General features: G+C 39.4%; 4 protein-coding genes across 11 annotated transcripts in view; 2 read left to right on the forward strand and 2 right to left on the reverse strand.

Moving 5' to 3' along the window:
* Positions 1-934: 934 nt before the first annotated feature.
* On the forward strand, positions 935-5,140 carry LOC133654061 (zinc finger BED domain-containing protein 4-like). The gene is made up of 3 exons (XM_062054025.1): positions 935-1,457; positions 2,656-4,040; positions 4,198-5,140. Exons 1-3 carry the CDS (start codon positions 1,276-1,278, stop codon positions 4,596-4,598), a joined length of 1,968 nt encoding a protein of 655 aa, XP_061910009.1. The 5' UTR covers positions 935-1,275; the 3' UTR covers positions 4,599-5,140.
* An 11,930-nt stretch (positions 5,141-17,070) lies between these two features.
* Positions 17,071-41,995, forward strand: gca (grancalcin). The gene is made up of 8 exons (XM_062054027.1): positions 17,071-17,217; positions 25,646-25,852; positions 25,936-26,005; positions 28,125-28,168; positions 28,272-28,419; positions 33,054-33,167; positions 39,661-39,719; positions 41,684-41,995. Exons 1-8 carry the CDS (start codon positions 17,194-17,196, stop codon positions 41,708-41,710), a joined length of 693 nt encoding a protein of 230 aa, XP_061910011.1. The 5' UTR covers positions 17,071-17,193; the 3' UTR covers positions 41,711-41,995.
* An 11,378-nt stretch (positions 41,996-53,373) lies between these two features.
* kcnh7 (potassium channel, voltage gated eag related subfamily H, member 7) lies at positions 53,374-175,475 on the reverse strand. Of its 4 annotated transcripts, XM_062054029.1 has the most exons (18): positions 175,212-175,475; positions 168,104-168,334; positions 126,476-126,631; positions 118,051-118,530; positions 103,274-103,294; positions 100,749-100,772; positions 99,335-99,549; positions 97,840-98,265; positions 91,347-91,578; positions 91,111-91,278; positions 83,123-83,322; positions 73,094-73,346; positions 72,751-72,956; positions 71,550-71,634; positions 65,821-66,048; positions 62,429-62,588; positions 53,763-53,986; positions 53,374-53,676 (listed from the first exon to the last, which is right to left on the reverse strand). In XM_062054029.1, the coding sequence occupies exons 1-17, from the start codon at positions 175,285-175,287 to the stop codon at positions 53,800-53,802; spliced, it is 3,348 nt and encodes a 1,115-aa protein (XP_061910013.1). In that variant the 5' UTR covers positions 175,288-175,475; the 3' UTR covers positions 53,374-53,676; positions 53,763-53,799. The 4 variants fall into 4 exon arrangements, with proteins under 4 accessions (XP_061910013.1, XP_061910012.1, XP_061910014.1 ...); XM_062054028.1 differs by having other exon boundaries at positions 53,374-53,986; XM_062054030.1 differs by lacking the exon at positions 103,274-103,294 and having other exon boundaries at positions 53,374-53,986.
* A 79,190-nt stretch (positions 175,476-254,665) lies between these two features.
* Positions 254,666-288,358, reverse strand: part of LOC133654064 (fidgetin-like) — a 79,136-nt gene continuing 45,443 nt past the window's right edge. For 4 of the 5 annotated variants that reach the window (XM_062054033.1, XM_062054034.1, XM_062054032.1 and 1 more), the window contains one exon: positions 254,666-257,777. In XM_062054033.1, coding sequence (XP_061910017.1) covers positions 255,484-257,769 — 2,286 coding nt within the window. In that variant the 5' untranslated portion in view covers positions 257,770-257,777 and the 3' untranslated portion in view covers positions 254,666-255,483. Of the gene's footprint in view, positions 257,778-276,770; positions 276,858-288,358 lie in introns of all 5 variants that reach the window. The other variant, XM_062054036.1, reaches the window with a different exon arrangement.

A 288,358-nucleotide genomic window follows, 5' to 3' on the forward strand; every position in this document is an offset into this window, starting at 1 on the left:
CTACATTTTGCAAACTTACCATTTTGGTCTCATGGTCTTTCCACCTTCCTAGGAAGCTGCTGGTCCTGAGAAGTGATGATCTTGTGACTGAAGAAGATTAACCTGTTTTCTTAAATTAGGTGCCGTTGTTTGACCTAATCTTTTTGGTGAAACCATGTCGGGATATTAGATAATTCACAAAACATTTAATTACTGAATTGGCACCCTCCTTTGAGGTTGGGGTTGCTTCCGCCACCCACTGCAATTGTCAATCTAAATCATTACGTTCCTTTATCTTTGTACCGGATTGATTATATCGATTAAATAAAACCTCAACACGCTCAAACTTGACCCAATCCAAACTCACCTCCCCCCTATGTCCCTCTTACAGGGACAGTGTTAGTCGTAGTAATAGTAATAGTAGTAGTAGTAGTGGTAGTAGTAGTAGTTTCAGAAACATCCAAGAAAAAGAAAAGGCAGCTGATAGTCAAGTGCAGCAAGAACAGAGGCGGAGGACAGGTCATGTTTGAGGTCACTGTTCGCTTTTGCAATAGTACTTTGATATTTTACAACACCTAGTGAATTATTGTGGCCTCAATAATTCACTAAATAGTTGTATTTAATTTAGTCTATCTATGATGGGACAATGCACAGAAACATTAAGTTCAGAAACAGATATGTTCTGTACCAGATTATATCTAAATAGCTACTTTCCATCTGTAGTCCCTGGCTACCTAAATTAAAGGGATCCACAAATCAAGCAATAGAATTATGACACTAATTAATCATAATAAATATATACATTCATAATAATCAATAATTAATCAAAAAATAATCATACTGTAGCATGTAATCAGATTAAGAGAAGTCCTAAAATGCCCCTTCATGGACACATTCTCAGAGGTGTGGACTCGAGTCACATGACTTGGACTCGAGTCAGACTCGAGTCATGAATTTGATGACTTTAGACTTGACTTGACAAAATGTAAAAAGACTTGCAACTCGACTTAGACTTTAACATCATTGACTTGTGACTTCACTTGGACTTGAGCTTTTTGACTTGACATGACTTGACATGACTTGCTACTTTCCCCAAAACCCAAAGATTAAAAAGTTATTCGGGAGCGCTTCATATTTTTCATTGTGTACTTGTCTATCAGCGTTGCGTGTGTCAGCGTGTGTGCTGCGTGTCAAGCGTGTGTGCTCTCAGTACAACAGCCAATCAAATTTGATCTACGTTGTTTTCGTCCCACAGCATTCATCCAATCAAATTGCAGGAAAACCGATGAAGAAGAAATGTCCAAACCACACGCCAGTGAACAAAAAATGATACCTAAAATAATTTCGTTTGGGTATAAAAATTACGAGGTGGTCAACACAAAACGGTTTGCAGTATGCAACACATGCGGTTCGAAAATTACTGATGGACAGGCAACAACTTCCAACTTCGTCCGACATTTGAAGTTGCACAAAGAACGGTAAGTTTTGAATGTAAGCTAACGTTCATTGGCTAAGTAACGTGACTTTTATTTGCTGTGTAGTTAAATCAGTGAGGCTGTAAACTCACTGCTAACGTTATAACGTTATTGCAAACACGGGAATCTGTTGTAGTTCACTACCTTATTCATACTTTTTGTTCAGTGAATTTTTTAAGCAGGGTTACGTTAGTCAATATATCACACAAAGTAACGTAACGTTAGACGGCGGTCAGCAGCACCGCGTATTTTAGCCACCTAAAAAAAGTCAAAAATAGTAAAATAAAGGTCAGTTAAAATGTATACTATATTATGAATATGTGTACCGTTTTAGCTAGCTTTCCGACATACTGCTGGTTGTTTACCTCAGTGGTCCCCAACTACCGGGCCGCGTTTAAAAAAAAAAAAAATCAAATCAACATAAAAAAAAAACCCAAGATACACTTACAATTAGTGCACCAACCCAAAAAACCTCCCTCCCCCATTTACACTCATTGGCACAATCATTCACACTCATTCGCACAAAAGGGTTGTTTATTTCTGTTATTAATATTTCTGGTTCCTACATTTTACATCAATATAGATCAATACAGTCTGCAGGGATACAGTCCGTAAGCACACATGATTGTATTTTTTAATGACAAAAAAATAAAAATAAAATACAAATTTACATAATGTAAATAATTCAATGTATATACTCCAATTATTAACTTGTGTGATGACTGTATTATGCTGATAGTATATATTTGTACCATGAATTGATTAACGTGGACCCCGACTTAACCAGTTGAAAAACGTATTCGGGTGTTACCATTTAGTGGTCAATTGTACGGAATATGTACTGTACTGTGCAATCTACTAATAAAAGTTTCAATCAATCAATAGCTGCTGACCCCATCCACAGCACTGTAAAGCCTAAGTCGTGTGCTGGTAGCCTGTCTACTTCTCTCTATTGTGAGTGGGTTGCCCGCCATTTTCCGTGTAGTCCCTCATACAACCCCACTTCACAAATCCCGAACTATCCCTTCAACTCGAAATAAGTTTTAAAATACATGACTAGTGCAGTAACTGTAACCTAATGTTTACCACACACACACACTGTTAAGATTGATATTAATAATATGAGTAATAAAGAGTAGTTTCAGTACTTTTCATATGTGGCTATAAGGGATTTTCTGACATCTGTTTAATATGCTTACAGATTTCAAGAATACCTGATGAACAAAAGCATCACAAATGGACCACAACAGCCTTCAATCTCGCAGTTCCTGGACAATCGTGTCGGGCATTACAGTATGACTCATCCACAGCAGAAAGCTATCACCAATGCAATACTGTCTGACTTGATTATTGATTGCAACTTGCCCCTGTCTATTGTGGAAAACAAGAGTTTTCGCCACTTTCTGACAGTACTTGACAGCAAGTACACCCCAGTGTGTCGCAGAACACTGACATCAAAAACAGAGAACCTCACTGAAGAAAGACGATCAAAATTAAAAACTCAATTGAGCCACACTGACCATGTTTCAGTGACTGTCGACATTTGGTCTGACCGAAAGATGAGGGGATTCCTCGGTGTCACTGTGCACTGGATGGACAAAGAGGCAGAGAGGATACAGCTCAAGTCCAATCTCTTGGCTTGTGAGCGCTTCAAAGGCTCACATACAGCTGAACGAATCTGTGACAAATTTGAGGCTATATGTGATGAATACAACATTAAAGCTAAACTGGACTACATTATTAGTGACAATGCTGCTAACATGCGAAAAGCATTCACTGTGTGCTTCCCCAGTGAACAAGAGGATGACGATGATGGAGATCATCTGGATGACCCTGAGCTCTGGTGTGATTTAACCGTGGAAGATCAGCAAACGGTAGATGTTGCTATGGCAAAGAAAAAGCGCTTGCAGTGTTTTGCACACACTCTTCAGCTGGTGGTGGGAGATGGTTTGAAAGAAACAAAAGTGGTATCTCCTTCTCTTTCGAAGTTATCTAAACTCAGCTCACTGCTGCACACAAGCACAACATTCAAAGATGTGTTTGATGCTGAATTTGGGGAACAGAAAGGCATCCCTGCTGCAGTCAACACAAGATGGAACTCAACACTGAGGCAAGCGAAGGCTGTTCTCCAGTGCAATCATGTAAGGCTCTGTGCTGTTCTAGAAAAGGCTGGGCACAGGGAGTTGTCATTCACAGCACGGGAGTGGAATCTGTTGAAAGATTTGGTGGACATCTTGAAGCCATTTGGAGAAGCAACTGATTTGACACAGGGGGAGAAGGTCATCACAATCAGTGCTGTTGTTCCATCCATCTTGTCCCTCAACCACCACCTTGAGAAACTGAAGCCTCAGGTCTGTTTTCTGAGCGGCCTGGTCAGAAGTCTCCAGACATCCCTGAACAAAAGATTTCTTGGAATCTTCATCAATGTGAAAATGGCCAGGACACAAGATGGGATCACTGCTCCCTTTTCAGATCCAGTCTACCTCAAAGCAGCTGTCTTGGATCCAGCCTTTTCTCTGTTGTGGGTGGAGCCCCATGTGCTGGTCAGTCGTGACGTCAAGGCAGAGGTGGCACAACAGGTTAAAGGTAAATGTAACTGAGTCTAATGTAACTTTTTCCCTCATAATCTGATCTAACTGACTGCAGCAATAACTAAGTATTTCAGTCTAGCACACTGCATCACCAACACAAATGGTAATGATAAGGTCTCTTGTTTCTGCTATTGTTTTTACATGTTTACCAGAATTGATCCTGCAAGATGCTGCAGAGACTGAGCAACCTGCGCCTCTTGTTGATGAAAAAGAGCAAGGGGACCTTGGAGAAGGAGAAGGGCTGTTTGCTGCTTACCACAAGAGACAGAAGAAGGATGTTGGGACTACTCCAGCACTACAGCTAAGTCACTACCTTGACATAGCTGAAGGACAGAATGCCCTTTTGTTCTGGGCATTGAACATGAAGACTCTTCCTTCACTGTTCCGAGTGGCCATGAGAGTCTTGGCAGTGCCTGCCTCCAGTGCTCCAGTGGAGCGAGTTTTCAGCCATGGTGGCATCATACTACGCCCCCATCGTGCACAAATGACTGACAGACTCTTGGCCAATTTGGTCTTTTGCAAATGCAATGCAGCATATGGCCCTGACATATAAAAAGTACAACCTTTTTGTTATGTTATATGTCATGTTTTTTCAATGTTAACACTTTTGTACAAATAAGTACAGTTGCACTTTATTTTTAAAATGTGTTTATTCTGTAAAGGAATGAGTCAAATGTTTAAAATGACTGGTTAATAGTGCTATTATAAAGTGCAATGTCAGCACAATTTTCTTTCCTGCAATTTAAAATGCACTTGTTTTAATAAATAAATACAGCGTTTGAAAAGCATACACAATCTGTGTTAATATATTAGTCTGTGGTTAAAAGGACTTGAAAGGACTCGAAACTCAAAATGCAGGACTTGGGACTTGACTTGAGACTTTCCAGTCTTGACTTTGGACTTGACTCGGGACTTGCCTGTCTTGACTCGAGACTTGACTCGGACTTGAGGGCAAAGACTTGAGACTTACTTGTGACTTGCAAAACAATGACTTGGTCCCACCTCTGCACATTCTTAATATACCGTAATTTCCGGACTATAAGCCGCACCTGACTATAAGCCGCACCAGCTAAATTTAGGGGAAAATACAGATTGCTCCATATATAAGCCGCACCCGACTATAAGCCGCAGGGTTTTGATGTGTAATTACCGTAGTATATAGGGGTTCCTGCTACCACGGAGGGGATTGTCGGGACAGATATGACTGTTTGGGAACGCAAAGCGTCCCATTTATTAACAATAAATCTTTCAATCATTCAATCAAACTTTCACATCTTTGACATGGAGAACAGCATTCGTGCAGAGTACAAATAATACAACGGTGCAAAGTAATACAAAGTGCTCGCCTGTACGTTATCAAAATAACCAGCCTACCGGTATATGAAAAGTCAGTCTTTAATCATTGTGTCATCGTCTTCCTCCTGCGTACTAAAACCAGAGAAATCCTCTTCGTCTGTGTCGGAGAAGAACGGGCCGTAAATAAGCCGCACCCTTGTATAAGCCGCAGGGACCAGAACAAGGGGAAAAAGTAGCGGCTTATAGTCCGGAAATTACGGTACAATACAACCACACTTTATTTACATCATCACACAAAGACAATACATGCTCTTGTTCACATCTGTCATCATTCGTAACAACAACCAAGATTTTAACAGCCATACCTCAAAATTTACAACAAAAATGCTCTCATGGATAAATATAATACTCATTAAATTGATGTGTCAACATAATGCCCCTCTTAGTGACCGTGTGAGCAGCCTTGATTGCTCCAAAGCCACCTTTTAACTTCAAATTTTCTATTCCTTTTGTTATAACGTGGAGAAGGCTAATTGGTCTGTACATGTTCTGGTCTTCTTTATTTCCTGCTTTATGGATTTAATCATAGTAGCAGTTTCTCGACGTGGTAGGGAAAGTGTTTTCCGTTATTGATTTATTTATCAATCGTTGTTATACGAGCAATAATACAATCCTTATATGTTTTTAGGAAGATAGTGTCCAACCCATATATATATCTCTAGATCGTGAGTCTGATAATGCAGTGAAGATTTTGTTTAACTTTGTTTCATTTGTTAATTCTAAAATTAGTCCATCCTGAATAAATGACAATTATTTGCACTGATTTTGAGGGACTTTTTATTCAGGGTTTGTACAGACTGGATGAAATGTTCATTAAAATTATTTCTTATGTCCAGACTGTCTGCGACAGTAGCGCCATTGATATTTAATGTTATAGTGTTGTTTCTTGTTTGCTCTCTTTCCGTAAGTTTGTATCTGGTTTTCCATAACTTTCTAATGTTCCCTTTTGCAGCTTTGATTAATTCTAAATGAAAGTCAGCCTTAGACTTCCGCATAAACATTGTAACTTTGTTCCTCCAATCTTTTAAAATCATACGATCTGTATTTAGACCTGTTTTAATTGCTCTTATGAGACTGAGTCCTCATGTCTTTATTAGAATCCAAATTGTTTTATTAATCCAATGGTATTTTTATTTTACACTCTTCTTTCTGGTTTTGTATTCGTGTATTTACAGATGTTCTCTTTGATTTTTGTCATCCAATTGTAATTCTAGTAGGGCTGCTTATCATTTGTATCATGTAGAAGCCGTTTATAATATCCTTAAGTTTCTTTCTACGTGTTTTATTTAACCAGTCCAGATTAACGTCCCCCATGACGTTACTTCTTTCATACTATGCTGTTTGAGGATGTCTGAAAATGAATCAAGAAAAATGTCTTTATCTGTGGTCGGTCGGTATACTACAATTACCTTGAAATACATTTCTGAGGAAAATGTGATTTTAATTTCAACATACTCAAATTGATCTACTTTTAATGTTTTCCCTTTCATAAATCATAATTCCTCCCCCCTTTGTCACTCGATCTGTCTTTTCTGTAATCTTGTCCCCCGGGACATTAATTAGAACGAATGTTTTTTTATTCACGTTTCTCCTTATCTTTCAGCTAAATCTTTTAATCTTTTAACGTCCGCACTGTGTTTATTTTTATTGTCTGCATTTTAATTTTGCTTTTATTTTCTTTCATTTCACTTTGTTGCATGAAAAACGCCACACAAACAAAGCTGCCCCGCCTTGCCTTGCCTTGACTAGGTTATCCAACCTAGTCACAACAAACACACAAGGCCATGCTCTAAGCGCCAGGCCTAATCACACTTCTCCTCTTTTTAACACTTTACATATCGGCTCTTATTCTCATTATTAATGTAGGCTGTTATTTGTAATTATTATTCAACACTATTCACAGCAAACAGTTGTAAAGTTATAGTTATTCGCATTATACTCTCAAAATCTGTAGCTAACTGAAAGCTGTTGAGATTTGATTTGCCTCCTTCATCTCAGTGGCCTAGTGGTTAGAGTGTCCGCCCTGAGATCGGCAGGTCGCAAGTTCGAGTCATACCAAAGACTATAAAAAATTTTGGGAGCCAAATCACCAAAAATGATTCCCGGGCGCGGCACCACTGCTGCCCACCGCTCCCCCCACCTCCCAGGGGCGATCACGGGGATGGGCCAAATGCAGAGGACAAATTCCACCACACCCAGTGTGTGTGTGACAATCACTGGCACCCCAACTTTAATTCTAACTTTATTCTGTCATGCCATTATCCTCTTCTAGCTCAACATCCAGAAGTATGGTGTACTGCAATGTCTAAATAAAAATATAAATTACTCCAAACTAAAATGTCAGACTGCACTTTAAAGTTACTTTTATTAAATTAATTTCCAAACTAACCACCACCACAGCAGACATCTTCCTCAATCCTATCCCAATACTCCCATAAATTAAAAGTGTTTCACAACAGTGGTTAAGTAGTTATTTTAAGTAATAGATCTCAATATGTAGAAATTAATAAGACTAAATATTTACCAGAAAGAGTAATTTGACAGAGTATATGAACTAACTTCTTGAGAATAATAATTGATCATACATATGTTGGAAGCCACATATTGAACATATTAAAGAAAAATATCCCAATCCATTGCTATTCGGTATAAAGTTAACACATGCTGAATAAGTAATGTCTGCATATATTATGTCATTCATTTATTTTTTCCATATGTAACATTGTTTTGAAGTTTGGGGAAATGTTTATAGAAGAAATATAGACCCAATACTTAAACTTAAAAGGCTCATTTCAATAATACACAAAGCATTATTATTATGATCATACCAATCCAATTTTTATAAGTCATAATGTGTTAAATGTTCAGATAATTTAATTTTAAAACAATGGCAATTATGTTTCCGAGTAAAGAACAACAGCCTTCCAGTTTGTATTCTTAGCTTGTTTACATTATGAGGAGAAAACTATCATTTACGGGGGGTATTGATTTTTGAAATAGGTCAAGTAAAATAAAAATAAAAACACAAATGTATTTCAGTTTTAGGAGTTAAATGATGGACCATCCTCAGTGATGAGCTGAACACATGTAGTTTTTTTTTGTTATGGTTTAAGAGACCCTTGAAAGGTAAAGTTTTTTGAACATTATAAAATATAGTAACAATTACTTTCATCTTTTAACGTTGATGTTCCAGGTAATTTAATGTTCAGTAAATGTATATCATAGGCCAATATAAGCTTTGGCTTCCGCCTATTCTTTTTTCGGTCATTCTTTTTCTTTTCTTTTCTTTTCTGTGTGTAAATGTGTATGATTGTTAATATGTCTAATTTACTGTTAAACTGCTCACACAAATTGGTTGATGGTTGATTATATGACCAAAATAAACTTATTTCATTTATTCATTCATTATCTATCGCACTCATAGTTTTATTCCATTTTGCATGTAATTATTCCTATTGATTTCTTCCCATTTCACTCAAACAACTAAACAAACAAACAAATAAACAAACTTGCAGCTAACCACAATCAACAGCATACCATTTACGAATACCTTCATTTGTCACTTTCTCATCTTTTCTTCACTTTCGTTTTCCTTTACAAACAACATCCTGTATCCATCTCTTCCTTACACTTCACACAATGTTTCTATTTTCTGTTCTCCTAGAAACCATTCACATAACGTAAGGTTATAAACATCCTTTTCCCATATTTTCTCAAACCATCCTCTTCACCCTCAATCTGTTTTTTCACCTGCTCTCTCTTCCTCTCTCTCTCACTTTCTCTCCTTCTCTCACAATACAAACACAATAATCCAAAATAATCAGTCTTATAAAATAATTTTAGCTTTAGATATGATTTAGGGCAGTGGTTTTCAACCTTTTTTCCCAGTAAAATAAAAAAATAAAATACAGCATAATGTCATCATTTTCTGATTTATTAAATTGTATAACAGTGCACCATATTGCTCATTTGTTGTGGTCTTAATTGACTTATTTGGGCAAAAAAATATAAGAATAACTAAAACGTTTTAAAAATTAAACAAGTGATTAAATTATAATAAAGATTTCTATACATATAATCAATCATCAACCTTCTTTGGATATTGTAATAGAGATCCATCTGGGCTCGTGAACTTAATTTTAAATATTTATTTTGTTGAAGAATTATTCTTCTATAATTATATTTATAAAGGATTTTGAATTGTCGCTATTTTAAAATATTTAAAATCTCAGGTACCCCTTGTGTTTGTCTCAACTTCCACACAGGAACTGGATGGATCAGAAAAGCAGCAAGGCTGTTCAATACAGTATATTACACACATAATTAATGACTAATGAATTTAACAATGCTTCAATGTCCCAGTCCAAATGTATGTATTGATATTTAAATGTTTATTTGTTCATATACAGTATATTTTATTTTTCCTATTATCAAAACCAACCTGTCAGCCTTCTCTTCAGATTTGAGTACAGCTGTCCACTATATATATATATATATTTTTTTTTAATTTTTTTTTTTTTTTTTTTTAAACTAGCTCAATGCTAATCTAATCCAATGCTATGCTAACTCAATGCTAACCTAGCTCAATGCTATGCTAACAGTGTCACACCTCTTCGGCCCACGCCTCACGCAGCTGTCACTCACACAGCCTCGCCACTTCTGACACACTCTTATCTCAAAATGTCTCCCAGCTGAGACTCCTTTTTTTTATTTTTTTTTTTTATATGCGTCACACAGTCACTCACACACAGAGAATTTACCAGCGAGCAATAGCCTTTTTTCCTGTACTCAAAATCTCAGTGTGTAAAACAACTGTAATATCGCACAGTCACAATCACCAGTATAGTTAAAAACAAATTCAAATGACTGGAATTCGCTCGCAGCGCCAAAGAGGGGGAGCTTCCCTGCTTAGGCTGCTGCCTCCGCGATCCAACCTCTTGATAAGCGGAAGAAAATAATTATATGGATGGATCATTCACTCATGTCTTTTCTGTACATAACTTTGTCTATTTTCTCACACGCACACACATTTTGGACAATTACCCAACTTTTACAGATAGCGGGGCTGTGAGAAAAAGCGTGAAGGGAGGTTGCGAGAGGGGGGGGGGAGGAAGGGGGGAATTAAACCAGATAAGAAACCAGGTGCTACACAAAAGTTATTAAATTACGCATATATCTAAATGTACCAACATAAACTGACTCACTCAATACACACACATTTCAGCACTCATCATTATACACACACATTGTTAAATTACAATACCACCCCATTGTCCGGACAAATATAAACAACTAATGCACGCATGCTTTTGTGGAATCGGCCGTCTCATATCACAAAAACCAGGTTCCATCATTGCTCATAAAACGGCGATTAACCCGTTTCATTGGAGCAGCACCTGCGTTATCAAACTGACCAACACGGATCACTGGCCTAAGGCGCCATAGGACCACTAGGAATCACCCACCAATCCTACAGACATCGTGTCTGGTCAGTCCCATACAGTTTCACCAAGTTTCACCAAAGCTCTACCATATCGAGCCCGAGACGCCACCTGTCTATTCTGCAGCCATTAAACAGATTCGTGACAACTTGGCTCAGTTGATCTCCTTTACCGGAGTCACTGAATGGTCACCTAATATGAGGCTTTTTTACACGCTGAGTCACAAGCACTAGGGACCGCTGCAGTTTCCACATAGACAGGTGTCTCGCACTTTCACAGACGTATCAATTTTATATGGGCCAAATGTCACACCAGTTAGCAAACCTTGCCTTAAATTTATCTTTGTCCAACTCTGGCTAATTCTGATGCACTTGCAGAAAGAAGCATCCTCTGCCAGCAACGACAGAGGATGAAGAGGTTAAAAGAAATTTTTCGTCTCACATTGTCTGTGCTTCTACACTCCAAACCACCAAAATTCTAATAACAATCCCCTTATGTTAAAAACAAGAAATCACAAGTTTTCAACAAACACACAGACAAATAATCACATATAAAACAACTCAATCCAACCATAATTTACCCCATTCCAGGTTGTTTTTGGAGAACCTGACTAAACCTATCTTTTATCAAAAATAGATTCAGCAATTAGTCTTATCGATCCGGCTCTCTCCAGGCAGAAAATGTTTACACTTTAAAGCAAACTGCTTACCTTGTGATGCGCGCGTGCAACACACTGTCTGCCTGACAGAGAGAGCGGGAGCGGCTGTTGACCTGTAGCTTCTAAACCATCCTGTTCGTGACGCCAATTTGTGTAGTGGATTGTCCGAAGCTTAAGCAGGCAACAAAAGTAGTTTAGTACAACAAATTTATTTACCCATTATCAGAAGTGCAGGTTGAATTAAGTTGGCCATGCAGACAGACCACATGTTCACCCTGGAGTAAACAAGACACACACAAGCCAAAATCACTGTCGAGTTCCGGTCTTCTGACATTTTTTATATGTCTCTTGTGCGTCATTGTTTTTTATCTAGTGCATCAATGTATTTTATCTAGTGCGTCAATGTCTTTTTGTTTTCCCTATCTGTTCCATAACAACTCGAATCCTTTAGACAGTCAACACATTCTGTAGACAGGTTGGCACGACTTAATATTCACTTTTGTCCCACTGGATCAGAATAGAAGAGAAATTAAATGAGCGTACATTCTTGACAGACATGCAATATAGGTCAAAGGTCAGAAATTCTACTACAAAATAAAACTGAGAAGATCAAAATAATTGTCAAAGCAGCAGCAAAGTTCTTAAATTTAAAAGAACTATCTTGGGAACAGGTACAAGGTGAACTACAGAGAGTAGACGAGACAGAGTCATGTTACCACAATCCAACGCCATGTTAATTATTCAGTGGAATGCCAGAAGTTTAGTAGCAAACAGACAGGAACTAAAGGGATATATTAATAATATGAAAAATAAACCACATATAATATGTATTCAAGAAACCTGGCTGGAGCCAAAATTGAGCTTTATAATAAAAGGATACGTAACAATACGTAAAGATAGGAATGATGGGCAAGGAGGAGGATGTGCAATATTTATTAAAGAAGACATGCATTATACAATATTAAAAGAAAAACAAGAACTAGAAATAGTAGGGGTAGAAGTATGGAATAATAAAGAAAGATACAAAGTGCTAAACTTCTATAATCCGTGCAAGAAATTACAAATTCATCAACTAGAAAAAATAGTAGAGCACTGGAGTGGCAATATCATTTGGTGTGGTGACTTTAATGCACATAGCACAATGTGGGGTGAAAGGGATGACTGGAATGGGGAAACATTGGAAGCATTTTTGGAGGAAAAAGAACTGGTGTGTGTGAATGATGGGTGGGGAACAAGATTAGATGTAGTTACGGGTAAAGAAACAGCAATAGATTTCACATTGGTGTCACAAGGGTTAGCAGGAAAGGTAGAGTGGGAAGTAAATAAAGACAGCACTATAGGAAATGATCACTACCCAATCTTCATTCACATAAACATAAACCAAAGGACAAAAAGCACTAAAAAAGAAGGAAGATGGAAGTATAATCACGGTGATTGGGGACAATTTAGGGAAAGTACCGACATGACATTAAAGGAAGTGGATATAAATCAAGATATTGAACAACTAAATACAGATATTACAAAGTGCATAATAGAAGCAGCCAAAAAAAGCATACCAAGGAGGAGTAGTATAGGGAAAAGAAGGAAGACAGTCCCGTGGTGGACACAAGCGTGCACAGACGCAATAAAAGAACGGAATAGAGCATTTAGAATATTGAGAAGAACACATAATTTCCAAGATATGATCCAATATAAAAGGCACCAAGCTAAAGTAAGGTACGTTATTAAAAAGACAAAAAAAACACTATTGGAGAACGTTTTGTGAATCATTAAATAGAACTACTCCTTTAGGCCAAGTGTGGGGAATGATCAAGAAAATGTCAGGGATCAGAAGTGAACATAAAAATCATGTGATGAAAGATGGGACACGGTGTGTGGTAGAAAATAAAGAAAAAGCAGAACTTTTAGCAAAGACATTTGTTAAAGTGCACAGTAATGATAATTTGAGAAATGTAGAAAAACAAAAGAGAGAAGAAACAATTAGTTTAAATATTGGGGAAATGGTGGAAGACAATGATAATAGTTTAACCAACACTATAGATATGAAATTTTCTTTGAATGAAGTGGTTCGAATATTGAAAAAGGTTAAAAATACAACACCAGGAAAAGACCAGGTGAGTTATCAGATGATCAAAAACTTAAGCAGCATTGGCAAAGAAGTGGTCTTGAAATTATATAATAGGATATATGAAGAAGGGAAATTACCAGCAGAGTGGAAAGAAGCTGTAATAATTCCGATATGCAAACCAGGGAAAGACCCGGAAGAGGCAGGTAATTATAGGCCGATAGCATTGACCTCAAATTTGGGTAAAGTAATGGAAAAAATGATTAATGAAAGACTAGTGTATTATTTAGAGTCAAAAGAAATAATAAAAAACTACCAAAGTGGATTTCGCAAAGCAAGAAACACAAACGACCCAGCAGTGCAGCTGGAAGAGGAAATTAGAAAGGGACAAATAAATAAAGAAAGTATAATTGCAGTATTTTTTGATATAGAGAAAGCTTATGATATGTTGTGCAAACAGGGGTTGCTGATAAAACTAAATATAATTGGGATTAGAGGGAAAATGTATAGATGGATAAAAGACTTCTTAACAAATAGAAAAATATTATTAAAAATAGAGAATGAATGCAGCAGAGTATATGAAGTGGAAAATGGGACCCCGCAAGGGAGTATAATAAGTCCAGTATTATTTTCAATAATGATAAATGAAGTTTTTAGTGAAGTGGAAGGATTAGTGGATGTGGCACTGTTTGCTGACGATGGAGTGATGTGGAAGAGAGGTAGAAATACTAATCATATAGAAAAGAAGATTCAAAAAGCGGTAAATAAAGTTCAAGAATGGGGAACGGCGTGGGGTTTAAGATTCTCTGTTGGAAAGACAAATGTCATACATTTTACAAAGAGGAAAGTACAAAACAAGATCCAAATTAAACTCTATGGAGAAAATATAGAAGAGGTACAAGTATTTAAATATTTGGGTATATGGTTTGATAAAAAATAATAACTGGTCAACCCACATCAGCAAAATAGTGGAGAAAAGTAAAAAGGTGTTAAATGTAATGAGGGCTTTGAGGGGTAAAGACTGGGGGGCTGATAGGCAGACATTGAAAGCAATATACATCAGTTTAATACGATCTGTTATTGATTATGGATGCATTATTTATCAATCTGCTGCAAAAACATTACTTGGGAAAATAGACAGGATCCAATCACAGGCTTTAAGATTATGTTGTGGAGCTACTAAATCAACCCCAGTTGCAGCATTACAAGTAGAGATGAATGAAAAACCTTTAGATATGAGGAGAGATCAACTGTCAGTAGTTTATTGGGCAAACTTAAAAGGGTCCAAGCAAGGACATCCAACCCATCAAGTACTATTAAACTGCCAAGAAAAAGAGAAGAAAAAATGAATAGTTTTGGGTGGATAATAGGAGACAGATGTAATAAAGTTCAAATTGATAATATTAATGTTAGCCCTACAGTACCAATCCCCGCAATACCACCGTGGATGTATGAAAACCCAAATGTAAACATGCAATTACTAAAGAATAGAAATTTAAATAGTTACCAGATAGAACAATGGATTGAGGAAACGTTTTTAGACAACATCATGGTGTACACCAGACCTGGGCAAATTAAGGCCCGGGGGCCACATGCGGCCCGTTAAGCTTTTCAATCTGGCCCGCCGGACATTCCCAAATAATTTTTTTAGATCTTTTAGATGGAAAGTGTAGCTGCCATTATGATGTGCAGTCATGTTTTCTAACAACCGTAAGTCTTGAACTATACAAAGTATTTCAATGGTTGGAATCTGCACTTATGGATGATATACCAGTTACTATGGTAATCTAATTAGTTACTATGGTCATCTAATTAGTTACTAGGGTGTAATCTACTTCACAGCAGCTCAGACGAGGCACCAAACAGTGGGAAGCGTTTCCACAGACGCGGAAGGAGATTTTCACAACAAAGTTCTAAAGCTTAGTGATGTATCAGATATATCAGATTGTAGGTGGGTTCATTTTGTACCCTTCACGTTCATATTTCACTGTTTGTTGCGTTTCACTTGATTGTAAAATATGTAGGGCTGCAACAACTAATCGATTATAAAAATAGTTGGCGATTAATTTAGTCATCGATTCGTTGGATCTACGCTATGCGCATGCGCGCAGGCAATTTTTATTTATTTTTTATTTTTTTATAAACCTTTATTTATAAACAGCATCATGTACAAACAGCTGAGAAACAATAATCAAAATAAGTATGGTGCCAGTATGCTGTTTTTTTTCAATAAAATACTGGAAAGGATAGAAATGTAGGTTGTGTCTTTTATCCGATTATTAATTGAAGTAATAATCGACAGATTAATCGATTATCAAATTAATCGTTAGTTGCAGCCCTAAAAATATGTTGATCGAAAGGGTGTGTGACATTCATATTTTGTCAATATTCAGTGTTTTATCGTTAATAGAAACATGTAAAATTCCGTTACGTTTTTTTAAGGCGGTCTGTCATAACGTTTTTAGCATTCAATCAGACATTATTGTGAGGTTTTGTATTAGTGTTCCTAAAAATAGATATACCGGCCCCCAGACACTTTTTTTTCTCTAAATGTGGCCCCCGAGTCAAAATAATTGCCCAGGCCTGGTGTACACAGATGCATCAAAAACTATAAATAATAAGGTAGGAGCAGCAGCTGTTATTCCACAAGGAAACATAGTATTAAATAAAAGAATTAGTGATAAATTATCTGTTTTTACGGGAGAATTGGTAGCAATTTATATGGCAATTAATTGGATAGAAGAAAATAAAGCAAGAAAAGCAGTCGTGTGCTCGGACTCCAGCAGTGCATTGACTAGCATAAAAAACATAGCGTCAGAAACAAGACAAGATTTAGTTTATGAAATAGTTCAGGCAGTCTACAGAATAAATAAAGCGGGAGGTGTGGTAACATTTCTTTGGGTTAGCTGATAAGTACGCAAAACAAGCAACCACTAAAACAGAAGTAAACATGGAGATTAAGCACAGTAAAGAAGAAGTGAAGAACATCATTAAGATAGAACACAATAAAAAGTGGCAGGATAATTGGAATAAGGAAAAAAAGGTAGAGAGTATTACAAAGTCCAGAGGAGAGTAGGTGTAATGAGAGGAGGCAATAGAAATAGGAAGGAAGAAGACATTATTACTAGAATGAGATTAGGACATACATATCTAAATAGTTCATTGAAATTGATGGGGAAACATGCTACAGGACTGTGTGATTGCAAACAGATAGAAAATGTAAGACATGTTTTAATACATTGTAGAAAATATAATAGAGAAAGGGAAATACTGGGAAATAAGTTAGCGGAAGAGAACATTAGGTTAGCAGTGGAAGATATATTAGGATTGCACTCAGAACACACAGGTTATAAAGCAATACACACATTTTTTAAAAACACTGGGTTAAATAAAATAATTTAGAGTAGGAATCCACCTCGATCCAGACTCCATTACAGTAGGTGGCGGTAATGCTCACCACAAGGTTGCTTGCCAACCGCCATAAAATCACAAGAAGAAGAAGAAAAAGAAGAAAAAACCTGACCCCCCCAAAAACCGCAACTGCTTTCCCGGAAGTGAAGAAGCAGTGGGAGAACCGGTGCTTCAACAACCTTTCGGTTTTTGCTAGTTTTCTTTTTTTTAACTTCACATGGCTTACCCAGGATACGGTGGGGTGAGTATATTTAAACATTTAAAGTCTACTAAAGTAACCGTTTTATGTTTGAAATAATACGTTCGGCTGTTACGCTCCTGCCAGCATTTCCAATTATTTGACACAACATTCTTAACTCCTTTGTTTTTTCCGAGCTCTTTGTGTCTTATTCAGTAAAACTAAAATAACAAACATCACAGTGCGCTGGAAATCCATTATTTCATAAAAAGACTTTCAGGTTGAAAAAGTTACATAGTTGTCACTGTTTCACTAAAGTGTCGTCTTGGAGTTGACTTTGAAGACACTTTTTAATCCACTTCCGCACTTATACTTGCTAAATACCAATACCCGGATGTTGCACTCAAAACGGTCAAAATGATGGGTGCGCAGGGAAGGACATACTTCTAGTTACCACCCTTAATATTCAATCCAATCCACTTTATTTATATAGCACTATATTGAACTAACTTGAACGGTACTACAGTCTACCTCAGGGGTCACCAACCTTTTTGAAACCAAGAGCTAATTCTTGGGTACTGATTAATGCGAAGGGCTACCAGTTTGATACACACTTAAATAAATTGCCAGAAATAGCCAATTTGCTCAATTTACCTTTAACTCTATGTTATTATTAATAATTATTGATATTTATCTTTGTGGAAACACTGATCATCTTAATGATTTCTCACAATAAATATATATAGAAGCAGATAAATATCAATATGCAACACTTTATTTTTATATTTTCTATAAGTGCACATTTTTCAAATTGAACATTTTCAAATGGTCACTTCTAAGACAGTCTTGTGAAATCACAATATCCCATTTTAACTAGCTAGCCACTAACATTTTTTAACAAATCATGAATCACTTTGCACCATGTTTGTACAAATAATAACTCATGTAAAATACAAAAGTCAACTCTCAAATTTTTAAATAAATCATGTCACACACTTTGAACTGGACACCAAATCTGTTATCTGTTTCTTTGTCAGTTATTGCAGACCAAGTCTTTAAAATATTTTCTTGGATTTTCAAAATTTATTTGAGTTTTGTCTCTCTTAGAATTAAAAATGTCGAGCAAAGCGAGACCAGCTTGCTAGTAAATAAATACAATTTAAAAAATAGAGGCAGCTCACTGGTAAGTGCTGCTATTTGAGCTATTTTTAGAACAGGCCAGCGGGCTACTCATCTGGTCCTTACAGGCTACCTGGTGCCCGCGGGCACCGCGGTGGTGACCCCTGGTCTACCTAGTCCAATGCATTGCATTGCAATAATGCCAGCTCCTAGTTCAACCCTTAACTAACACCGTCCCCCTTCCACATCACATGTAAATAATCAAATGTAGATACTTATTCTTATGCTTTTTGATCTCTCTCTCTATGTCCACTACTTGCTCAGTCCTACACTGTTTCAATGTCCATTTCTCTGATGATGCAATTGTTGATGACTGAAGTGTTGATATCAACCAAACCTAAATCCCCCCCCCTCCACAGCCCACACCCCGGATTGTAAATCATGTAAATAATTCAATGTATATACTCTGACGATTATCTTGTGTGATGACTGTATTATAATGATAGTATTTATATAGTATATATCTATATCTGTATCTTGAATCAATTTAGGTGGACCCCGACTTAAACAAGTTGAAAAACTTATTCGGGTGTTACCATTTAGTGGTCAATTGTACGGAATATGTACTGTACTGTGCAATATACTAATAAAAGCTTCAATCAATCAATCCTGTTGCACAGAACAAGTGGGTTACTGATATTGAGATTGTCATTTCCGGTCAGCACTGTGGAATAGGGGTTAGGGCGTGTGCCTCACAATAAGAAGGTCCTGGGTTTGATCCTGGGCTCAGGATCTTTCTGTGTAGAGTTTGCATGTTCTCCCCGTGACTGGGTGGGTTCCCTCCGGTTACTCCTGCTTCCTCCCACCTCCAAAGACATGCACCTGGGGATAGGTTGATTGGCAACACTAAATTGGCCGTAGTGTGTGAATGTTGTCTGTCTGTCTGTGTTGGCCCTGCGATGAGGTGGCGACTTGTCCAGGGTGTACCCCGCCTTCCGCCCGAATGCAGTTGAGATAGGCTCCAGCAATCCCCGCGATCCCAAAAGGGACAAGCGGTAGAAAATGGATGCATGGATTTCCGGTCAGTGCGCAAACACTAAAATAATTGATTTGGGAAAGACCTACACAAGTGTGTGCACTCAGTGTACACTAGTAAAAGCACTATATCATGGTATATATCATGACATGAAATTGCCTGTATCGAGATATATATATTATTGTCTATATCGCACAGCACTAGTTAGTGTGTGTTTATTTTGTCCTTTTATTTATAAAGCACAGTTTATATGTGAAAAGAACAATAACATTAATAAACAATACAACTAATTGTAGTCTTCTTTTTGAAAGTACGGTCATGTCAACACATTAATTTAGAGACCTCATATATGATTTCTCAGTGTTAGCGGGACTGCTTGTCATTGACTGTGCTTTTGGACAACAAATATCTCAGGTTATTTTGGTGTGTTTTTCGTTTCATCACTTTGTGGTTTTGAAGTAACGTCACATTTCAACACTCGTCTCTGTACTGTTCTTCATGTACTGACTTGACCCAGTCTTCCCTATACATGCTTTTTCCTGGCTTGTAGTCCTTATAGAATTTTAGTAAATACATAGCATCCCTAGAATCCTTAAAGCCACATGGAATTTGAGATCCAAAGGTAATTTCCGTGAAGAGTGGGTTTATTAATGTCGACACGTGTTGTAGTTACAGCTGCACAATTAAATAAAATGTATCCCGATTTTTGATCATGAAGGTGATGGTCGGCGATGTACATCCATCTTCTTCCTCACGTCCTTCTGATGTCCGACCATTTCTTTTTCATTTTAGTCTGCCGTTTCCACAGCACACCGCAATTTCAACCCCCCACCTCCTACTGAGTTGTGATTGGCAAAATCGTGCAGCACTTGTGCTTTCATTATGATTAGCGTATTTAAAAGGGCCGTGTCGTGGCTTTAGTATGCCATGTCAGGCCAATTACTGAGATCAATTCCATGTTGATTGCAAAACCAAGAAATGGTCTTGGATTTGTGCGGGTGCACACTTTATTCCTTCGGAATTTTTACTGGCAAACGTACATTTCTGGATTTGAAAGTATGTCTATTTTTAGTAGTAACGCCACGCAACTCTAGTTACATGAGGCCCCTGGTCTGCGTAGAGCGCGCCCGTCCAAGCCAGAGGGCATTGTGTATGGACGCAAAACGTTACCACCACGCCAAACTTAAACATTAATATTATCATTAACATTGACAAACTTTTGCCAGGGTTTCTGCAGTCCATCGCTTCATTTCACTTAATTTCACTCGCTTCACTTCCGTGGAGTCTCGGTGTGCATTTAAACTCGCACTCCTGTTATTAGATGGCGAAAGGTGTGCACAATATTGAAAACAGATGCATTTGTCTCACACTAAAAGTTTACCTTGAAGGTGAAAAGTATTTGATTTTGCTTTCATTTTTAAAGCGTAACACAGCGCTATGCAACTGGTCGCTCCTTTACTCACTTGCTCTGACACTGAGTGTTAAAGGGGATTGCACTTTTTGGAATGTTGCCTATCGTTCACAATCGTGTATTGTGATGGTCACACATCCTGTATTTTGCTAACTTCATCAGTGTTACCAATAACATCAACACTAGCTAAAATGGTTTGTCATCTCAATGAATTGAACGCATGTTGTAAAGTGACATCACTCTGAGTTGTCAGTGAGGCACAAAGCGTGTGTATTAGAGGTGAGAGGTGTCACTCCTGCTTATTTTTGTTGGCCAAACTGTTGCCTCCAGGGCAACAGTTTGGTGTTGTTGGAGAAGAACAAAGCTTGTTTAGTAGACTTTATCCTTATTGGCCATACTTCTTTGTGTTTTATATTTATATACAAAAGTAAACACTGTTTTTTTTTACATTATTTTTGGGGTTTGTTCATGTCACAAAGTTATGACTTTAAATACAGTTCATGTGACATAGCCTTTTGTGAATATTTTGCGGTGGATTGTTAATTCCTTTATGACATTTTTGCTCAAACTTTTTTTTAATCTGTCCTGTTACTAATATAGTATGTGCCCCCCATGTTAAACTCATTCTTACGCCCTTTGACACATGCACAACATGCTGCTCTGCTTGCCTCCTTGGAATCGCAGTAACAGCTGACCACCGTGCTAAATAGTCTGGCCACGCTTTTCCATCGAGTGCCAACATTACGTGATCCCAATAGGAATTCATGCGCCCCCTGTGCGCCTGCGTATGAATCCAGAGAATGCGGAAAATTAATTGTGCATTGACGGACTCTTTCACATGAGTTCAGTCGTTAACACGAAATAACTTTATTTTTGCACTTGGTCATTTATTACACGTTTCACAGTACAAACTAAGTTAATTAGGTCAAGCGTCTGTGTCCAACTAATGAAACGTGGGCCTCCCATTAAACATGTTTGTTTTTTATGGCACCTTAAAACAATGTTAAAATAGAGCTAAAGGAAGAACGCTGACACATTGATATTAATAATGAACAAAAACACAAATTTGGGTTTTTCAATATATGACGTCTACGAATGTTCTCATTCATCCAGGTCATTGTAATCTCAGGGCATTCAATCGATCGCAACTGGACTGTTTGGTTTTTCGTAGAAGACGTTAGACTTAGATTGGTCAGATCTAGTCGAGCGGCTGGTGCTAAAACCCGAAATATTTATACTTTAAAAACCAGGATTACTATTGTAGTGAGAAAAACAACTGCTTTGATACAAACAAGACAATCCTACTGTGAAAGCTAACGACAGTCGTTGAAGTGTAATTCTCCCTCGTAAGCATTGAGGTACAGTGTGTGTGTGGCAGAACGATCGCTGTGGATAGACTACTACCAGTCCAAAATAGTCTAAATCACCCACGTTAGCATTCTTTTCAGTTGTAAACAAATGGCACAAATGGCATTCTGGTCACAGAAGTCATATGGAAGGACACACAAGGATGCATCACTTATTATTTCAACACTGGTGTTCCAACTAGTTGAAGCTGTCAAGTTATCATGAACTTACCGATAAATATGTTTAATTGGTGGTCGCTTCCACAACTGGCTGCAGTAGTAGCAGGTGTTTTTCACACAGCTTTATGGCCACAAATAGTCATCATATTTGCCAAAGAAACATCACCTGACACATAGAATTCATATGGAGTTATAAAACCCAAAACCAGTGAAGTTGGCACGTTGTGTAAATGGTAAATAAAAACGGAATATAATGATTTGCAAATCTTTTTCAACCTATATTCAATTGAATACAATGTAAAAACAAGATATTTAATGTTTGAACTGATAAACTCTGTTATTTTTTGCAAATATTAGCTCATTTGGAATTTGATGCCTGCAACATGTTTTGAAAAAGCTGGCACAAGTGGCAAAAAAGACTGAGAAAGTTGAGGAATGCTCATCAAACACTTATTTTGGAACATCCCACAGTTTAACAGGCTAATTGGGGAACAGGTGGGTGCCATGATTGTGTATAAAAGCAGCTTCCATGAAATGCTCAGTCATTCACAAACAAGGATGGGGTGAGGGTCACCACTTTGTGATGCATGTGCAAATTGTCGCACAGTTTAAGAACAACATTTCTCAACGAGCTATTGCAAGGAATTTAGGGATTTCACCATCTACGGTATTATCATAAAAAGGTTAAGAGAATCTGGAGAAATCACTGCACGTAAGCGGCAATGCCCGTGACCTTGGATCCCTGCATCAACAACCGACATCAGTGTGTAAAGGATATCACCACATTGGCTCAGCAACACGTCAGAAAACCACTGTTAGTTACTACAGTTTGTTGCTACATCTGTAAGTGCAAGTTAAAACTCAGTCATTCACAAACAAGGATGGGGCGAGGGTCACCACTTTGTGAACACATTAAAGTTAAAGTACCAATGATTGTCACACACGCTAGGTTTGGTGAAATGTGTCCTCTGCATTTGACCCATCCCCTTGTTCCACCCCCTGGGAGGTGAGGGGAGCAGTGGGCAGCGGCGGTGCCGCGCCCGGGAATAATTTTTTGGTGATTTAACCCCCAATTCCAACCCTTGATGCTGAGTGCCAAGTAGGGAGGTAATTGGTCCCATTTTTATAGTCTTTGGTATGACTCAGCCGCGGTTTGAACTCAGGGCGGACACTCCAACCACGAGGCCACTGAGTAGGTTGCGTGAGCAAATTGTCCAACAGTTTAAGAGCAACATTTCTCAACGAGCTATTGCAAGGAATTTAAGGATTTCACCATCTACGGTCCGTAATATCATCAAAAGGTTCAGAGAATCTGGAGAAATCACTGCACGTAAGCGGCAATGCCCGTGACCTTCGATCCCTCAGGCAGTACTGTATCAAAAAGCGACATCAGTGTGTAAAGGATATCACCACATGGGCTCAGAAACACTTCAGAAAACCACTGTCACTAACTACCGTTGGTCGTTACATCGGTAAATGCAAGTTAAAACTCTACTATGCAAAGCGAAAGCCATTTATCAACGAAACGCTGCCGGCTTCGCTGGGCCCGAGCTCATCTAAGTTAAACTGATGCAAAGTGGAAAAGTGTTCTGTGGTCTGACGAGTCCACATTTCAAATTGTTTTTGGAAACTGTGAACGTTGTGTCCTCCGGACCAAAGAGGAAAAGAACCATCCGGATTGTTCTAGGCGCAAAGTTCAAAAGCCAGCATCTGTGATGGTATGGTGGTCTATTAATGCCCAAGGCTCGGGTAACTTACACATCTGTGAAGGCGCCATTAATGCTGAAAGGTACATACAGGTTTTGGAGCAACATATGTTGCCATCCAAGTAACATATTTTTCATGGACGCCGCTGCTTATTTCAGCAAGACGATGCTAAGCCACGTCCAGACCTGTCCCCCATTCAAAATGTGTGGCGCATAATGAAACGTAAAATACCACAACAGAGACCCCGGACTCTTAAGCTGTACATCAAGCAAGAATGGGAAATAATTCCACCTGAAAAGCTTAAAAAATTGGTCTCCTCAGTTCCCAAACCTTTACTGAGTGTTGTTAAAAGGAAAGGTGATGTTACACTGAGGTAAAAATGCCCCTGTGCCAACTTTTTTGCAATGTGTTGATGCCATAAAATTCTAAGTTAATAATTATTTGAAAAAAAAAAAGAAGTTTCTCAGTTTGAACATTAAATATCTTGTCCTTGCAGTCTATTCAATTGAATATAAGATGAAAAGGATTTGCAAATCATTGTATTCTGTTTTTATTTACAATTTACACAACGTGCCAACTTCACTGGTTTTGGGTTTTGTTATAGACTGAGGGTCAGTTTTTATAACAGGGCCATAGTCCTGTTAAATAAAAACATGTGATTGTATCATGTGTCCTTTTAGGCACAAGTGTAATATCGGACAAGTGCAATCCGCAACCAAGTACAATAAAAGAAATTGTGAAGTAAACCAGTGCAATAATCTGCTGTAAACGCAACTTGTGTTAATTTGTGCAATAACTTGCTGATAATGTCATTTTGTGTAATTTGTGTTTAGGATTCCAATTTGTATTTCTTCCTTTTAAATTTTTTTTCTATATACTTTTATATTTATATTTTCATTTACTTATGTATTATATACCTGTTTTGCACTGAGGGGAGAAACTGTGCTCAAATTTGGTTGAACTGGTGTCCTGTGTATTTTTGTACAAAGGCAAAGAAGATTCTTATCTAATTGTTAATTTAATCATTATTGCACAAAAAATATGCTAATGTGAAGTGAAGTGAAGTGAAGTGAATTACATTTATATAGCGCTTTTTCTCAAGTGACTCAAAGCGCTTTACATTGTGAAACCCAATATCTAAGTTACATTTAAACCAGTGTGGGTGGCACTGGGAGCAGGTGGGTAAAGTGTCTTGCCCAAGGACACAACGGCAGTGACTAGGATGGCGGAAGCGGGGATCGAACCTGCAACCCTCAAGTTGCTGGCACGGCCGCTCTACCAACCGAGCTATACCGTTAAATACCTTTCTGTGGTGGTATACTGCTCAGCCTTTGTTTCATCTCCCTTTCTGCAACTAACAAAAATAACCCATTTTCATTTTGCAGAAATGGAGAGTTTTTTGTTTTTTTAAAACATTCTTAATTATCAGCCTTTCACTTTGTCTCCGGGCAAAGTCATAAGTAAATGTAAAAGCAATGGCTAATGCCAGTTATGTTGACAAGTGCTTGTGTTGACATGAGTCAGCCAATCGGATACTTTACAATTTGTGTTCCATTGCATACCATTGCCACATATACACTTGTTTGGTTGTACAATGGTCTTGGCCCAAGTGGCATATGTCCTATTTTTCAGAATGCATGAAGCTTTTCGAAATAATTTCTGAAATTAAATATGCACCATTTCTTGCTTTAGTATGGCAGCCCAATGCTACCCTATGGAGCGCCTGGAGGACCAATGGGGGGCCACATGCCCAGTCACATGGGTGGACCAATGGGAGGTACACCGCCCCGGGTTGGTGGATATGCCCCTTACGGGGGAGGATATCCCAGCACATACGGCGTTCCAAACCCAGCTGCTAATGACCCAATGTGGGGTTATTTCACAGCCATTGCTGGCCAGGTATGTCTCCTTGTAGAAGAAAAGGCATCTACAGTGCTTTCTAACGGGCACTGCTACAATTCTGACTTACTACCTTTCTGTAGGATGGTGAGGTGGATGCAGAGGAGCTCCAAAGATGTCTAACTCAAGCTGGCTTCACTGGAACCTACAGCCGTAAGTGGCCATCCCTATGCTATGTCAGGGCTGCCAAGTTTCAGAAAAAAGTGAGACTTTAGTGTCATGATGCGTTCAAATATTTTTTGGCCTTTTTTTTAGAATCGATTTGGCCTGTTTTAATGTCGATTTATACCTTTTAAGATTGATGTCCTCACCTCCAGCGGCTCTCCCTGCTCTGTGGCCTCCTAATGCTAGTCTTAATTTACCAGAAATTAGAAATGGAAATTGTAACAAGAATTTTGACAAAATACATTTGTCAATGTTTCATTTCAACCAGGAGGAAAAGACAGCAGAACTGTCTGCTGTCACTTCCTCTCACCAAACAGCTTTCAAAAGATCTGGACTATGATTTCGAATTTGAATTTTGATTATGGCTTTCCACGATTATGAATATATAATAATCGAAAAAATAAACAATCGACCGTGCAACGTGCAAGCAAATTCCGTAGCCTGTGATGGTGAAACCGATGAGGAGCGAATGAATGAAAGAAGAGCATGTCTACGAGAGGTTTGGAATGTCCCCATGGTTGCTACTTTTTACTTGACACAGCGCTTTGTAGCTTACCACCACTAAGTGTGAATGTAGAGTGAACGAATGATGGGTTCTCACTTCTCTGTGAGCGCTTTGAGTATCTAGTTGATAGAAAAGCACTATATAAATCAAATTAATTATTATTATTATTATTATTATAGTATGCCGAATCAATAATCACTAAACTCAACAAAAAAGTAAGGCACAAGATGTCCACGTTCAAGTAACCGCGGACGAAGTGACATAATTGGCTAATAAAACAGAATCCGCTGATAAACGCAAAATAATATCAGGGAAATTGACATAAATGTAAGTGAAACGTTGTCATTGTGAGGAGAAGAAACATTTGTTTGGAAAAATAATGTGTCCGATAGCACTCATTTATCCCCGACACAGTCAACTTCCCCGTCCGAAACTAAACAATAGCTGTGTCCCAATTCAGGGGATGCATCCTTCGGAGGACCCGGCCTACGCAGCCTTAGAAGGCTGGACCTTCGGAGACACCTCCGAAGGATGCGTCACCTGTTGTTAAATGGGACAGTCTAGCCTGCGGAGGATACTTACATTTGAAAGTGTATTCGCTGCCGGTGCCGCTGCTTGTATTTGCCGCCATCATCAAAAAGATCCGGGTTGAACAAAGGCGCGCAAAGCATCTTGGGATATGGCAGGCCACGAAGGATAGTCGCGGTGCATCCTCCGAATACAGGGAAAAGGAGGGAGCATTCGTCGGCTGCATTTGAAGGAGCCTTCGAATTTTATTAAATTGGGACAGCCTTTGCGCAGCGTGGTGATGTAAGCGGCCTTCAAATTCGCCCTTCGAAGGATGCAGACCCTGAATTGGGACACAGCTAATGTATAGACGGTCACTTGAAACATTGATTAAACCACGAAGCTAAAGCTAACAAGAACAACCCATACACCTGCAACACATCTCATTTGCTTGTGTTTTTGTGAACGACATCATCCATGTAATATCAATTTACAAACAGTGGTCGCAACTTGAGAGGCGCTGTCTTTTTTTTTTTTTTAACAGCCTCAAGTGAGTCGCCAAAGCACAGCACACTTCCCCCCTTCACCATAATAGCGCCAGTCTGACTGCTCTAACAAAATAAATATTTTCCATCAGTTCTTCCCTCTCCCCTGTAGTCCTGTCGGTTTTCATGCTTTCCTCCTATATCCCGCCATTATCCCCTTCCATCTCGAGCCAATCACAAATCAGATTATGCCTTACCGTCAAAAGATTCAAGTTGATATCCAACGGATCGTAGCAATGACATGACATTGTCTTTTTGGCCAAAACGCAGCTAAGACCCGCCTTACATTGCTTCTGATTGGTTTATATTGCGTGGTGCCTTCTGTGGTTGGTTAGATTTAGGCTCAAAGGCCAAACTTTATGATCATGAAAAACAATTAGAGAGTATTGTATAGGGAAATTAGTGTGTGAGAAATGTCAAGGGTTGCATGAGAAAGGGTTTAATTGCGTAACTGTCTCGCTCAAAGCGTGAGGCTTTGCAGCTCTGGCAATGTTATGCTGTGCTACGCCAACTTGTCAAAACCGTTCTCTTCATGTTCTTTATGATGCAGCATTCAGCCTGGAGACATGCAGAATAATGATTGCGATGCTTGATGTATCCTTTTCTGTATTACTGTGTGCGGCATCATTTGTGATCACGCAACATGTCCAAGTTGCTGTCCATCATCAGCAATTAAACCTTCACCACACCATCACAGAGGGACTTCACAGGAAAGATGGGCTTCAATGAGTTCAAGGAGTTGTTTATGGCTCTGAATGGCTGGAAGCAGAACTTCATGATGATTGACCGAAACAGGAGTGGGACTGTGGAGCCTCATGAGATGAACCAGGCAATCAGCTCAATGGGTGAGGGACTGCTAATGACTTGGACTTTGACAATACAGTTGAACCTCTAAGGTAGGGATACAAGAAAACAAACATCTTTTAGATGTGTCACTATGAAAATTCTGTGTTAAAAGCACAACAGAATCATCAGGGTTTCCTCTACAAGGTCCGCCGTGGCAAAATAAAAGCCGCCACACCTTAAAAATTATATTGTTTTTATGTGAAAACAAATTAAAGTAATATAAAGTATGAATGGATATATAAAGGCTATTATTTTCGCACGATTGACTAGAAATGCACCGAAAATTACTGTATTTTTCGGACTATAAGTCGCAGTTTTTTTTCATAGTTTGGCCTGGGGTGCGACTTATACTCAGGAGCGACTTATGTGTGAAATTATTAACACATTACCGTAAAATATCAAATAATATTATTTATCTCATTCACGTAAGAGACTAGACGTATAAGATTTCATCGGATTTAGCGATTAGGAGTGACAGATTGTTTGGTAAACGTATAGCATGTTCTATATGTTATAGTTATTTGAATGACTGTTACCATAATATGTTACGTTAACATACCAGGCACATTCTCAGTTGGTTATTTATGCGTCATATAACGTACACTTATTCAGCCTGTTGTTCACTATTCTTGATTTATTTTAAATTGCCTTTCAAATGTCTATTCTTGGTGTTGGGTTTTGTCAAATAAATTTCCCCCAAAAATGCGACTTATTCTCCAGTGCGACTTATATAGGTTTTTTTCCTTCTTTATTATGCATTTTCGGCCGGTGCGACTTATACTCCCAAAAATACAGTAATTCGGCCGCCGAAAAAAAACTTTGATCACCGAAACCAGATGTTGTGATGAAGTAAAGAAAATGCACGGGATTGTTTGGAGCGGAGGCAGCATGTCTGCGATGCGGTTGTACTCTAATATATCTGAGATATACCCGCGGACAGCGGTCTACAAAATGTGCAATGTGCAAATATTAAGAGGATAATGGCGGCTTTTAAAGAGAGAAAATGCATTTGGAGCAGTAGCACAAAGCAAGTGTGACGTCAGGCTTGCTGCAGCTCTCGCTTTTCGTAGCAGACATCGAGTGACAGAAGTAAACTCTCTACACACGAGTGCTGTCTCCAATAACACCAGAAAAATATGCTAGATTTGTTGCTAGTCGTTTTTAATAAAGAAAAAGTCACTAAATACATTTAATTCCGATTGGTAACTAGCTCATGCAGCTATATATTGACATATTGAGGCGGTAAGCTGCTGCATTATGTCTGAGTTAGTAAAACTTGTATAAATCATGCCTCTAACTTGTGTAGTAGAAGGTAGTAGCTACAAACTGAGAGGGTGGTCAACTTAGACATTCAATTTAGATAAGGCTGCAGCTAACGATTATTTTTCTATCGATTAATCTATAGATTATTTTTTCGATTAATCGGTTAATCTATAGATTATTTTTTCGATTCATCTATAGATTATTTTTCCTTTTACCGATTATTTTTTTTATTCAAAATGAAGATGAAAAAATAAATGTAGGCCAGTTTTTTCAAAAGGCATTGCTTTTATTTACAAAAAAAAAAAAGTATGGCCACTCAGTCAACATTGACAACAACATGACAAAATATTCTGTAACAATGTAAACATTTAAAACTTTTAACATTTAACAAAATTAAAAGTAGCTTATTTGCTTTTTAATGTGCAAATATAAAAGTAAACATCCAGTGCAAATCGTAATATTCTGCAATAGTATAAGCATTTCAAAAGTAAAAGTATTGCTTATTTTGCTTTAAAATGTGCAAAAATAAAGATAAACATCCAATACAAAAAAGTGCCAATCTAAATATTCTGGAGCACTGTAAACATTAAGTATTGCTTTTAAAATGTGCAAAATAAACATCCAGTCCAACACAGTACACAATAACCAATTCTACTCATTCCAGTGAGTGACTAACAGTTGTAATGAAGAAAGGTTAGCATGTCTACATGCTCTGGTTCTTTTCTTGTTTACAATATTCCCAGCAGCTGAAAATAAGCGCTCAGAAGGGGTCGATGTGGCTGGAACTGAGAGCTAATTACCGGTAGCCTTCACCTCAAGCCAGGACTGCGAGTGAGCTGAGCTCCAGTTTATATTCCTAGAAGGTCAACGGGCTCATAGTAGGGATGTGCGTATCGATCCTGTGGTATCGATATATCGATACTCACACGCTACTCATTTGGCATCACTTTTCTGAAAAAAGTATCGATATAAACCAAAAAACGGCGTGTGGGGGGTGCAAGCATCACTTTCAGATGTTTTTGATGACTTACTTAACTTACTATGTGCTGGGACACCCCTGTACCTGGCAGAGTATAGAGCTGGCCCAGTCACGTGACAGGAGACAGCGAATGAGCGTCGTCAACGTGCAACACACACACAGCCAGCCGACAGCGATGCAGCCAGGCATATCCAGTGTTGTCCAATTGTTGACTTAAAACAGGCATTGTTTTTTTGTTTTTTTAGTAATGTTTACTGAATATTTTTGTTTAAATGATTATCCTAAATTCAAATAATTTCCACACAGGGGAATTTACTGTTAGTTGAAAATTGCTTGAGTATTTAAAACAAGATAAGAAAGGGATAACATTTGGAGATTCTTCATCTTTGCATTAGTTTTATTTTTTTCCAAGAAAATCTTGAAATATATGATTGAATGTGATTTTGGTTTTAATCTGTAACATCATTTCTTACATTTCGAAAACATTAACCTATTTCATATTTCATTAATTGCTAATTATATCACAAACTTTAAAAAATAACTGCAGCTTCTTGCGATTCGGATTTGACAGTTAATTGGAAAGCCCTAATATCTAATTATTATTATATATAATTATTATTATATATAATATTTAATTTATTTTTCATATTTGTTATTTATTTTAATTTTACTTTTATTATATATTGACCATAATAAATGTGGTATAAATGGTCTGTATTTGTCTTGTGATTTGTCTTAAATAATAACAATAGTAATAATATTTTTGACTGACAAAAATTGCCAATAAGAAATTAATGGTATCGGTATCGATGAAAAGGCAAGATAAAGTATCGGTATCGTATCGAATCCTAAAAGTGTGGTATCGCCCATCCCTAGCTCATAGTGATGTTACTAGTAGTTGACTGGGAGGTGTTTATTATCATTTGGGGAGAGTCCGCTGCCTGATGCTCACCTGCTAAACACCTATCTGCTCCACGCTGAAGCGCTGACTACATGCGCTCTGAATACACACTGCTGATTGGCTGGTAACGTTTTGAATACGCACTGCTGATTGGCTGATAACGCTTTGTATAACGCTTTGTGTGTACCAATCAGATGGTTGTGTGGGTGGGACAATACTGCGTGCTGAGACAGAGGCAGCCGCAGAAGGAGCGAAGCAGACTTTAGCAGCTAAAGTTAGCTTTAGCTTAGAAACTCGTTCGGTACACCCCCGTACCGAACCAAAAGCCCCGTACCGAAACGGTTCAATACAAAACACGTACCGTTACACCCCTAGCAGATACAAATGACACATTCATGTTTTTGTGTAATGATGACAACGTATACTCGCGCGGACGATTGACTAGTTGATGGTTTTCTTTTCAAATGCTCGTTCATAGCCGTTGTGCTGCCTATGCTATGATAGGCCATTTACGCTCGACACAGTGTGCATACAACAACATTATTAGGCTGTGTATTGAAATACTCCCACACTTTTGACCACTTTTGGCGTGATTTTTTCCCCCTCGCTCGCACAGTCTGCTTTGCGCTCCGCCATGACGGTAGTGTGACGTAAATATGCGACGCGTCGACGCACAAAAACGGCGTCGACGTATTTACGTAACCGATGACGTCGACTACGTCGACGCGTCGTTTCAGCCTTAAATTTAGACCATGAGATGGCGAGAAACACCAAAAAAGTTGATCATTTGCGGGTTTTTTTTCCCTTTTGTACCTGTGTGAGGATTATGAATAATTCTTTATCTAATCGGGAAGCTCTGAACAACCCATAAGTCGGCATCCCAGTGAGAGCAGACATTGTAAAGTAAGTGATTGGTTTATTATGTCTTTGATTGGTTGATTGAAACTTTTATTAGAAGATTGCACAGTACAGTACATATTCCGTACAATTGACCACTAAATGGTAACACCCGAATAAGTTTTTCAACTTGTTTAAGTCCACGTTAATCAATTCATGTCCATAATTTAAATTTCTTGTTTAGCACTTAACAATAGTGCTACTTGCTGAATCTGCTGATCAATTAGCTTCTAAACTTGTAGCCCATTCTTCTTATATTTAAGCTAAAAAATATTAGGTTCTGGATCATCATTTGTCCCAAAGTAGTCGTTATATATAATAATTCTGCCATGATTATTCATAGTTGTTATATTTGAAGGAAATAGCTAACATCTGCTTCTGCATTTTTGAGTGAGTGAGTTTGAGGAAGAATTCTCACAAAAACTCTTAATAAATGCCACTTATAAGTATTTTTTAATATTAATAATTGATTACAAAAATTGGGCTGAAACAGAAAGGGCACTTTTTTCACACAGAGCAAAAGAGCAGGTGCTTGAGCATCTGTGCACATGCCTGGATGATATTGACTCTGGCCTTTTTTTATGTTTACCCAGGATACCGCATCAGTCCTCAGGCTCTGAACGCCATCCTCAAGCGCTACAATAAACGTGGACGCATCTTCTTCGACGACTATGTGGCCTGCTGTGTCAAACTTCGAGCTCTGACAGGTACTAGACTTACAAATGAAACCATTTCCATGCACATTATATTGCAGAAAGGTTGATACCATTTTTACGACGTATTCAGACAGCCCCACAAAAAGAACCATTTGCAGGCATACTCAGAAAGGGGGTTAAAAATGTGACTGTGGAGCAAAATTAAAGCAACATTTACACCAAAGCATATCCAATACAGTGACGTGATATCTTCGATATACAGTGTAGTCCTGCACATTGGCAGCCACATTCATTCATTCATTCAGCAGACAATTAAAATGTTGTTTTTGCATCTGACAAAAAAACCCCAACAAGAAACATAACACTGGCTTCCTCGCTGATAAAACACTGTAGTGATGGGCATCTGCTAGCTCATGATTGCGCCCATTTCTCAGAAAATGGTCAGAGTGGTTACAAGACACACTCTAATAGTGTTTTTCAACCACTGTGCCGCACGTTAGTGTGCCGTGAGATACAGTCTGGAGTGCCGTGGGAGACTATATAATTTCACCTATTTGGGTTAAAAATATTTTTTGCAAACCAGTAATTATAGTCTGCAAATGATGTGTTGTTGTTGAGTGTCGGTGCTGTCTAGAGCTCGGCAGAGTAACCATGTAATACTCTTCCATATCAGTAGGTGGCAGTCAGTAGCTAATTGCTTTGTAGATGTCGGAAACAGCGGTAGGCAGCGTGCAGGTAAAAAGATGTCTAATGCTTAAACCAAAAATAAATAAAAGGTGAGTGCCCCTAAGAAAAGGCATTGTAGCTTAGGGAAGGCTATGCAGAACGAAATTAAAACTGAACTGGCTACAAAGTAAAGAAAAACAGAATGCTGGACGACAGCAAAGACTTACTGTGGAGCAAAGACGGTGTCCACAATGTACATCCGAACATGACATGACAATCAACAATATCCCCACAAAGAAGAATAAAAACAACTGAAATATTCTTGATTGCTAAAACAAAGTAAATTTCACTCAAAGGAAGACATGAAACTGCTACAGGAAAATACCAAAAAAAGAGAAAAAAACACCCAAATAGGAGCGCAAGACAAGAACTAAAACACTACACACAAGAAAACAGCAAAAAACTCAAAATAAGTCACAACGTGATGTGACAGATCGTGACAACACACCTATTTTGAGACAAGAGCTATATTGATGCATGGTTGGTTGTGGTTTAAAGTCATATCCAACAATTGCAACAAGGACTTTTTACTATCAACTGAATTCCGTTTAATAATTTCTGCTGGTGGTGTGCCTCTGGATTTTTGCAATGCAAAAAATGTGCCTTGGCTCAAAAAAGGTTGAAAAACACTGCTCTAATACGCTACAGAGGTAGGACCAAATAAGCTTTGCTATCCTCTTATTCCTTTTTGGATTTGTTCAATCATCTAATGCAAGTGTGGTTGTTTGTTGTGCTGTACATTTTTTTCAACATGATCCAAATAAATTGTATACAGTATACAACTCGCTGTCGTTGGGTGTCAATCACCGAATTCACCCGTTACGTCATCGGCGGGAGAAGGAAAAGACGTATGCGGACAATCAAGTGCGCAGCGTTTATGAGTATTTGTTAAAGACTCGCTTGAATAATATTTCCAAGGTCTACAACCTGCTCCTCCTTCTGTGAAGTAACCTTAGGTGCCAGTACCGCAATCCATAGCTGGACAGCTTCTACCGTACACCTCTCGTAGTACCAGTGTAAGATGGTCTAGGAAGCCAGATACCCATTTTTGTCATGGTGCTGCAAGGTAGAGCAGCAGCACAATTGCCATTGGTACCCTGGCAACAGCCACCTGTGTAGACTGCAACGCATCGTACGTGCTGCGGAGAAGGTGATTGGCTGCAAGCTCCCATCCCTCCAGGACTTGTTCTCCTCCAGGACCAGGAGGCGTGTGGGTCGGATCACAGCTGACTCTTCTCGCCCTGGACACACACTATTCTCCCCTCTCCCCTCAGGCAGGAGACTACGCTCCATCCAGACCCACACCTCCCGCCACCTGAACAGTTTTTTCCCCTCGGCCATCAGGCAAATGAACAAGAACTCCTAACAGCAGCTCCTTGAATTCCTTGAATCCCTTCTAAGTCTATCTGATAGCTCAGTCACGGCTCTTTTTATACCAAATATGTGTTACATGTGTTTTATGTCGCACGTTTGCACCAAGAAAAATTCGTAGTTTGTGAACCCGTTCTCAAACAATGGCAATAAAACTATTCTGATTCTGATTCTGATTCTGACACAGCAGTCACTATCACAGCAGATGACAGCAGGTGTTGAGTCATGTACCCAAATGCCTACTACCTTACTTATCAGTCAGTGTAGGAGTAAGAAACACTCGACACGGTCATCAGTTCAAGGAAGCAGTCTCTCCAGTCTTTGTTCGCAGACACTTAAATACCCTCTTCTAACGTAATATCGGATGTGTTGCCAAGAACGCCATATGTCATTATGTTAGGTCAATCTGCTCATACAAGGCCGTGTTGAGAAAATCTTGCTCGCATAACAGCTTGTCAACAATCGAATTCATACAAGTCGACAGTCTAGGTCAGTGGTTCTCAACCTTTTTTCAGTGATGTACCCCCTGTGAACATTTTTTAATTCAAGTACCCCCTAATCAGAGCAAAGCATTTTTGGTTGAAAAAAAGAGATAAAGAAGTAAAATACAGCACTATGTCATCAGTTTCTGATTTATTAAATTGTATAACAGTGCAAATTTTGCTAATAATTTGTAGTGGTCTTTCTTGAACTATTTGGAAAAAAAGATATAAAAATAACCAAAAACTTGTTGAAAAATAAACAAGTGATTCAATTATAAATAAAGATTTCTACACATAGAAGTAATCATCAACTTAAAGTGCCCTCTTTGGGGATTGTAATAGAGATCCATCGGGATTCATGAACTTAATTCTAAACATTTCTTCACAAAAAAATAAATCTTTTAACATCAATATTTATGGAACATGTCCACAAAAAATCTAGCTGTCAACACTGAATATTGCATTGTTGCATTTATTTTCACAGTTCTTTTTGACAGACATTTTAGTGAGGGTCAAACCATCATGGCATGGGGGAAACTCTGGGTTTATGGTAATGAATGGAATAGCCTACCTGATTTGATGTTCAGTTTATGAACTTACATTCATATTTTGTTGAAGTATTATTCAATAAATATATTTATAAAGGATTTTTGAATTGTTGCTATTTTTAGAATATTTAAAAAAAATCTCACGTACCCCTTGGCATACCTTCAAGTACCCCCAGGGGTACATGTACCCCCATTTGAGAACCACTGGTCTAGGTTGTACCACCAGATGAGAACCAGATGTGTCTCATCATAATTCAGACATAGTTCAATCCACAACATCTAGTAAGCAAGATGCTTTTCCTCAGCATATGTCTCGCCATGTGACTTCCCATCCTAAATCCTAGCTTCCAGTCCAAGTACCTGGTATCATGGATATGGCGAGAGCATACTCTTACAGAATCTCAAAACCAAATCTGCCAGTGTTCTCATGTAAATACTACATTTATATGCGAGTCTGGCAAATATATATTAAATTAATGGATTCTCACACTGATTTTTTTTGACTCGCCGAGTGTCTGTTTGTTTGTTTTGGGATTCACAAGTGGAGTTGTTCGTCGAAAGCTGATGATGATTTTTGCAAAATGAGGATAATACATTTATTTTTGGTCGTTGTATATTTTCTGACCTACATTGTGCCCGCGGGAGCGTATTAAAGAACCAGCTGGTGACTTAAAGGGTAACTGCAGTTTAAAAAAAAATGTTGCCGATTGTTCACAATCATAATGAAAGACAAGAAGACAAAAATGTTTTTTGTTTTTTTTGCATTCTAACATGTAAAAATTGTCTCGTTGTAGGTAGCTAGCAATGCACTTAATGGGAACATTCAATTCTACCTCTAAAAATGTATTCAAAAACCGTCACCAATACTTTACACTTTTATATTCCGTAAAAACGAACATTGAGGAACGCTCTTTCTAGCGTAGTAACACATCGGCGTGTTTTAGTATTAGCCATAAAAGTTAGCTACGGCAAGAGATAAGCTAGCTTCAACCTCAGCACAAAACGTGTTTGAGTTTGTAATGCACAACACAATAGGATAGAACACCAATCTGTACTGACTGAAAAACATGATCCATCATATTATAGTATCTGAAAAGTATTAGCCCACATTTCATGTTTTGTTTGTACACAGCTAGCCTGAAAGCATATGCACTGTAGTTGTAATGACAGAGTAGTTGGAGCACATACTTGTTTGTAAAAAAAACATTCATGAAGTTTGGTTCTTTTATGAATTTATAATGGATCTACTGAAAATGTGATCAAATCTGCTGGGTCAAAAGTATACATACAGCAACATACATGATCAATTTTGGTGATTTAGAAAAGTTACAATGAAATCAAATTAGCTTCATGGCATGGCCTCTTAACTTCATGTGAGTGATTATGATTGACGACACTTGTTGACTTCTCTGAGCCCATTTAAATGGGGCTCATGTGATGCAGTCATTAGACATGGTTACAAATGCGACAATGGGAAAGTCAATGGAACTCAGCACAGATCTGAAAAAACCGAATCATTGACTTGAACAAGTCAGGAAAGTCACTTGGAGCCATTTCAAAGCAGCTTAAGGTCCCAACAGCAACTGTGCAGACAATTGTTCGTAATTATAAAGTGCATGGCACAGTTTTGTCACTGCCACGATCAGGAAGAAAACGCAAGCTATCACCTGCTGCTGAGAGAAAATTGGTCAGGATTATCAAGAGTCAACCTAGAACCACCAAAAAGCAGGTCTGCAATGAATTGGAAGCTGCTGGAACACCGATGTCAGTGTCCACAGTGAGGCGTGTTTTGCATCGCCATGGACTGAGAGGCTACCATGCAAGAAGGAAGCCCTTGCTCCAGAAGCGACACCTTAAGGCTCGTCTAAAGTTTGCTGCTGATCACATGGACAAAGATAAGACCTTCTGGAGGAAAGTTCTGTGGTCAGATTAAACAAAAATTGAGCTGCTTGGCCATGATACCCAGCAATATGTTTGGAGGAGAAAAGGTGAGGCCTTTAATCCCAGGAACACCATCCCTAACGTCAAGCATGGTGGTGGTAGTATTATGCTCTGGGCCTGTTTTTCTGCCAATGGAACTGGTGCTTTACAGAGAGTAAATGGGACAATAAAAAAGGAGGATTACCTCTAAATTCTTCAGGACAACCTAAAATCATCAGACCGGAGGTTGGGTCTTGGGCGCAGTTGGGTGTTCTAACAGGACAATGACCCCAAACACACGTCAAAAGTGGTAAAAGAATGGCTACATCAGGCTAGAATTAAGGTTTTAGAATGGCCTTTCTAAAGTCCTGACTTAAACCCCATTGAGAACATGTGGACAATGCTGAAGAAACAAGTCCATGTCAGAAAACCAACAAATTTAGCTGAACCGCACCAATTTTGTCAAGAGGAGTGGTCAAACATTCAACCAGAAGCTTGCCAGAAGCTTGTGGATGGATACCAAAAGCGCCTTTTTGCAGTGAAACTTGCCAAAGAACATGTAACCAAATATTAACATTGCTGTATGTATACTTTTGACCCAGCAGATTTGGTCACATTTTCAGTAGACCCATAATAAATTCATAAAAGAACCAAACTTCATGAATGTTTTTTGTGACCAACAAGTATGTGCTCCAATCACTCTGTCACAAAAAAGTAAGAGTTGTAGAAATTATTGGAAACTCAAGACAGCCATGACATTATGTTCTTTACAAGTGTATGTACACTTTTGACCACACCACGACTGTGTGTATATATATACTGTATACAGTATATACATACACGTGTATACATATATAAATGTAGATATACACACATATATATATATATATATGTATATATACATATATATATACATATATATGTATATATATATATATATATATATGTATATGTATATATGTATATGTATGTATGTATGTATGTATGTATGTATGTATGTATGTATGTATGTATATATATATATGTATATATGTATGTATATATATATGTATATGTATATATGTATGTATATATATATGTATATGTATATGTATATATATATATATGTATATGTATATAAGTTTTGTGTATGTGTGTGTGTTATTCTGGAAGAAAAATAGTTTGAGAGGACAGGTATCAACACAGTGGTCCTAAAACCACCCAAAAATCTGTAATTTGAGTAGGAAAACTGCAAAATGTCCTGTAATGCTATGATTGGTTGATGTGTAGCTTTTTACTACTAATTGGAAGGTGATGTCATGTTACATTGTAGATAGTTTGGGTTAGCAAGTGCATTCCTTTCCTTTCATTCAGTAATGAAAACAACACAAAGACAAAATCTAAGCACATAATTCTTGGATTTCTAAAATAAAATGTTCTCATATTGTACTTAATACAAGAATATTGCTGCATGGAAAGGGCATAAATCTCTGACTTTCATGTGTATTTTTGTTTCAGAGAATTTTAAGAGGAGAGACACAATGCAGCGAGGTTCCGTCAACTTCCAATATGATGATGTAAGTCACACTCACACCTGGTTTTTCATCATCCAGCCATCCCATTTCTGCTTATTGGGGTGGTGGGGGCAGCAGTCAGTATCTGCGGCCATCTCTTCCTATGGAGCTTCATTTGTGTCTTTATCACGAAAGCTTTTTTTGGACACTTAATTTATGTAAATTAATTGTTTGCGTTTGAATTTTGTGAGTAACATTATTTTTTACATCAAATTATGCTGACAATTTCATTGAAAAAAGATTCAGTGTTTTTTAAAATCCAGTGTAAAAAATTGTAGTGTATAAAAAAATCAGTGTATTAAAAGTTCAGTGTAAAAAAAATCACTGTGAAAAAATGTAGTGTTGAAAAATGTACTCCTTTGTAAAAAGGACTGAATAGCACATAGTAAGATTAAGATTAAAGTACCAATGATTGTCTCACACACACTAGATGTGGTGAAATTTGTCCTCTGCATTTGTCCCATCCCCTTGGGGAGCAGTGGGCAGCAGCCGCGCCGCGCCCGGGAATCATTTTGGTGATTTAACCCCCAACTCCAACCCTTTGTTGCTGAGTGCCAAGCAGGGAGGTTATGGGTCCCATTTTTATAGTCTTTGGTATGATAGTATGTCACAAATCCCGCACTCCTGGAGTACTTACAGGGCACCGCAAGGGACATGCCTTTTTCAAGTCCTCAAAGCACATGTGGAACGGACAGGCAAACTCCCACGCACCCTCCAGTACCCTTGCAAGGGTGTAGACCTGGTCCAGTGTTCCACAACCAGGACGAAAAAACACATTGCGCATTCTGTAGCTGAGGTTCAACTAATGGTTCCACCCTTCTTACCAGCACTCTGGAGTAGACTTTCCTAGGGAGTCTGAAGATCGTGATGCTGCAACCTACTCAGTGGCCTAGTGGTTAGAGTGTCCGCCCTGAGGCTGGGAGGTTGTGAGTTCAAACCCCGGCCGAGTCATACCAAAGACTATAAAAATGGGACCCATTACCGCCCTGCTTGGCACTCAGCATCAAGGATTGGAATTGGGGGTTAAATCACAAAAAAATGATTCCCAGGTGTGGCCATCGCTGCTGCTCACTGCTCCCCTCACCTCCCAGGGGGTGATCAAGGGTGATGGGTCAAATGCAGAGAATAATTTCACCACACCTAGTGTGTGTGTGTGACAATCATTGGTACTTTAACTGTTGGGAGCACACCCTCCAGTCACCCTTCTTGAAAAGGGACTTATTTTTCGTTTTTTTTTTTCTTTAACTTTGAGCCCTGCAACATGTTGTGGTCCTTGCTGCTGCTCCTTCACATGGCGAGGGGTCAGATGAGGTGGTTGGGGCGTCTGGTCAGGATGTGTCTTGTACGCCTCCCTGGAGAGGGGTTCAGAACACATGCGACTGGTAGGTAGACCCACTATACTTTGAAGAGACCATGTCCCTCAGCTGGCCTGAAACGCTTCATAATCCCCTGGGAGGAGACGGAAGTCTAGGCTTATCTGCTTGGGTTGCTGCCCCCGCGACCTGACCACAGATAAGCAAAAAATGGTGGATGGATGAATTATTACAGTAAATATATTTTTATTACTGATTTTAACTATGTTTTTATCCATGAATGAATTCATTAAATGTAACCTTTTCTATTCATTGGTATATATATATTTATATCATATGTCCACACTTAAAGAACACTGTGTAGAATTCTAAATTAAAATTGAATAAGTATAAACAAATCATTGGCTCGATCAATTTAAATGTTTTCTATGTATACTATATTTAATTTTTCTTTATTTGTATTTATTAACATTGTGTTTTTTATTCAAACAGTTCAACTTGTTTTTGTATATTAGATGTATTTTATATGTCTATATATTGTGAGGAAACCTTTAATATAATGATAAGGGAAACACTAAGCAGCTTGTTGTGTAAATATAAGTCCTTGCTCGTCTTAAAAGCAGCTTAACAGTTTTTCACCTTCTCGTTGGACAGTTCATCATGTGCACTATGGCCCTTTAAGTGCTGCTAGTGGACACAGCCATGGGACCACACACGCTAACCAGCCAATCCCTGTTGGATCTCGACCCGGTTCTACCTTGGCCAGTCTTGTTTGACAAGGGAACTTACTGCCTGTAAAGTCTGTCAAATATTAACACCATTGCTTATGAATAAATGAACACATGCTATACATCTTTAGAAATTGTATACAGCCAAAAATAGTTTGAATATGAACTTTTGTTGACAATTACACTTTTGTGCCAGTTTATATTGTGTGTTTATATATATATATATATATATATGCATACATATATATATATATATATATATATATATATATATATATATATATATATACACACACACATACTTTATAATCACCATACAAGTATATATACACAGTAGTAAAACTATTATATACTGTATGGATTATGTGAAGTTGTATTTTTACATAACCGATGCTGTAGGAAAGATCATCGCAATAAAAAAAAAACACTTTTCTACATTTGTTATGTTTTGTATTTATTCACATTGTACAATTGTGTATTTACACATTTTCCTTTGATAAAAAGCAATGAACACAAATATTCAGATAAGCTGTGATGAACTGTGTAGAATCAAGGGAAAAAAAGATTGCAAAAGTGCCAGCAAAGCAGTTTTTAGACAATAGTGTGAAAATCCCGTCAACTGCGACATGAAACGTGAATGAAGGTTGATGTTCAGTTGATAACATTCGTGGATTTGGATGAGAGAAGCTTTAAACGTACTTGAAGGATGTCATTAATATTTCAAGTTAGCAGACATATCACGTAAGACATGCGATGCAACCCATGTCAAGAAACTCATTCACAAAATATACATTAGCATCTTCCCACAAGTTAAAAACTTCAAAAAAATAATAAAGTCACTTTAGATTTAGAAAAATATTATTTTTTGTCGCCCGCCAAAAGACATTCAGGGAGGATTTTTTTTTTTTTTACATCCATTACCTTTGAGTGCAGCATCCATGCAAGGCATGAACTCATGTCATGTTTGGCCATAGAAATGTACACAAAGTATTTGTCATGCGAGAGAGAACAGGCCAATAAATGAAATATTATTGATCCAACCATCTTCTATCTGCTTATCCTGAGAGGGTTGTGTGGGGCTGGAGATACCCCAGGTCACTACACCCTGGACAGGTCACAGGACAAAAGCAAACATTCAACTTGTCCTAATGATTTTATTAAAAGCCTTTAACAACAAAGCTGTCGTCAGACAACAGGATTTGCAATTTATTTTAATCTACCATAAACGCAATTTAAATCATTTAAATTATTTGCAAAACTGGAGATAATCGCACGGTAATCCAAGGGACTGCAACACAGCAGCTCCTAGGCTTTGATTCAATGTGACAAAACTCTGTTGTCATGAAGGTATAGCTCAGATTTTTGAAGAGAAACTGATGGCTTCTTGATTTTGTCAAACCTGCAACAATCAGACATGTTTTCACCTGCTAAAAACTGGTTTGGACCGGATCCACGCTTGGGCTCTCAAAAACTTTGAGACAAGGTTCTCTCTTTCTGGGGAAAAAGATGATCTACATTGTAGGATGGTTCTTACTTTTTGGCAGTAGGAAATGCAAAGTAAGTCCTTTCTACCATAATTGTTCTCAAAGAATTTGATAACTGACACTAAAGGTGTACACGCACACAATTGATACAGGAATCTACTTGAATGGATAGATCACTGATGTCCAGGAAGAGGTTGACTCACATGACTTCCGTGCAGGAAGCGAAGTCTTACGGTATCTCTGCTGAGTAACTGTCGACAGGCCCCACAAACTGATTGAGGTAAGCAGTAGAGAAAGATGTGTATGGCTATCATAAATACCATAAGATGATATCATAAAACACTGAACCAATTTTAGCCATGAGAATGAAAGGATTTCAAGTCAAATGATGGTGGATGATCCTTTTGATTGTTTTTGTAAAAGACTGCAAGTTCATGTCAGATTTGTGGGATGTTACAAATACTGTAATCGCATGTCTGACTTTTGGTATGATTGGGGTTTTGTATACCGTCTTGGTTATCGTACAGTCAAACACTGTGTGTTACAAATGAATCCGTTTGTCTGCAAATCAGTGCCCAAACAAAGACTCCACATGTTGGTGAATTATTGAGTATGACTGCAAAATAATCCACCACAGGGTCAAAGAAGGTTGTGAGTATCAATCAGCACTTTGATAAAGGTGATAAACACTTTTGAATTTAAGAAAGAACTCGTCGCAAAGGTGTTGCTCCCCCTTTCTTAATCACTACTGGTTATTCTTGGCAATTAGAAGTGATGTTAAATGTTTATCCATTTCATTCAATTATACATCTTTCACATTGGTCGTTGCTTGGGAAACTAAAATTATTCTCTATATAATGTGTGTTGTGTTAATATTTTTGGATGTTTGGAACGAGTTAATTGGATTTACAATATTTGTCACAAAAAATAATTGCTTCGGTTTTCATTTAACTTTTCGGAAAAAAACAAGGTACTGCAATACTTTATGTTCCATATGCAGGGTTTTCACCGGCCACTAAAAAACATGAAAAGTCAGTAAATGGATTTTGCAAATATCAAGGCCTTAAATGGCATTAAAAAGCATTAAATACGATGTCCAGAACCATTAAAAAAATAATACAATTGTAGGCCTTAATTCAATTAATCAAAAGATAAATGTAAATAAACTTTATAGCGATAAATTGCTGTGTCTGTTTCTTTTCTTTGTCTCTAGCTTTCAAAATGGATGCAAGAGCTTTCACTCTGTGCATGGCTCTCAGCACCTGAGCACATTTATTTGACAGTAAAACTAAATTAACAGCGTGAAGTCCCTTTGTTTGGGTGTGAGCACACACAGGATACACGGACATCGCCTTGCTAGTCGCGACTCACTCACTTTAAGATGTTCAATGTTTATTAAAAATTGCAATTTCTGCTGACAGCGATTAGTCCATTTTATTTCTATATTTGTTTACTTATTTAGGGTAGTTAGAATTTTGACCTTCCAAATACAATGGTAAAAACTCCTATAGTAATGAAAAATGTTTATTGCGTTTAAAAGGGTTACTTGCATTGTTATTATTGTATGTTATAATTACATCAGTGTTTAATTCGGCCACCATTTAAGATGATCATTGTCAAGTGCTTACAATTTTGACCATATAGTGCATCTGGAAAATGTCCACATTGTTATGTTAAGGCCTTATTCTAAAAATTGAATTAATTAATGTGTGTATTGAAAATTGGAGAGAGGAGAACCTTCTCGAAGGACAATCATCTCTGCAGCAATTCACTAATCAGGCCTGTATGGTATAGTGACCAGACGGAAGCCATTTCTTAGTAATGTGCACCTGAAGGACTCTCAGACCAAGACGAACAAAATTCTCTGGTCTGATGAGACCAAGATTGAACTCTTTGGCGTGAATGCCAGGTGTCATGTTAGGAGGAAACCAGGCCAATACCATCCCCACAGTGAAGCATGGTGGTGGCAGCATCATGCTGTGGGGATGTTTTTCACAGGGAGACTCGTCAGGATAGAGGGAAATATGAATATATACAGAGACATCCTGTATTAAAACCAAAGCTTCCCACCCAACCTGATGGGAGATTGAGAGGTGCTGCGAATGGGCAGAACTGCCCAAAGATACTGTAGGTGTGCCAAGATTGTGGCATCAAAACGACTTAAGGTTGTTATTGCTGCCAAAAGTACATCAAGTATTGTGCAAATGCTGTGAATACTTATGTACAAAACCCAAAGCCAGTGAAGTTGGCACGTTGTGTAAATGGTGAATAAAAACGGAATACAATGATTTGCAAATCCTTTTCAACCTATATTCAATTGAATAGACTGCAAAGACAAGATACTTAACGTTCAAACTGGTAAACTTTATCTTTTGCAAATATTAGCTCGTTTGGAATTTGATGCCTGCAACATGTTTCAAAAAAGCTGGCACAAGTGGCAAAAAAGACTGAGAAAGTTGAGGAATGCTCATCAAACACTTATTTGGAACATCCCACAGGTGAACAGGCTAATTGTGAACAGGTGGGTGCCATGATTGGGTATAAAAGTAGATTCCATGAAATGCTCAGTCATTCACAAACAAGGATGGGGCGAGGGTCACCACTTTGTCAGCAAATGCGTGAGCAAATTGTCGAACAGTTTAAGAACAACATTTCTCATTTCACAACCAGCTATTGCAAGGAATTTAGGGATTTCACCATCCGTAATATCATCAAAAGGTTCAGAGAATCTGGAGAAATCACTGCACGAAAGCGGCAAGGCCGAAAATCAACATTGTATGCCCGTGACCTTGGATCCCTCAGGCGGTACTGCATCAAAAAGCTACATCAGTGTGTAAAGGATATCACCACATGGGCTCAGGAACACTTCATAAATCCACTGTCAGTTACTACCGTTGGTTGCTACATCTGTAAGTGCAAGTTAAAACTCTACAATGCAAAGCGAAAACCATTTCTCAACAACATCCAGAAACGCAGCCGGCTTTGCTGGGCCCGAGCTCATCTAAGATGGACTGATGCAAAGTGGAAAAGTGTTCTGTGGTCTGACGAGTCCACATTTCAAATTGTTTTTGGAAACTGTGGACGTCGTGTCCTCCGGACCAAAGAGGAAAAGAACCATCCGGATTGCTTTAAGCGCAAAGTTGAAAAGCCAGCATCTGTGATGGTATGGGGGTGTATTAGTGCCCAAGACATGGGTAACTTACACATCTGTGAAGGCGCCATTAATGCTGGAAGGTACATACAGGTTTTGGAGCAACATATGTTGCCATCCAAGCAACATTATCATGGACGCCCCTGCTTATTTCAGCAATGCGATGCCAAGCCACATTCTGCACATGTTACAACAGTGTGGCTTCGTAGTAAAAGAGTGCAGGGACTAGACTGGCCTGCCTGTAGTCCAGAAAATGTGTGGCGCAATATGAAGGGTCAAATACGACAACTCAGACCCCGGACTGTTAAATGGTAAACAGTAAATGGGTTATACTCGTATAGCGCTTTTCTACCTTCAAGGTACTCAAAGCGCTTTGACAGTATTTCCACATTCACCCATTCACACACACATTCACACACTGATGGTGGGAGCTGCCATGCAAGGCTCTAACCACAACCCATCAGGAGCAAGGGTGAAGTGTCTTGCTCAGGGACACAACGGACGTGACAATGTTGGTAGAGGGTGGGGATCGAACCAGGAACCCTCAGGTTGCTGGCACGGCCACGCCGTCCCCACTGTTGAACAACTTAAGCTGTACATCAAGCAAGAATGGGAAACAATTCCACCTGAAAAACTTCAAAAATTGGTCTACCTTGTCCCTAAACGTTTACTGAGTGTTGTTAAAAGGAAAGGCCATGTAACACAGTGGTAAAAATGCCCTGTGCTAACTTTTTTGTAATGTGTTGCTGCCATCTAATTCTAAGTTAACGATTATTTACAAATTATTTGCCAAAAAAAATTAAAAAGTTTCTCAGTTCAAACATTAAATATCTTGTCTTTGCAGTCTATTCAATTGAATATAAGTTGAAAAGGATTTGCAAATCATTGTATTCTGTTTTTATTTACGAATTACACAACGTGCCAACTTCACTGGTTTTGTACATGTGATTTTATTTTTTTATTTTTAATACATTTGCTATTTATACTTTTTTTTAAAGACCTTTTGACATTGTCATTATGGGGTATTGTCTGAAGAATTTTGAGGACAAAAATGAAAGTATTCGATTTTGGAATATGGCTCTAGCATAACAAAATGTAGAAACAAATTCAAGCGCTGTGAATACTTTCCAGATGCACTGTATAACAATGAGTTACAATAAAAATGATTGAATTAGAAACCAAAAATCAAAAACCTTGATATGGAACAGAAAGTGAAATAACATTAATTCATGTAAAATAATTAAAACAGTGACATTGTTTGAGTGTCTTAATAGCATTTTTCAAGGCTAAAACATGTATAGCAGTGGTCCCCAACCACCGGGGCGTGGCAAGATTGGTACCGGGCCGCACAAGAAATAAAAAATTAAATAAAAAATAAAAATATTTTTATTTATTTTTTAATAAATCAACATAAAAAACACAATATATACGTTATCTATCAATATAGATCAATACAGTCTGCAGGGATACTCCGTAGGCACACATGTTGGTATTTCTTTATGACAAAAAATAAATAAAAAAATACCATACACCCCACCCCCACCCCGTGGGACAAATTTTCAAGCGTTGACCGGTCCGCAGCTACAAAAAGGTTGGGGACCACTGATGTATAGTACAATTTTCTTAGATTGTTTGCTACAAATTCATTGAAGTAATATAATAAAACGGTTGAATTGTAATATTTGACATCCTATTTGAGCATTACAATTGTTAAGTGAATTTAAAATGAGCTTTTAATGGCAAAAATAGGCTTAACCTGACACTACCATATTTGGTAATATCCTGAGATAGTCACATGACTGTCACATGACAAGCATGTTTTTATACTTACTTAGGGACTTAATGAGTTGAAGTCAAACACAAAGTTGCATACAATTTCAGGTGTTGGTCAAATTCTTTCGAGTTATAAATTAGAGCACTTAGAAAATGTGACACTGCTAAGGCGTTCAAAATCAAACATAAAAAGTTGTTTCTGAACGTCTCGCCATTAAAATTGGGCCCGCATGACCTCATTCAAAACCATCACAATTCTTGCACTGACACAAATAATCTTAGAAATGTAGTCAAAGTCAGTTCAAACCAGCTGGCAAAGAGAGTTGACTAAATTTCAAGGCAAACTCTTGTCTTCGCATGCAATGACAATTATTTGTTGGCAATATAACTGACAAGTTTTAAAACCAACATGTTTTCTATATTTTAGACACATGCTTACGCTGGCAATGCAGAGTAAAGTAGGCACAACATAAACCTGCTGGGTCTTCTTTGTGTACATTTGAAGCAGAAAGCAGGTCAACCTCAAACTGAGAATTGTGATATTTATCGCGCGTGAGAAGTTTCAAGTAACTTTTCACCTGTGCACAACACAAGGACTTAGTCAGAAACACTAAGTACAGCAGTGTTTCATTGCCCTCTGACAAAGTTCACCCTTACAAAGATGTAAACAGTACGACATTTTTATGGTAGATTTGTTCTAATGAGGGAACAAAAATATTAAGTAAAGTTTGCAAATAAATTTGTATTTGATTGGGTGGAATAAATATTTGATTCTAATACAAAAGGTGATTTAGTACTTGGTGTGGAAAGTATTATTTGCAAGTACACTTGTCAGATATTTTTTTTTTAGAGTTATAGTACTTGTAGTAGTGTGCATGTACTTTCTTGTATCTTTAGTAGTGTGCTTGTAGTTTCTAGCACAGTAGTTGCAGTACTTGTAGTAGTCGTTCTGTACTTGTATTTGTAGCACCGATACTTGTAGTTTGTTGTAGTTGTGGTACTTGTTTCTTGTAGTTGTACTTGTAGTGTATTTGAAGTTGTTCTGTTAGTCGGTCAGCAGGGTTGCAAACAAGTGCATCTCTATCCTCCTTCAAAATCGCACTAAAAGAACACCTCCAGTCAACTACAACCCTAGACTAACACCCTCCCCCCAACACATCCCACCTCCCCGGATTGTAAATAATCAAATGTAAATAATCAAATGTATATACCGTATTTTTCGGACTATAAGTCGCAGGTTTTTTCACAGTTTGGCCGGGCTCCAGTGCGATTTATATATGTATTTTTCCTTCTGTATTATGCATTTTCGGCAGGTGCGTTTTATACTCCGGTGCGACTTATACTCGGAAAAATACGGTACTTGTTCTAATGCTTTCTGAGCTCACTATGTTCACTGCTCGCTGTACATATCCTACCAAGTCAGACCTACACTGTTACAATGTCCATTTCTCAGATGATATAATTGCTGTTGACTGAAGTGCTGATATCAACCAAACCTAAACCCCCGCCCCAACCCCCTCCACATCCCACCCCCCGGATTGTAAATAATTCAATGTATATACTCTGATGATTAACTCGTGTGATGACTGTATTATGCTATTAGTATACAGTATATTTGTACCATGAATTGATTAACGTGGACCCCGACTTAAACAAGTTGAAAAACTTATATGGGTGTTACCATTTAGTGGTCAATTGTACGGAATATGTACTGTACTGTGCAATCTACTAATACAAGATTCAATCAATCAAATGTCAGGAGGGATTTTGGTTGGAGAACAGAATGTTTGCACCTCCATGTTTGACAGTAGTGATGATGTCGTTGGATTCATATTATCATTTCTTTACAAACACCTCCATTTGGTTGTCCTGTGACCTCAATACATTTTCCTTGTCGCCTTGTGTGACTCATTCAGGAGTTTATTGTCAAACTTGTAGTCCATTCCAGTCTTGTGCAATGGTACAATTATGTCCTTGAGGTCAGCTCTTTGGTCTTGCCCATGGTGGTGTAGAGGTTTGAATGGAAGATAAGGTTTGTGTGACAGGTGTATTTTATGCCCGTAATTAATTATTAGAAGTACTCTCTTAAAGGCAAAGGACTCATTTGTGTGTTTCAAGTTGGGTCACAATGACTGCTGCTCAGTAGGGCATCGAATACTTACTATTCTCAATCAAATTCAAATTGCCCCTCATTGCAAGTCTCCAGTTGTATGTCGTAATATGTTTATGTGCTTTGCTATAGAGTTTTTTTTCCTGGTCTCTTACTAAACACCCCCACCTCCAGAAGTTTAGTTTGGGACTTGTTTTTTCTCTCCTTCTCTTCCCCTCATGTTTACTATTTTCCAAACTTTTTATGGGGCTCCGCCATAGCTGCTCCTGTCCTGTCACCCTGTGTATTGTATGTCTGCTTTTCAATGGGTCTGTGCTGAAAATGCAATGTTGTTGTACTTTTGAAGTGCAATGACAAAAAAAGTGCTATCCAATCCCATGTTAAGTGTAAATTATATTTATATAGCGATTTTCTCTTGTGACTCAAAGCGCTTTACTTAGTGAAACTCATTATCTAAGTCAGTGGTCCCCAACCAACCCGGTACCGGTCCGCGGACCGATTGGTACCGGGCCGCGCAAGAAATTTAATTAAAAAAAAATATATATATATATATTTTTTTTAAATTAAATCAACATAAAAAACACAATTTATACATTATATATCAATATAGATCAATACAGTCTGCAGGGATACAGTCCGTAAGCACACATGATTGTATTTCTTTATAAAAAAAAAAAATCCCCAGTCCGTGGGACAAATTTTCAAGCGTTGACTAGTCCCCAGCTACAAAAAGGTTGGGGACCACTGATCTAAGTTACATTTAAATCAGTGTGGGTGGCACTGGGAACAGGTGCCTTGCCCAAGGACACAACGACTGTGACTAGGATGGCGGAAGCGGGAATCAAACCTGGAACCCTCAAGTTGCTGTCAACCAAGCTAAGTCAGCAAGTCCGGACTGTGTCAACTCCTGGTTCCTGAGGACTTCTGCTGCTAGTCTGACTCGGATCCTGCACTTGGTCTTCAACCTGAGTCTGAAGTTAGAAAAGGATACCAGCGCTATGGAAAACATCCTGCATTGTGCCGGTTCCCAAGAAACGCGCCCACTTGAACAGCAATGTGGACTGGAAGGACAACAGCAAGGCGGTATATAAGAAGAGCATGAACAGACTATTTCCTAAGGATGCTTAGGTCCTTTAATGTGCGTAGCAAACTGTTGGTGACTTTTCGCCAGTCTGCGGTAGCCAGTGCTTTGTACTTTGCAGTGGTTTGCTAAAGGGAACAGCCCCAGCAAAATGGACATAAGTCGGGTGGACCAACTGATTTGGAAAGCGAGTCGAACTATTGGCCCGAACAATCCTACCAAGGCCGCCTTAATACACGGGCTTACCTGGGCTGAAGCTCAGGGGCCCCACGCAATCAGGAGCTCACGATTTTGACGGCTTTCTAGCAAATGTGTTCACGCTCTCTCCCTCCCCTCCCTATCTCTCTCTCACTTTTTCTCTGTTGCATAGTTTTTACATCACCCATGTGAAACACCAGCGTACTACTATTGAGCTAAAATGCGGAAAGTCTCCTGGATCGCCAGCACATTACTTGAAATCCGCTGGCTCCTATTACACTCGCACGGACAGGCATGCGCCCTTTGCCAAGGAGATGTATTCATGAACAAAAATGTAAATATATATATTTTTTTAACTGTTTTTGGGCGGGGGGAAAGGTTGTTGAGGTTTAGGGGCGGAGGCAAAATCCCCCCATCCCCAGGGTTCCTGCCCACCCACTCCACCAGACAATTGAGGGACAGCGGAGCTTATACTCCATCAGGCTTCTCCAGCTTCGCTCCCGCAGTAAACGCTACACAAACTCCTTCATTCCCCACTTCATCCAGCTGTACAATCACTCTCTGTACTGTAATAGTTAATACTGGTTTATTACTATACTGTTTAACATTACCACACCTTTCTTCGTTTTTAGTGTATTAATACGTTGTATTTACCGTATTTTTCGGACTATAAGTCGCGTTTTTTTTCATACTTTGGCCAGGGGTGCGACTTATACTCAGGAGTGACTTATGTGTGAAATTATTAACACATTAAAATATCAAATAATATTATTTAGCTCATTCACGTAAGAGACTAGACGTATAAGATTTCATGGGATTTAGCGATTAGGAGTGACAGATTGTTTGGTAAATGTATAGCATGTTCTATATGTTATAGTTATTTGAATGACTCTTACCATAATATGTTACGTTAACATACCAGGCACGTTCTCAGTTGGTTATTTATGCCTCATATAATGTACACTTATTCAGCCTGTGGTTCACTATTCTTTATTCATTTTGAATTGCCTTTCAAATGTCTATTCTTGGTGTTGGGTTTTATCAAATAAATTTCCCCCAAAAATGCGACTTATACTCCAGTGCGACTTATATGTTTTTTTCCTTCTTTATTATGCATTTTCGGCCGGTGCGCCTTATACTCCGGAGCGACTTATACTCCGAAAAATACGGTACTTATAATTACATTTTTAGTCACGCCATTGTATTGCTGCTGTTGTTATATACTATCGCTTTTTTGTTGATATTGTCTATTATATTTTATTATTTCTTCCTCCTTTTTTCAGTCCTTCAAAGTGTTAGTTGTAATTTTCTCTTGTAATTAAGCTACTTTGTCAAACAATTTCCCTAAGGATCAATAAAGTTTGTCCAAGTCTTTTGTAAGGGTAAACTTACTACACGGTCAAATACTGTGTCTAATGTATACATATTATTTATATATATAAATAAATAAATATATATATATATATATATATATATATATATATATATATATATATATATATATATATATATACATATACATATATACATATACATATATATATACATATATACATATACATATATATATACATATATATATACATATATATATATATATATATATATATATATATATATATATATATATATATATATATACATATACATATATATATATATATATATATATATATATATACATATATATATACATATATATATATATATATATATATATATATATATATATATATATATATATATATATATATATATATATATATATATATATATATATATATATATATAAAAATATATATATACACATAGTAGAAGACATAAATATTGTTCATCAGGAACGGCTGGAGAAAAAGAACGAAATAAAGTTTTTTTTGTTCAATTGCATATTCAGTCATCTTTAGACCCTGAGAGAAAGTCTGTTGTTTTAGGAGGTTACAAAGAACTACTATACCTCCCAGGAAGCCTGGGTCAGAAGCAGATGATGATACCACGCTGCTAGGCTGTGAATTGTCGATCTGAAGACAACTTTGGCATTGATGTAGTTCAACAGAACTAATGATGTTTCCAAGTGGGACTATCTGCTCATCATCCTGATAGTCCAGTAATCTTCTGGAAGACTCTGTGGATCAGGAATGTGAAGGTTTCTTACAATCTGACCTTTGACACACCAGGACCCAAAGAGAGAGCGACTAAAAGTCATTCAACTTCAAATGATGTCAGAGGCCTCATGGCCGTGTGCTGTCTAGTCTACCAGAGCACGCCTTAGGTTGAGATCTGCCTGTGTGGCCGACGTCGGCTGCACCCTGATGCTTGGCCTCTGGTACTCGGGGCTGGAACTAACGGTGCTGTAGGAAGGAGGACCAGCTGTGCTTTGCCTCTGGAGGATTTGGAGGATGGCTTGGATGTCTGTTGTCATCTGGGACTCCAGCCTGCAACAGCAAAGACCACAACACAACATAGCTCTTCATCATTTACTAAAGGTTTGCATGTACTAATAAAGTACCGCGGTACTAATGAATTCAAAACAAAACTATACTGCCTTTGAAAAACTATTTTTTCACCCGCATTGCTGCCGTGTGGCAGTGACATACAGAGCAGAGGCGCATGTTGAGTGTGTCAGCACACACACACACACAGCTGCGCATACAAGCAGAAACAGGTTGGAAAGAAAGAATGGAAAAAAACTGCATTTTTACTGGTTAATAAACAGGGTGCGAGAAGCGCAATATAGAGGTATTTGGGCTTCAAAACTACCAATAAAAGGTGACGCTTTAAATACTGAAACACCGCAGGGAAAGCGCTGCTTTAAAACATGCCTCACCAAAGTTGACTTTAAAGTATTACTTCAAAATATTTGAAGTATTTAAAGTATTTGCTTTAAACTTAGGTGAACAAGGTCAAGGTAGATGTATTTATATGGCACATTTCTAAAACAGACTACTGCCCCAAAGTGCTGTACAGATTAAAATCCATCCATCCATTTTTCTACCGCTTGTCCCTTTTTTGGGGTCGCGGGGGGTGCTGGAGCCTATGTCATAAAATATTAAAATATGAAGAAAATCAATCAAAATAATAAGCACACAACATTCTGTATATAAAACACAGTTAAAACTAATAAAACATTTGTAAAAAAACAAGGTCAAATATTAAAAATAAAAAAAGTCACAATAAATACAGACTATATATAAAACAGTTATTGGATATAAAGAAAAAGATAAAAATGTCCTTACATATGTCCAGCTCAGCTTGTGCTCAACGCCAGCTGAAATAATAAGTGAGCTTTTAAAGAAGATTTGAAAGTATGGAGAGATGTCGCTCTGAGATTCAGAGTGTTCCAAAGTGCAAAAGCCTGCAACTGCAAAAGCTTTGTCTCCTCTAGTCTGCAGTCTCCACCTTGGGCATTCTAAAAAGCACTGGTCAGATGACCTTAGAGCACTGACCGGGGTGTGCAGAATAAATAGGTCAGATATACCGTATTTTCCGAACTATAAGGCGCACTTAAATTTGTATTTTTTCCTCAAAACTCGACAGTGCGCCTAATGTACGGAATCATTTTGGTTGAGCTTATCCACCTCGAAGCTATTTTATTTGGTACATGTTGTAATGATAAGTGTGACCAGTAGATGGCAGTCAAACATAAGAGATAAATGTAGGCTGCACTATGATGGGACGGCGTGGCGAAGTTGGTAGAGTGGCTGTGCCAGCAATCGGAGTGTTGCTGGTTACTGGGGTTCAATTCCCACCTTCTACCTTCCTAGTCACGTCCGTTGTGTCCTTGGGCAAGACACTTCACCCTTGCTCCTGATGGCTGCTGGTTAGCGCCTTGCATGGCAGCTCCCGCCATCAGTGTGTGAATGTGTGTGTGAATGGGTGAATGTGGAAATACTGTCAAAGCGCTTTGAGTACCTTGAAGGTAGAAAAGCGCTATACAAGTATAACCCATTTATCATTTATTTATGATATGACTAAAGTAAAGTTAAAGTACCACTGACAGTGGTTAAAAAACACTCTCTGCATTTGACCCATCCCCTTGTTCCACCCCCTGGGAGGTGAGGTGAGCAGCAGCGGTGGCCGCGCTTGGGAATCATTTTGGTGATTTACCCCCCCAATTCCAACCCTTGGTATGTGCCAAGCAGGGAGGCAATGGGTCCCATTTTTATAGTCTTTGGTATGACTCGGCCGGGGTTTGAACTCACAACCTATCGATCTCAAGGCGGACACTCTTACAAGGCCACTAAACAACACCAACATTTTATATGTTCCATTAAAAATATAAAACATTACACACGGCGCTCATAAATCTATCAAAATGTTTTAGTACGACTTTGGTAAGCTATTAAGCCGCACCGCTTGATGTGCTTCAACATACGAGTATTATTATGGTGTGTGTATAAGGTAAGACATATCTGGCAATTTGTTTCGCAATATTATGCAAAAGCAACTGTTCTTACCTTCTGGTATCTGCTGATCTGTATTTGGGATCTGCATAAATCCTGGAAAATTGCGCGCGTCCGGCTTTGTAGTCCGTACCGACACCGTAGTCGATAAGCTTTCTTTTTCTCTATCTTCTTGTTATGGGACATTCATCCTCCACTGTTGGCATTTCTATAATAAAGTAGTGTAAAGTTCTTACTTATATCTGTCAGTAAACTCGCCATAAAAGCGCTAAAACATACCGGTGTAGTGAGTTTACATAATTCACCCAAGGAACTTTAGTTATTAGACAATTCTGGTCGAACGTTTTTCACGGGACACATTTCCGGTGTTGTTGTTTCCAGATGAGGAGATGCTGCTCCATTATTGATTTAAGTAACGTCTGAAAATCATTAAAACAGTTAGCTCCATCTTTTGACACTTCTTCCACTCCCGTCATTGCACGCTACACCGCTACAACAAAGATGACGGGGAGAAGACGCTGATGAAGGTAAGCCACGTAAATAAGACCGCCCACAAAATGACGCATCCGGAAGCGACTGTCAGGAAGCGGCTTGAAGATGATCTGTAAAACATAATCTATGCAAAATGTTGACCAAAGAACCACCATTACATGTTATGTAGACCACAAGGAAGTGTTTTCAATTTAGAAAAATATAAATAAAATATGCCTCCTTTAATGCGCCCTATAATCCGGTGCGCCTCCTACATGAAAAAAGATACAAAATAGACCATTCAACGGCAGTGCGCCCTATGGTCCGGAAAATACGGTATAAGGTGAACCCATGGAGAGATATAAAAACAAATCAAATCTTAAACTAAATTCTAAAAACAACAGGCAGCCAGTGGAGAGAAACCAGTACAGTAGTGATGTGGTCATGTTTCCTCGTTACTGTGAGCAGGCGTGCAGCTGCGTTTTGGACAAGTAATAAGCGGCGAGTGCCAGACTGATTAAAGCCAATGTATATAAAGTTACAGTTGTACAAGCGGGATGTTATCAGTGCATGCACGACTGTTTCTAACTAGGGATGGGCGATACCACACTTTTAGGATTCGATACGATACCGATACTTTTTCTTGCATTTTCATCGATACCGATACCGATACCAATAATTTCTTATTGGCAATTTTTTGTCAGTCAAAAATATTATTACTATTGTTATTATTTAAGACAAATCACAAGACAAATACAGACCATTTATACCACATTTATTATGGTCAATATATAATAAAAGTAAAATTAAAATAAATAACAAATATGAAACATAAATTAAATATTATATATAATAATAACTATATATTATATATAATAATAATTAAATATTAGGGCTTTCCAATTAACAGTCAAATCCGAATTGCAAGAAGCTGCAGTTATTTTTTAAAGTTTGTGATATAATTAGCAATTAATGAAATATGAAATAGGCTAATGTTTTCGAAATGTAAGAAATCATGTTACAGATTAAAACCAAAATCACATTCAATCATATATTCAAGATTTTCTTGGAAAAAAATAAAACTGTAATGCAAAGATGAAGAATCTCCAAATTGTATCTCTTTCTTATCTTGTTTTAAATACTCAAGCAATTTTCAACTAACAGTAAATTCCCCTGTGTGGAAATTATTTGAATTTAGGATAATCATTTAAACAAAAATATTCAGTAAAAAAATAAAATAAACAATGCCTGACACTGGATATGCCTGGCTGCATCGCTGTGGGCTGGCTGTGTGTGTGTTGCACGTTGACGACGCTCATTCGCTGTCTCCTGTCACGTGACTGGGCCAGCTCTATACTCTGCCAGGTACAGGGGTGTCCCAGCACATAGTAAGTTAAGTAAGTCATCAAAAACATCTGAAAGTGATGCTTGCACCCCCACACGCCGTTTATTGGTTTATATCGATACTTTTTTCAGAAAAGTGATGCCAAATGAGTAGCGTGTGGGTATCGATGTATCGATACCACAGGATCGATACGCACATCCCTATTTCTAACTACTTTATGGGCAGGTAATATTTGACCTTCTGAAGTAGTCTACGCTGGAGAAAGCAGTTTTTACCACTGAGCTTATTTGCTTGTCAAGTTTAAAAGAGTTATCAATAAAAACACCAAGACTTTTTGCATAAGAGCGCAGTAGGACTGCAGTGGACCAAGGGCACTGTTCAGGCCAGAAAAGAGATCAGACTCGCCAAACATTATGACCTCAGTTTTTTGGGGAATTTAAATTAGGAAAATTAATGGATATCCAGTCTTTTACTTATTGTAGACACTGAAGTCGAATCAATTCCTCTAGATCTGATAAAGTAGATGATAAACTAGAATGTAATGATATGTGTAAAAATCTCCCTGCAGGAGCACCCACAGCCATCCCTGAGGATGCTGTGGCTAAAGATATTTTTAAACTGAAGCCAAACAAGGCTACTGGCCCAGACGACCTGAAAACCAGTCTACTTAAGGACTGTGCTCTTCAGGTGAAAGGAGTCTTTTCAAAGCTGTTTAATTTCCTTCTTGTCACAGGTGTGCCCATCAATCCATCCATTTTCTCCCGCTTGTCCCTTTCGGGGTCGTGGGGGGTGCTTGAGCCTATCTCAGCTGCATTCGGGCGCTAGTACATCCCGGACAAGTCGCCACCTAATCACAGGGCCAACACAGATAGATAGACGTTCGTTCGTTACGTCTCTTCTCGATTACTGTAACGTATTATTTCCGGGTCTCCCTATGTCTAGCATTAAAAGATTACAGTTGGTACAAAATGCGGCTGCTAGACTTTTGACAAAAACAAGAAAGTTTGATCATATTACGCCTATACTGGCTCACTTGCACTGGCTTCCTGTGCACTTAAGATGCGACTTTAAGGTTTTACTACTTACGTATAAAATACTGCACGGTTTAGCTCCAGCCTATCTCGCCGATTGTATTGTACCATATGTCCCGACAAGAAATCTGCGTTCAAAGAACTCCGGCTTATTAGTGATTCCCAGAGCCAAAAAAAAGTCTGCGGGCTATAGAGCGTTTTCTATTCGGGCTCCAGTACTCTGGAATGCCCTCCCGGTAACAGTTAGAGATGCTACCTCAGTAGAAGCATTTAAGTCTCATCTTAAAACTCATTTGTATAATCTAGCCTTTAAATAGACCCCCCTTTTTAGACCAGTTGATCTGCCGTTTCTTTTCTTCTTTCCTCTTCTCCCCTGTCCCTTGGGAGGGGGAGTTGCATAGGTCCGGTGGCCATGGATGAAGTGCTGGCTGTCCAGAGTCGGGACCCCGGGTGGACCACTAGCCTGTGCATCGGTTGGGGATATCTCTGCGCTGCTGACCCGTCTCCACTCGGGACGGTTTCCTGCTGGCCCCACTATGGACTGGACTCTCGCTGATGTGTTGGATCCACTGTGGACTGGACTTTCACAATATTATGTCAGACCCACTCGACATCCATTGCTTTCGGTCTCCCCTAGAAGGGGGGGGGGGGGGAATTACCCACATATGCGGTCCTCTCCAAGGTTTCTCATAGTCATTCACTGACGTCCCACTGGAGTGAGTTTTTCCTTGCCCGTATGTGGGCTCTGTACCGAGGATGTCGTTGTGGCTTGTGCAGCCCTTTGAGACACTTGTGATTTAGGGCTATATAAATAAACATTGATTGATTGATTGATTGATAGACAACATTCACACCCACATTCACACACTAGGGCCAATTTAGTGTTGCCAATCAGCCTACCCCCAGGTGTATGTCTTTGAAAGTGGGAGGAAGCTGGTGTACCCGGAGGGAACCCACGCAGTCATGGGGAGAACATGCAAACCGAAAGATCCCGAGCCCAGGATCGAACCCAGGACCTTCGTATTGTGAGGCACATGCACTAATCCCTGGTTCACCATGCTGCCCCAGGTGTGCCCAAATCTTGTAAAAGTTCCATCATAAGGCCCATACCAAAAAAGCCAAGGGCAATCAAGCCAGAAGATTTTAGGCCTATTGCCATAACCCCCAACTTGTGTAAAACCATGGAGAACATTTTAGTTGATATTTTAACCAACAACATGGCCAGTGAACTAGACCCTCTCCAGTTTGCCTACAGGAAGGAGAGAGGTACTGATAATGCCGTGCTGACGTTGCAAGATGCTATCACAAAGCAGCTGTCAGTCGCTACAGCATATACTGTATACTTTATTTGTTGATTTTAGAAAAAGCTGTTAACTACAAGAAATTACACATTCTTCTTTAGAGATTGGCAGAGTTAAATATTTAAAAGTGCCTGATGCTCTGGATCAGAGACTTTCTTCCTTGTTGCCCTTAAAGGGTTTGTGTGAACAATATTCTGACAGGAGAGCTCTTCGTCAGCACTGGCTGCACACAGGGAAGTGTCCTCTCCCCTTTGCTCTTCTCTCTTCTTACAAATACATTTGCACCTAAAGATAACAGTTTTAAACTCATTGAATATGCGGACGACATAGCCTGTTAACGAAATCAGATCCTTCTGGTGAGGCCTCCTATCTTGCCCACACAAAGGCCCTTGAAGCATGGTATCTGGAGAGCCAGCTAAAAATTAACGTGTCCAAAACAAAATAATTTGTTGTTCACAAAAATCAAGAAGTGACAACAGAAGCAGTTTTACTTGATGGCTAGCTTGTTGAAACTGTGAAAACATTAACATATCTTGGTGCAGTCCTTGATAGTCATCTTTGTTTTTCTGGAAACACTGATTTTATATTTAAAAAGAAATGTTCACAGCGACATAGTCTTCTAAGAAGATTAAGCGGCCTTGATGTCAGTCCGAACATTTTAGAGCTTGTTCATTGTGCACACATTAAGAGTGTTTTAACATTTTATCTCTGTGTTTGGTTTGGTCACTTGACTTGTAAGTGTATATACAAACTACACAGAATAGTTAAAATGGCTGGTCAAATTGTGGGACAACCCCAGAGGTCTGTGGGACATATACACTAACAGGATGATGAGGAAAGCTCAGGGGATTCTCACATCCTCTGTGCTGTAAGTTTGAGCTCATGAAGTCATGAGTCGCCACAGCAATACCTATAAAAAATATTTGAAAAAGCAAAAGTAAAAGCACAGACATATATAAGGCAGTGTTTACAAAAAATATATTGGAGGCAGACACCACAGTTGACATAATTCACACAAAAGTCATAATTTCTCTATAATTGTTGGTCCAAAGCTAATGAGAATTTTGGCAAACAATACGAGAAGACAGTTAAGAGAGAATATATCATATTTGTCCTGCACTGATCCCTATGGAATTTAGAATAATAGGAAAAATATCACTGAGGTAAACAAAATATTTAAAAAATCTGCGCAATTAACCAGGGGTGAATAACGGATATTGTTATCGTTTTTATGTGTATTCTTTTTAATTGGAAACCCTAATAAGTATTATTGGTGCCACGTACTCAGGAAACAAAACGTATAAATTAAGTGTCCTGCACATTCATCCATCCATTTTCTGATGACATAATTAATCAATACACTTCTATTTACCTTGAACACAAAAAACTGAAATCCTAAAAGTAGACTTCACCATGAAATCTAATCATTTAAATCCTTCATAATGTTACATATTTGTGTCAACTATATTTTCAGTTTATTTTCTTGAAAAAACATCAACAATTTGTTTAAAATGTACAATTTAGTGGTGTCCTTGTGTTTTCATTCAGTCACGTTACCCTAAAACATTAGCCACAAGTCAAATGATCCACAGGAAGTTGCATCAACCACATCTTCTGCAGTCCGTGAGAACAAGTAGTGAATTAGTGAATTATATTTATATAGCGCTTTTCTCTAGTGACTCAAAGCGCTTTACATAGTGAAACCCAATATCTAAGTTACATTTTTAAACCAGTGTGGGTGGCACTGGGAGCAGGTGGGTAAAGTGTCTTGCCCAAGGACACAGCGGCAGTGACTAGGATGGCAGAAGTGGGGATCGAACCTGGAACCCTGAAGTTGCTGGCACGGCCACTCTACCAACCGAGCTATACCGCTATACTATACTATAAGTAAGTTTACTCCTGACGTTTTCTGTAGTCAATGGTGTTTCAACCACAGTATGACTGGGGACTCAAATCGAATAATAATCTTGTTATAAATAATTTTTGGGGATTGTATTTATTTTAGAAATATTTTTTGTACAATCACTGTGCTGTGTTTAATGTCAACATGCTATTATTAACAAATTTTTATGCTAAAAACTCACTCATCTTACTTTCAGTTGTTATTCAAATGAGTTATCTTCAGTTGAGTAATTTTGTTCAAGAATAAAATAACGTTGCCTAAAATGTGTATGTTATCAGACTTGAATTTTACTACAAAAAAGGTGCATACTGTATTTCGGTAATTTTCACCATTTATATCCATCATCTCTGCTTGATGGTTGTGTATTCCCACACAGACAGACCAACAAAGAAGTACCAGTAGACCCTTAGCTTCCATGAATACCTGTTGAGGTGGCGCTGCAGCAGGTCCAGCCTTTGCTCCACCTCTATATAGTTGAGGTCTGTGTCGCTGCTGCCCTTTCTAGCTGGCATGGCTTGACAAGGTGACGGTACCTCCCCCTCGACACTGCAAGCTGAATACGTCCCCTCGTCTGGAGGCAGCTCTGTTGGAAAAATGTGCATTAATTTGACATCTGCCTGATAAGTTTCTCCTAAATGTTATCATTTCTGTTGTGTTTCTTCTGTTATAGTCTCTCTCATGCATCATGAGCCCTTAACAGTAAATCTGGTATTTTCCTAAATTACTACAATTTGCAAACAGGAGATAAGTATAACATTATCAGTGTTGGTAATCCTACATTAAAATGTAAATAGTTACAAATTATTTCTCCCAAACGTAATTGAGTTAGTAACCCGGTTACCTCACTGTAAGAGTAATTAGTTACTCAGCAAAGTAACTGTGACGTTATGTATCATTTCGTCATTGTATATTCCGATAACATCTTTAAGGCTAAATATGTTGTTTTAACTGATTAGAAGAATAAAAACAGTATATTCAGTATTTTAGAACATTTGGCATGCATCTGATCTCAATAGATTATAGCGTGCAATATGATATGCATAGAAATGAAAATGTAGAAAAAATGTATATTCCGTAAAGTAACAATATTTAATATTGACAGTACAAAACCCAATACAGTAGGTAAAATGCCACAAAGGAACATTTGGCCTTTAAATAGTGCAGTTCTCTGCACCTTTATACTAAAATACAGCCTGAAATAACTTAAGATAAAACCGTTAACACATTTTGTGCAAATTAATGACATACATTCAAGTAAAACGTTTAAAAATGTTCTTGGATGACAATCTGACATAAAAATTGCTTTTGTGTACAAATATTAGGGTCTTTTCTTTGCTAATTTTAATCATGCAAGTGAGTAATCCAATCCACTTTATTTATATAGCACATTTACACAACAAGAATGTTTCCAAAGTGCTGCACAGCCATGTTAAAAACAATATTAAAAACAATATTATTCTCCACCAATGACTGAATAAAAACAAAAAATAAATGAATAAAAAAAACAATATAAAAAATAAATATGATTAAAAAACTATTTCAAAGGGTAAAACCAATTTAATCACCTGTGATTAATCATGATTTATCCAAATTCCAAAATGTAGTGAATCTGATTTAAAAACAACATTGGCAGCATTTGGGCTTGGGTTAGCAGCAGCAACAAGTGTCATGTTGGCATGTGTTGATGTGAGGTGCTGCATAAGAATTGAGTAGCTTTAGGCTGACATGGATAAACACTTTCTTCATGGACATCGAGTACATGTTACATAAAATGAGCGAAATGTAGTGTTGGTATTAACAGTTTGAGAACGCTACCTTTGAAATTCCCTGGCTACAGCTCATCACAATGATCATGTTATTGTTGTGTTTCAGTCAGAACATGCAGCAAGACAACATGAGCAGGGCTGAATCTGCCCACCTATCCCTTCTCTCTGCATGCAGCTGATGTGTGGCCAAAACCTCACATCTTGTGCTTCATTAAACCGAACTGTAGTAACGAGCCACTTCACATTCTCAGTATCGCCAACGGCATGGGAACAGTAATTAGATTACTTGTCACTGAAAAAATAATAACGCTGTTAATACTGCCGTATACTCTAACTTTGTTACTACCAACACTGAACATTATGTCAGTGGTCATTATTGTTTGTACCGTATTTTTCGGACCGTAGGGTGCACCGATTTATAAGGCGCACTGTCGATGAGCGAGTATTTTCAGGTCTACCTTTATACAAAAGACCACCGGATTATAAGGCGCATTAAAGGGGTTGTACTATGATTTTTTTTTTACATTTAACACACTTCCTTGTGGTCTACATAACATGTTGTGGTGGTTCTTTGGTCAAATTTTTGCAGATTATGTTTTACAGATCATCTTCAATCCTCTTTCTGACACTTGCTACAGGATGCGCAAATTTGTGGTTGGTTTTATTTACAGTGCATGGCTCCACTTAAACAGCGTCTTCTCCCCTTCGTCTTTGCTAGACCGGTCCATATCGGGTCTACTGACAGTTATAAGTTGGAACTATACACTATTTTATATTAGAAATGGCAACAGCGGAGGATGAATGCCCCACAACAAGATAGAGAAAAATAAAACGCTTATTAACTACGTGACAGACAACAATGGCAGACGAGCGCAAATTTTCCTATACAGATCTCAGATACACATCAGCAGGTACCAATATGTAAGAAAAGTTGTTTTTTGCATAATATTGCAAGATTATATGTCTCCTAATTGGTGCCATTTTGGGGACCTTGCACACACCATAACAATATCAGTGTCTTGAAACACGGTACCTCTGACTACAGTAGCCGTAATGCTCAGCGGTGCGGCTTCGTAGCTTAGCAAAGTCGTACTAAAACATTTTGACAGATTTTTGAGTGCCGTGTGTAATGTTCTATATTCTCAATGAAACATCAAAGTGTTGGGCTTGCTTGCTAACCTGTACTCCTAGCCTGCCATCATTTATTGAACAGGGGCCGTCAACCTGCAGTCTATACCAGTGGTTCTCAACCTTTTTTCAGTGATGTACCCCCTGTGAACATTTTTTTTAATTCAAGTACCCCCTAATCAGAGCAAAGCATTTTTGGTTGAAAAAAAGAGATAAAGAAGTAAAATACAGCACTATGTCATCAGTTTCTGATTTATTAAATTGTATAACAGTGCAAAATATTGCTCATTTGTTGTGGTCTTTCTTGAACTATTTGGAAAAATAGATATAAAAATAACTAAAAACTTGTTGAAAAATAAACAAGTGATTCAATTATAAATAAAGATTTCTACACATAGAAGTAATCATCAACTTAAAGTGCCCTCTTTGGGGATTGTAATAGAGATCCATCTGGATTCATGAACTTAATTCTAAACATTTCTTCACAAAAAAAGAAATCTTTAACATCAATATTTATGGAACATGTCCACAAAAAATGTAGCTGTCAACACTGAATATTGCATTGTTGCATTTCTTTTTAGAGTTCTTTTTGACAGACATTTAAAAAAAATGTCACGTACCCCTTGGCATACCTTCAAGTACCCCCAGGGGTACGCGTACCCCCATTTGAGAACCACTGGTCTATACTATCTCTTATGTGTGACTGCCATCTACTGGTCACACTTGTCATTACACCTTGTACCAAATAAAATTGCTTCGAGCTTGGTAAGAACCAGAATGAATATATATAGTAGGCGCAGTGACGATTTATGAGAAAATTAAAGGATTTTAAGTGCACCTTATAGTCCGAAAAATAATCATCTGTAATCATCTGATTAATCCTTTGAATTAAAGCTTGAACGATGCCTCCATCATCCTTACCTTTTGGGTGGTTCTGGGTGTTGTCAAGCCCAAAGCCCGACCAATGGTCCCAAACCACTGGGTAGCCCAGCGCACCGGAACACAATGGGTTCTGATCGTTTTCCTCCTCACCGCTGACCGGCGTCTGGTTCTCCTCTTTGTCCTGCTTGGCTGTGGGGGTGGAGGAGCACATGACTTCCCGTTGGTTGGCGTTACAGCACGTGGCTGTAGGCTCCTCGTGCTGCCAACCTAGCAGATCAAACCACGGAATGCTAAGATGCAAAGGTATTGTTATATGGCATAATGTTATATGTTTTTTAATATAAAGACAGACAAGCGTCATGATTTAACCTCAGCTCTTGGTTAAGATATTCCTTAAAATATGCAGGATGGAGTTGCAATAACAATCATCCCAGGTGTCAGCCTGATGATCTATTGTAGGCTGACACCTGTGATCTATACCTTAAATAGCAGTCTCTATTTCCTCTAAAACTATAAGTACGGTTGTTGCAGAATAGAACAAAAACCACTGCAGGTCTGAATGAATTACAAATGTACAAACCCCGTTTCCATATGAGTTGGGAAATTGTGTTAGATGTAAATATAAACGGAATACAATGATTTGCAAATCCTTTTCAACCCATATTCGATTAAATGCACTATAAACACAAGATATTTGATGTTCAAACTCATAAATTATTTTTTTTTTTTTGCAAATAATAATTAACTTAGAGTTTCATGGCTGCAACACGTGCCAAAGTAGTTGGGAAAGGGCATGTTCACCACTGTGTTACATGGCCTTTCCTTTTAACAACACTCAGTAAACGTTTGGGAACTGAGGAGACACATTTTTTAAGCTTCTCAGGTGGAATTCTTTCCCATTCTTGCTTGATGTACAGCTTAAGTTGTTCAACAGTCCGGGGGTCTCCGTTGTGGTATTTTAGGCTTCATAATGCACCACACATTTTCAATGGGAGACAGGTCTGGACTACAGGCAGGCCAGTCTAGTACCCGCACTCTTTTACTATGAAGCCACGTTTATGAAGCCACGTTGATGCAACACGTGGCTTGGCATTGTCTTGCTGAAATAAGCAGGGGCGTCCATGGTAACGTTGCATGGATGGCAACATATGTTGCTCCAAAACCTGTATGTACCTTTCAGCATTAATGGCACCTTCCCAGATGTGTAAGTTACCCATGTCTTGGGCACTAATACACCCCCATACCATCACAGATGCTGGCTTTTCAACTTTGCGCCTATAACAATCCGGATGGTTCTTTTCCTCTTTGGTCCAGAGGACACGACGTAAACAGTTTCCAAAAACAATTTGAAATGTGGACTTGTCAGACCACAGAACACTTTTCCACTTTCTATCAGTTCATCTTAGATGAGCTCAGACCCAGCAAAGCCGACGGCGTTTCTGGGTGTTGTTGATAAACGGTTTTCGCCTTGCATAGGAGAGATTTAACTTGCACTTACAGATGTAGCGACCAACTGTAGTTACTGACAGTGGGTTTCTGAAGTGTTCCTGAGCCCATGTGGTGATATCCTTTACACACTGATGTCGCTTGTTGATGCAGTACAGCCTGAGGGATCGAAGGTCACGGGCTTAGCTGCTTACGTGCAGTGATTTCTCCAGATTCTCTGAACCCTTTGATGATATTACGGACCGTAGATGGTGAAATCCCTAAATTCCTTGCAATAGCTGGTTGAGAAAAGTTTTTCTTAAACTGTTCAACAATTTGCTCACGCATTTGTTGACAAAGTGGTGACCCTCACCCCATCCTTGTTTGTGAATGACTGAGCATTTCATGGAATCTACTTTTATACCCAATCATGGCACCCACCTGTTCCCAATTTGCCTGTTCACCTGTGGGATGTTCCAAATAAGTGTTTGATGAGCATTCCTCAACTTTATCAGTATTTATTGCCACCTTTCCCAACTTCTTTGTCTCGTGTTGCTGGCATCAAATTCTAAAGTTAATGATTATTTGCAAAAAAAAAAAGTTTATCAGTTTGAACATCAAATATGTTGTCTTTGTAGCATATTCAACTGAATATGGGTTGAAAATGATTTGCAAATCATAGTATTCCGTTTATATTTACATCTAACACAATTTCCCAACTCATATGGAAACAGGGTTTGTATAAATCCAGTATTTACATTGCTAGACCATAAAAAAAATCGTCTTTACTCCCTTCTAAATAACATTTTCAACATTATGAGAGCCCTGTAGTCACAAACTAACACCTTTTAACGACCCCTGCAATCATTTAATCCAATATACAAACCCCAAAGCCAGTGAAGTTGGCACGTTGTGTAAATCGTAAATAAAAACAGAATAAAATGATTTGCAAATCCTTTTCAACCTATGTTCAATTGAATGGACTGCAAAAACAAAATACTTAACGTTCGAACTGGAAACGTTATTTTTTTTAAATTTTAGTTCATTTGGAATTTGATGCCTGCAACATGTTTCAAAAAAGCTGGCACAAGTGGCAAAAAAGACTGAGAAGGTTGAGGAATGCTCATCAAACACTTATTTGGAACATGCCACAGGTGAGCAGGCTAATTGGGAACAGGTGGGTGCCATGATTGAGTATAATAGTAGATTCCATGAAATGCTAAGTCATTCACAAACAAGGATGGGGCGAGGGTCACCACTTTGTCACAGTTTAAGAACAACATTTCTCAACGAGCTATTGCAAGTAATTTAGGGATTTCACCATCTACGGTCCGTAATATTATCAAAAGGTTCAGAGAATCTGGAGAAATCGCTGCACGTAAGCGATCAAAAAGCGACATCAGTGTGTAAACGATATCACCACATGGGCTCAGGAACAGTTCAGAAAACCACTGTCAGTAACTACAGTTCGTCGCTACATACGTAAGTGCAAGTTAAAACTCTACTATGCAAAGCGAAATACATTTATCAACAACACCCAGAAACGCTGCCGGATTCATTGGGCACGAGCTCATCTAAGATGGACTTATGCAAAGTGGAAAAGTGTTCTGTGGTCTGACAAGTGCACATTTTAAATTGTTTTTGGAAACTGTGGACGTCGTGTCCTCCGGACCAAAAAAGAAAAGAACCATCCGGATTGTTATAGGCGCAAAGTTCAAAAGCCAGCATCTGTGATGGTATGGGGGTGTATTAGTGCCCAAGACATGGGTAACTTACACATCTGTGAAGGCACCATTAATGCTGAAAGGTATATACAGGTTTTGGAGCAACATATGTTGCCATCCAAGCAACGCTATCATGGACGCCCCTGCTTATTTCAGCAAGACAATGCCAAGCCACGTGTTACAACAGCGTGGCTTCATAGAAAAGAGTGCGGGTACTAGACTGGCCTGCCTGTAGTCCAGACCTGTCTCCCATTGAAAATGTGTGGTGCATTATGAAACCTAAAATACCACAACGGAGACCCCGGTTGTTGAACAACTTAAGCTGTACATCCACTAAGAATGGGAAATATTTCCACCTGAAAAGCTTCAAAAATTGGTCTCCTCAGTTCCCAAACGTTTACTGAGTGTTTTTAAAAGGAAAGGCCATGTAACACAGTGGTAAAAAATTCTAAGTTAATAATTATTTGCAGAAAAAAATCTAGTTTCTCAGTTCGAACATTAAATATCTTGTCTTTGCAGTCTATTCAATTGAATATAAGTTGAAAAGGATTTGCAAATCATTGTATTCTGTTTTTATTTACACAACGTGCCAACTTCACTGGTTTTGGGTTTTGTAGTAATGCTGCCTTAGGCTGAGCCAATAAGTGGCCACAACACCGTGCTCTGATTGGTTTTGTCTCATCTAGTGGCCAATACTACTTTAGTATTGATATTTTCAGTTGATTTAGCCATTGTAATGCTTGACAATACTTACTTTTGGGCAAAAAGGTTGTAGAATATGTTTAAAAATACAGGAAAAATCTGCAATATTGAGGCTGCAATATTTGAAGCGCGATATGGCGAGTGACGACTGTAAATCCAATCAGTCCGTTGCAGAGACCCAAAAGGATGTACAGAAAACTCATTTTACAGAGAATAATTATAGTTTTACATGCAGAAAACAATGTGAAATACTGTACATATGAGAAACGAAATATATAAATTAGGATTTAATCACATTTGTCTTTATTGAAAACATGTTGGCAACGACAGCAATGAGCGGCAAGAGAGGAAGAAGGGAAGAGCCACGTGGACGCCACCTTCGCACGTCGCCACATGTTCTTTCTTGAATTCAATATTGTTTCTCTCCGTCTTTATCAGTGTTGGCACTCGCAACTTTCTTTGGCTTATTTTGAAGTCGTACTGTCGAGTCACCAAAGTGTGGAATTGTTTGTCTGGATACTCTACTCGCATATGATACACAGGCTTAAGGGATAGTTTGTTCCGTGCAACGCTTGGTCGTATGATAATCAAGATTATTACAAAAACCATAGTAACATTCTGGCGAAAGTTTTCGCCGAAAACAATACAAAAAACCGAAGCACTGTTATTAGCTATTGTATATAATATTTTAATATTACATATTATTAATTATGTATTACTGGTGTTATCATATATTTGATATTATATTAGTTAATACTTGACATTTGACTCAAACTTTGATGTTTGATATTATTTTATCTTTGTTGGTGATTCAACCACTGTGCCGTGGCACACTAGTGTACCATGAGATATTGTTTGGTGTGCCGTGGGAAAGTATGCAAGTTCACCTAATTGGTCGGAAAAACATTTTTTGCAAACCAATAACTATAATCCGCAAACAATGTGCCGTTGTAGAGTGTCTCTGCTGTCTGGAGATCAGCAGAGTAACCGTGCAATACTCTTCCGTACCAGTAGGTGGCAGCAGGTCATTGTTTTGTAAGCCTACTTTGAGACAAGAGAATTAATGATGGTTATGGTTTGAAGTCATATCGAACAATTGCGTCAGGTATTTGATGAGAACGACTTCATATTGTCAATATAGGCTATTGAGTTTCATTTTTAACATTTTCTGCTGGTGGTGTCTGTCATGTATTGGTTACTCGGGTCACAGGACAATACCGGAACTATTGTAAGGGGAACTTAAGGGCGGGTGACACAGGATATGATGACATGTGTTGTGTGTTGTACACTTGGAAGTGGAAAAAGTAAGAGCGGCAATAAAAGGTAGAAGAAGACAATAAGCTTTCTTTTGGTGTATTATTAAACTTAGATTGCTAATAAGTGTAAGCGGCCGTAATGAGTTTCCTCCGCCGGGTGGCGGGGCTCTCCCTTAGAGATAGGGTGAGAAGCTCTGCCATCCGGGGGGAGCTCAAAGTAAAGCCGCTGCTCCTCCACATCGAGAGGAGCCAGATGAGGTGGTTCGGGCATCTGGTCAGGATGCCACCCGAACGCCTCCCTAGGGAGGTATTTAGGGCACGTCCGACCGGTAGAGGCCACGGGGAAGACCCAGGACACGTTGGAAAGACTATGTCTCCCGGCTGGCCTGGAAACGCCTCGGGATTCCCCGGGAAGGGCTGGACGAAGTGGTTGGGGAGAGGAAAGTCTGGGCTTCCCTTCTTAGGCTGCTGCCCCCGCGACCCGACCTCGGATAAGCGGAAGAAGATGGATGGCTGGATGGATGCTAATAAGTGAACTAATAAGTGTCAAGTTTGACACACAACCATGGCGACGAGGATGGGATAGTGTCCCCCTGGATTTTTCCAATGAAAAAAATGTGCCTTGGCTCAAAAAAGGTTGAAAAACACTTATCTAACGTACCAGAGACCGACTTCTTAGTGCAGGATGCTCTCCTTTGACTCATCATGGCATCCATGTAGGAATCAGTCTCTTGTGGGGACGGCGTCTAATAAAAGGACACAAATCGAGTGCATTATTATGATACAGAATGTAAAGAAGTCATAAAAACATCCGCACAGCGAAGTGCATTATTCACATTGTTTTAACACACCCTTATACACAAGAGAGACTCACCGGGAAATAGGCTGTCGTCATGGCGTCACGTGGAGTCAGTCAAAAGGACGCTGCACATTTAGATGACGCCATATAAGTGCGCTTTGGCGCTCTTTGCGGAGGTCACATGACCAGTGGACCAAAAAGGCGGACTTATTATTTATTCATGGAGTTGCGAAATATACATTTTCATTTGATATGTAATGGATATGTAGACATATATCGGATCATGTTTAGCATGGAATATTGTCAATTATTATCTAGATATGTACATTAAGGGTACAAGCTTGTTTTTTCACCCTTTTCCCCTGTCAGTGTTATGCCCGAGGGAGGGGCTTGGACTGTTTAAGGGAGACTGTTCATTCAATCGAGGTGGAAGTAGGTAAGCAGGTTGGTTGTGGAGAGTTGGAGAATAGTACAAACAGTAATTGGTGATTTTTTTCATAGCAGCATTTTGTAAATAGTTTCTTTTTTTTGTGTTTACTTTTCATTTTCACCAATTTTTGCATTGTATATATTTTTTGCACAATCACCCCCAACTTGAAATTTGCAACAGAGCCATCATTGGTTGCATGGTTGTATAGTTTTTTTGTGCGAACCCGCAACATTTTGTGCCAGACGTGGGATGGCCAGTCGTCAGTGGCGCACACAACCCCCCAAGAACTGTGCCCATGACAACAGGGGAAGGTGCCGATGTCCGAAACTGGAAACCCCACTTCTGACACCAAGTGTTGCGGGTTCGCTCAAAAAAACTATATAACCATGCAACCAATGATGGCTCAGTCGCAGATTTCGAGTTGGGGGTGTTTATTGGACCACATACTCTCTTTATAAACGATTCCGATGTATGTGGATACCTGAGTGTAGTGTATCAGTAAAGAGCAAGACCCTACCAAAATGGAATCCTGTCTCAGAGTGCAGTCAATACACAAGTTCAAATAAATGTCGCATAAAAATGACAGACTGTTCATATCTTTGTAAGAATAAACTTAATTAATCTGAAAGTTACCTTGGCATTTTCATCTCGGAGGTCGAAGGTCAACTCCAGGTTAGTGACAAAATGGTCAGCAAACTCTGGATACATTTCCAGCACCTCCAAGACCTCCTCTCGCTGGATGGTGTGCAGGTCGCAGTAGCTCAGCACTCGCACATCAACACACGATTTCCCCGGCTTGGTGTAGAGATGGATCATCTCACCAAATATGTCGTTCTTGCCTTGAGAGGACACATGTGGCTGATTAGAAACTCTGACACATGTCAATCAATTATCTTAGACAAGTACAATTGAATCCATAATCATTAACAAGACTGAGGTGTTTTCTGAATGTAAAGTAAAATGGAGTTTGACTGACCTAAGATGGCTACAACTACATCATCTTTCAGGATCTCAATGGAGCCACAGTTGACAAAATACAGCGCACTGAGTACGTCTCCGCTGTGGACCAGTGTGTCTCCTGGGGGCGCATGTGTGGTCTTGAACCTCAAGGCCAGAGCCCGAAGGCAACCTTTGGTGGCACCACGAAACACCTTACAGTCCTGCAGGAGGTTTTTGTTGAGGTGAAGGCAGACGTCTGCTTGTAGGCACTCTGGGAAACCCTTCAGGAACTGAAAAACATCAGCGTGGTCCATAATGTGCCTATAATCTAGCCTGTAATCATTCTTAACATCATAATTCAACCTTCAGTAGACACAATTTAGCTGCTTCTTAAGACTTAATAGAATAATAATAACAAGAAAAACATGTAACTAAAAAAGACTAGAGAGCTAAAAGAGACCATAGTACTAACAAAGCTGCATTTCAAGTGTATGTGATCAAAAAATGTTTTGACATTATGAACACCAGGTCTTGATAAATGCATAATCATATGCACCATATGTCAACTACCCCAATTACTTTTTAAAGCTGGACATTCTTCTTTCCAGAAATGGTCACACATACTTCCTCAACAACCAGCCTTAGACAAACGTCTTCAAGCAGCCTGTCAAAGCTTGTCAAATAATAATATATAAAAAAAAAAATTTTTAAATCATAAAATACTGCAATAATACAAGAAAAACTACTGTCTTGTGTTGCGTGTCTTAATCAGACTGGATCAGATGAGGGCGACTGCCGACAAAGCAATAAAAGACTGTCATTTATAGTACAGTATATGCAGTCTTTAAAAGGAACACAACAATAATGTCACCTAGTGGTATTTTATAGGTATTGTTGTGTTCTGTAAATGTGGATTTTGTCGGCAGGAATAGGTGTCAAACTCAATCATGCAGGGTTGTTACAATGTTTGTTAGTGTTTTCATGCATCTGCAATGTGTTATTTTGTACAAACGGGTTTAATAGATAGTGGTTTTTAGTCGTGTACAATTAAATTATTGGTACTTTTGGTGGTAATGTGACACCCATAAGTAAGAATGGTTAATGCAATACCACTCCATGAGACTGTTAAATGTATTGCATAAAATGGATATGAGATTATGTTAATGGAGAAGGTCAAAAGGGTTTCTTATTTGGAAAAAAAAAAGCCATACTCGCTTCCTGATCACCCTTGCTCATAAACACATTATAACCCACCTGGTCTTCCAGAGAATAAGAAGTCAAAGCAGGAGGACCCCTTGTTTTTGCCAAATTAGTGACTGTGTCCTTTATATTTAACGAGTAATCAAACGCAACAAGATAAATTCCTGCCTGGCCCATTACAACGGACAACAATTTCAGGAATCCCCACAAGAGTTTTATCAACCTTTGCAACCATCAAATCCAAATAACCAACGGGAACATCCTTACCCTCTCCCCACTGAACCTTCCACCCTCCTATAAAGGGAGCTCTCCTCCTACCATATCACCATTCCTTGGCTGAGCAGCGGAGACTGTACAGCATTCTACTTCAGCTCCAGTCTCTCCTTGAATGTGCGACATTCTGAGAACTAGGGACACTGCAACATTTCCATAACCACATTGAGAGACCTCCGCTTCCACCCAACCATGACCTAATCCACTTTGCAAACATCAACACTGAATATATTGTTAAGTGCCGCGTTAATCCCATCACCCGTCACCCGCTGTGCATGATCAACTGGCTGACCACCACCCACAACGACGTGTGGGTGATGGAAAAGCTTTCGGATGACTGCCGGCGAAACAGTATGCTCCTGTTCTGGAAAAAGAAGGGGTATAAACTAGTGTGCAACAACCACTGAAGAATCACTCTTCTCTCCATTCCTGGAAAGTTCTTCACCAGGATCCTTCAGAATCAGGCCCTGTTGGCAATCAGGTCGAGATGCCACTCCAGCAGACAGGATCCATGCTTGCCAGGTAAACCACCGAACACTTCTCAACACTAACAGAAGTTCAGGTAGTTCCACAACGACCGCCACCTGTTCATCCCCTTCATCAACCTCAAAGCCACCTTTGACACGGTCAACTGAACTACGCTTTGGGATATCCTCTGTACCCTCACCCTCCAATCGCAGCTCATATCTCTCTTCACTTCTTCTATATGATGATGCTGAGAGCTGTCAGGGCTGTGTGGCTGCACCAGACCTGTTTACTGCATCATCTACCATCTAATGATGGCAGTGTGCACGTTTCCCTGAGATGAATATCTTTGACGAGAGTCTAATCGACCAGGACCGACGATACAACTTTTTCTGCTGCTGGTACGCTGAACTAAAGGGAACCCTTCGTGTGTTCGACGAGCAGGCAACAAAGTGTGTGTCAACTGGTCCCAGACCAAGCTCATATACACTACCGTTCAAAAGTTTGGGGTCACATTGAAATGTTCTTATTTTTAAAGGAAAAGCACTGTACTTTTCAATGAAGATAACTTTAAACTAGTCTTAACTGTAAAGAAATACACTTTATACATTGCTAATGTGGTAAATGACTATTCTAGCTGCAAATGTCTGGTTTTTGGTGCAATATCTACATAGGCGTATAGAGGCTAGAGATGCGCAGATAGGCAATTATTTCATCCGCATCCGCATCACAAAAGTCGTCATCCACCCGCCATCCAACCGAACTAACATTTTATCAAAACCACAACCGCCCGCCCGCCCGTTGTTACGCACGTTGTTATGCCCGTTGTTATATATATAATATAGACCAGGGGTCACACCCTAACAGCAATAATTAGGGCGTACTGTGATGGTACTGCCTTTATCACCCTCTATAACATGTACAGACAGCATGACAGCCCAGTCACATGTTGTGTGCGGCTTCTGCTTGCACACGTAAGTGACAGCAAGGCATACCTGGTCCACAGCCATACAGGTTACACTGACGGTAGCCGTATAAAACAACATTAACACTCTTAATATGTGCCACACTGTGAACCCACACCAAACAAGAATGACAAACACATTTCGGGAGAACATCCGCACCGTGAGACAACATAAACACAACAGAACAAATACCCAGAACACCTTGCAGTCCTAACTCTTCCTGGCTGAAATATACACCCCCCCGCTACCACCAAACCCCGCCCCCCCTACACTGCGCCCCCACACATCAAACCCCCCCCTCCGTGCGTCGGTTGAGGTGGTAATGATCAATTTTGATGATCATTGCTTACCCCACATTTTGCGAGATTTTCAATTCAAGGTTTTCATAGATTTTAAGCCATAATCATCAAAATTATAATAAATAATTGCTCCATTTATCTCACTTTGAATGTAATCAGTAAATATAACATGTTACTAAATGTTATTTTCTTATTTGATTTAGTAAAATTCTACAGAAAAATATCTATTTCTTACAGTTGTTTTTCAAAGTTGTTTTTTCTATGCTACATATTGTGCCTCTTAAGACTTCACTGCTTACCTCCAAACTAAACAAATTTGATGCTAATCCACCTTTCTGTTTTCTTTTCCCCCCCAAATAATCGGTAAGAGTACCGATAAAGAACCGAATCAAAAGTGGAATCGGAACCGGAAAAATCTGATCAATTCCCATCCCTACCAACACACGGTACATCCTGATTCCTAACAGGAGTAAACAGATGGCAATAATTGCCTCCCGTTGTCATTATAAGCACCTGATTACATTTATGATGCCATGCTATGATTAGTAAACATTCCCATTTAACATTCAGTGCTGCCCAAGGTGGGTGAAGTGCCTTGCCAAAGGACACAACAGCAGCGGCAAAAGCTAGTTTTCTGCTGTCACACTTGCTTGCAATGGAACATGACATGACAAGCAGCTGTGTTAGTAAGTAGTACATTGTACACATGTACCTCCTGCTCTTACCAGAGTGGTGTGATCGTTCCATTTGGCATGAGGCAGACATGGAAAAGACAAACTTAAATAAGTACCTTTCTACAGTATTGTGATGACAAACACTTTGGTTGGAAGAATTATGATACTATAAAGATCAAACTGTATTTTATTGATTGAGAGTGATTTTGATTTGATTTATCTGAGGGCCATTCCACTGAATTGGTGCCATTTGTGTCCACAAGAACTGTAATGTATAAATGCAGGATAAATGAACTGTTAAATATGTTTTTATGAAGAAAGCACATTGATCTGATAAATACCATAAATAAATAAATACAATTTCAAACATTAATTTAACCTACCATGAACACTGAACATTTAGCATTTGTCTTCTGTCCCTGCTTTTCAAAATTAAGACTTTACCATGAAATACAACAATCAAAATCCTTCAGAAATGGTATACTTTGACATACTGTGTGTGTTACAGTACTACTTATTCCAACGATACTTTATGTTGAATTTATTTTTCAAACAATTTAGTTCAAATCCACACCGAGATATAACTCAGTCCTGTCACCCTAACCCCTAGTGTTTCTTAACAATAAGGCAGAGGGCCCATTGTTAGGCCGCGAAAGCTGTTTCTTTCTTTGTTTCTCAGCTGTCGTCCGTATGGACCGCAGCGGTACTCGGTTGTAATACACGTTTACATCACTTGTGGCTATAATGACCATTTCAAACAAACAAAAGAAGTCTGGAGCTATAGTCATAGAAATATGTTATTGACAGTTTAGTTAAGAATATATTTATTATTAATTTAGTTTATTTTAGCACAACATAAATGCACCGTATTTTTCAGACTATAAGTCGCTCCGGAGTATAAGTCGCACCGGCCGAAAATGCATACTAAAGGAGGAAAAAAACATATATAAGTCGCACTGGAGTATAAGTCGCATTTTTGGGGGAAATTTATTTGATAAAACCCAACGCCAAGAATAGACATTTGAAAGGCAATTTAAAATAAAGAATAGTGAACAACAGGCTGATTAAGTGTACGTTATATGACGCATAAATAACCAACTGAGAACGTGGCTGGTATGTTAACGTAACATATTATGGTAAGAGTCATTCAAATAACTATAACATATAGAACATGCTATACGTTTACCAAACAATCTGTCACTCCTAATCGCTAAATCCGATGAAATCTTATACGTCTAGTCTCTTACGTGAATGAGCTAAATAATATTATTTGATATTTTACGGTAATGTGTTAATAATTTCACACATAAGTCGCAACCCCGGCCAAACTATGAAAAAAACTGCGGCGTATAGTCCGAAAAATACGGTATGTTTTTTTTTTTCCGTCAGCATGATAGACAGACAACCAGTCACACTCACATTCATACATTAGGGCCAATTTAGTGTTGCCAAACAGCCTATCCCCAAGTGCATGGTTCTGGAGGTAGGGGGAAGCTTGAGTACCCGGAAAGAACCAAAGCAGTAAAAAGGAGAACATGCACAGAATGTGGGACCTTCTTGCTGTGAGAAGCACGACTGCTAACCACTCTGCTACAGTGCCTCTATTTTTTAGTGATTTTATAAACCTCATATTTTTACTCATTTTCACTGAAGATTTTTCATATTTTGAAATGCAAATGTTGATGCTCCGCTGACCCTCAGCATTAGACACATGAAATAAAGGTGTTTGGGAAATCCCCTTGTGTTTTTTGGTGCAAAATTAGCACTGCATAAAACATTATGTCGCTACTCGTCCAACTTTTCCTAAAAAACAAACAAACACACAAAAACAACTAAAAGCCTTGTCCAACCGTTTTGGTTGATTGATTGAAAGTTGTATTAGTAGATTGTACAGTACAGTACATATTCCGTACAATTGACCACTAAATGGTAACACCCGAATAAGTTTTTCAACTTGTTTAAGTCGGGGTCCACGTAAATCAATTCATGGTAACTGACTGTGGAGAGGGGGGGCCGGCAAGCGAGCAGCAAAGCAGCCACGTCAGAGCCCGGCCCAAGATGGCGACGAGGAGGCGGGGACGGCGAGCGACGCCGCAATCGTGCCCAGGTGCACGATCCGCACACCTGGGCACGATCATCCAATCTCCTCTCGCTGAAGAAAAGGGGCGCAGCAGAGAGAGACAGGAGAGAGACTGGAAGGAGCAAAAGAGAAGCTGACGCGGAGCGAGAGAGGAGAAGAGCCGGAGACAAACAACAACGAGCGAGCGAAGAAGAGGCGCTGAAAAGCGACTGAGACTGAGAGGTTTTATTTGCAAAAATAAACAAACGTCAACTCTGCTCGAAATGTCTCCATTTGATGGTCCAGGGAACCCACGAGACGGCTTGAGTCCGTCACACTGACGTTTACTAGTCAGCTTTTACTGCAAATGAATATTGGCTCCTCCTTGACTACCAGTAATCGGTATCGGCCCTAACTTTATATCGGTCAACCTTTATTTAGCATAGATGCCATAAAGCTATAGTTTATGTATTTGCTAATTCCATGTGAAAAACTCCTCCGTGTTACTTTCAATACTGTTACTCAAATAAGTCATCTTCAGTTTAGGAACTTTTTTGAAAAATGAAATAACGTTACCTGAGATGGGCCAATACACAATAATCAAAGTTTATTTTGCGCGAGTAACAACAAGCAAATGGCACCGATTTGGGGGAATAGACCCTGAATTTTATATGCCTTTTATATGCCTCTGTTTTCATAGAATGGCAATATATATAATGTATATTCATATTCCTTATATACAGCAGACTTGCACTCCAAAGTAGTCAATCATCATTGTAAATCAAATATTAGTTATATACCATTAGGGAAGTGCCGATCGATCAGCCACTGATCAATATCGGCCCATTTTCTTAGAAAAGTACATGATCGCCATTGCCAATCAATGCCTTTTGATGCCGATCACAAACGGCAATCTCCTCTGACTAATATTATAACTATGTTATGAGCTCTCCGTATAGAGTGTAGAGCCGCTCCCCTGTTAATAATAAGCACCTCCATTACGGAAAATAAACTGCATTTCTTTATTTCTTAAAAAGGGAACTGCACTTTTTTGGGGTAATTTTGCCTATAATTCATAATCTATAGGAGAGACAAGAATACATGTCTTTTTTGACGCATTCTAACTTGCAAATGAACTAAAATAAAAGTCAGCTAACAATGGACGTCATTGCGTCTGAGCTGGTGCATCGCCTATAAACTGGTAAAAGTTTCTTCTACATTATAAATCATGCCTCTTACCTGGATAGTGGTAAGAGAGGTTGGTAAACTTTGACATGCAACTTAAACCCGGTGAAGGCGCGAAAGAAGCTTGAATGCACCCACTTTTTATTTTAACACTTCGATTATGATTATATCTTCATCTAAATGGGAATATATGAACATCCCATCAGTCCTCATCCCAATGAGGGCAGACATTCTACAGTAAGTGTTTGTTCTATGTTTGTTGGCTCTCATGAAGTCAGCATGATTAGTAGTAGTTGTTGAAGGAAAAAGCAAAGGTTGTGATGCGTTTGCTGTGTATGCCTAAAATTAGCAAAATATGTAAATATTTTATATTATGAATGTGCCTGTTACTACTTCTATATATACTTACAACGTAAAAATAAGACCTTGATGGATGTTTTTGGATGTTTTTTAGAGCACCTTATAGGCGGAATAGTGACTCCCATAGGCCCCATTGTTAGCTGACTTTAGCTAGTGTTTATTAGTTAGAGTGCATTAAAAAAAGGAAAACCTATACGTGTTGTCTCTTATAGGGATTGTGAATGATGGGCAAAAGTTCATCATTATCAAGTATTAGGACGAGGCTTAATATTTTACACACTGAGAGCAAGGGGGAGCAGGCATACTAATAGCTAAGATAGCCACTAGGCTAGCTGTAAACAATAGAATAAATAAGTTCTTAGTAAAGTTGAAGATGTTTAGATAGAAGCATTTTACAGCAAAAAGTAGGAAGCTATTAACCGGATATTAGCAAATAGATTAGTAAGACTAGGGACAGGATAATATAACAACTGTTGGTGTGTCAGCATTGTCGCGTATACGACAAATAAAAGAGTGAATCGATCTATAAATTGGTAGTGTCAACATCAAGGGTAATATCAGTATATGATTGATACTAGAATGATCAGATTGATATTTTTATTTCCTAAAAATCTTTTTTTTTTTTTTGTTAATGTTTACAAATTCAAAGAATCCGTCCCTGAGCACAAAAGGCAAACAATTGTACTATTGACTTTGTTTTGCTTGTACAATTGTATTCTAATAAAATACAATAAAAAAATTATTAAAACATTGTGCTGATATTGTTAAACTTTCAGCACTTACAATAAATACATTTAATAATTTAGAGTTAATATATGTGATCGGTATTGATCTCACTCATGGATGATCGGAATCGGCAGAATAAATCCCTGATCGGAACATCTATTATCCATATAATTGCCGTATATTATAAATATTAGGGGTTTAACGGTACACCATAATCACAGCTTGGTACATACCTCTGTTTTAGGTTCATGGTATTTTTTGGGTACTGTGAGGGAACAAAATGGCAAACATAAATATCTGCTTAGTTTTTGTGGGAACAGCTTTGATGATTTTTAAACAATGGCAGCCCATTGCTTTCGTCTGATCTACTTGTCTTCGTCCGTACACATATTTCATCGGGAAGGCCAAGTGTTCCCAAACAGGTGACTTTAACTACAGAAGAGGGTTTTTAAGCTCTGGCTTCTCTTTGGCATTATTGCTGAATCGCTAGCCAAGGCTGGACTACAGTGTATTTGTTTACCGAGTAGACATGCGGTAGATAAACACTTCCTGTCAATCACCTAACGCAGGGGTCGGCAACCTTTACCACTCAAAGAGCCATTTTGGCAAGTTTCACAAATTAAAGAAAGTGATGGGAGCCACAAAAAAAATTTACAATTTAAAATGAAAAACACTGCATACAGAGCTTAAATGCTTTGTGCTATATTACCCAGGGGTCTCCGACACACGCACCGGCACGCACTTTAATGTGGACATTTGATGTTAGTGCAGCCCGCGAGTTTTGAATGAATGGCGCTTGATGGCGTCATACTTGCCAATCCTCTCATTTTTCCCCGGGAGACTCCCGAATATCAGAGCGTGATGACACCGCCCTCTACAGTCTGCCCTAACAGTGTACCTGCTTGACCACACGTAAGTGACAGCAAGGCGTACTACCTCAGCAACCACACATCTTACACTGACGGTGCCAATACCCAGAATCCCATGCAGCACTAACTCTTCCGTACTAGTTCAGCAACCACACATCTTACACTGACGGTACCAATACACATCTGACACTGACGGTACCAATACACATCTTACACTGACGGTACCAATACCCAGAATCCCATGCAGCACTAACTCTTCCGCTCAACCAACGCAAGGAGAGGGGGGGGGGGGGGGTTGATGTGTGGGGGGGTTGTGGTAGCGGGGTGTATAATCTAGACCGGAAGAGTTAGGACTGCATGGGATTCTGGGTAATGGTTGTGTTGTGTTTATGTTGTGTTACAGTGCAGATGTTCTCCAGAAATGTGTTTTTCATTCTTTTTTGGTGTGGGTTCACAGTGTGGCGCATATTTGTAACGTAACAATGTTAAAGTTGTTTGATACGGCTACCGTCAGTGTAAGCTGTGTGGCTGATGAGTAAGTATGCTTTGCTGTCTCCTGTGTGTGCGATTAATAACAACATGCAACATGCGGCTGGACTGGCACGCTGTATGTAAATGCTATAGAGGACAATTACTGCAGTCCAATCAGGGCACGCCCTTTATCTAGTATTTATAGTCTAAATAGGATTATTTTTTCCCTGGGAGTTATTTATGAGAGACACTGAGATCCATAAGTCTCCTGGGAAAATCGGGGGGTCGGCAAGTATGTAGCTGAGCCGCATCAGAGTAGTCAAAGAGCCGCATGCGGCTCCGGAGCCGCGGGTTGCCGACCCCTGACCTAACGTGTACCGTGTGGGAAATCAGTACACGTCTGTACCGTACTGAGGGTTCCATAACAAAAACTCTTGATTTCAAATACATGTACCGTTACACCCCTAATTACTTCATGCAGAATTGTAAATGTATTCATTGCACAATGCAGATACAATACCATATTCATGTCTATGCCATTGGTGTACGTCCAGGCGTGCTCAAAGTATTCCTCGAGCCGTTGCCTGAGCGGGTTCGGGATCTGGTGGAAGCGGATGAATTCTTTGACGCGAAGCATCTGGAGGTGGTAACGGGCAGTACTGGAATACAACCTCTGGATGATGGCCGACACATTCCCAAAGATGCTTGCGTACATGAGAGCTAAGGGACAAATGAAGTCAAGTGAGGGTTCCTGGACAATTTGTAGCAGATGAAGGTCAGTATTGTATTGAAATACTGAGAACAACACACGTGTTCTCACTTGGTTCTTAACTTTTTTACTAACCACAACAGCAGCACATATCATGGCCCTACTTTAGTAATTAGTACAAATTTTATGAACTTGGTAAATATATTATAATATACTGTACATTATTTCAATCATCCATTACCAACATTCATTAACAAATACATACAAATAAAACCCATTTGACGTAAACGACTGTCGACATACCAAAAATGTAAACTGAAATTAGCTGCTTATACATTTACTTGTGACATTTGAGACATAAATACTGTATCAATGCATGATAATTAAGGATTGTTCAACCTGTGGCAGTTTGTTGATATGGTTTTCCTTATGTGCGGATATTTTTGTCTAGATACTTTTGTTTTCATATATTTTCTTATACTACTTTTTTAATTTTTTAATTTTTTTAATTTTAAATTTTTAATTTTTATGTCCTGTCCAGCTTCTCAGGCAATTCATATAGTTAATGTAGATGCCCATATCGGCTGTTCAGATTCACTTTACAAAAGAGAAGTGTAGGATACTTCTCTTGTTGCCTTATTTGTATTTGACTTTATTAAATGTATTTATAATATCATTTGGTGCGGCCGGGCCGGAGCAGAAGGGGATAGAAAGAGAAAAAAAGGAATACAGAGGAGGAAATTGTGGGGACAAGAGGGGGATTAGACAGAGAGACAAAATCAACAACAGTAACAACAACAATAGAGCAACATCAGCAAATATGATATGTACAAATATGATGGTAAAAGTGATAGCAAAGAAGCAGTTAGCAAAATAAATAATAATACAGAAATGACAATGAGCAATACAAATACCAATAGAAATAGCGCTATTGATAATGAACAATACCAATAATTTACCTCTATTAACAACAATACAATTGTTCAAATGCAACAATACATATACGTAATGATAACTAGAGATACCAAAGAATGCAGAAAAAATGGAGGAGAAGAAAGAGAAGCAACCTATATTAACCTTGTAGATTGTTATAGTAACAATATGTTAAGCTTTGTCAGTGCGCCATGTGTTACCCAGTTTACTCTAGAGCAACAACGTTAATATATGTTTGATGAAACGTGATTATGTGCATGAGTGTATGCATGTATATTAGGGCTGTGAATCTTTGGGTGTCCCATGATTCGATTCAATGTCGATTCTTGGGGTCACGATTCGATTCAAAATCGATTTTTTTTTTTCAATTCAACACGATTCTCGATTCAAAAACGATTTTTTCGCGATTCAAAATGATTCTCTATTCATTCAATACATAGGATTTCAGCAGGATCTACCCCAGTCTGCTGACATGCAAGCAGAGTAGTAGATTTTTGTAAAAAGCTTTTATAATTGTAAAGGACAATGTTTTGTCAACTGATTGCAATAATGTAAATTTGTTTTAACTATTAAAAGAACCAAAATTATGACTTATTTTATCTTTGTGAAAATATTGGACACAGTGTGTTGTCAAGCTTATGAGATGCGATGCAAGTGTAAGCCACTGTGACACTATTGTTCTTTTACTTTTATTTTTATAAAAGTCTAATGATAATGTCAATGAGGGATTTTTAATCACTGCTATGTTGAAATTGAAACTAATATTGATACTGTTGTTGATAATATTCATTTTTGTTTCACTACTTTTGGTTTGTTCTGTGTCGTGTTTGTGTCTCCTCTCAATTGCTCTGTTTATTGCAGTTCTGAGTGTTGCTGGGCCGGGTTTGGTTTTGGAATTGGATTGCATTGTTATGGTATTGCTGTGTATTGTTTTGTTGGATTGATTAATTTAAAAAAATAAATAAACAAATAAAAAATAGATTTTTTAAAAATGAGAATCGATTCTGAATCGTCAACGTGAGAATCGCTATTCGAATTTGAATACATTTTTTCCCACACCCCTAATGCATATGTACTTGTATATGTACATAATGTGTATATGTATGTTTGTACAGTGAATGTATATGTACAAGTATGTGTATATGTATGTTTGTACAGTGAATGTATATGTACCGTATGTGTATATGTTTGTACAGTGAATTTGCGTGTGGATGTACGAACTTTGAGTATGTAGGTATGTACTGTATTTGTGTATTTATGTGGGAGCGTAGGTGCCTATGTACTGTATGTATGTATGTGTGTATGAATGTGAGTATATGTGTATTTGTATGTACAATATATTTGACTCCCAGTGTGGGTGGGAGCCAGAGTACGGCCCCAGCAACCCGGAGAGCCCAACCCACAAACAGCAGGTGTGGCGCCCAGGGCACCAGTAACCACCGGCCCCACGCAGCCAGGCCGGCCAGCGACAGGAACCCCAGAGCCAGGCCCACCGTGCCGCCCGTAAGAGCTAGCAGCAGGCCGCAGACAGACGCGCCCGACAGAGGACAAAGCACGAGAGAAGCAGGGGACAGCCAGACCTCAAGCCAGCGAGAGACCACACCCCACACGGGCAGAAAGGCGGGACGGGCCACCCGGGGGGCCCAGAGACTCTCCGCAACCGGATGGGAAGACCGCCCCCGCCCCACCAGCAACCAGGCCCCCACGAGCCCACCCCACATCCCTGGAGAGCACGGCGCGGCCCGCTCCAGGCCACTCCACCCAAGTCGGCCGCCGCAGGACCGCCCAGCACGGGGCCACGGGAACCACCAGCAACAACCAGCAACAGCCCTGTTGAGTTCACCCCCTGAGGGAGGGGGGAAAAAAAAAAGAAAGAAAAAAAAGATAATAAAATATATTAAAAAATAAATAAATAAATAAATAAAATACAATACATTAAAAAAAAAAAAGAATTAAAAGAAGATCACAGACATGCTGACACACAAGGTCACTACCCCAGCAGCTGGCCGACTCGCAGCACCTCGGAATACCTTGCAGCACCAAGCTACCACAATAGATGCGGGGACTAGACCCAGCAGGCCCCAACCAAGACGGGCACCCGGAATGGATGGACGGTGGGACCCAGGAGCTCCAGACACGCAGTCCGGATGCAGTAGCCTGAGGCACCGACCCCCGCCTGACAAGCAGGCCCAGAGCGTACCCCCAGAAATATACATACATATAAATATATATATATGTATATATATATATATATATATATATATACAGTATATATATATATATATATATATATATATATATATATATATATATACAGTATATATATACAGTATATATATATATATATATATATATATATATATATATATATATATATATATATATATATATATATACAGTATATATATATATATATATATATATACAGTATATATATATATATATACATATATATATATATATATATATATATATATATACAGTATATATATATATATATATATATATATATATATATATATGTATATATATATATATACACACATACATACATACACATATATACATACGTATATATACATACATACACATACACACACACATACATACATACATACATACATACATATATATATATATACATATACACGTATACACACATATATATATATATATACACATACACACACATATACATACATACATACATACATACACAAACACACACATATATATACATACATATACACACATATGCATATATACATATACACATACACATCTATAAACACACACATACCTATACTCATACATGCACACACATATGCCTACATACACATACATACACACATTTACATACCTACATCCATCCATCCACATGCACACACACACACACTCATATATATACAACAACAAATCCATACACAGGCCGGCGGGACAGCGATCAAGTCCCGGCACCCACTGCCCACTGAGAACCAGCTGATTTCCTCCCCCAAGCTCCACAGGTCCGGCCGCGCACTCCCGTCACCCAGAGACAACTCCCGACTCGCCCGCCCCAGACGACGGCTTGACACCGGGCGCAAAGGGCGGCGCAGCAGGGCGCAAGGGCACCCCAGGCCCACACCCGACATGCCAACCAACACGACAATAAACGAGTATGAAGCCGGCAAGTTCGTCAGCCTCGACAACCACCACGCGCGCGCGCTGCCACCATTCACAACATCAGCCACCCCCCCGCACCAGACCCAGCAGCCAGGGGCGCCCACGCCACAAACAAACTGCAGCAGAAACACCAGCTGCAATACCCCCAGACAGCCAGCACCACTCGATCAAATCAAAGCGATCGAAAAAACTGCGACCGGCAACCACACGCCAACAGGATCACGGAGACCAGCCAGCGCCAGCCCGCCAGTCAACCCAAACGCCAACATGCAAACAAGAGACATCAACACCTCCCCCACTACCCCAACCCAAACCCGCACAAACACACCACTGCCCAAACAACCGAGACACAGCATCTAGACCAGACATGGGGGCCGCGCCGCCACCGCATCAAGTCACCAACACAGACCCCACAGCGCAAGGTCGGGCCACATGGGCACGGACCCCACACAACAGGAAGCGAGACCCGCGCGACGCCACACACAAATAAATAATACAATTTTAAAAAAATTTTTTTTTAAAATAAATAAATTAAAAAATATTAATAAAAAAAAAATTGTTATAAAAAAAATAAAAAAAATTTAAAAAAATAAAATAAAAATAATAATAATAATAATAATTATAAATGAATGAAAGCCTCACACCCTCAGCGAGGTCTCTGCCCGGGAATGGCAGGCCACCAGACCGCAGTCCCCGCAACCCACGCCGGCCGAGGAGGCAATGACGGGTGCGCCGTACTCCCGAAACCCAACCCCCCCATGCATGTGTACAAAGCCCCCTGAGTGTCTACTGTGTAGTTAAAATTAGCCGTTGCAGCCGACCTCCAGTCCCTATTGATGTGTGTACTGTAGTGTGAGTGAGAAATGTATGCTTGTGGGAACTAATAATGCGATTGTCATGGTGGGTCCCAACCAAGCTGAGCCCCCCAAATCCTAAGTGTCTAATATGCAGCTAAGATTGAGGGATGGACGAGCAGGGGACAAGACAGGAGGACTGGAGCCCCATAGGAGGCATCCTCATCCCCCCGCCATGCCTACCCGCAGGACAATCCCCCAAAGTCTTATATATGTGTGAGTGTGTGTGCTATAAGTAGGAGGAGTAGAGGGCCCTACTAATTTGTCTGCATTATTGAGATCCCTTGTTTCCTAGATGAGTGGTTCTCAACTGCTTTGTCAGACTGCAGCTTATCCGCAACCTTAATGAAAATAAGCGGTATAGAAAAGGGATAGATGGATAGTTTACAGCTTCAGTATTCCATAAAATGTGAAAATGTGTGACTTAAAAAAAGTGAAGTATTGTAAACTACCGGTTGACACAATAATTAAAAAAATTAACTGCATAAACATCCTGAGCCTTGAATTGGTCTTTTTGTTTTAATTGCACTCCTGATATCAAAAAACTTTTGCACATTATTCACATTTTTGAGATGCGCGACTAAGAACGTCTTGCAAACAAACAACTCCTGAATGCGAATCAGTTCTGTCTTTTACTTTTAAGAGCCAATTCATATACTCGACTCGTCCATGGACATCACATTTCCAGCAGGCACCGACCAACAATCCTGTTTTTGCTGCACTTTGCTTCTATGGACAATCACACGTTTCATTAGAAGAGGGGGTGTAACGATTGATCGATATATCCATAGATTAATTTATATTCCCAAATTTCAACTACCGGTATATCGACCTGTGCTCTGCAAGCTTGCTGTCCAGAAGGTTCTGTAAGGATAGATTCAAGATATTTTATTATGCCCACACGTCAAAAATGGCGGATACCTACGGTGATTGAGAAAGATCATAACAAACGCAAACGCCACGAAACAATATCATAAATCCCAACTTTAAGCCACAAAAGACGCGACCCACAACAAAAGTGACAGCGGAGTAAGTTACGGTGACGAATTGACTTCAGGAACACAAGGAGAATGAATTTCATCAGAAAGAAAGAAATACAAGAGATGGATGAAGGAGGCTATGGAAATTAGGAAGCAGAGATGAAGTAGGGATGAAGGGGGCATACTTGATTCCCCACACCTGGCACGCTGTCCTTTACCAGCGACGCCAGGGCAGACAACATATACTGTATGACCAGGTTGAGGAAATGTATTTCGCAGGTAAATCTACTGTTCAAATGTTGCTGACTGTACTTTTATTGAAAATTGCTTGAATGTTGAAAATTACAGCAGAAAAGTTTGCCTCTTGTTAATTCAACCTAAAGAGTTGGTTGCACTTTATTCGAATAAGATTAATTGTTTACTTGTTTGTTTGTATGCATAATTAATTTTTACCTAATTTCTTGACAAGAAATAACGGGAATATAGGAAACTTCATAGGCAGTGTCCAATATCCAGTATTTAATTTACAGTCACACTGGTTGATTTTTTTTTGGCAAAAAAGTTACTAAAGCAATTTCAACTCACTGAATTGTTTCAACTTCCTATAAGTTATATTTTCCAAAACAAAAAATATATCAAAAACACTAGCTTATTGCGATTTCACAGAACATGTTTTCTTTAAGTTTCTCTTTATGTTTCACCATTTCAGCAGAGGAGCATGTTCGGCAACGCACACGCGTGGAAAACTTTATAAGCAGACACGCTGTGTAGACAGATAAGGAAGAATGGACACATTATGGCTTAAAAAACTAACGATAAGGTGAAACTATAAACACTGAAGCACCGCTCAGCAAGAGGTGCTTTAAAACATGGCTAACAATCTAGCGCCTAACGTCCATCCGCAGTCGGCAGTGTTTTAGCTACTTCTAAATCACTAATCCTCCCCTCCATGGTCGCAAATAAAGTATGTTTCTTACAAGTGTCATCTCTGCAGAACGAGGAATAGCTAAACATGCTTTACTACAAACCGTAAGAGGATACAATAGCTCACCGCTAACAACAAGCTAGCACTACTGAATGTAAACAAATGCCATGGGTGGATCTACACCTGACATCCAATGTAATGATACCAAGTACAAGAGCGTATCTAGTCGATAACACAACGATTACATCAATATGTTTACTGTAACAATATCTTTTTTTCTTTTTAAAAAAAAAGTATATTTATGTCTATAAACTCAGGAACTATGGTCCATGGACAAATGAGGACTTTAAATACGACAAATGTAAAGCATCTAAACAACAGAAGAATAAGTGTGTATTACACTTTAACATAAGTGTAGATGGAACATGTTAAAACAGAAAATAACCAGATATTAACAGCAAATGAACAAGTAGATTAACAATCCATTTTCTGCCACTTGTCCCTCATAAATTTGACAAAATAATACAATGAGAAATGACAATATGTGACTGCGTACATGAGCCTTTGTTTGCTTTATTATTACTAAAAGAAAAGTTGTCTAGTATGTTCACTATTTTATTCAAGGCCAAAATTGTTCTTCGATTCTAATACGAAACATATATTTAAAGTACTGGAAGATTTTTTTTTCATAAAATAAAGCCAATAAAGCAATTGTTTGTGGTCCCCTTTATTTAGAATAGTATCAACACGTATCAAAATACATTTTGGTATTGGGACAACCCTAATCCCAAGCCACTATCAGGAAATAGTGTGCAATGATCAATCAATCAATCAATCAATGTTTATTTATATAGCCCTAATGATGTCATAAATATTCAAAAAGGTAGAAATTAGTGTACAGTACTCCAATTTAAATAGAAGGAGTTTTCCGATTGGTTTACTCACATCCAATGAGCATGACGCAGATAGAAAATATCTTCTCCGAGTTGGTGTTGGGGGAGACGTTGCCAAAGCCAACGCTGGTCAGACTGCTGAAGGTGAAGTATAGTGCCGTGACGTACTTGTCTTTGATGGACGGCCCTGAGCTTGGGTCACTGTAGTTGTACACTTTCCCTAGGATGGAAAAATCACAGCATGAGAAAGCACTCAAAAGTAAATAATTACTTTAGTGCAAGATTCACCTATGGACACGCCCAAGTTGTCCAGCCAGCCAATCTTGTGCTCCAAGTAAGGTTTCTCCACATTTCCAATGGCATACCAGATGCAAGCCAGCCAATGAGCGATGAGGGCAAAGATACACATTAGCAGCATTAGCACGGCAGCGCCGTACTCCGAGTAACGGTCCAGCTTGCGTGCAACTCGTACCAGTCGCAGGAGGCGGGCCGTCTTCAGGAGACCAATCAGGGTGGTGGTCTGAGATGCAACATAAGGACAGTACAAATGAATCCAAACAATGTCAAACTACCTTTATTAGCAGGGGGAAAATGTGGTACTTTGCTGATTTTGTGGAAAGATGTGAACAGTACACACAGTGGTTTGGTACACAAGCGCAGTCAGGATCCCTCACCGCACCTGAGCGACAAGAAGAAGACTATCCTCTCGCCCACTGAATTAAACTCCAATGTACAGGCACTGAGTCAGGGGGCAAGAAGTAATGCTATCCCCGCCTGTCACCTCTCAACGCTGGCACGAGCCCAGGCTGTTTCCCTACCAGAGAGGTGGCGTTCCACTTGTCTCGAACTAGCTTCTGCAGCCAGGGATCGGACCCGCTAGGTCCCTGTTTTCGGCTGCCACCCATCTCTCACTGGACCTGACTCCTTTGGGTTGTGAAACCAATGAAGGTGCTGTTAAATATAGATGACACATTAAAGGCCTACTGAAACCCACTACTACCGACCACGCAGTCTGATAGTTTATATATCAATGATGAAATCTTAACATTGCAACACATGCCAATACGGCCGGGTTAACTTATAAAGTGCAATTTTAAATTTCCTGCGACACTTCCGGTTGAAAACGTCTAGATATGATGACGTATGTGCGTGACGTCATGGAGAGAACGGAAGTATTCGGACCCTATTGGATCCAATACAAAAAGCTCTGTTTTCATCCCAAAATTCCACAGTATTCTGGACATCTGTGTTGGTGAATCTTTTGCAATTTGTTTAATGAACAATGGAGACTGCAAAGAAGAAAGCTGTAGGTAGGATGGGTGTATTAGCGGCGGACTACAACAACACAACCAGGAGGACTTTGAGATGGATAGCAGACGCGCTAGCCGGCGACCTCACCTTGACTTCCTCTGTCTCCGGGCCGCCGACCGCATCGGTGATCGGGTGAAGTCCTCTGTCGCTCCGTCAATCGCTGGAACGCAGGTGAGCACGGGTGTTGATGAGCAGATGAGGGCTGGCTGGCATAGGTGGAGAGCTAATGTTTTTAGCATAGCTCTGTGAGGTCCCGTTGCTAAGTTAGCTTCAATGGCGTCGTTAGCAACAGCATTGTTAAGCTTCGACAGGCTGGAAAGCATTAACCGTGTATTTACATGTCCATGGTTTAATAGTATTGTTGATCTTCTGTCTATCCTTCCAGACAGGGGTTTATTTATTTTGTTTCCATCTGCATTTGAGCCCGATGCTATCACGTTAGCTCCGTAGCTAAAGTGTTTCGCCGATGTATTGTCGTGGAGATAAAAGTCACTGTGAATGTCCATTTTGCGTTCTCGACTCTCATTTTCAAGAGGATATAGTATCCGAGGTGGTTTAAAATACAAATCTGTGATCCACAATAGAAAAAGGAGAAAGTGTGGAATCCAATGAGCCAGTTTGTACCTAAGTTACGGTCAGAGCGAAAAAAGATACATCCTGCACTGCACTCTAGTCCTTCACTCTGACGTTCCTCATCCACAAATCTTTCATCCTGGCTCAAATTAATGGGGTAATCGTCGCTTTCTCGGTCCGAATCTTTCTCGCTGCATTGTAAACAATGGGAAAATGTGAGCAGCCCTTCCTCCTGTGACGTCACGCTACTTCCGGTATAGGCAAGGCTTTTTTTTATCAGTGACCAAAAGTTGCAAACTTTATCTTCGTTGTTGTCTACTAAATCCTTTCAGCAAAAATATGGCAATATCGCGAAATGATCAAGTATGACACATAGAATGGATCTGCTATCCCCGTTTAAATAAAAAAAAAAATGTTTTAAATATCTTCAAACATTGCCTATTTTTTTTCCAGATAAAATCATGTCTTTTTTCTTTTGTTTTTTTTTACTTAATTGCCTTGTTACTTTAACTTAAATATTGAATGGCCTGTTTGGGATATGTCATGTTTATTAATAAAAACAAAACTTCCAGATAAAAGTGTGGACAAGAGCATGGTTGAGCGCAAATTTTTCAACAATTGCTTTGCTTATCGGCAAAGATTAACCAAACAGAGCCAATATGAAGCTAACATCTGTGAGCAATGCAGCCAGCCCATGCTGTATTCAGAGATAAAAGTAAGCCCGAGTCTGATTCATTAACAAACTCACTGGAGAAATTGACTGTAGTCAGTACACTGTCGATTGAAGACTTTACCGCCCCGCATGTTGCCATAACAAGCTACACAACGTACGAGTGGCTGTGCAAAAAATATTGTTGGTTTAATATTAATAAGCCAGCGAATTAATTGGAAAACTCCAGCTGCTCTCTGAAACACACTTCTTCTTTAGAAAAGTCAATTTGGTCTTAAGGCTGACATATACTCTCAAGTCACGTAGCTTGTGTGAGCGACGCCACCTTGCTCCTACCCCTGTGTATAGTACTGCAGACCTGACGTGCCCCTCCCAAAAATTCTAGCTTCTCGACCGCACATCTGTGATTGGTCAGTTTTTGCTGAGGAAAGTCCCTAAGCACAGGAGAAGAGACGCTTTGCTTGAAATGCACAAATTGTTGTACTAGAAAAGCAACAGTCACTTAACATTTGCATGCAAACTGATATTGTGTACTGTACTTATTAATATCTTGGTGCACTGTAAAAAAAAATATAATTGAAAGGAACCTTTTCTTAGCTTGTTGTGTGGTTGTTATGTCTAGAAGAAATCACACAAGGTACGACACTCTATTTAACTTTCATTGGAAATCTTGTGCTAACAACAGGTTCAATTCCAACATGTTGTTTCTCGTGAACACACGACAGTCTCCGTCTTTTTCTCTCACACACAAAACTTCCTCATTCTCCGTCAATCACCTTTCAGGCACGGTATGTTTACAAACATGGACACTTTAGGCATCAAAACACAAAAATATTGAGGGGGTCATATTATGTTGTTTTTTTTTTAACATGTAATCTCGCATAATTATAATTTACAGACAATCTTCAAGCCGCTTTCTGATGCCTCAAATTGTGAGCGGCCTTATTTACGTCGACTGTGTCTTCGCCCCGTCATCCATGTTGTAGTTTTTACCGCTTACATAAAGAGTCTACTGACAGATATAAGTTAGAACTACGGGATACGCTACTTTGTTTTAAAAATGGTATCAGCGGAGGATGAATGTGCATGTACGAGCCAAAAAAGAAGGAACTTATTACTACAGTGTCGGACTACAATGGCGGACTGGCGCAAAACTCCTTGGGTACATCTCTACCATATATAGCGATATCTGCTGATGTCATACTTCGGGATGACGTCACAAATGAGACAAATTCCAAACGGCTCCTTTGGAGGAAGTATGAAAGAAAGAAAGACTGTTTTATAAACATCACCGCCATGCCCCCATGGTTGGATTTCAAATTTTCAGGACCAATGCATATCCCAAAATCACACAACAGGTACCAATAGGTAAGATAAGTTGGTTTTGCCTAATAGATCCCCTTCAACACTAACCGGTTGTTACAATTGTTTTTAAAGGCCCACTGAAATGATTTTTTTTAATTTAAACGGGGATAGCAGATCCATTCTATGTGTCATACTTGATCATTTTGCGATATTGCCATATTTTTGCTGAAAGGATTTAGTAGGGAACATCGACGATAAAGTTGCAACTTTTGGTCGCTAAAAAAAAAGCCTTGCCTGTACCGGAAGTAGCGTGACGTCAAAGGTTGAAAGGCTCCTCAAATTTCCCCATTATTTTCAATGCAGCGAGAGCGATTCGGACCGAGAAAGCGACGATTACCCCATTAATTTGAGCGAGGATGAAAGATTCCTGGATGAGGAACGTGAGAGTGAAGGACTAGAGTGCAGTGCAGGACATATCTTTTTTCGCTCTGACCGTAACTTAGGTACAAGCTGGCTCATTGGATTCCACACTCTCTCCTTTTTCTATTGTGGATCACGGATTTGTATTTTAAACCACCTCGGATACTATATCCTCTTGAAAATGAGAGTCGAGAACATGAAATGGACATTCACAGTGACTGTTATCTCCACTACAATAAATCGGCGAAACACTTTAGCTACGGAGCTAACGTGATAGCATCGTGCTTACTGCATACAGAAACAAAAGAAATAAACCCCTGACTGGAAGGATAGACAGAAAATCAACAATACTATTAACCCATGGACCTGTAAATACACAGTTAATGCTTTCCAGCTTGGCGAAGCTTAACAATGCTGTTGCTAACGAAGCCATTGAAGCTAACTTAGCAACCGGACCTCACAGAGCTATGCTAAAAACAATAGCTATCCACCTACGCCAGCCAGCCCTCATCTGCTCATCAATACCCGTGCTCACCTGCGTTCCAGCGATCGACGGTGCGACAAAGGACTTCACCCGATCACAGATGCGGTCGGCGGCCCAGAGACGGAGGAAGTCAAGGTGAGTTCGGCGCGTAGCACGTCTGCTATCCACCTCAAAGTCCTCCTGGTTGTGTTGCTGTAGTCCGCCGCTAATACACCGATCCCACCTACAACTTTCTTCTTTGCAGTCTTCATTGTTCATTAAACAAATTGCAAAAGATTCACCAACACAGATGTCCAGAATACTGTGGAATTTTGAGATGAAAACAGAGCTTTTTGTATAGGATTCAATGTGTCCGCATACTTCCGTTTCAACGATTGACGCCACGCGCATACGTCATCATACATAGACGTTTTCAACCGGAAGTTTAGCGGGAAATTTAAAATTGCACTTTATAAGTTAACCCGGCCGTATTGGCATGTGTTGCAATGTTAAGATTTCATCATTGATATATAAACTATCAGACTGCGTGGTCGGTAGTAGTGGGTTTCAGTAGGCCTTTAACAGTTTTGTTTATTTTCAATTACATAGCTCTCTCTACGGTCCTCTGCCGCGACTCATCCAGGGGTTGCACAGTCCATCTTCTACACAAACGTCTTTTCCTCTGATTTATGAGTAAAACATCCAAACAAAGTAAACTGATGTTTCTGAATGAAACAAACATGTTAATGTTACCGTTGTCATTGCTCACTCTTCTCAGGATGGTAAATATTTAGTCAACGACAGCTGCCTTTGCTCCTTCAGGAGACACAACCTCTTGGTGTTTGAGAAGAGAATTGCCCAAATCCCAAATGAACACGCCGTCAGAAGGGATGCCAACTACGTGACGCGAGAGTGTATTCAGCCTCTACTCTCCCCTCCCACTCCTGTCAGAATTGGTTCTTCACTTGCGAAATTGAGAGCCTCAATCTTGCTTTATAAAGCGATTTGCATATTAATTATGCAATCATCACAAATCTCTTATTGAAACCCTAAATTTGAAAACATACCTCTCTGTGCAATGTTGCCAGCCCAAACGCGGCCAAGTGATGGCATTCAGTGTCAAGGTAAAACCAAGTCCACTTCTGACTAATTAACATTTTTACTGGCGAAATGGATTTCAGTGGACAGAAGATTTTCTAATTGACAGTGGTAAGATGCCACAAATAGTGCCATCACAAGCAACCCTGCATACCAGGTACGTGCAGCTGTATAAAAAGGTTTTCTTTAAACATTTTACGTTTTTATACTTGGTCGCTATTGGCCAAAATAGTCAATTGCATTCAATGTTTCCTCTACCATTGAACAGTGATACCCCAGTTTTTGTCAGTAGTCTGTTCCAAAATCGAATCGTACAAAAACTAAAGCACTTTTTACCTTAAGAAATTATGTAAATCCAATGTATCCTTTCCGGAAATCAACAATAGGAACACAAAACACATTTTATAGATATGATACATATGTTACACATGAATAAAGAATAAAATGTATAAATGAAAATTTTACATTACTTTTATCTTTATTAAAGGCTTTTCTTGGCGAAGACAGCGATAAGCGAAAAGGGGAGGGAATAAAGACGTGGACACGACCTTTGTACTTTGTAAGTTCTTTCTTGAATTCAATAGTGTTCCTCACCTTCTTAATCAAACTGCTGTCACTCCAAATTTCCTTTGGCTTCATGGTGAATTTTGTAATTGTGCTCAACAAAAGAACTACAGAGACAAAGTCACAAACACAGGGGATTCATTGTTTGGGCTTGCCGTTCCACAGAATGATACGGGGGCAATGCGCAATGTTTGGTCATACGATAACCGAGACCGTGTAAGAAAAGCAGGAAAAACCATTGCTAAAATTTTTGGCGTAAAACCGAATCGTAAGAAAGGGGGGGCACACGAAAACCAAAGAAGCACTGTATTTATATTTCAGCACAATGAGCTCTAACTTTGCAGTGCAATATTCTAGATAAGTCTTGAGTGTCTCACCTCATCTGATCCCGATCCAAAGATGAGCAGGTCAAAGGGAATGGCAGCCACCATGTCTATGAGGAACCAGCCTTTAAAGTAGTGGATGGCTATCTTGCCTGGGTGGCTAACCACCTCCTCATTGATGTTGACGTATGTGGTCCTGAAGTTTATGAGGATGTCTACAATGAACATGATGTCCACGATCAAGTCCACGACATTAAGCGGTGAGCAGGAGTAACCGCATTCCTGCCTTATCTGATCCTCCAGGTCGTTGAGAAGGAAGGCAGCGGAGTAGGGTGTAAAAATGGCGGTGTAAATGACCAGCAGTAGAATGAGCCAGTCCCACACAGCTTTGAAGGGACTGTAGTGAAGGATGGTGAACTTGTCCATCCTTTGTGTTTGAAGCTTGTACTCAGGCAGCACATCAGCACCCAGTGAAAGAACCTGTTGACAAACAATTACGACTCACTTTTTTTGTATCCCTTCGGACTTTGATCTTGTATTCGTTCTCCTACTTGTGTTCTTTTTGTGTTCCCCAAGTTCAGACTCCGCGACTTGCCTCAGTGCTCCACCTCACAAAGGCCAATTGGAAATTAGTCGTGCATTTAAGCACAATTGCTGCGGCAGGAAGACACTGTATTGTACTGCCTTATCGACTTTCTGGACCGCAAGAAACGCCTTTATCTTTTGTCATTTCTTACACATTCCAAGTTTTTTCCTATTTTTGTCCAGTTTGTGATTAGCACTTCTTAGGATACTCAGTCTTCCTGCTTGCCTCTTAACTTTCGCCTCAGTTATTTTTTTATCAATAATTTACCCATTTTATTCATACTGACTGACCTTTTGCACACTCATCTTTTGTTAGTTATTGTTACGGATAGTGATTACTTCGCTATTTTTTCTTTTTCTAAATATTACAAAATCTTTTTTTTTCTTGATTTTTGTTGTTTACAAACACAGGGAACAAATCCGTGGCCGCAGGAGGGCTTTGAGGGCAAAAACCCACATGATTTAAATGGGAGCCAACAGTAGTTTTGCATTTGTTATTATTGAATACTATTGAATATATTTTGCTCAAACAAATATTTAATACCACAAATTGAATATGTCAACTGATTTAAAACAATAGTAGTACATTCTGAATTTAATAAAGCAAACTTTGTAAACATGTCTTATTGGTGTTTAGTTTAATTATTTGCTGAAAAACATTTCTGTTCCAAATACTTTGGCACTGGGTACAACATTGAGAATGTATTGCTCACAATTGGATCACATTTGACACCAAAAATACTAATAGGGAAATCCCTAGCAATTATTATTGAACATAAGTCTGATTTTACTTGACAGATGTACATCATTTAAACTCGTAATTTAAAGTTTGGACGCTAGTTAAAACGTAATATCTGCTTTATTGCGTCATCATGCTGCGCCACCTATAATCGAACGTCATGAAAAACAAGTGCCACTGCGTTGGCGATAAGGATGGTTCTGCCATACACCCGCATAACCTTACCTGCGTGACTTTATCCGTGACATTATGCGTGCGGTCTTTGACCTTAGCTGCAATAATGGTTTTCTCAGAAGATGAGGGGGAGGAGTACTTCTTCTCATTGTTGGCTTCCGAGAAGTTAAGTGTGATGAGTGGAATCTTGTTGATTGCACTATACTTGTTGAGGTTGGAGTCTGAGGTAGAGCCGAGCAGACTTGATTTGATCCTTCTGAGTGGCCCTGAAAAAGAAATAATGAGTTGATATTAGATCCCCTGAGAAGAATGGAGTAACAGACAATATGCTGAAACATGAGCACTGCGCAGTAACTGAAGCATCAACAGTCAAAAAGTAGGACACCTTAGGACGAAATGACATTTGTAGCGTCGCCTATTGATTAAGCTGAAAATACTTTGGAAGACATAGAGAAAAATCCACACACGCACAAGAACATGCAAACTCCAAACATACATGGCCTATGCATGCTAACTACTACTATAGTATGTTACTCAAATGTATTGCAAAAAATGCAATATATTTTGAAGGTTGCAAAATTATGTAGTTTAGTATGAATAATAACAGTATGTTAAAAATATAAGTTTACTAAGTTCGAACACCTACATGTTCTGTCAAATTGACAAGAAGATAAAATCTTCTTGATCCCAAGTAATTTCCGTTAAATGAACAGTCAAAGCGTCTTTGGAGAGTAGTAAAGGAAGGCAGAAAAGATCATTGGCTGCCAGTTTCCACCTCTAAATGACATTGCTACCTTACACTTTGCTTTCTCAGCAGGGCAAAGATGATAATATTAGAACAGTACCACCCAGGTCACCAGGTCTCTGTGGCTCCCCCATTATGTGCTTATCGCCATCTTCTCCAACAAAAGTCTTTCATAAAGGTAAAAGTGATGATAAGTGTTTATTATTTTCTTTCATCGTGTATTTGTATTCCACATTGACTGCACGTAAAACTGTAATTATTGTCTATTAAATGTGTTGATATTTTTGGGTTTCCTGAACAGAGTACGATTAGTCTCTGGTGGACCCTGCCTCTTGCCCAAAGTCAGCTGGGGTAGGCTCCATCTGAGCCACGACCCTAATGAGGATAAGCACTATAGAAAATGCATTGATGGCTGGCACAGTATAATTGGAATAACATTATTTGTTATGAGAAAAAATGCTTCGGTTTTCCAACAATATGGTCTTCTCAGACCTTCTGTAAAGGGTTGCTAACAAAAACCAAGGTACTACTGTATTCTACACAGTCTAAGATGTGAAGCCGCAGTACAGTCCACCATACTAGTGATGCTACTCCTACTGCCATGCATTTATGTTTTTTCAAGTAGAGGGACAGCTGAAGTTGAAATATTGCAAACACAACACTAGGTACATGACACTGTAAGTACACATCATCTTAAAGAAAAGGGAACTTAAGCCATACCGCCAGCAATCCAGGAGCGTGACACTACAAAGCAGGAAAGAGAAAAAGAGAAATGTACCATTATGGAGAGTATGTCTATGAATGTTCTCATTCATCCAGGTCTTTGTCATCTCAGGGCATTCAATCGATCGCAACTGCACTGTTTGGTTTGTCTTAAAAGACGTTTCACCTCTCACCCGAATAGGCTTCATCAGTTGGTGCTCATAAAATTAGATTGGTCAGATCCAGTCTAGTCTATATTGGTCAGATATTGTCTAGTCTAGCCGGCAAAACTATTGAGTTCATTTTAATTTATCATTCGATTAATTTACTTATTATTAGCCCAGGCTTAATCTAAAGTGATTTAAAAAAAATCTGATTTGTAGGAACACTTTCATAAATCCAATGGATTGAAACGTTCAAGGACGCTCTAAGAGAGAGAGTCCTGCTGATTTAAAATATTTTAGGTCAGCCCTGTAATCCCTGATTACCTTGTGAGGACTACAATATGTAATTTACTGGAATGCAAATGTTTTGTTATATACTATTTATTCTTGTGTACTCTAAAAAAGAGCTCTCAGACTATATGAACTAAGGCAAAAAAACGACATAATAAGGTATGTAATCGATCAAAAGATGGGCGAATTTCCACTGAATCGATCCAGAAAGACTAGTTTGGATGAGGTTGGTGTGGAATTTATATTGGCTTCCATGTTCTTCCAAATATCCCATTACTTTCCACTCCATATTACCTTGGAAACAGTCTTTGTTTTTATGGTAGCTTTGTTTTAACTGAGAGAGACAAAGTTAGCATAATATAAATAATATAACAATATGAGTATTTGATTGAGGTAAAAAAGTATTTGATCTCAACACGTAACGTGACTTCGGTCAAATGTCTCTTGTCGTTGATCAAAAGGGTTGAAACATGTTAGCCAACATGGTTTGGTGACAGAAACGTTACAAAACAGAACGTTTTCACCTCCATGTTTGACAGTAGTGATGCTGTTGTTGGATTTACACTATATTAATGTTTTCTCCGCAGACAAACACGTACAGTCCACTTAAAGACAAACACCTCAATTTTGCTGTCATGTGACCAAATCATTATCTCCCTGTTGTTTTGTGTGACTTATTCAGGTCTTGATCTCAAACTTGTCGTTGATCTCAGTCTTGTGCAGGTCTACAATCTTCTCCTTGAGGTTCTTTGATCATACCCATGGTGGTGAAAATATATGAATGGAAGAAAGTGTTTGTGTGACAGGTGTCTTTTTACACATAATACATTTGAGTTTCACAATACTTTCTTAAAGGCACAGTACTCAATTTGTTTGTTTCATCGACACACAACCGCTCTGTGAGGTTACAATATTTGCTGCTTGGTAGGGTATGGAATAAAGTGTTACCCCAACTTACAAGTATTTTGAGTTATGAGCTGTGTCTTTGCTTTTTGCTGAGTTAAGTTATAAATAGCAAAGCATGGATCTGAGTTATAAGCATCCCCACCGCTGATTGTAATTGTTCACAGCCCACAATCGGAACAATCCTGCCCTCTAATCACCGTAACTTAAAATGTGAGTGTGAAGACACCAAACAAATCAGAAAAACAATACTTTAAAAACATGTCCTACCATGTAGAAGACTCTGTTAGGCATCATTATCAGTCTGCACCACACCAAAGTAGAATCCAACCTCAGCACCAAAACAATATCTACACATCGGACATTATCCATTAAATTATAAAGAAGCTGCCGAATAATCTTCTTTTTTCCTCCTTACTTGCCAGACTGGGCGATGGAGCATTAGCTTTGCTCACTTAGTCTTACACATGCATACATAATGGTTATCTGACCTCAACAGTCTGCCACTAAAACAACATAACATACACAAAATATAAAACAACATAAACATAAACAACGATTTCCTAGTTTATATTGTTACACGATGGAGAAGTAAGCCGAAGGAGACATGACATTAGTCCGGTGCCCAAAGTTAATGTTATACAATATTATTACATTAATGCATAAAATGACTGTAGTTTTATGTAGTACATTATATTGCATTGATTTTCAAACAATATTACTTTTCAAAAAGTTACAATTTCTTTTAAAAGGCATGTTAAATGGTACAAGCATTAGAGTTAGTAAGGTACTACTGTATTAATTTTCCTCAATCAAACACAAATTAATTCATAAATTTTTTGTTATTTTTCTTGGATTTTTCTATTTAGTCTCTGTCAAAATAAAGCTACCATTAAAATGGACAATTCATATCTTTGTAAAATGTATCTTACAAAGACAACACTCCCCGCCCACTGTAACTTCATCCTAAGCAGCACAAAGAAGAGTAAACAGTGATGGTTTTTTTCCCCTCAAACATCTGAAGTTGTGAGGTTCAGGCATTAAGAGGCTTGAGTCAATCAAGCAAAGCATTCCCATTCAGCACAAACCTGTGGCAACACTCATGCAGTAGCATGCTTTCATTGTTCATTCCTGCAATCAACAGCCGCCTTGAAAATGTAACACACACAAGCTCCCGTTTGTTACCTTTGATGTTGCGGCCATTGTCTGTAAGATTGGAAAAAGTGTAGGACAAGTGAGAAAAAAAACCTTCTCAAAATAGAATCTCTCCCAATAAACACTTTATTATTTTGTAGTAGACTTGTGTCAGACCCTGGAGTTATGACATTGCTTTTAGCTGTGGAAAAAACCCCTCAACGACAAGCCTGAAATATTGATTTTTAATTAGATAATTTAAAAATGTATAGGAGGGAAAAAATAAAAGGGTTGTAACAATATCTTATTGCAATATATATATATATATATATATATATATATATATATATATATATATATATATATATATATATATATATATATATATATCAGTGGCGTGCCGTCACTAGAGGCAGGGGAGGCGGGGCCTCACCTGCCGTCATGGAAAAAAAAAATGTAAAAAGAAAAAAATAATAATTAAATTGTTATATGTATCCAGTAATTATACTAAAGTTATTTTCCATTTAACTTCACCAGTTTTAGATTAATTTTATTTTTATTTTCACATTTGCCGTTCAAATACTGAGAAGAGACGGTGCGGTGATCAGCGGCCAGTTGAGGCACGTCACTGATTTGTGCCTCACCATGGATTGTGCACAATGACTCGGCTAACTGCTGAGCTGCTGTGCAGTGAGACTGTATTGCTATATGAATTATATCAGCTAACTAAACTATGGCATAGTTTAGTTAGCTGAGGTATATAATGTACAGTGTATTTTGTCAAAAACTATGTGTGTAACGTATTTCTTGTGCTGAGCATTCATAAATCTGCTGCAAAAGACATACTGGTTGAAGCTCGCAGTAATCCGGCCTCCTGGTGGTAGAGGGCAGTAGTGATCCCAGAGATCATTCCTCGGCCGCAGAAGAAAAAAAAAGAAAAAAAAAGTTTGCAAGCGATTGTTTATTTCCTCTAGCCTGGATTTTTATTAAAAACATGGACGATTACATATGTAAAATAAAACAGTTTTCTAAACTGGACTTTCAATCGAAGCAGGAGGTAATAATTAAAGGTATACCAACGCCGGAGCTAAAAGGTTTGCTTTTGACTTCAGGACAGAAGACCCGTTCTTTTCAAACGGCGTGGTACACACGCAAAGGCTGGCTGTGTGGATGTCCAGCAAGAAAGGTAAGACCATAATAATGTTTTTTTAATTAAATGTGCTTTTTTGTGTACTACAGTTGTGTAAAGAATGCTGGTATGAGCTTTTAAACATAACCCGTTAACTGCTGCCAATCACATGGTGAATAAGATACTATTTAGGGTTCATATGTTTGTAAATCTGAATGTGATGATGCAGTGCCTCACCAGACATTAACCTCACCGCACGCCACTGATATATATATATATATATTTTTCCCCATCCTGTGTTTCGGCTTAGTTTATGTCATGCTGTATGTTATGTTGTATATTATTGTGCGCCCTACTGGTGTTCCTGAGGTATTTCCTCTGTAAGGATCCTTTAGTTTCAGTGCAGGCAAAGCAACGAGGCACACCTGCAGCTGCTTTCTCTTTAGTGAGTATCTTGAGCACAGCAGTTGTGACAGGAAGACACCGGATTTGTTTTTCAACCTCGAGTTCTATGTCGAGTACTGCATTCCATCTTCATTCTCTATCATGTGATAGTATTACAATCACGATTTTTGGAGTTTTTGTCAATGCATTCTATCCCTTTTTATTCTCGTAGTTTTTTTCATAGTGCACTTTTTGTATTTCTCCGCATTGTCGCTTTTGAGTTCCTAGTTACCTGCAAGTTCACCTGGGCTCTTTGTGAGAATAGGTATTAAAAGACATCAATTTTTTTTGCCAACCTCGCTTCTGTCTTTGCATCCAGAGTCAAATCCCAAACTGAAACTATACAGACAATACACAAGAACCGAAAAATACCACACAAGATCCAGAGCACTAACTGCCTTACACAATGAGATGCATATAGGACGTGAAAGACAGAATAAACTATAACAACTGTAGTAAGTGTAATGATATCTAAGTTAATTAAAAATACAATAAAAGCAATTTTAATATTCTCGCTGTATGACCACTATACGCTCAAGCTGGTGCTATTGCCCTCAAGTTCTTTTAGGTGGTGTCTCAAATTGAATATTTCTGTCAGTACACTTCAACTGGTATACTGTGAACACTAATGACTTCCTGAGGGTAGGAATTTCAGTGCTGTCCCAAATCCATTACTGTCATTGTGCACTTAAAGAAAGGACATCTCATAGATATGATGCAGGCGTGGCTCGGTTGGTGGAGCGGCTGAGGCAGCAACCTGAGGGTTCCTGGTCCGATCCTCGACTTCCACCCTCCTAGTCACGTCCATTGTGTCCTTGAGTAAGACACTTAACCCTTGCTCCTGATGGGACGTGGTTAGGGCCTTGCGTGGCAGCTCCCGCCATCAGTGTGTGAATGTGTGTGTGAATGGGTGAATGTGGAAATAGTGTCAAAGCACTTTCAGTACCTTGAAGGTAGAAAAGCACTATACAAGTATAACCCATTTACCATTTAATAATCCATCCATGCATCCCTTTTTTACCACTTGTCCCTTTCGGGGTCGCAGGGCCATATATTAATAAGGGTGGTAATTTAGTGTCCATCACTGAGCACGCATCATTTGAAGTGTTCTAAGAACTGACAGTGCACTGCATTTTCCCATACTTCTCTGCACTCAAAAGTTCAAAGGGGAGCTATTATGCAAAACCAACTTTTCTCAGCACTCAAAAGTTTAAAGGGGACCTATTATGCAAAACCAACTTTTCTCACCTGTTTTTGTGTATTTGGGATCTACATAAGTCCCGAAAATTTGAAATCAAACCATAATAGCATGGCAGAGATATGTATAAAACAATCTTGCCTTTCTTCATACCTCCTCCAAACAAGCTGTTCGGAATTTGCCCAATTTGTGACTATTTTCCAATTAGTGACATCAGGGTATCTTTATACATGAGATTTACAGAAGAGTCTTAAGCAAGTGTGCCATAGTATTCTGATGTTGTAGTTTATAACTTCCTTATTTTTCATTATCCTCTTGACGTGGAGCAAACTAGCTAGTCGTACATGCACATGCATCATCTGCTGTTGCCATTTGTAATACAAAGTAGTGTATACACTCAAAATTCGATATAACGCGGTTCAATATAATGCAACGTTCTATATAACCCAATGGTGCCATGGACCCCAGATTTTGGCCGTTTTTTCCCCCCACCAGTCAATCACATTGTTTTTCACCAAAACCTCACATATTTACAAACTTAAACAGTAAATCTTTATGAAAGTCTCCAAAAAGAAAGAATGGAAAAAAAATAATAACTAAAACACAATTAAATATCGATCCAGTGATTTCCAAACTTACTAGTGGATAGTGCCTGCCCCATTCTGCGACATGGGTGCACAATTCACCCATCACATCACATCAAGCTGGGGCACTTTGCACCAAGCAAGCAGGTTTAGCAGCCAAGCTACAGCGCAAAACTTTTTCGAAAAGTAAAAGGTAAAAAAAAGCATATTTTTTTGATGCGATCTCGGGAATAACACTGTGACAGAGTGGTTGAGCTTGGTACTTTATTTTATTGGTTTGCTAGCATTTAGGTTTCATTTTGTATCAGTTAGATGTATTAAGTTATCTGTTGCAAGATACATACGTACATGTGGTGGCAGCTCATCTTCAGAAATATTTGGGGTGGAGCCGCGAGGTATTTCCTGGTTTTGTGAGGTTGATGATGTCATCACAGACAACATCAGATCATACCAACTCAAAGGGGTGTAGTTTGTTATTTGTTTTCTATTTAGTTAATCTTAAGTTTGGTTTAGAGAGATATGAGGGTTAGATAGCATTAGTATCGTTGAGTTCCTTTATTTTAACACTATGACGACGCACTGTTGTAGGCTAACTGTTTTTAAGTGTAGAAATGTTGGATTGTTTTGGTAAGCAAACCTGTGGGCAACAGTGGTGCATTCCAAGAGCAGAAAGGTTACGTGCGGTGGCCATTTTGTTGTGAACAATTCAGGCGTGCTGATGCCACACATGCTTTCCTTCCTTGATTTGAACATACTTTGTCAATAAACACATCACACTTCCAACTAAAAGTCTGCCTTTTTATCATTTGGCCCTCGGACGACACAGTACAACACATGGTGGCAGTGGTGGGATCCAAGCCTGTAGGAGGCAGTGAAGAAAATTAAGGCTGCAGCTAACGATTATTTTTCTATCGATTAATCTATAGATTATTTTTTTTCGATTAATCGGTTAATCTATAGATTATTTTTTTCGATTAATCTATAGATTATTTTCCCTTTTACCGATTATTTTTTTATTCAAAATGAAGATGAAAAAATAAATGTAGGCCCGTTTTTTCAAAAGGCATGGCTTTTATTTACAAAAAAAAAGAAGTATGGCCACTCAGTCAACATTGACAACAACATGACTAAATATTCTGTAACAATGTAAACATTTAAAACTTTTAACATTTAACAAAATTAAAAGTAGCTTATTTGCTTTTTAATGTGCAAATATAAAAGTCAACATCCAGTGCAAATCTTAATATTCTGCAATAGTATAAGCATTTCAAAAGTAAAAGTATTGCTTATTTTGCTTTAAAATGTGCAAAAATAAAGATAAACATCCAATACAAAAAAGTGCAAAACGAAATATTCTGTAACAACAGTGTAAACATTTCAACAAAAGTGAAAGTATTGCTTATTTGCTAAAATGTGCAAAAATAAAGATAAACATCCAATACAAAAAAGTGCCAATCTAAATATTCTGGAGCACTGTAAACATTAAGTATTGCTTTTAAAATGTGCAAAATAAACATCCAGTCCAACACAGTACACAATAACCAATTCTACTCATTCCAGTGAGTGACTAACAGTTGTAATGAAGAAAGGTTAGCATGTGTACATGCTCTGCTTCTTTTCTTGTTTACAATATTCCCAGCAGCTGAAAATAGGCGCTCAGAAGGGGTCGATGTGGCTGGAACTGAGAGGTAATTAGCCTTCACCTCAAGCCAGGACTGCGAGTGAGCTGAGCTGCAGTTTAAGTTTCTAGAAGGTCAACGGGCTCATAGTGATGTTACTAGTAGTTGACTGGGAGGTGTTTATTATCATTTGGGGAGAGTCAGCTGCCTGATGCTCACCTGCTAAACACCTATCTGCTCCACGCTGAAGCGGTGACTACATGCGCTCTGAATACACACTGCTGATTGGCTGATAATGCTTCGTGTGTACCAATCAGATGGTTGTGTGGGTGGGACAATGCTGCGTGCTGAGACAGAGGCAGAGGAGCGAAGCAGCTTGTTAAGACTTTAGCAGCTAAAGTTAGCTTTAGCTTAGAAACTCGTTCGGTACACCCCCGTACCGAACCGAAAGCCTCGTACCGAAACGGTTCAATACAAAACACGTACTGTTACACCCCTAGCAGATACAAATGACACATTCAGGTTTTTTTGTAATGATGACAAGGTATGCTCACGCGGACGATTGACTAGTTGATGGTTTTCTTTTCAAATGTTCGTTCATAGCCGTTGTGCTGCTATGATAGGCCATTTCCGCTCGACACAGTGTGCATACAACAACATTATTAGGCCGTTTATTGAAATACTCCCACACTTTTAACCACTTTTGGCATGCTTTCCCCCCTCGCTCGCATCGTCTGCTTTGATCGTCTGCTTTGCGCTTCGCCATGACGGTAGTGTGACGTAAAAATGTGACGCGTCGACGCACAAAAACGGCGTCGACGTATTTACGTAACCGATGACGTCGACTACGTCGACTACGTCGACGCGTCGCTTCAGCCTTAAAGAAAATGTAATCGCGTTGGAAGAAACATCAAGCCGAAGAGGGTCTCCCAGCGCAAGTGCAAATTGCTGGAAACCCGCAGGGGGCAGCAGTTGATTCTCCGCCGGAGAACGTGAGCATACTCTCAGACCTTGAGCAGAGCTTGATGAAACAACAAGCTGACCATGATCACAAATTAGAAGAGGAGCGTAACCGCCAGGAGGCTAGGTGGAAGCCAATCCAGTACGAGTTTGACAAACTGCAGCAACGGAATGAAGGTGCATCCGCAGCATATGTGCCATCCCTGGAGGAGACGCCGTTGCCGCACCAAAACCCAACAAGCCAAGAGGGGCCTGATGACTAACGTGGGACACAACTATGGCTGGGCGATATATCGAATATACTCGATATATTGCGGGTTTGTCTCTGTGCGATATAGAAAATTACTATATCGTGATATTCGAGTAAACGTTCTCACGCAGTTGTTTTTAGCTGCGGGCCTTACAGTACAGGCTTTTCTCACTCTCTTTCTTGTCTCTCCTTCTCACAGAGACCTAAAACAAGTGCACCTTATTACATACGTCACATATTGTCGCGCGTGCAACATCATACGCTCTCACGAAACAGAGAGGTAGCGGCATGGGTATATTTAGCTGTGATGCTAGTGGTGCGGTGCGAGTGGTAATACGAGAGAAAGAAGGTGCGAATCTGGTAACAAATGAAGAAATAATTAATTCCCTAGAAAAAAAGCACGGGGTCCATCGTCTGGCGGTGGTTTGGCTTCAAGCGGCAAGATGTCGAACAGACAAACGTAATATGTTAAGTGTGCAGCAAAAGCGTTGCTACAAAAAGTAGCAGCACTGCTAATGTGTAGCATCATTTGAAAAGTCACCCGCTAGAGAATGAAGAGTGCTTGAAACTCCGCATGTCAACATCTCCATTCGGTGCCAGACCAACAAAATGCCCGCCGTATGAAAAAAATAGTCAACAACAGAAGGAGATGACGTCCGCAGTAACTTACCACATAGCGAAGGACATACACTATTTGATTTCCTATTATGCAGCTCATTTTTATTCGACAGTTATTGAAATATCTTGTGTGACATCATGCACAAAAGTGCACTTTATTTGTTTTAAACTATTGTAGTGGCATTCTGTACAAAAAGTGCACTTTAATTTAGTGTTGTTTTGATACGTCATCTTAGTGACATCATGCACAAAAGTGCACTAATAGCTTGTTTTAAAATGTCTGACAATCTTGCTCTTTCTGTTTTGAAATGACATGAATGTTTGTGCCACTGCTTAATAACTGTTTAATAAATACAGTTTTGGTAAATTGACTTAGTTGTGGTTTCCCTCTCTGCATGAATGTTTCAAATGAGCATATACTGTATTAATGCAGTATGAACAAGAATGTTTTAATGTAGACACATATAGTCATCATACTGGTGTGATTATATGCATCAAGTGTTCATTCAAGGCTAAGGCAAAATATCGAGATATATATCGTGTATCGTGATATGGCCTAAAAATATTGAGATATTAATAAAAGGCAATATCGCCCAGCCCTAGACAAAACCCTAGTGTGGTGAGGTTTTCGGGTTTTAAGGGCCCCAAAATGCAACCATATAATGAAAGTGAAGACATTGAGCATTATCTAATCACATTTGAAAGAATTGCCTGTTAGTGGCCTCGAGGAGACTGGGCACTGTATTTATCGCCACTGTTGACTGGTAAAGCGCGATCAGCATATGTTGCAATGGACAATGATGAGACAATGATCTGTGAGAAAGTAAAGTGTGCAGTGCTGCAAAAATATGAACTCAGTGCAGACACCTATAGGGTGAGATTTCGCTCAAGTTGGCCAGAAGATGGTGAGACGCCGAAGGAGCTGCATGTTTGCATGAAGGATTCGTATGAAAAGAGGATGGGACCCAAGGTAAAAACTAAAGAGCAAATAGGATATGCCATCAACATGGAACTGAATCCAGAACTTTGTTCTTGGCTAAAAGAGCGAAATCCAACTACTTCCAAGGAAGCAGCTGAACTAGCTGAAGCTTTCCTGGCTGCATGCCACTCATCAACAGAGTACCTCCCATTTAAACCCTGCCCACCCATTCCACCAGTTAAGTTAGATGCTGGTAATGAGTTTAAAGCCAGGATTCTAGTACCTCCTACTCCCAGGCAGTCAAGCCAATTAGGGTCTCGAAGCAAAGCTGTTTTAGCATGTCATGCTTGTGACACAGGTCATTTTAAGGCAGAATGTCCAAAGGTTTGTTATGAAAAGTATCAGTGTTTGCCCCTCAGTCCTTAGACAGTGAGTTAGAGCCAAGTGAAGACCTTACAATAGGGGTTACAATTGAGGATAGACCCTGTGTAGCCCTTCTAGACTCTGGAAGCAACCAGACTTTAGTCCGACAGAATAGTCTTACAAATAATGTAATTTTTTGTGGGGGAACAGTCGATATACTTTGTGTTCATGGTGACAAAGTAGGCTATCCGATAGCATAGGTACCTATACAAGTTGAAGGTCAGTGCTACATCCTTTCAGTAGGGGTGTTTGAACAACTATAGTATGAAGTGGTACTGGGTAGCAATCTCCCCATTCTCACAGAGTTGATAGCCAAACAGTCTCAGAAAAAAAATGGCTTTGTCTAAGAGTGAATGTTTGTTAGCGATTTAAATGGAGGGTTTGTAGGAATTACCGTTTGCAAAGGAGGAAGTGCTAGGATATGAGTGTTGCATTCAGCCTAAAAGGAAAAAAGAAGAAGACAAAGGAACAAGAACAAAGTAAGGGGAACAAAGATGGCTGTGAAGGTATCCATGCCTTTAGATCCAGATCTTATAGATGTTCCTAGCGATGTAACTCGGCTTCAGCAAGAGGATTCAACACTTCCTAGCTTGTTTACTAAACGTGTACCGGAGTCAACACAAGTGACAAGGGCAGGAAATGAAGCTTTTGTGCTCAAAGGTGACAGGTTATATTGCAGAAGCCAGATGGGAGATCAGTTAGTCATTCCCCACAGTTTGATGTGTACGATCCTAAAACTAAGTCATTCTATCCCGTGGGCAGGACACTAGGGACAGACAAAAACATTTGCTAGGATGGCCCCACATTTTCACTGGCCCCAGCAGTATGCTGATGCAGTTAAATTTTGTAAAGCGTGTCCCCAGTGTCTGTTAACAGTTCCTGCCAGGAAGGGCGATACGGCTCCCCTGGTTAACATATCCATAGGGATGATACTCGAAACCGGTTTTCCCGGTTGTTCGATAAGAAAAGAACCGAGTCCTCGGACTCGAATCCCTTTTTGAGAACCGGTACCCGTTATCGAGACCACTATAGTAAAGAAAAAGAGTTGGTTCTTTATTCGAATCCCTCGGAACGAATCCCGTCCCGACCAGAAATGCTCCGTGTGACATCGCAAGAAATGGCGTCACGTACCTCAGTCATTAGGCGCAGATAGCGAAAGCAGGAAAAAAATGGACGGGAAAAAGCGCTCCAATGTGTAATAAAGTTCAAAACAAAAGGTATAATCCAATGAATAACTTTACTGAGAGATTTGAGCAAACACATGAAGAACACTTTTACGACCAACCGGAAACATAGCAACCAGGCTAGCAACGCACCTCCTTTACGGCAGCTGTCGCAACGTTCTTAAAGCAACCGCAGCACATACATATATGACATCTCCCTTTTTTAACTTTTGTTTTTCTTTCCTTGTAAACAAAACAAAATCACACTGTATATGTGTTGTCTGTCTAATTATAAATAATGCAGACGAGGCGTGTTGGCTGAGTTCTTGACGTTTACTTTCACAGCGTGCTCATTCTTAGCTGCCGGGTGACGATATGCAACACTTTTCGGGGCTACCGCGCATGCTCGCCACTCCCGTTGCATGCTGGGTAGTGTAGTTGTTATATTCCCTAGCTCATAACATCTTTCCCCCTATAAAGAAATAATGTTAACTCAATAAAGTGTATTTCTTTTTGTAGCTTTAACTTTTCATTTTTTAGCATTGTAACCACATTTGCAAATAACTTCTCTCTTCATAGAATTTTCTTTTAATAAAGAAATAAAGTGCAAAAATGTCAAAGCATCATAACAAACAGTTATGTCAAATAGCAGCAGAAGTGCACTTTTTGGAGAGCTGTATTATTTTCAGTTTTGTGCCCAAGGGACTGATTTTATTTAACACTATATTATTATTTATACACCTATAGTGATCACAGAGACAGCTTGTTTTTGTGTTACTGTATATAATTGTTTTTCTGAAAAATCCCACTTAATATACTTTGGGTAACAACAGTCAATATTTATTTATTTTATTTTATTTTTTTGGGGGGGTAACAGTCAATATTTATTTATTTATTAGATTAAATTGTTTTCTTATATAATAAAAGTGAGCTTTTGTTAAACCAAATATTGTGTGTTTTTTTCCATATACAACAACCTATCTGGACTCGATAAGAGAATCGATAAGGAATCGGTTCGATAAGAGGATTCGATAATAGGCTCGAACTCGATAATTTCTTATCAAACATCATCCCTACATATCCATAATTGATACTCCTCCAACAAAATGAAAGTCTGCCTTCCTATCATTTGGTCCTCAGACGCCACAGAACAAGAAACACGATTTGTATTTTTTGGACCCCAACGACCGCGTTATATGAAACTTTAAACTGTACTGTGGTTCTAACTTAAGACACAGTTGAAGTTGAGGCACGTAAATAAGACCGCCAACCAAACGGCGTCAGAAAGCGATATAGAGACTGTAAATCATAATCATGCAAAATGTTGTGTTTTAAATGTAGAAAAAAAAGTCATAATGACCCCTTTAAAGGGGAACTGCACTTTTTGGGGAATTTTGTCTATCGTTCATAATCATTATGAGAGACATGATGATGGATGTTATTATTATTGTTTATTGCATTCTAAATATTAAATAAATGCAACCAAAAGTCTGCTTACAATAGAGCCTATAAAGCCCTTAAAAAACATCCCAAGTGTCCGCCCTGAGATCGGTAGGTTGGAGTTGAAATCCCAGCAGAGTCATACCAAAGACTATAAAAATGGGACCCGTTTCCCTCCCTGCTTGGCACTCAGCATCAAGGGTTGGAGTTGGGGGTTAAATCACCAAAATGATTCCCGGGCGCGGCGCCGCTGCTGCCCACTGCTCCCCAAGGGGATGGGTCAAATGCAGAGGACAAATTTCACCACATCTAGTGTGTGTGTGACAATCATTGGTACTTTAATCTTTAATACCTCCATTGAGGTTGTATATAAAATTTTACGTATTTTGATCATTTTAAGCATACACTGCGCATTCATTTAAAAACAGCATTTGATGTATAGTATATGTTAGACAGCTAATGTCATATGCATGAGTCTGAAAAATAAACAAAATGTTTTTAAAAAAAATTAAAGAACGTAAATACCTCGTGAATCGAGGTTCAAATGGAGTTAATTTTGATTTTAAATTGTTTCGAGGAAAACTTTAGCGTTGATGCACATGTGTGCGCATGCTCTGTATGGGGTAGCCCTTTTTTAAAAAACAGCTCATTTCTACAGAACTCCGGCCCTGCCTTTGAAGGGGTCACAGCATGATTTTTTCCACCTTTAAAACACTTTATTGTGGTCTAAATAACATGGAATGGTGGTTCTTAGGTGAAAAATGTGCATTGATTTTGTTTTACAGACCTATTTCTAAGCCATTTTTTCAACCTTTTAAAACGGTTCAATTTGAGAGGCAGAGTTGTTAGATGCAAATGAACCTCTTCACACAATGCTCTGTCACGCTCAGTTAGCATTAGCCCTCGCTTGGCTTTTTGTTGTTTTCTAGCTCTATTTTGTTTTTGTTGTGCACTATGAACATCGGTGACCAGCACAAGCCCTCTGTTTTGAGTGACTTTCACCACAACACAACATCCCAGATGAGATAGCGAGACCAGCGGCTCACCGTTTTTTGTTGTTGGCAACAGGGAAGGAGGTGGACAAAAGCGAGAAATGAAGCCACACTGACGTACAGGTCTGGAGCTATACACTGACTAAGGTTAAATTTCTAACAAGTCTGTAACTTTCTAATGTTAGATCCTGGACGTATCAATGTGTATTTTGACAATAAAAAAGCTTTGCTATTGCAAATAACTCTGCTGCTCTGCTGCTTCGAGTTGCAAACAACAGAGGCTAAAGGCTAGGGATGGGCGATACCACACTTTTAGGATTCGATACGATACCGATACTTTTTCTTGAATTTTCATCGATACCGATACCGATACCAATAATTTCTTATTGGCAATTTTTTGTCAGTCAAAAATATTATTACTATTGTTATTATTTAAGACAAATCACAAGACAAATACAGACCATTTATACTACATTTATTATGGTCAATATATAATAAAAGTAAAATTAAAATAAATAACATAAATATGAAAAATAAATTAAATCTTATATATAATAATAACTATATATTATATATAATAATAATTAAATATTAGGGCTTTCCAATTAACAGTCAAATCCGAATTGCAAGAAGCTGCAGTTATTTTTTAAAGTTTGTGATATAATTAGCAATTAATGAAATATGAAATAGGCTAATGTTTTCAAAATGTAAGAAATCATGTTACAGATTAAAACCAAAATCACATTCAATCATATATTCAAGATTTTCTTGGGAAAAAATAAAACTGTAATGCAAAGATGAAGAATCTCCAAATTGTATCTCTTTCTTATCTTGTTTTAAATACTCAAGCAATTTTCAACTAACAGTAAATTCCCCTGTGTGGAAATTATTTGAATTTAGGATAATCATTTAAACAAAAATATTCAGTAAACATTTCTAAAACAAAACAAAACAATGCCTGTTTTAAGTCAACAATTGGACAACACTGGATATGCCTGGCTGCATCGCTGTCGGCTGGCTGTGTGTGTGTTGCACGTTGACGACGCTCATTCGCTGTCTCCTGTCACGTGACTGGGCCAGCTCTATACTCTGCCAGGTACAGGGGTGTCCCAGCACATAGTAAGTTAAGTAAGTCATCAAAAACATCTGAAAGTGATGCTTGCACCCCCCACACGCCGTTTTTTGGTTTATATCGATACTTTTTTCAGAAAAGTGATGCCAAATGAGTAGCGTGTGAGTATTGATATATCGATACCACAGGATCGATACGCACATCCCTACTAAAGGCTATCAGCTGTGCTACATGCGACATTGCGAACGTTATAACGGACTATATAACTTACTCGTCTATTGCCAAACACAAAAGGCACTGATCCAAATTCAAACTAGTTTTTAGCAAAATCATTATTTTGTCGCAGGATGGTGACGCAGTTGTCTTACATTATAAGGCTAAGATAGCTACACAACTAAATGAGCTAACGTGGTTAAAGTATATTTAACACATTTCTAACCTACTGTTGTTATGACTCACCATTTCATTGTCTCCCCCAATTGCCATAAATAATAGTCACAGAGCCCGCCATCTTTGTACTGGCGCAGGTTTCCGAAGCAGGACTCTTTAAAGTGTTTTGCACACACAAAGGACTTCTTCTGAGTGGAAGGTGCATTTTCATGAATCATAAAATATAAAAGTAAGGCATTTTCTTACTTCGAATGAGGTTGAAAGTTTGTGTAGGGACGTCTGCTGGTTAAAACAAACCACAGAGCATTTTCGGTCTTCTGTCGTACATCGGGCATTGTGACATTTGGACTACAAAAGCTCCAACATTAAATAAAATGGGGGACTCACGCAAACACTTTTGGGTGAGCCTTTACCATATATATAGAGATTTCCGCAGATGTCACAGGTCTGAAAAACGTCACAGGACGGACAAATTCCAAACGGACTGTTTGGAAAAAATAGGAAGGCCAGATTGTTTTATAAATAGCTCTGCAATTCCTCCACGGTTTGATTTTTACATTTTCAGGATTTATGCAGATCCCAAATACACCTAGGCAGGTATCATCTGGTTTGAAAAGTTAATTTTGCATAATAGGGCCCCTTTAAAGTACCAGTAGAGTGGAAAAACTAGTTGATTTTACGTATGCTTATTTGTGTTTCATTGTATCCACTAAACCATATACAATTGTATTTACAATTCGCAAAGTATGTGAAAACACTGTTTAAACATCACAAAATGCCACAAATTCAGTCAGCCATTTTAAATATTCCACTCCATACCTTCGGCAATTTTCGGAGAGTGACATCGCGGTAGTAACACTTCTGCACTCTGACCATGTTATCAGATCAGTCACACTGAAAATACATAATTTTGTATGCACTGGAAATCGTAAATAAATAGCTAACAACTGAGTTAACAGATTGAGTATCCCCTGTTGCGCTCATTATACCCTCTCTAAAAACATCTAAAAAGCGGCAAAAATACTTTATTTTCATGTCATGATCTGAAAATTCACCAAATTGCGTGATATTGTTATTACAAGTGCCAACGCAAACAGACTATTTTAGTGGCGCATTGATAGCAGTGAGAAAATGATAGCTTACGCTGCTGTTGTTGACACACTATAAGCCGGCAGGAGCTTCTATTTTGTCTCACCCTATTTGGTAGCCACATTTCCAGAGAGCAAAGTACCGGCGGCCGAAATTCTCTCTTTACGATTATTATTATTTTGTATTTTCCTGAGAATCTGCTGTTTTTAAGGACCTACTGCAAAAAAGCTAGTCAAAGATCCACTAAATGACAGCACTCTAGTGTTTTAGGAATCTTCTGCGACAATGTTTGTCTCTTCCAAGTTTTTTGATCTGAACTCGCAGGATAGTCTGGTGACATTTCCAGGCAGGGTTTGGCCGGCGGGCCACTAGTTGAATATCCCTGGTTTAAGGTAAGCACAATCTTTCAACAGTTTGTTTTTCCCAGTCATAACTTCTAGAATCCATGTTGTTTGGAATGACATAAATGAGAAGTCATGGTTGTACTAAAGACGAATACATTTACTTGCAGAGGTACACAAGAACAAGATTATCTTACCTTCACTGGCATGCCGATCCCTGAAGGTGGTCTTGGAGTTGAATCTAAACTTGTCCATGTTATGTAGAGAAGAGGCTCTACGAATCCGACATACTCTCTCTCTGGATGCAGTTTGAGTGTTGCCTGGGATGGATGAATCAGCAACAGCCATGTCCTCCTGGTTCTTCTTTTGGGTCTGGACAACAGCCTGATCTGAAGATAATTTGTCCCAAGGAACTTTTGGTGATGAGTGATCCAAAGGGCCGGACAGAGGTGTGGAAAGTTGACTTTGAGCGATTAGGGAGCGAGTGTCATTGGCGTACGAGAGACTGCATCTCTTGTGAGTGTTTGGGAGTTGGTAGTCACGTGTTGCCGCTGAGCTATTGCTGTGCCGTGGGGAGTCCACCATCACTGCATTGGGATCTTCTTGGGGAAGGGATTGCTTGCCAATCCCCAAAAGCGTTAAAACCGGGAAACGGAAATGGAAGAATCTCCCTTTTCCTGAAGGAGAAGCAGAGAGCATCATGGCACATTAAACGTTACTATTTAGCCTGCAATGACCTTTGCCTCCATCCCAATAACTTCTACATTACTGCAGTTGGCACTGTCAGCCATTTTTCCCCTCTTGTTAATGCTTGTGCATCTCCGTTGTTCCATGTGATCATTTTTAATGGTCTATGCTTTCCACAGAGTTGAACTATGATACCTCTGCTATCTTGAGTCGTCGAAGGAATTAATTTTCTGAGATATGAACTGTGATTAAATGGCAATCAGCTCGGCATGGATGAAAACAATAATCTCTGGAAGTCTGGACAAAATATGTGTCAGGTGGAACAATAAAAATTAAACAAAGTGCACCTTTGGCAACATTTAGCTACTTTCATTCAAATATCCTTGAATATAAATAGGCTTGCTTGTAAACAGAATAATATTTACAAAAACTTTTTACGCCTGGAAGCCAAATCCTAGCAAATGAATATAACTAACTTTGTAAATTTGCTTGGGCAAACCACGTACATTATGTCCAAAATGTGTTCTACTGCAATACTTGCAACCAATGTGTGAGTGGCCTAGTGGTTAGAGTGTCCGCCCTGAGATCGGTAGGTTGTGAGTTCAAACCCCGGCCGAGTCATACCAAAGACTATAAAAATGGGACCCATTACCTCCCTGCTTGCCACTCAGCATCAAGGGTTGGAATTGGGGGTTAAATCACCAAAAATGATTCCCGGGCACGGACACCGCTGCTGCTCACTGCTCCCCTCACCTCCCAGGGGGTGATCAAGGGTGATGGGTCAAATGCAGAGAATAATTTCGCCACACCTAGTGTGTGTGTGACAATCATTGGCACTTTAACTTTAATACTGAGGTACAAACCTGTACACTACAAAAAATGTCCAGGCAAAATGGAAATGTTGACGGTTAGTAAATGTGACTTGTTCATTCGGCAGATTAATTGACTTATTTTAAGTAATATACAAATGAAATTAGCGTAACTTTTAGCAATCTGACCCTGCAGAAGCAAAAAATGGAGGTGCTGCAAAATACAGTGCAGTAGGTGTCCTAGCATGATGATACAGACAAACAATGTATCAAAAAAATCTTGATTTAAAATGGCATACGAGTTTTTGGATGGTGAAAAAGGGGTCAAGTAAAAGCAGATTTCTGATAAAAAAATGATTACCATAATGTCTCATTTTATGCTTTTTCAGTGCAGGAAGGCAGCTGCTTTCAAAGTAAAAATAAATATGAGAAAAAACATGACACCACCTTCCCATTGGTGGAAAAAAGCTTGTCATCAATTAATCAAAGCATGAACAGCAGTTTTGTTGCAGGTGAAAAGGGGACGAGGTGGGCCAACAGTGGCATTAACTGGCCAATTGCTTCATTCTGGATGATCCTGTGAGGCGGTAAAAACATGTACACATTAGTTGTTGTGTACAAATATAGTACATTACTTTTTGAAATTATAAATATAGTATTTATATTCACATTCTAACGTATAAGAAGGATATTTTATATATGTATATATATATATACATATATAACTTATAAGTAGGATATTTTATATATGTATATATATATACATATATAGTATATATAGACATATATAAAATATCCTTCTTATACGTTAGAATGTGACTATAAATACTATATTTATAATCAGTATTTTTATACATACATACATACATATATATATATATATATATATATATATATATATATATATATATATATATATATATATATATATATATATATATATATATATATATATATATTTATATATATATATATATATGTATATTTATATATATATATATATATATATATATATATATATATATATATATATATATATATATATATATATATATATATATATATATATTATATGTATGTATGTATATATATATATATATATATATATATATATATATATATATATATATATATATATATACATACATAATTACATACATACATATATATACATACATACATACATACATACATACATACATATATATATATATATATATATATATATATATATATATATATATATATATATATATATATATATATATATATATATATATATATATATATATATATATATACAGGACTGTCTCAGAAAATTAGAATATTGTGATAAAGTTCTTTATTTTCTGTAATGCAATTAAAAAAACAAAAATGTCATACATTCTGGATTCATTACACATCAACTGAAATATTGCAAGCATTTTATTATTTTAATATTGCTGATTATGGCATACAGCTTAAGAAAACTCAAAAATCGTATCTCAAAAAATTAGAATATTTCCTCAGACCAAGTAAAAAAAAAGATTTATAACAGCAAAACAAAATCAAACATTTGAAAATGTCAATTAATGCACTCAGTACTTGTTTGGGAATCCTTTTGCACGGATTACTGCATCAATGCGGCGTGGCATGGAGGCAATCAGCCTGTGGCAATGCTGAGGTGTTATGGATGCCCAGGAAGCTTCAATAGCGGCCTTTAGCTCATTTGCATTATGATTATTGGGTCTGGTGTCTTTCAGCTTCTTCTTCACAATACCCCACAAATTCTCTATGGGGTTCAGGTCAGGGGAGTTGGCAGGCCAATCGAGGACAGTCATGCCATGGTCAGTACACCAGTTACTGGTGATTTTGGCACTGTGGGCAGGTGCCAGATTGATATCCAAATGAAATACAAAACTTGCTTTCGTCTGAAAACAGGACTCTGGACCACTCTGCAACTGTCCAGTGCTTCTTTTCAATAGCCCAAGTGAGACACTTCTAGTACTGAGTGCATTAATTGACATTTTCAAATGTTTGATTTTGTTTTGCTGTTATAAATCTTTTTTTTTACTTGGTTTGAGGAAATATTCTATTTTTTTTAGATACGATTTTTGAGTTTTCTTAAGCTGTATGCCATAATCAGCAATATTAAAATAATAAAAGGCTTGCAATATTTCAGTTGATGTGTAATGAATCCAGAATGTATGACATTTTTGTTTTTTTAATTGCATTACAGAAAATAAAGAACTTTATCACAATATTCAAATTTTCTGAGACAGTCCTATATATATATATATATATATATATATATATATATATATATATATATATATATATATATATATATATATATATATCGGGCGCCTTAACCCGGCGTTCGGTTCATCCCGCAGCGCAAGTTCTGCTTACCAAAAGTGGCCCATATATATAAAAAGCGTGCCGTCACACATGCAAAGCAGACAGTTTTAGATTAAAATATAAAGTAAATACAAAAATATGTAAAAACGCTAAAACTACCCTGGACTCCAAAAGAGCCACTTTGATAATGTTCACCTTTATGTTAAATAAACATTAAAAAAATCGATCTAACATTGTAAAGGCATGCTAAAGATTTAAAGGGTCTTTTTCTACATTGAAAACACTTCTTTGTGGTCTACATAACATGTAATGGTGGTTCTTTGGTCAAAATGTTGCAGAGATTATATTTTACAGACTATCTTTAAACTGCTTTCTGACCGTCTCGTCAGGATGCGTCGTTTTGTGGACAGTCTTAATTACCTGCCTCTACTTCAACTCTGTCAGCCATGTAGTTTTTAGCGCTCCTGTATCCAGAGTCCTGACAGATATAAGTTAGAACTATACATTAGTTTGTATTAGAAATGGAAACAGCAGAGGATGCATGTGCATGTACGAGCCAGTCTGCCACTCAACAAGACAGAATAAAAGAAGGAATATATTGACTACAACGTCAGACTACAATTGCGGACTGACACAACACTCTTCGGATAAATCTCTACCATATATGGAGATATACGCTGACGTCATCAATTGGAAAACCATCACAAATTGGAAAACCATCACAAATTGGGTAAATTCCAAACGGCTCCATGGTTGGATTTAAAATTTGTTGTAACTTATGCAGATTCGAAATGCACGAAAACAGGTTCTAATAGATAAGAAAAGTTGGTCCCCTTTAAATACACTAAGAAAAAGTCTGCATCTCAGCTTGGTGTATTTGTATTATGTGTGATAGCTCCTTATCTGATAACATTTCATAATCTTTTTATTTCTTTGTGTGGCCTTAACCTTCCCTTAAAATGTTCTTATGTGGGACATGCTTATAGTTTTTGAAAATAAATGATGGGCAATAAAAAAAAACACAAGCTGCAAATGGCCAGAGTGGGGACACCCCCGATTTAAGAAAAGCAAAGTGTAACAGAAAGTTCCCAGTAACAAAAAGGAACTTTTTGAGCCAAAACTAACCTAGATTTCAGATATTTCATCTTGCTTAGAGTTACACTTTTTATAGTGTAGGAGGTAAAACTGAAAATAGATTGAATCTTTGAGGGCCAGCAGGGAGCTTCTGACTGCTTGATCTCCCTAAGAAAGTAATGCTATATTTTTAAACACAATTCTTATAGATGTATACATATAGACCAACAGAAAACTTAACTCGGGCATTCATACAAGTAAATGTTGTATGCTCTATAAACAGACTGTATAGAATCCAAATTAGTTTGACACGTATCGTTCCCGATGGTTTAGTAGGTAAGTAACCCAGTTCAAACTTTCACTCTGTGGTATCTTTGGGCAAACCACTTAACCCACTTTGGCCCCAGTGGCGCCGACACTGTTATACTGTAAATGTGATCAATATTTTTGATTCAGTGAGTGGGAAGTGATCCCACGCTGGCTACATAAAAGTCAATGATGCTTGTAAACTGATGGGCCAACACTTTTCAGTGCAATCCACACATTGACACAAAACATGCAGTGAGGTCCTGCCTTAGATATAGTTTAGGTATCTCAGGGTCTGCAGTGGGAGTGGTGCCGACACATCGATTCTTCGATGCATCGCTATGTGACAGTGACGATCAATATCGATTACCAAATATTCAAAAATCAATATTGTTTCAATATAGCGAAATCACATGATCAGAACCACAGAAACCAGAAGTTGTCCGTAATGAAAAAAGCCACCTGAATTTTTTTAAGGGCAAAATTAATGATAATGATGACAAGGAGGTGGTTGATTAATGATCGCTTTATTGCAAAACTGGCAACTGTCGGCCATAACCAAGCCAAAGCAAAAAAAACTTTTTTCCTCCACACTCAACTTCCCTCTTTCACTTGCGCTAACACTCTCACGGACGCTACACGTAACTGACAGTTTGCTACATTGTTATACCCGAGTGAAAAATTATAATGATTTTACCAAAAATAAGTTATTCGTAAAGGATTTTGTTTGGTAAGTGTTGATGTATTCTTTCTATTTGTTTCTTTCTAGTACCACATTATTTGAAAACATCAGATAATTGTTGGTCTTATTTCAAATGGCACTTAATGTATTACACGTTATGTAATAAAAGCAGCCTTTTGTCGTGGGAAATAAGTTGGTTCTTTCTATCAGATGTTTATTTTATGGATGCTGACAAATATACTTTGTTCAAAAGAAATCTTGTATGGGGAAAAAAATGCATATATAATCCATTTTAATAATCGAATTGTAAGGTGGCCAAGATCTGTGTCTAAAACACCCCCTACAGTGATGCGGTCGTGCCACCAGACCATCACGCTAAGTGATCCAGAAGGCAAAACTCTTGAGTTTCTTTTTGCGTTCCTACCCTTTCCATTGAAACAAGCTTTCAGTAGCGACCAAAAGAACAATATTACGAATGCCCGTCCATCATCCATTTTCTACCGCTTGTCCCATTCGGGGTCGCAGGGGGTGCTGGAGCCTATCTCAGCTGCATTCCGGCGGAAGGCGGGGTACACCCTGGACAAGTCGCCACCTCATCGCAGAGCCAACACATTACCATTAATTGATTAACGTGGACCCCGACTTAAACAAGTTGAAAAACTTATTCGGGTGTTACCATTTAGTGGTCAATTGTACAGAATATGTACTGTACTGTGCAATCTACTAATAAAAGTCTCAATCAATCAAATACAGATAGACGGACAACATTCACACTCACATTCACACACTAGGGCCAATTTAGTGTTGCCAATCAACCTATCCCCAGGCGCATGTCTTTGGAGGTGGGAGGAAGCCGGAGTACCCGAAGGGAACCCACGCAGTCACGGGGAGAACATGCAAACTCCACACAGAAAGATCCAGAGCGCATGATCGAACCCAGGACCTTCGTATTGTGAGGCAGACGCACTAACCCCTCTTCCACCGTGCTGCCCTATTTTACGAATGCAACCGGCCAAAATATTTTTTTTTTCCCACTGAGTGTTGGACTCACCCGAAGAGAGAGGATGCGGAGCTTTGTCAGAATAGCTGCTTTTTCACATCGAAAGGAGCTAGTGGCTTAGTCTTTTCCCTTTACTTCTAATGCCTCTAATGTCCTTGACTCTTGGTGAGATGTTCCAGGCATGCCAAACCTGGAGGAGACCCAAAGGTAGACCTAAATCATGCTGGAGGGATTATGTTTCATAACCCCTTTCATAACAGATGGGGAAATGGAAGAAATAGCCGGAAACTGGGAAATTAGGGAGTGCCACCTGAAAAAAATGGATGAAACCTTTACATACCGAAAATAAGATAACCTGTCTTTTTATGAGGGAAAATTTCCTAACGCTATACTGGAACCAGGCCTGAGCCGTTATTCGATAAGTCAATTAACCATCAATAAATAAAAATTAATTCGGTAAGTTTTCCAGTGTCGATAAATCGCCATGTGCATGCTTCAAGTGCATTCACGCTTGTTATCGGTTTCAGCAGATGCATGCGTTTTTGGCATATCAGAAAGAAAGAAGAGGTTGAATTATCTTGCCTTCATTAAGTGTGTTTAACTCTTTGTGCGGCGAGGCGTAGCCGCCGGCTTGCTAGCATCACACACACACAGTGCAACAACTTAGCCCGTGACCAACACATGTAGCAGCTAACATGGACAAAATTATCACAAAACCAAATTCCACTGCACCAGTGTGGGAATATTTCAGTTTAAATGTTTGGATCAAGATGAGACTATCAACAAAGAGGAGGTAGTTTGCCGAATGTGCTCGAATACGGCAAACCTGCACGCCCACTTGAAACACAACCACCCAACAGTCCACGCTCACTGAGGCATTCGATGTACAAAGTGAGGGCAAACAAAACAGTGCAAAATAGTGTGAGTTCATGGAAAGTGTGGTTAAATACATCGCCAAAAACATGCTGCCATTAAATACAGTTGAAAAGCTACCATTTCTAAAAGTGCTGCAAACGTTTAACAGACATTCGTCATGTTGTAATGTCTTGCTGTCGCTCCTTGCTTGGAATCTGACAAACTTAATTTTGTTTTGCATATGACCTGTTAATAAATATGCTTATAGCGTAGTGTTTATATTGTTACTCTGCACTTGTGTTTAAAAAGGTCCTTGCTTGATTGTCAGTTAAGTAATGTTCAACTCTCCCTATGCCTACATGTTCAATATTGAAGTGCGGCTTTGTTGTCAATACTTTATTTAACCATTTTGTTTATCGTTTTGGTTGAGTATATTTGAGGGCCCCCCACTCACTCCTTATCATGTTTTATTGCTTTTGGGTTTGATTTTTATTCAAGTGCAAAATGTTGTTATTGTTTGTTTTAGTTAACTTGGAGATTTAAAAGTTTGAAAATTAATATATGGGAAATACCGGTTTATTGCATTTGAAAGGATATACATGCATTATTATTATGTATTATCATTACATCAGTGGTTAATTGGTCTCAAAAAATAATGGCAAAATCGTTTATCGGCAATAACATAACGTATAGTAAAATTTGGTATCGGCCCAGGTCTAAGTGGAACATGACCTTGTCATACTGAATTTTGAGATGATTTTGAGCCTACACGATATTGGACAAATTGTGATGCAAACTAATACATCGGCAGTTTTATCAAGATTTCATGCTTCTTGGTACTTTTAATCTCAGCATATTTTCTGCCTTACGTTGGTCTGCTTTGGTAGGAGAGGCATGGTCTATCTTCTCCAGCGAGTCACGACTGCCCTTCTCCAGAATGTAGTCAAAGTTGAGGATGAACATCATGACCACACCCTCCTCGTTCTTCATTGGGATGATATGTGTTATACAGAGGAACTTGGATCCTGAGCAAAAAAAAAAGGACATCATTTTTACACACCAATAAACTAAAGGGTACAGTGGATAGTTTTGGAAAATAATATAATATTTACAGAGAAATGCAAATCTTTTCTAAAACAGATTTAGTCATAAATTCATGAATGGCATTTGTTTACCTCAGTTGGATGTCCCAGAGTTTGTTGACCTCAGAGCCCAGGTAAGCAATTCAAGCCTCTAATGTTAAATTATATTTAACACTCTTGCTTTTGTGTCAACGTCACTTTTTAGCTGTGTTGATGCATATGGAATGATATTTCCCAAAGGGTCTTTTTTAGATGACAAATCTACTACTACTAAAATTACTACTACTACGGCTATTGTACGTCTTGTGCCAGCATTGCATTGAGGACACTAGGGTTACCACGTGTTCCAGCTCCCACAATCTTGGCAATTGCAGATTGACTTTGTTTTACATCACACTTACCTCAGTCCAATATTGTGGCTTACGTACAGAAAGACATACTGCTTCTGACATGCATATATGTACAGTATATTGAGTGGTATTATTTCTTAGAAAGGGTTAGTACATTGCTGAGTCAGGTATTGAGTATCATGAACCCACAATGTATTCTTCCTTTTCATTAAAAATACAGCCGCATAAAAGGCTCATTTTGTTAGCTTAGTTAAAAGCGATAAAAATATTAACTCTTTGGTTGTTCCTGCCACAGTCTATTAGTAAACAATAATACTAAAAGGGACTCACCAAACAGCACTGAACGGGGTTATTTAAAGGGTTTTAAGTCTGCTATATTCTTGATTCTCGGGGTATTTTGACCAATCATTTTAGGACACCCTGGAAACTTAATAGAACATCCATCCATTCGTCCATCCATCGTTATATCTAAGTCAAAGCTATGGGGGCAGCAGTCTCAGAAGTAGAAATTTTCATTTAAAAAAATACGAGACATTTGAGTAAAGGACACAGGTTCAAATGCTAAAAAGCTGCCATCATAGGCAGTGTAGTTGCATGCTATACTTTGAAAGAATCCCTGGAAAACCTCACAGCTCTTGATGGAAACTTCCGTGTCTGTAATATCTAAGATTAAGGCTAATGAATCAAGTTTATGGTGAGAAAAAAAACACTATTTTAGTGTTGTATTTTCTGAAAAATAATATGCCTTACTGGATCCTACCAGTTGTTGTAATCAATGTTAGTGAGATATAGACATCTCGAGAATTTCAAAGTAATAATCTTGATCATTAGAGGTCCCAATTGATTGCAGGACAATAGTCAATATCTCTATACAGTAGTCACGGGAAAAACTAAGATAGTCTCCAGAAGCCTCAAACTTGAATGAGGAAACATTCAGTTTTGCACCTGTGGGCTGTGAGGACAGCGTGATCGCATACGTGATCAATTGAAGACACCGGTTGTAATGATATTAATCATGATGACAGAAAATAAGAAAGAATAATTCAGTTGTCCATGAGATGATCTAATGCATCAGCTGGTTGTTTGAAAAATCCAACAAGCAGAAGCCATGTAAGCCTGTCAAAGTTATTGAAAACCTTAAAACCCTTTAACACAGAATCTGTCACAAGTGACAGGATTTTTAATGCATGCAATTTTCACACTGCCATATAATTAATGGTTTCTAAAACTATATAAACTGCAATTGCCAGCGATAAATGGGTGATTACAGTGATTACTATGACTACAACGGGAAGACAACTGTTTTATCTTTGTCGTCCCTAGTAGGGCAGGGCAGTAAACCAGTATTTAAGTTAATGCTGGTATATTTTTGAAAGAGATATATATTTGAGGCAATATCAGCTATATCGGTATCATTTGATGTGCCTTTTTGACGGCCGTTTGCTCTTCTCTGCCCTTGACGGGCGCAGCACAAGGCAATCCCTTTGGCTCAAGCCCGCTCCTTGCGTATACCTGCCAACTTTAGAAACTCAAATAGCCTAGTAGCCAGGGTCCAGGAGCCGCAGGCCCCGGCAGGTCCAGGACAAATTCCTAGTGGGGGTGGGAGGTTTTGCCTCGGGGGGCGAAGCAGTGACAGATGACGAAGCACGCCCCTCTTTCTCTGCTTCAACCTGCAGTCCCAGTGATAGTGCCGGTGAGTAAGTATCGTTAACTGTTGCCGGTTAATTTCCATATCTGCTCACTTGTAGCCTTTAGGCTAAAATAACGTTACCTCTTATGTCAACCAGGACTGCAGTAATGTTAGCTAGACTAACGTTACCTAAGCAGAGTCAGTGGCTAACGGTAACGTTAACGTTAGCCTTTTTGTATGTGTCTGATAACCTTTAACGGTATCTTGTAGCCTACACCACTACAGAGTTTGCCGGTCTGTCTAATAAACTAGTGCTTGCAAAATGTGAATTAAGATAATGTTAACGTTATCCTATTTCAGATGATGACATTCATGACCAGGGCAGTGTTTGCTCTGTAGCACAGAGCGTTAACCCATTTACCATGGCGAGGTATAACGCAGAGCGCAGCAAGATGAGTGAGGAGGAGAGTAACAACATTACTCGCAAGCTAACGAGAATGATGGTGAAAAATATGTAGGTTAATAATTGTATTTTGCTGACATGTAATGGAGCAAAAAGTAAACAACACCATTACTCTGAGATTTGTTTCAAATGTAAAGTGCTGTACAATACAAATGAATGCAGGATTTTCCCTGCATGTATTTTTCTTAGGTGGCCCACTTAAAGGGGCACTAACAGTCAATATTTATTTATCTTATTAACATTTTTTTGGGGGTAACAACAGTCAATATTTATTTATTTATTTTATTGTATTTTTTTCTTAAAAAATAAAAGTGAGCTTTTGTCAAACCAAGTATTGTGTTTTTTTCCCATATACAACAACCTATCTGGATTCGATAAGGAATCGGTTTGATAAGATGATTCGATAATGGCATCGAAATCGATAAATTCTTAACAAACATCATCCCTAATGAGCATTGTGTATTTTGTGGCTTTACGCTTTGTTTGCACTTTCTAATGCGTTTTTGCTTTCTCTGTGTCATCTTTTCGTGGTCGTTCTTTTCTGTTGTACTTTTTATTCTGCCTTCATTGTTCCAGTGTGCGTTTTGTTAATATACTTTGTAAAAATAATTTTCTGTCCCTGCTTTAAAGTCCAATATATCGACATGCCCGCCTTGTAACACCAAATCTTTCCTTTGAGGAGTAACATTGATACAAAGATGAAAACGTCACAATCCTGACAGCAGATAGTGGGAGATAATTCTTAACACAACTGACTGCCAGAACCAGTTGCTTACACTTCTCCAAGACATTAACACATATATGAAATACTCAGAAGGCACCCAACAAGTGGAGAATCATTGCGTACCTACAAACATTACAGAAGTCAGAATCCATCAGCTTTGCACTTGATTATTGATTATACCCACAAGAGACCATCCATGGCATTTATGGGGTTCCAAAAACACAAAATGATGGGGCTCTGCTCAGACCCATTGTCAGCAATGTTAACTCTGTGACATTAACAAAATTGCTAAGTATGTGGTCTACCTTATAGCACCTTTGGTCTGCAAAACACCATACCATGTCCAAAACTCCATGGACTTTGTAGAAAAAGTGAAAGACCTAAAACTGGACAAAAATTAAATTACGGTTCTTAGGGCCATATACTCTTTCTGTCTGTCAAGTTCATGACGTCACTAAGGGGTTGGCTCAAGGCCAAGTAAAAGTTTACTTTGATCATGCTCAGGTATTGCTGAGTGGAGGCGCAACAGTTTTTGACTGTGCCAGGCTAGTATTTGTTTGCTCCTGTTTATTTACCGTTTTATTACAAAGTGAGTTTTATTTTCGTGACTGTATGTTAATAAACATTTTTGTTAAACATGGACATAATTCTGGACATAGAATAGAATGGACTATATTGTCTATATATTTGCATATAACAAGATTAAGGACTCCAATTTAAGGTGCGGTAGTGGAAAAAAATATGGAACAAATAAAAAAAAATCACATAAGTAATAAAGATAAAAAATAAGAATTGAAATAAAAAGACTACTATCCAATAAAAACAATAAGCAATCCTGTACAGTATATAAAACAATATGCAAAAACTTCACATCTATTATTAGCTTATTATTAACGGATCGGCGAAGCGGCGGAGACATTTCTGCAATCAAGCTCTACATCGACAGCTACGAGTCCCACTGGAGAGCTACAGAGTCGCTTATTGGGGACAGAAGCCAGCAGCAGCAGCAGATCATCCCACCGGACCAGACCGCGCGTGCGTGCTGTGCCCTGCGTGGAGGAGGACACGGAGCAGCGTTGAACCAGTCCCCCAGCTGTGTGGTATGTTTGAGCCACGCGCCAACATAAAAAACAACGGCCATTGTTAAAATGTGTGCACACAAATATTGACAAATCCAATGCATTGGTGACTATTTGACTTGACTTGCGCGCGGGTTGACAAACTTTGACTTTTCCAAATGGAAAAGGAAGGAGCACAAACGTGCGCTGACAAACATAAACAGCCACAGGAGGACAATGTGGCTGAACGTAACAATGCTGGGCAAAGGGTTGAGGGGAAAAAAATGTGTGGTAAAAATGACACCCAAGACTCTAGGTCACAAAATCGAAAGTTTGCAGGGGGGAAGAAAATCAAAATTGCAAAGACTCTCAATGCTGAAAGAGGGGGTCATTGCCGTTTTAAATGACGAAACACGTTCACATGAGTTAAAGGAGGAGTTTAGCAGGTTTATGGATTTATATCATGAAACCAGAAAAGTGCACATAACTTTGTTGGCTCTGTTGCCAGATGATGAGTGTGCTAATAAACATGAGACATGGTACAAAGCAAAAATTTTGAATTTTGATGGTTTTATTGATAAGGTTGACTGGTTGATGTATTCTCAAAATTATGATTATGACAATGATGATGATGAGGTTGAAATCGAGGGTTCTGCTGTTGATGGTTTTGAAAATTAAAGTGTACAACCCCACGACAGCATTTCAAATGTTCAATCCAATGTCTTATCAAAGCTCAATAATTCCACAACCTCAAACAAAAGTAAAAGGTCTTCCACATCTTCTGCTCCCATAATAGCAGAGGCAGATAAGGCAGCACTTATTGCCTGTGCTATTGCTTTAAAACACATGCATGCATTGGAGAAACCAGCAGAGGCTATAAGGAGGAAAAAGGAGCAAAGGGAATTGGATGCTCAAATAGCAGCCCACAATGCTAAATTGTATGTCCTCCAAAAAGCCAGTGTTTCTGGCAGGAGCAAAAGGTCTGATGGAATGGAGTCCTATTATAGGCAAGGGACAAAACAGAGAAAAGTGCCTGCTCAGCCTGCACAACAACTTCAGCCATCTGTTAAAGCTGCTCCTTCAGAGCTTCACACAGCCAAGAATGCACCAAACAAGGTTAATTCACACCCTCAACCATTTCGCTCATCAACTTTGGATCCTGTGGAAAACCAATCAAGGCAACATTTACCTCAAGCAGTTCAATCATTTCAAGGCAATAACACAATACCAGGTGATGTCCACACTATATTACAAAGGCAAAATGAAATGATGGCACTCCTGGTTCAAGCACAAACTTCCCAATTGCTTCCACACAGACAAATTCCGTTTTTTGAAGGTGACCCATTGCAGTTTCAGGCTTTCATAAAAGCATTTGAGCGTCGTGTAGAGGCAAAAACCAATGATTGTGGTGACTGCTTATATTATCTGGAGCAGTTCGCCAAAGAACAGCTGAGAGATGTGCCTCCATATGCCTACAAACAGAGGCTATGCTACAGCAAAACACCTACTAAGGGAACACTTTGGAAATTCTTCAAAAATAACAGCAGCCTACCTGGACAAAATCATGGTTTGGCCAAACATCAAATCTGAGGATGTGAAAAATATCCAAGCTTATGCAGTCTACTTGCGAGAATGCTCCTATGCGATGGATGAGCTGCAGTACTTGGCTGAGCTCAATATGCCAGCTAGCATGAAGATGCTCATACAAAAGCTTCCTTAAAAACTAAGGGACCAGTGGAGAGGAAAAGCAGCTGACATTGCTCGTTTCACAGACATTGTGAAATCTATTGAACAGCAGGTCAGAATTGCTTCAGATCCTGTCTTTGGCAACATTCAGGACATTCCTCTGAATAAAACAATAACCAAACCCAAGCCTATACCTCAAAGCAAATCACAGTTTAGAAGAAATAGTTTCGCAACTCAGGTGGCAGTTGCCACTGAACCTAAACCGGATCCACACCTGAGTAAGTTTGTGAACAGAGGCATCTCCTCCTCCGAGACAAACTGTACTTCCTGTCTTTATTGTAAAAGTGGACATGCATTGGAGCACTGTTTGATACTGGGAAAGAAGACACAAAGGGAAAAGCTTGACTTTTTAACAGTTTTGGTTGCCTGTGCACAGGGCACTTGAGCAAGAGTTGTGACAGGCGCATCACTTGCTCTTACTGCAACAAGACCCATCCTGATGTTCTACATATTGACAGGAGGGATCTGGAAAGTGAAGAAAATAGCCAACAGCCAAAAATAAAAGCAGAGAGTTGCACTATAGCATTGACTTGTGGCCATACAGGGGCTGGCAACTATGGAATTTTACCTATCCTGCCCGTTCAAGTGAAGTGCACAAAGGGCAGCAAGATAGTCCAGACATACGCTTTCCTAGATCCAGGAAGCACAGGGACCTTCTGTTCTGAACAGCTACTGAACAGGCTGAACACAGAAGACCGAAGAACAAAAATCCACTTGCGCACCATGGGGCACAGTAAGGCGGTCCCTAGCAGCATTGTAAATGGCCTGGAAATCTCTGAGCTTACTGCCACTAAGTTTTTTGAGCTTGCTGATGTGTTCACTCAAAGGCAGATGCCTGGGTGTACTAACAATCTGATCAGTGAAGCAGAGCTCGATAAGTGGCCTTACCTCAAAGGCATCAAAATCCCTCGAATAACTGCCAACGTGGACCTGTTATTTGGTACCAAAGCCTCCAAGTTAATGAAACCATGGGGTGGGTAATTAATGGGCCATTACAAGCCAACGACCAGCATAATGGGAGCCCCATAGTTACTGTTAACCGCACAATCGTTAACAGGTTGGAGGAACTGCTTATGAACCAGTACATAAAGAACAAGATAAGAGGTTCAAAACATTTGTTGCAAACAGGGTGACAACAATAATGGGACCACGCAGATGTATCACAGTGATGATACATCCCCACAACACAAAACCCTGCCGACGATGCTTCAAGAGGATTGAAGGCAGAAGGTCCAGAACCACACAGAGGTGGACACTTGGAGCGCAAACCTGGTCCATTAAACCTTCTGGCACGTAAAATGGAATCAGAGGGTGCATTCTCTGGAGCGAGTTGGCACGGTGGCAATGGGGAAAGTGGCAGGAAAGACAACATTTCACCATCGGCCACATTATTTTCTGGCACAGAGCACACTGGAGGTCTCATATCTGCCAACACTTACACGGACTCTACCGGAGGCCAGGAGCCGTGTTCTATGGAACCAGGCATCATCAACCAAAGCATTGGCGGAACACATTCAGCCCTAAGTCCTATGAGTGGGCTCAAGGCTTCCGCAGTGAAAGAGAGGGATTCTGAACTAGAGACCGAAACGGCTCTTGAGTTGGAAAGAGCAAGGTTAAAAACCTATGAGGAAGAGCAAGCAAAAAAGGAAGAGCGGAAAAGAGCTCTTGAAAAAGAGGAACAAGAAAAAGATTTGCAGTTGGAGAAAAAACTTGCTTTGGAAAAGGAGAGGCAGGAGAGAGAACAAGCTTTGGCCAAATAGCAGGAAGAGCGAGAGCAAGCTCTGGCTAGAGAGAGAGTTCTAGAGCGGGAAAGGCAAAGAGACTTGGAGCAAGAACTTCTCCAGCAGCAACAAGAGGAGAAGGAAAAGAGAGAGAAATGGTAAAGGCAAGAGCCAAGGCTTTGGAACAGGAACGAGAAAAGGCTCTTGAGAAAGAAAGGTTAGAAAGAAAAAAAGCTTTGGAAGCAGAAAGAAAAGAAAATTATCTTTACTCAAAGTTTAGATGGAGGCAGAATCAATACATCGCTGACCTTTTTTGCAAAAAGTGGATACATGAGTACTTACCGTTGCTACAAGAAGTGACAAAAGTGAACAAAGAAAAAAGGTTGTTTTTTTTGGTACCATGGCTCTATTTTATTAATGTTTTTAATTCCAATTGCTCTGTTCTTCACGCCAGTAGCAATTAGGGGCCTGGTGTGTTAGAGCCATATACTCTTTCTGTCTGTCAAGTTCTTGACGTCACTAAGGCCAAGTGAAAAGTTTACTTGGGGAGGGGCTTTAATCATGCTCAGGTGTTGCTGAGTGGAGGCGCAACAGTTTTTGACTGTGCCAGGCTAGTATTTGTTTGCTCCCGTTTATTTCCCGTTTTATTGAAGTTATTAAGTTTTATTTTCGTGACTGTATGTTAATAAACGTTTTTGTTAAACATGGACATCATTCTGGACATCTATTATTAGCAGGCTGCACACGTCTAAACTAGCTTCATTTATATTCGGCAACCAGTAGCAGTAAGAGTTTAGGACTTTACCGCTACAACTAGAGATGTCCGATAATATCGGGCTGTTGATATTATCGGACGATAAATGCTTTAAAATGTAATATCGGAAATTATCGGTATCAGTTTCAAAAAGTAAAATGTATGACTTTTTAAAACGCCGCTGTACGGGGTGGTACACGGACGTAGGGAGAAGTACAGAGCGCCAATAAACCTTAAAGGCACTGCCTTTGCGTGCCGGCCCAATCACATAATACCTACAGCTTTTCACACACACAAGTGAATGCAAGGCATACTTGGTCAACAGCCATACAGGTCACACTGAGGGTGGCCGTATAAAAAACTTTATAACACTGTTACAAATATGCGCCACACTGTGAACAGTGAACAAGAATGACAAACAAATTTCGGGAGAACATCCGCACCGTAACACAACATAAACACAATAGAACAAATACCCAGACCCCTTGCAGCACTAACTCTTCCGGGACTCTACAATATACCCCCGCTACCCCCAGATATGCCCATTTGTTGGAACTTTGCCTTAATAGGTATTTTCAATTAATGGGAACTTTTTACAGACAAAAAGACGGTTGTGCTATGACTTCACCTGTAACCCCAATTGTGGCAAACCCTTACATGGAGGACATGGAAAGAAGAGCTCTGTACTCCATCCATCCATCCATTTTCTACCGCTTGTCCCTTTTGGGGTCGCGGGGGGTGCTGGAGCCTTCTCAGCTGCATTCGGGCGGAAGGCGGGGTATACCCCTGACAAGTCGCCACCTCATTACAGGGCCAACACAGATAAACACCTTTAAGGTAAAGTAACAGCATCAAGTAATTTGTACAGATAAGAAGATGGCACGTGTGTTAAAATCAGAAGCCAAGAAGTGCAAACCTTCACCTCAGTGGAAAAAAACAAGTTCACACGTGAGGATGTCAGAGACAGCAAGTTACCTTTTTTGGACTGTGAAGTCCACATTGGAGAGAACATGTCGGGGTTTACTGAAGACCCACACATACTGATCTATACCTATGTTTTGACTCAAACCACCCACTGGAGCACAAACTGGGTGTTCACAGAACCTTACAACACAGACCTAATTACATTCCCACCAGCCTACAGCCCAAAGAATAAGACTATAAACATTTGAGAAAAGACTTCCAAACCTGTTGTTATACTCCAGCTGGTCGTTTGTGAAAAGTACATCCAGTTCTAGCAGAAGAACTAAAGTGACAGATGCAAAAAACATTGTCATTCCATACGTATCAGGTCTATCTGAGAAATATTTTTTTAAGGGACACAACACCCCAGCACACTTGAAACTAGGCAACACACTGAAACAGCAAATCATTATATCAATACCCTGTATATAACCAGATAAAAACCAATTGAGATTAAAATGTATTTTCCAAGAGTGACCTGGCTAAGAGGGCAGCAAAAAAGTTACTGAAATATATATAAAAACAACAGAAAACAGCAGCAGTCACACACCACAAATAAAAAATAAATAACTTGCATTCATTGACATAAAAACAATGTATAAAATGTTTCAGTAAAAACAACTTAAAAACAAGTCCAATCCCCAATAGAAACAATTTCTTGATCCTTTAAAATGGCCTGAAATTCCCCCAAAGTGATTAGCTAAGGCAGGGGTCACCAACGCGGTGCCCACGGGCACCAGGTCGCCCGTAAGGACCAGATGAGTCGCCCGCGGGCCTGTTCAAAAAAAATAAAAATAAATAAAAATAAAAAAAATTTAATTTTTTTTTTTTTTAAATTAAATCTACATAGAAAAAACACAAGATACACTTTCAATCAGTGCATCAACCCAAACAACCTCCCCCATGCACACTCATCCACACCCACTCACACAAAAGGGGTTATTTCTTTCTGCTACCAATATGCTGGTTCCCACAACATAGACAACACATCTGCAAGGGACACAGTCCCTGAAGCACACATGATTGTATAGGCTGCTGGTCCACTAACATTTTCATTAATTACTATTTTTTATGTAATTATTTTTATATTGTTTTACTTTCTTTTTTATCCAAGAAAATGTTTTTTATTTATTTATCTTATTTTATTTTATTTTTTAAAAAAGGGCCTTATCTTCAACAGACCAGGTTGTCAATGAAATTAGATTTGTTTAAAGGGTTTTTTAAACCAGTCCAGATAATGTCCAAGTCGGACTCAGCAACACACACCTTCATTCATGTACACAGAAAAAAATTAGGGAACACAACAGATTGCATATAATTTATAAACAAAATTACATTTTCAAAATAAGCATTCATGTACAGTCCAGATTATGTCCAGGTCACTCAAATTAGGGAACACAACAACAGATATCATATAATCTATAAACATAATTATACTTTCAAAATAAGCCTTTGAGGACTTCTCATCTTTTTTTTTATGTTTTTTGGCATCATTATCGTTTTCAACCATGTAACTTTCTAAAGTTAGAAAATACTGAATAAATGTTTTAAAGAAAGTAATACTAAGTGAATATCTGTTTTTGGCCTTAAAAATAAACATTTTACCGAGTACTATAATTAAATTGACTAAATCATGATTGTCAATGAACTCTCCTAAAATAACAGAAACCACATTAAGCTTCATAAACAAACCAATCCTTAAACACATTTTTTCAACTTCCACCCAAAACAAAGACACAATATGACAATACCAAAACAAATGCAGGGTGGATTCAGGCTCCTGACAACAAAATCGGCAATCATCTGACTCTGTCATATTCCATAATTTTAACATTTTCCCTGTGGGTAAGAAGTTATAAATAATTTCAATTTGAAAATAACGATTTTGCACATCGATAGTGGTTTTATTGATTAGTTTGAATATGGCATCCCATGGCAACGGGCAGTCAAAAAAGTCCTCCCATTTTCCATTTGTGTTGTATGATGCAGCCTTCAAAGATTTCTTTATTAAATAAAAATTATATATTTTTCTATTTATTTTAGTTCCTTTTTGCCAACTAGAATTTCTTATTAGAGGTTTACAAACTAATAATTTAGTAGTTCCATAATTATTTGTTTCTATCTTTTCCCAATTACTCCAGTTAGTTAGCATCACCATACATAGCTCTAAATTCATCATACTTCATAATTTTACCATTCTCATTGATAATATCATTGACAAAAATGATTCCTCTTTCAAACATATTTTTCCAAAAGAAAGGCTTTCCATCTATTACAATATTAGAGTTCATCCATATTAACTGCTGCAAAATATCGTCTCTTTTTTCTGGCACATAAAATTGAAAACTCCACTATGAGTGGATTGTTTCCTTTATGAACCCCACCATGTTTCCCAGCAGACTCTCTGGGAGGGGATCACTTGTAAAAAAGGATACAATTTCTTTTGATACAGTACATGTTTTTTGTCCAACAGGACATTTGTGTACCACTCAATGTTTAAATACATCTTTGGAACAATTGATGCTTTTAAAGACAGACACATAGCTTCAAGGTTGAGAAGTTTCAGGCCCCCATATTCATACTCTTTGTACAAAACCTTTCTTTTAATCTTTTCTGGTTTGCCGTTCCAGACAAAATCGAAGACCCTCCGCTCATAAATCTTAAAAAAGTTTTGTGATGGAGCTGGTAATGACAAAAACAAATAAATAAATTGAGGAATAATTAACGAGTTGACAATAGACATTTTACCATACAAGGTTAGGGATTTCCCTTTCCATAATTGCATAATTTTGTCCAGCTTTCTTAGTCGATTATCATAATTTACTGAGCCTAGATCTTCCAGATTGTCTGGGACAACAACACCAAGTATGTTAACTGGTCCATCTGTCCACAAAACAGGCACTTTGCATTGCATTCGAAAGGACGTTCCCTTTAGATTTCCGATCCTTAACATTTTACATTTATCATAATTAAGCTTAAGGCCAGATTGCTGTGAAAATATGTCCAAAAGATTAAGAAGGTTCCGCAAACAATGAGGAAAAATCTTGTCTTTGTGAATCAGCCTTTTCTGACATGAACTTCATCAAGAACAAACACAGAACACGCCTCACTGATGCACATCTGCAAGACTCACTCAGAGTTGCAGTGTCAAGTTACACACCAGAGTACAACACACTAGTTAACGGCATGCAATGCCAGGCTTCCCACTAACTGACAAAGAAACAGATAACAGATTTGGTGTCCAGTTCAAAGTGTGACATGATTTAAAAATTTGAGAGTTTACTTATAGAGTTATTATTTGTACAAACATGGTGCAAAGTAATTCATGATTTGTTAAAAAATGTTAGTGGCTAGCTAGTTAAAATGGGATATTGTGATTTCACAAGACTGTCTTAGAAGTGATCATTTGAAAATGTTCAATTTGAAAAATGTGCACTTAGAGAAAATATAAAAATAAAGTGTTGCATATTGATATTTATCTGTTTCTATATATATTTATTGTGAGAAATCATTAAGATGATCAGTGTTTCCACAAAGATAAATATTATTAATTATTAATAATAACAGAGTTAAAGGTAAATTGAGCAAATTGGCTACTTCTGGCAATTTATTTAAGTGTGTATCTAACTGGTAGCCCTTCGCATTAATCAGTACCCAAGAAGTAGGCCTTGGTTTCAAAAAGGTTGGTGACCCCTGAGCTAAGGTAACCTCAGATCCTTTTTGAAGTTATTCCATGACTATGGAGCAGCATATCGAAAGCTTTATTTCCAAGATTTGTGTTGGCTCTCAGAACAAACATTCTAAGTATGTCATGCGATCTTAAGTTGTAGCGACTGGAGTCTCTACACATAAAAGAACACAAATAAAGGGGAACCAGACCAAGAAGTAATTTATATATAAAACACAACCATCGAGAAAAAACCTTATAGCCCCTAATGGCAATGTCTTTATTGATGATGGATTTCTTAAGCCAGGTTTCAGACAAGACAAGTATGTCCATTTCAGTAGATTTAGCCCAGATCCTCACTAGATCCAGTTTAGGAAGTAGATTTCTCACATTTAGATGAATAATGCCAAGCCCAGATCTAGTGAAGTGAAGTGAATTATATTTATATGGTGCTTTTCTCCAGTGACTCAAAGCGTTTTACATAGTGAAACTCATTATCTAAGTTATATTTAAACCAGTGTGGGTAGCACTGGGAGCAGATGGGTAAAGTATCTTGCCCAAGGACACAGCGGCAGTGACGAGGATGGCGAAAGCGGGGATCGAACCTAAAACCTTGGATAAGAACAGAAAGATAACAACCAGCCAAAATGACTAAACCACACGTAAAATCAGTTCTTCAGTAGATAAAATCCAATTAGAACAGTATCTAAAAAAGTAATGTTCACAGTTTGTGCCTTTTTGAGGGACAAAAAGATTGTGATGCTAATTATCAATCATCAATCAATCAAAGTTTTTTTATACAGCCCTAAATCACAAGTGTCTCAAAGGGCTGCACAAGCCACAACGACATCCTCAGATACCATCAGGGCAAGAAAAAAACTCAACCCAATGGGATGATAATGAGAAACCTTGGAGGGGATTAGAGTATCCATGGCTCCGAAACGGATGAAGCAAAGCCAAAAAAAGTAAAAAAAGTTATGGAGGAAAACATGATTATTCCTATGCCGCACAAACCAGGAATATCCGAGTCTATAATTGACCTTGAAGTAGATGATGATGTTGTGTGACATCACTTCTAATCAGGAACCAAATCGTAGCTCGTCAAAGTAGCATAGCGAAAACACACATCAAAAACAGAACCAGCCACTATCCAAGACAGCAGAAAAAACAGTTTCCAGCACCAGAACCAGAGGAAAGAAGCGCTTTCTTTACTTCACACATCCAGGCAAATGTCACAATGCGGTGGCTCCCAGCAGACACAATGACACCACATACGCAGAAACATACAGATGTATCAATGAACAGTGCAACCTAGACCGGACAACCCATACCCGAGTGTATGCTGTCTGGTGTAATGATGAATTCACTTGTTCATATAGTGGGGGAAACAAAAAACCACAAAGCCTACGTACGGCACAGCACAGACGGGCAATCTCTTCAGGTCAGAACTCAGCTGTCTTTAAGGACAAAAATGTACAGATTCTGCACAGGGAGAATGGATGGTTTGAAAGGAAAGCGAGGGAAGCCATCTACATCAAGGTGGAAAAATCCTCTCTGAACAGAGTAGGTGTGTCTGCGATACCACTTTTCTCCCACATACAATTGATACATTGAAACTTTTATTAGTAGATTGCACAGTACAGTACATATTCCGTACAATTGACCACTAAATGGTAACACCCGAATACATTTTTTAACTTGTTTAAGTCGGGGTTCACGTAAATCAATTCATGGTACAAATATATACTATAAGCATAATACAGTCATCCCACAAGTTAATCATCAGAGTATATACATTGAATTATTTACATTATGTACAATATTTAAAAACCAGGGGGTGGGATGAGGAGGGTTTAGTTGATTTCAGCACTTCAGTCATCAACAATTATATCAGAGAAATGGACATTGAAACAGTGTAGGTCTGACTTGGTAGGATATGTACAGCGAGCAGAGAACATAGTGAGTTCAGAAAGCATAAGAACAAGTATATACATTTGATTATTTACATTTGGTTATTTACAATCCGGGGAGGTGGGATGTGTAAGGGGGAGGGTGTTAGTCAAGGGTTGAGGTTGACTGGAGGTGTTGTTTTAGTGCGGTTTTGAAGGGGGATAGAGATGCCATTTCTTTTACACCTGTTGGGAGTGCATTCCATATTGATGTGGCATAGAAGGAGAATGAGTTGTTAGATCGGAAGACCTTTGTTGGATCGGAAACAACACTATGCTTTCAACCATTCCTGAAGGACTAAGCAGCAATTTAGCCTCCACAACAAATAACAGGAATTAGAAACGTTTTGGTCAAAGATACTCCTTTCTGTGCTATTTTTTACAACTGAATGGAATGCTAATGCGGGTGATTCCGACTGATTTTGGGCTGGTAGTGGTCGTTCCACGTCTATCATTTTGCCACACAATCCCTCAATGCAAACGAGGATAAATTCCACTTTAACAACTGTCATTAGTATTGACAGAGGAGTTGCTCTTTGCAATCTAAACTGTTTTTTTTCTCACTACAATAGGGCTAAACCATCTTTGCCCAGGCACACCCTCTTAGGCCCTGTTTACACTAAGCCGGATAAGGTTACCCAGGGTAAATCACACCTAACCTTATCTGTGTCCAAATACAACAATGCCACCGTTTAGACCCCCTACCCCTCCGTCCGCCGGCGCAACGTGACCTAATACGCATGCGCGAAAAAAAAAATCTAGAAAAAAAGGGGAAAAAAACACCTGAGCGTCCATCTGCTCCAATCTCCCCATTAGATGACTTTACTTCACTGTGAAGTTATTTAAAAGAGCTATATTGTAAATAGTTTGCTGTGTATTTTACATTTGTTTGCTGTTTTGTGTGCAAGTTTTTAAAATAAAATGTACCGTATTTTTCGGAGTATAAGTCGCTCTGGAGTATAAGTCGCACCGGCCGAAAATGCATAATAAAGAAGGAAAAAAACATATATAAGTCGCACTGGAGTATAAGCATACTTGCCAACCCTCCCTGTTTTACCGGGAGACTCCCGGTATTCAGCGCCTATCCCGATAACCTCCCAGCAGAAATTTTCTCCCGACAAACTCCCGGTATTCAGCCGGAGCTGGAGGCCACGCCCCCTCCAGTTCAATGCGGACCTGAGTGGGGACAGCCTGTTTTCACGTCCGCTTTCCCACAATATAAACAGCTTGCCTGCCCAATGACGTCATAACATCTACGGCTTTTAGAGAGTAGAGTGCACAACTGCGCACACAACAAGGAGACGAAGCAGAAGAACGAGGAAGTTACAGACATGGTGACGCCGTCAACGAGCAAGATGAAGAAATACGCTTGCAAGTTCCAAAACGAATGGAAACAAGAATTTCAGTTCATCCAGGACAGTTCGAAGGGGAAGGGGTATGTAATTATGTTGCCTGTACATTTTGTAGAACAGACTTCTCCATTGAACACGGTGGCCGAAATGATATACTCAGTCATGAACGGAGAAGTTAAACAGGACAATACTGCCATCTACTGGATAGCCTCCGGGACACTGAAATTCAAGTATTTATTTTATTTATATGTATAATAAAATAAATATATATATAAATATATACATACATATATATATATATATATATATACACACATATATACACATATATATATATATATATATATATATATATATATATATATATATATATATATATATATATATATATATATATATATATATATGAAATACTTGAGTTGGTGAATTCTAGCTGTAAATATACTACTCCCCTATTAACCACGCCCTTAACCACGCCCCCGCCCCACTCCCGACCACGCCCCCCACCTCCCGGTATCGGAGGTCTCAAGGTTGGCTAGTATGAGTATAAGTCACATTTTTGGGGGAAATTTATTTGATAAAACCCAACACCAAGAATAGACATTTGAAAGGCAATTTAAAATAAATAAAGAATAGTGAACAACAGGCTGAATAAGTGTACGTTATATGACGCATAAATAACCAACTGAGAACGTGTCTGGTATGTTAACGTAACATATTAAGGTAAGAGTCATTCAAATAACTATAACATATAGAACATGCTATGCGTTTACCAAACAATCGGTCACTCCTAATCGCTAAATCCGATGAAATCTTATACGTCTAGTCTCTTACGTGAATGAGCTAAATAATATTATTTGATATTATACGGTAATGTGTTAATTATTTCACACAGGGAAGACCCAGGACACGTTGGGAAGACTATGTCTCCCAGCTGGCCTGGGAACGCCTCGGGATTCCCCGGGAAGAGCTGGACGAAGTGGCTGGGGAGAGGGAAGTCTGGGCTTCCCTGCTTAGGCTGCTGCGACCCGACCTCAGATAAGCGGAAGAAGATGGACGGATGGGATGGATGGTTTTGATACAAAAAATAATTAGACTGTGATTATTTGGGCTACACATTATTGTTTTTGACTTTTTTTTAAAATTTACTTAAGGAGTTGCATCACAAACAAACATTTTACACATTGGCACCCCACCCTGTCCCAAACAAGCCTCACCTGCCAACGTTCATCAGTTCACAGGAGAAGCGATAGTGTTCATTAATTGACTTTTCCTTTGGCGTGTCTTTATTACGTAAAAGGTCTAAACTGTGTTGATGTTGCACAAGACCAGTGTGTCAAAGTTAAGCCTTCAAGGTCTTAGCATGTGTGGGGAGGGGTGGTTATTAAGTCAGATATTTTCCACGTTATTAGTTTGCTACTTCATTTCCTACCTGGATTAGGAAGGCTACCTGCTAATCTCTTGTTACCCAGATGGCACCGCAGGATGACAGCACACTACTGCATCTGCATTGTTTGCCAAATCACAATGCAAGGCATCTGTTTCCACACCATGGCCGTGTGGTGGCCGTTAGCATTATTTATAATACTGACGCTATTGTCAACACAAAGGACTATTTGCCCTAGAGTTAAAGCAGAATAAGGAATACCCTTAAATGGTCTGACATTTGATGTCACATGAAAAGGGTCTAAAGCAGTGGTCCCCAACCACCGGGCCGCGGCCCGGTACCGGTCCGTGGATCGATTGGTACCGGGCCGCACAATAAATTTAAAATATATACATACATATATATATATATATATATTTTTTTTTAAAATTAAATTAACATAAAAAAAACAAGATACACTTACAATTAGTGCACCAACCCAAAAAACCTCCCTCCCCATTTACACTCATCCACACTCATTCGCACAAAAGGGTTGTTTCTTTCTGTTATTAATATTTCTGGTTCCTATCAATATAGATCAATACAGTCTGCAGGGATACAGTCCGTAAGCACGCATGATTGTATTTTTTTATGACAAAAAATAAATAAAAATAAAATACCATACCCCCCCGGTCCGTGGGACAAATTTTCAAGCGTTGACCGGTCCGCAGTTACAAAAAGGTTGGGGTCCAATGGTCTAATGTATTTTTCAGGTGATCTATTCATCTCGGCCAAACTCGCTTTATTTCTCGTAACGTTTTGACAGTGTACTAATGTAACATCTTCTTTATTTAAAGACATTGTGATCCTAGTCATAAAATACATTTGTAATACATCACAGGTAGGGTTGCAAAAGGGTCGAAAGTTTCCGGTAAATTTCCGGAAACTTTCCAGAATTTTTTACCACGGGAAGTTAAGCTGGGAAGTTTGGAAATATTGACAATTTTTTGATTATTCAAAGTTGGACACCGTCCATGGAAATTAATGGGAATGAATGGGGAATTACAATAATTATATATTATTGGGCACTTGTCTATTGCTGCTGCATCTTTGTGGCATTTTTGACGTAGGTCTTTGCACAGTATTTGCAAAATGTACACAGCCGTTCCGCCTACATTGGTTGGGATGAAATGTCTCCACACATCACATGGTGTACATATATAGCATTATTCTGTTTGTATTTATTTATTCTTGTAAAACACTAATGCAATGCCACACACAGACATAGTCAGCTAAACAACTGGAGTAGTCTTTAAAAATATTTTACTGATGGACACATGAATAGAAATAGGCTAGATGAATAAATGAACACTCAATTAGCATGTTAAATCAAACTTTAACCTACATTCTTGTATGACAACAGAATGGCTAGCAGAACAGAAGGCAGAGGAAACTACACATTTTCATTTAGTATTTGCTAGTTGAACTTTACAGATGACAAAAAAGGTAAATTCGGATCGCTAACGTTGTTAGCATAAATTAATGGGAATTATCATTGAGAAAATTAGCTTCACGGCTAACGGATAAATATGTTCGGTTCATTATGACACTGTGGTTGTAAACAAACCTAACTAGCTAGAGATATTGGCCCCAAAATCATTTAACAAGTACAGAAACAGCTAGCTAGCTTGAGTGGAAGTCTGCTGGAGTAGTCTACAGTCATACAGTAACAAGCAATTACACCTCCATTAAACTTAAATATCATAGATCAAATACATTTACCCCAGTAATATCAAAATTTACCTCACTGGATGAAGTCCTTGGACTCAAATACTAGTGTGGCCTAAATAGCCCTGCTGTAGTGTGTAGCATGCTGGGAATTATCTGTGCATGTGATGTGAAGTGAAGTGAAGTGAATTATATTTATATAGCGCTTTTCTCTAGTGACTCAAAGCACTTTTACATAGTGAAACCCAATATCTAAGTTACATTTAAACCAGTGTGGGTGGCACTGGGAGCAGGTGGGTAAAGTGCCTTGCCCAAGGACACAACGGCAGTGACTAGGATGGCGGAAGCGGGGATCGAACCTGCAACCCTCAAGTTGCTGGCACGGCCACTCTACCAACCGAGCTATACCGAAGAATACACTGCACATGTGATGGAGGAATGCACCGTGCAGGGTTGAAATTCTACTGAATTAGCATTATTGTTACGGCTCAGACCCCTGCCACCTGCGCGCACCTTGGGACACGCCCACGGCCGCGCAAATCCAGGGACGCGCCGTGCGCGTCTCCGCCCTGCAGCAGCCGCCAGCTGCAAACACTCACCGGCTATCGGCACACCTGAGACTGATGAGGGCGTGCCGGATAAAGGCAGGGTAGACCCAAGGATCGGGGCGGGAACTTAGTTTTCTCATGGTGTTCAGTAAGCAACAAGCTTCATGCTCTCTCGTTTTGTTTTCCTCTCCGTGGCTTACTTGTCCCTTGTTTCTCCCGTGTCCCCCGCAGAATTCCCTCCGCCGCCTTGGAAGTGAGCTGTGCGCCTCACTTCTCTGGACCCCTCTGGATTCCGACTGCCTCCCTTGATCCTCGACCCCCCACTTTGGACTCGGATTTCTTGACGCCCCTCTCAGCCCCACGGACCCCCGCTTGTATCCCGGATCACCTGTCTGCCCCCTGGACTTCCTCGTATCTCGTTCAACACTTTGGTAACACACATTCCAGTTAAATACTACACATAGTCTTACACCATACACACTCTTGTATTCTAGTTCACACTCCATTCCCTTAGTTTAGTTGTATTGTTTAGTATTATTTTATATATATTGTCTATATATATAATAAATATTTGTATATACTTCCCCCTGGTGTATGTTTGCCGTCACCTCCCCTAGTAAACACAACAGTAAGTTCCCGCCAAATTATATATAAGGACCTGACGGCACAGTTGTTCCTTAGCCCCGCCCCCAGTGACTTTCGTTCCGCCCCCTGTGATTTTTTTTCTTTTTTTTCTCCTCTTGCCCCATTCACCATGTCTTTTTCTTTTTTTCACTCTACACGGGAGGATTTGTCTTGTCCTGCCGAACGGTCATGGAAAGGCATGTTCAGTAGTGATATGAGCAAGGAGGAATTTTCTCGTTGCCTGGACACCCTCCTCCCACCCTTAAAGACTGTTCCTCAGTCAGCAGGAAGCGTCTGGCATCCGCTTTCGGAGGGGGGGGGATAGTACTGGTGGCTGTGCTGGTGTGACGGCGCAGCTGCAACCAGACAGGCTTCCACCTGCCAGACTAATTCCACCTGTCTTCCGCTGTTCCCAGCCGCAGCCACCAGTCCCCTGGCTAGCCTCTAAGCTAGCACCAGCCACCAGGCTAGCCGCCGAGCTAGAATCAGTCCCTCGGCTAGCCCCTGAGCTAGCACCCGTCCCTCGGCTAACCCCTGAACTATCACCCGTCCCTCGGCTAGCCCCTGAACTAGCACCCGTCCCTCGGCTAGCCCCTGAGCTAGCACCAGTCCCTCGGCTAGCCCCTGAGCTAGCACCAGCCCCTCGACTAGCCTCCGAGCTAGCACCAGTCCCCAGTATAGCCCCCGCATCTCCTCCAGCTCCCAGGCTGACCCCCACGTCTCCTCCAGCTCCCAGGCTGGCCCTGACCTTCGCCCCACGGCCAGCAGCACCGACCTCTGCACCTCGGCCAGCAGCGCCGACCTCTGCACCTCGGCCAGCAGCGCCGACCTCTGCACCTCGGCCAGCAGCGCCGACCTCTGCACCTCGGCCTGCAGCGCCGACCTCTGCACCTCGGCCTGCAGCGCCGACCTCTGCACCTCGGCCAGTTCCTCAGCTGCCCTCCCCGTCTCCGGCTTTGGCTTCCACGCCGCCGATGACGTCCGCCGCTTCCACGCCGTCGAAGACGTCTGCCGCTTCCACGCCGCCGAAGACGTCTGCCGCTTCCACGCCGCCGATGACGTCTGCCGCTTCCACGCCGCCGATGACGTCTGCCGCTTCCACGCTGCCGACTTCATCCTCTTCGCCTCAGACGTCACCTTCTCGTTTCCGGCGAGACGCACCATGGCGCCACTCGTGTCTGCCTTCCCTACGGCCAAGATGGTGGCCATTCCTGGGTCGCCCGCCCCGCCGGCTTCAGCGGCGTTCTACTCGCCGCCGCCACCAGACTCGTCCCCGGTGGATTCGGGGACACTTGGGTCGGCGACCCACCACCAATTTGCCTCTCCGCCCTCCCTTGACTGTTGTTCCTGTTTTTTGGGGGGTTCTACTTCGAGGACATCTGGAATCTGTCCATAGGGGGGGATACTTTTACGGCTCAGACCCCTGCCATCTGCGCGCACCTTGGGACACGCCCACGGCCGCGCAAATCCAGGGACGCGCCGTGCGCGTCTCCGCCCTGCAGCAGCCGCCAGCTGCAAACACTCACCGGCTATCGGCACACCTGAGACGGATGAGGGCGTGCCGGATAAAGGCAGGGTGGACCCAAGGATCGGGGCGGGAACTTAGTTTTCTCATGGTGTTCAGTAAGCAACAAGCTTTATGCTCTCTCGTCTTGTTTTCCTCTCCGTGGCTTACTTGTCCCTTGTTTCTCCCGTGTCCCCCGCAGAATTCCCTCCGCCGCCTTGGAAGTGAGCTGTGCGCCTCACTTCTCTGGACCCCTCTGGATTCCGACTGCCTCCCTTGATCCTCGACCCCCCACTTTGGACTCGGACTTCTTGACGCCCCTCTCAGCCCCACGGACCCCCGCTTGTATCCCGGATCACCTGTCTGCCCCCTGGACTTCCTCGTATCTTGTTCAACACTTTGGTAACACACATTCCAGTTAAATACTACACATAGTCTTACACCATACACACTCTTGTATTCTAGTTCACACTCCATTCCCTTAGTTTAGTTGTATTGTTTAGTATTATTATATATATATTGTCTATATATATAATAAATATTTGTATATACTGCCCCCTGGTGTATGTTTGCCGTCACCTCTCCTAGTAAACACAACAATTATATCAGGTTGTTTTAGCTAATAATCATGCTGCAAGACCTAGCATGTTGCATTCAATGTTTATTCCCATTAATTTCCCATTAATTCCCGTTAATTCTCGTTAATTCCCATATATTCCCGTTAATTCCCATGGAAAGTTTCCAACTTTGAATATTCCCGGAATTTTGCAACCCTAATCACAGGTTTAGAAATTAAATTAAATTACAAGTTTATTAATGTACAGTTGGTAATAATTACTGTTTTGAAAACCTGCTATTTTGGTTGTACTTGGGGCTTCTCTTTTTGATACATTACAACAACGGTATGAGCTCGACAAAAAAGATGTATCATGGCGTCTGCAGTAATGCAGTTGCTTCAGTTGTGACGGTACATGTGTACGGTGACGTCACGTTTGTAAGCCTACTCGCCCCCGCTGCTGCTGTTCTCTGCTCAAAAAACCAAGTACTATCTCTCTAAATGTGTGCTTCTAAACTAAACAAAACTTTGTGCTGAAAACAAAGTTTTGTTGCACTTGTGCAATGACAATAAAGACCCATCTATCCATCTAATTGTTTTACAGTTTTCTTTATTCATTCTCCAACACATTTAGTAGTCTTATCAAACTCACAAAGCAGCCACACAAGGACCAAAATTGTTCAATCTTTATACAAACGACATTTGTAAAGTTACAAAGCACTTAAAGGTAGTATTATTTGCAGATGATACAGGAGAGAACAGACAGAAGCTAATAAAAAAATAACAGTAGAAAAGAACAAATTAAAAAGATGGTTTGACAAAAACAGACTATCTTTGAATCTCAGTAAAACTAAAATAATGCTTACAGGAACAGTAGAAGGGAAAGTCAAACACAAATACAAATAGAGTAGACATTGAAAGGGTATAATAAAACACATTTGTGGGTGTAAGAGATGATACAATGAACTGGAAACCTCATGTAAAAAATATACAACATAAAGTAGCAAGAAACACGCCAATAATGAGTAAAGCACAATATGATTTGGACCAAAAATCACTCCATATTCTCTACTGCTCGCCATATCTGTGTGATTGCATAGAAATATGGGGAAACCACTGCAAATGTGCGCTTCATTCACTGACAGTGTTACAAAGATTAGTTGGAATAATACATAATGTTGGATTTAAAGAATATACAAACCTTTGTTTATCAAATCAAAAATATTGAAATGTAACGATTTGGTCCATTTGCAAACAGCTAAAATTATGTACATAGCAAACTATAACCTGCTCCTAAGAATGTATTCTTACGAGCAATTCTCAACAAAAAAGGAGACGGACGAAAATCAAGGCGGAAAATCTAATTTAAATCATGTGTAAGCACGTACAACACTTGAGAACTTTAGCATATCTGTATGTGGAATTAAATTATGGAATGGATTACACAAGGAAATCAAAAAAAGCACCAATATGATTCAGTTTAAAAGACAGTTCAAACTACAAGTGTTCACAAAGTACAAAGAAGAACAATTATGATGAACATCTTGAAACCTTTTTTAAAATGAGATAATGATTATGTATTTAATATTTGTTTACTCACTTATGGTATATTTATTTATTCATTTATTATTTATTTATTCACTGTTCTGATACAAACAGGCCGTATTCGGCCCCCCAGCATCCAAAATCCGGCCCACAGGAAGTCCCAAGTTAAAAAATGAATCTTTCCTTTCTAATCTATTTTCTACGGCTTGTTACTCTTGGTGTCTCCTAGTCACTCAGGCAAATCATATTGTCTAAAAATGAATTTTCCCATCGATAACATGACAATGTTAAATGTTGATGAACATCAATGTTAATTGATGTTAAATGACTAAACGGATTGTAAAGACAATGTGTATATATATATATATATATATATATATATATATATATATATATGTATATATATATATATATATATATATATATATATATATATATACACACACACACAGCCTGGCCCCCGGCCAAATTTTTTTAACCCAATGCGGCCCCCGAGTCAAAAAGTTTGGGGACCCCTGCTTTAAATAGACCCATTTGTTAGCCATCTCTGTTTTCTGCTCTGTCCCCCTCTCCTACGTGGAGAGGTTTTTAGGTGGCTACAGAGCAGTTTCCACGGAAGACGCGCTAGCTGTTCCAAGTCTGGGCCCGGGATGGACCACTCCTATGCACATCAGTTTACAGAAGAAACTAAAGCCCAGAAATTATCATGTAGAAAGCTGGAACGCAAATGGCGTGCGACTAAACTTGAGGTTTTCCATCAAGCATGGAGTGATAGTTTAATAACTTATAAACGCATGCTTACCTCAGCTAAAGCTAAATATTACTCAAATCTCATCCACCTCAACAAAAATGATCCTAAATTTTTGTTTAGTACAGTAGCATCGCTAACCCAACAAGGGACTCCTCCCAGTAGCTCCACCCACTCAGCAGATGACTTTATGAATTTCTTTAATAAGAAAATTGAAGTCATTAGAAAAGAGATTAAAGACAATGCATCTCAGCTACAACTGGGTTCTATTAACACAGATACGACTGTATATACGACGGATACCGCCCTCCAAAATAGTTTCTCCCTCTTTGATGAAATAACATTGGAGGAATTGTTAAAATGTGTTAATGGGACAAAACAAACAACATGTTTACTTGACCCAATTCCTGGGAAACTTATCAAGGAGCTTTTTGTATTATTAGGTCCATCAGTGTTAAATATTATAAACTTATCACTTTCCTCTGGTACTGTTCCCCTAGCATTCAAAAAAGCGGTTATTCATCCTCTACTCAAAAGACCTAACCTCGATCCTGACCTCATGGTGAACTACCGGCCGGTGTCCCACCTTCCGTTTATCTCGAAAATCCTCTAAAAAATTGTCGCACAGCAGCTAAATGAACACTTAGCGTCTAACAATCTCTGTGAACCTTTTCAATCCGGTTTCAGGGCAAATCACTCTACGGAGACAGCCCTCGCAAAAATGACTAATGATCTATTGCTAACGATGGATTCTGATGCGTCATCTATGTTGATGCTTCTTGATCTTAGCGCCGCTTTTGATACTGTTGATCATAATATTTTATTAGAGCGTATCAAAACGCGTATTGGGATGTCAGACTTAGCCTTGTCTTGGTTTAACTCTTATCTTACTGACAGGATGCAGTGTGTCTCCCATAACAATGTGACCTCGGACTATGTTAAGGTAACGTGCGGAGTTCCCCAGGGTTCGGTTCTTGGCCCTGCACTCTTTAGTATTTACATGCTGCCGCTAGGTGACATCATACGCAAATACGGTGTTAGCTTTCACTGTTATGTGGATGACACCCAACTCTACATGCCCCTAAAGCTGACCAACACGCCGCATTGTAGTCAGCTGGAGGCGTGTCTTAATGAAATTAAACAATGGATGTCCGCTAACTTTTTGCAACTCAACGCTAAGAAAACGGAAATGCTGATTATCGGTCCTGCTCAACACCGACATCTATTTAATAATACCACCTTAACATTTGACAACCAAACAATTAAACAAGGCGACTCGGTAAAGAATATAGGTATTATCTTCGACCCAACTCTCTCGTTTGAGTCACACATTAAGAGTGTTACTAAAACGGCCTTCTTTCATCTCCGTAATATCGCTAAAATCTGTTCCACTTTGTCCACAAACGATGCTGAGATCATTCTCCATGCGTTCGTTACATCTCGTCTCGATTACTGTAACGTTTTATTTTCGGGCCTCCCTATGTCTAGCATTAAAAGATTACAAATGGTACAAAATGCGGCTGCTAGACTTTTGACAAAAACAAGAAAGTTTGATCATATTACGCCTATACTGGCTCACCTGCACTGGCTTCCTGTGCACTTAAGATGCGACTTTAAGGTTTTACTACTTACGTATAAAATACTACACGGTCAAGCTCCTGCCTATCTTGCCGATTGTATTGTACCATATGTCCCGACAAGAAATCTGCGTTCAAAGAACTCCGGCTTATTAGTGATTCCCAGAGCCCAAAAAAAGTCTGCGGGCTATAGAGCGTTTTCTATTCGGGCTCCAACACTATGGAATGCCCTCCCGGTAAAATTTAGAGATGCTACCTCAGTAGAAGCATTTAAAGGCCTACTGAAATGATTTTTTTTAATTTAAACGGGAATAGCAAATCCATTCTATGTGTCATACTTGATCATTTCGCGATATTGCCATATTTTTGCTGAAAGGATTTAGTAGAGAAAATCGACGATAAAGTTCGCAACTTTTGCTCGCTGATAAAAAAAAGCCTTGCCTGTACCGGAAGTAGCGTGACGTCACAGGAGCTAGGATTCCTCACAATTCCCCGTTGTTTACAATGGAGCGAGAGAGATTCGGACCGAGAAAGTGATGATTACACCATTAATTTGAGCGAGGATGAAAGATTCGTAGATGAGGAACGTTACAGTGAATGACTTGAGAGGCAGCGATGGACGTATCTTTTTTCGCTCTGACCGTAACTTAGGTACAAGCTGGCTCATTGGATTCCACACTCTCCTTTTTCTATTGTAGATCACAGATTTGTATTTTAAACCACCTCGGATACTATATCCTCTTGAAAATGAGAGTCGAGAACGCCTTTTATCTCCACGACAATACATCGGCGAAATGCTTTAGCTATGAGCTAACGTGATAGCATCTTGCTTTAACTGCATATAGAAACAAAAGAAATAAACCCCTGACGGGAAGTATAGATAGAAAATCCACAATACTATTAAACCGTGGACATGTAAATACACGGTTAATGCTTTCCAGGCTGGCGAAGGTTAACAATGCTGTGCTAACGACGCCATTGAAGCTAACTTAGCAACCAGACTGCACAGAGCTATGCTAAAAACATTAGCTCTCCACCTACGCCAGCCAGCCCTCATTTGCTCATCAACACCCGTGCTCACCTGCGTTCCAGCGATCGGCAGAAGGACGAAGGACTTCACCCGATGCGTTTGGCGGCCCGGAGACGTAGGAAGTCAAGGTGAAGTCGGCGGCTAGCGCGGCTAGCGCGGCTAGCGTGGCTAGCGCGGCTAGCGCGGCTAGCGCGGCTAGCGCGGCTAGCGCGGCTAGCGCGGCTAGCGCGGCTAGCGCAGCTAGCGCGGCTAGCGCTCCAACAAAGTCCTCCTGGTTGTGTTGCTGTAGTCCGCTGCTAATACACTGATCCCACCTACAACAATCTTCTTTGCAGCCTTCATTGTTCATTAAAAAAATTGCAAAAGATGTCCAGAATACTGTGGAATTATGAAATGAAAACAGAGCTTTTTGTATAGGATTCTACGGGGTACCATAACTTCCGTTACTCGGACTTCGTCACGCGCATACGTCATCATACCGCGATGTTTCAGCCGGATATTTCCCGGGAATTTTAAAATGTCACTTTATAAGTTAACCCGGCCGTATTGGCATGTGTTGCAATGTTAAGATTTCATCATTGATATATAAACTATCAGACTGCGTGGTCGGTAGTAGTGGCTTTCAGTAGGCCTTTAAGTCTCATCTTAAAACTCATTTGTATACTCTAGCCTTTAAATAGACTCCCTTTTTAGACCAGTTGATCTGCCGTTTCTTTTCTTTTCTTTTCTACTCTGCTCCGGGGTGGACCGCTAGCCTGTTCATCGGATGGGGACATCTCTACGCTGCTGACCCGTCTCCGCTCGGGATGGTTCCTGCTGGCCCCACCATGGACTGGACTTTCGCTGATGTGTTGGACTTTCACAATATTATGTCAGACCCACTCGACATCCATTGCTTTCGGTCTCCCCTAGAGGGGGGGGTTACCCACATATGCGGTCCTCTCCAAGGTTTCTCATAGTCATTCACATTGACGTCCCACTGGGGGGAGTTTTCCTTGCCCGTAAGTGGGCTCTATACCGAGGATGTCGTTGTGGCTTGTACAGCCCTTTGAGACACTTGTGATTTAGGGCTATATAAATAAACATTGATTGATTGATTGATCAGTTGGTGACGTCTCTGCACTGCTGACTTGTCTACATGCAAGAGGATCCCCTACTGGCTTCACTATGGACTGGACTCTCACATTATTGACCATATCCACTCGGCATCCATTGCACCGGTCACCTGGAGGGCGGTCCCCACATCTGCGGTCCCTTCCAAGGTTTCATATTGTTCCCATTGGGTTGAGGTCTTTCTTGCCCTGATGTCGGATCACATCAGAGGATGTCATTGTGGTTTGTGCAGCCCTTTGAGACATTTGTGATTAAGGGCTATATAAATAATCTTTAAATGATTGATTGATATTCGTAACCAGACTTTCCGGTGCAGAACTTTTGTTCGGTACAGAGGTATTCCGCTTTACTACACTGATCATCAAGTGAAGGACAATAAGTGTTGTTGTTTTTTACTACTCAGTAAACAAATACAGTGCAATGTGGTCTTTGGTCACTTGGCCTTCCCGGCTTGACCATTTTTGGCCCGCAACTGGTTTTTTTTTTGCCCTCAGCCTCGTGTGAAAAGAGGGTAAAGAGGGTGTATAAGAGTGGACTGGCCAAACATCCCCAAGGGGTCCTTTGTTCTCTGTCTTTGTCCCTGTTTTCCTAGTACCAACTCTGACGATGTGGGTTTTTTCTGTGAGGAGCAACAGAACACAGCTGGCAGACAAATCATCTTTCCAAACTTTTCTTTTCCTTAACATAACCAGTATGTCGTGTCATCACATCAGTTATCAACTTCAATGCAAAAGCATGTTTAAAGTATTAACACACTATGCAGCAAATACTTTCCCACACTTGTTTGCTTATCGCTAAAGGATTATATGAAGCACGTGCTTGACATTCTTTAGATATACAGCAGCTATGTCCTGGACTGCTCGTGCTATAGTAGACAGAAGATAGACAAATCGCTGGTAACCATAAGAAGACATCGCTTTGTACCTTAAAACACTTTTGTCTGACTGTCATGAAAGTGGCCAGCTTGCAATTAATTTGATAATTGTTTACACATAATTGTTTATCATTAGACCACATTTTACTTGATGAAGGACAAAGTTGTTATTAGCATTAATCCAAAAGTTTGCATGTTTTAAAACTAGTACTGTCAAATTATTAGATTATCAGATTAATCACACATTTATTTTCTTTCTTTCTTTCTTTCTTTTAGTTTATTTCGAACATGAACACATTTACATCATAATACATCACACAATTTCATATCATTTAATTTACATCATGCCCGAAAAGGAGTAGGAAGAAGCAAAGCTTATTTAATCCTACCCCTTTCCCACTTCAAAGCATGTACAATTATATAAAATAATTTACTGACCTTTTTATATAATAAAATAACATCTATGAATTAGTATATACAACAGTTTGTAATATGTAATTAATTAATTCAGTCATTATTAACATACTGAGATGAAGAATATTTTCAATAAGGTTGGAAGTTTTTCTCATAATTCTTCTTCTTTGTACTTTGTAAGCACTATTAATTTAAACAACCTCTTAAACTGGATCATGTCAGTACAATTTTTAACTTCTTTACTTAATCCATTCCATAATTTAATTCCACATACTGTTATGCTAAAAGTTTTAAGTGTTGTACGTGCATATAAATGTTTTAAATTATTTTTTCCTCTAAGGTTATATTTCTCCTCTTTAGTTGAGAAGAAATGTTGTACATTCTTTGGTAGCAGGTTATAGATTGCTTTGTACATCATTTTAGCTGTTTGCAATTTTACCAAATCACCAAACTTTAATATTTTTGACTCAATAAATAAAGGGTTTGTATGTTCTCTATATCCAACATTATGTATTATTCTAACTGATCTTTTTTGTAACATGGTTAACGAATGTAGCGCACATTTGTAGTTATTTCCCCATATTTCTGCACAATAAGTCAGATATGGTAACACTAGTGAGCAGTAGAGAATATGAAGTGATTTTTGGCCCAGGACGTGTTTTGTTTTATTCATTATTGAAATGTTTTTTGCTACCTTATGTTGTATGTTTTGTATATGAGATTTCCAGTTCATTTTATCATCTATTAATACTCCCAAAAATCTGGTTTCTTTTACCCTTTCGATGTCTACTCCGTCTATTTGTATTTGCGTATGATGCTCTTTCCTACTATTACCAAATAGCATCATTTTAGTTTTACTGAGATTCAAAGATAGTCTGTTTTTGTCAAACCATCTTTTTAATTTGTTCATTTCTTCTGTTATTATTTGTATTGTCTTCTGTGTGTTCTCTCCTGAACAGAAAGCAGTTGTATCATCTGCAAATAAAACTAACTTTAAGTCCTTTGTAACTTTACAAATGTCGTTTATATAAAGATTAAACAATTTTGGTCCCAGTATTGATCCCTGCGGCACACCACAGGATATATCTAGCCGTGTTGACATATTTTCACCCATCTTCACATATTGCTTCCTGTTGGTTAAATAGCTTCTTACCCAGTTCAATACCAAAATTTGAATTTGAAATAATCAAGATTAATCAAAGGTTATTTATTTTTTATATAATTTCAATTAACTCAAAAAAGAACCAATAGTTGGACTCACATGCCATTTTAAAGGCCTACTGAAATGAATTTTTTTTTATTTAAACAGGGATAGCAGATCCATTCTATGTGTCATACTTGATCATTTCGCGATATTGCCATTTTTTTGCTGAAAGGATTTAGTATAGTACAACGATGATAAAGTTTGCATCTTTTGGTCTCTGATACAAAAAAAGCCTTGCCCCTACCGGAAGTAGCGTGACGTAGTCAGTTGATCGCCTCCTCATATTTTCCTATTGTTTTCAAAGCAGCTAGAGCGATTCGGACCGAGAAAGCGACGATTACCCCATTAATTTGAGCGAGGATGAAAGATTCGTGGATGAGGAACGTTAGAGTGACGGACTAGAATGCAGTGCAAGACATATCTTTTTTCGCTCTGACCGTAACTTAGGTACAAGCTGGCTCATTGGATTCCACACTCTCTCCTTTTTCTATTGTGGATCACGGATTTGTATTTTAAACCACCTCGGATACTATATCCTCTTGAAAATGAGAGTCGAGAACGCGAAATGGACATTCACAGTGACTTTTATCTCCACGACAATACATCCACGAAACACTTTAGCTACGGAGCTAACGTGATAGCATCGTGCTTAACTGCATATAGAAACAAAATAAATAAATCCCTGACTGGAAGGATAGACAGAAGATCAACAATACTATTAAACCATGGACATGTAAATACACGGTTAATGCTTTCCAGCCTGGCGAAGGTTAACAATGATGTTGCTAACGACGCCATTGAAGCTAACTTAGCTAGGGAGCTAACGTGATAGCATCGGGCTCAAATGCATATAGAAACAAAATACATAAACCCCTGACTGGAAGGATAGACAGAAAATCAACAATACTATTAAACCATGAACATGTAAATACACGGTTAATGCTTTCCAGCTTGGCGAAGCATAAAAATGCTGTTGCTAACGACGCCATTGAAGCTAACTTAGTAACGGGACCTCACAGAGCTATGATAAAAACATTAGCGCTCCACCTACGCCAGCCAGCCCTTATCTGCTCATCAACACCCGTGCTCACCTGCGTTCCAGCGATCAACGGAAGGACGAAGGACTTCCCCACGATCATCCGTGCGGTCGGTGGCTAGCGTCGGCTAGCGTCGGCTAGCGTCGGCTAGCGTCGGCTAGCGTCAGCTAGCGCGTCTGCTATCCGAGTCAAAGTCTTCCTGGTTGTGCTGCTGTAGACCGCCGCTAATACACCGATCCCACCTACAACTTTCTTCTTTGTAGTCTTCATTTTTCATTAAACAAATTGCAAAAGATTCACCAACACAGATGTCCAGAATACTGTGGAATTATGAGATGAAAACAGAGCTATTTTGTATTGGATTCAATGGGGTACCGATACTTCTGTTTCACTGGCTACGTCACACGCATACGTCATCATCCAAAGGCGTTTTCAACCGGAAGTTTAGCGGGAAATTTCAAATTGCACTTTATAAGTTAACCCGGCCGTATATGCATGTGTTGCAATGTTAAGATTTCATCATTTATATATAAACTATCAGACTGCGTGGTCGGTAGTAGTGGGTTTCAGTAGGCCTTTAATGTAATTTTTAAAAAAAGTTTTACCTAAATGCAAAGCCGCCTTTGTTAATGTTGGAATTAACACAAGCCCCTGTGTAAATATTTCATTTTTCAATGTGTGTACACTGGCGGCTAACAAACCTGTGCGCCTCAAAATGCAATTATATTTGTAAAAATTAAATTTGTCCACGTGGCCAAATCAACAGGTCTGCTATATAGCCCCAAAATTACGGTAAATGTATTTGCTCAAAAATTGGTAACAGATTTTTGGCAGGGCTATAGCACTGTTTAGACGAATAATTAATCGCAATCCTCACAAAGGGTTAAAAAAAGTTCCTGCAGGAAGTGTCTTTTTCGCCGTCTCACGGGGATGTGAAAGTCGACCAGTCTGTCGGACCATGGCTATATTTGTCTACTACCAGGTGAGAGCTGCATGAATTATAATCTAGAATTGTTTTTTGGCAAGTTTGAGATGAAGCAAAAGCAGCCGCCGGCTTATAGTATGCCAACAACAGCAGCGATAGCTAGTATTAGCTCACTGCCATCAAAGTGGCCTGTGAAAATAGTGAGTCTGCGTTGGCGCTTATAATAACAATATCACTCATATTTGGTTAATTTTCAGGTCACAACATGTAAATGGAGTATTGTTGGCGCTTTCTGGATGTTTTTAGAGAGGGTATAATGAGCGCAACAGAGGACCCTCGATCTGTTGACTCAAATGTTAGCTATTTATTTACGATTTTGAATGCATAAAAAAGCCAAGCATATGTGTTCTTGACTTACATAAGGATTAGGAATGATAAACACAACATCTCTTTCCAATGTTTGCATATGTCCAATATGACTGCTCTGATAACATGGTCAGAGGGCTGAAGTGTTAGTCGAGTGATGTCACTCTCTGAAAATTGCCAAAGGTATTTGAGCGGAATATTCAAAATGGCTGACTGAATTTGTGGAATTTTGCTAAATAGCTAAAGTAGCCGCTAAAATAGCTAGAAACAACAGAATAAATGAGTGCTTAGTAAAGTTTAAGAAGTGTAGAGGGAAGAGTGTAAAGAAAAGATATCATAACTAATGGTGTGTCAGCATTGTCACAGTCAGTACACAAAACGTCGCATCGATCCATAAATTGGTGGTGTCGACACTAAGGGCAGTATCAGTATATGATTGATACTAGAGTCATTAGATCAATATTTTAATTTTCTCAACATGTTTTGCTGCTGTTTTGTTAATATACTGTATACAAATTCAGGGAATAATTCTCTGGACACAGGAGGCCCTTACTTAAAAGAGTAGTAGATAGTAGTTTTTGATTTTGTTTCGTTATTGTGTACTATTGACTTTTTTTGCTCAAACAATTGTATGTAATAAAGACAATAAGAAACTAGTGTAAATTTAGTTTAGATATTGTCAAAAATTAGGTGCATCCGTGGGATGCGTGAAGAATGACTTTACTGCATTATTGTAATGTGTCAGGGACACATGACATGTAGATAGCAACATTACTGATTAAATCCGTAAATTTGACATAAAGGTGGCGTCACTAGTTGTAGAAGCAGTGATCACAGTACAGCGTCAGCCTCACACGCACAAAGCGGTGAAATGCACACAGGAAACTACCGCCGTGTACAGTACGCTTCAGTTTGCTCTGGATCTCTGTAAACAACCCATTTAACTGTTCACTACAGTGTGGTGAATCAATGGTAATGTGTATTTAAGGACATACGACTTTGTGAATATATGAAAATATACAATTATACATAAAATATGTATTTTTTAAAAGTCCAATCAGCTAAAACAATTATGACCCCGTGCAGTACCTCCGCAAGCTTTAGGGGGTCCATGGAACATTACTTTAAAATGTACCGTATTTTCCGGACTATAAGGCGCACTTAAAATCCTTTTTTTTTCTCGAAACTTGACAGTGCGCCTTAAAGCCCGGTGCGCCTAATGTACGGAATAATTCTGGTTTTGCTTACCGACCTCAAAGCTATTTTATTTGGTACATGGTGAAACGATAAGTGTGCCCAGTAGATGGCAGTCAAACATAAGAGATATGTGTAGACTGCAATATAATGGCAATCACACACAAGAGATACGTGTAGACTGCAATATGACTCAAGTAAACTACACCAACATTTTATATGTTCCATTGAAAATATAGAACATAACACAAGGTGCTCAAAAATCTTTTAAAATGTTTTAGTACGACTTTGGTAAGTTATGAAGCCGCACCACTTGATGGATTGTACTGTGCTTTAACATACGAGTATTATTATGGTGTGTGTAGAAGGTAAGACATATTATCTGTCGTTTTGTTTCGCAATATGTGACATTCATCCTCCGCTGTTGCCATTTCTAATATAAAGTAGTGTAAAGTTCTTACTTATATCTGCCATAAAAGCGCTAAAACATATCGGTATAGTGAGAGTATATTATTCACCCAAGGAACTTTAGTTATTAGAGAGTTCCGGTCGGACGGTTTTTCACGGGACACATTTCCGGCGGATGAGGAGATGCTGCTCCGTTATTGATTTAAGTAAAGTCTGAATGTCATTGTAACAGTTAGCTCCATCTTTTGACACTTCTTCCACTCCCGTCCTTGCACGCTACACCCCTACAACAAAGATGACAGGGAGAAGACGCTGCCGAAAGTGAGCCACGTAAATAAGACCGCCCACAAAATGGCGCATCCTGAAGCGACTGTCAGAAAGCGACTTGAAGATGATCTGTAAAACATAATCTATGCAACATTTTGACCAAAGAACCACCATTACATGTTATGTAGACCACAAGAGGGTGTTTTCCATTTAGAAAAAATCATATTAATATGACTCCTTTATGCGCCCTATAATCCGGTGCGCCTTATATATGAAAAAAGATCGAAACTAGACCATTCATCGGCAGTGCGCCTTATAATCCGGTGCGCCCTATGGTCCGGGAAATACGTTGCTGATTTTTTGTTAATTTGCATAAGTGATTTTTTTCCTCAAACTATTGTGAGTAGTGCAACGGAATAAGGGAATTATTATTTGTTATATTGTACTATTACATTGTTTTAGATTGTAGTATTTTGTTTGGTATTTAGTAAGTGACATTTTTATTTGTAAAACATATTTTTCCTGTGTTCTCAAAGGCCTGATTGACGAACTCACAAATTCACAAAGTTATTCAATGGTCATGAAATTTCAGGTCAAAAGTATCTTTATCAGTATTGACAATACTAGCGCTCTATTTACTTGGTATGGGATGGATACCAAAATCCCCAGTATCGCCCATCCCTGTCAAAAAGCATGTTTTACATGTTGAAATGGTGGTGTTTCCTGGGGGCCCTGAATGGATCAAATTAATTTGAATGACTTTCAATGCGAAACATTGATTTGAAATCTGAGTATTTTGAGTTACGAGCACCGCCACAGAACCAATCAAACTTTTAAACTCATAAGATGAGGGACTACTGTTCTTTGCTTACTTGCCTTAGCCAACGTAGTATAAATAAACTATCTGGTCCAAAATGCGGCAGAGAGACTAAACCTGCGAGAACCAATAGAACAGAGAACATTACCTCCACTTTAGCATCCCTGCACTGGCAGCCAGTAAATTTTACAATTCATTTTAACATTTTACATTTAAAGCCCTTCTGGTCTAACGCTCCCTATTTATCAGACCTTCTTACCCAATTGGAGCTGGGAAGTAGCCTGAGGTCGTAAAACAAGGGCCCTGCTGGTCGTTTCTCAGTGGAGGCTAAGGACCAAAGGTGATCAGACTTTTAGTTTAAGAGTTTCTTGGAACAACTATCAAGAAGAGATTGGGCAAGCAGATTCTGTGTCTTTACTTTCAAAATCATACTTTTACAGATCTACTGTATTTTTACTGGGTTAATTTAAATTCCCCATGTACATACAGTATACACATTTACTGTATCCATACTGTTTTACATGTGTACCACTTCCAAAGACATGCACCTGGGTATAGGTAAATTGGCAACACTAAATTGGCCCTAGTGTGTGAATGTGAGTGTGAATGTTGTCTGTCTATCTGTGTTGACCCTGTGATGAGGTGGCGACTTGTCCAGGGTGTACCCCGCCTTCCGCCCGAGTGCAGCTGGGACAAGCTCCAGCACTCCCACGACACCGAGAGGAACAAGCGGTAGAAGATGGATGGATAGATGACTCCTTTGTTGTACTAAATGTGTTTGTTTTTAATATTTCGTCCCAAAGCACTTTGCAAGTCAGTTTAAAAAAGGGCTGGATATACCATTATAATTATTATTGTTATCATTACAATTTATGTAGCACAGTGGTTCTTAATTTTTTTTTTACCAAGTACCACCTTAGAAAAAACTTGGCTCTCCATGAACCACCATAATGACCAGCATAAAAATACAGTAACGAAGTAGGCCTAAGTATTCACTAAAACATATTTAATATGTTTGGCCATAGTAAATATAAGAAAATAAAACACTGTACTTTAATCAAGTGATTATTTACCGTACCAATAGATGGAGCCCATGTACCACTAGTGGTACACATACAACGGTTAAATAAGGGGTTTAAATAAGATCTGTTTCTTCCTACTCCTTTTCAGATATGTTGAACTACTACTTGATCTCAGCAATGCTTTTGATAGCGTTAATCATAACATTCTATTAGAACGCATCAAATCACATGTCCGTATGACAGACTTAGGTTAAGGTAACGTGCCGAGTCCCACTAGTTCAGTGCTTGGCCCTGCTTTCTTTAGCATTTGTATGCTAACGCTAAGCGACATCATTCACAAATACAGTGTTAGTTTTCACTGTTATGTTGATGACACCCAACTCTACATGCCCCTAAAGGTGACCAACACCCAAGATTGTAGTCATCTGGAGGTGTGTCTTAATGATACTAAACAATGGACGTCTGGCAACTTCCTGCATCTTAACGCTAAGAAAACGGAAATGTTGATTATTGGTCCGGCTAGAGTAAGGCACTTGTTTAAGGATACCACATTGAAATTTGATAATTAAACAATTATACAAAGTGACTCGGTGAAGAATCTCAATATTATTTTTGATCCAACTTTCCTGTGGCCTAGTGGTTAGAGTGTCGGCCCTGAGACTGGGAGGTCATGAGTTCAAACCCCGGCCGAGTCATACCAAAGACTACAAAAAATGGGACCCATTGCCTCCCTGCTTGGCACTCAGCATCAAGGGTTGGGAGTGGGGGTTAAATCACCAAAAATTATTCCCGAGCGCGACCCATGCTGCTGCTCACTGCCACCTCCCAGGGGGTGAACATGGGGATGGGTCAAATGCAGAGGACAAATTTCACCACACTTAGTGTGTGTGTGGCAATCATTGGTACTTTAACATTAACTTTAACTTGTTTGAGTCACACATTAAGAACATTACTAAAACAGCCTTCTTTCATCTCCGTAATATCACTAAAATATGTCCCTTTTTGTCTGTCAGTGACGCAAAGATCATTATTGTGTTCATACGTCTCGTCTCGAATACTGTAACATATTATTTTTGGGTCTCCCCATGGCCAGCTTTAAAAGATTACAGTTGTGGCTGCAAGACTTTTGAGTAGAACAAGAGAGTTTGATGATGTTACACCTATAATGGCTCACCTGCACTGGCTCTTGGTACACTTAAGATGCAACTTAAAGGCCTACTGAAATGATTTTTTTTTTATTTAAACGGGAATAGCAGATCCATTCTATGTGTCATACTTGATCATTTCGCGATATTGCCATATTTTTGCTGAAAGGATTTAGTAGAGAAAATCGACGATAAAGTTCGCAACTTTTGCTCGCTGATAAAAAAAAAAGCCTTGCCTGTACCGGAAGTAGCGTGACGTCACAGGAGCTAGTATTCCTCACAATTCCCCATTGTTTACAATGGAACGAGAGAGATTCGGACCGAGAAAGTGATGATTACCCCATTAATTTGAGCAAGGATGAAAGATTCGTAGATGAGGAACGTTACAGTGAAGGACTTGAGAGACAGTGATGGACGTATCTTTTTTCGCTCTGACCGTAACTTAGGTACAAGCTGGCTCATTGGATTCACACTCTCCTTTTTTTATTGTGGATCACGGATTTGTATTTTAAACCACCTCGGATACTATATCCTCTTGAAAATGAGAGTCGAGAACGCGAAATGGACATTCAGTGCCTTTTATCTCCACGACAATACATCGGCGAAAGGCTTTAGCTATGAGCTAACGTGATAGCATCGTTCTTTAACTGCATATAGAAACAAAAAAATAAAGGATAGAAGGAAGGATAGATAGAAAATCAACAATACTATTAAACCGTGGACATGTAAATACACGGTTAATGCTTTCCAGGCTGGCGAAGGTTAACAATGCTGTGCTAACGACGCCATTGAAGCTAACTTAGCAACTTAGCAACGGGACCTCACAGAGCTATGCTAAAAACATTAGCTCTCCACCTACGCCAGCCAGCCCTCATCTACTCATCAACACCCGTGCTCACCTGCGTTCCAGCGATCGGCAGAAGGACGAAGGACTTCACCCGATGCGTTTGGCGGCCCGGAGACGTAGGAAGTCAAGGTGAGGTCGGCGGCTAGCGCGGCTAGCGCTCCAACAAAGTCCTCCTGGTTGTGTTGCTGTAGTCCGCTGCTAATACACCGATCCCACCTACAACTGTCTTCTTTGCAGCCTTCATTGTTCATTAAACAAATTGCAAAAGATGTCCAGAATACTGTGGAATTATGAAATTAAAACAGAGCTTTTTGTATAGGATTCTACGGGTACCATAACTTCCGTTACTCTGACTTCGTCACGCGCATACGTCATCATACCGCGACGTTTCAGCCGGATATTTCCCGGGAAGTTTTAAATGTCACTTTATAAGTTAACCCGGCCGTATTGGCATGTGTTGCAATGTTAAGATTTCATCATTGATATATAAACTATCAGACTGCGTGGTCGGTAGTAGTGGGTTTCAGTAGGCCTTTAAAGGTTTCACTAATTACTTGCAAAATATTTAACGGTTTACCACCATCTTATCTTGCTGATTCTATTGTACCCTACATTTTGTCCAGACACCTAGGTTCCAAGAACGCCTGCTTATTAGTGATTCCCGAAACCCAAAAAAATGTCTGCAGGCTTAGTGTTTTGTATTAGCGCTCTCGTACTTTGGAATGCGCTACTGGCAGCAGTTATAGATGGCCTCTAGGTAGAAGCATTTAATTACCACATTAAAACTAATTTACATACTCTAGATTTTAAATATATTCTGTTTTAGACAAGTTGACCTACCGATTCTCTCTTTTTTGCCCCCCCATCTCCTGCAAGGAAAAGTTACCAGATGCCCATAGATAATCCCTGGAGAGATACCAGTCTGGAGGAAGTGCTAGCTGTTCTAAGTCATGACCCAGTGTGGACCACACTTCTTGGACCCTCTGCTTGCCCTCAATGGACTGGACTCTCACGTTAACAAGTTATGTCATTGTGGTATGTGCAGCCCTTTGAGGCACCTGTGATTAAGGGCAATATAAATTAAATATGATTGATTGATTGACTTTGAACACAAAAACTTTAACTACAGCATGATTGCAAAAGCCACAACAAAGGCAAATGACACCACACAATAATATAAAGTCGCAACACAACTTTAAGCCACAAAAGAGGTGACTGACTTCTGACAACAGTGGAGCAAGTTACGGCTATGCACCAACTTCCGGAACACAAGGAGAATTAATTTAATGAGAAACAAATAAATAACTACAAGAGATGGATGAAGGAGGCTATGGAGATGAAGAAAAAAGGGGCCAACACCATCAACAAGGATGAGGGGGCATGCATGCTTCCGCACACCTGGAACGGTTTGTCATCGGCAACTTGAGAGCAAAGAACAGATACCGGGTCAGGGAACTTTATTTTTAGCAGGTGAATCTACTGTTAAGGTGTTTGTTACTGTAATTGTATTGAAAATTGCTTAAATGTTGAAAAGGTGATCAGAAAATGTTTCCTTTTGTTATTAAACCTAAAGTGCTCATCCCGTGAGGTGTATATTACTTTTTTTGTTCGGTTTGTACTTCATGAAGTTTTGCACTTGTTGTTTTTTTTGTGTGTTTGTTTGTTTGTTTTCATTATATTTGGATGTATTTGTTTGTCTGGGCTATCCATTAAGTAAGACTACTTATTATGTTGAAGGGGGCAGGAAATATAAGATTTTCTTCATCCTGTTCCTTCTCAAGTATAGGTGTGTAAATATGTGTTTAGTTGCTAAAATTTAATTGTCTATTGATCAAAAGTGCACATCAATGAAGGCGATACATTAAAAAAATGAAATTAAAGACCTGACTGCGTTTCCCAATCAGTACTTTTCGGCATTCAGATGATGGAGGACAAAAAAAGTTTCATAAAAGTTTCATAAAAGCACAAAAAGCGACGTCACTCCTCATTGTAGCAAAATGCAACTAAATATTCTTCCAACAAGGTAATCTTCTATTCTCCCGCCACGCAGAAGGATTTATTTGAGTTTGTAATAACCTCGAGATGTTTTGTAGAGTACGTGTTAAGGGCAGAGAGCTCAATACATTCAAGGGTGACTTTTGGAGCACAAAAACAGTATGTAAGAAAATAAAGCGCTCACCATCCTTGCGGTGGTACGTGATGTCCACCTTGCGTTCCTCCAAGCCCAGTAGGGCCTGGGCCACCTGGGCGATGGCGTGTCGGCTGGTGAATTGGCCGTGCAGGAAGTCGCACGTGCACGGTTTCTGCATGACATCCGGCCGGGAGAATCCGGTCATCTTGCAGAAACCATCGTTGCAGTAGATGATGCCACAATTTTTCATACGTGCATTAGCGATGATGAATTTTTTGTCTGTGAAGAAAAAGGTCAATTGTTAGACTTCATGGCTCCCAATGTGCGGCACACAACAATGTGTGGTTAGAGTGATGATCTTTGGAGCTTCCATGGCTATCTTGGATCGTGTTGTTGTCATTCACACTCACTTTGGCTCTTGTTCCGACATGGAAAGATACATCAGGAATGTTTGAAGATGTTGCAAACATCTGATAAGTGGTGACAAAGAACCCTTTGGCACCCTCAAGCATAATGGATAAGACATCAAAGACATTGTGTTTTTGTACATACCGTACAGAATGATCCATGAAAAGTAAAAAAAGAAGGATAAACTGGCACAGAATTGACCTCATCTAACAAAAACTATTTTGTGATGGACATCAATGAAAGTCAATTGCAAACTTTTCATTCATTCATCCACAGTGGGTCACGACCGTTATACCAACTACCGGTAATCTTATTTTATTTATATGATATTGTACAGAAGTAATTCAGGGATTAATTTAATATAGAACTGGTATGTTAACTGTTGTTTTATTCAACTAAATAGTATTTTATTGATCTTATTTTCATGTGAGATTGTTATTTCTGTCGTTCCACGTTTACAATTTATCATCTGTTGTCTGTGTGGCCTGTGAGGGAGCAATCGCAGTTATTAAATAACACGTCCTTATTTTGACTTTGTGCATAATTTAGGAGTGTTTCTATTGCTTTCTATTATAAATGGTTGTGAAGCGCAGAGGAGCGATCGCAATACGGCCAGCACTTAGGTGGGCATAGGTGGGCCCTTGTGGACATATTTGTGTCGGTTTCGTCTTTCCAATTTGCAAGTACTTTCCAAAACTGTTAAATGTTGACGCAAAAACAACGGTTGCAGTATTAATCAATTTGCAGACGCTAAATAATTATATTTGCCGGAAAACACGCTAAATTGATTGTGCTTGTTATTTTGCTCATTTGACAGAAGCAATCTTCAGTGCATGAGTTAATTAAATCAGGCTTCCACCTGTTCGACCTGCTACCATCGGGCAGGCGCTACAGGTGCATCTGAGCCAGAACAAACAGGCTCAGAGACAGCTTCTTTCCCAGAGCTTTCACAATCTTGAACTCTAACTTATAATAAATAATTCATCCCTATACAATATCCTACTCTAATACCCTACTGTGCAATATTACCCTTTGAGTGCAATACATCTGACACTGATTGTTATCCCTCCTGTACTCTTGTCTTGTTCTGTATATTGCACAGTATTTTGTATTGTGTATATTGTTTTGTATATTGTACAGGATTGCTTATTATTTTATTGGATAGTAGTCTATTTATTTAAATTCTTAGTTTTATCTTTATTACTTCATGTGTAATTTAGTTTTATCCCATATTTGTTCCCACTACCGCACCTTAAATTGGAGTCCTTAATCTCGTTATATGCAAATATAATGACAATAAAGTCCATTCTATTATATTCTCTATTCTATTCTACTATATCAGGCACTTTTGTTTTTTGTCTTTCTTGATGTCTCTGACAACAAGTGCTTTGACTTGCTCAAGTCCTCCTTTTATTTTGCCTATCATTCTCAATCCCCTATGTAAGACAAGAACACATTCTTAATGCTTTCTAATTTGTGATGTACGGTAAGTACTCGGTGGCTAACAATGAAGCTAATATGATTTATAGAATGCGGCTGTGAAACCATCTACAAAACATCAACAATTCTCCATTTATATGTCGTGACCCTGTATTTTAATCAACCATTAACAAAATTGTTATTAGAAGCACTAACACCAGGGATCTATTTAAACAGCGATGTAATCACAGAGAGCTGATGAGTTTATGCAGGTTTTGACATACTGAACAAGTGAACTGCTGCATCGCCTCGGAGTTGGTAAAAGTTTATTCTAGATTGTAAATCATGCCTCTTACTTGTATAGTCCAATGTTGTGGCCATAAACAGATAAGTTGGTCAACTTTGACATTCAAGTTAGACACAGAGATTGCGAGAAAGACATGAAAAGACGCTTTTTTTTATTTTTACCTGTGTAAGGATTATGATTAATTCTTCATCCAAACGGGAAGATATCAACATTCCATCAGTCAGCATCCCAGTGAGAGCAGACATTGTACAGTCAATAATTGTTTTATTATGTTTGTATTTTTTTAGCACTTAGCAAACCTGCTACTTGGTTTATCTTCTTATCACTCAGTTTCTAAAATGTGTAGCTCCATCCATCCATCCATTTTCTACTGCTTGTCCCTCTCGGAGTCGCGGGGGTAGTTGGAGCCTATCCCAGCCTGCATTCGGCTGAAAAATGGATCATCATTTGTGCCAAAGTAGTCATTGTTGGCTTTCATGAAGTAGTCTGCCATGATTAGTGGTAGTTGTTGGTGTTGTTGAAGGAAATGATGACCATTGTGATGCGTCTGTGAAATTAATGTGCCGCCATATACTTAAAATGAGCAAAATACTTAAAGGCCTACTGAAACCCACTACTACCGACCACGCAGTCTGATAGTTTATATATCAATGATGAAATCTTAACATTATAACACATGCCAATACGGCCGGGTTAACTTATAAAGTGACATTTTAAATTTGCCGCTAAACTTCCGGTTCGAAACGCCTCTGAGGATGACGTATGCGTGTGACGTAGCCCGGCGAACACGGGTATGCCTTCCACATTGAAGCCGATACGAAAAAGCTCTGTTTTCATTTCATAATTCCACAGTATTCTGGACATCTGTGTTCGTGAATCTGTTTCAATCATGTTCATTGCATTATGGAGAAGGAAGCCAAGCAAGCAAAGAAGAAAGTTGTCGGTGCGAAATGGACGTATTTTTCGAACGTAGTCAGCCACAACAGTACACAGCCGGCGCTTCTTTGTTTACATTCCCGAAAGATGCAGTCAAGATAGAAGAACTCGGATAACAGAGACTCTAACCAGGAGGACTTTTGATTTGGATACACAGACGCCTGTAGAGAACTGGGACAACACAGACTCTTACCAGGATTACTTTGATTTGGATGACAAAGACGCAGACGTGCTACTGTGAGTATGCAGCTTTGGCTTTTTTTTGCGTATGTACGTAACTTTTAAAAAATATATAAGCTTTATGAACCTTGGGTTAGGTGAACGGTCGTTTGGGCTGAGTGATTGTGTGTGTTGATCATGTGTTTGAATTGTATTGGCGTGTTCTATGGAGCTAGGAGCTAGCAGAGGAGCTAGGAGCTAGCATAACACGTACCGTACCGTATGTGCGCGTCACGTACGTAACTTTTTAAAAATATATAAGCTTTATGAACCTTGGGTTAGGTGAACGGTCTTTTGGGCTGAGTGATTGTGTGTGTTGATCAGGTGTTTGAATTGTATTGGCGTGTTCTATGGAGCTAGGAGCTAGCAGAGGAGCTAGGAGCTAGCATAAAAAACACGCAGGTGTTATTATGCAGGATTAATTTGTGGCATATTAAATATAAGCCTGGTTGTGTTGTGGCTAATAGAGTATATATATGTCTTGTGTTTATTTACTGTTGTAGTCATTCCCAGCTGAATATCAGGTACCGTGAGTATGCAGCCTTGGCTGCTAAACATTCGATAACTTGACCGTATGTGCGCGTCACGTACGTAACTTTTTAAAAATATATAAGCTTTATGAACCTTGGGTTAGGTAAACGGTCTTTTGGGCTGAGTGATTGTGTGTGTTGATCAGGTGTTTGAATTGTATTGGCGTGTTCTATGGAGCTAGGAGCTAGCAGAGGAGCTAGGAGCTAGCATAACAAACACGCAGGTGTTTTTATGCAGGATTAATTTGTGGCATATTAAATATAAGCCTGGTTGTGTTGTGGCTAATAGAGTATATATATGTCTTGTGTTTATTTACTGTTGTAGTCATTCCCAGCTGAATATCAGGTCACCCCCGGCTCTCACAGCATCTTCCCTATCTGAATAGCTTCAACTCCCCACTAGTCCTTCACTTGCACTTTACTCATCCACAAATCTTTCATCCTCGCTCAAATTAATGGGGAAATTGTCGCTTTCTCGGTCCGAATCTCTCTCACTTCATGCGGCCATCATTGTAAACAATAGGGAACTTTGTGTATATGTTCAACTGACTACGTCACGCTACTTCCGGTAGGTGCAAGCCTTTTTTTTATCAGATACCAAAAGTTGCAATCTTTATCGTCGTTGTTCTATACTAAATCCTTTCAGCAAAAATATGGCAATATCGCGAAATGATCAAGTATGACACATAGAATAGATCTGCTATCCCCGTTTAAATAAAAAAAATTCATTTCAGTAGGCCTTTAATATTACATGTTATTATGAATGTGCAGGTTACTACATTACATATTAACTCACAGCATGTATATAAAATGTTGATGGAGGTTTTTGGATGTTTTTTTAAACCGCTGGATAGGCAGAATACAGCTAATTTTATTACCTTCACTACCTTGCTAGAATTTTTTAGTTAGAAGGCATAAAAAAAGAACATCATATGTGTGATTGTCTCTCATAATGATTGTGAATGTTAGACCAAATTTTAAAAAATTGCAGTTCCCATTTAACTTGATGTACATTTTACACTTGGCGGTCCAACTACCTTGAATCGTTTCCTGCTACCTTGTGCCGTCTTGATGATGCCAGCATTGTGTTTTGTCACATGTAGACATGTGTTCCTTTCAGAATGACATTCTCCCTCAGCAATGCCATCTTGTTTTTTGTTGGTGAACAGGTGTGGTGTTATTCCTGCTGGAAGGCATGTGTCGACAATGTTGACATCCACCTCCTTTGATTGCAGAAAGTTGACCAACTGTTGCTCTGTTGAAGCAGCAGCATCTTGCTCTCCTTCCTCTTCTGGTATCAACAGCACTGACAAATGAACTGCATGTAATTTGGAGCACAGTCACAATCACATTGTTTATGCGAATAGACTGCTCCAACTTATCCATTCATCCATCCATTTTTCTACCGCGTATCCCTTTCGGGGTCGCGGGGGGTGCTGGAGCCTATCTCAGCTACAATCGGGCAGAAGGCGGGGTACATCTTGGACAAGTCGCCAACTCATTGCAGGGCCAACACAGATAGACAGACAACATTCACACACTAGAGCCAATTTAGTGTTGCCAATCAACCTATCCCCAGGTGCATGTCTTTGGAAGTGGGAGGAAGCCAGAGTACCCGGAGGGAACCCACGCAGTCACGGGGAGAACATGCAAACTCCACACAGAAAGATCCCGAGCACAGGTTCAAACCCAGGACCTTCGTATTGTGAGGCTAAATTATCCATCTGAAAAGTCACTTGTGATATAATGCAATCCTTTTCATGATTTTGCTTTAATGTGAATGTTTGTCTGTCTATCTGTGTTGGCCCTGTGATGAGGTGGCGACTGGTCCAGCGTGTACCCCGCCTTCCGCCCGAATGCAGCTGAGCTAGGCTCCAGCACCCCCCGCGACTCTGAAAGGGACAAGCGGTAGAAAATGGATGGATGGATGGGCATCCAGTTTTCCTTCCTGCCCATCAACCGGTTTACATATCAATGCAGGATCATTCTTCACTTCCTTGATGTGTTTTCCTAAGTACTTGCTGTCATCGTGCTGTTTATCTCTTTTTAACGCCAACATCATCAATACTTCTTGCTCGCTTCCACGTTGTCTTCTCCATACGCTGCAGCAGAAGCCCTTTTTTGCCCATTCTGTTCGTGGTCAATAACTTTGAAGTTCGATCGTTAGATAGATAGATAGATAGATAGATAGATAGATAGATAGATAGATAGATAGATAGATAGATAGATAGATAGATAGATAGATAGATAGTACTTTATTGATTCCTTCAGGAGAGTTCCCTCAGCAAAATTAAAAATGTAGTATCGGTTAGCTTGGGGCAGGGGGTTTGACAATTTGTGTATATATATATATATATATATATATATATATATATATATATATATATATATATATATATATATATATATATATATATATATATATATATATATACATATATATATATATGTATACTACCACCTGATAACAGGTGGTAGTCAAGCCAATAGTGATAGAAGAAAGATCCAGCAAGTTTAAATAATACTGTAAAAATACGGATAACTATGACTATTTTGGTCACAATAATCAGGATATTACATTGTTTATCTATCTTCTCAAGTAGATCAGGCATATTTTCTCTGGTTTTGCAGTTCTTGCTTCTTGTGGCACATGTATTCAACGTGTAGGAAGTGCCACAACGGATGTAATTGTGAATAATGTTTTATTAGTATAAACATAGTTCATTCAACTACTTCCATATTTTTACTGGTAATGATTTTTCCAGAAAGAATGACAAAATAACAATTCACAAAGCCTAAAAATCGTTTTGGTGCAATTTGCATGAGATTTGCATTGCACCTGTCTTGCACCCATGACCAAAAGTCTAACAGAATGTCTTAGAGTTAGACATTCAAAAGTTTAATAAATATATTAATACAATATTTTAATCAAATATTTATGATTTCAAAATGTAATCAAAAATAGTTATAAATAAAATACAAAAAGTTATAATATATCAGATTAAATGCAAACGTTTTATCACATTATTTACTTATATATAAACACTAACAAATCATATATGATATATGTAAAACATGTTTAACATTATACTTAGATTTGATTCAAATTGAAAAATCTGTTGAAAAAATATATGTACGGTATATGTAATAATTAAAATACTAGAATACATATTTTAATTTATAAATAAAATGTATCTATTAATATATTCAAATAAATACCATAAATTAAAAATAAACACATATATGCATATTAAATATATAATGTCAATGACAATTAGATATACATATATTTAAAACATGAATTAAACAGGACTGCGCACACCAATCATGTACTCACTTTGTCCTTCGAATTTACGAATGATCACTCCTAGGAAGGTGTTGTGTGGCGCCACGTGACCCCTCCGGACCGGCATGATTGCCTTGATGGTCAGCAGTCCGTCATGGCGGCAAGAACATCATCTTCCTCCTGCCTCCATTCTCGCCTCCTGACGCGTCTTTTCAATTCATTGAATGAAACGAATGGTTTGGGGTGGAGCTGCCATCTCTTTTCACAAACGTTGTCGTCTCGCTTACCGCCACGGTGGGTGCGCGCGCCTCTATAGTTGCGACAAGGGGGTGGGGGTGCAGACAAAGCGGGAGACGGCAGGGGGCGGGGCTACGTGCTGACGGACGGAGGGACGCTCGGTGCGCACGTCGACCAAAATATCATTACAGTGGTATCCGTATGAGTATTTACCGTTTGCCCTTTTTAATTGTGGGATAAACCACGACACGGGGGCATGTGTAGACACTTGTAGTATTCAGTACGAAACATGTCTGTCATGTTGATGCTTCGCCCAGAAGAACAATATGAAAGTCCTAAAAGGGCACAACACAACGTCATAAAGCAGGGGTGTCCAAACTTTTTCCACTAAGGGCCGCAAACGGAAAAATTAAAGCATGTGGGGGCCATTTTGATATTTTTCATTTCAAACAATAACAAAATATATGGATTTTTTGTATTTATTTTACCTTTAGGGGTCCCGGGGACCATAAAGGGTCTCAGTTATTAAAATGTTAAAAATAAGTCTAATTTGTATTATTATTTTTTATTTAACGCTTACAGTAAATCTCTGTATCAACTTTAAAAAAAAAGGTTTTATGGCTTTTCTGTCAAAAACAACTTTGTTTTTTATAGTAAAACTGAAATATGCAGTATTTAGTAATTAGAGCCCTAACATATAAATAATGCAGGACACCATTAATTTTAATTATTTAATATTTTTGAATCATCACAGTGAAAAGATAAATAAAAGACCACTAAATATATTTGGGATCCAAAAGGTACCCCACTCATAAAGTGATACATTTTTATTAGTTTTGGTTTTTTTAACTTTCATCAATTAAGTTACGAGATCAACTTCAGGTACATCTGTCGATTTTACGTTTGAACTATTATTTTGTTTGTTTTATACTCTTTTTTCAAAGAAAACTTTGTTTTTATATGGCAACTACACAATATATAAATGATAAATGATAAATGGGTTGTACTTGTATAGCGCGTTTCTACCTTCAAGGTACTCAAAGCGCTTTGACAGTATTTCCACATTCACCCATTCACACACACATTCACACACTGATGGAGAGAGCTGCCATGCAAGGCGCCCATCAGGAGCAAGGGTGAAGTGTCTTGCCCAAGGACACAACGGACGTGACTAGGATGGTAGAAGGTGGGGATTGAACCCCAGTAACCAGCAACCCTCCGATTACTGGCACGGCCACTCTACCAACTTCGCCACGCCGTCCCCATATATATATATGCAATATTTACCACATAAAATATTTTAAATTGAAATTGAATTGAATTGAAAAAAAATTGATTTTGAATCGAATCGTGACCCCAAGAATCAATATTGAATCGAATTGTGGGACACCCAAAGATTCCCAGCCCTAATTTCCACTAATGCCTTGATGAGCAAAAATATTTTGACATTATCAAAAAACTTCAAAGAATTACAGGATGCAGGAGGGGTGGGATGGTGTACACACACACGCAACACACACACTCGCACACACACACATACATCCATCGATCCATTTTCTACCGCTTGTTCCTTACGGGGTCGCGGGGGGTGCTGGAGCCTATCTCAGCTGCACACGGGCGGAAAGCGGGGTACACCCTGCACACATAACAATTCCTTTCAAAAGTTTGGGGTCACATTGAAATGTCCTTATTTTTTAAGGAAAAGCACTGTACTTTTCAATGAAGATAACTTTCAACTAGTCTTAACTTTAAAGAAATACACTCTATACATTGCTAATGTGGTAAATGACTATTCTAGCTGCAAATGTCTGGTTTTTGGTGCAATATCTACATAGGTGTATAGAGGCCCATTTCCAGCAACTATCACTCCAGTGTTCTAATGGTACAATGTGTTTGCTCATTGGCTCAGAAGGCTAATTGATGATTAGAAAACCCTTGTGCAATCATGTTCACACATCTGAAAACAGTTTAGCTCGTTATAGAAGCTACAAAACTGACCTTCCTTTGAGCAGATTGAGTTTCTGGAGCATCACATTTGTGGGGTCAATTAAACGCTCAAAATGGCCAGAAAAAGAGAACTTTCATCTGAAACTCAACAGTCTATTGTTGTTCTTAGAAATGAAGGCTTTCCACAAAATTGTTTGGGTGACCCCAAACTTTTGAACGGTAGTGTATGTATACATATTAGTGTGTGTGTGTATGTACACACACACAAACACATTTTTTATACATCCATCCATTCATTTTCTACCGCTTGTCCCTTTCGGGGTCGCGGGGGTGCTGGAGCCTATCTCAGCTGCACACGGGCGGAAGGCGGGGTCCACCCTGGACTAGTCGCCACCTCATCGCAGGGCCAACACAGATAGACAGACAACATTCACACTCACATTCACACACTAGGGCCAATTTAGTGTTGCCAATCAACCTATCCCCAGGTGCATGTCTTTGGAGGTGGGAGGAATATATATACACTACCGTTCAAAAGTTTGGGGTCACATTGAAATGTCCTTATTTTTGAAGGAAAAGCACTGTACTTTTCAATGAAGATAACTTTAAACTAGTCTTAACTTTAAAGAAATACACTCTATACATTGCTAATGTGGTAAATGACTATTCTAGCTGCAAATGTCTGGTTTTTGGTGCAATATCTACATAAGTGTATAGAGGCCCATTTCCAGCAACTATCACTCCAGTGTTCTAATGGTACAATGTGTTTGCTCATTGGCTCAGAAGGCTAATTGATGATTAGAAAACCCTTGTGCAATCATGTTCACACATCTGAAAAGAGTTTAGCTCGTTACAGAAGCTACAAAACTGACCTTCCTTTGAGCAGATTGAGTTTCTGGAGCATCACATTTGTGGGGTCAATTAAACGCTCAAAATGGCCGGAAAAAGAGAACTTTCATCTGAAACTCGACAGTCTATTCTTGTTCTTAGAAATGACGGCTATTCCACAAAATTGTTTGGGTGACCCCAAACTTTTGAACGGTAGTGTATATATATATATATATATATATATATATATATATATATATATATATATATATATATATATATATATATATATATATATATATGTGTGTATGTGTGTGTGTGTGTGTATATACACACACATATATACAGTCGTGGTCAAAAGTTTACATACACTTGTAAAGAACATAATGTCATGGCTGTCTTTGGTTTCCAATAATTTCTACAACTCTTATTTTTTGTGATAGAGTGATTGGAGCACATACTTGTTGGTCACGAAAACATTCATGAAGTTTGGTTCTTTTATGAATTTATTATGGGTCTATTGAAAATGTGACCAAATCTGCTGGGTTAAAAGTATACATACATCAATGTTAATATTTGGTTACATGTTCTTTGGCAAGTTTCACTGCAATAAGGCGCTTTTGGTAGCCATCCACAAGTTTCTGGCAAGCTTCTGGTTGAATTTTTGACCACTCCTCTTGACAAAATTGGTGCAGTTCAGCTAAATTTGTTGATTTTCTGACATGGACTTGTTTCTTCAGCATTGTTCACATGTTCTCAATGGGGTTTAAGTCAGGACTTTGGGAAGGCCATTCTAAAACCTTAATTCTAGTCTGATTTAGCCATTCCTTTACCACTATTGACGTATATTTGGGGTCATTGTCCTGTTGGAACACCCAACTGCGCCCAAGACCCGACCTCCGGGCTGATGATTTTAGGTTGTCCTGAAGAATTTGGAGGTAATCCTCCTTTTTCATTGTCTCATTTATTCTCTGTCAAGCACCAGTTCCATTGGCAGAAAAACAGGCCCAGAGCATAATGCTACCACCCCCATGCTTGACGGTAGGTGTTCCTGGGATTAAAGGCCTCACCTTTTCTTCTCCAAACATATTGCTCGGTATTGTTGCCAAACAGCTACATTTTTGTTTCATCTGACCACAGAACTTTCCTGCAGAAGGTCTTATCTTTGTCCATGTGATCAGCAGCAAACTTTAGACGAGTCTTAAGGTGTCGCTTCTGGAGCAAGGGCTTCCTTCTTGCATGGTAGCCTCTCAGTCCATGGCGATCCAAAACACGCTTGACTGTGGACACTGACACCTGTGTTCCAGCAGCTTCCAAATTATTGCAGACCTGCTTTTTGGTGGTTCTCGGTTGACTCTTGATCATCCTGACCAATTTTCTCTCAGCAGCAGGTGATAGCTTGCATTTTCTTCCTGATCGTGGCAGTGACTAAACTGTGCCATGCACTTTATACTTACAAACAATTGTCTGTACAGTTGCTCTTGGGAACTTTGAAATGGCTCCAAGTGACTTTCCTGACTTGTTCAAGTCAATGATTTGTTTTTTTCAGATCTGTGCTGAGTTCCTTTGACTTTCCCATGACCGCATCACATGAGCCCCATTTAAATGGGCTCAGAGAAGTCAACAGGTGTCGTCAATCATAATCACTCACATGAAGTTAAGACGCCATGCCATGAAGCTAATTTGATTTCATTGTAACTTTTTTACATCATCAAAATTGATAATGTGTGTTGCTGTATGTATACTTTTGACCCAGCAGATTTGGTCACATTTTTAGTAGACCCATAATAAATTCATAAAAGAACCAAACTTCATGAATTATTTTTGTGACAAACAAGTGTGTGCTCCAATCACTCTAATTATTGGAAACTCAAGCCATGACATTATGTCCTTCACAAGTGTATGTAAACTTTTGACCACGACTGTATGTGTGTGCGTGTGTGTGTGCGTGTGTGTGTGCGTGTGTGTGTGTGTGTGCGTGTGTGTATGTGTGTGTGTGTGTGTGTGTGTGTGTGTGTGTGTGTGTGTGTGTGTGTGTGTGTGTGTGTGTGTGTGTGTGTGTGTGTGTGTGTGTGTGTGTGTGTGCATTGACTGTCCATATGATTAAACCAATTATTGGACTCAATTCAGTATTTTATTCATTTAATTTATCCAGCATCGATTCATATATATTTTGTATCCATAATAATCTTTTGTGGTGCATATTTTTAAATGTTGCTGTTTTCCCTTTATACCAGGAGAGGGCAGTGTTGTTGCATACATGTCCAAATCCATCACGACATTGAAATGCATACCTTGTAAAATACATTCCATTCAATACATCACAGACATTCAGTGGAAGTCTGATATGAGTTTTTGATGTTTTTGTGGATTTGTTGCATTTGTTTAAAAAAAAAGATTGATAGAAAGTAGAAAGCTTTTGCGATATAGGTATAAAACATTTTCAATTCCAGCAGTAGGACTTTAGTGTAGGTAGATGTTGGTGAAGAGATATGGGTAAATATAAATACAAATATATTAAAAATGAAATAAAATCCATATACAGCTAATTATTAGTTTCAATGTTGCTTACCATGGTGTAATAATTAAGTACTGCATGTACTGTACATGCACACAAATATATTAGTAGTTATACGACAAGAAAGAAGACAAAAGAAGGATGGTATCCGTATCGGATTATTAATATCACCAATATACAATATTGCAGTATTGTTGAAAAGTGGTATCAGGGCATCCCTAATAATTACGCAGAGGGAAAGTTGCAATTATTGCCACTTTTACTTTCTAACACAAATATATTGTAACAAAACCTAATGAACACCACAGGTTCCATCACAATTTTTGGGGAAAAGCTCTGTCAATATCAAGCACTTTAAGGGGAACTGCATTTTTTTGTAATTTTGCCTATCGTTCACAATCATGAGAAACAAGTATACACATGTCTTATCTACACACTGCAAGTCTATGTACAATGTAGTAACAGACACATTCATAACAATATTTAATATGTGAAATATTTACCATATTTTGATAATTTTAATCATTTTCGGGACTGATTTATTTCGTGCTTTGATTTCTGTTTCAATAGCAGCGCACGTCTGACTTCTGGCAACAACTTGTGTCTACTTCCGGAATCAAACACAAGTGTGTTTTCTAACCATGGCAGACTTGGTAACAGACAACTAAAACGACTATTTTTGGACAATGAGCATTTACAACCTTATACTTTTAAAGGCCTACTGAAACCCACTACTACCGACCACGCAGTCTGATAGTTTATATATCAATGATGAAATCTTAACATTGCAACACATGCCAATACAGCTGGGTTAACTTATAAAGTTCAATTTTAAATTTCCCGCCACACTTCCAGTTGAAAACGTTTAGATATGATGACGTATGCGCGTGACGTCACGGAGAGAACGGAAGTATTCGGACCCCATTGGATCCAATACAAAAAAGCTCTGTTTTCATCCCAAAATTCCACAGTATTCTGGACATCTGGGTTGGTGAATCTTTTGCAATTTGTTTAATGAACAATGGAGACTGCAAAGAAGAAAGTTGTAGTTTGATCGGTGTATTAACGGCGGACTACAGCAACACAACCAGGAGGACTTTGAGATGGATAGCAGACGCGCTAGCCGCCGACCTCACCTTGACTTCCTCCGTCTCCGGGCCGCCGACCGCATCTATGATCAGGTGAAGTCCTTCGTCGCTCCGTCGATCGCTGGAACGCAGGTGAGCACGGGTGTTGATGAGCAGATGAGGGCTGGCTGGCGTAGGTGGAGAGCTAATGTTTTTAGCATAGCTCTGTGAGGTCCCGTTGCTAAGCTAGCTTCAATGGCGTCGTTAGCAACAGCATTGTTAAGCTTTGATAGGCTGGAAAGCATTAACCGTGTATTTATATGTCCAGAGTTTAATAGTATTGTTGATATTCTGTCCATCCTTCCAGTCAGGGGTTTATTTATTTTGTTTCTATCTGCATTTGAGCCCGATGCTATCACGTTAGCTCCGTAGCTAAAGTGTTTCACCGATGTATTGTCATGGAGATAAAAGTCACTGTAAATGTCCATTTCGCGTTCTCGACTCTCATTTTCAAGAGGATATAGTATCCGAGGTGGTTTAAAATACAAATCCGTGATCCACAATAGAAAAAGGAGAAAGTGTGGAATCCAATGAGCCAGCTTGTACCTAAGTTACGGTCAGAGCGAAAAAAGATACGTCCTGCACTGCACGCTAGTCCTTCACTCTCACGTACCTCATCCACGAATCATCCACAGGTAATCGTCGCTTTCTCGGTCCGAATCTCTCTCGCTGCATTGTAAACAATGGGAAAATGTGAGCAGCCCTTCTTCCTGTAACGTTGCGCTACTTCCGGTATAGGCAAGGCTTTTTTTAATCAGCGACCAAAAAATGCGAACTTTATCGTCGTTGTTCTCTACTAAATCCTTTCAGCAAAAATATGGCAATATCGCGAAATGATCAAGTATGACACATAGAATGGATCTGCAATCCCCGTTTAAATAAAAAAAAATCATTTCAGTAGGCCTTTAAAGCTAAATATACTGCTGCTTATAGAAGCAAGCACAAAGGAAGAGTGAGACGTTGGAGCAGACGGAAGCCGAGAGATGGAGATGAAAGCGCTATAAATATGGAACTTGGAGCCAAGCTATTTCGACATAAATGGATTGCTTACCCAAAATCTACAGGAAACGTCCCAGGCCAGCTGGACTGGACTAACAACTGTCCATCGAATGAGTCACTTTAATATCGATCATGATACACGCAGCACGCTATGCTACAATTCAGTACATACGCTGTCCGGCTAGCTCAGTTGTGTACAAACAAAACATGTAATGTGGGCTAATACTTTACAGATACTGTAATATGATTATTCATGTTTTTCAGTCACTACAAATTGATGTCGTATCGCAGTGTTGTGCATTACAAACTCAAAAACGTTTTGTGTTGTTGTAGAAGCTACCGTATCTCTTGCCGTAGTTAGCTTTTACAGCTAATACTGAAGCACGCCAATGTGTTACTAAGCTAGAAAATTATTTCCTTAGTGTTCGCTCTCACAATAACAATGTCGCTACAGCATGGTTATTATACAGGTTACGAAACGTAAATGAACGAGACGGTTTTTATGTTAGAAAGCGGAAAAAAAACTTTTGTCTTCCTGTCCCTCATAGTGATTGTGAACGATAGGCAACATTTTAAAAAAAGGTGCAGTTCCCCTTTAAGGCCGCAAGTCTGGAATAAGAAGCTAAGTGCACATTAACTTGTGTGAACACTCAGTTGTTGAACCAGACAATTATCTGATACACCACTTGTGTTCCTAAATTCGCGTCACATTCCTATTCTTGAATTAATGTCATCACTATTTCATCCATAAAAACTGGATAGAAATGACATAACATGATAAAAGGAATATAGCAAGTTCATAAGGTCTTTCGTCAAGACATTTCCTAATTTCCAAATGGTTGCGACAATTTGTAGTATACTGGTGGTATGAGACCACTTAACGGTTGGGTTTGTCCTCTCTTTGCCTCCAGGCCAGGTTATGATCTTTGGAAAAGTGTGGTGGAATGTCCGAATCTTAAACAGCAACAAAAGTGAATTTAGTACAACAGTTTTATTTACCCATAATCAAATGGTACAATGTTGGTTTGAATTGCCATGCAAACAGACAACGTCCTCCGGAGACGTTGGATGAATGGAGAATCATGCGAATCATACATAGACTTGGTCTACTTGGCCATTTATGTGTTTCCCTCGTGTGTCAAGGTCCAGTTGTTTTGGACCTGTTTGTTCTGCAACATCCTTGAATCCCTTAGTCATAATAAACAATCAAAACATTTTGTACAATGGTCAGGCCGACCATATGTTCAACTCTAACCCACATATGCTCCTTCAATGGTACAGAATAGAAAAAAGAGAAACGAGCAGACATTCCACTACCAACGTGTCTTTCTTAATGCTTTTCGACCTCGCTCTCTTTCGGACTTTGACAGACACAAAATATGGTACAAAAGGTCTGAAATGCCACCACAAAAGCAGAAGGTTAAAGCCACAATATAAAAAAATTGTTGAAAACTCGAAAGAGAAAGGCCATGGATTTTAGCCTTTGAGCCCTAAAAAACCGAAAGCAGGTTGGACGAAAGAGGCGTGTTTAGTGAGTGGTCTTATTTTGAAAACCAAATAAGAGGTGATTCAAATCAGGGCCTGACAAGGCCCTTATGTGAGGGTTGTATAAAATGGATTTATGGGACCCATTACCTCCCTGCTTGGCACTCAGCATCAAAGGGTTGGAGTTGGGGGTTAAATCACCAAAATGATTCCCGGGCGCGGCGCCGCTGCTGCCCACTGCTCCCCAAGGGGATGGGTCAAATGCAGAGGACAAATTTCACCACATCTAGTGTGTGTGTGACAATCATTGGTACTTTAATCTTTAATCTTAATTGATAAATGACACACTCAGATTATGACATTATGACACTATGACTATGACATTATGACACTCACATTATTTGCTGAGCAAATTGCTGCAAAAAAAGTACTTCCTTAAGCAAGCCGAAGTTTGCCTCTGACTATTTTCTATGTAACTCAAGTTCTCCACATCGGTTTCAGAGGTGGGATTGCAGGATGGTCGCTAAAGTCGAGGAAATTGGAGACTTCAATACACACTGGTCAATACACACTGGCAGATGGTAGAGGGAGTTCAAAGACAGAGCCAAGAGGAGGACGGACAACGACTTCAATAAAAAGAGTCCCTGTCTCCAATAGGTCTACATGGAGGCGACTGGCGGAAAGTGATTCAGACCACTGAGTGCTCTTGGCCGGAGGCGGGTGCCCCAGGGAGAGGTGGCTCTGCCACTCTTACTAAAACGTTGTCCTATGACCCAGATTAGGTCCACAGGCGCCCAAGGATCAATATCATTGAAAAGACCACTGATAATAATAATATGATAATAATAATAATAATAATAGATTGGATTTATAAAGCAGCTTTCGAGACACTCAAAGCGCTTTTACGGTGAGATACCCATCATTCATTCACTCGTTAATGGTGGTAAACTACGTTGTAGCAACATCTGCCTTGTGGTAGCAAAAGGAAAATATGGCTGCCAATTTGTACGGCCTCTCCGAATACCAAACACTCATTCACATTTGTACACCAGCGTGGGCTGCACAAGAGAAAGCTGAGTCAAAATTTATCAGTGTCCTATCTTTTTATTTTGAGTAAAAGTGCTTGTCTGTGTAAAGTTAGTGTACTTACAGGAGGCGACGTTTTCAATCAGAATCTAAATCAGAACTATTTTATTAAACCCTGGGAGGAAATTTGGGTTTTACCGTTGCTCTTTACATAATACAATATTAGGAAAATAAAAAATACTGATAATAAAAAAGCAATATGATAAAATAAGCAATACAATTGACAAAAAGTACCAAGTAGGACTACTATAGTCTATAACATTTGTACAAGATAAACAATATTTACATGGTGAGTTTACCAGAAGAGCTGTGTGAAACAGGTATTGCACGTTTTAAACATATAAGTGTAAAGATATAGTGTAAAGATTGCAGAGTTACAGGGTTTAATAAATGTGTCCAGGTTAATAGACCAGTATCCAAGTGTGTGACTCTTCAAGGGGTGTGTTGTAAAATTTGATGGCCACAGGCAAGAATGACCTTTTTGTGGCGTACTGTTTTGCATCGTGGGGGGGATAGGTCTAGCACTAAATATGCTCTTGTGCTTGTCCAAAATACTAGGCAACTTCGACAGCAACCTTCTCTTTGACACCGTCCTCAAGAGAGTCCAACTCCACCCCGACAGTATCACCGGCCTTGCGGATCAGTTTGTTGAGTCTGTTTAACCCTCAGCCAGCAAACAGGATTGCACTGGCCACCACAGACTCATAAAAAATTATCTGCATCTTCCTGCAGATGTTAAAGAACCTCAACCTCCTTAGGAAGTAATGACGGCTCAGGCCCTTGTTGTAGACGGCTTCAGTGTTCTTAGACCAGTCCAGTTTATAGTCAATGTAAACTCCCAGATATTTGTAATCCTCAACGACTCCCCGAATAGAAACAGGGGTCACTGGTGCCTTCATCCCCCTCAGATCCACTACAAGTTCCATTGTCTTTGCCTCATTGAGCTGGAGATGGTTCTGCTTATACCATGCGACAAAGTCACTTGGTCTCATCCCCCTTTCTGATACATGCAACTACAGCCGAGTCGTCAGAAAACTTCTGAAGGTGGCAGGATGCGGTGTTGTAGTTGAAGTCTGCAGTGTAGAGAGTGAAGGACAAGTACGGGAGAAAGCCAGAGCGAAAACTCCAGCAAAACAACACAGGTAAGGTGTGTATTTGTTTAAAAATGGATCCATTTTTAAACAAATAAACACCTTACCTGTGTTGTCGATCGATCCCCATTATTGCTATATAGTAGCCATTCATCTCCCTGGGGTTCATCACACAAGACAATAACAACATCTTAATAAAATCTCAACAATACATACCTAGAAAAGACGCTCATGGACAAAGGATATGCCTATAAAAAATGCTTTACATAAACAGTACTGCAATCCATCATATATAAAACAAACAATAAAAGGCAATACAAACTGTCCCTAGTGCAGTAGCTTTTTAAGCTTGTTTTTAAAAGCCCTTACATTATTTGACTCCTTTAGTACACAAGGCAGCCTATTCCACTGGAAAGCAACTCTGTACAACACAGATTTTTTGCATAGCACATGTCCTTGCTCCTGGCACTACAATGTTTCCATTAGTCTGTTGTCAGGGCCAGCAAGGCCTTCTCTGCTGGCCTAACATAACCAGAAATCATGATCATAATTAAAGATAAAAAATGTTTTTTTTTACTTTCCGTAAATTTCTAAAATTATTCATATTCTCTTCATGTCATATTATGCTCGTTCCATAGCGCACTTTCCGCACGCGATGATGTCACGTTATCGATGAGAAAATGCATTTTTAGACAATATGATTTGCCTGAGCGGCTAGGAGACACCGTGAGTAGCAAGCGGTACAAAGTGGATAAGAAAAGACAGAATTTTTTATTTTTTTATATTTTTTATTATTTTTTTTTTTTAATACTTGGGACTTCCCGCGGGCCTGATTTTGGACGCCCGCGGGCCGTAGTTTGGGGACCCCTGTTCTAAAGCATTTGTATAAACACATTTAGAGCGTTGTTGGTCTGAGTTTCTGAGTAAATAATATCCAAACTTAGTGACTTCATGTCAGAGATCAGAGTTTCTGGACGAAAAGATGTATAAGATCTATGTAAGACAATTCTGGGCCTAGTTTTAGGTATTCTCACTCCTCTCACCAAGCCTATGACGTCATGATCACTAATGCCAACTGGAATAGATACAGTCCTGGAACAAAGTTCCCCAGCATTAGTGTAAATATGATCAATGCATGACTTAGAAAATACAATATATATTATCTAGACACTAAATTGGCCCTAGTGTGTGAATGTGGGTGTGAATGTTTTCTGTCTATCTGTGTTGGCCCTGCGATGAGGTGGCGACTTGTCCAGGGTGAACCCCGCCTTCTGCCCAGAATGCAGCTGAGATAGGCTCCAGCACCCCCCACGACCCCGTAAGGGACACGCGGTAGAAAATGGATGGATGGATAGACCGCAAGGAAGTAAGTTAAATGTAGATTAGAGTCATCATAGGTGTCCTTTAAACCATCTTCTTATTGGTGGGGAAAAAAATCAATGCCAACCAATAAAAGCATTACAGTCCATTTGATTTCTGTGGGAGCAGGAAAAGGTAAGTAAACACTGCCTCCCTGTGGACAAGTGTAAAGAAACACGTCAATGTCTTTGTGATTATACATATTGTAAAACATTCATTTAAAACAAAGAGTCAGTAAGGAACAACGGGCCAGGAATGATAGAACCTATAATACAAACAGTCAAGTGTACATTTCTGTTTTGCTGCTCACGTCTATTTCTTTCCAACAATTAAGTGATTCATCACATTAATTAAAACATACAGTGTACATTAGCGATGGCCGTAACCCTCAACAACATTGTTATGATACTGTTTGAATATTGTTGGTGATGTTAAAATAAAAAGACATTGCAGTGTCGATATCTAACCAACAGGAGACACAATAACCCCGAGTTGCAGTACATTAGGATTAACGGTGAAACATATGCAGTAACTGTAGATGTAGTACATGTGGCACATATAATTGTAGATGCAGAACAATAGTAATGAATGAGGTACCTATTGTATAATGGTAGTTGCAGTACATTAAAATTGTGTGGTACTGTACACAAAATAGTATTTGTTCATTTTCCAAATAGTCATACGGGTTGTTTGAATTATGATAAATGGGTTATATTTGTATAGCGCTTTTCTACCTTCAAGGTACTCAAAGCGCTTTGACACTATTTCCACATTCACCCATTCACGGCGGGAGCTGCCATGCAAGGCGCTAACCACGACCCATCAGGAGCAAGGGTGAAGTGTCTTGCTCAAGGACACAATGGACATGACTAGGATGGTAGAAGCTGGGGATTGAACCAGGAACCCTCAGGTTGCTGGCACGGCCACTCTCACAACCTCGCCACGCCGTCATGTCCATACACTGACAGTTTTAGTATGAATGCTGTGAGTAACAAATCAATTTTGCAAAACCTGCATTGAGGATCGACAGATATGCACATACGATATTGAGATAAAGGGTAAAGTATACATTTATTTCTTTAGCAAAAAAAAAATATTTTCGATATAATTCATTTTCTTTTAATTTGTGTAGTTAATATTTTTGATGATTTAAGGGCAATCTAATCATTTGAAATAGTATTAATTATTTATGTATTTATTTGAATGGGTGTTCCCATTTATTACTCTTCCTATGAGAACATTCAGAGGCCCCTCCCCACCCTTACTTATTGAGTTAATAGGAGACTTTGTCCATGATTTACTAAAACTTGTGCAAACTTGATAGCACACACAAAGCTGATCTACTTAACTTGTGCAATGTGGATAGAGTCTGTTAAATGAGCAGAATAGGGCGTGAACCCCATTTTGGGTCTCTGTGTTTATCCATCCATCCATTTTCTACCGCTTGTCCCTTTCAGGGTCGCCGGGGGTGCTAGAGACTATCTCAGCTGCATTCTGGGCAGTCGCCACCTCATCGCAGGGCCAACACAGATAGACAGACAACATTCACACTCACATTCACCCACTAGGGCCAATTTAGTGTTGCCAATCAACCTATCCCCAGGTGCATGTCTTTGGAGGTGGGAGGAAGCCGGAGTACCCGGAGGGAACCCACGCAGTCACGGGAAGAACATGCAAACTCCATATTATGCAAAATATACGCTGATCATCCAAACGCCCACAATACTGGGAGGAGAAAATTAAAATATACATTTTTAGCACGCGCAATGTTATCAACAATCATCACCGTTTTGTGAGCACTATTTTGCGTTTTATTTAGCACGTGTCAGAAAGACGAGCAAACTGACAGTTCCACACGTGGCTGCAGGCTCAGTTGTTGTTTTAATGTCGTTCTTTTTTTTTTTCTAGGAAATATATTACTATTATATACCTCCTACCCTGCGATGAGGTAGCGACTTGTCCAGGGTGACATGGGTGACTTCCGCCGATTGTAGCTTAGATAGGCTCCAGTGCCCCCCGCGACCTTGAAGGGAATAAGCGGTAGAAAATGGATGGATGGATACTTCCTACATGAAAATAGGTCTTTCATTGTGCATTTCGTCTTTCATTGTGCATTTCCTTGCGTTTTAGTCATTCCAGACCTATAGGAATGCGCTGGTCATTGGCGTTGTTAGGCCTATTTTAGGGGGGCTCAAGCCCCCCTAAAATGTTCTTAAGTCGACGGCGTGGCGAAGTTGGTAGAGTGGCCGTGCCAGCAATCAGAGGGTCACTGGTTACTGGGGTTCAATCCCCACCTTCTACCATCCTAGTCATGTCCGTTGTGTCCTTGGGCAAGACACTTCACCCTTGCTCCTGATGGGTGCTGGTTAGCGCCTTGCATGGCAGCTCCCGCCATCAGTGTGTGAATGTGTGTGTGAATGGGTGAATGTGGAAATACTGTCAAAGCGCTTTGAGTACCTTGAAGGTAGAAAAGCGCTATACAAGTATAACCCATTTATCATTTATTTATTTATAAGCCCCCTTAAATAATTTGGTGTTTTTAAAAAAAAAAAAAGTTTTTTTTTGTTGCAAATACATGCCGACATATTCATTATAAAGTGGCCCGAATATGAGTTAAAATAAATAATCATATAACCTGTCGTTATTCACTCAGTTTCCCCTCACTTATAGCGTGAGGTAGAGAGCCCCTTTAGTGCGTCGGTATCCAATCCATTCCACTTGTTCATATAGAAAATGCCGACATCACTCAAAATCCAGTCCGCATTTTTTCTGCGACCTTGCTTGCGGTCCTGCAGGTGTAAGAAGCACATTAGCACACAGCACTGCAGAACAAGAACCTTGTGTCTGCAATTGTAAATAATTTAGTTTTTAAGTTTTGTGTTTCTTGTAGAATCTATATAAAGTAATATACATTAGCCTATGGTTAAAATAATGAAAAAAACATCATTAAATATATTTGTTTTATTGTATTGTTACATTAATAGCATTTAAAGGCCTAGTGAAACCCACTACTACCAACCACGCAGTCTGATAGTTTATACATCAATGATGAAATCTTAACATTGCAACACATGCCAATACGGCCGGGTTAACTTATAAAGTGCAATTTTAAAATTCCCGCCACACTTCCGGTTGAAAAACTCCTTTGGATATGATTTATGCGCGTGACGTCACAAAAGCAACGGAAGTGGTTGGACCCCATCGGACCCGATAGAAAAGCCTCTTGTTTTCTTCGACAAAATTCCACATTATTCTGGACATCTGTGTTGGTGAATCTTTTGCAATTTGTTTAATGAACAATGGAGACTGCAAAGAAGAACGTTGTAGGTGGGATCGATCGGTGTCTTAGCGGTTAAGTACAATACTGTAATATCTGTGATATTTGCATTAGTGTACTGTCTTTAAGGGTTTGGGGAACGCGCATGCGCGAGTGAGTTGGCGGAGAACTTGTGTGTGTGAGTTTTGGCTAACAGCAGCTCGTGCATGTGTGTGCGTTACTTTTTGAACTACAACCAGTTACCGCTTTTTAATAAAGCGATTGAGCAGCGCTTCCTCGTCTGTGTGACTCCTTCTCCACTGCGGGGCATTACAATACTTACAGCAACACAACAAGGACTACTTACTACGCCTAGCCGATGCTTGCCGCCAAACCCACGGATGAAGTCCTTCGTCGTGCCGTTGATCGCTGGAATGCAGGTGAGCACGGCTGTTGATGGGTTTCTATCTTCATTTGAGAACGATGCTACGGGCTAGCTCAGTAGCTAAGTGGGTCACCGATGTATTGTCTTGGAGATAAAAGTCACTTTAAATGTCCATTTCGCGTGCTCGACTCTCATTTTCAAGAGGATATAGTATCAGAGGTGGTTTAAAATACAAATCCATGATTCACAATAGAAAAAGGAGAGAGTACATAGTTCTGTGAGGTCTGGTTGCTAAGTTAGCTTCAATGGCGTCGTTAGCACAGCATTGTTAACCTTCGCCAGCCTGGAAATCATTAACCGTGTATTTACATGTCCACGGTTTAATAGTATTGTTGATTTTCTATCTATCCTTCCAGTCAGGGGTTTATTTATTTTGTTTCTATCTTCATTTGAGAACGATGCTATCGCGCTAGCTCAGTAGCTAAGTGTGTCACCGATGTATTGTCTTGGAGATAAAAGTCACTTTAAATGTCCATTTCGCGTGCTCGACTCTCATTTTCAAGAGGATATAGTATCCGAGGTGGTTTAAAATACAAATCCGTGATTCACAATAGAAAAAGGAGAGAGTACATAGTTCTATGAGGTCTGGTTGCTAAGTTAGCTTCAATGGCGTCGTAAGCACAGCATTGTTAACCTTCGCCAGCCTGGAAAGCATTAACCGTGTATTTACATGTCCACGGTTTAATAGTATTGTTGATTTTCTATCTATCCTTCCAGTCAGGGGTTTATTTATTTTGTTTCTATCTTCATTTGAGAACGATGCTATCGCGCTAGCTCAGTAGCTAAGTGTGTCACCGATGTATTGTCTTGGAGATAAGTCACTTTAAATGTCCATTTCGCGTGCTCGACTCTCATTTTCAAGAGGATATAGAATCAGAGGTGGTTTAAAATACAAATCCGTGATTCACAATAGAAAAAGGAGAGAGTACATAGTTCTGTGAGGTCTGGTTGCTAAGTTAGCTTCAATGGCGTCGTTAGCACAGCATTGTTAACCTTCGCCAGCCTGGAAAGCATTAACCATGTATTTACATGTCCACGGTTTAATAGTATTGTTGATTTTCTATCTATCCTTCCAGTCAGGGGTTTATTTATTTTGTTTCTATCTTCATTTGAGAACGATGCTATCGCGCTAGCTCAGTAGCTAAGTGTGTCACCGATGTATTCTCTTGGAGATAAGTCACTTTAAATGTCCATTTCGCGTGCTCGACTCTCATTTTCAAGAGGATATAGTATACAAGGTGGTTTAAAATACAAATCCGTGATTCACAATAGAAAAAGGAGAGAGTACATAGTTCTGTGAGGTCTGGTTGCTAAGTTGCTAAGTTAGCTTCAATGGCGTCGTTAGCAGAGGTGGGACCAAGTCATTGCTTTGCAAGTCACAAGTAAGTCTCAAGTCTTTGCCCTCAAGTCTCGAGTCAAGTCCCGAGTCAAGACAGGCAAGTCCCGAGTCAAGTCCAAAGTCAAGACTAGAAAGTCTCAAGTCAAGTCCCAAGTCCTGCACTTTGAGTTTCGAGTCCTTTCAAGTCCTTTTAACCACAGACTAATATTTTTACACAGATTGTGTATGCTTTTAAAACGCTGTATTTATTTATTAAAACAAGTGCATTCGAAATTGCAGGAAAAAAAATGGTGCTGACATTGCAATTCATAATAGCACTATTAACCAGTCATTTTAATAGTTTAAACAATTTTAAACATTTAACTCATTCATTTACAGAATAAACACATTTGCAAAAACAAACATTAACATACTATTGGTTGTATTTTACGAAAATAACATTACCACAAAGTTGAGAAGGAGCAAAGATCTTCAATATTTGTATGTGAGAATCACAAAGAAATCTTCTGGGGGAGGATGACACCCCTACAGGGGTTTGGTTTACAAACTTTCAGCCCCACCTAAAACAAAATTCACCAGCCGCCACTGATTATGATGCATTCTCATTTTAGGCAAAGTATAAGACAATACTTTCTTAACAGTATAATTGTAACCAGGAATAAGTCTTCAAGTAACAATATTCAAATACTAACATTGTTGGGTAAAACAGCATTTGGTTTTATTCTGAATCCAGTGAAACAGATTGGTGGTTTTAGCTGATATAAAGACTTTCGGGTGTTTATATATGTTTAAGTATTTGGCAGACGCTTTTATCCAAAGCGACATACATAAAAAATAGATATAAAACAATCACTGTAAACATTATCATTTAAGGGAAGAATGTAATACAAAATATCAATACAAAGTGTCAAGACAGAATAAACTCTCTGCTGCTGCAGCAACAGAGTTACAGTCTATAGGTCCCTAAAATATATAGATATCTAATGTATTCATACATTGTTTATGTAGGATATACGCATGTATATATAATCTAATCATATTGTTTCTTCAACTTAAAAATAGCTGACCGTTTTTTTCCCCCTTCTCTGGGATTATATTCCCAGTTTTGATCTCGGACGTCTGGTCATTTATAGCGTATAAGAATATTATATTACTGTTAAGCAAACTATGAATAATAAAAACGCCAAAACATGTGTCCGTTATCATAGCTACACGTATGACAAAAAACGCGTGAAAATCAGTGGTATTCAGTGAGGTAAGATGAATTAAATTTGCTGACAGTTCATTGCTCCTGCCAAATGAATTGCACTGAGTGGAGCGGATCACCACTCCAAGATGGCGGCTCCGCGTCTCGTCTGCGCCAGTAGGCAGTAGCGCTCAATGCTGCGTACCCTTATAAGATGTCTATGGTTATAACGTTAGCAGTGAGTTTACAGCCTCACTTATTTAACTACACAGCAAATAAAAGTCGTGTTACTTAGCCAATAAACGTTATCTTACATTCAAAACGTACCCTTCTTTGTGCAACTTCAAATGTCGAACGAAGTTGGAAGTTGTTGCGTCTCCGTCTGTAATATTCGAACTGCGTGATTTGCATACGGCAATTCGTTTTTTGTTGACCAAGTCGTAGTTTTTATACCCGAACGAAACCAACTTTGGCATAATTGTTTCTCACTGCCGCATTGTTTGACAACTCATGTTCGGTGGTTGTCCTGCAATTGGATTGGATGAGAGCTGTGGGATGAAAACAACGTAGATTTAATTTGATTGGCTGTTGTACTGACAGCACACCAGCTGACACGCAGCACACACGCTTATAGACACAGACGTATAAAATGAAAGATAAGGAGCGCTCCCAAATAACTTTTTAAGGTTTGGGTTTTGGAGAAAGTAGCAAGTCATGTCAAGTCAAAAGCCTCAAGTCCAAGTGAAGTCACAAGTCATTGATGTTAAAGTCTAAGTCGAGTTGCAAGTCTCTTTACATTTTGTCAAGTCGAGTCTAAAGTCATCAAATTCATGACTCGAGTCTGACTCGAGTCCAAGTCATGTGACTCGAGTCCACACCTCTGGTCGTTAGCACAGCATTGTTAACCTTCGCCAGCCTGGAAAGCATTAACCATGTATTTACATGTCCACGGTTTAATAGTATTGTTGATTTTCTATCTATCCTTCCAGTCAGGGGTTTATTTATTTTGTTTCTATCTTCATTTGAGAACGATGCTATCGCGCTAGCTCAGTAGCTAAGTGTGTCACCGATGTATTCTCTTGGAGATAAGTCACTTTAAATGTCCATTTTGCGTGCTCGACTCTCATTTTCAAGAGGATATAGTATACAAGGTGGTTTAAAATACAAATCCGTGATTCACAATAGAAAAAGGAGAGAGTACATAGTTCTGTGAGGTCTGGTTGCTAAGTTGCTAAGTTAGCTTCAATGGCGTCGTTAGCACAGCATTGTTAACCTTCGCCAGCCTGGAAAGCATTAACCGTGTATTTACATGTCCACGGTTTAATAGTATTGTTGATTTTCTATCCATCCTTCCAGTCAGGGGTTTATTTTTTTTGTTTCTATATGCAGTTAAAGCACGATGCTATCACGTTAGCTCGTAGCTAAAGCATTTCGCCGATGTATTGTCGTGGAGATAAAAGGCACGAATGTCCATTTCGCGTTCTCGACTCTCATTTTCAAGAGGATATAGTATCCGAGGTGGTTTAAAATACAAATCCGTGATCCACAATAAAAAAAGGAGAGTGTGGAATCCAATGAGCCAGCTTGTACCTAAGTTACGGTCAGAGCGAAAAAAGATACGTCCATCACTGCCTCTCAAGTCGTTCACTGTAACGTTCCTCATCTACGAATCTTTCATCCTCGCTCAAATTAATGGGGTAATCATCACTTTCTCGGTCCGAATCTCTCTCGCTCCATTGTAAACAATGGGGAATTGTGAGGAATACTAGCTCCTGTGACGTCACGCTACTTCCGGTACAGGCAAGGCTTTTTTTTATCAGCGAGCAAAAGTTGCGAACTTTATCGTCGATTTTCTCTACTAAATCCTTTCAGCAAAAATATGGCAATATCGCGAAATGATCAAGTACGACACATAGAATGGATCTGCTATTCCCGTTTAAATAAAAAAAAAATCATTTCAGTAGGCCTTTAATATAAAATGTAAAATGAATAAATACATAAAAAGAAAAGAAAAAAATGGTTAAAAGCCGTCGTCCCGAGGAGCATTTAATTTCGTCCCGTGCATTTTTTTACCGTCCCCGGGACGACGGGACTACGTTAATCTCAAGCCCTGGAAGTTACATTTTATTGTTTGCATTATTTGTTTCAGCATTGCACTTTGAAGATAGTCCCTCAGCTCTTTGACAGCTTTGGCTCTTTTTCAGATCAGCAGACGGACTCTTAAGTCTTTCTTATTTACAGTATATATAAAAGTTTCTCATTTCTATTCAGACTTAATTTAATTTCCTTAACGGCTTGCCATAATATACTGTATATATATATAAATATATTATAAACAAGCCAAATTATCCCGATCCAGATAATACTTTAATTCAAGTAATTAAGTAATATTTCCAGGGCTTGAATTTACAACCATTTTAGTCACATATGTGCCCAAAATGTAATCTGTGCAACTTCAGAATATTTGGGAACAAACAATTATTGTATTGTGAGCTAAAGTGGTGGCATTAGCCTCTATGTTGTGAATGAATAACATAGAGGCTAATGCCATGACTTTCATTGTGTTTCAGTGTATCTTGAAGGATCATGCAAGTAATTGTTTCTTGTTGATGCTGTAAACAAAATGTCACTGTGCAAACCCATGTTTGTTGTTGTACTGAACACACATTGAAAATAAACCCACTGAAATAATAATAATAACAATGATTAATTTCTAAGTCTTTATTAGCTGTTTGTGAAGTTTTGTGCTCTTGCGCTACGTTCGTTTGCATCCTGTGCATCTCCTGGGGGCTAAGCCCCCCCTGTCCTTAAAAGGTAGTGACGCCCCTGGCGCTGGTGATGCGATTCACAGCCTCATGCACAGAATGTTAAAGTGAAAGAAAGTGTCAGAGAGTTTCAGTGTGCATGTTTCTGTTGTCAAGATTGCGATTCAGAAAATGTGTTACCGATTATAGATGTGCGCTGCTGGTTCAACACAAGGCACACAGGTAGCAGCATGGTAAAATGAATGCGCAGTAAATGAGATTGTCTCTGTGGTAATATTAATCAATCAATACTGATTTATAAATCACAAGTGTCTCAAAGGGCTGCACAAGCCACAACAACATCCTCGGTTCAGAGCCCACATCAGGGCAAGGAGAAACTCACACCCAGTGGGATGTCAATGTGAATGACTATGAGAAACCTTGGAGAGGACCACAGATGTGGGTGACCCCCCCCCCCCCTCTCTCTAGGGGAGACCGGATGAAATGGACGTCGAGTGGGTCTAGCATAATATTGTGAAAGCCCAGTCCATAGTGGATCTAACATAATAGTGAGAGTCCAGTCCATAGTGGGGCCAGCAGGAGACCATCCCCAGCGGAGACGGGTCAGCAGTGCAGAGATGTCCCCAACCGATGCACAGGCGAGCGGTCCACCCCGGGTCCTGACTCTGGACAGCCAGCACTTCATCCATGGCCACCGGACCTGTGCAACTCCCCCTCCACAAGGGAGAGGGGGGCAGAGGAGAAAAGAAAAGAAACGGCAGATCAACTGGTCTAAAAAGGGGGTCTATTTAAAGGCTAGAGTATACAAATGAGTTTTAAGATGGAAATTAAATGCTTCTACTGAGGTAGCATCTCTAACGGTTACCGGGAGGGCATTCCAGAGTACTGGAGCCCGAATAGAAAACGCTCTATAGCCCGCAGACTTTTTTGGGCTCTGGGAATCACTAATAAGCCGGAGTTCTTTGAACGCAGATTTCTTGCCGGGACATATGGTACAATACAATCGGCAAGATAGGCTGGAGCTAGACCGTGTAGTATTTTATACGTAAGTAGTAAAACCTTAAAGTCACATCTTAAGTGCCTTAAAAGCCTTTTATGCATGCAACATCCTCATTTTAATAAGGCGAACTGCACCACTTTTCAATTGCACACGCTACCAAAGAATGTACAACATTTCTTCTCAACTAAAGAGGAGAAATATAACCTTAGAGGAAAAAATAATTTAAAACATTTATATGCACGTACAACACTTAAAACTTTTAGCATAACAGTATGTGGAATTAAATTATGTAATGGATTAAGTAAAGAAGTTAAAAATTGTACTGACATGATCCAGTTTAAGAGGTTGTTTAAATGAATAGTGCTTACAAAGTACAAAGAAGAAGAATTATGAGAAAAACTTCCAACCTTATTGAAAATATTCTTCATCTCAGTATGTTAATAATGACTGAATTAATTAATTACATATTACAAACTGTTGTATATACTAATTCATAGATGTTATTTTATTATATAAAAAGGTCAGTAAATGATTGTATATAATTGTAAATGCTTTGAAGTGGGAAAGGGGTAGGATTAAATAAGCTTTGCTTCTTCCTACTCCTTTTCGGGCATGATGTAAATGAAATGATATGAAATTGTGTGATGTATTATGATGTAAATGTGTTCATGTTCGAAATAAACTAAAAGAAAGAAAGAAAGAAAAGTCTTAGTAAATCACACGCAACACACCCATAGTACACGCTATTTTATATTTTGCCCACGCTGGTGAGCGTGTGGTATTTGGATCTTAGTAAATCAGGCTGTTTGCCCTAATACTGTGCTAATCAAAAATAGATAGTAAAACGTCAACAAAATGAATGAATGATATGGCGCTATGTACAGTATGTAGTTTCAACCAAACTTACGAATAAAGTACAGCACTTTCCTGCGATGTCAGTTGTAATAACTGCTTGAACAGTGCCATCAAATCCACCCCCCACTTAGACAATATGCACTTCAAATACTGTATGTAGAAACTGAAATTGGCCATTATAAAGTTAAAAAGTTAAAGTACCCATGATTGTCACACACACACAAGGTGTGGCGAAATTATTCTCTGCATTTGACCCATCACCCTTGATCACCCCCTGGGAGGTGAGGGGAGCAGTGAGCAGCAGCGGTGGCCGCGCCCGGGAATCATTTTTGGTGATTTAACCACCAATTCCAACCCTTGATGCTGAGTGCCAAGCAGGGAGGTAATGGGTCCCATTTTTATAGTCTTTGGTATGACTCGGCCGGGGTTTGAACTCACGACCTACCGATCTCAGGGCGGACACTCTAACCACTAGGCCACTGAGCAAGTTATAACCAGCCTTATAGTCCTGAATGAGTGTCTTTTTTCATGTTGGAATGATTTCAATTGATTGAGAAATGTGAGAAATTTGAAACCTGTAATAATCGCCTGTTCATTTTCAACAGGAATGTTGTCACGGAAAATGTGGAATTACGGAACAAGCAGGAATAGTTTGCAATGTGCCAAAGGCTAATCATCATATCCTGAGTGAGCTCAATAGAGTTTGAGAAATATTTGTAAGTATTTGGTAAGGTGAAATAAGAATAATACATGTTGGTGCATGATAAAATAAGTGTTGATTTTAATACCATAAAAATAAATAAATTTGAAATCAATAACATGATATTAACATAATTGTTACTATTAATAACATAATAATAGTATATGTGTTTAAATGGATAACATCATTACAACATAAGTGTCAAAATTAATAACATAATATTAACTTACATGTAAGTATTACTAACTATTATTGACATAAGAACAACATATGTGTGAATGATCTTCACACTTTTAAAAGGGTCTTTGCACCGCTATTACTCTGGCCCTAAAACCACAATTGTACCTATTTGTGATAAAAGCTTAACTAGTGCCAGCCGAGGTCCTCAATTAGATCATCACAATCAATAAATAGTATAAGAGCCTTTAATGTACGTAGCTGACAAAAATATCTAAAAACCTATTAATGCAGCCCAAAAACATAATTCAAGGATATTAAGATGCCCTGAGGATGTTCAGGCTTTAAATCATCACTTCTTCATGGGTTTATTGTCAAACATGAGCTGAACCTCCGTCTTTTCACATGACGCCACAATGGACTCTGACTCATCCAATTAACGACCATCAATACAAGTGTGAGACTAATTAGCTGTCTGCCACACTGAATGACAATGACTTGCTGTGCCCTTAATCGTAATGTGTATGTCTTTGATTCAGCAATTAAACACATTAATCCCTAAAAAAATCAATTTCAAGTTATGATGGTGGATATAACAAATCTTAGTAATGTTTTTATTTGTAATATTGCTAACTGATGTGAAATATATATGATGTTTCAAGTAAGTTCCATTTTGTTTCCTTGTTTGACACTAAAAAAGAACATATATGTCACAGTCTCGTGGGCGTGTTTTGGGCGTTGGCTTGGCTCCAGCTCTCAGCCTGGCACAGCTGATCCCAGCACTCTAATCACTCACCTGCCTGCCATCAACTCATCACCTGCAGCCTTCAAATGTTTGGACTTCTCTCGGCACGATCGCCAGATCGTTTCACCTTCTACATGTGGTAACGCTTCTCGCCCGTTTGTTCTAGAAGTCTAGCACTTTTGATAATCTTGCGAATCTGCCATTTTTGTATTTTTTGGCTCCTCATTCTACCCCTGTTTTTTCTTCTGCCTTCAGTTCCCTACCTGCCGTGTGTGCCTGCCTCAACCTGCTAGCCTCAGCCTGCTAGCCTCAGCCTGCTAGCCTCAGCCTGCTAGCCTCAACCTGCTAGCCTCGGCCTGCTAGCCTCAGCCTGCTAGCCTCAGTGTGCTCTCCTGGACTGCAAAGCCAAAGACTACGAGCTCCCTCCTTTCCCTCTGGTTTTATTAATAATAACCCTTGAACTTTAATCCTGTTTGTCTTTTCTGCATTTGGGTCCACCAGTTTTACCAATCGTGACAGAACGATCTGGCCCTTTTCAATGGACCCAGCAGATTTTGACCGTGTGAGAGAGGCCCTTGCCAATCAAGGACAGCGTTTGGGAAACCATGACCAACTACTACAGACACTTATTGACCAGATGTCACACGTTTCCACCCAGCTGACCACTCTCATCAATCAACAAGCTCAACCACAACCCGAACTACCTGCACCACCTGCACCCCCTGCTGTTCCTGCTGCAGAGCCACACATTCCCCCGCCTGATAAGTACTCTGGCAATCCTAGCACTTGTCGTGAATTTTTAACTCAGATCCAGCTTGCTTTTGATGCTCAGACCTTTCGCTTTGGCCGTGAGGCAGCCAAAATCGCTTACGTAGCCAACCTGCTACAGGGGCCTCCTTTGATTTATTTTTATGCCCTTCGTGAGCAAGGATCCCCCGCCGTCCAGTCCTTTGCTGCACTATCTGCAGAACTGAAGCGGGTCTACGACCACCCCATACGAGGGCAGCAAGCAGGTCAGCAGTTGTTGCGACTTTGTCAAGGGAAAAGCTCAGTAAGAAAATTTGCCTGTGAATTCCGGTCCCTAGCTGTGTAGTCTGGCTGGAATGACAAGGCCCTTCTCACTGCTTTCCAGAATGGGCTTAGTCGGGTCATTGGAAGGGAGATTGCTCTGAGGAATGAGCAGCTGTCCCTAGACGAAGCTATTACTGCAGCTATCAACATCTCTGACCAGATGGCCCAGTGGCAAGCTGACCCCGTGCCTTGCAGGTCATCGGAACCCCCCAGTTTTAGACCCAGGCCGGCCGGGCCCAACTTGCCAATGTGCACAGCCTCAACCTCCAGTTCCCCTGTTGAGGAGCCCATGCAGGTGGGCCGGGCTCACCTTACACCTGAAGAGCGCCTCCGCAGAAGGAGGGCAGGGGTGTGTCTCTATTGTGGTCAACCTGGCCATTTCCTTGCCACCTGTTCTATGCGGCCAAAAGAGTAGGCTCACCAGTAACAGTGGGGGTTCTGGTGAGCCAAGCTGTCTCCTCCCCTAAGTCCCTATGCCGAATGCAGTTTTCTGCTACTCTCCGTTGGCAATCCCAGTCCTTGTCTCTCCTTGCTCTGGTGGACTCGGGGGCGGATGAGAATTTTTTGGATGCCGACGTTGCTTCCCAAGTGGGCATTACCATCGAGCCACTTCCCTCACCCTTGCAAGCCAATTCCCTGACTGGTCGACTCCTTGCCTGTGTCACTCACCGATCAGAACCTGTGCACCTCCTTGTCTCCGGTAATCATCTTGAACAAATCCAATTCCATATAATCTCTTCTCCTCATGCTCCTGTAGTCCTTGGTCAGCCCTGGTTAAGACTTCACAATCCTCACATTGACTGGGCTGCAGCCAAAGTGGTGAGCTGGAGCTCCTACTGTCTCTCCACCTGCCTGCGGTCTGCCCGCTCCCCTGCTGAGGACACAGTCTCTCCAGTTGTCATAGAGCCCCCAGATCTGTCCAAGGTTCCCTCTGTCTACCATGACTTAGAAGAGGCCTTCAGCAAGCAACACGCACTGTCCCTCCCTCCGCACCGCCCTTATGACTGTGCCATTGACCTGCTTTCAGGAGCTCCCCTGCCTTCTAGTCGGTTATACAAACTGTCCCGCCCTGAGAGAGAGGCGATGGAAAAGTACATCCATGACTCTATGGCTGCAGGCATTATTCGACCTTCATCTTCCCCACTCGGTGCAGGTTTTTTCTTCGTGGGTAAGAAAGATGGCACTCTACGTCCCTGTATAGATTTTCGAGGGTTGAATAACATCACCATTAAAAACAAATACCCACTGCCTTTGCTGGCATCTGCCTTTGAACCCCTCCAAGGAGCGACTGTGTTTTCCAAGTTAGACCTTCGCAATGCCTACCATTTGATTCGAATCCGAGCTGGTGACGAATGGAAAACAGCCTTTAAGACTCCCCTTGGTCATTTCGAATACTTGGTTATCCCCTTTGGCTTGACTAATGCCCCAGCAGTTTTTCAAGCTCTTGTGAACGATGTCCTCCGAGACCTGATTAACCGCTCCGTCTTTGTGTACCTGGATGATATCCTGATTTTCTCCCGCAACCCGGAGGAACATGTGGTTCATGTCAGACAAGTGCTCCAGTGCCTTCTTGAGAACAAGCTCTACATTAAAGCAGAAAAATGTGAGTTCCATGTTCAGTCCACAAGGTTCCTCGGGTTCATCATTGAGAGTGGTCAGGTGAAGGCAGACCCCGAAAAGGTGCGAGCTGTGGTGGACTGGCCTCAACCAACCTCAGTTAAACGTCTCCAGGGCTTTCTTGGCTTTGCAAACTTTTATCGCCGGTTCATCCGGAACTACAGTCAAGTGGTCGCACCCCTCACAAGACTCACATCTCCGTCTGTCCCATTCACTTGGACAGCAGAGGCTGACGTTGCTTTCAAAGAGCTTAAGAGACGTTTTACCACAGCCCCTGTCCTGATTCATCCTGACTACTCACGCCAGTTCATCTTGGAAGTTGATGCCTCAGAGTCTGGAGTGGGGGCTGTACTATCCCAGCGTTCTGCCAAGGACCAGAAGCTCCATCCTTGCTCGATCTTCTCATATCGGCTAGAACCTGCTGAGCGCAATTATGATGTAGGTAACAGGGAGCTGCTGGCTGTCAAACTTGCTCTGGAGGAATGGAGGCACTGGCTTGAGGGAGCAGAACACCCATTCATCATCTGGACAGACCATAAAAACCAGACCTACATTCAGTCTGCCAAGCGCCTCAATTCCCGCCAGGCCCGGTCGGCTTTGTTTTTTGGTCGATTCCGCTTCACACTGACCTACCGTCCAGGATCCCGCAACGTCAAGCCGGATGCCCTGTCACGTCAGTTCATTTCGGAGGGTCCCACCAGTCCTGAGCCTATCCTTCCGGCGTCTTGTGTGGTGGCCGCAGTGACTTGGGAGATTGAGTCGGTGGTCCGAAGGGCTCAGCAAAACCAACCAGACCCGGGTAATGGTCCTGATAACCGCCTTTTTGTGCCTGACTCTGTACGTTCACAGGTTCTTCTGTGGGCACACACTTCCTTGTTTGCCTTCCACCCAGGAGTTGGCCGCACCATGACTCTCCTCAAGCGACACTTTTGGTGGCCTACCATGGATGCTGATACCCGTGCCTTTGTGTCTGCCTGTACTGTGTGTGCCCGTGGAAAATCCTCCAATCGACCACCTGCTGGCCTACTCCATCCCTTGCCAGTCCCAAGCCGCCCCTGGTCTCATATATCACTGGACTTTGTCACTGGCCTCCCGCCTTCTCAGGGAAATTCTGTTATCCTCACTATAGTGGACATATTTTCCAAATCAGAGCATTTCGTGGCTCTACCCAAACTCCCCACGTCCCTGGAAACAGCCAACCTAATGGTCCAGCATGTGTTCCGTCTTCATGGAATTCCTTCAGATGTGGTCTCGGATAGAGGGCCTCAGTTTATTTCGGAGGTTTGGAAGGCTTTCTGTAGGGACATTGGAGCCACTGTGAGTCTGACTTCGGGTTATCACCCTCAGTCTAATGGGCAAACGGAACGGGCAAATCAAGACCTAGAAGCGGCCCTCCGATGTGTCGTTGCCAAGAACCCCTCCTCCTGGAGCACCCACCTGGTATGGATTGAGTATGCCCACAACTCATTACCCTGTGCGGCCACGGGAGTGTCACCATTTGAGGTATCCTTAGGTTACCTACCCCCGTTGTTTCCTGCTGAGGAGGATGACATCTCTATACCTTCAGTTCAGGCTCAGATGCGGCGTTGCCGCAAGGTGTGGAAAGATGCTCGTGCTGCCCTCCTCAGCTCTGTGGACCGAAATCGTCGATATGCGGACCTACACCGAAGGCCGGCACCTGTATACCAGCCAGGTCAGCAGGTGTGGCTTTCCTCTAGAGACCTTCCCCTCAAAGTGGACTCAAAGAAACTTGCACCCCGGTATGTTGAAATCATTTCCATCATCAATCCAACAGCAGCTAAACTCAAATTACCTGCACGCTGGAGGATCAATCCCACTTTCCATGTCTCCCAACTGAAGCCTGTTTCGACCAGCCCACTATCTGCCCCTGATACGCCCCCCCCACCCCCCGTGTCATCGACGACCACCCAGCCTACACGGTCCGGCGGCTGCTGGATGTGCGCCGTCGGGGTAGAGGTCTGCAGTACCTGGTGGACTGGGAGGGGTATGGACCTGAGGAGCGTTGCTGGGTGCCACGCAGCTTCATCCTGGACCCTTCCCTCATCTTGGCCTTTCACCGCAGTCACCCGGGCAAGCCTGGTGTTTTGGGCATTGGCTTGGCTCCAGCTCTCAGCCTGGCACAGCTGATCCCAGCACTCTAATCACTCACCTGCCTGCCATCAACTCATCACCTGCAGCCTTCAAATGTTTGGACTTCTCTCGGCGCGATCGCCAGATCGTTTCACTTTCTACATGTGGTAACGCTTCTCGCCCGTTTGTTCTAGAAGTCTAGCACTTTTGATAATCTTGCGAATCTGCCATTTTTGTATTTTTTGGCTCCTCATTCTACCCCTGTTTTTTCCTATCCCTTCAGTTCCCTACCTGCCGTGTCTGCCTGCCTCAACCTGCTAGCCTCAGCCTGCTAACCTCAACCTGCTAGCCTCGGCCTGCTAGCCTCGGCCTGCTAGCCTCGGCCTGCTAGCCTCAGTGTGCTCTCCTGGACTGCAAAGCCAAAGACTACGAGCTCCCTCCTTTCCCTCTGGTTTTATTAATAATAACCCTTGAACTTTAATCCTGTTTGTCTTTTCTGCATTTGGGTCCACCAGTTTTACCAATCGTGACAATATATACTTGTACAATCATTAAAACAGTGACATTTATGGAGTGGTTTATTTACATTTCTGTTACGAACATATTTGTTGTGGCTTTACACATAAGAACCACCTCAAACTCCAAATTCTCTGAAAATATTTTTTAACAATCACATAATCTGAAAGAAAAACTCATGGTGAGTTGTTTTTTTTATCACACTAGGCCATTATGGAACAGTCTGCCTAAGGATCATGAGGTCTGTCAGAAAACTTAAAACCTAATCTTTTAAAAAAAATGGTATTTACTTATCTAATCTTGTTACTTTATCTGCTGTTCTTATTTGATTTAATTTTAACTGATGGGGGCACAGGGTTGTGGTAACTCATGTTGGTAAATTTTATGTAAAGCACGTTGGGCCGTAGCTTGTATTCATGAAAAGTGTTCTACAAATACAATCTGATAGATTGATTGTGACAAATTAGTCATGTCCGACTTCCCATATTAATTTTGAGGCTAACATCCAGATGAGAATATTTTCAGAGCTCGTTTTTTCATGACTTCCTCAAAGAAATATAAGAACCGTTGAATTGTAATATTTGACACCTTATTAAAGGCCTACTGAAACCCACTACTACCGACCACGCAGTCTGATAGTTTATATATCAATGATGAAATCTTAACATTGCAACACATGCCAATACGGCCTGGTTAACTTATAAAGTGCAATTTTAAATTTCCCGCTAAACTTCGGTTGGAAACGCCTTTGGATGATGACGTATGCGCGTGACGTAGCCAGTGAAACAGGAGTATCGGTAGCCCATTGAAGCCAATACAAAATAGCTCTGTTTTCATTTCATAATTCCACAGTATTCTGGACATCTGTGTTGGTGAATCTGTTGCAATTTGTTCATTGCATTATGGAGAAAGAAGCTGAGCAAGCAAAGAAGAAAGTTGTCGGTGCGAAGCAGAGTATTTTGCGAGGGAAGTCAGCAACACAACGCAGCCAGTGTTTCATTGTTTACATTCCCGAAAGATGCAGTCAAGATCGAAGAACTCGGACAACAGAGACTCTTACCAGGAGGACTTTGACTTCAATACACAGACGCCTGTAGAGAACTGGGACAACACAGACTCTTACCAGGATTACTTTGATTTGGATACACAGACGCAGACGTGCTACCGTGAGTACGCAGCTGCGCTTCCAAACATTTGATCGCTTGCCCGTACGTGCGTGACACGTACGTAACTTTGGGTAAATATATAAGCTTTATGAACCTTGGGTTAGGTGAACGGTCCTTTGGGCTGAGTGATTGTGTGTGTTGTGCAGGTGTTTGAATTGTATTGGCAGGTTATATGGATGGGAGCTAGGAGCTAGGAGCTAGCATAACAAACACCTAGGTGTTTGTTATGTGGGATTAATTTGTGGCATATTAAATATAAGCCTGGTTGTGTTGTGGCTAATAGAGTATATATATGTCTTGTGTTTATTTATTGTTGTAGTCATTCCCAGCTGAATATCAGGTCCCACCCGCCTCTCACAGCATCTTCCCTATCTGAATCGCTTCCACTCCCCACTAGTCCTTCACTTGCACTTTCCTCATCCACAAATCTTTCATCCTCGCTCAAATTAATGGGGAAATCGTCGCTTTCTCGGTCCGAATCGCTCTCACTACTGGCCGCCATCACTGTAAACAATAGGGAACTTTGCGGAAATGTTCAACTGACTACGTCACGCTACTTCCGGTAGGGGCAAGGCTTTTTTTTGTCAGATACCAAAAGTTGCGATCTTTATCGTCGTTGTTCTCTACTAAATCCTTTCAGCAAAACTATGGCAATATCGCGAAATTATCAAGTATGACACATAGAATAGATCTGCTATCCCCGTTTAAATAAAACAATTTCATTTCAGTAGGCCTTTAAGCATTGCAATTGTTCAATGACTTCAAAATCTTTAATGATAAAATTAGCTAGTTTACGTCATACACTGCCGTTTTGAAGAAATCAAATCCTGGGATAGTCTGTGATGAACTGGGCTTTAATTGGGTTTGGTTTGCTGTCATTATTTTTACATTCTACTTGCACTACAAAATTACATTATTATTTATAATCTATTCCTTTTAACCGATGCTACTCTATATCCTATTCTATCTAAACTATTATGTACATATTATTGTTCTTGTGGTAAATCTGGAACCTTGGGCACTAAACCTCTTGCCATCTTGTGTGTGCTAATATGACAATTAAGTTCCTTGAACATTGGAAATGGGTTTTCATCTGTAGGTTATCCGGATTTACTCCAAAAGATAAGGTGAAGAGCTCGGTCATCTAGAATAAAGTACGATCTCTGCTCCATTGCATCGATAGGAGCCAGTTGAAATGGCTCTGGCATCTAATCCGGATTCCTCCTGAACTCGTCTCTTTTAAAGTGTTCCGGGCAAGCCTCATCGGGAGCAGGGCCCCATGTTGACCTACTACACGCTGGAGGGACTATGGCTGCTTCTACACTAAGGCGACTACGGTTATACAGTGTACACTGGGGTGAGTTTTCCTTGCCCGTATGTGGGCTCTGTACCGAGGATGTCGTTGTGGCTTGTGCAGCCCTTTGAGACACTTGTGATTTAGGGCTATATAAATAAACATTGATTGATTGATTGATATATCCCACCCTAACCTAATCCCTGTCCACACACACACAATGCCATCATTTAAGACCCCCTCCGTCCGCCGTCCGCCGTCTGCCGGGCAACGCAACCTAGTACGCATGCGCGGAAAATGCCCACGTCGTAGTCACCTTTGACCTAATTTGTAAACAATTATGACTCACAGCTGGCCTGGGGATGCCTATGTGTGTCGCTCGGTGGAACTAGAAGACCGGAAACGACCGGAAACGTTGGGTTCCCCACTGAGAATGGTGCCGGAAGAAGATGGATGGACTGATATGCAGAGGTGTGGACTCGAGTCACATGACTTGGACTCGAGTCAGACTCGAGTCATGAATTTGATGACTTTAGACTCGACTTGACAAAATGTAAAGAGACTTGCAACTCGACTTAGACTTTAACATCAATGACTTGTGACTTCACTTGGACTTGAGCCTTTTGACTTGACATGACTTGCTACTTACCCCAAAACCTAAAGTTTAAAAAGTTATTTGGGAGCGCTCCGTAGCTTTCATTTTGTACGTGTCTGTCTATCAGTGTGTGTGCTGCGTGTCAGCGTGTGTGCTCTCAGTACAACAGCCAATCAAACTAGATCTACATTGTTTTCATCACACAGCATTCAGCCAATCAAATTGCAGGACAACCAATGAACAAGAGTTGTCAAACAACGCGCCAGTGAGAAAGATTTATACCAAAGTTGGTTTCGTTCGGGTATAAAAACTACGACTTGGTCAACGAAAAACGAATTGCCGTATGCAAATCACGCAGTTCGAATATTACAGACGGAGACGCAACAACTTCCAACTTCGTTCGACATTTGAAGTTGCACAAAGAAGGGTAAGTTTTGAATGTAAGATAACGTTTATTGGCTAAGTAACATGACTTTTATTTGCTGTGTAGTTAAATCAGTGAGGCTGTAAACTCACTGCTAACGTCATAACCATAGACTTATAAGTAGACGCAGCATCGAGCGCTACTGCTTACTGGCGCTGACGAGACGCGGGGCCGCCATCTTGGAGTGGTGATCCGCTCCACTCAGTGCAATTCATTTGGCAGGAGCAATGAACTGTCAGCGCATTTAATTCATTTTACCTCACTGAATACCACTCATTTTCACGCGCTTTTTTTGTCATACGTGTAGCTATGATAACGGACACATGTTTTATTATTCATAGTTTGCTTAACAGTAATATAATATTCTTATATGCTATAAGTGACCAGACGTCCGAGATCAAAACTGGGAATATAGGCCCAGAGAAGGGGGGAAAAAAACGGTCAGCTATTTTTAAGTTGAAGAAACAATATAATTACGTTACATATACATGCGTATATCCTACATAAACAATGTATAAATACATTAGATATCTATATATCTTATAGACCGTATCTCTGTTGCTGCAGCAGCAGAGAGTTTATTCTGTCTTGACACTTTGTATTGATATTTTGTATTACATTCTTCCCTTAAATGATCATGTTTACAGTGATTGTTATATATGTATTTTTTATGTATGTCGCTTTGTATAAAAGCGTCTGCCAAATACTTAAACATATATAAACACCTGAAAGTCTTTATATCAGCTAAAACCACCAATCTGTTTCACTGGATTCAGAATAAAACCAAATGCTGTCTTACCCAACAATGTTAGTATTTGAATAATGTTACTTGAAGACTTATTCCTGGTTACAATTATACTGTTGAGAATGTATTGTCTTATATTTTGCCTAAAATGAGAATGCATCATAATCAGTGGCGACTGGTGAATTTTGTTTTAGGTGGGGCTGAAAGTTTGTAAACCAAACCCCTGTAGGGGCGTCATCCTCCCCCAGAAGATTTATTTGTGATTTTCACATACAAATATTGAAGATCTTTGCTCCTTCTCAACTCTGTGGTAATGTTATTTTCATAAAATACAACCAATAGTACATTAATGTTAAATCTTACTTGTGAAAAGTATTCCCCCGATTCCTATTTTCAACAGTCCGCTCATTTGAGCAGGAAAACACTGAACACCAGCCCGGCATCTTTGTTTTTTACCTGTCAACTGTCAGTTTAGGCTGCTCGCCGGCTCCTCATCACCACTTCAAGATGCAATTTGCTCGCGTCACAGCAACCAATACTGCGTCCTACTTATAAGATGTCTATGGTTATAACATCATTTCAAACACAGCAATATGTTGCGTCCACTGCAGTTTGCTACCTTATTCATACTTTTTGTCAAGTGATTTTTTTTAAGCAGGGTTGCATGAGGTACCTATACTTAACGTTACGTTAGTCAATGTATCACACACAGTAACATAACGTTAGATGGCGGTCAGCAGCACCGCATATTTTAGCCACCTACAAAAAGACAAACATAGTCAAATAAAGGTCAGTTAAAATGTATAGTATATTAAGAATATGTGTACATATTGCATAGGGCCCTGACATCTAAAAAGTACAACTCTGTTCATTGTTATGTTTATGTATTTGTTATGTTTTTCATGTGTACGCACACATAAACACACATACAGTATGAGATGAGATCAATGAGATAAGGTAAGAACAGAATAGAAACTGCTGTGGAACTAGTTACAATGCAATATGCCATGGAAATACAATGTTAACACTTTTGTACAAATAAGTATAGTTGCACTTGTTTTTGCAAATGTGTTTATTCTGTAAAGGAATGAGTTAAATGTTTAAAATTGTTTCAACTATTAAAATGACTGGTTAATAGTGCTATTATGAATTGCAATGTCAGTACTATTTTTTTCCCTGCTATTTCAAATGCACTTGTTTTAATAAATAAATACAGCGGTTTAAAAGCATACACAATCTGTGTAAAAATATTAGTCTGTGGTTAAAAGGACTTGAAAGGACTCGAAACTCAAAATGCAGGACTTGTGACTTGACTTGAGACTTTCCAGTCTTGACTTTGGACTTGACTCGGGACTTGCCTGTCTTGACTCGGGACTTGACTTGAGACTTGAGGGCAAAGACTTGAGACTTACTTGTGACTTGCAAAGCAATGACTTGGTCCCACCTCTGCTCACTGATATGAAAACAAACATTTTAAATACGAACATGCACAAAAAAAGAATAAAGTTACAATACAAGCAAATGTGCAAGTTAGTCGACATTGGCTTACGTCGAATGATTTTATTTTGGACTATTTCTTATGCAAAAGTCCATGGGAGGGGGAGGGGTGGATGGGGATTTGGGTTGTGGATGAGGTGATTGACATTAGGAGCTGCTTGGAAGATAGATCAGTTGGGACTTTTGAGGCTCAGGTAACACCAAAGAAACCAGCATCTGTTCTCATTATTATGACACACACACACACACACTCTCTCTCTCTCTCTCTCTCTCTCTCTCTCTCTCTCCTCTCTCTCTCTCTCTCACACACACACATACAGACTCACGCACACACACACATACACACGCACACACACACACACAGACATTCTTGTATTTGTTACCTTCTTGAGACCTCCGAAAAATGCCTCCCTCTTTAGGACCACCCTTTCTAGATATATAAAGATTTGTATTTACAACATTAGTAATATACGCATACTATGCAAATATTAAAAAGGTAAGCTTTTAGTTAATTATAATTTTTTTGAAATTTTTTGTTTGTAATTTGGTTTTTAATCTGCATGATTTAGTTCAACTTATTACAGTACGTTGCTGTACGCATATTCATTTTATTTGTTTGATTAATTTTGGCCAAAGAGGGCGCATTTCAATTTCTTACACACACTTGTTATTACATATGTTGGCCAGAGGGGGAACACTTCAAATTTTTACACACACTTGTTATTTCCGATGTTGGCCAGAGTTGGAGTACTTTTAAAACCGACACATAGTCAATTTGAAAAATCCCTCCTTTTTGGGACCACCCTAATTTTGATCAATTTCACCACCAGGGTTTCAAATGAGACATTCTCTATGACATGCAATGGTTTTCCGTATTGGGACCATGATTTCGGTCTTAACTTGTTCACCGGTCCTCATGTGGACGGTACTTTTCCTTGTTGATGTCTCAAGAAGGTTTGAAATACAAGAACACACACACACACACACACACACACACACACACACACACACACACACACACACACACACACACACACACACACACACACACACACACACACACACACACACACACACACACACACACACACACACACACACACACAGACAACCAGAATGAATGCAAAGTGAATCCAAGTCATTATCATATTTTTTTGGCTCCTTGTAGAGCAAAAAAAGAGTCCTTGTAGAAGTTGAGTTTAAAAAGTTGCGTTTATTGACATGCTAAGAAACATACACATCAGACACGTCAAACATGGCGGCAAGAGGAGGGACCCCTGAGTCTTACTCCTTTCTGCCCCCATCAGTATGTGACACAAGAAAATAAAATGTTTTTCAAACGTATCATAGGTGAGACGTTTGGCTGTCAGGTAAAGTGACAGGTTGCTTTTTACTGTATCGTGACTTTGAACTGTGTGACGTTAAGGAGACGGATATTTTTGTCATGGCAGAAAACAAAAAACCTGACCTGGAACCCAAACCTTTATAATCTAAAAATATTCAACCCCCTTTAGAAGTTACACTGGTGGAATTTACCAGACCCAAAGTCACTGGCAAAAAACATTAGTGTGACACTTTGTGTATTTTTGTCTTCGCCGTTCAAAGAGAGTTATCATTTAGTGAGCGCTGAAGTCTGGAGGTGAAGCGGGAATATTTGAGCACATCTCATGAAAAACAATGTATGAAAGGTGCCTCTGAAAGGTGTTGTTTGAATTCTGATTCTTTTGTACTTCTGCCAATGTTACACGTTCCGCTGCTAATTATACAAGCTACGCAGTCCTCGCACTTTCCCAAAGATCCAAACGATGGTTTTGGATGCGTTGATTTATTGTTCCTAATCAGATGTAAATATGCAAAGCAGGTCTCAGCGGTATTCCTTTGACATGCAAATGAAAGTGCAAACAAAGGTAGAAGAAACATTTAAAAAATGATCGTATTAGAAAAGAAATCAAGATGATGTTGTCGTACCATTCTCTTGTAGGGAAAATGTGCAGGCTTCCGATGAGAGATATTTTACACATGACTATGTTTACACCAGGTGTGTCTGGAGTCCTGCCCAGGTGAAACTTTTTGCTCATTTGCGATGCATTAAAAAACAAAACATTAAAAATGGTCTGCATCAGAACATTACCAATTAATAATTAGGGACACGTTGAACAAAAACAAAGAAAAAGTTCCAATATTTTTTTGATTCATAGTTTTGATGCCTTCAGTGACAATCTACAATGTAAATAGTCATGAAAATAAAGAAAACGCATTGAATGAGGAGAGTTTGTGTCCAAACTTTTGGCCTGTACTGTATACAGCCCGGCCCCTGACCAAATTGTTTTAACTCAATGCGGCCCAGAGTGAAAAAGTTTGGGAACCCCTGGCTATAGTGCCTGTGTTCTGTCTGGATGACTACTAAGTATCTTTTTGGTATTGTCATGTTGACTAATTTGCTGGTTGTATATCGATGGTCTTCATATATATTTGCACATTCGACCAAAGGAATATGTTTTGATAGTAAGTTGTACCTAAAATGTATTTTTTCATCTTATTCAAACATTCTATTTGCTAATACAATGTCATATTTTTGGCATGTGTTGTTTGTCAATGTAGATGGGGATGTTGCACACACCCACTTTAGAGGGATGTTAATGCAAGAGTTTTGGGGTGGTGGGTGGGGCTCAGTGTTTATTTTTTTTCTTCTTTGCATCAGTCAAGCTATTTTTTTTTTGTTTTATCACAGACTTGCATTTTTGTAAATTTTTATATTTGATGTTTGCATCTTTTTGCTGTGACCCAACCTAATTTAACAGCGACGTCCGGCGAGCGTGGCAAAAGGTTTACCAGTTTTAATTGTAAAGGTCTCAATAATCCTATATAACGAAGTAAGATTTTACATGATCTCCATCAGTTTTCTTGCAGGAGACTCATCTTAAACCTTCTAAACACTTGAGGCTGAAAATAGGATCGATAGGACAGACTTATCACTCTTCATTTTCGGGCAAATCGAGGGGAACTGCTATTTTGTTACATACACCTCAAGGAGACTTTAACTGTTGGCTTGATCCTCAGCTTGATCACTCATCACCCAAAACTTGCCCGCCATCAAGGTCCGCTAATGCAGTGGTTCTCAACCTTTTTTCAGTGATGTACACCCTGTGAAATTTTTTTTAATTCAAGTACCCCCTAATCAGAGCAAAGCATTTTTGGTTGAAAAAAAGAGATAAAGAAGCACTATGTCATCAGTTTCTGATATATTAAATTGTATAACAGTGCAAAATATTGCTCATTTGTTGTGGTCTTTCTTCAACTATTTGGAAAAAAAGATATAAAAATAACTAAAAACTTGTTGAAAAATAAACAAGTGATTCAATTATAAATAAAGATTTCTACACATAGAAGTAATCATCAACTTAAAGTGTCCTCTTCGGGAATTGTATTAGAGATCCATCTGGATTCATGAACTTAATTACATTACAAGAAAAATTCCTAGTTTGTGAACCCGTTCTCAAACAATGGCAATAAAAACTATTCTGAACTATTCAGATTAATTCTAAACATTTCTTCACAAAAAAATAAATCTTTAACATCAATATTTATGGAACATGTCCACAAAAAATCTAGCTGTCAACACTGAATATTGCATTGTTGCATTTCTTTTCACAGTTCTTTTTGACAGACATTTAAAAAAAATCTTACGTACCCCTTGGCATACCTTCAAGTACCCCCAGGGGTACGCGTACCCCCATTTGAGAACCACTGCGCTAATGTAAGCTAATGTACGCTCCTATTTCATCTTCTGAGGCCTCGGTCAAGACGAATAATATTCAATCCGAATGTTTTAGCCTTTACCGTTCCACACGGCAGGAATGCCCCCTGAGCCCATTGCTTTTTGCGCTTGCTGTTGAGCCTTTGTCAATACTACTTCATACCAACCCGCTTATTACGAGCATATGCACATGTGCAGGTGAAAGTCTCTCTCTATGCAGATGACCTCCTTCTATATGTCTCAGACATTATGTCTCGTTCCCGACTGCATTAAACACTCTCCAAGCTTTTGGAGATGTGTCTGGCTACAAATTGAACTTGGGTAAAAGTGAAATATTTCCTACAAATCCTGCTGCTAAGAAATAGCCCCTGCAGAATTTTCTCTTTTAAATTGCCTCGCAAAATCTCACATACTTGAGCGTCCAGGGCTTCCAAAGCTTTATAAAGCTAACTTTGTTCCACTGTTTTCCAAAATCCAGGCAGTTTTTGATTGCTGGTCCGTACTTAAATTATATACAGTGGTTCGTGTCAGCTCTGTTAAAATAAATATACTTCCACGATTTTCCTATTTGTAAACCACTTTTTCTTCCTCAGTCCTTCTTTCGCAAATTAGATAGAATAATAATTTCAGTGCATTGCAATCCATAAACCTTAAGAAAAGAAGATGTAAACAAAACACTTTTGGAAAAGCTACCAGGTAGTTACTGTTGTTTGCGCAAGTAGCAACAATTAAATATAGAGAAAAGCAAGCTGTGCATCAAGTAGAGAGGTGTTATAACACCTCAGTAGTCCAGCTATAATAATAGCAGGTGTTTTTCACACAGCTTTATGACAACAACTAGTCATCATATTTGCAAAAGAAACATATCACCTGACATGTAGAAGTCATTTCAGAAATGTTCGGCTTTGTATTTTGGAGTTAGTTTGGTAGTTTGAGGTGGGCCGTGAGTCCCGGTGGCAAGCACAGAAATGGCCCCAGAATGGTGCACCGTTCAAGGCTGCCGCGTAGAGTGCTAGCACCTGGCTGGCACGGCTCCATGGAGGTGAGTGCTACTTTGAAGTGTTACTTAGAGCCTTCTTAAGATCCAACAGAGCAACATGTAAATTCTTGCAATTTTTCATCCATCCAGTTGCTACTGCTTGTCCCTGTCAGGGTAGCAGAAGGCTTACAATTTAGTGTTGCCAATCAGCCTCTCCCCAGGTGCATGTTTTTGGAGGTGGTATGAAGCCGGAGTACCTGGAGAGACCCCACAAATTTACGGGAGAACATGCAAATTCCACACAGAAAGACCCCGAGCCCGGGAATCAAACCCAGGACCTTCTTGCTTTGCTAATTACTGGGCCACGGTGCTGCCCTACAATTTTTCAACTAGTCTTAGAATGATCAGGATCACTATATTACTGGATAAAATTAACATGACAGCCAGTGAACATGAATCTGTGTTCCTAAATACCACCATCAACAATATTGGCAACTGTATGGCATTATTTAGTGCGTTAAAATATTCTGAGGACTGCATTCAAACTGTCCGGGCAGATGTGTCTCACAGACAGTCCATTTACAACCCCTTGATCTACATGTTCATCTTTATTCATGCTCAGTCTCTGACCTCCTTCACCTCAAACCAGTGCTTACTTGGAATCCCAAACAGTGCATATTAACGCAGACCCATGCTTAATGACTCCAAACAATTACCTCCTGTACATACCTTATTATATTCAAAGTATTCTATATAACTATGGTCACCATGGCAACCACAGAGATGATGTTTCTATTTTTTGTGTGGAGTTTGCTTTGATGTGGTGTCCCTTAACAGAAACTCTTGGATATAGTATAAATAGTGTAGTGTATAGTATAGTAATTTGCAGAACATTTAATAAATCAACATGATTTCATGAAAAATGCTTGAAAATGTCAAGTAGTGATAAGGTTTAAAAGCTTGTTCCCTCCTATGGGCCACAAAATAAGCTTTTAAATGGCTCTCTGCCACCAAGGATCTGCCAAAGCGACAGCAAGGTCACGGAGAGAAGCTAAAATATTCATAAAATATGCAAAAAACACACTGCTTGTTCATTGGAATTCAAGACCTGGCTTTGAACCTTTGACAACTGGTAAAATAATTAGCTGCAGAGTTCTCCCCTAGACACAACCTCCCATCCATCCTCTTCACTTGATTTAAGAAAATCGGACCATTCTATTTGTTATTTGGAATGCAGTAGAGCAGTCAGAAATTATGCAAAACTTGTGTTCATTTCAGCAAAATAATACTTTTAAGGACACGCTCACACTTTAGATTTTGATTTTATATGATCTTCTTGTGTCCAAAATACCTGACACTGGGACAATGAGCCTCTGTGTTCATTATGTTAATAAAAGGAACGTAACCATCACTACCGCTATGCTATAAATCACCACAAAACAGCAGTTAAAAGCTTAATAAAAAACTATTTTAGCACATTTTGTTTAACGAAAAGCACTTAAATAGGTAAATGTCAAAAACAAGAAAACACTCATTCTCCATATCTCGTTAATATTTCCATAAAACCATAAACGTTACACCACAAAATTCACACCAAATTGCAATGTGTCTGGTATTCAAAATACTCAGAGAAACTGTCCCCAAGTACCTGTCGAACTATTTCACCAAAGTGATGCTCACAGGTACTACACGAGAGGGAGTTCCTCAGACCTCGTCCCCCCCAAATTCAAGACTCTCATGGGAAAAAATGTATTCTACTATTTTGCCACCACACAGTGGAATGCACTACCAACAGACCTTAAAATTCGAACTTCCCTACTAAATTTTAAAACTGCCATAAAATCATGGTTTAACTCAACCTCTACCTGATCTGAACCAAAATTGATCCCATCAAACAGGTTTATATGTGGTTATAGTGTATATATATTTTTCTCATTCTGTTTTGCACACTCTTGGAGTCAACATGTACATAGTCATGTACATAGTGTCATGTACACAGTGTATATACCCCCGCCCCCCATTTTTTGTATATATTGCTTTTCAAATCACCTGACATGTATACTGTGTATATGTACATAATTGATCCATTTTTTAACGTAATTTTTTATATACATGTTACAGGTTATATATCTGTTATTATTTAATGTATCAAATGTGACAAATATTTAATGGACCACAATGGAAACAAGCCTTTTGGCTTTGTGTGCCATCCATTTGCCTTTTTAAAGCATTGTATGGATTCAATTCTTTAAGATGTCAATAAACTTCTCAACCAATCAATCAAAAACCCAGATTGAAGCTAGCTCTGACTCTTGTCTTATTTGTGTTTTTTTTTTTCACTTCTTTGTTTCATATGAATGAAGCGTCACTTTTTATGTTAGTCCGTTGTTTGGTGTTACACTGAAATGATTCCCACCACAAACAATGACACTTTCCTAATGATAGGCCCATAAAGTCTAACTTCCTGTCATGACATCTTCCTGTCACTTTTTCCTGATGAATTTATGATAAAACTATTGGCCAATTTGAAATTTGGAGGCAGGCTCTGGTTTCTATTGGCTGTAATCTTTCCAATGACATGTCAATCATTGAGATCAGACGTTACATTATTAGAAATATCAATATTCAACACGTTGTGACAAAATGCTTTATTTAGTGTCAAACATTACCCACAATGTACTAATATGATCCAATTCATCAATAGTTTGTGTTTATTTTAAACATGCATGCATACAACATGATACATCACAATCTCAAATTTCTCTTTTCAATATGTTCAAAAAGGAGTAGGAAAAAGCAGAGTTTATTCAATCCCACCTCGTTTCCATCACATAGCAGTTGCTAACACTTTTATTCACTTCCTGTCCTCAATATATTCACAATACATTCCATAAGTAATAACATTAAAAATAAATCATAATTAGTGAAGTGAGTTATATTTCATATGGTGAGATAAGAAAGATTTTCTAGAAAAGGAACGGATGGGTGAAATAAATAGTTCTTCTTCTTTGTACTTTGTAAACACTTTAAGTTTGAAGAGTTTCTTGAATTGGATCATATTAGTACATTGTTTGATTTATTCCCATAATTTAATTTCACATACTGATATTCTAAAGGTCTTAAGTGTTGTACGTGCATACAAATGTTTTAATTTACATTTTTCTCATACCTTTTTCCTCTTGTGACGGTGCAGTGGGTGTAGAAGACGGCAGTGAGGCAGTGACGTCGTTAGCTGTCAGTATTTATTAAAAGCTTGTAATGTGCGTGAGGTGTGTGTGTAATCCAAATATATAAGGTGTGACTATGTGGGTGAATTATATGAGAGTGGTTACCAGTGGGTGTTGAGAGTGCGTGTTGGGATTGAGGCGGAAGTCCAAAAAGGGCAAAGCAGGCTCGTAAGTCGAGAGACTCACGGTGGGCAGGCGTGAGGTCAAAATCAAAAGAGGCAAGAGGAAGTCCAGAGGGGATCCAGGGAGACGAGACACACAGCTCGACGACGAAGAAGGACGACGGGAAGTGTACGGGTACGAGAAGCTACGTTCTGGCACTGGCTCTCAAGACTCGCTGGTTTATGAAGGCAGATTGCTCATCACGGACAGGTGTGTTGATTGCAGATTGCTTGCAGCTGCGTGGAGGCGTGGCCGCAGCCGAGAGGGAACGCCCGTGGGCGTGGCCCGCGGTGCACTCAGCAGGATGAGAGGCAGGAGGAGTGTGACCCATAACACCTCTTTTGTTAAGAAGTATTGTTGTATATTCTTGTGTAGCAGGCAGAGGTGGGTAGTAACGCACTACATTTACTCCGTTACATCTACTTGAGTAACTTTTGGGATGAATTGTAGTTCTAAGAGTAGTTTTAATGCAACATACTTTTACTTTTACTTGAGTATATTTATAGAGAAGAAACGCTACTTTTACTCCGCTTCATTTATCTACATTCAGCTCCCTTCTCGCTACTGATTTTTATCGATCTGTTAATGCACGTTTTGTTTGTTTTGGTTTGTCAGACAGACCTTCAAAGTAGGATCTATCGCATGCCTGCGTTTCACCAATCAAACAGAACCAGGTGGTCAAATGATTAACTGCACATAAAGTTTCAGCGGCAAACAACAACAACAATGGCAGAGACAACAACGAACGCAAACACCCCTGGCCTCACATTAAATCGATGTTCACGCTTCAGACAACCAAAAAAACAGTTATGTAATGCGTTGTCATGTGTGTCTCCCCCATACTTGCCAACCCTCCCGGTTTTACCGGGAGACTCCCGGTATTCAGTGCCTCTCTCGATAACCTCCCGGCATACATTTTCTCCCGACAAACTCCCGGTATTCAGCTGGAGCTGGAGGCCACGCCCCCTCCAGCTCAATGCGGACCTGAGTGGGGACAGACTGTTCTCACGTCTGCTTTCCCACAATATAAACAGCTTGCCTGCCCAATGACGTCATAACACTTAGGGTTTTTCAAGAGTAGAGTGCACAACTGCGCACACAACAAGGAGACGAAGCAGAAGAATGAGGAAGTTACAGACATGGCGACGGCGTCGACGAGCAAGATGAAGAAATACGCTTGCAAGTTCAAAACGAATGGAAACAAGAATTTCAGTTCATCCAGGACAGTTCGAAGGGGAATGGGTATGTAATTATGTTGCCTGTACATTTTGTAGAACAGACTTCTCCATTGAACACGGTGGCCGAAATGATATACTCAGTCATGAACAAAGAAGTTAAACAGGACAATACTGCCATCTACTGGATAGCCTCCGGAACACTGAAAATAATTTATTTATTTAATTTATATGTATAATAATAATATATATATATATATATATATATATATATATATATATATATATATATATATATATATATATATATATATATAGCTAGAATTCACTAAAAGTCAAGTACTTTATACATATATATATATATATATATATATATATATATATATATATATACATATATATATATATATATATATATATATATATATATATATATATATATATATATATATATATATATATATATATATATATATATATATATATATATATATATATATATATATCAGTAAACACATTTGGAATCTCAAAGACAATAATGTTGAATATTCGATAACATGGCAAATTCTTGCATCCAGCACACCTTACAACAGTGGTAATAAAAGATGCAACCTATGCTTAAAAGAGAAACTGTTTATTATATACAGTCCAGACTTGTCATCCCTCAACAAGCGCAGCGAAATTGTATCAGCATGCCGTCACAGAAGGAAACACCTCCTAGGTAACACATGAGCCAATCACCACGCCCCTACGCCTGCCTGTACCCACCCGCTCTGTGCCCTATATAAACCATGGTATGTGAATGCTTACATTAAAATCTCCTGATGATTGAGGAAACCCTCATGAAACAGGCCTGTAGAGATGAAATAGTCTTGTGATTTTTTCCCACACATACATATATATATATATATATATATATATATATATATATATATATATATATATATATATATATATATATATATATATATATATATATATATATATATATGAAATACTTGAGTTGGTGAACTCTAGCTGTAAATATACTACTCCCCTATTAACCCCTATTAACCACGGCCCCCCACCCCCCGGTATCGGAGGTCTCAAGGTTGGCAAGTATGGTCTCCCCAAACAAGTGGACATTTCAGCTCACATGAACTCAACGTCAAATTTGAGGAAGCACATCGCGGTAAGTAACGTTAGTAGATATTTTGGTTGTCACCGTAGGCTGATGCTAGCTTCCCTGCTATTAACCACTGTCAAATGTACACTGTGTGGAGACATTTGTTAACGCACTGCAGCCTCATAGACAGATAGACAGAGACACACACATACACACACACACACACACACACGCACACACACACACGCACAGTCGCACACACACTCACACATGCATACAAACACCAATCAGAAGTGCACAGTGTGTTCCCAGGTGCAGTCCACACCTATCAGTTTATGGTTTGCATAAAGGCTAACTTGTTATTTTCCTTTGTAATCTCTGCCTACTGAGTCTATGGTGCTGTTAAGTTATTGTGGCTCAATTAGCCTTAATTGTTTTTATTTTAATGTATTATTATTTAATATATTATTGTTTTAGTTGCTTAAGAGATATTCCTGGCTCTGAATTTGCTCATTGCTTTTTTTATGTTTTTGTGCATTATTTGTTGCCGTCCTCATTAAACGAACAGGTTACTCATCAGTTACTCAGTACTTGAGTAGTTTTTTCACAACATACTTTTTACTTTTACTCAAGTAAATATTTGGGTGACTACTCCTTACTTTTACTTGAGTAATACATCTCTAAAGTAACAGTACTCTTACTTGAGTACAATTTCTGGCTACTCTACCCACCTCTGGTAGCAGGTTATAGTTTGCTTCGTGCATAATTTTAGCTGTTTGCAAATTCACTATGTCGAGGAATTTCAGTATTTTCGATTCAATGAATAAAGGGTTGATCTACAATTTAAAGAATAATGGTTAATCTAAAGTACAACAAAGTCTTAAATGATGTTTTTTCCACAATGCGTAAAATGGCAGTAGTCTGTACATCTTCTATCAAAATGTTTTAAAAAAAGCTATATTTTATTTTATTAACACCATTCTTTGTACAGGTGATAATCACAAGGGAAATATATTAGCTTTAGAGCTCTGTTATAGAACCATATATCCTTTAGTCTTCTAAACTTCTAATTTGAACATTTTGCACAAATACATGCACGAATGGGAAAAAAATGATGTTAACAAACTGCCCTCGGTTAAAAATTCCTTTATAATCATTCTCATTACGTCTCTGAACAAAGTAATTGTGCAAGCGACGGCTATTGACAGTATATGGTATATGGCAGGGGTGGTCATTACGTCGATCGCGATCGACCGGTCGATCGCGGAGGGTGTGTCAGTCGATCACCAGCCAGGCATTAAAAAAATAGTCCTAAAAATGAGCGATCATAAATCTTCACTATGACGTCACTTTCGTCACTTGATTGACATTCACGGCACCCGAGGGTCTTCTGAGATGACGCTGGCTGCTGCCAGCTCATTATTAAGAAATTATCGACAGGAAGGCGAGAAACACTTTTTATTTCAACAGACTCTGGCGCCGTACCTGTCGTCAAAACTCCAAAGACCGACTGCACAGTTGCACAATAAAAGCGCTGCTTCATCCTGCCTGCACTAACAACATAAGAGTCTCAGAAAGCTGCCGTGCACAAGCTAGCAAGCTACGGAGTTTGCCGCCAATGTATTTCTTGTAAAGTGTATACAAAGGAATACGGAAGCTGGACAAATAAGATGCCAAAAACCAGAGGTGTGGACTCGAGTCACATGACTTGGACTCGAGTCAGACTCGAGTCATGAATTTGATGACTTTGGACTCGACTTGACAAAATGTAAAGAGACTTGCAACTCGACTTAGACTTTAACATCAATGACTTGTGACTTCACTTGGACTTGAGCCTTTTGACTTGACATGACTTGCTACTTTCCCCAAAACCCAAAGATTAAAAAGTTATTTGGGAGCGCGCCGCTCCGTATTTTTCCTTTTCTTTGTCTGTGTCTATCAGCGTGTTGTTCCTGTCAGCTGGTGTGCGCTCAGTACAACAGCCAATCAAATTAGATCTACGCTATTTTCATCCCACAGCTCTCATCCAATCAAATTGCAGGACAACCAATGAAGAAGAATTGTCAAACAATGCGGCAGTGAGAAACAATTATGCCAAAGTTAATTTCGTTCGGGTATTAAAACTACGACTCGGTCAACAAAAAACGAATAGCCCTATGCAAATCATGCAGTTGGAATATTATAGACGGAGACGTAACAACTTCCAATTTCGTTCGACATTTGAAGATGCACAAAGAAGGGTAAGTTTTGAATGTAAGCTAACGTTTATTGGCTAAGTAACGTGACTTTTATTTGCTGTGTAGTTAAATCAGTCAGGCTGTAAACTCACTGCTAACGTTATAACCATAGACATCTTATAAGGGTACGCAGCATCGCGCGCTACTGCCTACAGGCGCAGACGAGACGCGGGGCCGCCATCTTGGAGTGGTGATCCGCTCCACTAGTGCAATTCATTTGGCAGGAGCAATGAACTGTCAGCGCATTTAATTCATTTTACCTCACTGAATACCACTGATTTTCACGCGCTTTTTTGTTATATGTGTAGCTATGATAAAGGACACATGTTTTGGCGTGTTTTATTATTCATAGTTTGCTTAACAGTAATATAATATTCTTATACGCTATAAGTGACCAGACGTCCGAGATCAAAACTGGGAATATAATCCCAGAGAAAGGGGAAAAAAACGGTCAGCTATTTTTAAATTGAAGAAATAATATGATTAGGTTATATATACATGCGTATATCCTACATAAACAATGTATGAATACATTAGATATCTATATATCTTATAGACTGTATCTCTGTTGCTGCAGCAGCAGAGAGTTTATTCTGTCTTGACACTTTGTATTGATATTTTGTATTACATTCTTCCCTTAAATGATCATGTTTACAGTCATTGTTTTATATGTATTTTTTATGTATGTCGCTTTGGATAAAAGCGTCTGCCAAATACTTCAACATAAACATATATAAACACCTGTAAGTCTTTATATCAGCTAAAACCACCAATCTGTTTCACTGGATTCAGAGTAAAACCAAATTCTGTCTTACCCAACAATGTTAGTATTTGAATATTGTTACTTGAAGACTTATTCCTGGTTACAATTATACTGTTAAGAAAGTATTGTCTTATATTTTGCCTAAAATGAGAATGCATCATAATCAGTGGCGGCTGGTGAATTTTGTTTTAGGTGGGGCTGAAAGTTTGTAAACCAAACCCATGTAGGAGGGTCATCCTCCCCCAGAAGATTTCTTTGTGATTTTCACATACAAATATTAAAGATCTTTGCTCCTTCTCAACTCTGTGGTAATATTATTTTCATAAAATACAACCAATAGTACATTAATGTTAAATCTTACCTGTGAAAAGTAATCACCCGATTTCTATTTTCAACAGTCCGCTCATTTGAGTTGGAAAACGCTGAACACCATCTTTGTTTTCTACCTGTCAACTGTCAGTTTAGGCTGCTCGCCGGCTCCTCATCACCACTTCAAGATGGCGGCCAAATTGCTCGTGTCGCAGCAGCCAATGCTGCGTCTACTTATAAGATGTCTATGGTTATAACGTCATTGCAAACACGGCAATATGTTGCGTCCACTGCAGTTCGCTACCTTATTCATACTTTTTGTCAAGTGATTTTTTTTAAGCAGGGTTGCATGAGGTACCTATACTTAACGTTACGTTAGTCAATGTATCACACACAGTAACGTAACGTTAGACGGCGATCAGCAGCACTGCGTATTTTAGCCACCTACAAAAACACAAACATAGTCAAATAAAGGTCAGTTAAAATGTATACTATATTAAGAATATGTGAACGTATTGCATAGGGCCCTGACATCTAAAAAGTACAACTCTGTTCATTGTTTTGTTCATGTTTTTGTTATGTTTTTCATATGTACGCACACATCAACACACATACAGTATGAGATGAGATCAATGAGATAAGGTAAGAACAGGATAGAAACTGCTGTGGAACTACCGGTAGTTACAATGCAATGTGCCAAGGAAATACAATGTTAACACTTTTGTGCAAATAAGTACAGTTGCACTTGTTTTTTCAAATGTGTTTATTCTGTAAAGGAATGAGTTAAATGTTTAAAATGACTGGATAATAGTGCTATTATGAAGTGCAATGTCAGCACTATTTTTTTTCCTGCAATTTCAAATGCACTTGTTTTAATAAATAAATACAGCGTTTTAAAACCATACACAATCTGTGTAAATATATTAGTCTGTGGTTAAAAGGACTTGAAAGGACTCGAAATTCAAAATGCAGGACTTGGGACTTGACTTGAGACTTTCCAGTCTTGACTTTGGACTTGACTCGGGACTTGCCTGTCTTGACTCGGGACTTGACTCGAGACTTGAGGGCAAAGACTTGAGACTTACTTGTGACTTGCAAAGCAATGACTTGGTCCCACCTCTGCCAAAAACCAACTACTTTCATGTGGTATTGGACAGAAAGGAGGACTTTTTATCTCCTCCATTTGAAAATGCGGACGTTATCAGCACCACTGACTGATTCCAATCAATGCAATTCATCAGAATCAGGTAATACACCAACTTATAATTATTGTCTTCATGAAAGAAAGGAATCTATATGTGTTAAACATGCTTGCATTATCTTTAAACACCTTTAACTTGTTAACAATATTAACTATATGTGTTAAACATGCTTGTATTGACTTTAAACAACTTTAACTTGTTAACAATATTAACTATATGTGTTAAACATGCTTGTATTATCATCGAACACTTTTAACTTGTTAACAATATTAACTATATGTGTTAAACATGCTTGCATTATCTTTAAACACCTTTAACTTGTTAACAATATTAACTATATGTATTAAACATTCTTGTATTATCATTAAACACCTTTAATTTATTAACAATATTAACTATATGTGTTAAACATGCTTGCATTATCATTAAACACCTTTAACATGTTAACAAAAACATATATTTCATAAATAAGTAAATATAAATTATATATATGAATGAGGTAGATCCCCGCGACTTGATCAATTGAAAAGTAGCTCGCCTGCAGAAAAAATGTGAGCACCCCTGGTACACGGTATATGTCGACAACCACTCAAGAATGTCGACTTGACTTTTTTGCATATACTGTATAATCATCATTCATCATTATCTGTGTAATTCTACAGTAAGCAACAATATCAAGATATTGCACCTCAACATGATCTGAAACTCTGAAAGACTTGTTGTGAATATTAATTCTGCTGCGAACTTGTTGCACTAAACGCATCAGAAGAAACGGCAGCTGCCAGCTTCCAAGGCCGCTTGTTGAATGTCAATGGGCCTCGGGCTGCTTCTGCTTTATAGATTCACAACAATTTCCTATCCTTCGCCTCTCTCTTCCTCTCTTGGACTTTTCATCCAACGCTCCCCGTGCAACCTCTGCTGTGTGCATCCAAGGTCTAAGAGCACACTGTGTGCTGAGGCGGAAGAGCTTTGCAAATCCTGGTACTTACCTCCTTCAAGAGCAGTTGTTTTCAATTCTACCTGACAGGTGGCAGAGTTCATGTGTGAAATGGAAAGGGCGCAAACAACAGGCTACGGGTGGAAGGCGCATGGAAACCACAGCAGCCAACAGTAGTTTATTGTTTGAAAATGTGTGAGTCTATCAATGTGTGTGTGTGTGTGTGTGTGTGTGTGTGTGTGTGTGTGTGTGTGTGTGTGTGTGTGTGTGTGTGTGTGTGTGTGTGTGTGTGTGTGTGTGTGTGCATGACCGTCAGGGTCCTCCAGGCTTTGGAATAATTGAGCAGGTGGATCTTCTTTTGTCAAGACCCCTGCAACAAAGACTCTCACATGCACATATTAATCTTAATTAATTCCACTTTCATATATTTTTGATTTGAGCTTCTGTTTTTTTTTTCAGATTCAAACTTTTGGCCCGGATTTTGCGTATATTAGCTTCATTATTTAAACTGTGATTATTATAAATACGACAGAGTTGTATGCTGGCATTTTGTGGTGTTTGTGATTCCAAAAGATATGGAGGGAAGCAGGTAAGTACAATGCAGTAAGAACAAATTGACTTCAAAGCATAAGGCAAAATAACAAAACTGATGTGCTAGCATAGCTTTGCATGAAAACCTAGTGTAGTGCTTAAAAGCTTGGTGGCCTTGTGGTTAGAGTGTCCGCCCTGAGACTGGGAGGTTGTGAGTTCAAACCCCGGCCGAGTCATACCAAAGACTATAAAAATGGGACCCATTACCTCCCTGTTTGGCACTCAGCATCAAAGGTTGGAATTGGGGGTTAGATCAACATTAATTCCCGAGCGCGGCCACCACTGCTGCTCACTGCTCCCCTCACCTCCTAGGGGGTGAACATGGGGATGGGTCAAATGCAGCGGACGAATTTCACCACACCTAGTGTGTGTGTGACAATCATTGGTACTTTAACTTTAGGTTTAACTTAGTAGTGTTGTACCGATACCGGTACCAAAATGTATTTCGATACTTTTCGGTACTTTTCAATACTTTTCTAAATAAAGGCCACCACAAAAAATTGCATTATTGGCTTTATTTTATCAAAAAATCTTACGTACATTAAAGATATGTTTCTTATTGCAAGTTTGTCCTTAAATAAACTAGTGAACATACTAGACAACTTGTCTCTTAGTAGTAAGTAAACAAACAAAGGCTCCTAATTGGTCTGCTAACACATGCAGTAGGGCTGTGAATCTTTGGGTGTCCCACGATTCGATTCAATATCGATTCTTGGGGTCACGATTCGATTCTAAATTGATTTTTTTTTCAATTCAACACGATTCTTGATTCAAAAACGATTTTTTTCCTGATTCAAAAGGATTCTCTATTCATTCAATACATAGGATTTCAGCAGGATCTACCCCAGTCTGCTGTCATGCAAGCAGAGTAGTAGATTTTTGTAAAAAGCTTTTATAATTCTAAAGGACAATGTTTTATCAACTGATTGCAATAATGTAAATTTGTTTTAACTATTAAATGAACCAAAAATATGACTTATTTTATCTTTGTGAAAATATTGGACACAGTGTGTTGTCAAGCTTATGAGATGCAATGCAAGTGTAAGCCACTGTGACACTATTGTTCTTTCTTTTTTATTTTTATAAATGTCTAATGATAATGTCAATGAGGGATTTCTAATCACTGCTATGTTGAAATTGTAACTAATATTGATACTGTTGTTGATAATATTCATTTTTGTTTCACTACTTTTGGTTTGTTCTGTGTCGTGTGTGTCTCCTCTCAATTGCTCTGTTTATTGCAGTTCTGAGTGTTGCTGGGTCGGGTTTGGTTTTGGAATTGGATTGCATTGTTATGGTATTACTGTGTATTGTTTTGTTGGATTGATTAATTAAAAACAAATAAAAAATAAAATAAAAAATAAAAAAATATATTTTTTAAAAATGAGAATCGATTCTGAATCGTACAACGTGAGAAACGCGATTGGAATTCGAATCGATTTTTTCCGACACCCCTAATATATATATATATATATATATATATATATATATATATATATATATATATATATATATATATATATATATATATATATATATATATATATATATATATATATATATATATATACTGTATATAAATAAAATAAATACTTGACTTTCAGTGAATTCTAGCTATATATATATATCTATTTTATTGTATATATATATATATATATATATATATATATATATATATATATATATATATATATCATCCATCCATCCATTTCCTACCGCTTGTCCCGTTCAGGGTCGCAGGGGGTCAATAAATACTTGAATTTCAGTGTTTATTTATTTACACATATACACACACATAACACTCCTCTACTCATTGTTGTATTTGAAAGTGCAATGCTTTGCAGCCAGTAGCACAGCCTTTGAAGGAGCATAGGTATGGGCAGCATCTGTGAAATTTAATTTGCAGTAAAGGAGTGAGTTTAGGGTTGAATTGTCTTTACTCGTTCTATTCTCTGTCACTATCTTTCTAACCATGCTCAACACCCTCTCTGATGACTTGCAAGCGTACTTCTTCTTACTCGTCGTGGCCATGACAGTCTCTTCTTCGTTCTTCTGCTTCGTCTCCTTCTTGTTGTGTGTGCAGTTGTGCACTCTCCAAAAGCCGTAGATGTTATAACGTGACTGGGCCGGCACGCTGTTTATATGGAGAAAAAGCGGACGTGACGAAAGGCTGTCCTCACTCAGGTCCGCATGGACCTGGAGGGGGCGTGCCTTGTTGTCCGGCTGGAAATCGGGAGAAATTCGGGAGAATGGTTGTACCGGGAGATTTTCGGGTGAGGCACTGAAATTCAGGAGTCTCCCGGAAAATTCGGGAGGGTTGGCAAGTATGAGTTAGGGCCGTTTTTTGATTTGTACTATAAATGGCAGATTTGAAAACAAACAAAAAAGGGTTGATTTTCATTAAAATTGTCACATTGTGTTGGTGACGAACCCCAAGATGCAGAGATGGCAGGCTTTGTCCAGGAAAACATGATTTAATGTTCATAAAATAAGGGTAAAAACACAAACCAGGAACAAGAAACAGGATGCCAGGGAAACAGGAACTGGAAGACGAGGAACAAAAAGACAGCAAGCTACAAACAGCTACAGAATATAGCTTACCGCTACCGCATCCAGCTACACTGACATCGACAAGTAGAAATGACAATAATCCAGCCCTGACTGGAGGGGAAGGCAGGTTTAAATAGCAGCTGGCTGATTGACACCAGGTGTGCCCAGGTGCCAATCAGCCGCAGCTGAGGGGAAGCAGCACTCAGGTAGACAATCAGGAAATAACCAAAATAAGAGCGCTGACAGGAAATGACACAGGAAAAACCAAAACATAACTAAACTGTCAGGGACAAGCCTGACAAAAATATTGCCATAAAATTGGATTTTGTGCTGTTTTCCTTTTATGGATTTTTATTATTCCAGATAAACACAACAATCGAATATATGTTCATCCAAAATGCAAAATGCGTGGTTATCTGTGTGATGACAAATTGAACCCGAAGCAGTATTTTAGCCTTTCCTTTGCATTTAGCATGTTTTTAGCATAACGGTAACATCTTTGTTCAGCAGGAGTCCTATTGTCGTTTTAAAAAAGTGTCATTAAATATTTGTCCAACTTTTGTTTCAGAAATGAAAATAGAAAAAATGGCCCAAAATGTGTTTTTTGATTTGCATTTAAGAATTGGAAATAGAATGAACGGAAGGTACACGGACCGTATTCTATCTTTATTTGTTGTTATTTATATTTTTGAAATACATTATGTGACAATGTTCATCATTTAACATTGGTGTTCAATTTCAATTTATCGAGATAAAAAATTATATCAAAATCAAATTACAGGATGTTATTTATGTAGTTTGCACATTTTCCTCAACTGGTGCACTAACATCATGTGGTTTATTTGTTTATTTATTTGATGCAAACGATTGCTACTGCCACATCTAGTGGACACATTTAGAACAGCAGTTTCTTTCATTCCAAAATTTCGGCTCATTTTTATTAGAGATGCCGATAAATGCTTTAAAATGTAATATCGGAAATTATCTGTATCGTTTTTTTTATTATCGGTATCGTTTTTTTTTAATACATTTTTTTATTTGATTAAATTAACAAAAAAAACACAAGATACACTTACAATTAGTGCACCAAACCAAAAATCCTCCATCCCCCACACACAAAAGGGTTGTTTCTTTCTGTTATTAATATTCTGGTTCCTACATTATATATCAATATATATCAATACAGTCTGCAAGGGATACAGTCCGTAAGCACACATGATTGTGCGTGCTGCTGGTCCACTAATAGTACTAACCTTTAACAGTTAATTTTACTCATTTTCATTAATTACTAGTTTCTATGTAACTGTTTTTATATTGTTTTACTTTCTTTTTTATTCAAGAAAATGTTTTTAATTTATTTATCTTATTTTATTTGATTAATTTTTTTAAAAAGGACCTTATCTTCACCATTCCTGGTTGTCCAAATTAGGCATAATAATGTGTTAATTCCACGACTGTATATATCGGTATCGGTTGATATCGGTATCGGTAATTAAGAGTTGGACAATATCGGAATATCGGATATCGGTAAAAAAGCCATTATTGGACATCCTTAATTTTTATATTTAGCAAACTCATCCCGCGGGCCGTACGTTTGACACCCCTGCTCTAAACTATAGCAGCTGCCACATTACAGTAATGTTCACAGTGAGGCATGATGGGAAATAAGAAGTAGAGGGGAATGCTGAGGTGGCTCCAACCAGCACAGCTACAATCAAGTTTGTATTTAATTAGTCATTACAGTTATACAATGTTTATGTTAGGTTCATGACTGCACAGTATTTACAAGACAATTTACATATTGCATTGCATTTAAAACATAATGTTCTATTGTTGGACATTTTGGATCAATAAACAGACAAAATCCACCTATTGGAGTTGGTTGTTCCTCTAATTAAAAGGGGACCTTTTATGCAAACCCAACTTTGTACCTGGTTTCGTGTATTTGGGATTTGCATGAGTCCAGAAAATGTTAAATCAAGGGAATAAGCGGTAGAAAATGGATGGATGGAAATTAGGGCATTGCGGAGACATTTATAAAACAATCTTGCTTTCCTTCATACTTCCTACAAGCGAGCCATTTAGAATTTGCCCCATTTGGGACATTTTTCCCATTTGGGACATTTTTCCCATTTGGGACATTTTTCCCATTAGTGACGTCAGCGGATACCTTAGACTTAGACTTTGACTTAGACTTCCTTTTTTACACAACGGACCAGTTTTATGTAGGCATTATTTTCAAGGACCGGCTTTCCACTTGTGCCAGATAAATACAGCAAAAATAAGTGCATGAAAAATACAACTCACTATAACACTAAATTAGTGGGAGCTCTGGACTTGTTTATTTGCAATGAGATGCAGATGGAAATCAGCCTTTGGCTACAATCTGTCACATTTATATTTTAAATGCTCATTAATGTGCATTGTATCATGTCACAAAGTTATAACAAATATAACAAATGGTACCTCCCTATAAGGAAATGTATTATACATCTATAAACAAGCTTACTGGTGTGTCAATTTGGACAGGCCAAAGTTACATTGGAGAAAAAGTAGTCGTTTATAAATTATTTCTCTGCGGCCCGGTAGCAAATGCGTCACGGACCGGTACCGGTCCCCGGACCGGTGGTTGGGGACCACTGCCTTACAGTACAGATAAGAACAACATTTTGTTGTATTAGCTCGTTGTAGTGCAGGATAGAAAAGCAATAAGGTGCAGATATAAATAAATAGATTACTGTACAGATAAATATATTGCCCTTTTTCATATGCATCCATGTTTATGGATGTATGTTATGTTGTCTTTATATTCCAGCGAGTTAATCCATTTTTGAGGTGAATTGATGGGATTTATTTGATGTGTTAAAAGAGTCTTACGGCCTGAGGGAAGAAGCTGTTACAGAACCTGGAGGTTCTGCTATGGAGGCTGCGGAACCTCTTTCTAGAGTCCAGCAGTGAAAACAGTCCTAGGTGGGCGTGGGAGGAGTCTCTGCAGATTTTTTGAGCCCTGGTCAGGCAGCGGCTTTTTGCGATTTCCTGGATAGGATGATCTTTTCCACCGTCCTCACCACTCTCCGCAGAGACTTCCAGTCTGAGGCACTGCAGGCTCCAGTCCAGACAGAGATGCTGTTGGTCAGCAGGCTGTCTATAGTGCCTCTGTAGAATGTGCTGAGAATGAGGGGAGGGAGCTGTGCTCTTTTCATCCTTTTCATACCTCCATATATGTTAACGTTTTACCAAAAGAGCTTTGCGCGAGTCTGCCATTGTAGTCAATCAACTCCTTATTTTTCTCTCTCCTCTGGTTTTGGGGCAGACTGGCTCGCACATGCACATGCATCCTCTACTGTTGCCATTTCTAACACAAAGCAATGTATAGTTCTAACTTATATCTGTCAGTAGACTCGCTATGAAAGCGCTAAAAACTACAACACGGCTGAAGGGGGATGACGCAATCAAAGTGGACGCCCGTAAATAAGAAAGCGGCTTGAATATGGTCCGTAAAAGATAATATATGCAACATTTTTACCAAAGAACATCCATTCAGGGTACGTAGACCACAAGGAAGCGTTTTAAATGTAGAAAAACAAACACAATATTACCCCTTTAAGTCTACGCTCCTCACCACGGAGCAACTTTTTACATCGCTGTCTCACATGTTGTGTATTGTGTACATCTCAAAATCAATAGTGGTCTTCCTTAGATGTAATGAAAAAGTGAAGTTCAATGAAGTGTTTTTGGGCCAGGAGACACTTCCATCCATCACTGGAGCAAAAACAAGCTATTTTGTCACAAGGGGAGAGCGTGTGTGTGTGTGTATGTTTCACTCTGAAACATCTTCTGGAGGGTTCTGATGGTGGAGATACTGCTCTTGTTTTTTTCGTTTGGCTGATTTTTATTTTATTTTTTAATTTTTGAACTCATGTGTGTCAGCAACTTTTCAACTGAAGATGTTAAATTTGTCCTTTAAAATTTGCCTTCCCCAAAATAACATCTGTGTAAGGTATGCTAGCTAAATTCCAAAAGCTTGTTTTTTGTCCATCCATCCATTCATTCATCTTCTTCTAACCTACTCAGTGGCCTAGTGGTTAGTGGTGTGTTCAAACCCCGGCCGAGTCATACCAAAGACTATAAAAATGGGATCCATTACCTCCCTGCTTGGCACTCAGCATCAAGGGTTGGAATTGGGGGTTAAATCACCAAAAATGATTCCCGGGCGCCGCCACCGCTGCTGCTCACTGCTCCCCTCACCTCCCAGGGGGTGAACAAGGGGATGGGTCAAATGCAGAGGACACATTTCACCACACCTAGTGGTGAAATTAAAGTACCAATCATTGGTATTTTAACTTTAACTTCTTGCGCTTATCCAAAGTTGGGTCACGGGGGCAGCAGCCTGAGCAGAGACCCCAGACTTCCCTCTCCCCAGATACTTTGTCCAGCTCTTGCCAGGGGACCCCGAGAGTCTCTACACCGTGACCTGGGTCTTCCCCGTGGTCTCCTACCAGTCGGTCGCAACCCTAAACACCTCCCCAGTGAGGCGAACCAGCTCATTTGGCTCCTCTCAATGTGGAGGAGTAGTGGCTTTACTCTGAGCTCCTCCCAAATTACAGAGCTCCTCACCCTATCTCTGAGGGAGAGCCCCACCACCCGAGGGAGGAAACTCAGTTTGGCCCGTGATCTTGTCCTTTCGGTCATAACCCAAAGCTCATCACTATAGGTGAGGATAGGGACGTAGATCGACCGGTAAATTCAGAGCTTTGCCTTCCAGCTTAGCTCCTTCTTCACCACGACGGACAGATACATGGTCCGCATAACTGCAGACGCTGCACCGATCCGCCTGTCGATCTCACAATCTACCCTTCCCTCCCTCGTGAGCAAGACTCAGAGGTACTTGAACTACTCCACGTGGGGCGGGATCTCCTCCCCAACCCGAAGATAGAACTCTACCCTTTTCTGGGCAAGAACCATGGACTCTGACTTCGAAGTGCTGATTTTAATCCCAGTCGCCTCACACTCAGCTGCGAACCGATCCTAATCTTGCAGCCACCAAACCGGATTCCATCAACGCTCTGACTACACCTAGAAATTTAGTTAATAAAAGCTGAAAATAGTACAACCCTCACGGGAAACGGGTCTGACCTACAGGCAATGCGGACCAAGCTCTGACACTGATCATACAAGGACCTGACCGCCACAATCAGGTGGTCCTATACCCCATACTCTATGAGCACTCTACACAAAACTTCCCGATGGACATGGTCGAATGCATTCTCCAAGTCCACAAAGCACATGTAGATTGGTTGGGCAAACCTCAAGATCCTGCCGAGAGTATGGAGTTGGTCCACATTTCCACAACCAGTAAGAAAACCCAACTGCTCCTCCTGAATCTAAGGTTCCGACGTAGCCTCCTTTCCAGTACAACTGAATAGACCTTACCAGAAAGGCTGAGGAGTGTGATCCCACGATAGTTAGAATACACCCTCCGGTTCCCCTTTTTTAATAGAGGAACCACCAGCCAAGTCTGCCAATTTAGAGGCACTGCCCCCGGGGCTTGTCAACCACGACAGCCCAACAGCATCCAGAGCCTCAAGGTCTCATCCGCCCCCGGTGCCCTGCCACCGAGGATCTTTTTAACTACCTCAGCAACCTCAGCCCAAGTAATAGGAGAGCCCACCGCGGAGTCCCCAGGCACTGCTTCCTCATTGGAAGACGTGTAGGTGGGATTGAGGAGATCTTCAAAGTATTTCTTCCACCGATCCACAACATCCCCAGTCGACTTGAGCAGCACAACATTCCCACTATACACAGTGTTGGCCGTGCACTACTTTTCCCTCCTGAGGTGGCAGATGGTGGTCCAGAATCACTTCGAAGCTGTCTGGAAGTCGTTCTCCATGGCTTTCCCGAAATCCTCCCATGTCTGAGTTTTTGCTTCTGCAACCGCCAAAGTCGCACACAGCTTGGCCTGTTGGTACCTGTCCTCTGCCTCCGGAGTGCCATAAGCCAAAAGGACCGAATAGGACTCCTTCTCCAGCTTGATGGCATCCCTCACCGTTGGTGTCCACCAGAGGGTTCTGGGATTACCGCCACAGCAGGCATCGGACCCAACTTATCACCAAGTGGTGATCGGTTGAAAGCTTCGCTCCTCTCTTCACCCGAGTGTCCAAAACAGCCATCCATCCATCCATTTTCTACCGCTTCTTACCTTCGGTGTCGCGGGGGGCGCTGGAGCCTATCTCAGCTACAATCGGGCGGAAGGCAGGGTACACCCTGGACAAGTCGCCACCTCATCGCAGTGTCCAAAACATCAGACTGCAAATTCGATGATACAACCACAAAGTCGATCATCGAACTGCGGCCAAGTGCACTTATGGACACCCAATGTTTGAACATGTTGTTTGTTATGGACAATCAGTGACCAGCACAAAAGTCCAATAACAAAACACCACTCTGGTTCATCCATCCATTTTCTACCACGTTTCCCTTTTTGGGGTTGTCATAATAGTTAATTTTAAATCTATTTAACAAGTGTAATACTTAAAGAGGGGGTAAAATATTCAACTGTTCTTACCATATTCATTCAAGTATTTCATAGAAAACAGTGGCACTTTCTCTTGAACCTTTTGATGACGTCACGTTCAGTCACGTCCGGTGCTCTCACTGCTGCTCTTTGTTGTTCAAAGATAAGTACAAGCTTTCTTTATTCCTTCTCCAAAACATTTAATAGTCTTATCAAACTTACAAAGCACCCAGTCTCTTTGTTGGAGCCTATCTCAGCTGCATTCGGGCAGAAGGCGGGGTACACCCTAGACATGTAATACCTAATGATATACTTTGAGAATTGTATGATAGCTCGCATGCAGAAATATGATGGTAAAATCAATATACTCATTTTATTAGGAGTATGTGTATGCTAGCAAAATGTATAGTTAGCTTTACAAATGGTCAAATCCTTCACTGGCTAGTTTTTGTAGAGGACAGGAACTGACATTTATTGATAATTAGCCCTCTTTCTGGGACAAACCTGGCCTGCTAAGGCGCCATCACTCTTACTAGGAAAACCGATCACTGTTTGAGTCACACTTGACTTAACTACAATAGCGCAAGCTCGGACACAGGCAATTACAGTACCTGTAATTTCCTGTTAATTACCTGAGGAGTCAGTTAAGGTAGAACTAAGCAGCACCAGGCTGGAAAATTCCTGCACACATTCCAGCATTTCTCGTAGAATAATACATAATTCACATAATGTTTTTCTATGAAGCGTTAAATCTATCGCAGCTCCAAGCAAATAATCTCAAGGTTCCCACCATATCGATTCCTTGATGTGATCAAAATTATTTAAAGCGCACTACACGAAATAGATGTAACATTATTAATTTTAGTACTTCGGATACCATTAACAAAAATGCCTCAAAACAGCCCACTACCTATTATATGGGCTTTTTAAACATCAGATCATTGTCTCCCAAAGCGTTATTCGTTAATGAGGTCTAAAGAGACAACAATCTTAACGTGTCCTATCTGGTCCTTTTGGTATCCCTCACCGTTGCGGCCACAGCTCCAATCGGCTGCCTCGACAATACATGCACGGAACATGGTCCAATGTGTAGCACCTTCCTTGTATGTTATCTGAAGTTCTCTCGGAGGTGTGATGAAACTCTCTCTGACGGAAGACTCTGCCAGACGTTCCCAGCAGACCCTCACTATATGTTGGGCCTGCTAGGTCTGTCCGGCCACCCCTCGCAAAAACTGTATTGAAATAGTCTCATTTGTTTGTGCTGTGTTTGTGCTGGTTTGTGCAGTTGAAATGTTTGTTTGTGCTGTTTCCATTTTCTAAGTCACCCATCCCCCGTTCTCAAAATTAAGTCCAAATTAAGACAAAAAAAAGTCTAATTTGTTTGTGCTACGTTTGTGCTGGTTTGTGTAGCAAAAATTATTGGTTGGGGTAGTTTCGTTTTCGAGATATTAACGTTTCAAATTGAACTTGGCCCCCCGAGGTTCCTCAAACTTTGCCAAAATATTCTCAAATTAGGCCAACATATTCCCATTTGTTTGTGTTGTGTTTTTGCTGGTTTGTGCTGTTGAAACTATTGATTGTTCTGCTATAATGTAAGAGTTATTAACATTAACAATTTAGGAAATTATGTCACGCGTGAACCAGAATTCCAAGTTTTCAACCAAAACAGTCTAATGTGTGGTCCAAACAATAACAAAATAGTCTTGTTTGTTTGTCAAAACAGTCTAATTTGTGGTCTAAATAGTAACACAATGGTCTCATTTGTTTGTGCTATGTTTTTGCTAGTTTGTGCAGTCGAAATCATCGATGGTGCTGCTATACTTAATGAATTATTAACATTAACAATTTAGGTTGTTACGTCACAAGTGAACCAGAATTCTCGGTTTTCGACCAAAACTAGAGATATTATATTATATTATTATGGTATAATAATATATTATTATATTATATTATCAGCCGATAAATGCTTTAAAATGTAATATCGGAAATTATCGGTATCGGTTTCAAAAAGTAAAATTAATGACTTTTTAAAAGGCAGCTGTACAGAGCGGTACACGAACATAGGGAGAAGTACAGAGCAGTTGCGTCTCCCAGTCAGCAGCCCCTCCCCTGTCCCCTCTCCCACACACAACACAGGAGTTGACGACTGCAGCATGAGAAGTTTACTGGCGACGCTTGATGACCTCATCAAACCGCCGTGAGCGGAGCATAACAACAACAAGAGTGTGTTGTTGCCGGTGCTGTAGCCGTGGCTAACAAGCGAGCTCGCTCGGTGACTGACTAACGACACCATGTCTATGGTTTGGGATTATTTTAAAGTGTCTCTGACGGATAAAAAACTGGCAATTTGCAATGACTGCAAAAAGTTGGTAATGCGAGGAGGAACCAAGACGTCTTCCTTTAAAATGAGCAATTTGATCTCCCACCTCTGCAAAAATCATAAGGAGATACACGATGAATACAAGCTGAAGATGGATGAAAAGCAAACGCAGAAAAAAAGTAGTACCACACAGTTGTCGCTTAAAGACTCTGTCGAGAAAAAACAAAAATACAACAAAAACCACCCCAACGTGGAAGCCCACGTTGTGGTCAGGGACAACGCACGCAGTATGGCAAAAGCTACAGTGGAGTTTGGTGTGGATAGTCTGCCTTGCATGGCGCACACTTTGCAGCTTGCAGTGATTGGAGATGCCCTGTCTCAACGCAGCATTTCAGAAGCTCTGACTGACTGGTAGGCCACTTCAAGAATGCACCACTATTTTACAGCACATTTGTGTTACTCATACAAATACGTTAGAGCAGGGCAGATTGAGCCCAGTTTATAATTTGCTGTTATACAGTATACCAGGCAGTCTTGCACTAAATGAGGACTATGTTATTATTTACTTTATTACTCTAGTATACTCTGGACTGAAGCTGTGTGCCTTCATTGTTTTTGTAGCTGTTGTTTTGAGGCATGTTAAAAAAAAATAATGCACTTTGTTAAAGTCAAAGTATAGTATTTCCCATAGATGTAGTGGGTATCAGGATTATCTCAGGGAGAGCATGTCCCAAATTCCAAGCTGCTGTTTTGAGGCATGTTAAAAAAAATAATGCACTTTGTGACTTCAATAATAAATATGGCAGTGCCATGTTGGCATTTTTTTCCATAACTTGAGTTGATTTATTTTGGAAAACCTTGTTACATTGTTTAATGCATCCAGCGGGGAATCACAACAAAATTAGGCATAATAATGTGTTAATTCCACGACTGTATATATCGGTATCGGTTGATATCTGAATCGGTAATTAAAAGTTGGACAATATCGGAATATCGGATATCGGCAAAAAAGCCATTATCGGACATCTCTAACCAAAACAGTATAATGTGTGGTCCAAACAATAACAAAATAGTCTTGTTTGTTTGTGCTATGCTTTTGCTGGTTTGTGCCGTTGAAAATATTGATTGTGTTGCTATAATTTATGCATTATTATGTTTCAAATGAGCATCAAGAACTACGCTTCACTGCCTCTGGGGAGCGGTCCACAGAGTGGTACATCTGTGGAATTGATAGTTTTAACGCAGCTTTTGCAACTTTTATTTTTACAGCTCAGTAAATGCAACCCTCAAAATTACACCTTTGGCCAATGTAAGCATGTCCAAACACTTAAGTTGTGTACAAAGCTGAATGCACACTGCTAGTGCAGAAATGCAAGGTTAAGTAGTCTCAACTAAACTCATCAGACCTAAATACAAGTTAATGTGGTAATCTGAAAATCCTTGTGAAATCGGTTTTGTCTGCACACCTGTTCACTCTCTCTGTCGTCCACTGTGTGGGGTGCAGTTGGCGCGAGGCAGCAGCAGCACACACCTGATACCAATTAAGCAGCAGCCTATTTTATCTGGCTGCTCACAAGATGTGAGCGCCGGAACTTTGTCTACGGTTTCCACAGTGGCATTAGTCGTTTGTCTTGCCAGAGAACTCCCTAATTCGTATTAAGCCCATCCTCTCAGATTTGCCTGTAGCTTTGTCTCGCGTCCTTATTTTGTACTTAGTTTTTCTGTTTTACTTCTTTCATGAAGTACTTTCCCTAGCTTTGTCTAGCGCTTTTGGTTTTGTGTATGTTATATCTCTCAGTAGTTTTTTGCATTGTGTGTTTTCCACCATCGCTTACTATTTTGCTACTTTGTGCTTCTTCCTTAAAGGCCTACTGAAAGCCACTACTACCGACCACGCAGTCTGATAGTTTATATATCAATGATGAAATCTTAACATTGCAACACATGCCAATACGGCCGGGTTAACTTATAAAGTGAAATTTTAAAATTCCCGCCACACTTCCGGTTGAAAAACTCCTTTGGATATGATTTATGCGCGTGACGTCACAAAATCCACGGAAGTGATTGGACCGTATCGAATCCGATACAGAAACCTCTTGTTTTGTTCGACAAAATTCCACAGTATTCTGGACATCTGTGTTGGTGAATCTTTTGCAATTTGTTTAATGAACAATGGAGGCTGCAAAGAAGAACGTAGTAGGTGGGATCGATCGGTGTATTAGCGGTAAGTACAATACTTACAGCAACACAACAAGGACTACTTACTACGCCTAGCCGATGCTTGCCACCAAACCCACGGATGAAGTCCTTCGTCGCGCCGTTGATCGCTGGAACGCAAGTGAGCACGGCTGTTGATGGGAAGATGAGGGCTGGCTGGCGTAGGTGGAGTGCTAATGTTTTTATCATAGTTCTGTGAGGTCCGGTTGCTAAGTTGCTAAATTAGCCTTAGCGTCGTTAGCAACAGCATTGTTAAGCCTTACCAGGCTGATAATTTTTAACCGTGTAGTTAAATGTACATGGTTTAATAGTATTGTTGATCTTCTGTCTATCTTTCCAGTCAGGGATTTATGTATTTTCGTAGAGATAAAAGTCACTTTAAATGTCCATTTCGCGTTCTCGACTCTCATTTTCAAGAGGATATAGTATCCGAGGTGGTTTAAAATAAAAATCTGTGATCCACAATATAAAAAGGAGAGTGTGGAATCCAATGAGCCAGCTTGTACCTAAGTTACGGTCAGAGCGAAAAAAGATACGTCCATCACTGCCTCTCCAGTCCTTCACTGTAACGTTCCTCATCTACGAATCTTTCATCCTCGCTCAAATTAATGGTGTAATCGTCGCTTTGTCGCTCCGAACCTCTCGCTCCATTGTAAACAACGGGGAATTGTGAGGAATACTAGCTCCTGTGACGTCACGCTACTTCCGGTACAGGCAAGGCTTTTTTTTATCAGCGAGCAAAAGTTGCAAACTTTATCGTCAATTTTCTCTACTAAATCCTTTCAGCAAAAATATGGCAATATCGCGAAATGATCAAGTATGACATGGATCTGCTTTTCCCGTTTAAATAAAAACAATTCATTTCAGTAGGCCTTTAATAAAAGGAACAACTCTTGTCCACACGCTATAAGCCTCTGCATCCTTGGGATCCACTCACCTACACGTTAGTTAATTTGCAAAGGAATGAACATGGGTAAGCTTTACAGATGCATGTAATGCATAGTTTGTAAGTGTTATTCAACTTGCATTGCACTTGCATTTACTGTGAGGTTTGCAGATACCTTTATCAATTTTGTAATGATTTGATCAAGGCCCCATGTTGGGTCTAGCACTTTAATTAGTAGTAAAATACATTGTAGAAATAAAGTAATTGATGCTAATTGTATGTATTTCTTCTTGATACAAGATGCCCAAAAAATCAACAGTTGACAGGGATTGCATCTTTTCAGTTCATCAAAAGAGACCATACTGCAAAATGGCAACATAGCCACTCCAAATGCCAGTATGTGGATAGTGCGGAGTGGGCAGCTGGGAAACTGCATCGCTGCAAAGGCCCTCTATACTTTTCTTATATTTATTTTATTACATTAAAGGCCACACTTCCGTTTTTCAACCGGAAGTGTGGCGGGAATTTTAAAATTGCACTTTATAAGTTAACCCGGCCGTATTGGCATGTGTTGCAATTTTAAGATTTCATCATTGATATATAAACTATCAGACTGCGTAGTTGGTAGTAGTGGGTTTCAGTAGGCCTTTAAAGGCCTACTGAAATGAAAATGTTTTATTTAAACGGGGATAGCAGATCCATTCTATGTGTCATACTTGATCATTTCGCGATATTGCCATATTTTTGCTAAAATGATTTAGTAGAGAACATCGACGATAAAGTTTGCAACTTTTGGTCGCAGATAAAAAAAGCCTTGCCTGTACCGGAAGTAGCGTGACGTCACAGGTTGAAAGGCTCCTCACATTTCCCCATTGTTTACAATGCAGCGAGAGCGATTCGGACCGAGAAAGCGACGATTACCCCATTAATTTGAGCGAGGATGAAAGATTCGTGGATGACGCACGTGAGAGTGAAGGACTAGAGTGTAGTGCAGGACGTATCTTTTTTCGCTCTGACCGTAACTTAAGTACAAGGGTTCATTGGATTCCACACGTTGTTGTTTTTCTATTGTGGATCACGGATTTGTATTTTAAACCACCTCGGATATTATATCCTCTTGAAAATGAGAGTCGAGAACGCGAAATGGACATTCACAGTGACTTTTATCTCCACGACAATACATCGGCGAAGCTCTTTAGCTACGGAGCTAACGTGATAGCACATCGGGCTTAAATGCAGATAGAAACAAAAGAAATAAACCCCTGACTGGAAGGATAGATATAAAATCAACAATACTATTAAACCATGGACATAATATACAAAATATACGCCACACACACCCCCCCCCAACCCCCCAAACCAAACACCCTCTACGCAAATCCCATAGGGGTGATGGAAGGATGGTCAGCGCCGAGAGCTGTGGCCTACCACCATTACTCCGCCCCTTCCCTCTGTTGCTAGATATCTCGAGATGTATGTTGTAATATGTATATGTGCTTTGCTATGGAGGTTTTTCCCACTCCAGACTGGGCCCCCTTAGGAGCCCAGTCTAGATTGTATTTTTTTACTCATCCTTCCCTAGCGTTTTACCTTTTTCCCCATCTTTTACGGGGCGCCTTGTGGCGACCCATCAGCGTTCCTGTTCTGTAACCCTGTACACTGTTTGTTTGTCTAATCTTGAACGGGTTTGTGCTGAAAACAAAGTTTCGTTGTACTTGTGCAATGACAATAAAAGACCTATCCTATCCTATCCATGTAACTACACGGTTAATGCTTTCCAGGCTGGCGAAGCTTAACAATGCTGTTGCTAACGACACCATTGAAGCTAACTTAGCAACGGGACCTCACAGCCCTTTGAGACACTTGTGATTTAGGGCTATATAAATAAACATTGATTGATTGATTGAAGGTAGGATATGATTTAATCTTCGCAAATCATAACACATACCGACAAACAGGAAACAAAACAAAGGTCGCACGTGAAGCTAAGGTACAAACTTAGCACAGGACTCAAGAACATACAAACAAGAAATCAACCTACCGTATGTGACTGTTGCATACAGCAAACAATGAAGCCAGACTGAGCGTGGCGAGAAAGGTGTATAAATAGCGCTCTGATTAGTGGTCGACTGCAGGTGAGCGTGCCGACCACTAACCAGAGGCAGGTGAACCCAATTAATCCCCATAGAAACCAAAACAAACTCAGAGGTGCATAAAACAGGAACTTAGGGAGTCTAAAAATAACAGAATATGACAGGAATATAACATTTTGAAGCTGGGCACCTGCACTCATGCCATCAATGAGCACATTTGTGTCATGATCTGTGGTCTAGATCATGTTTTGTTTGGTTATGTTCTGTTGGTTTTTGGACTCCATAGTTCCTGTTTTTGTGCACTCTTGTTTGTTTTGGTTTCCAGGACTACTCATTAGTTTCACCTGCCTTATGCACGCACCTGTTCTAATCAAGAGGCTATTATTTAAGCCTTTTTTTTCAGTTAGTCGTCCGGGCGACATTACTCTGTGTTTGCTCTGTCCATGCCATAGTTCTTGTTCATAGTTCATGCTGCTCTTTTCAAGCCACAGTAAGTGTTGTTAGTTTTATGTTTATAGTTTATGCTAAATCTTAGCTTTTGTTTCCTGCGCCAAGTTTGTGCCTTTGCCTTGTGAGCGCTTTTTGTTTTGTACTTTGTTGAGTTATAGTCAAGATTAAATCATGTTTTTACCTTCAAGCCATGTCCGGTCTAGTCCGTTTGCATCACGGGAGAACAAATCTCGCAGCAAGCTGCGTAAAAATCCACGTCCTGACAATTTGGAAGGTGGTTAAGACTTTCTGAACATTTATTTTCAAAAGAGCCAAGGTTTATCCATCAATCACCAGCAATTACGTTGACATAAAAGGCTACTGTAAGGAGTGTCACGGTCATGTCGATTTAACATGTGACAGAGAGCCTGCAATTACAATCTACAAGGTTAATACAGTTTGCTTCTCTTTCTTCCCCTCCATTTATCTGATTTCTTTTATAATTCAAGTTATCATAACATAAATGTACTGTTGCATTTGAAACAATGAGGTAATTATTGTTATTATTCATTATCAATAGTGCTATTTCTATTGCTTTTTTATTTGCTCCGTTTGTAGTGCAATAATGTTCATTGTCATTTCTGTGTTATTCATATTTACTTCACTAACTGCGTCTTTGCTATCACTTTTCCTATCATATTTGTACATTTCCTATTTGCTGATGTTGTTCTGCTGTGGTTTTTGTCTCTCTGTCTTATCCCCCTCTTGTCCCCACAATTGCCCCCTGTCCTCCTTTTTTTCTTCTTTCTATGCCCTCCTGCTCCGGTCCGGCGGAGCCAAACATGAATATAAATCAATTTATTAAAATCAAATACAGATAAGGTAACAAGAACAGTATCTAAGACTTCTCTTTTGTAAATCAAATTTGTACAGCAGATATGGGCATCTACATCAACAATATGATTTGCCTGAGTGGCTGGACAGGACAAAAAACAAACAAACAAACCATTGGCAGCGAGCTCCAGGCTAGCGATGAACCCACTATGGTACAAGAGAATGCTCTCAAATGACTTCATAACAGCCACTATCTCTCCTTTGACAACAGATTTAAGATTGTCGAAGATGTCGGCTCGTATATCGTTCATCTTCTGACTTATGCTCCTAAAAAGGGCCGAGTCCAGTACCGATTCCTCCATGATATCTTGGTGCGGCCTGGCTTGTCGCATTACCCTTGGCAGGACATCGCGGGATTCTTAGGCACAATTTACAAAAAAAACAGCTGCATAGGACAGGTTAGTAAAAAGTATGGTAAAGTTGACGGCTGGAGTTAGTAAAAGCGCTAATTATACATTAAAAAAAAAAAGGTTACATTTCCACGGAGCCCCCGCTGAGCACGCCCTGCACCGTCAATGCTCAACGGGAAGTCCTTCACTTTCCTTTTCTTTGACGCACTGCCACGTAGCGCCTTGCATGGCAGCTCCCTCCATCAGTGTGTGAATGTGTGTGTGAATGGGTGAATGTGGAAATAGTGTCAAAGCGCTTTGAGTACCTTGAAGGTAGAAAAGCGCTATACAAGTATAACCCATTTATCATTTACATTTATTTATGCTTGGTAGACATCATTAAAGGAGAAAAATTATCTCACAAGAACTAAAGTGACGATGTTCTTGCATAGTTTTGCCACCCACGACCAAATATTTTTTCGGTGCACACACATAAATAGCTTTGTTTTTCTTTTTGTACAATATAGTAAAAACTGTATACTGAAAACTGTTGAATTGTAGCATTTGACATCCAATGAAGAATTGTCACAAATGTGTCACAGTGGCGCATTGCATTGTTCCCATGACCCCCCCTATGCTGAGACATCAAGCGATGTGCAGGTGATAGGGTCCCTTTATTAGGAATTTTAGCAAACATTTTAAGGCTAAAATCCAGATATTTATATTTTTTATATCAATCAATCAAGCAATGTTTACTTATATAGCCCTTAAAGGCCTACTGAAATGATTTTTTTTTATTTAAATGGGGATAGCAGATCTATTCTATGTGTCATACTTGATCATTTCGCGATATTGCCATATTTTTGCTGAAAGGATTTAGTATAAAACAACGACGATAAAGATCGCAACTTTTGGTATCTGATAAAAAAAAAAGGCTTGCCTGTACCGGAAGTAGCGTGACGTAGTCAGTTGAACATATACGCAAAGTTCCCTATTGTTTACAATGATGGCCGCCAGAAGTGAGAGAGATTCGGACCGAGAAAGCGACGATTTCCCCATTAATTTGAGCGAGGATGAAAGATTTGTGGATGAGGAAAATGCAAGTGAAGGACTAGTGGGGAGTGGAAGCGATTCAGATAGGGAAGATGCTGTGAGAGCCGTGGGTGACCTGATATTCAGCTGGGAATGACTACAACAGTAAATAAACACAAGACATATATATACTCTATTAGCCACAACACAACCAGGCTTATATTTAATATGCCACAAATTAATCTTGCATAACAAACACCTAGGTGTTTGTTATGCTAGCTCCTAGCTACTAGCTACTAGCTCGAGGTAGTTATAGCAAGCGATCAAATGTTTGGAAGCGCAGCTACGTACTCACGGTATCGCGTCTGTGTATCCAAATCAAAGTCCTCCTGGTTAGAGTCTCTGTTGTCCGAGTTCTTTGATCTTGACTGCATCTTTCGGAAATGTAAACAAACACCGGCTGTGTTGTGTTGCTGACTTCCCTCGCAAAATATCCGCTTCGCACCGACAACTTTCTTCTTTGCTTGCTCAGCTTCTTTCTCCATAATGCAATGAACAAATTGCAAAAGATTCACCAACACAGATGTCCAGAATACTGTGGAATAATGAGATGAAAACAGAGCTATTTCGTATTGGCTTCAATGGGGAAGCCATACCTCTGTTAAACTGGCTACGTCACGCGCATACGTCATCATACCGAGACGTTTTCAAGCGGAAGTGTGGCGGGAAATTTAAAATTGCACTTTATAAGTTAACCCGGCTGTATTGGCATGTGTTTCAATGTTAAGATTTCATCATTGATGTATAAACTATCAGACTGCGTGGTCGGTAGTAGTGGGTTTCAGTAGGCCTTTAAAGGCCTACTGAAACCCACTACTACCGACCACGCATCTTAACATTGCAACACATGCCAATACAGCCGGGTTAATTTATAAAGTGCAATTTTAAATTTTACGGGAAATATCCGGCTGAAAACGTCTCAGTATGATGACGTTTGCACGTGACGTCACGGATTGTAGCAGACATTTTGGAACAGCACGGTGGCCAGCTTAAGTCGTCTGTTTTGATCGCAAAATTCCACAGTATTCTGGACATCTGTGTTGGTGAATCTTTTGCAATTTGTTTAATGAACAATGAAGACAGCAAAGAAGAAAGCTGTAGGTGGGATCGGTGTATTAGCGGCTGGCTACAGTAACACAACGCTGTCCGCTGCCGCGCTGCTGTCCTCACCGGTGTCTGGGTTGACTTCCTCTGTCTCCGGGCCGCCGACCGCATCGATGATCGTGGTGAAGTCCTCCGTCGCGCCGTCGATCGCTGGAGCGCAGGTGAGCACGGGTGGTGATGAGCAGATGAGGGCTGGCGTAGGTGGAGAGCTAATGTTTTTAGCATAGCTCTGTCGAGGTCCCGTAACTAAGTTAGCTTCAATGGCGTTGTTAGCAACAGCATTGCTAGGCTTCGCCAGGCGGGACAGCATTAACCGTGTGGTTACAGGTCCAGAGTTTGGTTCGGTGTCTCCTGAGAGTAGAAGTAATAGTAGTATTGTTGATCTTCGGTCTATCCTTCCAGTCAGGGGCATGTTTCTTCTGTTTCTATCCGCAGTTAAGCACGATGCTATCACGTTAGCTCCGAACCTAAAGTGCTTTGCCGATGTATTGTCGTGGGGATAAAAGTCACTGTGAATGTCCATTTCGCGTTCTCGACTCTCATTTTCAAGAGGATATAGTATCTGAGGTGGTTTAAAATACAAATCAGTGATCCACAATAGAAAAAGGAGAAAGTGTGGAATCCAATGAGCCCTTGTACCTAAGTTACGGTCAGAGCGAAAAAAGATACATCCTGGCGTCCTGCACTGCACTCTAATCCTTCACGCTCACTTTCCTCATTCACAAATCTTTCATCCTCGCTCAAATTAATGGGGTAATCGTCGCTTTCTCTGTCCGAATCGCTCTCGCTGCTGGTGGGAATGATTGTAAACAATGTGCAGATGTGAGGCGCTCCACAACCTGTGATGTCACGCTACTTCCGGTACAGGCAAGGCTTTTTTTATCAGCGATCAAAAGTTGCGAACTTTATCGTCGATGTTCTCTACTAAATAATTTCAACAAAAATATGGCAAAATCGCGAAATGATCTAGTAAGACACATAGAATGGACCTGCTATATCCGTTTAAATAAGAACATTTCATTTCAGTAGGCCTTTAATCACAAATGTTTCGAAATGGCTGCTCAAGCCACATCAGGGTGATCCCACATCAGAGCAAAAAAAACCTCAACCAAATGGGAACAACAAAAAACCTTGAAAGGGACCGCAAATGTTGGGACCCCCCTAATGCCGAGTGGTTACGGTTAATAACGTGACAATCCAGTCCATACTCCTCCCTGAGCTGCTACCTTACTGTGGTGGAGGAGTTTGCATGTCCCAATGATCATAGGAGCTATATTGTCCAGGGCTTCTATACCCTTGGTAGGGTTTCCCATGACAACAGGACCAAGGTTTCCTTCGCTCTGGAGCCAGACCTGGAAGTGGGGGCTCGATGGCTGCTGAAGTTTGACGACAACCCCATGTTGGATTGTGCCTAAAGATGGCTAAAATCCTCGTCTTCTTTACTAAAGAGATAATTCCTCTACCATTTTCAAGTATGTTTCTTTTTTTTTGAGTCGACAGCTTGAAGCGCCCCTCTGTCTCTGACTCCCTCTTCGTCATGTGACATAAGTGCGTGACTGTTGGGATTTTGCTTACTAGTTTTGATGACCCGCCTTAACTTGCCTCTGATTAGCCAGTCCGTAATGTTTCGCCCTCTACCTTAGCCAACTGTGACTCATCATACAAACATCATGGATTTTCTCTGTATGTATGGATGTTCTCATTCAACCAGGTCATTGTATTTTCTCCATATTTTTATTTTGGCCTGTATTCTCAGTTTTTGTAGCCTCTAACTTTGATGTAAGCTACTGAGCTATATGCAAGCATGATGAAATTGTTATCTCTGAACATGCTACAATTTCAATGGATTTACTCTTAAAACAACTGACAAACCCACGTGCGCCATGGGGTCTACTCTAAATATACAATTACTTTTAAATGAGGACTTTGTGGATTTTGTTTCGTGTCAAAAAGATTGTTGTACTCTTGAACCAGATTCCCGGGATGTCAGCCTATGTACTCTGGGAGGCGCTGAAGGCATACATTTAGGGGGAGATAGTATCCTATACAAGTTATGAAAAAAAAACACAGGAAAAACAAAATTGGCTAGTTTTACACAACGTAAATCTCTGTTAGATAACTTGTACTCTACCTCTCAAAAGCCAGACACTTATAAGGAAAGGTTATCTCTACAGGCAGAACTTGATGTCCTTGTGACAGACCGTGCTACTGAACAAATGCTCCGTTCAAGATCTCACTTCTATGAACATGGCGATAAAGCTGGTAAACTTTTAGCTCATCAACTACGCCAGATATCAGCATCCCATTATATTCCGAAGATTCAATCCAATTCAGGCATAGTTAAGGATGATCTTGAGATCAATAATGCGTCCCTCTTTTAATTATTCCCCTGAGCTTGATATTTTTTTGCTAATCTGGACTGGCCGGTTAATCAGTCTGCTGCCATAGAGTGAGAGAGACCAATTACTGCTGCGGAATTAAATGTTGCAGCATTATCACCACAAAACAGAACATTTCAGGGACCAGATGGCTATCCTCCCGGATTTTTCAAAAGTTTTTGGCGTAAGCAAGCCCCCGTATTATCTGGGGCGGTATGGTGTAGTGGGTAGAGCGGCCGTGCCAGAAACCTGAGGGTTGCAGGTTCGCTCCCCGCCTCTTGACATCCAAATCGCTGCCGCTGTGTCCTTGGGCAGGACACTTCACCCTTGCCCCCGGTGCCGCTCACACTGGTGAATGAATGATGAATGAATGATAGGTGGTGGTCGGACTGACTGGCTGCCTCGCTTCCGTCAGTCTACCCCAGGGCAGCTGTGGCTACAAATGTAGCTTACCACCACCAGGTGTGAATGAATGATGGGTTCCCACTTCTCTGTGAGCGCTTTGAGTATCTAACTATAGAAAAGTGCGATATAAAATCTAATCCATTATTATTATTATTATTGGACATGTATAATGAATTGTTGGAATATGGCCACCTCCCACAAACGCTCAACAAAGCTTCAATTTCTCTCCTCTTGAAAAAAGGGTCCTTACCCTTTGTCATGCACTTTGTATTGCCCTATTAATATGTTGAATGTGGACTTTAAATTATTATGCAAACAATTGGCTTCAAGTTTGGGTACTATTCTCCCTTCTATTATTAATGCAGCTCAAAGCGGGTTCATTTGGGATGGCCACTTATTTTCTAATCTTCAACGTCTTTTTTCCAATACTTTGCACGATGTGCTTGCTCTTAACACTGAAGAGGCAGTGATATCCATGGATGCTGAAAAGGCTATTGACCGAGTGGAGTGGAATTGTCTAATTTATGTCCTGGAGATAATTGGCTTTGGTAACAGTTTTATTTAATGGACTAAGCTCATATATTCATCTCCTGAGACCTCAGTCAGGACAAATAATATTCAATCCGAATATTTTCACCTTTACTGTTCCAGGCCGCAGGGTTGCCACCTGAGCCCATTGCTTTTTGCTCTTGGCGTTCAGCCTCTGTCAATAGCACTTCGTACCAACCCGCTTATTTGGGGCATATGTAGACACAAGGTGCAGGTGAAAGTCTCTCTCTAAGCAGATGACCTCCTTCTGTGTCTCGGACATCTCCGTCTTGGTCCCGACTGCCTTAAGTACTCTCTAAGCTTTTGGACATGTGTCTGGTCACAAATTAAACTTGGGGAAAAGTGAAATATTTCCTATACCTTTTGCTGCTAAGAAATATCTTCTGCACAATTTTCTCTTTAAAATTGCCTCGCTTATTTTCACATACTTGGATGTCCAAGTCACAGAGCTTTATAAAGCCAACTTTGTTCCACTGTTGTCCAGAATCCAGGGAGATATTGATCGCTGGTCCTTACTTAATTTATCTACATTGTATCATGTCAACTCTATTAAATTGAATATAATTCCACAATTTTCCCATTTGTTCCAGTGTAAACCACTTTTTCTTCCTTCTTTCGTAAATTAGATAGTGAGATTTTGGACTTAATTTGGAATAAACAGACTCACAGGTTATTTAAGAAAAAATAGCAGAGACCTGAATCATCAGGAAGATAAGCACCACCAAACTTTTAGGTTTTACTACTGGGCCACCAAAATGCGTATTCTTAAATATTGGCAGCAATATGAAGCGTTATGATTAAATATGAAGGCAAATTCAACCAACCCAGTCTCCAATGGGCACTATCTACCAAGTTAAATTCCTTGTGGGGGTAAACATATTTGGTCAATAAAGCTAATTCTGTCTCTGGAAACAACCAGAGGATTATTCTCCATGGCAACTAATCCCTCATGGAGCCCAAGATGTGAAAGTTTTACACTCCTTAAGGACCCTCCAAAATAATATGTATCACAGTATATCCACGATCCGGGGTTACAGCAGATATTTTCCTGAATGTTCCCATTTACTCCTAAATATCGGAGATGTGAGCAAGCGTATGTGTGCGTCCTGACTATTCCCCCCTTTCATCTTCTCTTCCCGTGTGCAAGACAATAAAAGGAATAGAAGTAAAGAAGTTGTGTCAATAGATGAAGAAGAGCATTCACAAGACATACGACTGCCTGCCTAATCAAACTTTAGTTAGTTAAGTAAAAACACATTTCTCAACCAATTTAAACATTGGCAATGAATCAATGAATACAAAAAGAGTGTGTTTTTTATTGATAGTCAAAGCAGTCCACTGTGCTTTTGGCATGTAGCATTCCTCCTTGGTTGAGAAAACCACAGCTAAACGAGCTGAAACACGATTTGCCATTGACCCCTTAGCTCTTTGGAGACACAATGTGAATCCAGCCTTAAAGAGGAGATTTTAACAACAATGAACATTTTCTGTGGTTGCCGTTGCAAATAAATTCTGAGAACATTTCGTATTTTTAGAAGTGTTCATTCTGATTGACTGCACCTGGTTGTCTTTGCTATCCATCAAATGTGCGGGTAACCAGCTGGTTCAAAGGTAATCTGATTAGATTTTGGATAATGGAGTGGATCCGATCTTGAAAATAGTTGATTTCAAAACCAAAAATAGATTCTGAAATTGGATTGGATCACAATCTAATCTTGGTTTTAATATAGATCAAGCCCTCAGTTTGTTTTATTCAAAACTTTTTAGTAAGATTGGTATCATTTTGATCCAAAATAATCAGGATTATTTTGATCCCAGCAGTTTGGTGGATTTGGGAGGGGTTCTCATGGAACAAAATGTAATTTTAATCAAAATTCTAACAATCAAGTAAATACCATTCATCATGCAGTAGGTACACATATAGTATATGTATTATCAATTGATACCTTTGAAATTATAGACTACCTAACACTAAAGACCATCCATCCATCCATCCATTATTCCCTTCGGGGTCGCGGGGGGCACTGGAGCCTATCTCAGCTACAATCGGGCAGAAGGCCAGTAAAATATAAATAATATAATCCACTCAAAAGCTGTCAAAATGAAACAATGCAGTATTAAATTCTAACTCTAATTGTAAACCTAATAATTACAGACACATCCATAAATCCTTTTTCAAAAATAGTTTTTGACAATGACATTCGCGTGTTGTTTTTTCATGTATTGTGGGCGTTGAGATAATGAGGCGAGAGAATGGTAGTTCTGAGCCGGTGAGTTTATTATCAGACTTCCTTCAACAACAACTTTCACCCGGAGGTGTCCCCTTATATGTGGTCACATCAGGCCTATTCACCAATCCTCAATCTGGTGATGATCATTTTTAGTCTCCCAGCCCCCCGAAACACCAGATTTGGCACTAATAAAAACAAACCTCAAAGAGAGGAAAAAAAATAATACTAAAAAACAAACAAACACAGAAACCACCTAAGTAGACATATTAAGTTTGAATTTGAAGCACATGGAATGTTTGTTTGCTTTCCTGTGAACATATATAGTCCTGTATAGTCCTAGAATCTGGTTGAAATATTAAGATGATGAGGTATTTCTACTTTCTGTGTTTTCTTTTTGTTTCTGAAAATAAATACACTTTGGTGAATCCATCCATCCATCCATCAATTTTCTACCGCTTGTCCTTGGTTGGACCCCATGGCTATTCTTCCATTTTTGTTATACACCTAGTAGCCTTCAGAGTGGTATGCAGTCTAATTTGAGCACTTGTTAACCTGAATTTGGTTATCTTGCAATGTTTGGATCTGGATCAGACTGATCCAATCTTACTTTGATTTGAACAACTATAATAAAAGTAAAACAGATTACGTGATCTTGGATGGCAAAAGAATATTTCAAAATCTGGACAATTCCGATCCACATATTACTTTTGGAACAACTGGGCACAGCAAAATTGCATCCTCACCACACATAAAAGGAAGAAAACATGGAACTCATTTTTCACTCATTTTAATTTTGTTGTTTCCCCAAATCAACAACTTTTGATAATCAGCGATTAAAATATAGCAACTGCTGGCAACAACAATAAACATTTAAAGTGATTGATAGTGAAACAGGAATAGGACACACACTTCTAGAAACACATACCTGTATTTCCTGTAAACCAAGGACAACAGAAAACCTTCAATTATAAATAAAATAATACTGGTAAAAATGGCACTTGCAGCTGCTAATAATCTGAAGTGCATTAATTAGCTTGTGTAATGTACATAAATGGTAGCAAACTGTATGTGGAAAAAATACAAAATATTGATTATATAGACTTATTGGAATGTTCAACATTTTGGAGACAACACATTTTCATTCATAAACATATTTGACATTACACGTATTTGCCTATAGACAGGAAAATAAGAGCTTTTTCTTAATTGGACATTGTTGTCATTGTTAGGGTTAGGGGCTCAGGGTTTGGGCATGTGGCTGACTACCTGTGGATCCATTAAAACCACTGGTATGGATAGACCTTTATCTTAATCCTAGAGCTAAACATTTATATTTCAAACACCCAAGTAAGCGTGTATATAACTGTACAATATCATGAGGTTACGGTGTTTGCTCAACTGCCTTCCTGAGTTTTTGGTTGATTTGCGGAGTCAATGCCTAAAACAAATTTACCCTGGAAAAGCACAACTAACCTGTACACAATGGCAAACCAAGTCCTAGTTCCAAACACAATAGTTTAAAGCTCTTAATTTGGTTGATTCAAATCATGTTGATTGTGAAGCAAATCAAATCATAAAGCACCCATTATAGGCACTTGAATTTGATTAACTTAATGTCAAGAGTGTATGTTTTTATCTTTGCACAGATACTGCAAGCTTGTGTTGTCTTTTCCTCCAGCATAATGTGTCTGCCCTGAGGAAAAGCACTTGTAACGCTTGAACATCAATCAAGAAAGTCTGTCCTTTTTGGGACTGGAGCCGAAAATTTTGTTCCACTCTGTGTACATATCAATTTCTTTTGCTGATGTACTAGCATGTAATTTACAAAAGACACTCTCAAAGTCCAGGTAGGCCATGGGCCGATTCTCTCCCCGAGGCATCATATTAATGTCTATGCCTTGTTGTGTGGAGACATGTGACAAACCCACCTGGGCTTCATGGCAGAGTCTGCCCAGGTCAAATCCAGAGAAACCACCAGTGCGTTGGACCAACAGTGCCAGGTCCTCCTCACTCATACAGTATTTCTGCTGCGATTGAGTGAGGAGCTGTCTGATAATCTGGTGTCGAGCTGCACTATCGGGCAGGGGTACCAGAACCCTCAGAGCAAAATATCTGTGTAACCCTTCATCCATTTCCTGGGGTCTACTTGTGGAGCAAACCACTAACACTTGGTTACTTCCATCCTCACCTGAGCCCATAAGAAGTGAGTCCAGTTGGGAAAGTAACTCCCGCTTCAGTCTATTAATAGGACTTTTGTCAGCGAGTTGCGATGCAAGCAGCATGTCCACCTCACTGATAAATAGTACACAGGGTTGGCGGCAGTGCGCCACAAGGAAGGACGCTCGGATAATTCTCTCCCCGTCTGTCAGCCACTTGGTGACTAACGTAGACCCACTGAGTAGAAGTAGTGGTTTCCCAAGCTGGCTGGCTAGGCATTGGCCTAATAACGTCCTGCCACAGCCTCTCGGGCCAAATAGCAGCACACAATTCGGTGTGGTTCCTAAGCTGGTGAATATGTCAGGACGCAAGATGGGCCATAGGACCTCCTCTTTCAGGGTCACTTTGGCGAGTTCTAAGCCTGCAATGTCACTCCAGTCCACGGAGGGCCCATGCTGAACAATTTCGGAGGTAACCATGTCCAATAGGTGAGGGTCGGAGGTTTTTAGTTGCTCTAGAGCAGAAAGGGTGCAACATGTTGTTGAGGAGGAGGATGGAGCCCCTGAATGGGAGAGGTGGAAGTGATGATCTTCAGCACTTTGCTCACTACGCTGTGAGGATATAAAGCAAAAAAGAGAATCTGCAGAGCGGGAACCCCTTAGTGTGGAGGAAATGCAGGGTGATGGAGACAGCTGGATGCTGCTTTCCTGGTTGTTGTACTTTTTCTGCTGCTGCTCCGAAGGCTTTGTGTACTGCTTTTGCAGAGAAAAGTGGTGCAATGACTTTTCAGAATTCCTATCAAAGCCAATGCCACTGGTACCATTAGAGCTCCCGTTTGTGCTGCTGCTGTCTGCCACTCTGTACATCATGCTGTCGGCTGAGCTCAGAGTCTGGTCAAATCCAAAGTTAGGATAAGGAGTTTCATTATCTCCTTGACCAGTTATGTAGAAGGCCGTCCTCTTCAGCGTGTTGGAGGAGCAACTGTTAAGATGACTTGGGGTGATTGGGGTCAAGCTGTGGTTATGGTATGGATACCCAGGTAAAGTTGACGAAGGGGGAAGAGGTGTTGGTGTGGCAATGCCTGAGGGAATGTATGAGTTTGACAGGGGTACTCCCCTGGGGCTGTATCCAGGCCTTACTGAGCTCTGAACAGGATATCCGGCTGCAGAGTAATTATAACCAGATAAGTCTGGTGCGCCTCCTTTGTGAGGTGGGACTAATGTAGGGTGACAGGATGGTGGAGGTGGTTGCAAGATTCCACTGCTGTGCAGCGGGGACGGATGTGCAGGGGGAGGCACAGACTGGGAATTATAACTACTGTGCAAGTAGGTACCACTGTAAGGCACAGAATATTCCTGAGAAGGCAATGAAGCTGAGTGGAGTGCGGTGGTAATGTGGTTTCCACAGCTACTTCTAGAGTAGTTCTGTTCACTAAGAGTGCTGGAGGCAATACCAGGAGAGCTGCACAAACCAGTTACCACCTCAGAAGTGGCTGCAACGCCTCCCTTGCGGATGGTAACCCCATCAGGGATGCAACTCATGGAATAGACTCCATCCTGCCAGGGGTCCGATTCACCCTTGCGTCCGTTTATCCCTACTGGGTCACTGGGAGCTTCCGAACAGGAGACAGGCACCGCCAGAATACTGGAATACTTCTCTGCATATTTCTTGAGCAGGTTAGAGGCAGTGAGGGCAGAGATGTCATCGTTGGCCCAGGCATACTGATCAGTGGCAGCGCAGTGCACGATGCCGGGTACTAGATGGTAGGCCTCTGCCTTGTGGCCTGGGGAGCGCGTGGTCGAGGAAATGTCAAAATGCTGTTCAGCCCACTGGCTTTGCTCATGGTGCCACTGCATCTTCAAGCCTGAGAAAAAGATCACACATGGGTAAAAAACTCAATTGGGACTCAGTATCCAGACATCATGCAGTTCTGAAATGGTCACACTAAGAGACCATCAAATGTTAAGACTGACAGACAACCTAATGGTTAGTCCACAAATGAGCCTTGCACCATTAACATTCAAATTAGGCAACGCTTAAAATGTAGGTGAGCCGCAGTAGTAAGTAAGTAACATGTATTTGCATAGCACCTTTCAGGGACAAAAAGCCACAAAGTGCTTCACAACACAGTTTAAATATCAGAAATTATATCTGATATAAAAGACCAATATATAATATAAAAACACAATATAAAAACACAGTATTAATAAACAATATGAAAACAAAGTAAAAGACAACATAAACATCATAGCAGCCCAGGAGTAGCTAATTAAAAGCCTTAACAAATTAATGAGTCTTAAGATTTATTTTGAAGGCGTCAACAGAGTCAATTGAGCACAATGAGGGTGGAATATCATTCCAAAGCGTGGGAGCAACAGCCTGGAAGGTTCAGTCACCTCTAGTAGTAGTTAGATATTATGTGGTTTCTGGTCTGAAAGAGCTAATATTTATTTACACTTGTGATTTAGGGCTATATAAATAAACATTGATTGATTGGTTGATTGATTTGTCTGTATGGTTGTCTAAGCTCCAGGCAGCAGCCAGGTTCAGACAGGGTTCATGCAAGTTTTTTCAGGTTTTCCACATATGTACGACTGTGGTAAATACATCATATTTTGCTTACCAGTTTTTACAATTCAGTAATTCAACTACAAAATATGTGTCAGTATAAGAGATGCTAGTTCGGAAAGTTACGGACTGACAAATAAATTAATGCAATAAAAATGTAAATATGTGACTGAAACTTAATGTGCAAAAGAAATGCAGACAGAGTGTAACCTCCTGAGAGCCAGTGTCCTCTGAAGTGGACAGTTTGTTTGTCTATTTCTTTTTTCAGTTGCATTTTGAAGAACAAATAGCCCCATTATTCAAAATGCGAATGTTCACTGCAGGGGATGCTGTCTCTCAGTTGGGTGTGAATTGTCAGTAGTTATTCAAACTATTGCAGAAAATGATAAAAATGGTCAGTTTAAAGTTCATAAAACTGTTTCTGCTTGATGTCTATTTTTAAAAGTAGACTACTGGTCAATTTTTAATCCATATATTTAAGATACTCATCCTCATCACACTCTTAGTGAAGCACTGGTGGACTACACAACCAAGATCCCTGTGAGGCTTGCTGGATTCAGTGAAAATATTAGGAAACATGAATGCATTATTACATCGGTGCCTTCCCCTCCCGCAGAGTTACCCACAGGGTACCAGCACAGGCATATATTTTAACCTCGAAACACCACCGCACGCCTCGCCGTTCTCTAGGCCCTCCCGCTCGTTTCCCGAAACCCGGAAATTGTCCAACAACAAACACCACAAAGAGTTGAACGGCAAATATAATGTGGATCTGTGGGATGTCGTTGTGTCTTGTGCAGCCCTTTGAGATACTTGTGATTAAGGGCTATATCAATAAATGTTGATTGATTGATTGATGAGATGCGTTGGTAACACATTTCCGAGTTGCGCAGACACATTAAGCATTAACAACACTTCTTTTCTCAACCGCCATCGCTTGTGAGCTGTAAAGCTGGTTGCTAACAGAGTGGGCCAAAGCCCAGATGAACAGCTACAAAAGCGGGGTTGCCCAAAATACAGACGATTTAAACATCCACCGTGCATCGAGGGACTTCGTGTCCATTTACCTCTCAAAGACACGCCAAGATAACGGATGTAATAAAGTTTTATTTGGCTGAAGACATATGTCCAATGTATACTGAGAGCAGTACAATGAGTGTGTTCCTTTGTATGTGCCTTTTGTGCATAATCTTATTTTTTCACTTGTTTGCACTTTATGATCCCACTCTGCAGTGGCATATTACCCTTTTGTCTTTTGTACATTGTATTATTAATGAATTGTTTTATAGTTCCATTTTGAAATGGAAGCCAAGTTCACAAACTATAGCAAGTCCAATAAAATATGTTTTCATTAACAGTAAATAATCGTGATTAATAGTCCTGATTTCAATAGTGATGAAAATATTTGTGATTATTATTTTGGCCATAATCGTGCAGCCTTATGTGACAGCGTGTCATAATTATGATGGACAGCTGGACATTAAAAATAACGAGAGCAGAATCATGAGTCGAGAATCTTAACTAGGGCTGGGCGATATGACTAAAAAATGTATCACGATATAAGTGTTTCATATCAGTCGATATCGATAATTATTGATAAAAAATAAAAAAAACCTATTCTAAATAAAGACCAGGAGAAAAAAGGCTGAATTTAAATACTTTTATTTTAAATATAACCTTTAACCTTTAGAACGAGGTCAGCATTATGAAAAACAGTCAAATAAATGAAAATACTGGTCGATGTGCAAATATTGACATTAAATAAATGCTTAATCCAACAAAATGTGCAAAGTATTATAATTAAGAAATGAGTAGTGTACAACGCAGGCTTTAAAGCCATATTGGTAACAATATATGCAAATAAATAACAGTCACATTAAGCAAGCAGAAACAAACATGTCTTACAGAATATTGTAAACATCGGAATAAACTTGCGTCTGAACATCTGTGACAAAACAAACCTGTTACCCTCTTCAGTCATTTATGGAAAAATCAAACCAACTTCAGTATCTCCTTTTCCACGGATTCCCTGCGCATTACAGCTATTCCTAAGCTTTACACAATTGTGTAAAGCTTAGGAATAGCTGTCTTGGAAAAGTGCTTTCGGCCAGGTAGAACATAACGGGGGTCGAGCACGTGTATGAGATTCTTGTACCCAGACTTCTCAACCATGCTGAGCGGTAGCATGTCCTTCGCTAATTGATACACTACTGCATCCGTTATTTCTTTATAACGTTTTGAATTTTTGTCGTATGGTACTGCTGCCGAGTAATACTGTCTGCAGCAACAACAGACCACCATCGAGACGATGGTGGTCTGTTGTTGCTGCTTCGGTGCTGTTCCACTTGCACCGGCTGATGTAGATGGTTGTGGCTGTTTGATACTGCTGTACTCCAGTGGGTGAGAGCGGCTCAGGTGGTAAAATAAGTTTGTCGTGTTCCCAGACTTGGTCGGCACGACGACCTTGCAAAGTTTGCAGACAATATTACTCTGATTCGTATCGGATTTAAAAAAATCCAAAATACTGCCAAACTGGTGACGTGACGTTTCCTTTTTTATTTACAATTTCCTCTCGTGCTGCCGCGCTCATATTCCCGTTTCGTTTCACTCCTCCTCGTCAGCTAGCCGTTGTTGCTTTTTAAATTTTCTTTTCCTGTTAGCATTTCCCAGAATGCCTTGCGGTTCAGGCTCGGCCGTGATAGGTCGAAAGGCCAAAGCCCTTCCTCTGCCTACACCCCCCAGAATGCTGTGCGGTTCCGGCTCCGCCTTTCTTCCCATTTTTTTCTAACAGAACTCAGTGAAATTATCGAACGTTCTATCGACCCCATTTTCTATTGATATTGATCACATGTCTATCGCGATATACCGTAATTTCCGGACTATAAGCCGCTACTTTTCCCCTCGTTCTGGTCCCTGCGGCTTATACAACGGTGCGGCTTATTTACGGCCTGTTCTTCTCCGACACCGACGAAGAGGATTTCGGTGGTTTTTGTACGCAGGAGGAAGACGATGACACGATGATTAGAGACTGACTTTTCATATACCGGTAGGCTGGTTATTTTGATAACGTACAGGCGAGCACTTTGTATTACTTTGCACCGTTGTATTATTTGTACTCTGCACGAATGCTGTTCGCCATGTCAAAGATGTGAAAGTTTGATTGAATGATTGAAAGATTTATTGTTAATAAATGGGACGCTTTGCGTTCCTAAACAGTCATCTCTGTCCCGACAATCCCCTCCGTGGTAGCAGGAACCCCTATATACTACGGTAATTACACATCAAAACCCTGCGGCTTATAGTCGGGTGCGGCTTATATATGGAGCAATCTGTATTTTCCCCTAAATTTAGCTGGTGCGGCTTATAGTCAGGTGCGGCTTATAGTCCGGAAATTACGGTATATTGTTATTGTTTTATCGCCCAGCCTTAATCTTAACGGTCTTCCTGGACTCACCCAAATACTGGTATACGGTAAACATCCCCTACTTTCTACCGAGTCATACTGGAACCTGATTGGGCAGAGCATGCAAAGCTAAGGCACATGGCTAACAATATGATTTGTGTATTTATAAGAGGACGTGGTCTGGGTGCCCAGCCATGCGATGTAAGAAAGAAATGTGCTTGGATTCAAGCGTGCGAAAACTTTAAATCATCTGAATTTTTTCTTGCACACAATGTTTTGTGGATTTGAACCTACTCCTATTTTTAGTGATACATCTATTTTTATTTATGTTTATTTCGAACATGTATAAAATGTCAGCACTGGAGATGTCCGATAATATCAATAAATGCTTTAAAATGTAATATCGGAAATTATCGGGATCGTTTTTTTTTTATTATCGGTATCGTTTTTTGTTTTTTTTATTAAATCAACATAAAAAACACAAGATACACTTACAATTAGTGCACCAACCCAATAAACCTCCCTCCCCCATTTACACTCATTCACACAAAGGGGTTGTTTCTTTCTGTTATTAATATTCTGGTTCCTACATTATGTATCAATATATATCAATACAGTCTGCAAGGCATACAGTGATTGTGTGTGCTGCTGGTCCACTAATACTACTAACCTTTAACAGTTAATTTTACTCATTTTCATTAATTACTAGTATGTAACTGTTTTTATATTGTTTTACTTTCTTTTTTATTCAAGAAAATGTTTTTAATTTATTTATCTTATTTTTTTTATTTTTTTTTAAAAAGGACCTTATCTTCACCATACCTGGTTGTCCAAATTAGGCATAATAATGTGTTAATTCCACGACTGTATATATATCGGTATCGGTTGATATCGGTATCGGTAATTAAGAGTTGGACAATATCGGATATCGGCAAAAAGCCATTATCGGACATCCCTAGTCAGCACACATACTACACATTTTAATTTCTCATTACATGTCCGAAAAGGAGTAGAAAGAAGCAACATGTTTTTAATCCTACCCCTTTCCACTTAACAGCAACTTCTAATACGTGTATTAATTTTTTGTTCCCACTTTGTAACACAGTTTTAATCAATGCATTCTAAGTACAACGATTCACGTGTGAGATTAACAAGTAATTTAAAAAAAAGATCAGGAGGTTTATAAAATTATCCTTCCTTGTACTTAGTAAACATTTTGAGCTTGAACAACCTCTTAAACTGGATCATGTTAGTACATTGTTTGACTTCTTTGCTTAATCCATTCCATAGTTTAATTCCACATATTTATATGCTAAAGGTCTTAAGTGTTAAACCAAAGAGGTTCATTAAGTCTTTAAAAAAGTATGCAATTTTGTTATTCTTATAGCCAGACCTGTGTTTATTTCCTACTACAAGCAGGAAGACAGTGGCAAAAACTGTTTAAATCAGCTGACCAGACACGTCACAGCAACACCACGTGACAACCTCTGAGGAAGGCAACAGTTGTGGCCAAAACCGTCAGGTACGGAAATAAACACAGGTCTGGCTATAAGAATAACAAATCTGCGGTCTTAAATGTTTTAAATTAGATTTTTCTCTAAGGTTATATTTTGCCTCTTTTTTTTTTAGAATAATTGTTGTGCATTCTTGCGTAGTAGATTACTAAACTTTGCTTCTTCCTACTCCTTTTCGGGCATGATGTAAAATGAAATGACATGAAATTGTGTGATGTATTATGATATAAGTGTGTTCATGTTCGAAATAAACTAAAGAAAGAAAGCAAGAAAATATTATAGTTTTCTTTGTACATCATTTTAGCTGTTTGCAAATGCACAAAGTCATTGAATTTCAATATTTTTGATTAACTGAATAAAGGCTTTGTATGTTCTCTATATCCACCATTATGCACTATTATAACTGATATTTTTTGTAACACCGTTAGTGAATGAAATGCACATTTGTAATTATATCAACCATATTTCTGCACAACAACTCAGGTATGGTAACACTAGCGAGCAGTAAAGTAAAGTGATTTTTTACAAGTAAAACTAAGTTACAACTTAAACTAACTAACATCAACGCAACTCTTAATAAATGAGGCCCGAGGTGAGCTATAATTGACCATATATATTGGGAATTTTATGAAACAAATTGTGCTCGTAAATTGAGGTATTTTTATTATGTTAGCCTGTTCTATTACTTTTCTAAAAAATACACCACATCATGGCGTTCTTATTAAAGCCCAAAGTTTGACCTCAGGTGTCGGCTGGTACACATATTTTTACATTTGTATTTATTTATACAGGACAGTTCACATTAATGAACAATCTGCGGTACAGACTGTAAATGAGCCGGATTATAGCATAGTTGCTCATTTCCGCAGTGTCCCATACCAGTAGTTGGTGGCACTGGGAGCAAGGTGGGTGAAGTGTCTTGCCCAAGGACACGACAAAACTGACTAAACTGGCAGAAGCTTGACAACCACTCTACCATATGTGCCAAGCTGCCCGCTTTAGGGGACTGTTTGTAGAATTTGAGCAAGACTGGTTAGGAAAAATCATGGCCGCCATCACATAAAATATATTTTTAGGAGTCTAATTGGTCACATAAAATCATTCTTATCAGCACCATTCACTCATCAGTTTAGCGTATATATGTGCAGAGCTAATGAGCAAAACCTCATTAGTCTACCAGCTGGATGTCGCCACAAAACTGTCAATAGGAAGCTGCGTGTGTGTGTCTGTGTAAATGTGAGTGTGTGTGTGTCTGTGTGTGTATACACTCAGTATACATATGATAAATAACACTGCACGCCAAATAAATAAAAATAAAAAGTAAATTATACAAATACATACAGGAGTAAACCACTGACAAACATTGTGTAGTCAGTGAGTGAATAAGTATAGGGCATGCATTATGACGTATACACAATAACAATAATAATGGTAATGATAGTAAAAATAAAGGATACATTTGCAGCAATACTTTAAAAATAATGACGTAAGTGCAGCTTATGCCATTATCTTTATTACAGGTGTGTTCCAATAGAGTGGCAGTACTAACTGATAAATAAAAAAATATATAGTATAATGTTTCTGTTGCTCGCATGTCTTCCCTATAATTTTGTCCAAGCTGTTTTTTTTTTTTTTGTTTCTCCTCCTCAGTGCTTCCTTCCTCGGCAAGGGACTGCCTAATTGGACACACCTTATCCTAATTTATCCATGGGTTCTTTAAGCAGGGCACTGACAGCTTTTCCTCGCTGGTGTATTGCTTCCAGTGTCTTCCATGTCCTATACCTAGCTTCCACGCTCCTGCCGCAGGTCAGTCGTGATATTTTTTTGACACTAACCTCTATTTTTTGTATCTTCTCTTCAGAGGTTGATTGTTTATTGTCTGTGGAATAAAACATTTCCTCGTGTGTCCTGGCCGTTCCCTCGCCGATTGCTGGAAGCTCTATTATGGACTGTATTTTTATGGTGTGCACTTTTTCCCCATCTCCTTTTGTTTGGGTAATTATTTGTATTAAAGAACTGCAACTTTTGTTCCACCTTGCCTCAGTTCAACTAGTGACTGAGCCGTGACAGGCAGAATGTGAAAGGAATGGAAAAAAATTAATAATTAAATGATAGATTAAAAAAAATTTGCATAATCACAAATAAAAATGATACATTATATGAGACACAGAAGTATTCATTAAACAATAATATAAATTAATTTAAAAATAAAAATGAGATCACCTGACATCTAATTTTAAAGGTAAATTGTATTTGTTTATTTGAAGCACAATGTGCAGTTACATTAAAATGAAGGCTGCACCAAATTTAGCACCATGCTAATTTCCATCTGTAGTTCTTTTGTGGCATATTAAGCATCCTTAATTACACCAGGTTAAAAATACATAAGATTGAAATCACATTGTGAAAATCAATTTAAAATACAAGTGCAATACATAGAAAAAATGCTAGTTACAAATCAGTGTGCAGTCAAGTCACAGTATTTTAGCAGCATCATTTAAAGTGAAGAAGTATATGAAGTACAAACATTTTTTTTAGCAAAATCCACATAACACAGCATACAGTGGAGTAGCCATCAGATGGTACCCATAAGGCAGGGGTGTCCAAAGTGCGGCCATTTGTGGCCCGCAGCTAATTGTTTACCAACCCGCCACACATTCTGGAAATACTATTGTAAAAATAAAAAAGAACATTAAAAAAAGTGGAATGAGGTGAAATCTAACGAGAAAAAGTTGCAATGTTGATACAAAAGCTGCCATGCAGGCTGTTTCTTTATTTTTATTTTTTTGCCATTGCTCAGAAAAAAAAAATATGACAAAAAAATCCATGTTATAATGAATTATTTTCAGGGCTCCAATTACTTCAAATATTTCACTTTAAAATGTTTTATGTGGTAAATATTGCATATATTGTGTAGTAGCCATATAAAAACATCAACGTTTTCTTTGACAAATGCACATAAAACAAACAAAATAATAGTTCCAGCATAAAATCGACAGATATACCTGAAGTTGATCTCGTAACTTAAGTGTTGAAAGTAAAAGAAAAACCTAATAAAAATGTATCACTTTATGAGTGGGGCACCTTTTGGAATCCAAATGTATTTAGTGATTTTTTTATATATCTTTTCACTGTGATTACTCAAAAATATGAAATAATTAAAGGCCTACTGAAATGAATTTTTTTTATTTAAACGGGGATAGCAGATCTATTCTATGTGTCATACTTGATCATTTCGCGATATTGCCATATTTTTGCTGAAAGGATTTAGTATAGAACAACGACGATAAAGATTGCAACTTTTGGTATCTGATAAAAAAAAGGCTTGCCCCTACCGGAAGTAGCGTGACGTAGTCAATTGAACATATACGCAAAGTTCCCTATTGTTTACAATGATGGCCGCATGAAGTGAGAGAGATTCGGACCGAGAAAGCGACAATTTCCCCATTAATTTGAGCGAGGATGAAAGATTTGTGGATGAGTAAAGTGCAAGTGAAGGACTAGTGGGGAGTTGAAGCTATTCAGATAGGGAAGATGCTGTGAGAGCCGGGGGTGACCTGATATTCAGCTGGGAATGACTACAACAGTAAATAAACACAAGACATATATATACTCTATTAGCCACAACACAACCAGGCTTATATTTAATATGCCACAAATTAATCCTGCATAAAAACACCTACGTGTTTGTTATGCTAGCTCCTAGCTCCTCTGCTAGCTCCTAGCTTCATAGAACACGCCAATACAATTCAAACACCTGATCAACACACACAATCACTCAGCCCAAAAGACCGTTCACCTAACCCAAGGTTCATAAAGCTTATATATTTTTAAAAAGTTACGTACGTGACGCGCACATACGGTCAAGCTATCAAATGTTTAGCAGCCAAGGCTGCATACTCACGGTACCTGATATTCAGCTGGGAATGACTACAACAGTAAATAAACACAAGACATATATATACTCTATTAGCCACAACACAACCAGGCTTATATTTAATATGCCACAAATTAATCCTGCATAAAAACACATACGTGTTTGTTATGCTAGCTCCTAGCTCCTATGCTAGCTCCTAGCTCCATAGAACACGCCAATACAATTCAAACACCTGATCAACACACACAATCACTCAGCCCAAAAGACAGTTCACCTAACCCAAGGTTCATAAAGCTCATATATTTTTAAAAAGTTACGTACGTGACGCGCACGTACGGTCAAGCTATCAAATGTTTAGCAGCCAAGGCTGCATACTCACGGTACCTGGTATTCATCTGGGAATGACTAAAACAGTAAATAAACACAAGGCATATATTTACTCTATTAGCCACAACACAACCAGGCTTATATTTAATATGACACAAATTAATCCTGCATAAAAACACCTACGTCTTTGTTATGCTAACTCCTGGCTCCTATGCTAGCTCCTAGCTCCATAGAACACGCCAATACAATTCAAACACCTGATCAACACACACAATCACTCAGCCCAAAAGACCGTTCACCTAACCCAAGGTTCATAAAGCTTATATATTTTTAAAAAGTTACGTACGTGACGCGCACATACGGTCAAGCTATCAAATGTTTAGCAGCCAAGGCTGCATACTCACGGTACCTGATATTCAGCTGGGAATGACTACAACAGTAAGTAAACACAAGACATATATATACTCTATTAGCCACAACACAACCAGGCTTATATTTAATATGCCACAAATTAATCCTGCATAAAAACACATACGTGTTTGTTATGCTAGCTCCTAGCTCCTATGCTAGCTCCTAGCTCCATAGAACACGCCAATACAATTCAAACACCTGATCAACACACACAATCACTCAGCCCAAAAGACAGTTCACCTAACCCAAGGTTCATAAAGCTCATATATTTTTAAAAAGTTACGTACGTGACGCGCACGTACGGTCAAGCTATCAAATGTTTAGCAGCCAAGGCTGCATACTCACGGTACCTGGTATTCATCTGGGAATGACTAAAACAGTAAATAAACACAAGGCATATATTTACTCTATTAGCCACAACACAACCAGGCTTATATTTAATATGACACAAATTAATCCTGCATAAAAACACCTACGTCTTTGTTATGCTAACTCCTGGCTCCTATGCTAGCTCCTAGCTCCATAGAACACGCCAATACAATTCAAACACCTGATCAACACACACAATCACTCAGCCCAAAAGACCGTTCACCTAACCCAAGGTTCATAAAGCTTATATATTTTTAAAAAGTTACGTACATACGCAAAAAAAAGTTGCGCACATACGGTCAAGCGATCAAATGTTAAGTGTCAGCCACAACAGTACACAGCCGGCGCTTCTTTGTTTACATTCCCGAAAGATGCAGTCAAGATGGAAGAACTCGGATAACAGAGACTCTAACCAGGAGGACTTTTGATTTGGATACACAGACGCCTGTAGAGAACTGGGACAACACAGACTCTTACCAGGATTACTTTGATTTGGATGACAAAGACGCAGACGTGCTACTGTGAGTATGCAGCTTTGGCTTTTTTTTGCGTATGTACGTAACTTTTTTAAAATATATAAGCTTTATGAACCTTGGGTTAGGTGAACGGTCTTTTGGGCTGAGTGATTGTGTGTGTTGATCATGTGTTTGAATTGTATTGGCGTGTTCTATGGAGCTAGGAGCTAGCAGAGGAGCTAGGAGCTAGCATAACACGTACCGTACCGTAAGTGCGCATCACGTACGTAACTTTTTAAAAATATATAAGCTTTATGAACCTTGGGTTAGGTGAACGGTCTTTTGGGCTGAGTGATTGTGTGTGTTGATCAAGTGTTTGAATTGTATTGGCGTGTTCTATGGAGCTAGGAGCTAGCAGAGGAGCTAGGAGCTAGCATAACAAACACGCAGGTGTTATTATGCAGGATTAATTTGTGGCATATTAAATATAAGCCTGGTTGTGTTGTGGCTAATAGAGTATATATATGTCTTGTGTTTATTTACTGTTGTAGTCATTCCCAGCTGAATATCAGGTACCGTGAGTATGCAGCCTTGGCTGCTAAACATTCGATAACTTGACCGTATGTGCGCGTCACGTACGTAACTTTTTAAAAATATATAAGCTTTATGAACCTTGGGTTAGGTAAACGGTCTTTTGGGCTGAGTGATTGTGTGTGTTGATCAGGTGTTTGAATTGTATTGGCGTGTTCTATGGAGCTAGGAGCTAGCAGAGGAGCTAGGAGCTAGCATAACAAACACGCAGGTGTTTTTATGCAGGATTAATTTGTGGCATATTAAATATAAGCCTGGTTGTGTTGTGGCTAATAGAGTATATATATGTCTTGTGTTTATTTACTGTTGTAGTCATTCCCAGCTGAATATCAGGTCACCCCCGGCTCTCACAGCATCTTCCCTATCTGAATAGCTTCAACTCCCCACTAGTCCTTCACTTGCACTTTACTCATCCACAAATCTTTCATCCTCGCTCAAATTAATGGGGAAATTGTCGCTTTCTCGGTCCGAATCTCTCTCACTTCATGCGGCCATCATTGTAAACAATAGGGAACTTTGCGTATATGTTCAACTGACTACGTCACGCTACTTCCGGTAGGTGCAAGCCTTTTTTTTATCAGATACCAAAAGTTGCAATCTTTATCGTCGTTGTTCTATACTAAATCCTTTCAGCAAAAATATGGCAATATCGCGAAATGATCAAGTATGACACATAGAATAGATCTGCTATCCCCGTTTAAATAAAAAAAATTCATTTCAGTAGGCCTTTAAAATCAATGGTGTCCTGCATTATTGATCTTTTAGGGCTCTAATTACTAAATACTGCATATTTCAGTTTTACTATAAAAAAACTAAGTTGTTTTTGACAGAAAAGCCATAAAACATTTTTTTAAAATTTGTATTACTTTATATCAACTTGAAGTTGATATAGAGATTTACCGTAAGCGTTAAATAATAATTAAAAAAAAATAATCTGATTTATTTTTAACATTTTAATGACTGAGACCCTTTATGGCCCCCGGGACCCCTAAAGGTAAAATAAATAAAAAATCCATATATTTTGTTATGGTTTGAAAATGAAAAATATCAAAATGGCCCCCACCTGCTTTAATTTTTCCATGTGCGGCCCTCAGTGGAAAAAGTTTGGACACCCCTGCCATAAGGGCATCATTCAATAGCCATATACCCCATTGGTACTGCATACGTAAACAAGACGGTGATATTACACAATTAGACTGGTGTACTCTGGTGGCCATCAGATGGTACCTGCAAGGGTATTGTTAATGTGAGCAGTGGCTGTGAGAAGCTGCGAAAACATGTTTAGTTTTTTAGATTGTCCCGGGAGCCCATTCCATTCTTTGATGGCTGATTGGGAGAAGTCCGACTTTCTTTTTGGAACATTACAGTCACCCCTGGATACAGACCTTAACACTCTGCTTGTTAGTTGAGAGCGTAGCTGTACGTATAATTTTAGGGGGCAAGGATCTTATGTACCAGGCGGATATTGGAGTACTTAATTAAGTTTTCAAAGCTAAGCATCCTGTATTTGTCAAGTATGTTTACAATGGTGGTATTGCCGAGGCTTTTTATTGAGGATTTTCAGTGCTTGATTATGTAATGATCTGAGAGAATTTAAAACTGTATGATGACATACAGTATGTATGCATTGCATTGAAAAACGATTTAGCTGCTTCCAATGATAAAGAGCTCCCGATGTGCTGGAAGTTGGCAATGTTATATTTCAGAACATGACATCACTTTTTAATGATTTTTAAAATTTAGTGTAAGATCCAGTATCATGCCTAGGTATTTAACTTCCTAAACATTATTGATAATGTAACTATTCACATAGATATTTGGGAGAACACTTTGATTTGGTTTGTTTGAAAAATACATTTTGACAATTGTATCTGTGTTCAGCGTAAGGCAGGATTTGTTCAGCCACTCTGTTGCTTTGGCATTGTCTCGGATATCAGATTTACATCGGAACCGTGAGTAAATAAGTCAGCAGACATTACGAGCTCCACATCCTCGCAGATGGAAGGTAGGTCAATGATGTACAAACTGAAGAGCAGTGGCCCCAGAGTAGACCCTTGAGGTACCCCTGTAGTAAAGGAACTGAGTGGTGAAGTTTTGTCATTTTTTCTTATGCGCTGGGAGCAATCTGCGAGGTAAGATAGAAACCACAAACACCAAAATATTGGTGTTTGTGGAGAGATTGAAATTCAGTAATTTTGCCAGCAGCACTGAGTGGTAAACGGTGTCAAACGCCTTATGTAGATCCAGATAAATGCCCCCAACCACCTATCCCCTGTCCAGGCTGGATTAGATCACCTCGAGTAAGTAACAGCATGCTGTGTCAGTCAAGTGTTTGGATCAGAAGCCAAACTAAATGGGATGTAACATATTTCCATTATCAAGGTGCTCAATCAGCTGTTTGGCAGCAATTTTTTCAATAACTGTAGCAACAACAGGAAGTATGCAGATTGAAAAGGAAGAAGTAAAGTAGAAAGAAGAAAGAAAATGGGTGTTATAATTGCGGTTTTGAAGGGGGATGGAATACACATTTTTTAACGACTGGTTAATTATGTAAGTTATTGGTCTCGCAAAAAACTCTTTGTATTTCTTTAGTAAAAGTGGCTCAAGTCCCCATGAGTCCTTAGCTTTTGAGGTTGAGGAGATCATTTTATTGACCTTGCCTTCACTCACACATTCCATATTCATCAGAGTGGGTTGTAGTCCTCCTGTGAGACCAGAGGGCATAGTCCCAGTAGACTCAGCAGAAGATGTTGAAGATTAACTGATCAGTCATCAACCTTGACTTGAGATATTTTAGGGCAACATCTATGTCCTTCATTAACAGCCATAACCTCTCACTAAGCCATTGTAAGGTTATTTTACTTTTATATTTTTGCGGTTGTGTTTTTGTGAATTTACACAAGATCTGAGTGATTGCAATTTTAAGAGCACTACAACCCTGCCAAAAACTAAATTATTATCAACAGTCGTTTTTATTTCGGTGTCCAAAAGCTCCATGTCACGCCTCGGGATAAGTGATATGTAGGCTTTTTCTCTATTTTGGTTTCTATAATGCGTTTTAGAGGGTTTCCTTGAGACCATTGTTAGATTATGGTTGGATAAACCGTTTCTTAAATTATAAGTTTTGTTAACACGATATAATTTATTTGTAAATATTAAGTCTCGCAGGGTTTTAGCAGAGTTTTTCTGGTGGGATCCTTTATCATTTGGGTTAGGTTAAACTGTTTGGCTAAATGCTTTAGCTTATTGGAACGTGCTTTATCCAACGAATTTAGGTTAAAATCACCCATCAAAATAGTTTCCTTGTTACTGCAGGCTTCAAGTACATCTTTCAACATGTCAAAAAATGAATCCTTCTCATTAGGTGGCCTATATAAAACAACAACATTAAAAGACTTATCAGTAGATAGGCAAATTATTACTCCTACACATTCCAAGCTATTCTGGGGAAGATTGATCTGCTTGCATTGGATTTTCTTTTTGACATAACACACCACCTGCTTTTTTATTAAGTCGGTCTCTTCTAAAAACATTGTGATTCTGAATGATGACGGCACCTACTGGGCTATTTTTTGTTAACCATGTTTCTGAGAGTCCTAAATAATCAACATTTGAATCGTGCAATAGTTTTTCCAGTTGTTCTGTTTTAGATGGAAGGCTTCTGACATGTCCACCAAAAATCCCCTTTGGTTAAGCTACAGGGTTGTAGATCATTTTTGCATGATTAACAGTTTGTAGCAGCTTAATTTTCAACTAACTGGGTAAACTTGAGACACAGTACATGTTAAAAAAAAAAAAAGTCAGAAGATTACATTTTCAAATGTGTTTAAATGAGAATGAAAAGGAATCATCCAGTCAAGAGTAAATTATTACTTATTCAAGAATAAAGTTTCAATAAATAGTTGAGTTAAAATCTATTTGGATTAAAAAAGTGAAATGTTAAAAGGGTACTTATACTGTTCATTTCCTTTTCATGGTGTAATTCTGCATGAACATGTGTGAATCTGTGATCTGCACTAGTGATTTGGGGCAGCGTGGCTCAGTTGGTGGAGCAGCCATGCTAGCAATTTGGGTGTTCCAGGTTCGAACCCCGCTTCCACCATCTTAGTCACTGCCGTTGTGTCTTTGGGCAAGACACTTTGCCCACCTGCTCCCAGTGCCACCCACACTGGTTTAAATGTAGCTTAAGATGCGGATATTAGGTGTTACCATGTAAAGCGCTTTGAGTCTCTAGAGAAATGCGCCATATAAATACAATTCACAAATTTTCCTCCACTGGTCTGTGATCGTTTGGTTTTGTCTTCGACCACATAGCGAAAGGAATGCTAATTTTCCTTATTACACTGAAGTAGAGATGGGATTCATGGCTCTTTGAGGGGAGCCGGATCCTGAGGAGCCGTTCCGTTCAAAGAGACGTTCAAAAGACTGGCTCGTTATTATAGTTGTATTTTTTTTGTTTAACTTTTTCTTTTTTTCACATAAACCAAACTGTTTTTTTTTTTTTTTTAAATCATAGAAGCCATCACTGGTAGTAGTAATAAGATAAAAAGTTATGGATCAGAATAATTTAAATGTACACAAATATTACTTTATTGGTGGGAATTACCGGTATTCTGAAATATTGGCTACATTTTGTAATTTTGCTTTGTTTTCATTATAAAATTGTCATTGTTAAAAAGGGGAACTGCCCATTTTGGGGGGAATTTTGCCTATAATTCATAACCCTAATGTAAGGCAAGAACATATATGATTTTCTTGTTTTTATTCATTCTAAATAGTAAAGAAATGCGCTCAAAAGTCCACTTACAATGGAGCCTATGGGAGTCGGTCTATTCTGCCTACAAAGTCCTTAAAAACACCCAAATGCTTCCATTGAGGTTTTTTTTAATATATAATGTAAGTATATATTTAATGTAGTAACAGGCACACTTATAATAGCATGTCATATTTACGTATTTTGATCATTTTAAGCATACGGCGGTGTATTAATTTAAAAAACGCATCACACCATTCGCTATTTCTTTCAACAATATCACTGATTATTACTCACTGCAGACTTCATGGGATCCAACAAACATAATAAAACATCACTTACTGTCTGCTGTCATTAGAATGCGGACTGATAACATCTTGTTATATTCCCGTTTAGTTGAAGAATGAATCATAATCTTTGCGAAGAAAAAGGGGTTGGAACCAAGCGTCTTTTCGTGTCTGTCTCGCCATTTCCGGGTCTAAATTGGCTGTCAAAGTGAACCAACTTGTCTGATTACATCCAGGTGAGAGGCATGATTTATGATCAAGAATAAACTTTCACGAGCACCGAGGCGAGGAAGCAGCTCACCAGTCAATGATGTCAACATAGGCTGTAGGGCTCTCAAACGATTAAAATATTTAATCGCAATTAATCACAGTTTGTTAATAGTTAAGTCAAAATTATTGCAATAAATCGAAGATAGATATACATTTTGGTCATTCCAAAGTGTATCCTAGACAGACGATGTTAAAGTTTTTATTACCATGACTGGAAAATTAGTTTGTTTTAATTAAATGTTTTTTTTAAAACATTATGTTTTTTTAAACAGCTCAACACAAAAAGGATTTAAACACACTTTTAATGACAATTTACAAAATTACCTGCAGTGTGTTGGTATCTTGCCAGATTTTGTAGGAATACCTAATTTGCTGCTTCCTGCTGTAGAAGCTCTTGCATTCAGAGGAGAGGAGCTACTCTTCCATGTTTAGACACCAGTTCCATGCATTAATAACAAGAAAATGAATTGTTACAATCATAGTTTGATTGTCAAAGATGTTTGGTAAAGCAAAATGTGATATTTGTACCTGAATAAATGCTTCTGATATCTTGTACATTACATGTCGTACAAGTTAATCATATTTGTTTTGCTGCATGGCAATGTCTTAACCTTTTTAATTTATCAATGATGTGAGATATTCAGCCTAATAAACACTGTGATTGAGAACCATCAATCAGAGCATCTTATTAAAAATATCTGCCAAAAATGTCTTCCTATACAGTATATTCCTCAACTGACGTACGGACATTTATGTAGGTAGAAATATCACAGATTACATCAAAACGTCTTTGACAATCGAAGCATGATCGTAATGAAATACATTTTTCATTTTATTACTTAAGCGGATGTGACTCCTAGTGCTTTTAAAGCAAGGGTGCCCATTACGTCGATCGTGAGCTACCGGTCGATCGCGGACGATGTGTCAGGCGATCGCCAACCATGCATTAAAAAAATAGACCTAAAAATTAGCGATCATAAATCTTCACTATGATGTCCCTTTCGTCACTTGATTGACGTTCACGGCACCCGAGGGTCTTGTGAGTCGACGCTGGCTGCTGCCAGCTCATTAATAAGCAAAAATGACCTTAAGGAAGGTGAGAAACACTTTTTATTTCAACAAACTCTCGCGCCGTACCTGCCATCAAAACTCTAAAGACAGACTGCACAGGTCCGATCTTCACAATAAAAGCGCCACTTCATCCTGCCTGCAGCGCTAACAAAATAAGAGTCTCAGAAAGCTAGCGCACAAGCTGGCAAGCAACGGAGTTTGCCGCCAATGTATTTCTTGTAAAGTGTATAAAAAGGAGTACGGAAGCCGGACAAATAGGATGACAAAAACTAACCACTTTCATGTGGTATTAGACAGTAAGGAAGACTTTTTTTCTCCTCCATTTGAAAATGCGGACGTTATCAGCACTACTGTCTGATTCCAATCAATGCAAGTCATCAGAATCAGGTAATACACCAACTTATAATCTTGTCTTCATGAAAGAAAGGAATCTATATGTGTTAAACATGCTTGTATTATCATTAAACACCTTTAACTTGTTAACAAAAATGTGTCTTTCATAAATAAATAAATATAAATTATATATATGAATGAGGTAGATCACCTCGACTTGTTCAATTGAAAAGTAGCTCGCCTGCAGAAAAAGTGTGGGCACCCCTGTTTTAAAGTGAAGCCCGAACTATGATGTTTTGAGAAGGTGTCTTAACATGATTTGACGACATGACTTAAGAATGATAAAGATTTTCTGCCTACCAATTCTGCCTCCTGCCTGTTTTTTCTTCCTTTCTGTTCAGCTTTTACCCCATCTTACTAAAGCAGTTACAGTAACAATCTACATGTTATGTTATTAATGCACTCAATGCAAACACGTACATAAAGCTCCTTCTCCCTGCAAGCGGAAAAGCACGCCAGCCTGCATTCACTCCAGTGACATCGTCTTATGGTGATTGAAGTGAAATGGTCTTGTATTGGCGGGAGAACGACTTGTCAGACTTTGGATATCAGATTTCCAGATTCTTACCTTTTCTTTGTGCATTTCTGCTCGCTATTTTTCCGCTTGTGGCTCAACAGTGACTGGACGCAGTGGACGCCATTAGACCTCCTCACACTACAGAAGCACCCAAGGGTCAAAAACAAAGCATGCGCTTTAATCGCTCTGTAAAAAATTTGTGTCATTAAAGTAATTTATATTTAACGCATTATTATCGCGTTAACTTTGACAGCCCTATTAGGCACATAAGCTGGTGATCACGGCGCTGCTACAAATAGTTTGTCATCGTTAGCGCTTATAATAACAATATCACTAATACTTGGTTAATATTCAAGTAAAAAAATGTAAATGGTGTATTGTTGGCGGTTTTTGAATGGTTATTTATTGTGTTTTATGGGCGTAATAGTGGACTCCGTTGTAAGAGGATTTGTTTTTGTTCATTTTATTTATGAGTTAGAATGCATATTTTTAAAAATCCATCCGCCGTCATGTCTTCCATAATAATTATGAACAATAGGCACAATTAAAAAAAGAGAGCAGTTACTGCAGGTAATAATACATTCAAAAATTCAGGAATAAATTACGTCAGAAATTGTGGTAGTCAATAAATAATGAAACATGTATGAATTAGGAAGGCTCCAGCACCACCCGCGACCCCGAAAGGGACAAGCGGTAGAAAATGAATGGATGGATGGAATTAATTAGGAACAAATTATATCAGACACTTTGTTATCCATTAAGCAACATTATAGTCATAAATTTAGGAATTCATGATATCAGACAAGTCAAAACATAATAATGAATAGAGGAATAAATGTTATCATACACTGTAAACACTGTAATAAATAATGATATTATGGATAACTTTAGAAAACATGACATACACCACACATTTATTAAAGAATAATAAATAAATGAATTCAAGAATAAATTGTATCAGAAAATGTGGTTGTCAATAAATAATAATGCATAGATGAATTTAGGAATAAATTATATCAGACACTGTGGAATCCATTAAATAATGATGAATTCAGGAATAAATGACATTAGACACTGCGGTGGTCAACAAATAATTATGAATAAAATGAATGGATGAATACATGATATAACACTCTGTAATACATAATAATCATATTAATATCTTTAGAAACATGACATAAAACACATATTCAATAAATAATAATACATGAATGAATTCAGGAATACATTATATCAGACACTGTGGGTCTCAGCAGTCAGCTACTTCCATGTATCCTTAAAAAACAATGTATGTTTGTACAGTTTTTTTTTTAAGTGTATCATGTTTGTATTGTTTTTCTTCAATATTCTTACTCCGCATACGTTTTTAAATAAAATGTTTCACTGAGGTATTATTCAAACAAAATGACGTGAAAATTACTGACATTAGCAGGTTGTTGTTTGCTTTGTGCATTAATTTTATTGGTTTAAAAATGGACCAGATCAGTGAATTTTAATATTTCAGAGTTTTAGAAATAAAGGGTTTGTGTGTTCCATATAATTGACATTATGCAATAACGTCATTAGCCTTTTTTGTAGAACAGTTAGTAAATGCAGTGTGTTATTTACCCACACCTCTACACAATTACTGAACAACGGGTTCATCCAAAATTCTACTTGGTTGCCATAATAAGATGTGAAAACTGTGTGTTTAGACATTAAATACAATCTGCCTCTCCATGTTACAGATTTACTTCCAAACAAAATCCAAATCTACTTTGAAGTCAATTTCAGCTCAGCCTGGGCTCGCCAAGATGACAAGCAGTCTATCAAAACGCAACAACAACAGATGCGGGAAGTAAACAGTGTGAGTTCAAAGTCTGGGATGCTGTGCAGTGACCAGAAGAAATTAGCTGTCACTGACTGAAAGACAGAAAGAGCTGCTGCAAAGATGACAGATTGCGGCGGCAATATAAAGATACTTGACACATGTCAACATTTTAGGAGGGGGGAAAAAACTAATATTCATGGTAATCGATGCTCCTTGACATTTTGATGTCTGCAAAGCTATGGCCATCAAAACTCTTGTCATTGCAACTATCAGAATATTCATTTGAACAAGTTTAGTTGTGCTAGACATTTTGTAAATATCATCAAGATCACCACTGTACGTATTGCTAACAGCGACAATTCATTTACCAAACCGTAAAACATACAAGACTTAAAAGCACATTGTCAACATTTCATACTCATCGCCTGAACAGAGTAGGTGTGGTAAAGGCAGTAGGCTGCAGAATGTTGGCCAAGAGGAGAAGAATACAGATTTACCCTCCTCTAATTGAGAAGTAGTTCATCACCGACTGATTGCTTTGTTCTGCTATGTGATTAAATAATATCAAGTGTGAAACATAGCGTCTACAGCAGGTGTCTTTAATAAATATCCAGGCATGTGAGCACCCTTTGAGAAAAAAAGAGGAAAACTGAGGAAAAAAGAGGAACATTTCTATCGGCACAAAGTGCTGCCATGCAAGCCTCGAAAGAACATTTTGAAAATCAAGAATACAATTCCTGCAATTGGGCGCAATTGTTTTATATTGCATTATTGGCTTTATTTCAACAAAAAATCTTAGGGTACATTAAACATATGTTTCTTATTGCAAGTCTGTCCTTAAATAAAACAGTGAACATACTAGACAACTTGTCTTTTAGTAGTAAGTAAACAAACAAAGGCTCCTAATTAGTCTGCTGACATATGCAGTAACATATTGTCATTTATCATTCTATTATTTTGTCAACATTTTTAAGGACAAATGGTAGAAAATAAATGATTAATCTACTTCTTCATTTACTGTTAATATCTGCTTAATTTCTCTTTTAACATGTTCTATCTACACTTCTGTTAAAATTTAATAATTATTCTTCTTCTGTTTGGATGCTTTACATTAGTTTTGGATGATACCACAAATTTGGGTATCAATCCGATACCAAGTCATTACAGGATCATACATTGGTCATATTCAAAGTCCTCATGTGCCCAGGGACATATTTCCTGTGTTTAAAACATAATAGAAATGTTAAAAAAACGAAATATTTTGTGACGCTAAAAAATATTGATGTAATCATAGTAGTATCAACTATTTACGCTCCTGTACTTGGTATCATTACAGTGGATGTCAGGTGTAGATCCACCAATGGAGTTTGTTTACATTCAGGAACGGCGTCATTAGCGGTGACGCCAGTGAGCTACGGTGTGTAGTGAAGTACAGTATGTTTAGCTATTCCTCGTCCTGCAGGGATGATACTTGTAAGAAATGTACTTTATTTTTCACCATGGAGACGAGGATTAGTGATTTAGAAGTAGCTAATACACTGCAGACTGCGGATGGACTTTAGCCGCTAGCTAGTAAGCCATGTCTTAAAGCACCTTTTCCTGAGGGCGTTTCAGTGTTATAACTTCAAGACCCTTATCGTTTCTTTTTAAGCCAAAATGCGTCCGTTCTCCCTTTTCTGTCTACACTGTGTCTGCTTGTAAGTACTCCATGATACTGCGCAGCCGAACATGCTCTTCTGCTCGTAAACTAGCAATGTCACGGCATGACGACGACGGGGGCCTGGGGGGTGGGGACCAGTACTTTTTAGAAGCGGTATAGTACCGAATATGTTTCATTAGTATCGCGGTACTATACTAATACCGGTATACCGTACAACCCTAGTACTACACTATATTTTACCGTTAGATATATTCTCATCTTGCAACCTATTTTGACTGTCTTTTTAAAACTTATATGTCACATTCAATGTACCGCAGAATTTTTTATTTTTTTTAGTTGATTATTTACTAATAATATTATCATTGAAAATGAGATGGCGCCGCTGAAGTGGCTGCCTGTTAATATATAGACGTATAGCATGCTCTTTGATATGTAAAAACCGGCACTGCAACAACGTAATTTCCCCATTGTTGGATAAATAAAAGTCTATCCTATCCTAATGTAAAATTCTATATCATGCATGCAAAACAACTCAGACAATGTTTCCCATTTGGCAACTCTATCCTGTAGCCACGCCACTTCGGGTAATATATTTCCGGTGTTGTGACATCTTTTTACAATCTGTCACGTCAAAAATATACCTTCTCGCCGGCTACTAAAAAATACTGTCGAACTACAACTGGTTCGGAACTAAGAGTGTTCGGATTGTAATCAACCAAATATAATTAGCAGCAATGTAGACAGCCACCAATATTGTGGCTCGGAGAGCAAACGGAGGCAACAACACGTAAGCTAGCTAGAAGGTTAGCTAAATAGCGAGCTTGTTTTGGTGGTGTTTTGTTCTCTCCCTGTCCAGCAACTCAGTGCGGCGTTTAGGCAAGAGGAACAGCGCATATTAGCAGCTGAGGCGAGCGTTCAACAAATGTTGTTTGGATGATCTTTTTATTGATAATTAATGAAAAAAATCACAGAAGTGATATTTGTCGTGGAAATGAATGTTAAAAAACGCGCATTTCCTTGATTGACATGCCTGATTATTGACTAAGGTTTGCATATGAAAACGTCTTCACAGCCAATGTATGATTCTCACATTACATCAAACAGACTAGCCCATATGAATATCAAATTAACTGAAATATGGCACAGCTCCCTATTGTTTCAAACATATTAATTTGGAGATAACACACAACTTGGCACCTAAATTGATAATTAAATAATTATTGCAGTTGCTAATTCAGACGTGCTGTTATGAAACAACTGGAAATATGTGATGCATTACATGGTATCGTATGCATGTTCGAACTGAAAAATGTGTCTTACATCAGTGCTTCTCTGCGAGTTCAACAAATATTTGTAAAAAAAAAAATATATATAAAAACAACAAAAGCTGTGCATTGTTATGCTTTTGTGATTTTCTTGTTATTGTTGTAGCTGACATTAGGATTTGCTTGATTTTGTCACACAATTCCTTCTTTTGTTTACCTTCAAGTAAGTTACAGCAGCATTCAAGCACTCTTTCTCAATTCTTCCGTTACTGACTGTTTTGACCCAAATTTTAAAAAATCCTGAGCGAAGACTCATTTGTATGTTGCTGTGCTGTAAATTAATGTCATAACTCTTATACATATTTTATATTGGACTCTAAGCTCTGTTTTTAACTGTCGTATTTCAGACTTCTGTGGAAACATCTAGGCTACATTTAAAATGCAGGATCAGATGTCCAATTCGGATGTTTTTGTCGAATCGAATCCTTTTAGTGGCCGTTCACATTACAAAAACAAAATCGTGATTTGTAACGCCAATGCTATCTGACTTGCATGCAGATATGACATCATGACGTTGCACGCATCGCAGTGTTTACGAAAGTACAAACGGTCTCAGTACTGGCGCGTTTGTGGCAATTTCAAAGATTCTGTGCAATCAAAGTCAACATTTTCCTAACCACATTATTGTGCGTAGAAGATTAAGATGGAAGAGGACAAGTATCTTGGCTCTCACAGTTTTAAGGGATAATTTGCTTCGACAACTCTTTGCACATGTATTTATCTTTCGTTGATTCCTGTTTTGATCGTGTTTTGTTATATTTACTGCCTTGTTTTCTGTTTTCAGTTCAAGCTTACCTGAGTTGGGCTGATTTGCAATCGTCATACAAGTCTGACATAAAGGCTCATTGTTTTTTGATGCAGCGACCAGCGAGTACCTTAAATTCATTTTCCCAAAGTAAATGAATTGATATGCCATTATAAACACAGCCATTTTTGTGTGTTTTTTTTAATATGAAAAATATCTGACAGATGATGATTAAAGAGTAAAAAAAAAAAATACAATATTGCAAATCGGCAGGTTCTTCTTTTGGTATTTAGCAAGAAACCAAGATGCTGGGTGGATCTGCAGGGTTCACTGTGGTATTTGCTATACCAACAAGCTGTGGGGAGGTACAGTATCTAAAACTGGCTCTAACATACACTGTATATCGCCACTTGAACTAAAACAATCATCAAAGAAACAACTCTTGTTAAACGTGTTAGTTGGGACCCTCTTACAAGGTACAACTGTATTTTAGTGATTCTTGTGGATACCACCAATTTTTTATTATAGCAACTGGTTTTAAAAGGTTAAATAATTACACCTCCGCTCATGAAATCTATTTTTAATTAACCGTTGCACAGGTAAAAAAAAGATCTTCCAAGGAATAGATTTCTGTGTTTGAAGCGAGTATTGATGGAGTGTGACCCCACCCTTGACCCACTACCAATTTGAACTAATACATTGAAAAAAAGTAAGTAAGTAAGTAGTAATTACCGGCTTGCAGGCGACATCACGTCTGGACTACACATATTTGCGCTCCATGTGTTTTAGTCCAAGCAGAATGGTGGGCAAATCAAGAGTATTATAGCAAGCAGTCAATTGAAAGTTGAATGAGAATGTCGCATACATGCGCTGTTCTCACTTGTTTTAATTAATTGATTGATACCACATAGCGATTTTGATGAAAGTATTTACAGAGACCCTAAGATAGTCCGTCATTAAAGGAAAATAACACTGTAATAGGAAAAATACATGCAATTGGGGATACAAATTAAAACTAAAATCAAACATTGCTTTAAAATTGTAGTTTAAAAATATAATATAACTTTAAAAATATTAATAATGAAACTGGCATGGACAAAATTGATGGTACCTCTGACCTAATATTGATTTGAACAACATTTTGAAGTATTTACTGCAATCAAATACTCATTCTAACTGTCAATGCCCACAGTTATATTGGTCCACTCCTTATAAGCAAACTGCTCCAAATCTATCAGATTTGATGTCTTCTCCGGACTGAAAGTATATTTCGCCGGATGTTCACCTGGATTTGAATCAGGGTTCATTGAAGAACATTTCAAAATAGTCCAATGTTTGGTCCCTCTATACATCACTTTCAAGTGAAACCTGTTTGGCTCCAGAATACGTTGATAGTCTGTAAAGATTAAAGACATATTGTGTAGTATGCGGGCAGCACAGTGGGAGAGGGGTTAGTGCGTCTGCCTGACAATACGAAGGTCCTGGGTTCGATCCTGCGCTCGGGATCTTTCTGTGTGGAGTTTGCATGTTCTCCCCGTGACTGCTTGGGTTCCCTCCGGGTACTCCGGCTTCCTCCCACCTCCAAAGACATGCACCTGATAGGTTGATTGGCAACACTAAATTGGCCCTAGTGTGTGAATGTGAGTGTGATTGTTGTCTGTCTTCCTGTGTTGGCCCTGTGATGAGGTGGCGACTTGTCCAGGGCGTACCCCGCCTTCCGCCCGAATGCAGCTGAGATAGGCTCCAGCGACCCACTGCGACCCCAAAAGGGACAAGCGGTAGAGATAGGATGGATGGATGTGTAGTATGCAGCAAAGCAATCTTAAAACAAGTAACTGGACAAACATCCACTAAAAGCTTACCAAAACCCAATTTTCCAAAAACATTAGAATGTACAGCTGTGTAAAACAAGAAAGAACTTCGCCCTCCCAAAGCTACAGGTATCATTCCTCCACTGCTAAAACTTTTACTCTTATCCAGTAGTAAACATATGTACAGTAACCATCAAATAGTTGATTTAATGACAAGATCATCCATTTACATCTTGTAAATGCACACCCAAATATATTTATAAAAATATTTTTCCTAGAAGCCTCTCAAGCTCAAACATTGCATTGATCCAGGGACCAATGACAACGAACTGTCGCGAAGAGGATGAGACTTGAGTAGAAGTGGAATAATTGAGAGGACGCCTCTAACCTCCTGTAAACTGTCCATCTCTGGAAATAAAATGAGATAATTATTGAGGCACCATCACAGCTAACCTCGCCTCCACCTTCACCGACGTCACCTTCTTGTCCACACGCTCGTAAATCTCAACACAAGCTCAGCTTCTGGACGTTAAGTGCTTGCTAAACACATCGTATTTAAAGTGCACGCGCTGTGTCTGTGGGTTTGAAACTGTGTGTGTGTGTGCGTGTGAGTGTGTGTGTGTGCGTTTGGGGAATGGAGTGAAGTGGTTATCCATTATCTTACACAGCACGATTGGTCTTTTTTTCGAGTGACTCATTTCTGGAAGTACTAATCTATTGAGCACTCGGAGGAAAGACTTGAACAGAACTAATCTCAAACAAGCATTAGGGAGGGCACGCGGTGAACCCCCTCTTATTTAAACCTCAGTCAGTGAACATTGGTGCTGCAGCTCTGAGTGGGCGATTACCTTCACATGTTTGGGTCCCAGAATGAAAACGTTAACAGCGCACAGACAAAACACATCTCTTGCACATGTGTGTTTGATGTTAAAGAACAGGGGTCTTTAATTCAAATTGAGTAAGGTCCGTTTAAAAAAAAATTCTTACAGCAAAAGTGCCTTAAATGGACATTAATGAAATATTGTAGATCTATCTCCCTATTGTTTCAATAATATTTATTTTGTGTTAACACAAATTTTTGAAATAAACATTTTTGTTTACCTTCAATTAAGGTCATGGCAGCAGCCTTCGAGCACTCTTTCACAATTATTTTGTCACTGAACGACTTTTTGTTGCGCTTTTAAAGGCCTACTGAAACCCACTACTACCGACCACTCAGTCTGATAGTTTATATATCAATGATGAAATTTTAACATTGCAACACATGCCAATACGTCCAGGTTAACTTATAAAGTGCAATTTTAAATTTCCCGGGAAATATCCGGCTGAAAACGTCTCGGTATGATGACGTTTGCACATGACGTCACGGATTGTAGCAGACATTTTGGAACAGCACGGTGGCCAGCTTAAATCGTCTGTTTTCATCACAAAATTCCACAGTATTCTGGACATCTGTGTTGGTGAATCTTTTGCAGTTTGTTTAATGAACAATGAAGACAGCAAAGAAGAAAGCTGTAGGTGGGATCGGTGTACTAGCGGCTGGCTACAGCAACACAACGCCGTCCGCCGCCGTGCCGCTGTCCTCACCGGTGTCTGGGTTGACTTTCTCCGTCTCCGGGCCGCCGACCGCACCGATGATCGTGGTGAAGTCCTCCGTCGCGCCGTCGATCGCTGGAACGCAGGTGAGCACGGGTGGTGATGAGCAGATGATGGCTGGCGTAGGTGGAGAGCTAATGTTTTTAGCATAGCTCTGTCGAGGTCCCGTAGCTAAGTTAGCTTCAATGGCGTCGTTAGCAACAGCATTGCTAGGCTTCGCCAGGCGGGACAGCATTAACCGTGTGGTTACAGGTCCAGGGTTTAGTTCAGTGTCTCCTGATAGTAGAAGTAAAACTAGTATTGTTGATCTTCGGTCTATCCTTCCAGTCAGTGGCATGTTTCTTCTGTTTCTATCTGCAGTTGAGCACGATGCTATCACGTTAGCTCCGAAGCTAAAGTGCTTCGCCAATGTATTGTCGTGGAGATAAAAGTCACTGTGAATGTCCATTTCGTGTTCTCGACTCTCATTTTCAAAAGGATATAGTATCCGAGGTGGTTTAAAATACAAATCCGTGATCCACAATAGACAAGGAGAAAGTGTGGAATCCAATGAGCCCTTGTACCTAAGTTACGGTCAGAGCGAAAAAAGATACATCCTGGCGTCCTGCACTGCCCTCTAATCCTTCACTCTCACTTTCCTCATCCACAAATCTTTCATCCTCGCTCAAATTAATGGGGTAATCGTCGCTTTCTCTGTCCGAATCGTTCTAGCTGCTGGTGGGAATGATTGTAAACAATGTGCAGATGTGAGGCGCTCCACAACCTGTGACGTCACGCTACTTCCGGTACAGGCAAGGCTTTTTTATCAGCGACCAAAAGTTGTGAACTTTATCGTCGATGTTCTCTACTAAATCCTTTCAGCAAAAATATGGCAATATCGCGAAATGATCAAGTATGACACATAGAATGGACCTGCTATCCCCGTTTAAATAAGAACATTTCATTTCAGTAGGCCTTTAAATCTATACAATCCGTAGTGAAGACTTATTTACATGTTGCTGTGCTGTAAAATCATCATCGGCGGTCACTCGAACGAGTATGACGATCCTCCTGGTAGGGGTGTATCTCTTTATGGAGGATGCCTGTGCGTGACTTTGTTTTACGTGTGGAGACTGGTGCACAGACAGTCACCACACGATCCTTGACAGAATCGGGTCAGGGTCCAGTGGCATGGAGTCCAAGACGACTGGGGCAGCCTTCTTCCGCCATCGCAGCCGTTGTGGTAGTTCTTAAATAATGTGTCATAACTCGTAAACATCTTTCATGCTGGACTCTAAGATATGTTGTTTTTCACACTCTTACTTGAGACTTTTGTGGATACCTCTAGAACAGACCTGGGCAAATAAAGGCCCGTGGGCCACATGCGGCCCGTTAAGTTTTTCAATCTGCCGCGCCAGACATTCCCAAATATTTTTTTTAGATCTTTAAGATCAAAACTGTAGCTACCATTATGATATGCAGTGATGTTTTCAAATTACCGTAAGTCTTGAACTATACAAAGTATTTCGATGGTTGTAATCTGCGCTTTTGCATGATATACTGGTTACTATGGTAATCTAAGTCACAACAGCTCAGACGAAGCACCAAGCAGTGTGGGTGGGGAGCGTTTCCACAGAGTGTTTCCAGAGCGACCAGCCTGAAATGCGGGTGTCAGGGACTGACGCGGAAGGAGATTTTTACAACAAAGTTCTAAAGCTTAGTGATATATCATATATATCAGATTGTAAGTGGGGTTTTTTCGCGTTCATATTTTTTGCATTTCGCTTGATTGTAAAATATGTCAATCGAGAGGGGGTGTGATGTTCATATGTTATCAATATTCAGTGTTTTATCGTTCATAGTTAATATTGTAAATCCCACATTCTGTATTTTCATGTACATTCTAGGTGTCTCATTCAGTAAAAAAAATTAAAATTCCATTACGTTTTTTAAGGCGGTCTATCATAAAGTTTTAAGCATTCAAGCAGACATTATTGTGAGGTTTTGTATTAGTGTTCCTAAAAATCAGATATACCGGCCTCCAGACACATTGTTTTCTCTAAATTTTGCCCCCACGAGTCAAAATAATTGCCCAGGCCTGCTCTAGAAGGATCTGTGTTTGGTTTGATCAGCTTGGCGCTTCACGTTTCCGCTTTTGATCAGCATTAGTTTTACAAAATATAAGACGCAGCGGTTTGAAACTAAATTCTGGAAGAATAAACACATATTGGTCCACCCATTCTGTTTTATATGTTCACTTTTCTTTTTTTTTGAGGAAGTCATAGTCCTTTCATTCACTTGCAATTGACTTCTCTGCAGGTAAACAAGACATTCCTTTGGCTCATTTTGAGTGACGTCATCACGCTTTCTCCAGCGTAACTGTAATAATGTAATTTCTGGACTATAAGCTGCTACTTTTTCTCCACGCTTTGAACTCTGCACTTTAAATATTGTTGCGGCTAATTTATCATTTTTTAAGAGGTACAGGCATGTTTTTTGTTGAATTTATGATTGAAATAAGCACCTGTGTACATTTCATGTGTACACCTGCGGCTTATAGGCATGTGCGGTCAATACAGTATATGTACAAATACAAATGTGTCCAAAAATTAGGTGGGTGAGGCCTATAACTAGGTGTGTTATATATAGCCCGTAATTTACAGTAACTGTGGTAACTGCGCCTACGATCTGTCGCTGCAATCACTGTCTAGTG

The sequence above is a fragment of the Entelurus aequoreus genome, linkage group LG07 (genome assembly GCF_033978785.1).
Source record: "Entelurus aequoreus isolate RoL-2023_Sb linkage group LG07, RoL_Eaeq_v1.1, whole genome shotgun sequence".
In the NCBI taxonomy this organism is placed as follows: domain Eukaryota; kingdom Metazoa; phylum Chordata; class Actinopteri; order Syngnathiformes; family Syngnathidae; genus Entelurus; species Entelurus aequoreus.

Coding starts and splice junctions, on each gene's coding strand:
- LOC133654061 (XM_062054025.1), top strand. CDS start 1,276: ATGTCCAAACCACACGCCAGTGAACAAAAAATGATACCTAAAATAATT. Junction 1,458..2,655: donor TTGAAGTTGCACAAAGAACG/GTAAGTTTTGAA, acceptor ATATGCTTACAG/ATTTCAAGAATACCTGATGA. Junction 4,041..4,197: donor GGTGGCACAACAGGTTAAAG/GTAAATGTAACT, acceptor CATGTTTACCAG/AATTGATCCTGCAAGATGCT.
- gca (XM_062054027.1), top strand. CDS start 17,194: ATGGCTTACCCAGGATACGGTGGG. Junction 17,218..25,645: donor CTTACCCAGGATACGGTGGG/GTGAGTATATTT, acceptor TTCTTGCTTTAG/TATGGCAGCCCAATGCTACC. Junction 28,169..28,271: donor TAATGATTGCGATGCTTGAT/GTATCCTTTTCT, acceptor ACACCATCACAG/AGGGACTTCACAGGAAAGAT.
- kcnh7 (XM_062054029.1), bottom strand. CDS start 175,287: ATGCCGGTCCGGAGGGGTCACGTGGCGCCACACAACACCTTCCTAGGA. Junction 168,335..175,211: donor TCGTAAATTCGAAGGACAAA/GTGAGTACATGA, acceptor TTTTCTTCACAG/ACAAAAAATTCATCATCGCT. Junction 73,347..83,122: donor ATGGCATAGACATGAATATG/GTATTGTATCTG, acceptor GATGTTTTTCAG/TTCCTGAAGGGTTTCCCAGA.